Source organism: Odontesthes bonariensis, chromosome 11 (assembly GCF_027942865.1).
Source record: "Odontesthes bonariensis isolate fOdoBon6 chromosome 11, fOdoBon6.hap1, whole genome shotgun sequence".
In the NCBI taxonomy this organism is placed as follows: domain Eukaryota; kingdom Metazoa; phylum Chordata; class Actinopteri; order Atheriniformes; family Atherinopsidae; genus Odontesthes; species Odontesthes bonariensis.
Window position 1 is genome coordinate 37,343,497 of NC_134516.1, and position 285,258 is coordinate 37,628,754.

A 285,258-nucleotide genomic window follows, 5' to 3' on the forward strand; every position below is an offset into this window, starting at 1 on the left:
GGAATGCACCAGTTCAGGTTCTCCTGATGCTGAAATTTACTGGATTCTACCAAGCAGCTCCATAGTTAGCTTCCAAGCTAATTCATCCAAAGCTTTCGTCTATTCCAACGGCACCTTACGCATCCCACACACTGTATTATCGGACACTGGTTATTACAAATGTGTGGCCATCAACCAGCATGGTGTGGACACACTGGCTACGAAGTTAACAGTGTTCAGGCGCAAAGGACTAATAAGGCCTTTGAGGAAGTTTCCAGCTCAACCTCAGTCGGCCTCAGGGGTCAGCACCCAGATCAAGGTCCCCACAGAGGACCCCGAGGAGGCATCGGGGGACATGGGGGTCCCTCAGGATAAGGCTCCGATCAGACGCATGGATGCTGTTAGAAGGAGAATCCCAGGAGGTGCCGGCCCAGGCAGGGGGGGTGCACATCCATCCAGGAAGGTGTGGCGGAGACCGCCGGTGCTTCGAAAACCAACCGGATCTCAGGCTGAAACCAGGAAAAATACCATCGAGAGCAGGAGGAGGATTAACATGTCAAAGAATAAGATCGACCCAGAGAAATGGGCTCATATTCTGGCTAAGATTAGGGACAGAAACCCTCAGACTGCGGCCACTCCTCCCCCAGGCGGACATCCAACACAGAGAGCAGAAACACAGCAGCCGACACAATCACAAGATGCTGCTGAAGGATCGTCAGATAGCGTGACTGCACACGAAGAGCAGGGCCAGCATGACTTCACCTCACACATGAAAACCAGTAGACACAATACACAAGACCAAGACAAGCATGTGACAGCGGACAGTTTCTATGACTCTCACGATATGACTCTGATCAGTCACGCTACAGCAGAGCCACAGATAAGTGCAGACACTGAGCAATACTATGAGATGGAGTTGGACCGACACGCGAGTTCAAAGAGTGTGCTTTCCCACCCACAGACAACATCTGTTCCCCTCTACGCTGTCACCGTCTGGCAGGCCAGCACAAACACTGCAAGCAGCAGCACTTTTTCTCAGCCCGAGAACCACAGCGCAAATACCGACGCTGACGGAGTCGAAACAGCTGACGGGTCCGAGGCCTTCCTCCCACCGAGGAGCGGCGAGAGCGAGGAGAAAGCAGACGTCGTTGCCAGCTCCAGAAATGATAGAGAACCCTCTGGGAAGGAGAGTCAGATTTTCCCCTCAGTCGACCCAAATGAATCCACAATAGGCCAAGAGGAAAATGGAAAATATTCCAGCGAGGCTGCAGCAGCCTCACAGTTTCACACACAGCTTCAAACTGAAGCTATGCTCACCACAGCATCTCCGACGACCACGCTGGTGCCCACCTTCACCAGAAAGACGGAAAGGCAACCCTTGTCACGCCTCAAGCAGCCCAACTCCAGGAGGAGGAACGGGGCCAGGAGAAAAAGGCCAAACAGAGGGAGACAAAAGGTGAACAAAAGCAGCCATTTTATTGAAACCACCCCTCCCCTCCCAATGGTGACGACCGGTGCCTCCACAGAGCTAATAATAGAACGATTAGGAGCTCCAGCAGTCGCTTTCAGCACCAATGTTCCATACGCTGACAGCCAGGCTGCGTCATCAGGCAGGCTGAGTCATAAAGAAACCACAGTTTCTGCACAGGCTTATGAGGCAGGCATGGAAAGCTCCTCAGTAACAGCCACTCTCTATGAAACTAATCAAGAGCATCTACCTGCATCGTCATTTCCAGGAGTGGGTTCTCAAAGGGACTTTGGAAGCTCAGAAAGGGCTTCTCTTCCAGAGGTGCTCACACCCACCACCCAGCGATGGTTTACAGACAGCAGTCCTCCGCCTGGTCGACCCACACAAAAAGCAGCAGGCCTCGGACCCCCGCTACCCTCCCACAGTTCCTTTGAGGTTTTTCACCCTGCAACGCAACCGCCAACAAATGTTAGGAACAATCAAGCAGGTCATCAGAACTCACTGACTGAGGATGCAGCCCGGAAGACCTTTGGATACACCTCCGATGGATTGGCGAAGACGCCAAGGATGCCGTCTGAGGATAATTTCAAGACAGAAGGGGTTAACACAGTGGCACCAACCACATCTGGACATTTCTCTCATAGTTCCATTCATAATTACGTCACAAGAATTCAGTCAAAGACAGATGAAAGGCTGAATGAAACTTCAAACATGAGCATCGATGCTCCAGTGACAACAGCCGCTCCCTCTGCGGCCTCATCGACACCCTATGCTGTGAGATATTCCACAGCCACGCCAAATGCTGAGAAACCCCAGCTATCATCCACAGGAGCCCAAATGAGCCCTTCCCCGGAGGCCACCAGGACCACAGCCAACCACAGCCAACTGACACCCATCACCGCTACATCAGAGCCCAGCACAACATCCAGCCTGTCCCCTGACCATAAAACTATCCCAAATGCACCTTTCCCACACATAAGAGTGCAGAGCTGGCAGGCAGCCAAGCACCCAGCGGCCTCTGTCCCTGCCACTGCTGCCGTCCAGCCCCACGGTTCCACAGAGACGCCGTTAACGGGCTCTCTGGATGCGTCCCGAGCGCCCCGGCTACCTGGACGTGGACCTAATCCAGGAGGGAAGCCAAGGATAACCAAGAGCAGCTTCCAGACTGTCACTGTGAAAGCTGAAACAGATGCTCAGCTTCCCTGTGAGGCGGAGGGCCTGCCAATGCCCTTCCTGTCATGGACCAAAGTTGCTACTGGTATGTATGACTCAACTCGTAAATCAGCTTTTGGTGCGTTCAGACAGCCATAATTCTTCCTCCGGCTCTAAAGTTCCTCAGGAAAAACGATAAGTGAGTTCAATTATTCAATGAAAGTAATCAAATAGGCTTTAATACCCCATAAATGTTTCCACTGTGCAGATACAGAACAGCACACAGCTGAGTGTAACACACCAGTCTAACTAAACTCACCGACATCCTCATAGATGTTTGATCGTCTCCCAGATGTTTAACACATCAGTGGGGGCAGATGTCACATGTTTATACTGTTGCATGTGCAAGACTTTCTCACTCTGCTTCGTGAGGAATCCCTGCTCCCACATCTCATAACTGTGGGGGCTTTTTAAAAACTCTTAACTGAGCAGGATGAACTGGGTGTTCACGTTATCGTGCATAGCCTTTTGGACCCGGATCACCTCTAAGATTTAAATCAAATCAAATTTATTTGTAGCACTTTTCATGTACAAAACAGTTAAAAGTGCTTTACATAAAATAAAAACATTGCAGCAGGGAGTGTAAGAAGCATTAAAGATACATAAAAGAATATAAAGAGAAACATATAAAATCATTTAAATTAATTTAAAAACAAGCAACAGTCCAGATAAGTTCAAAGATCGCGTGCAGATTTCATGCATAGACACATGAGAACAGAAATGTTTTTAACCTGGATTTAAAAATGTCTCCATTTGGTGAAAGTTTAATCTCCACTGGCAGTTTGTTCCACTTGTTTGCAGCATAACAGCTAAATGCTGCTTCTCCATGTTTAGTCTGGACTCTGGACTGGACCAGCTGCCCTGAGTCCTTGGATCTCAGAGCTCTGCTGGGTTTATATTCTCTGAACATATCACAGATGTATTTTGGGCCTAAACCGTTCTGGGATTTGTAAACCATCAGCAGGCTTTTAAAATCTATTCTGTGACTGACTGGAAGCCAGTGTAAAGATTTTAAAACTGGTGTGATGTGTTCAGATCTCTTAGTCTGGGTTAAAACTCCAGCAGCAGCGTTCTGGATGAGCTGCAGATGTTTAATGCTCTTTTTGGGAAGTCCAGTTAAAAGAGCATTACAGTAATGGAGTCTACTGGAGATGAATGCATGGATGAGTTTCTCCTGGTCTATTTGGGAGAGGAAACCTTTAATTCTGTTTGGCCTTAAGATTGCTTAAGGCCAAACAGAATTGCAGCCCCCATCATTAATTGCCCTTTGACCGTATATATATGCACAGTGTAGGCAGGTAGGGTAAGAGCCTCAGGACCCCTATTGAAGGTAGCACCTTTCATGGCCCCTGACCAGGGGGGAGTTCAGGATCCAAACTTGTGTAGTATTTGTGATGGTAAGAGTAGCTGATCCACTCAAATCTGATGCTGAATGACTCTTTGAGATGATATTCAGTTCAGCATTAAACACTTTATTATTATTATTATTATTATTATTATTATTATTATGTTATATTCGTATTGTACTTGTGTCTTTTTCATGATGCTGATATTTCAGCCTATGTCAGTCTTGGCCTCATCATGAAAGAAGACGGGTGAAATGTGTATCCACCTTTAGTTATTCAGCGTTTTATTAAATCGTGTTGGTTTGAACTAAAACAATGAGCAAATGCATCTTTTGTCAAGGGTTTCAAAGAGGTTAGAAATGGGTTTTTCATGTGATCGTAGTAGTTCCACTCTAAAATATCACTTAAAGTCAAAACACACAACTGATAGCAGCAAGTCATTCAAGGAAACAGACAGTGGAGCGAGGCTTCTACATAAAAACTACAGAAAGATGCTGATGTTAAAAGTGTGTTTGCACAACAAATGTTATGGCGCTTTCATTCATATGGCAGCACATTTAAAATAAAACTAAATGCTAAAGGCTATACACTACTTTTGGATTCATTTTTGGATTTTGCATACAAATGCGATTAATCGTGATTGATCAGGGAAATCATGTGATTAATTAGATTAAACATTTTAATGGTTGCCCAGCCCTACGTATAAAGAAAATCATTGATTAGAACTTTACATCAGAACCATCCTGCCAGGATTCACCAAAATGCAAAGAATCTTTCCTTTCGAGCATGGTCTTGATATACTTTTCTACATTTTACGAATATTGCAATCGTTTCCTCTTCAGTCTGACGTTGAGACGTGTTCCAATTTGATTTACTCTTCGCTGCAGGTGCAAGCATTGCTCAGAACACCAGGGTGCAGAGGTTCGAAGTCCACCACAATGGCACGTTAACCATCGGGAACACACAGCTGACGGACAGTGGTCAGTATCTGTGCACGGTTCAGAACCAGTACGGTACAGACAAGAGCACGGTCAACCTGGTGGTCCTGTATCAGCACCCGCGGGTCACCCTGCCGAGGCACAGAGACGTCACCGTGCATCTGGGTGGCAAAGCTGATCTGGAGTGCAGAGCAGAGGGGCATCCTGCACCTCAAGTCCAATGGGTCCTCCCCAACCATGTGCACCTGGCTGCTGCCCCAGGGGGCGGGGCCTCTCAGCAGCGTGTGGCCGTTGACAGCAATGGAACGCTCCGGATCAGCCAGGCCACTTACACAGACAGAGGGGTTTACAAATGCATCGGCAGCAGCTCAGCTGGAGCCGACACCGTCTCGGTGCGTCTGTATGTCATAGCGTCGCCTCCAGTGATTAAGCAAACGCAACAGGAGAACGTGACTCTTCCAGAGGGCGGCGCTGCCTACATCCACTGCACCGCCACAGGGGTTCCTCAGCCTGTCGTTCACTGGATCACACCTGACAGCGTACAGCTCACCGCTTCACAGCTGGTCACCGGGCGAAATCTCGTCGTCTTCCCCAATGGGACCCTCTACATACGGGGCCTGGGCCCGGAAAATTCAGGGAAATACGAGTGCTCGGCCAGTAACACGATGGCTTCCAGCAGGAGAACTGTGATCTTAAGTGTGAGGAAGAATCTGCTCTCTGCCAAGGCCAATATATTGTCCTCATCTCCCCAGAGAACGGATGTGATCTATGGAAGTAAGCTGCTGCTCAACTGTGTAGCAAGAGGAGAGCCAGAGCCCCGAGTCATCTGGAGGACGCCCTCTAAAAAGCTAGTGGATGCTCAGTACAGGTGAGAAAATGCTCTAATCCCGCCACACATGAGCTACTTTCCCTCATATTCTCATCACGAGTGTCCTCTGGATCCTTCTGAATGTTATCGTTTCTTTTATTTACGCAGTTTTGACCCCAGGATCAAGGTGTTCCTCAACGGCACCATAACCATTCATTCGGTGACCAACAAGGACAGCGGCGACTACCTGTGTGTGGCGCGCAACAAGATGGGCGACGACTACGTTCAGCTGCGCGTCGACGTGCTGACCAGACCGGCCAAGATAGAACAGAAGCAGCAGCCATCCAGCCAAGAGGTGGTGTACGGTGCAGACCTGAAGGTGGACTGCGTGGCCTCTGGCCTCCCCAACCCCGAGATTAGCTGGGCCCTGCCGGACGGCACCATGGTCAACCCCATCAAACAGAGAGATGGAGTGGGCGTAGGGCGCAGTCGCAGGTATGGGCTGCTTAAAGAGGGACTTCTAAAAGTTGGTACGCCACTAAAGCCTCGTTTCCACTATCAGTACGGGTCGGGTCGCTTTGGGGTCAGCTTGCGTTCCCACAATGGATGGGCATTGGATGGAAATATTATTTTTATTAATTATCATCTTTAGAATTATAATTATTATTCTAAAGAGGGTACAGAGTCTTTAAAACACATTTTATGATTTGTGAAAATTTTATTTGACCTTTTGAATTTTCAATGACCAAATAAAGGTTTCACAAATCCCAGACAAGGTTTTAATGAATCTACAGCCTCTTTAGAATAATTCCATCCAGATTTGAGCAGTCTAACTAATGTAGTTTCCATACAGGACCTAGTTTATGGTGATACAGGACCTAGTTAAGGGCAATCAAAATGCAAAAAAATGCAGTGAAATGGCCCTTTATGCCCATCCATTTAATTCGCGAATCACATGCCAACTTCAGCGTCATCCCATGGACTGAATATAAAAAGGTCAAGCCTCACTATAGAGGTCCGGTATTATAATTTACACGTTTTTAATCACAAAATGTAACATTTAATCGCGGAGTTATCACCGTGGATTTACTGTAGGCTACGAAGTTCCTGAAAAAATGGCTTGAGCCATTTTCCCTTTGTGTGTGTGTGTGTGTGTGTGTGTGTGTGTGTGTGTGTGTGTGAGGGGGGGGGGGGGGTATTACTGTAAACGTGGGGGTGTCGAAACACTCCCATCCCCCACGGGTGCGACGCCCATGGTTCTAGATACCACCAGGCAGAAGGGTTACAGAAATGGTAAAGGGTTCCATGGGACCGGTACGCTTTGGTGGTAGTGGAAACTAGAGATGCGCGGATGACGTATTTTCCCATCCGCAACCGCTGCAAAAAATATATATCCGCCCGCTATCCATTTGCACAAACATTTTTTCACCGATTTTCAAAACCGAACCCGCCCGCCATCCGCCGATAGGTGTAGGTCTATTGAAGGTGCCTTGGCTATTTGTATCGGCTTTTTCAAACAGCGTAGTTCATTATATCTGGTCAATAAGTCCGCCTACTACTAGGTAGTGGATAATAGTGCTGTCAAAATCACTCCCAAGTGCTAAATTGAACACCTTTAAGACACACAGCCGTCACAAGCGATTGAATTCCTTCCAAGGCATTCACACTATCACTAGTTACAGGTTACGAGACCCTACGTCTCCCCACTTGTATGTGAAACATTAATACAGAATATAACTATATAGTTCTACATTTTGGATTAACCGATCTATTTCCAAGCATCACACGGCCTTCCATCACCTTGAAAATGTGCATTCCACTGTCGTTTTGACATGTCTGCATTGAAATACTATTTGCAGCTATATTTCACACTCCATCAAGAAAAAAGTAAAACATGATGAGCACGGGCACACCGGTTTGAGTGTACAAATTTTTTTAAAGAATCTAGACAACAAAGTCCGTCTACATAGCACGATAAATCCATCCTTTAGCGCAAATGTTCCCAACCTACTTCAGAGAATGTAAAACAACTTCAAAGCACATAGTCTAAGCCCAAATCAACATACCACGGCGGGCAAAATGAATAACCAGATGGCCTACCTTAAAACGCTGTCTTGATCACAGGATTCTTGCAATTATTCCACTTTAATCCACACGGTTTAACGCACCCAACACTGCTAGCAAGCAATGTAGAACTAGGGTCCTATGTGCTAACTGTATGGCCTTAGTAACGGACACAAACAAACGAGAAGACCTACGCAGGAAATCTAAAACGTGGTTTTGTTTTATACTGTTTGTAATGTATGTTTTCGTTCGTTACCTTTGGAAAATTATGTTTGTTTGTTTTTTTTTGTTTTTTTTTTAGTGCTTCAACCGCAACCCGCCCGAATTTAATTAAAATACGATTTTTCGGCGTGTCATCCGCCCGATCCGCGGTTCATCCGCGGGCTCCGCGGATTCAACCGCCAACCGCGCATCTCTAGTGGAAACACTGAAATAAGGGAACCGTTCTGAACCCGACCCATACCGGACTGCATAGTGGAAACGGGGCTTAAGTGGAGGCCTGTCTCCATTGAGCAGCTAATGTGCCCTGTGGGATGGCATATCTCCAGCCTGCAGATCAAAAAGCTCTCACACATGAAACATTTTCAAGAGTCAAGACCTTAACCCCTTGGAGAGTCTAAGCTTATCAAATGATCTCGTAGAGAGTGCGAGCTGCCAGGCAGTGTAACCAAATAAATGGCCCGTTCTTCAAATGAAACATGTAACTGTAGCCTTTGGAAAAATTATCTCTAACTATATCGGTTATTGAGCAAAAGTCAGAAATGTCCCTATGAAAATAAAAATATGCCATTACTTAGTAATTAGTACCGGAGCCTGTGGTACAGTTGCAGCACAGCAACTTCAGATTAAATCCAAACCAGATGTGACACACACTCAGTGGGGTCACATGGCACTGAAAGGGTCGGATTATTGGCTAAATTACAATCAGACTGAGCTGAGCAAGGGTAATTCTCCTTGGATATATGGCGGTGAATGAATGGGATCAGAGGCACAAAGCGTGTCATACCCCGGTATGATAGGTGGCGCTGTACCCATTCCAACTGTTGCTAATAGAGCCACTTCCTGTTGACCTCTTCACCACCAACAACAAACTCAGGCATTGAAGAAAGATGGAGAACGCAGAGCAAGATGAAGCTACGTCCCTCTACATTTGGTCTGTGATGAGCTGCTTGTTGCACAAACTCGATGCCCAACGGAGCATTCTCCATCGCGTTGTTTGTTTCTTTCTGACGGCGACAACAACAGGAATATCGTCTCCTTTGACTTCCGGGTCACGACCCCGGGAAAACATCTGGAGCATGCGCAGAACGCAAAGTTCAATTCACCACGTGCTTCAGCATCTACAAGCAGGTTTAGAGTGACTTTCAACCCAGTTATCTCGGGGCCTTAATCCGATCCGATCCAATTCTTAGTCAGATTAAGGTGTCTACATGAATTTAATAACTCAGTCTGATTGTAATTTAGCCAATAATCCGATCCTTTCAGGATCTGCTTCTCAGTCTATTAAGGTTGGCCAGCCAACTCGCAAAAGAATCCTATAACCCTGCAGACATCTTTTACTCATACAGATGAAGGAATTATTTCATTAGTTTCACCTGTGGCTTCTCTTGATGCTCTGTCTCTTGTAAGGAAACAAGTAGCTGATAATGAGCGATGGTTAAATCTCATCCACATTATTGATTCTGATTTGAAATGCTGTATTCCATTCGGTGAAAGCACCCAACTGTGAACTTCCAGTCGACTTCCCTCTCTTTTCCTGATTTTCACACAGGTACGTGGTGTTTGACAACGGGACGCTTTACTTGAACGATGTGGGCATGCCAGAAGAGGGCGACTACACCTGCTATGCCGAGAACCAACTTGGCAAAGATGAGATGAAGGTCAGAGTCAAGGTGAAAGTTGCAACTTCCCCACCGCAAATCCAGAATAAAGACCAAAAGACCGTCAGAGTTTTCTATGGCGAGACATTTACGCTGCAGTGTAACACCAAGGGCGAACCAGCACCTGCCATCACTTGGATATCTCCAACAAATAAAGTGATTTACCCAGCGTTGGACAAATACCAGGTCCTGGATGACGGGACGTTGGTCGTTCAAAAGGTCCAACGTTCTGATGGAGGCAACTACACCTGCATGGCAAGGAACAGGGCTGGACAAGACCATAAAGTTACCAGGCTGGAGGTCTTGGTAACACCTCCGGCAATCAATGGCCTAAGAGGAGCCGCCAATACCATCAAGGTGGCTGCAGTTCAGGGTCAGCAGAAGCTGGTGGACTGCGCGGCGAAGGGAACCCCCACACCTCGCGTCATGTGGATTCTGCCAGGGAATGTGATCCTTCCTGCACCATACTACAGCAGCAGAATGACGGTTCATCACAACGGGACCTTGGAAATTCGATCCCCTAAGAAGACAGACTCGGGACAACTGGCCTGTGTCGCTCGCAATGAAGGAGGGGAGGTCCGATTGGTGGTTAACTTGAATGTCAAGGAGGCTGTAGAGGTGAGAGATCCCAGAACGGATAGCTTGGCGCTAACAGTGGGGAATGCCATAGCTTTAAACTGCTCCTTTGAGGGCTTGACACTACCTCATCCCACTTGGATCCTACCCAACGGCACCCCTTTGCACAGCGGTGGCCAGTTTTCTAAGTTTTTCCACCGGCGCGATGGCTCTTTGATCATCAGCAACCCAACTGTTGCCGAGGCTGGTACGTACCGCTGTCTGGGGCACAATTCTGGAGGGCTTGTGGAGCGCAGAATCACTCTGTCCCCGGGGAGGAAGCCAGAGATCATCAACAGACACGCCTCTCCTGTCAGCATCATGAATGGGGAAACCCTTTTGCTTCATTGTCAAACCACTGGTGAACCTCTTACCCTATCATGGACTCTTCCCAGTGGAGTTGTACTTAACAGGCCGCAGAGAGCTGGACGATATGCTATATTACCCAACGGGACGCTTGCCATCAGACAAGTATCAATCTATGATCGAGGTCCCTATGCATGCAGAGCTGCTAATGAGTATGGCAGCTCTCTGCTGTCTGTGTCGGTGGCTGTTATCGCACAGCCACCGCGCATCACCAGCGGCCCCCCCTCTGTGACTTATGCCAAACGTGGAGTTGCTGTTCAGTTAAACTGTGCAGCAACCGGGACGCCCAAAGTAGAGGTTGCGTGGGAAACGCCGGATAAAACCCGCTTGGTGGTCAGTGCTCAGCCACGCCTTTTTGGAAATAAGTATCTCCATCCACAAGGTTCCCTCATCATTCAGAACCCAACGCAGAGAGACGCTGGTGTGTACAGATGCACAGCCAGGAATGCCATCGGCATAGACTCCAAAGCTACGTTTCTCAACGTGTTCTGAAAAATTCACATTGCCATACTGTATGCCCGAGCAACTGCCTAGATTAAAAGCAACTTTTGTATTTAATTTCCAAATGGAGTGAAAACTGCTGTCACAGTGATGAAACACCGAGGTGCCTGACACTGTGTTTGTTGGCTGGAGGCCTTCAGTTGATGATTTGGTGCATCTCAACTGATCCATTTCTGCTATTTCTCTATATAATCCATATCTAAGAGTGGATCCTGTCGCCACCTGATGTGAGCATGCTGGTTAGGACATTGTAACTTAGACGTATCAACCCCAGATCTTTGTTATGCATAGATTCTAAATTTGGTTAGTGTTTCTGATCACCTTTGAACCAATAAGATAAACCCTCTCTCATAAAAAAAACTACTACTTTAGATGAAAATTAGGGCTGGGTGAGTTAACTCGTTATTGTCGTATTAACTCGTTAATTATTTATGTAGGCTTTACATAAAAACTACATAAAAAGTGTGTTTGCACAACAAATGTTATGGCACTTTCATTCATATAGAAATAGAAGAATGTTACGACCCCAGGTCTAGGGGATCAGGGTGGTAACATAAAATGTGTCCAGAGGGAAGAAGTTTAAGTGTAAAAATAATTTATTACAACAAAAAAGGTTCCCAAAACAAAAGAGGGGGTACACTGTAACTAAACAAACAACTAATTGAAAACACTAGAGTTTGTTAACTCAAAACACTAGGTGGGAAGCTGCAGAGAAGTGTGTAAGACTACAACTCTGCATCCTGGTCTGAACCCTGGGTTGTCATGTTTTAGGGTGGCAAATAAATTCATCCATATTTCTAGAAATGAGAGCTGCTCCTTCCAAAGTGGGATGGATGCTTATGATCAGTGAATACATCAATCGGCAAACTACTGGACCCAAGATAAACATGGAAATGCTGAAGGGCCAACAACAATGCCAAGGTTTCTTTTTCAATGGTGGAATAGTTTAATTGATTTTTGTTAAACTTTCGGGAGTAGTAGCAAACAGGGTGATCTAAACCTTGTAAGTCTTGCTGTTTTAGCACAGCGGCAGCCCCAACGGCACTGGCATCAACCTCCAATTTGAAAGGTCGGGTCAAATCAGGTGCAGCTAGCACTAGTCTATGGCAAAGAATAGACTTAGCACTTTAAAAAGAATTCTGACATTCCTGTGACCAAATGAAACCAGTCTTTGGGCTGAGTAGATTAGTCAATGGTTCCACTACAGAGGAAAAATTCCTGCAAAAGTTACGGTAATAACCAACCATTCCCAGAAATCTACGCAGCTCTCGTCTTGTTTTGGGTGTGGGATAATCATTAATTGCAGAAACTTTCGCATTGATGGGGCGTACCTGACCCTGTCCCACCTCTCTGCCTAAGTATGTCACTGTGGCTTTGGCAAATTCACACTTTGCCAGGTTTAAAGTTAAAGAAGCTTGGGCCAAACGGTGAAATACTTGGCGTATAGTTTTCAAATGGTCTTGCCAGGTTTCAGTATATACCACCAGATCATCTAAATAGGCACTGCAGTTGGGAATACCACGCAATACTCTATTTATCAGCCGTTGAAAGGTAGCCGGTCATTACACATACCAAATGCCATAACAGTGTACTGTAGAAAATCATCTGGGGTTACAAAGGCTGAAATGTTAGAAGCCCTTTCAGTTAAAGGAACTTGCCAGTAACCTTTAAGAAGATCCAACTTTGTGACATACTTTGCAGCTCCAACGTTGTCCACACAATCCTCAATTCTGGGGAGAGGGTACGAGTCAGGTACTGTGACAGAATTTACTTTACGGAAGTCTGTGATAAATCGTGGTGTACCGTCCGACTTGGTTTCTAGCAAACAAGGTGAACTCCAGGGGCTTTGACTAGGTTTAGCTAAACCATGCTCTAGTAGATATTCAGTTTCCTGTTTCATCAGTGAACGCTTTATAGGATTAGCACGATAAGGATGCTGCTTGATGGGCTTTGCATTTTGGACATTTATGTCATGTTCTAGCACTGTGGTGCATGTTGGGACGTCACCGAATAAGCAAGTGTACTCGTTAACTAGAGCTGTTATATCCTCCTGATGTTCAGGGGATAGATGATCAACCTGGCTCTTCAGAGATTTTAGCATCTCTGAGTTTTTAAGACGAGGGCTAGAACTAATGGGATAATTCATTCTTAGACCATCAGCATTGTTCACCTCATCCACTGCGAGTTGAGTCGTGGCTTCCATTGGAACACACACACAACTAGGTTCTGGTGTAGGTCGGGGATGGTATAACTTAATCATGTTTACATGGCAGACACGGGTTTTGCGTCGCCGATTAGGGGTACCGATCACATAGTTATTTTCTTTATTTTCTTTTCTCTAGGACTTCATAAGGTCCATCAAATTTGGCAGATAGGGCTGAGCCAGGAACAGGTAGGAGCACGACAACTTGATCTCCCGTTTTGAACTCCCTTTTGACAGCTGCCTTATCATAATTATGTTTCATCTTCCTCTGAGAATCAGCCAAGTGCTTTTTAGCCAGAGCGTTAGCATGACACAGGCGTTCACGAAAAGTTTGCACATATTTAGTCACACTTTTCTAAGAACCTTCTGCAGGAACTAAGAAGGTTTCTTTTAAAGCTCTGAGTGCTCCACGAGGTGTGTGACCAAATACTAGTTCAGCTGGACTGAAACCAAGGGATTCTTGAACAGCTTCTCTAGCAGCAAACAATACAAAGGGGACTCCTTCATCCCAACTTTTCCCAGTGTCAAGGCAGTACTTGCGTAGCATTGACTTCAGGGTCTGGTGCCACCGTTCCAATGCACCCTGGGACTCTGGGTGGTAAGCAGATGAAACGACATGCTTAATATTTAGGGTTTTGGCTACTTGTTTAAATAACTTTGACTGGAAGTTTGTTCCTTGATCGGTTTGTATAGTTTTTGGTAGGCCAAACACAGAAAAGAATATTGTTAGTGCTTTAACAGAAGCTTGTATGTCTTGGTAACACCTAAATGAGCAGTCCACTGACTTTCATGTGCCAGAGGCAGAACCTTTCGTCTATATGTAGTTGGGATAACAATCTGTTTAACTTTACTCCAGTCTGAGCTTTCTGCATCTGATGAAAACCATTGACGCATTAGGACACCTTGTTCCACAATGTACGCTTGTTTCTCTTTATTGGCTTCTTCAGCACTTACCACATTTTTTAAACATTTTTGTAATGTTTCATCAGCTTGTTGTGCAGAAGTTAAATGTTGTCTAGTCAGGGGGATGGATGCTCTCTCCCAGAGTGGATCGGGCTCCTCCAGTTCCACCAAATCTGGAAGTAACGAAACACTGTTACTTTCGGTTTTTACGTCATCCTCCCTAGAAAATGGAGACATCAACACAGAATCAGAGATCGAAATATGAGGGTCTTTTCGTGACTGTGCACGGGTAACCACACAGGCTGGATACAGCCTAGGGTCTGAAGAGTCTGAGGTTGTCTGATTTAAAGGATTGTCTAAAACCTCCAGACTTGGAAGTACTAAACCTCCAGCGATGTCATTCCCCATTAACATAGCCACGCCGTCTATGGGTAAATCTGGGCAGATGGCGACAGGGAAAACTCCCGTGACAAGTTTTGACTTGATATAAATTCGGTGAACTGGTCTGGGAGCGTAACCCATCTCTATCCCCCTCAGAATGGAGTTGAAACCACATGCACTCTCATGTGAGAAAGGTAAGACACTTGAGAGAATCACAGACTGGGAGCCTCCAGTGTCTCTCAAGATGCATATGGGTTTTAACTCAGAGTCCGGTGTCAATGACACCAAGCCATCAAAGATGAATGGTTTGAAACAGGGATCAGGCATTTTGTCACCACAACCAGAGCTCTCATTACGGGGTTCTTTTTTCACTAAACCAACACCTTTAGTTTGAGAATTTGACTGAGTTTTGCGTTTTAAAGCTAAACAATCAGCAATGACATGTCCAGGTTTGTGACAGTAGAAACATTCACGATTTTCTTTTGAAATTCCAGTTTTAACATTGTGTGTCTGTGGCACAGAGTTAATACGTGTCTTTTCATTAACAATGAAGGTTGACTTATGAGTAAGCACATACTCGTCTGCGAGAACAGCAGCAGATGCCAGAGTAGTCACCTTTTGTTCGTTTAAATACAACACCACACGATCTGGAATGCACTTTTTAAAGTCTTCCAACAGTATTAACTCACGTAAAGAGTCATAACTGTTGATCTTTGATGCAACACACCACTTATCAAACAGGATGCCTTTCTCTCTGGCAAACTCGACATGCGTTTGTCCAACAGCTTTCTTCTGTTGTCGGAACTTCTGTCTATAAGCTTCTGGGACCAACTCATACGCTTGTAAGACAGCAGCCTTAACCTTTTCATAATTTAAGCTGTCCTGTAAAGGAAGCGCTGCCAACACCTCCTGAGCTTTACCAGAGAATTTGCATTGTAACAAAAGAGGCCAAGTTTCCCTAGGCCACTGCAAAGCACCAGCGATGAGTTCAAATGCTGCAAAGTATGAATCAACCTCAGATTCTCTGAAAGCAGGTACTAGGGAAATACACTTAGTAATATCGAATGGGATAGCAGACATGGAAGTGAAACCTGAGGTCTCAGCAGAGGAAGGAGGCGCTCGAGTTTGGGCCTCCAGCTCAAGCCTACGCAGCTTCACCACTTTATCTGCCTCTATTTCCATCCTCCTGACCTCAAGCTCCAGCTGAGCTCTTCTTTCCTGGGCTTTTTCCTCAGCCTCCATTTGGAGACGTGCCAGCCGTACCTTCACGCGAGCTCCATCTCAGCCTTCTGAGCCCCCAGAAGACAGTGGATCATAGCGAGGGAGTGTACGCGGGATCCTACCCCCGTCACCCAACTCAGCATCCACACTCGGACCATCTTTATGGTCTTCCACAGACAAGATTGTTTGGCTTGGCACTGCAACAGCCTCAGGCCGATCAGGCGCTTTAATCATACCAGCTTCCATCAACTTATCCACTACTAGAGCCTTTAGGTCTCGTTTAAGGACCTGCAGTTTAAAATGGTCCACAATTTGCAGCAGATCACGCTTGCGGCAGCTGTTAATAAGCTCAGTAGATGGGGCGGCTAAAAAGTGCTCCAAGCTGAATGTAACTGACATATCAGTTAAATACAAGTGACCCACAAAAATTTCTCTCTAGACACAGGGATCCTCTTAAATTAACCCGGACGAGCCCCCACTTATGTTACGACCCCAGGTCTAGGGGATCAGGGTGGTAACATAAAATGTGTCCAGAGGGAAGAAGTTTAAGTGTAAAAATAATTTATTACAACAAAAAAGGTTCCCAAAACAAAAGAGGGGGTACACTGTAACTAAACAAACAACTAATTGAAAACACTAGAGTTGGCTAACTCAAAACACTAAACCAAACAAACAAGTAAAAGTACAAATCCAATCAACGTTTCCGTAAGTCTTTAAACAAATGACTGCAACAAGCCAAGTGGGGGGATCAGCTGCACAAAATGATTTCCTAAAGCTGTCCCCGTGGTGAAATGACTTCAGGAGCCTTTTATGATTTGCAGGTGGACCTCATCCCTCACTGATTGGGTCGTCATCTCCCGCTGGTCCAATAGCGTAGCTTTGCAGTTCCCAGGCAGCCAATCACCCAAGAGTGCTCCAACACTCGAATCTGCATACACAAAGAGTCATGCACATCCTCTAGAGGCCAGGGGCCGTAACAAAGAAGAATAGAAAAATACTTTATTCATTATTCATATGGCAGCACATTTAAAATAAAACTGAATGCTAAAGGCTATACACTACTTTTCAAATAAATTTTACAAATGTGATTAATTGCGATTAACCAGCAAAATCGTGCAATTAATTAGATTAAAGATTTTACTCGTTGCCAAGCCCTAATGAAAATACAACATTTGGCATGAGAGACATGCCTCTGATGATATGACAGAGTGTTCTCATTCTTGCCAAAGTTTAATCATTACACCACAAACCACTCACAAGCTGTTTAGGGACTAAATGGGATCTATATTTAGGGTGCCAATTGGTAATTGGGTGCCAGAGGGGTTGTCCCTCATCATATTGGATAATTGTCTTTTTTTTGTAGACATCTAAGCAGTCGCAGCGATGATCGTGTTAGATGGAAGCTTGGAATAAGATGAAATGCCTTTGTCTGAGAATTACTTTGACTAATTCATATAATGAATTGGTAATGTTTGATTATATCGATAATTATAGAAACTAGGGCTGGGCAACAATGTTTAATCTAATTAATTTTTAATGTAATTAATCACATGATTTCCCTGATTAATCGCGATTAATCGCAAAATGAATCCATAAGTAGTGTATAGCTTTTAGCATTTAATTTTATTTTAAATGTGCTGCCATATGAATGAAAGTGCCATAACATTTGTTGTGCAAACACACTTTTAACATCAGCATCTTTCTGTAGTTTTTATGTAGAAGCCTCGCTCCACTGTCTGTTTCCTTGAATGACTTGCTGCTATCAGTTGTGTGTTTTGCCTTTAAGTGATATTTTCGACTGGAACTACTACGCTGAGAAGACAGTTCAACTTGGCAGTGTTTACAGATGACTTTGGTTCTGTCGACTCCGCCGTCTGGAAGAACTTTAACATGAAAACGGCCGAGTAAAAGTTCCGTACCCTTCTCCATGTTTGGTGGATCCACCGATTACTTTCTTTTCCGGTTCCACAGCAGACAGCAGCAGACTTTTACAAAATAAAAGCCTGTGAGCAGCAGACTTTTACAAAATAAAATAAATAATAAAACAGGGGCTACAGAGGCTACAGTCCTCGCTGCAGCTGGCCCCGGTTCCAGTACCGCATTGGACGGCCCTGTGCTGTATGTTGTTCCCCCTCTCTCTGCCCCCTGCTTCCTGTCTCTCTGAACTTTCCTATCCATTAAAGCCCCCAAAAAATGTAATTATTTATTTATTTTTTTTAAATAAATGAATAAAAACTGTGTGAATGTGCGGTAAAATATTTTTTATTAACGAGTTAACTCGCCCAGCTCTAATAGAAACTAATAATCTTACAGATTGAAGGCTTTGCCACCTTAACACTACGATGAAGTCAAATGCACGACTTAGGACTTCATGACTCAGGACAAAAGGACACATGTGAAAGCCAGCGTCTCCACAATCCTACAGTGGTAGCAGCATAAGTGGTCCGTACTGCAGCCACCTCCCCCTCCGACGACTCTTTGTTTGATGAGGCAGAAAACATTTCAGGACCGTGTAAAGCGTGACGTATCCCCCTCCTGAAAAGGTTTAAAGTGATGAGCAGCCGCTGTGGTAGTTGGCCGGTGTGTGAGCGCAGCTCTTTCAACATGCTGCCTGGGGATGAGGCCAGCTTCCTGTCACACAGGCCACGCCCACTTGCCAAACCTCTCACTCTGATTTACAACTCATTTATGGAGCATAATCACACGGCTTTGTGATTCATTTAAGCATCTTCAGTGGAAACTACATTTAGAAGAGAGCCAATATGAGTGAAAATGTAATTATAAGGAGAGAATATCTGTAAGAAAAATGGGAATGAGTCACGATTCGGGCATCAGTGAGCAAGCCTCTGCTCCTCCGGGGTCCTCAGCTGAATGACAAAGTCCACTTTCTTCTGACCACGACAAATTCATGTCAAGATGTAAAAAATGTGCATACCTTTTTATTTTCTAAGCAGAAAATGTTGTTTAACTTAAAAGAAAATTAAAAAATGTTGTCATATCTGTCATGTGTCCCGTGTTGATGATCTGTGTCTGTCGTGGACAGCATTTCATTCATAAAGCACTTCAACATTGTGAAACTAATCCACGACAAAGTGCACCACAGGAAGAAGAAGTGATAAAGAGCACACATAACTGTTGGTAAGCTTTGGAAAAGACAAAAGGCTTTGAGGGTTTCTTCAGACAGCGTTTTAAATGCGTTGTGAGAGAAGGAAGGAGGTCACCGATACGCTGAAGGAGGAGAAACATGCAGCCACAGCCTGGTGGAGAGGAGAAACATCTGGAGCTGTGAGGAAATCAGCCTGGAAGAGTCGCGCTTTGTTGGGTAAACAGTCGGGCTGGGCAACCATTCAAATGTTTAATATAATTAATCGCATGATTTCCCTGATTAATCACGATTAATCTCATTTGTACGCAGAATCCAAAAATGAATCCAAAAGTAGCGTATAGCTTTTAGCATTTAGTTTTATGTTAAATGTGCTGCCATATGAATGAAAGTGCCATAACATTTGTTGTGCAAACACACTTTTAACATCAGCATCTTTCTGTAGTTTTTATGTAGAAGCCTCGCTCCACTGTCTGTTTCCTTGAATGACTTGCTGCTATCAGTTGTGTGTTTTGCCTTTAAGTGATATTTTAGACTGGAACTACTACGCTGAGAAGACAATTCAACTTGGCAGTGTTTACAGATGACTTTGGTTCTGTCGACTCCTCCGTCTGGAAGAACTTTAAAATGAAAATGGCCGAGTAAAAGTTCCGTACCCTTCTCCATGTTTGGTGGATCCGCCGATTACTTTCTTTTCCGGTTCCGCAGCAGACGGCAACAGACTTTTACAAAATAAAAGCCTGTGAGCAACAGACTTTTACAAAATAAAATAAATAATAAAACAGGGGTGGTCCGTGGTTGTAGTGGGCTGAGCAGGCGCTCCATGTACAGAGGCTATAGTCCTCGCTGCAGCTGGCCCCGGTTCCAGTCCCGCATCGGACGGCTCTGTGCTGCATGTTGTTCCCCCTCTCTCTGCTTCCTGTCTCTCTGAACTTTCCTATCCATTAAAGGCACAAAAGTCCCCCCCCCCCCCCCAAAAAAAAAACATATGCATTAATTTGTGATAAAATATTTATCGACGTTATTTAATTAGCAAGTTAACGCTGCTGGTGAGCCAGAACCTGCTACAGTGCAGCGTGGGCGCGCTCGCATCTTGTGCCCACCTGCTTTCCTTCACGTGTGGCTGCAGTTTCCTCTCATTCCTGAAAGTTGTTTTCACATTCATTTCCCTGCACTGCAGGGGTGTGAGTGAGAGACTAAAAAGCAGCTATCAAAACGAACCATTTGGTTTCCTGTTGTGACTTGAGATGGGTTACTGAGGAAACATGAGGAGGTTTTTTAAACGCTTCAGAGCGTATGTCCTACTGCAGCAGCAGCAGAACATCTGGCCACAGAGCCTGGTCCTGTCACAGCTCCTGAGACACTATACTATACTTTACTGTAAATGCTGCCCAGCTGCTTTATATGTTGATATTATGTTGGTTTCTGTTGTTAAAGGTGGAAAATACCTGTGGAGCCATGGTTCATCTGTCCCACGTTTGTTTTCAGCCTGGAGTAGTTAGAGTTCAGGGTTTAGGCTGAATTCACAGGTTCTGGACTGCAGGAGCTGCATCACTGACTGTAAAACTGTAAAAAGACTTGTGGAGTCCCCCAGGGTTCAATTCTTGGACCTCTTCTGTTTAACTTGTATATACTCCCTTTGGGTCAGATATTGCAGAACTTTAACATCAATTATCACAGTTATGCAGACAATACACAACTTTATGTGTCTCTGTCACCATGGCGACTGCAGCCCAGCAGACGTACTGTGTCAGTGTCTGGAGGAAGTAAACACCTGGACTAGAGAGAATTTTCTACAATTAAATGAAGACCAAACTGAGATCATTCTGTTTGGGAGCAAAGAGAAGAGGGTCAGCGTTGGTAAATATCTTGAGACTCGGGGCCCGCCTTACAATCACTGACCAAGTTGGTAACCTCGGAGTGTTGATAGACTCAGATCTGACTTTCAGCAGCCACATCAAAGCTGTCACCAAGGCAGCTTTTTACCGGTATGCAACCGGCATTCCGACATCCCGTCACTCAGACATGACGCCACTGCGACATCCCGCCATACCGACAGTTTGGTACCACCATTCCGACACTTTGATACCACCATTCCGACACTTGTTGGGAGCTGTCAGGGTCGGACTGGGAAAAAAAAATCGGCCCTGGCAATTTTCCCCGGGACCAGCCCCCCTCAGTATTAATTAGTATCTCCAATCTAGTTAAATAAAAATAAAAAACTAGCACAGACCGCTCAGTCAATGGCATGTACCCATAGAAAAAATACACACACATCACACAACCTGACTATCGACTGCTAACAACCATGATCAGTAACCTACACAAACCCAGACACATAATGGCTCGGCGGCCAGCAATCGGATAAACCAATGAAGTGAATCAATCCTGTGAAAGAATGAAAACAAGTGAATGAAACCTGCACTCACCCATTATGAAGTTAACTCTGCCAGCCCTTCCATAACCTGCTCAGCCAACTCCTTGACGTCGGGTATGGTTGGTAACGTTACGGCGACTAGCATTAGTAACGAGGCTGCTAGGCTTGCTAAATCGGTAAGCATTGGGCTACTGAAGAAAGCTAGTCTTTTTAGCTACGTTATATTATCATCTTTCTTCTCGGCTATAACCTTTGTTTACGGCCACTGGCCCTAACCTGACGCCCTAGCTGTCAAATCACCGGATGTTTTCACCGGAAGTACTCGAGCGCACACAAAAGCTCTCTATAGACATATCTTTCTTTCATTCCGCCCAGATGAAATTTAAAGCCACTCTTCGAAAATCGGCGAAATTTAAGACATTTTATCTGCCGGTGAACCCAAGTGTCCATTGTCCTGATAAAGATCTACCCTACCAGCTGTTGCGAGGCTTCACTTTGACAGCATTCTCAGTGGTTTAAGGTAAAATAAATTGAGGCAATTGTCACAAAAACAAATAGCATCCGTTTTACACTGCCAAATGAAATATTGGCTACACAACGAGCCCCTCGTCAGCCCTCATCATCAGTAAATTTCTGAGTGGGTGCGATCAGTCTTGCTTGACTTGCATGTTGGAATGTCTCTCTCTCGGGCATTTGTAGCTGGTGCAGCCCTATTATTGCATGGCGAGCTGTCCACGCGTGTGGTGCTGAAATCGCGTGTCGGAATGGTGGTATGTTGAAAAGAAAAAATCATACCGCCATTCCGACAAAAGAAAAACTGAAATTCGGAATGACGGGACGTTTCATTTCTTAAAAAAAATGTCACCATTCCGACAATTGAACGTCAATGTCGGAATGTCGGTATGTCGGAATGGCAGCATGTAACCCTTTTTACCATCTCAGAAACATCAACAGAATTAAAGGTTTCCTCTCCCAAAAAGACCAGGAGAAACTCATCCATGCATTCATCTCCAGTAGACTCCATTACTGTAATGCTCTTTTAACACATTGACTCCCAAGTCACGTAAAACTACGTTTTTACTGCCCATGCGTTGGCTCCCAAATGGTAAAAAAACGTTTTTACGTTTTTTTTATGGATTCTGAATCTATACATTCTAATGCACATTCTGTGTGATTTTTGTAATTATGTGATGAACAGAACTGACATAGATGGCAGTCAAAAACTGGTGTCATCATCTGGACATTTTGATCATTACGCCAATGGCTTTGCGTCAACTCAAGAACAATTTTGATAACGCTGCATTGATTGTTGTGCATTTCCGCATTGTGTCCAATCGCACGTGTCGGTTTCCAGAGGGTGGCGGTAAAGTAACATAAACAAACAACAAGAAGGAGAAGAAGACACGCAACAAGTCTAAGGAGGCGGTCTTATGAACAGGTTAGATTTGCCACATGCGACACGACGCAAATCCTCTGACTGACCCGGATATGTAAGTATCTAAAGTGCGACAGGCTGAAAGAGCGCACGTTTCACAAAAGCCCCGATATCTCAGTTTGTTGTTGATTTTGGTGGATACCCGCCTTGGTTTAGCTAAGGATAGCTCACTAATGGCGGCACCTAGAGACACGCAGTTTTGACCCACAAAGAGTTTAAAGTCTCAGCTTTCAAACGAGCCATAACATGTTTCAGTGGCCCTATCACATAATATGCTGTGACTGTACAAAAAACGTCAAAAAAATGGTTTAGAACGCTGGGATTCTACAACATAATTCCGTAAATACCGCCGGTATTCAATGTGTTAACTGGACTTCACAAAAAGAGCATTAAACATCTGCAGCTCATCCAGAACGCTTCTTACACTCCCTGCTGCAATATTTTTATTTTATGTAAAGCACTTTGAATTGTTTGTACATAAAATGTGCTATACAAATAAATTTGATTTGATTTAAAATGCTCTTACATATCCTCTGAGTCCTCTGAAGGAGGGACTGCTTTGGTCTGTGACCCAGTTTTCAGTCAGAAGCCTGTCTGCAGCTCCTCCCTCTCCAAAAATCTTGACCCAAGCTCACTGCCTGCTCCCTCCACAGCTGACTGTCATTATCCTGCTTCTCCCAATTAGCCTGATCGCAGTAATGACAGGGCCTGAGAATCTGTGTGCAGCTTGGATTGAGTTAGCCCAAAATCCCAGCCCTCAGACAGCAGGTGCTGCACACGTTGAATGGGGGCGGAGCTTCAGAGCAGCTGAGCCAAACCCTTATCATGTTTCCCTATCATCCTGGAACAGTTTGTTTGGGCTTGTGTCTGCAGGCAATTAGCAGGACTGCAGCTGACCTCACCCCTCAGCTTCCCACACTCAAAAGCACTCCATCAGGCAGAAAATTAGTGCACTCTATGAGACCTTCATACCAGGAAAGTGAGAGAAATTTAGAATAAAGATACAAAAATGTTGTAACATGAGGCCCATTCTTATTTACAGATTTATTTACAACACTTAGAATTAAGATTGAGAGCAGAGTAAACAGGTGTTTAACGCTGTTAGCTAACGGTGTTAGCTTTATTTCTCCTTCAGCATGTGGTGATTATTAGATTCATTTCGAGGTCTGACAGCAGGGAAGCAGAATCAGATCCATCCTCCGAGCTGATGATAGAATACAAGGCTCAAACAGCTTTTAATGTAAATATCTGTTTACTGGTCCTGATTGGTTTAAGTTAGCCTGTAAGACAGGTTCATCATGTCCTCTTTGAATGGACCCCGACGTGTCGTTTGTCTGATTTGATGATCATAAAACTGACTGAACTGAATAATGTCAGAGTTATGAGGAGGAGCGGAGGATCAGGCAGACGGGATGATGTTGGAACTGAATTCATCAGGTTTTTGATGGTTTTATGATCCAAAACCTACAGCTGAAGTGGCCAACAAATGGTTAACAAGTGCTGAAACTCATCCAGAAAACATGGAGGAAAACCCTGAAACTGTTCAAACGGCTCCTTAGAATCCTTAGACAAAGTTCAGTAAATCAAGTCGGCGCCAGACAAATGCTGAGGAAACACGTGGCTGTGTGTGACATGACTTCGCTGCCAGATGTTCTGCATGTGAACATGTTCCCGTTGGGCTGGAAGTGAGGCCACAGTCATGGTGTCCTCATGCTCCTCACAGCTTCATAAACCAGGCTGTCACAGGGAAGCTGCAACTTATCCCAGATCAGCGCTCACGCTTTAATCTTGATGAAACAGAGTTGGGCTCAGAGCGATCACCCAAAGACCCGTTCACCGGCAGCCCCTGCTCTCCTGCTGCCACACCTTACAGGAGGGATAACCGTGAGAATGCTGCGGCGTGTTTCCGCTGGATAAGGATCACACAGCATTCGGTTTGACTGCAGTCACACATCTATTAATCTACGTTTCCAAAAACCTCTCTGATGGGTCGTTATGATTGGAGCTCTGGGTGAAGCGCCACAGTGCCCCCTGGTGGAAAACTGCTGCATACACAGGTTTGTTTGAGGGCTGTTCAGGAATTAGGAAAAGGTGTGCATTTCAAATAAGGTCAGGAAGTTAGCAAGAGTGTTTTCCCCCGTAAGTACCAAAAAAAATGAGTTATTAGAGATGTTGGATAGTAAATAACATTATTTTAACCAGACATTTCCCAGATATGAGCAACATTTACTCTTTATTGCTTTTATACGGTGACCTTGAGCGTGCTGAGAGGCACCTACAAATAAAATGTCTTCTTATTATTAGATGTAATCAGAAAGTATTTATTCATGCAGGTACACACAGTTTAAACATGAGCCACGGTGCTAAAACAGGGAGGAAAAGCTCAGCTTCTGTTTACTATCAACTCAATCATTGCTGAAGATGATCGTTTTAGCCACTGCTGTGGGCTTATGTCAGAGAGCACGGGCTGTTAGCATGGGCTGTTAGCATAGCAGGTAATGCTCAGGTGGGTGTGAGTAGTAATGTTACATCAGAAGTCCTGGATATAAGGGCTTTACAGGTAAGACATTTCAACATAAAGCAGAAATCAGTCAAACTCCCAAAGTCCAGCCTTTAGCGTGGGCTGTTAGCATGGGCTGTTAGCATGGGAAATTAGCACGGGCTGTTAGCATGGGCTGTTAGCATGGGCTGTGAGCATGGACTGTGAGCATGGACTGTTAGCATGGGCTGTTAACACGGCTGTTAGCATGGGCTGTTAGCATGGGCTGTTGGCACGGGCTGTTAGCGTGGGCTGTTAGAATGGGCTGTGAGCATGGACTGTTAGCATGGACTGTTAGCATGGGCTGTTAGCACGGGCTGTTAGCGTGGGCTGTTAACATGGGCTGTTAGCGTGGACTGTTGGCATGGGCTGGTAGCATGGGCTGTTAGCATGGGCTGTTAGCGTGGACTGTTAGCATGGGCTGTTAGCATTGGGTTCAAACTAAACGGAGATGAACTGAACTTGGAGAAAGGTGTCTGTTTAAGCCCTTTAATCCAGAAAGCGGTCCAGCATCCTCTGGATGTTCTGGAAAGCGTCTCTGCCCAGGTAGTCGACCTGTCCGACCTCCCACATCCTGCGACGCTGCAGCAGCTCTGCCTCTGCGTCCGCTGCCGTCTGCCACCATGAAGAACCAGAACAACAAGTCAGTCTTCAAAGATAATTCATCACAGGGAACATCTGACCCTGCACAGGTGGAACTTCAGGTTCTGGCTTCATCTTTACATGCATTATTTTTCACAGATATAAGACTCAGACTTTATTGAGCATCACATTTACATCCAAGAAGAGGAACTCGGAAGTACTCAGATTCCTCTTTCACTTGAATCTTCTGAAACACCAACTTACATTTGTAAAGTGTTTCATCTCTTTAGCAGCAAACATTAGTGGAGGAGAAACGAAGAACACAATCCAAACTGGACTTACATTCACAACTTTTTCTTCTAATGGGATCAAAATATAAAGCACCATATAACGGGAGCTCTCCAATGTTCATTAATAAAAGCGCACCGATGAAGGTCAGAGAGTCTATTAAAGGAGGAAATCTACTGCCATGGACATATATAAGCTGAGTGTAAGTATAAATATGTTGGCAGAACTGAAATATGAATGAAATATGTAGCCACACAGACTGACTTTCATCTCATAAACACTGACTGTTGCTGTTTTCTTTCAAATTCAGCAAGATTTCACTGGAACAAGAGTTTTTAGGTTAACTTATTAAGCTGATAAGCTAATGATGCGTTCCAGTTGTACACAGATGTCGGATTTCCTAGATCCAACTCAGATTTTTAATCTGAACCCCACGTGAAGTGGGATTTGCATACTTGCATACTTGATCCCCATGAACTGTGGGCACATCGCAAATACAATTCTGCAAAAACAATTCTGCAAAAAGAAGCTTCTTCTGGGGGCCTTAAAAAGAATCTTTTAGGCCTAACATATACTTAATTATGGGATAGATTAGAGACGGAGGTGTTTAAGCCAGCACCTGCTGGACATTATTGGTATTACACCTTAACGTGCTTCTGAGTTGTCAGTATTGAGCAACAGGAACTACACGCCTTAACAATTAAGAAAAGTAGAAAAGGTTTCCGTACATGATGAGCGTCAGGGGCGGCGCTGCCTTCCAATCCTTCAGCTCCCACGGCTGCATCCTCGACCTCTGCTGTCTCAGATGGTTCAGGCTCTTTCTCCAGCCGTGCGTTAGCTGTGTGGGAAGACTTCAGACACCACAGGTATGTCACTCATCACTGTGCAACAGGTGCATTATAAGCTGTACTGTTGTAGAAGCCATGGAAAGACAAGGAGCTAAATTGAGTTTAGCTCGATCAGACTGCAGGGAGTGTGTCTGCTCAGACTACAGCTTCAATAAACACAATTCATCTAGGTGAAATGAACCGATGAAATAACAAAAATGGGAAGCGAAGTTTGGAGCCCTGGGCAGATAATAGGCTTTGTGTCACCGTCTTTTGTTTTTTGAGATGGCCCAGAGGCACTTGGCCTGCCTAATAATCACCACAATGTATCCCAAACACAAGCGGCTATGCTAATGAGCTCTTTCATTGGGCTAATTACTCAGCTAATATTTCCAGGGACTACTCAGCCTCACAGAAAAAGCATGAACGGATCTGTTCTACATGTTGTCATTCATGTCGAGTAAAATCCGGTTCTGTCCGTCCCTGAGGTGTTAGGCTAACAGCCTTTAGCCTGAATATCCTGCGTCACATCCTAAACATCAAAGCATGACATCACTGCATTTGCTGCATATCTCAAGCTAAACCTTGTTAAGGGAATTTTACATGAGAGACCAGGTTCTGAGTTCCATTATGTCACTATTTTTTTATTTTCCCTGAGCACACTTTGGTTAGATTTAGCCACCTTTGGTTAGATTTAGCCACCTCGGCACACTTTGGTTAGGTTTAGCCACCTCGGCACACTTTGGTTAGGTTTAGCCACCTCGGCACACTTTGGTTAAGTTTAGCCACCTCGGCACACTTTGGTTAGGTTTAGCCACCTCGGCACACTTTGGTTAGGTTTAGCCACATCGGCACACTTTGGTTAGGTTTAGCCACCTCGGCACACTTTGGTTAGGTTTAGCCACCTCGGCACACTTTGGTTAGGTTTAGCCACCTCGGCACACTTTGGTTAGGTTTAGCCACATCGGCACACATTGGTTAGGTTTACCCACCTCGGCACACTTTGGTTAGGTGTAGCCACCTCAGCACACTTTGGTTAGGTTTAGCCACCTCAGCACACCTGTTGGTTAGGTTTAGCCACCTCAGCACACTTTGGTTAGGTGTAGCCACCTCAGCACACTTTGGTTAGGTGTAGCCACCTCGGCACACTTTGGTTAGGTTTAGCCACCTCGGCACACTTTGGTTAGGTTTAGCCACCTCAGCACACCTGTTGGTTAGGTTTAGCCACCTCAGCACACTTTGGTTAGGTGTAGCCACCTCAGCACACTTTGGTTAGGTTTAGCCACCTCAGCACACCTGTTGGTTAGGTTTAGCCAATTCAGCACACTTTGGTTAGGTTTAGCCACATCAGCACACTTTGGTTAGGTTTAGCCACATCAGCACACTTTGTTTAGGTTTAGCCACATCAGCACACTTTGGTTAGGTTTAGCCACCTCAGCACACTTTGGTTAGGTGTAGCCACCTCAGCACACTTTGGTTAGGTTTAGCCACCTCAGCACACCTGTTGGTTAGGTTTAGCCACCTCAGCACACTTTGGTTAGGTGTAGCCACCTCAGCACACTTTGGTTAGGTTTAGCCACCTCAGCACACCTGTTGGTTAGGTTTAGCCAATTCAGCACACTTTGGTTAGGTTTAGCCACATCAGCACACTTTGGTTAGGTTTAGCCACATCAGCACACTTTGTTTAGGTTTAGCCACATCAGCACACTTTGGTTAGGTTTAGCCACATCAGCACACTTTGGTTAGGTTTAGCCACCTCAGCACACTTTGGTTAGGTTTAGCCACCTCGGCACACTTTGGTTAGGTTTAGCCACCTCAGCACACCTGTTGGTTAGGTTTAGCCAATTCAGCACACTTTGGTTAGGTTTAGCCACATCAGCACACTTTGGTTAGGTTTAGCCACATCAGCACACTTTGTTTAGGTTTAGCCACATCAGCACACTTTGGTTAGGTTTAGCCACCTCAGCACACTTTGGTTAGGTGTAGCCACCTCAGCACACTTTGGTTAGGTTTAGCCACCTCAGCACACCTGTTGGTTAGGTTTAGCCACCTCAGCACACTTTGGTTAGGTGTAGCCACCTCAGCACACTTTGGTTAGGTTTAGCCACCTCAGCACACCTGTTGGTTAGGTTTAGCCAATTCAGCACACTTTGGTTAGGTTTAGCCACATCAGCACACTTTGGTTAGGTTTAGCCACATCAGCACACTTTGTTTAGGTTTAGCCACATCAGCACACTTTGGTTAGGTTTAGCCACATCAGCACACTTTGGTTAGGTTTAGCCACCTCAGCACACTTTGGTTAGGTTTAGCCACCTCGGCACACTTTGGTTAGGTTTAGCCACATCGGCACACATTGGTTAGGTTTACCCACCTCGGCACACTTTGGTTAGATTTAGCACCTCGGCACACTTTGGTTAGGTTTAGCCACCTCGGCACACTTTGGTTAGGTTTAGCCACCTCGGCACACTTTGGTTAGGTTTAGCCACATCAGCACACTTTGGTTAGGTTTGGCCACATCAGCACACTTTGATTAGGTTTAGCCACATCAGCACACTTTGGTTAGGTTTAGCCACATCAGCACACTTTGGTTAGGTTTAGCCACCTCAGCACACTTTGGTTAGGTGTAGCCACCTCAGCACACTTTGGTTAGGTTTAGCCACCTCAGCACACCTGTTGGTTAGGTTTAGCCAATTCAGCACACTTTGGTTAGGTTTAGCCACATCAGCACACTTTGGTTAGGTTTAGCCACATCAGCACACTTTGTTTAGGTTTAGCCACATCAGCACACTTTGGTTAGGTTTAGCCACATCAGCACACTTTGGTTAGGTTTAGCCACCTCAGCACACTTTGGTTAGGTTTAGCCACCTCGGCACACTTTGGTTAGGTTTAGCCACCTCAGCACACTTTGGTTAGGTTTAGCCACCTCGGCACACTTTGGTTAGGTTTAGCCACCTCGGCACACTTTGGTTAGATTTAGCACCTCGGCACACATTGGTTAGGTTTAGCCACCTCGGCACACTTTGGTTAGATTTAGCACCTCGGCACACTTTGGTTAGGTTTAGCCACCTCGGCACACTTTGGTTAGGTTTAGCCACCTCGGCACACTTTGGTTAGGTTTAGCTACATCAGCACACTTTGGTTAGGTTTGGCCACATCAGCACACTTTGATTAGGTTTAGCCACATCAGCACACTTTGGTTAGGTTTAGCCACATCAGCACACTTTGGTTAGGTTTAGCCACATCAGCACACTTTGGTTAGGTTTAGCCACATCAGCACACTTTGGTTAGGTTTAGCCACATCAGCACACTTTGATTAGGTTTAGCCACCTCAGCACACTTTGGTTAGGTGTAGCCACCAAAGCTACTTGGGTGGAGTTCATGCATCAACTTAAACTACAGTCTTTCACAACGCTGCACATTAAACACAACTCCAGTGTAACCGACCATTCAAATGTGACGCCAGTGAGTCCTGAATGAGTGTCTGCAGGTCATAAGTCGGGCAGGCTCGGGTTTAACTCGCTGTCCGATGCAGGTTGGTTGATTTCTGCTTTTTAGCTCGTGCCACACTGATGAAGAAGACTTTTGCTTCGACTCGTGCCACAGATGTTCCTCTGGGATCAGATCTGAAGTGTCTTGAACATGACGGGCGAGATGACACAGGCTGTGGCATTCAGACCATGATGAGCTCATTTTAAGGGGCCTAACCCAAGCAAACATTCTCCACACCATCAAAATGAGCACATAAAGTCACCTGAGCCACAACATTACAATGCTTTGGATGTTCAGCTCACCATCTTTGGTTCTGTGTGACTCTCAAAATGTGCGAGCAGTGAATTAGAGCAGTCCAGGTTCTCTCTGAACGGCATCTTGTCGTCTCGGCCTTGGATCTGCAAAGCAAGGCTGGATGTTAAATGTTGGCACAGGAGCCAAAGCCAGGGTCTCTTGGTGGTCCCTCTGCATGTTTATGGTCAGGGTTACACTCAGCCTGGACCACATGTCACATGGTAGTTGGAGGCTTTGTATGGCTGGAAGTGCCCTGGAAGTCTAGTGATAATGCAGCAGGATAACACTTTCTGTCGATCTGCTTCCAGTTAGAGCGGAAGCTTTTCAGACATTATGGATGTTCATACCCTTTGTTCACCACTGCTTTGGCTGGACTGAGTCTCTGGAGCAGACGCTGTTGTGTGGCTGAGGTATTCCTTCCACCACAAAGACCAGAACTGTCCCATCGAGTGTGAGCGGCCGTCCTCACTCTGGGAGCTCCAGGGCTTCACTGCCCCTATAAAGTGGACTATCTTTGCTTTGTGGCCAAATCTGCAGAACAAAAACAATAGAACTCCTGGATGTTCAACACATAATTTATAGAAGCATGAGGATGGCTGTGTTCCAAACCGCATACTTCTCCTACTACTCCTACTAACTTTCTGAGTTATGGGAGTTTGAGTAAGCGAGAAGTTCCCGGATGCATCCTAGATTCTCCGAAATGTTGGGTATGCATCATGAGGTTACTACTCATACTCAAACTACCCAGGATGCAACGTAACGTGACGTCGCCGATCGTCATTTCCTGTCAAAACGGCAGTTACTAGCTACAACGAGGGTAGGTTCACTTCCTGTTTTCAAAACAAAAGCACCAATTGTATTGTAATGGCTTTCCCTATGATAAAAGGCAACGGGTATTTTATTTTGTGAAAATAACCGGAAGTGCGTTGCTCACTACCGCTAGTTTTAGTAGCGCCAAATTCGTGGGAACATAATTGTAAATAGCCGGTATTTTGTCAGATTTTCAACACGTTGGGGATCTAAACGACTACTTTCTTGCCTGAAAATGTTTCAAACGTTGCTAAAGTTTGGGTTGAGTTGGGCAGGAGCGAAATACATTGTGGGTAAATGCTCTGCATAATGTCTTATCGATGAGTATGCAGTATGCGGTTTGTAAGTATGTAGTATGCAGTATGCAGTATGAAAGTATGCAGTACACAGTATGCAGTATGGAAGTATGCAGTATGCAGTATGCAGTATGCAGTATGGAAGTATGCATTATAAAGTATGGAAGTATGCAGTATGCAGTATGAAAGTACACAGTATGCAGTATGGAAGTATGCAGTACGTAGTATGCAGTATGGAAGTATGCAGTACGTAGTATGCAGTATGGAAGTATCCAGTATGTAGTATGCTGTATAGAAGTATGCAGTACACAGTATGCAATATGCAGTGTGCAGTTTGAAAGTACAAAGTATGTAGTATGTAGTATGTAGTATGCAGTATGCAGTATGTAGTATGCAGTATGCAGTATGAAAGTACACAGTGTGCAGTATGCAGTATGAAAGTACAAAGTATGTAGTATGCAGTATGGAAGTATGCAGTACACAGTATGCAGTATTGAAGTATGCAGTATGCAGTATGAAAGTAGACAGTATGCAGTATGAAAGTACACAGTATGCAGTATGGAAGTATGCAGTATGAAAGTACAAAGTATGCAGTACGGAAGTATGCAGTATGCAGTATGCAGTATGTAGTATGCAGTATGGAAGTATGCAGTATGCAGTATGGAAGTACACAGTGTGCAGTATGGAAGTATGCAGTATGCAGTATGAAAGTATGCAGTATGGAAGTATGCAGTATGCAGTATGCAGTATGCATTATGTAGTATGCAGTATTAAGTACACAGTATGCAGTATGAAAGTACACAGAATGCAATATGGAAGTATGCAGTATGCAGTATGAAAGTACAAAGTATGTAGTATGCAGTATGCAGTATGTAGTACACAGTATGCAGTATGAAAGTACACAGTATGCAGTATGGAAGTATGCAGTATGGAAGTATGGAAGTATGCAGTATTAAGTACACAGTATGCAGTATGCAGTATGAAAGTACACAGTATGCAGTATGGAAGTATGCAGTATGCAGTATGAAAGTATGCAGTATGGAAGTATGCAGTATGCATTATGTAGTATGCAGTATTAAGTACACAGTATGCAGTATGAAAGTACACAGAATGCATTATGGAAGTATGCAGTATGCAGTATGAAAGTACAAAGTATGTACTATGCAGTATGCAGTATGTAGTACACAGTATGCAGTATGAAAGTACACAGTATGCAGTATGGAAGTATGCAGTATGGAAGTATGGAAGTATGGAAGTATGTAGTATGTAGTATGGAAGTATATAGTATGTAGTATGGAAGTATGTAGTATGTAGTATGCATTATGTAGTATGCAGTATTAAGTACACAGTATGCAGTATGAAAGTACACAGTATGCAGTATGGAAGTATGCAGTATGGAAGTATGGAAGTATGGAAGTATGTAGTATGCAGTATGGAAGTATGTAGTATGTAGTATGGAAGTATGTAGTATGTAGTATGGAAGTATATAGTATGTAGTATGGAAGTATGCAGTATGGAAGTATGGAAGTGTGGAAGTATTTAGTATGTAGTTTGGAAGTATGGAAGTATTTAGTATGTAGTATGGAAGTATGCAATATGGAAGTATGGAAGTATGGAAGTACGTAGTATGGTAGTATGCAGTATGGAAGTATGCAGTATGGAAGTATGTAGTATGGAAGTATGGAAGTATGGAAGTGTGGAAGTATGCAGTATGGAAGTATGGAAGTGTGGAAGTATTTAGTATGTAGTATGGAAGTATGGAATATGGAAGTATGTAGTATGGAAGTTTGTCAGTATGTAGTATGTAGTATGGAAGTATGCAGTATGGAAGTATGTAGTATGCAGTATGGAAGTATGCAACATGGAAGTATGCAATATAGAAGTATGCAGTATGGAAGCATGGAAGTATGCAGTATGGAAGTATGCAGTATGGAAGTATGCAGTATGGAAGTATGGAAGTGTGGAAGTATTTAGTATGTAGTATGCAATATGGATGTATGGAAGTATGGAAGTATGTAGTATGGAAGTATGGAAGTATGTAGTATGGAAGTTTGGAAGTATGCAATATGGAAGTATGCAGTATGGAAGTATGTAGTATGTAGTATGGTATGGAAGTATTTAGGATTTAGTATTTAGTATGTAGTATATAGTATGGAAGTATGTAGTATGGAATAATGCAGTATGGAAGTATGTAGTATGGAATAATGCAGTATGGAAGTATGTAGTATGGTATGGAAGTATTCATTATGTAGTATGTAGTATGTAGTATGGAAGTATGTAGAATGGAAGTATGGAATTATGCAGTATGGAAGTATGCAGTATGGAAGTATGCAGTATGGAAGTATGTAGTATGGAAGTATGGAAGTATGTTGTATGGTATGGAAGTATGTAGTATGTAGTATGGAAAAATGGAAGTATGCAGCATGGAAGTATGGAAGTATGTAGTATGGTATGGAAGTATGTAGTATGGTATGTAGTATGGAAGTATGTAGTATGCAGTATGTAGTATGCAGTATGTACTATGTAGTACGCTGTATGGAAGTACGCAGTATGGAAGTATGCAGTATGCAGTATGGAAGTATGTAGTATGCAGTATGTATTATGGAAGTATGTAGTATGCAGTACGCATTATGCAGTATGGAAGTATGCAGTATGCAAAACTGAAGTATTTAGTATGTAGTATGCAGTATGGAAGTATGTAGTATGTAGTATGCGGTTTCGAACACAGCCGATGAAAGCCACACATTTCCTTCTCACAGCTCCCCTAAACCACAACGTCTCCCAGTGACTGTAATCCTCACAGTTTATTACACATTTATAATGGAGATCAGATGTATTCATCTTATGTGACATAATGCACAGATACGGTGTGGTTCAGACACACTCACTGTATGAAAGCAGGGAGGTAGCTGTAGAGGGAGCTGGCACTGAGGTTGTAAATGAATGGCAGGTGTTTACCGATGTCTTCCACTGACCAGCTGCCAAAGAAGGAGTTCAACAGGCCCTGGTCTCCTCCTGACAACAAAACATGAGAATATGTGAAATGCCACTCTATTCCCGTACATGTCGGCACAGCTCATCCTGCCAGAACTTCTTTATGTTCTGTTGTTACAGCCCTGCTTCCAGCTCAGAGAAACCCAACAAACACTGTCCTGACCCGTTTCCTCTGAGGCTTATGTCAGTTCTCGTGTCATTATTACCCTTATTATCAGCCCTGGTCCTTCTGGAGACTGTGGCTCACCTTAACTTCCTGTTATCAGATCTCTGTAAAGAGCTTTGGTCAGGGTTTGAAATGTTCCCCATGATTTAACTTGTTATTAGAGTTGGGCGAGTTAACTCGTTATTATCGCGTTAACTCGTTAATTATTTAACGTCGCTAAATATTTTATCGCGCATTAACGCAATTTTAATTTTTTTTTTTAAATTACAAAAAATGTACAATTTTTTTGGGGGGGTGGGGGGGGGGGTTTGTGGCTTTAATGGATAGGAAAGTTCAGAGAGACAGTAAGCAGGGGGCAGAAAGAGGGGGAACGACGCGCAGCACAGGGCCGTCCGATGCGGGACTGGAACCGGGGCCAGCTGCAGCGAGGACTATAGCCTCTGTACATGGGGTGTCACATTCCAAACTCGCGTTTTAGGTTTCCAAACCAAAAGATTTATTTCTTCAAGAAGGCACAACAAAACTGAACAAAACGATCCAAATGCTTATAAACTGAAAACTATTTTCTTATCTTCATGTTGCTTATTCTTAAGTCCTAAAACTGCGGACAGAAAAGGTGAGGCTCCATCACCGAAAACCGCATATCTTGTCACCTGAACGTGCCTGTTATTAATGACCTTAATAACATTTAAAAATAACCTAAATGCTAAAGGCTATACTCTACTTTTGGATTCATTCTTGGATTTTGTGTACAAATGCGATGAATCTTGATTAATCGCGATTAGTATTAAGCAGTATTCAGAGCGCTCAGTCCTGCATTACCGTCGAAGCTGCCGCGGTGCAGGGCGTGATCCAGGAGCCTGGCGTGGGTGAGCAGAGAGGGTCTGAACACAAACACGCCCGAGTTAAAGCAGTCGGGCCAGCCGGGATCGGGAGCTGCAGACAGCTCGTCCCTCTCGAACAGCTCGTCCACGTTGCACAGCACCTGGGGGGGGACAGGAGAGCAGCACAGCTCACCCACACTGGAGGGTGCATTTTAAAAGACCATACACATATTTCTTCAATAAGAGTCTTCCTCTCATGTTTAATGGTCATTTCAGTCGCTTCACTTCAAAGGTGGGGTGCCTGGACTTCCCCCTCCATTAAATTTATTTTAGACTGTTGTTTTAACAGCTTTAACAGAGTATCTGGAAAGGAACAGCTTAAATCATATTTTCCTCTATGAAATGTCCCATATACATATGGGACATAGAAATGTTCAGGGAACTCACCAGTGTATCTGCATCCAGGAAGACACACTTGCTGTACTGAGTCAGAGTCCAGCAGTGGATCTTAGTGAAGGTGATGTCCAGCTCGGGGCGTCCCAGGAGGGACAGACGGAGCCGGTCCCCGTTGTCCATCGCATCCACTGTGATGACCTCATCAAACTCCTTCTCCAAGGCACGTCTGTTAAATGAGTCAAACAGGTCGGTGGCCTCATGGGACAAACAGTCAAACAGTCCTCACCAGCAGACAGAGAGGGGCTGAAGCTAAACACTTGAAAAAGGGTTCCAACCTCGACTGCTCAGGAACGTTTGCTGTGACCATGACGATGATGCGGCGTGTGGTGCCGTGCCGCCGCAGACTTCTGGCCACCACTGTGGCGCCCCGGCAGTACGAGTCTGTGGTGGCTAGGGTCACAAAGGCCTCTACTGCAGGGAGAGAGCAGAGAAAAGGGTCAAGAGGAAGGATCCCTGCCGTTTGTGATCACTGCAACATCTGTAAAGAACACGTTGATGTGATCACTGCAACATCTGTAAAGAACGTGTTGCAAGTGATCAGAAATCACATCAACACGTTCTTTACAGATGTTGCAGTGACCAGAAATCACATCAACACGTTCTTTACAGATGTTGCAGTGATCAGAAATTACATCAACACATTCTTTACAGATGTTGCAGTGATCAGAAAGCACATCAACATGTTCTTTACAGATGTTGCAGTGATCAGAAATCACATCAACACGTTCTTTACAGATGTTGCAGTGATCAGAAATCACATCAACACGTTCTTTAGAGATGTTGCAGTGATCAGAAATCACATCAACACGTTCTTTACAGATGTTGCAGTGATCAGAAATCACATCAACGCGTTCTTTACAGATGTTGCAGTGATCAGAAATCACATCAACACGTTCTTTAGAGATGTTGCAGTGATCAGAAATCACATCAACGCGTTCTTTACAGATGTTGCAGTGATCAGAAATCACATCAACACGTTCTTTACAGATGTTGCAGTGATCAGAAATCACATCAACGCGTTCTTTACAGATGTTGCAGTGATCAGAAATCACATCAACGCGTTCTTTACAGATGTTGCAGTGATCAGAAATCACATCAACGCGTTCTTTACAGATGTTGCAGTGATCAGAAATCACATTAAATTCCACTCGCTGAACTGTTGGAGTGGAGTATGGAGTGTGTTCTCGTGTCACATGCACCACTGCAGTGAGGTCACATGGGGTCACCTGAGAGAATGACCCTGCTGGCTCTGGCTCTCAGAGCTGAGACACTTGAAGAATCGCATCTTCGACACATTTATATTCAGATAATCTTCTTAAACAATGTCCCCACCTGACATGTCTGATGTCTTCAGTCTGCCTCAGATCCAGTGTCTGTCCCCAGAGGAGACCAGGAACATGCTGCAGTCCTACGAGGTGAGACCGTCGGTCAGGAAGTTCATCTGTGCACCAGCTGAGAAACGAAACCCTTCTTCGATGCTCTGAGGGTCCGTACGCATCCGATGCTGCACCGTGAAGTCACTCCTTCTATGGGGGAGCAAAGAATCCAGCCGGAGTTTCTGTTTCCTTTTCTTGATTTGTTTGCCCAATCGGTCATTCAACTAGCTGAAAAGGGGCGTTTTGGCAAGCGTTGTGCAATAATACAACCTTCACATTCTGCCCTCCTGCTCCTCTGCTGAGAGCATGTTGACTTTCCCATTCCAGTCAGCAAGGAGCAAATAAGCCCCCCAAAACTCTTTTCAAACACAACACAGACAAGGCAAGGCAATTTTATTTATAGAGCACAATTCATACACAAGGCAATTCAAAGTGCTTCACAGCTACATGAAATCACAAGAAGGCAATGAAATCATTAAAAATAAATAAAATAAATAAATAAATAAATAAATAAATAAAAAATTTAAAAAATAAATTTAAAAAATTTAAAAATATATTAATAATAATATTAATAAAAATTTAAAAATTTAAAAATTTAAAAAAAAATTTCAATAATCATTAATTAATTCATTTAAAAGTGAAGAGTGCAGATAAAATACTTTCAGGTGTCATATGCACAGCTAAATAGAACTGTTTTCAGCCTGGATTTAAACATTGTCAGAGTTGAGGCCTGTCTCACATTTTCTTCTGGAAGACTGTTTACATTCTCTGGCTTCTTTTGCTGCCATACGAGCTGGAATGGGTTGGCGACGGCACTCATGTCGCTTCCCAAATGTGGTTTCCTTTGCCGGCCAGAACTTTTTCCAAACACATTTTGAACTTTGGGGTCAAGAGAGACTTTGGTCTCGCCAACGGCTGCAGCTCAGAGCTAATGGGTTGACCGTCCCCTATGTTGGCAATGTGGGGCTAGAAGTTAAGCTCTATGGCAAATTGATGGTCAAGGATCCCCCTGGTGGCGCCTCTGCTGGGGCCCCTGGTGTCCTAGGTATGGACCTCATTCGCAGGTGCTATTGGGAGCTCTTTGGGCAGCACGGTCTTGCCCTGTTTGGTCTGCCTATGGTTTGGGAAGCCCCAGAGTCCATTGTCCAGGCATTGCAGAAGAGCCACCAGGCTAACGCAGCAGGTCCTCACCATGCCTTCTGTAAAGTCAAGGTGCATGGTGGGGTGGCCTGTTGGGCCCCTGGTGGTGTGATGGAAATTCCACTGTGCTGTTTGAGCCCTGGGACTCTGGCCTTCCTGCTGGGCTGCTTTCTTTCCCTTCTTTGGTTCGGGTGGAGAGGGACACCGCCTATGTCCACAGGACTAATTTAGCTCTATCCTCGGTTCTGCACAGGAGCAGATTGATGCCTTGGATCCGTCTCCCTCGCCGGCTGAACCGCAGGGTAAGGTGAGGTTCTCTTCTTGAAAAGTACACCTCCGTCTTTTCAGCGCACGATGGCGACTTGGGCTGCACAGACCCGATTGTCCATGAGATCCCTCTTTTAAACGATGTCCCTGTAGGTGCCCGCTGGTTCTCTATCATGGATTTATCCAGTGAGTACAATCAGGATCCAGTTGCCGTGAGAGACGGCCAAAAACTGCCTTTTGCACGCCATTCGGCCTCTTGGAATGGAATCGCAGGCCCTTTGGCCTTTGCAACGCCCCCAGTACCTTTCAGAGATTGATGCTATGGATTTTCGGTGACCGACTGTTCCAGGCTTTGCTTTCATATTTTGATGACATCGTGTCTTACGAAAACTCAGTAAGTGCTACCATCTTGGAACTTTGACAATCCTTGGCTTCAGCTTGGCTTGGCTTTGCCAAGTTGGCTTTACATAAGCTGGTTGCAGAGCTTGGGGCCACAAAGTAAAAAAAAAAAAAAAAAGAGGTCTTAAGAGAGGGGTCACTGGGCTCTGGACTGAGGAGTGTAATCACAGCTTTGAGTTGCTTAAGTCCAAGCTGACCACTGTGTCTGTGCTCGCTTATGCAGAGAAGTCAGAAACACCCTCTCTGGGGAACCAGCTGCCAGTTTGGGAGGCAGGGCCTTCAGTTATAAGGCCCCTCTCTGTGGAACCAGCTGCCAGTTTGGGAGGCAAAGCCTTCAGTTATCAGGCCCCTCTCTGGGGAACCAGCTGCCAGTTTGGGAGGCAGGGCCTTCAGTTATCAGGCCCCTCTCTGTGGAACCAGCTGCCAGTTTGGGAGGCAGAGCCTTCAGTTATCAGGCCCCTCTCTGGGGAACCAGCTGCCAGTTTGGGAGGCAGGGCCTTCAGTTATCAGGCCCCTCTCTGTGGAACCAGCTGCCAGTTTGGGAGGCAGAGCCTTCAGTTATCAGGCCCCTCTCTGTGGAACCAGCTGCCAGTTTGGGAGGCAGAGCCTTCAGTTGTCAGGCCCCTCTCTGTGGAACCAGCTGCCAGTTTGGGAGGCAGAGCCTTCAGTTATCAGGCCCCTCTCTGTGGAACCAGCTACCAGTTTGGGAGGGAGAGCCTTCAGTTATCAGGCCCCTCTCTGTGGAACCAGCTGCCAGTTTGGGAGGCAGAGCCTTCAGTTATCAGGCCCCTCTCTGTGGAACCAGCTGCCAGTTTGGGAGGCAGAGCCTTCAGTTATCAGGCCCCTCTCTGTGGAACCAGCTGCCAGTTTGGGAGGCAGAGCCTTCAGTTATCAGGCCCCTCCCTTGTGGAACCAGCTGCCAGTTTGGGAGGCAGAGCCTTCAGTTATCAGGCCCCTCTCTGTGGAACCAGCTGCCAGTTTGGGAAACAGCACAGGGAGCACTTAAACTCCCAAAACTGGTGCACAGAGATGGGCAGAACTTTGGGGAAAGAGGGAGAGTTCTGTAAGAATGTGTGGAAGAAGCTACGGGACAGATACCTGAAGGCAAAGACTCTGTTGATGCCGGGGGCTTCAGACCTTCACCTCTATTAACTGAATTAAAAAATTAAAATGATCCGAATACTGCAGCAGTATCATTAATTACAGTATTCTTGCTCTTGACAGCGGCATTGTTTTCTTCTCCACTTTACTTTCGTGGTTGTAGAGTAGTGTAACCTTCACGTAGCAGCGCCACCTCTGTGACGGAGAAAATTGCAACTACTGGCACATCGACTTGCGCCACTATATTTGGCGGGCACGAAATCGTGACGTCATCAACACCGCTCGCGCGAGCAGATGCAGCTACCATGCTAGAGCCTTTACGCTGCTTGTTGTCCCCTCTTTCCTGTCCTCTCAGCCCCCAGCTGGTCCAGGCAGATGGTTCCTGGTTCTGGTTCTGCCAGAGGTTTCTTCCTGTTCAAAGGGAGATTTTTCTCCCCACAGTTTCAGGACGGGAGATTGGACTGAAGACCTGTTGGTTTCCTCAGCTTGGCTACTTTTATTAACTGGCTCTGTAGGAATTGGACTAATTTGGTTCTGAAGTAACTGGATCTTATTGGGTTATGATTACAGTTAATCGGGTTGTATTTGGCTTGAATTGGACTGAATCTTTGTTGTAATTTGGTGCTATGTGAATAAACTGAACTGAAAAAAACACAAATATCTGTACAACACTTTATTGAGGACATGTACAAACCAAATTCAACCAGCAAAGTAACATTAATCAGATGCAACAGACCTGGATATGAGCAAAGCTTGTAAATATTTAAAGTGAGAATAAAAACTCATCAAGGCCAAAGCAAAAGGCAGCAGGACATTCTACTCCATTATTTACAGCTATGGTCGTGTGATCCAAGCTATCCCGACACACAAGCTGATGGTGCATCTGTGAGTCTGAGGAACGTACCACACTCAGGAAGTAGAAAAAGATGGCCAGAACTGATCTGAAGAGGCTGAGAACCTGTAAAAACGTGACCCTAAAAGAAAGACTCGAGTGTCAGTGCAATTAAACTGGAAAACTTTATGTCTTAGTTCCAGCTGACTGGTTAGGATTCCAGCAGCATCACTGGAGGGCCCTGAATGCTACACCAGCTAGCTGCTAACTTTAAAAAGAGGCTAGCAAAGAGCCGGTTCTCTGAGGACTTATTCCTGAAAGCAGAATGCTTCACATTCAACATCTGATTTATCGCTAAAAGAAACTTAAAAACAAAGAAATGAAGCAGAAACAAGAGAAAACCCGTCCTTATACTTAAAGCTGCACTCCTACAAACTAATAGAAAACCATTGTGTGCGTACATGTAGCCCTTTGCTAACTTTCCAAGCAGCGGTTTATATAAAAAGCTCCTTCAGCTGGATATCCAACCAGAGTAACATTTATCTCAGGCCAACTGCTCTGAGACCGTCCCTTAAATTGAAGAATATATTTGCCTAAAAATAAATCATTTCCAATTCTTTACATGCTGCTGTTTTGATGCTTTTGATACTTTTAGCAGTGAACGTGCGCCTCCTCCTGCAGCATGTTGCTGCACCAAGGCCACAAACCCTTCCTCCTCTGAATCTTTGGGTTTAAATGACCTGGGAGGAGATTCTCAGATGCTTCACAGTGATATAGATGGGGTTCGTTATAAGCATGTGAAAGGTGTGTGTGACTGAAGTCAGTCAGAAAGGAAGGAAAGACGGAGCTGATTGTGTTGGAGCTGAGCAGAGAGTTCCAGTTCTTAAAGGGTAAAGTTCACATGAAAATGCTGCTGGGAACTTCTCTTTACGGGACCAGAGACGTCCAAAGGCTCAAAGGTCTGCGTGGGCACCTAGTTGGTCTGGAGCAGGTTGCTGAGAGCTGCAAAGGAAAAGAAACAACACTGAGAGTCTGAAGGGCGGATGAAGCTATCCAGCTGGAGTCCGTCAGAGGCTGCAGATCCAGAACCAGTCCACCTGGAAACCTGCTTCAGTTCCAGCACGGAGCCAGAGGCCACGTTTCTGGATGTTTTACAGCATGAACAAACTCACCTTGTGGCTCAGAGTGAGTGCCCTGGTGTCCCTTCCCGCTCTCTGGATCTGCACCTGAGGGGGCAACACTCTGATCAGGGTGGGCTTGGGGTGGCAGCACACTGAGAACCTCTGAGATGCAGACGCACACACTGACCTCCCTGCAGCTTGAAGCACAGCTTCTTCTTCTGGTAGGCCACGTAGCTGGAGACGGCCCCCATCAGAGCCACCCCGATGGCGCTGACGATGCCGGCGATCTGCCCGGATCCTGCCTCTGCTGCACAGGGAGAAAGACTGAGGCTGGAGCCGCTACTCACCAGCTGCTTACTGACATGAACACACTCCTTCTGTAATCAGGGGAAGCATGGACCTAAATGTGTGCACCCTCACCTTAGATCAAGTCAGGTTCAAAGTGTGATGAATAATAGGGCTGGGAGAGTTAACTCGTCAATTATTTAACGCCGATAAACATTTTATCACGCATTAACGCAGGTTTTATCGTTTATTTTATTAAAAATAATACAAAAAAATTTAACTTTTTTTTGGTGAGGGGGGGCTTTTGTGCCTTTAATGGATGGAAAGTTCAGAGAGAGGGGGAACAACATGCAGCAAAGGGCCGTCAGATGTGGGACTGTAACCGGGGCCAGCTGCAGCGAGGACTATAGCCTCTGTACATGGGGCGCCTGCTCAACCCACTACGCCACGGACCACCCCTGTTTTATTATTTATTTTATTATTGTAAAAGTCTGTTGCTCACAGGCTTTTATTTTGTAAAAGTCTGTTGCTGTCTGCTGAGGAACCGGAAAAGAAAGTAATCGGCGGATCCATCAAACATGGAGAAGGGTACGGAACTTTTACTCGGCCATTTTCATTTTAAAGTTCTTCCAGACGGCGGAGTCGACAGAACCAAAGTCATCTGTAAACACTGCCAAGTTGAATTGTCTTCTCAGCGTAGTAGTTCCAGTCTAAAATATCACTTAAAGGCAAAACACACAACTGATAGCAGCAAGTCATTCAAGGAAACAGACAGTGGAGCGAGGCTTCTACATAAAAACTACAGAAAGATGCTGATGTTAAAAGTGTGTTTGCATAACAAATGTTATGGCATTTTCATTCATATGGCAGCACATTTAAAATAAAACTAAATGCTAAAGGCTATACGCTACTTTTGGATTCATTTTTGGATTCTGCGTACAAATGCGATTAATCGTGATTAATCAGGGAAATTATTAATATTAAATATTTTAATCGTTGCCCAGCCCTAATGAATAACCATGAGCACACGGATCAATAGGACCTAAACTCTTTAGATTGAACATGCAAAAGTCTCATTAAATATGTTGCAATAATAAACTTGATCTGTTTGTCTTTCTTTAATGTGCAGATGAATCCACTGATAGAGCTGAAGTTATTTTAGTTTCAGCTGGTGCCACCATGTGTGAGACCTCTGCTGTCCACCGGGCGGCGCCCAACAGCTTCTAACGGAGCTGGCAACAAGCAGCCGTGAGCACAGAGGCAACAGGGAGGAGAAGCAGGGAGGGCCGACACCCACAGAGACTCAGAGGAGGACAAAGCGCTGGATTAAAGCCGCTCAGCGAACACGCCCAGAGCCCAGAGACATGAGTAAGGCACGCGCACGTGAGGCCCGACCGCCCTGCGCTGCAGTGGAGGAAACAGGGAGCGGTCTGAGCACTAAAGTCACAGGAAGAAAGAAAGAAAGAAAGGAGGCCAGCCTAATGCACAGAGAGAAGGAGCATCAAACCGGTTCATGAGGTAGGAGGAGGAGAACCAAGAGGGAAAAACCAAAGTCTTTCCACTGCTTCATGGCGGCTGATATGTGCACGTGCATGAGCTTACTATGGGTCAGCTGGTGTGTTTGCTTCCTGACCCTAACCCTAACACTGACCCTAACCCCGACCCTAACCCCGACCCCAACACTGACCCTAACCCTGACACTAACCCTAACCTCGACCCTGACCCTGACACTAACCCTGACACTAACCCTAACCCCAACCCTGACACTAACCTTAACCCCGACCCTGACCCTAACCTCGACCCTGACACTAACCCTAACCCCAACCCTGACCCTAACCCTGACCCTATCCCCGACCCTAACCCCAACCCTGACCCTCACCCTGACCCTATCCCCGACCCTATCCCCGACCCTAACCCTGACACTAACCCTGACACTAACCCTAAGCCCGACCCTGACCCTATCCCCGACCCTAACCCCAACCCTGACCCTGACCCTGACACTAACCCTAACCCCAACCCTAACCCTAACCCTGACACTAACCCTAACCCTGACACTAACCCTAACCCCAACCCTGACCCTAACCCCAACCCCAACCCCAACCCTCACCCCGACCCTGCCCCAGACAGATTGAACCATGTGCATCACATCATGTCAGGTGAAATAATGCAAGAATCAACAGTTTGTTGTTCCTCTGCCAGGAATAGAGCTCAGCTCTCCTCTGAGCCCATTCCACAGCTTTCCTTTATTCAGGACACAGTTCATACACGTTCAACTGCAGAGAATCCTGCTGCTCACCAGACAGCAAACAGAGGGAAAAACAGCATCTGACCCTAAGAGTGGAGACCCTGGGACCCAAGGAAAGGTGGCACTCTGTCAGCAGGGTGCAAAGAATGCTGACTGAGCTGATGGGTGGGACGCTCTGCTCCCATCAGACCAACTTTAAGCAACATTATTATCTGATCAGCTCACACCTGAGCTCCGGCTCCCCTTTAAAGGTTTAATAAAAAAGCAAACTGCCCCTTTAAGACTCTATGCAACACACATCTGCATGAACCCGAAACCCAACGACAGCATGACTCAGAAAAACAGAAAAACACGTTCAGCATCCCATCCACACACAAAACAGCATATTTATGAGCCATCACAGGGTGGAGCGCGTCCAACCACACCCGGAAACCGGGCGTGTGCGCTCACTGCCATCCACAGTCACGGCTCATTGGTGAGCCTGCAGTTGGCTGAGATTCTACACTGCAGTGCCTGTGGTGGGAGGGGCTGTGGAGGATAAAGAACAGGAACACAAAGAAAAGGACCACGTAGTCTAAAGAAAACACAGGAACCGAAATAAGCCCTCAGAGCGGTCAGAGTTCAGTCTGAGAGCTGGGGGCAGCAGCTCAGGGCAGCAGCTCAGGAAGGGCCTGCAGGAGCTCCATGGCCCTCTCTAACAGAGGAGCTAACATCTGCTTTAAGTTGGAAATCCACACATGGAATTCCTCTGGAGTGTTAGCATTAAGCATCTTCAGGATCTGGCCCCACAGAAGGTCTGGATCTGCAACGACACACAATCGTAGCAGGGTTTTAGCCAGAGGAACCAGACTTGGACTTCTGTGCTAGCAGGCAGGGTTAGCGAGCGAGCTAACCTCAGGCTCAGGGTTAGCTAGCCAACTAACCTCAGGCTCAGGATTAGCTCGCTAGCGAGAGAGCTAACCTCAGGCTCAGGTTTAGCTAGTGAGCGAGCTGACCTCAGGCTCAGGTTTAGCTAGTGAGCGAGCTGACCTCAGGCTGAGGTTTAGCTAGTGAGCGAGCTGACCTCAGGCTCAGGGTTAGCTAGCTAGCGAGCGAGCTAACCTCAGGCTCAGGTTTAGCTAGCTAGCTAACGAGCGAGCTAACCTCAGGCTCAGGTTTAGCTAGCTAGCTAGCGAGCGAGCTAACCTCAGGCTCAGGTTTAGCTAGCTAGCTAGCGAGCAAGCTGACCTCAGGCTCAGGTTTAGCTAGCTAGCTAGTGAGCAAGCTGACCTCAGGCTCAGATTTAGCTAGCAAGCGAGCTAACCTCAGGCTCAGGTTTAGCTAGCTAGCTAGCGAGCGAGCTAACCTCAGGCTGAGGTTTAGCTAGTGAGCGAGCTGACCTCAGGCTCAGGGTTAGCTAGCTAGCGAGCGAGCTAACCTCAGGCTCAGGTTTAGCTAGCTAGCTAGCGAGCGAGCTAACCTCAGGCTCAGGTTTAGCTAGCGAGCGAGCTAATCTCAGGCTTAGGGTTAGCTAGCGAGCGAGCTGACCTCAGGCTCAGGTTTAGCTAGCGAGCGAGCTAACCTCAGGCTCAGGTTTAGCTAGCTAGCTAGCGAGCAAGCTGACCTCAGGCTCAGGTTTAGCTAGCTAGCTAGCGAGCAAGCTGACCTCAGGCTCAGGTTTAGCTAGCTAGCTAGTGAGCAAGCTGACCTCAGGCTCAGGTTTAGCTAGCAAGCGAGCTAACAGGCTCAGGTTTAGCTAGCGAGCGAGCTAACCTCAGGCTCAGGTTTAGCTAGCGAGCGAGCTAACCTCAGGCTCAGGGTTAGCTAGCTTGCTAGCGAGCGAGCTGACCTCAGGCTCAGGTTTATCTAGCGAGCGAGCTAACCTCAGGCTCAGGTTTAGCTAGCTAGCTAGCGAGCAAGCTGACCTCAGGCTTAGCTAGCTAGCTAGCGAGCAAGCTGACCTCAGGCTCAGGTTTAGCTAGCGAGCGAGCTAACAGGCTCAGGTTTAGCTAGCGAGCGAGCTAACCTCAGGCTCAGGTTTAGCTAGTGAGCGAGCTAACCTCAGGCTCAGGTTTAGCTAGCGAGCGAGCTAACAGGCTCAGGTTTAGCTAGCAAGCGAGCTAACAGGCTCAGGGTTTAGCTAGCTAGCGAGCTAAGGCTCAGACTAACCTTCCCCACCTCCTGAGTCTGACACTTGAACTGGGAGGATCGGTTTGACTTTTAAAGTCAGAGAGCATCAGCTTCCCTGTGGACTCACTGGATGCTCTAACAGAAGGCTAATTAAATCCACTCAATGCCTGAAAGCCTTTTTACGCTGCCATGATCAAAGTGAACCTTTCCAGGGATCCTTTCCACCACAACTCTACAGCCAGCACTGCACCAGACAGAAGAGGGCTGCAGCTCTCTGAAGCTTGGCTACAGTAAACCCGGCCACACCATCAGACCTCCTCCTGCCGTTTCACAGAGCAGAACACAGCTCCACCTCCCCACGATGACACCAGGCTGCAGCAACACCACCATGACACACCGAGCCGGACCAAAACACGCCCACCGCACGGTAGCCCACCACACGGTAGCCCACCACACGGTAGCCCACCACCAGCGTGAGGAAGAAAACCACCAGCTGCTGGGTGTGAGCCCACAGCAGAAGCTGTGAGACTCACCTTGAGGCTGATCAACGGGACCTGGGGGGGGGGGGGGACACAGGGGAGGTCAGTCTTCATGTTAATGATCAGAGCCCATACTGCTAACATCTTCCAACAACTATTCATCACGCAGGCTCATCATCTTAGCTCAGCAAACAATTAGCCTTTAACCTTTTAAAAACAGCTTTTATTCCCCCGTTACTGCCTAAAGGAGAGCAGAGAGCAGAGTCTAACGGGGAAGTTAGAAGTGAGTAACCCCAGAGGACGTACCGTCAGGATCCAGGCCAGGGTCTGATGCACGGCCTGCAGGCAAAAGGAGAAGGAACATGCTCAAGTTAGACACCATGTGACCCTTTTCTACTTTCTACTTCTCCAAAGCTGGAGGGCTGTGGCTTTCCATCTCCCTCTTTGTTTGGTCCAAGACCAAATCCTATTTTTGGATCCTATTTCTAAAGTGCATTGAAAAATTTAAAAAAAAAATTAAAAAAAAAAATAAATTAAAAAAGTTTCAGTGCAATCTGTTGGTTTCCTTAGCTAGGAAATTGTTTTTGAATTGGCTCTATATGAACGAATTGGATTCTTTTATGAATAATTATGATTACAATTAATTGAATTCCAATTGGCTTGAATTGGACTTTATAATCTAAGTGCCTTGAGATGACATTTGTTGTATTTGGCACTATATAAATAAAAATGAATTGAATTGAATTGAATTGAAATGACTGAAATCCATCCATCATCTTCCTCTTATCTGAGGTCGGGTCTCAGAACCAGCAGGTACCCCTCTCCCCCTCTCCAGCTCCTCCTGGGGGTCCTGAGGTGTGCCCAGGTCAGATGGGATATATAATCCCTCCAGTGAGTTCTGGTTCTGACCCGGGGCCTCCTAACCAGGAGGCATCCTAACAGATGAACCCCCTCAGCTGACTCCTTTCTATGTGGAGGAGCAGCGGTTCTACTCCCAGCTCCCTCTGGACGCTGGAGCTCCTCCCCCTATTTCTAAGGCTGAGCCCCGCCCCCCAGACGGTGGAGCTCCTCCCCATATCTTTAAGGCTGAGCCCCGCCCCCCTCTGGAGGAAACTCATTTCAGCCGCTCGTATCATTCTTTGGGTGGCAGACCTGTGGGCACAGGGAGGGTTCTATGGTTTCTGGGTAATGTGATCCAGCAGCAGTTGTGCAGCAACTTGTGATTCCCACACATCAATAGCGGAGCAATGACTCCGACTGGAAGCTTGCTTAGGTTTCACTACTCAGAGGGTGGTAGTATCAGCTGTAGCTAATTTGCTGAGGGAGGGGGGCACTTTGATAACATTTAATAAGCAGCTGACACTTCAGAGGAATCCAAAGCCAAATCTAAATGTCTTAGCTCCTGAACGACCTCCATCAGGTTTGTAATCACCTCCACTCACGTCAAACAGGTCCGAGTCATCAAAGCTTCTCCCGCCTGGAAGAAACCACCAGCATAATGCAGTTTACATTAAGTTTACATGCAGTTTAATTCCATAGCATGTACAGAGACAGATGCTCCCTCAACACTCGAACACAGGGAACATGGATCAGTGCATGAGCTGGAGCCTGAGCCTGAGCCTGAGCTGGAGCCCGAGCTGGAGCCCGAGCTGGAGCCCGAGCTGGAGCCCGAGCTGGAGCCCGAGCTGGAGCCTGTGCTGGAGCCCGAGCTGGAGCCTGAGCTGGAGCCCGAGCTGGAGCCTGTGCTGGAGCCCGAGCTGGAGCCCGAGCTGGAGCCTGTGCTGGAGCCTGAGCTGGAGCCCGAGCTGGAGCCCGAGCTGGAGCCCGAGCTGGAGCCTGTGCTGGAGCCTGAGCTGGAGCCTGAGCTGGAGCCTGTGCTGGAGCATGAGCTGGAGCATGAGCTGGAGCCCGAGCTGGAGCATGAGCTGGAGCCCGAGCTGGAGCCTGTGCTGGAGCCTGAGCTGGAGCCCGAGCTGGAGCATGAGCTGGAGCCCGAGCTGGAGCCTGTGCTGGAGCCCGAGCTGGAGCCCGAGCTGGAGCCCGAGCTGGAGCCCGAGCTGGAGCCTGTGCTGGAGCCTGAGCTGGAGCCTGAGCTGGAGCCTGTGCTGGAGCCTGAGCTGGAGCCTGAGCTGGAGCCTGAGCTGGAGCCCGAGCTGGAGCCCGAGCATGAGCTGGAGCCCGAGCTGGAGCCCGAGCTGGAGCCCGAGCTGGAGCCCGAGCTGGAGCCCGAGCTGGAGCCCGAGCTGGAGCCCGAGCTGGAGCCCGAGCTGGAGCCCGTGCTGGAGCCTGAGCTGGAGCCTGAGCTGGAGCCTGAGCTGGAGCCTGTGCTGGAGCCTGAGCTGGAGCCTGAGCTGGAGCCTGAGCTGGAGCATGAGCTGGAGCCTGTGTTGGAGCATGAGCTGACTCACCTCCTCCACTCTTTGGTGGTTTGACAGGGGGCTTGTCAGTTTGGGGGTCTGCTGACACAAAGACACAGAGTCAGGAACAGAAAGAAAGCTTCAGATGAAAGAACCACTTCAAGTCCAAACCAGTCAAACAGCTTTACCTGGTTTCAGGGCGTCCTCCAGATCAAATCCATCGAAGCCACCTGGAATTAGCAGTTACAAACCGTAAACGGTCACTTCACCTGACAGATGCACTGACCGTGCAACATCTGTGAGGCCAGATGTGAGCCTAACCTACCAGAATCTCCAGAACTTGGTTTCTTGGGTTTTTCAGCGGGTGGATCAACTGCAGAAATAAAGACTGAGTTACACAACAGATCACCAGGTTTGTAAGCAGGTCAGACCATGGGGGGGGTTTACCTGCTCCAAACGCATCCAGGAGGTCCAGCTCACCTGAGGAGGAAGGAAGCAGGATCAGTTCAGACACCATGAGCAAACAGATGTGGCAGAGCAGAGTGAGATGATCTAAAACATGCCAGGCCACCTCGGGCCTTAAGGCCACCTCGGGCCTTATGGCCACCTCGGGCCTTAAGGCCACCTCGGGCCTTAAGGCCACCTCGGGCCTTATGGCCACCTCGGGCCTTAAGGCCACCTCGGGCCTTATGGCCACCTCGGGCCTTAAGGCCACCTCGGGCCTTATGGCCACCTCGGGCCTTAAGGCCACCTCGGGCCTTATGGCCACCTCGGGCCTTAAGGCCACCTCGGGCCTTAAGCCTGATTTATACTCGGAAACCAGGTCGTCTGCGTGTGTGTCGCAGTTAACGCAGACACTACGCAGACACTCTGGTGCACCTCCTCAAAATTGTAACTCACCGCAGACAGTGCCGCAGACATCGCCGCAGGGAGGAGAGAAAGGAGGCCTCTGATTGGTCAACTCTACATCCGCTCTACACTAAGCGTATTTCCGGTTTGCTAACCGGCTGACGCTAACCGTGCTAACCGTGATGATTCTTTCGCCTCTCTGCCAGCTCTAGTAGTAGCAATATTTCTTCTATTTCTAGATCGATCAGCTGCATCTCAATCAAAGTGCGCATTCGTCCAGTCGCCATTGTTGTTGAATGACCTCCGTAACCGAAACACCCACAATCCTAGCTTGTTCGTGATTGTCCCTCTTGCGTTGTGGCGTGGGATTAACATAGCGCAGACAGCGCTTCAAGGCATAAATCAAAAATAACTGCGTCGTGTCTGCGACAAGCTCACTGCGACACACTGCTGCGAAGTATACACGAGCCTTTATGGCCACCTCGGGCCTTAAGGCCACCTCGGGCCTTATGGCCACCTCGGGCCTTATGGCCACCTCGGGCCTTATGGTCACCTCGGGCCTTAAGGCCACCTCGGGCCTTAAGGCCACCTCGGGCCTTATGGCCACCTCGGGCCTTAAGGCCACCTCGGGCCTTATGGCCACCTCGGGCCTTAAGGCCACCTCGGGCCTTAAGGCCACCTCGGGCCTTAAGGCCACCTCGGGCTTTAGATCCCCATGAGAAAACACTGGATAAATAAGTATATAATAAAATAATTAAAAAATAAATATTTAAAATAATGGATGAATAGATAAAAGTAAACTAAACCAAAATAAATAATAAAAATATAATAATAAATCAAATAAAAATAAATTGAATAAAATTCAGCTGTAAGCTAAATTAAAAAGGTAGGCCTTGAGCCTCTTTAAAAACATCAACTCTGCAGCCCTGAGCTTCTCTGGCAGGCTGTTCCACAGATGAGGTCCATAATAGTGGAACGACGTCTCACCATAAGTTTTGGTTCGTACTTTAGGAACAACTAAAAGGCCGGTACCAGGGGACCTCAGGGTCCGCGAGGGCTCATAATTTAAAAGCAGAGCAGATGGATAAGAAGGCCCAAGACCATTAAGACCTATATAAACAACTAAAAGAACCTTAAAATCAATCCTGAAATTTAAAACTGCTGTAATGTGTTCCCACCCTCTGGTCTTTGTCAGCACACGTGCAGCTGAATTCTGTATTAATTGTAGGAAATAAATACAGACCAGAGAGCAGGGCATTACAATAATCTGTTCTACTAGAAATAAAAGCATGCATCAGCACCTCTGTGCTGGCAGGAGAGAGACTCCGGCAATATTTTTAAGATGATAAAATCCTGTCTTTGTTACATTTCTACTATGTGGGATAAAATCCAGCACAGAGTCAAAAAGAGCACCCAGATGTTTCACACGTCGAGAAGATTTAAAGTTTTGTATTTTTGGTAAAATGATCTCTCTCTCTTGTCTTCAGGACCGATAATTAAAACTTCAGTCTTGTCCTGGTGGAGCTGTAAGAAATTCTCTGCCATCCAAAAGAACATTAACTGGTTCCAGGTCATCAGGAGACACGGCGATGTAAAGCTGTGTATCATCAGCATAGCTGTGAACACCAATGCCATGTCTCCTGATGATTAAAGCCACATCACTGCGTGCAGCAGCAGCCAGAGGAGAGGAAACGCCCTCTGCTGCGTGACAATATCTGGGTCAGGGCGTGCAGAAGGACTGTGAGCAGCAGTCGCTGCTGAGCTTCTTTCTTTTCATCTGCACACACCCACGCTTCCAGAGAAAGGAAACAGGAGGCGCAGCTTAACCTGAGTCAGCTGCGCTCCCGAATACATGTTCAGGGGGCCAAATTCCACACTTTTTCTACAGGTACCGAGGCTCCAGCAGCAAGTGGCAGGCGGTTATGTCTTTGGACTCCTTTTAGTGGCTGTAAAATAGAGAGAACTCAGACAGACTGTGGGTGTTTGATGGGCAGAAATCACAGGTGTGGTCAGCCAGGCGATTCGATTGGCTGGTTGAACTTATCTCAGCTTTCCAGGTGCGGTATCAAAGCAAAGCACATCCCAACATGGAATCACATCAGTGTGACATTTGTGTTTCTGGCATGAAAAATGTGGACGTATGGATGACTTAAATGGAATATAGATGTTTGGAGACATTTTGGTTCCATGTTTAACAGATGATTCATACATATTCATTATGTGGGTTGTATTCTGCGCTGTGGGGAAGGTCAGGGCCGCTCGCTCCCTCCAGTTTTGTTGATTCCCATCAGCTGCCTTCTTGGCTCCATTCAGATATTATATTTCCTATCCCATGCTTCCTGTAACTGGTAACGTTTTACTCAGTTACAGTAAAAATATGGAAGGCTAAAACTGCCATAATCCGAAATGAATTTTTTTTTAAAAAGCTTCTAAATCTAAAATAAACACACGGTTTTTACAAAGATGAAAGAATTGAATGTGAAAGAAATTGTTTTTCTGCTTTGATTTGAACCTGCATTCATTGCAGTTTGTGTCAATGTTGCTTTTTATTAACGTCTCGACTTTAATTGGAAGATGTTTAATTTTACATGTTTATTTCTGTATTTTTATTCCCTCCAAACGACTTTTTTTTAATTCAATTTCGATTACAACACACATTTTTAGAATTGGTTAGGATAGATAGATCGAAGGAAAAGATACTTACCACCACTTTTGTCCTTCTCTGGGGCCTTGGGCTGCTCTTTGGGCGCAGGTGTTGGATCTACAGGAACAAGAACACATTCACGGTGTCACCGTGTCTCCTTCCAAGTGAAAGTAAAAAGCCAAACTAAAGAGGGTCACTCACCTAGGTCAAGGAGGGCATCTCCCAGGTCGAACCCTGCATGAGGAGGACAGGAAGAGCCCCGTTACAATTCAACAAGAGACACAACAACCCTGCCCCGTTACAATTCAACCAGAGACACAACAACCCTTCCCCGTTACAATTCAACATGAGACACAACAACCCTGCCCCGTTACAATTCAACCAGAGACACAACAACCCTGCCCCGTTACAATTCAACATGAGACACAACAACCCTGCCCCGTTACAATTCAACAAGAGACACAACAACCCTGCCCCGTTACAATTCAACCAGACACACAACAACCCTGCCCCGTTACAATTCAACCAGAGACACAACAACCCTGCCCCGTTACAATTCAACCAGAGACACAACAACCCTGCCCCGTTACAATTCAACATGAGACACAACAACCCTGCCCCGTTACAATTCAACAAGAGACACAACAACCCTGCCCCGTTACAATTCAACCAGAGACACAACAACCCTGCCCCGTTACAATTCAACAAGAGACACAACAACCCTGCCCCGTTACAATTCAACCAGAGACACAACAACCCTGCCCCGTTACAATTCAACAAGAGACACAACAACCCTGCCCCGTTACAATTCAACAAGAGACACAACAACCCTGTCCCGTTACAATTCAACAAGACACAACAACCCTGTCCCGTTACAATTCAACAAGAGACACAACAACCCTGCCCCGTTACAATTCAACAAGAGACACAACAACCCTGCCCCGTTACAATTCAACAAGAGACACAACAACCCTGCCCCGTTACAATTCAACCAGAGACACACAACCCTGCCCCGTTACAATTCAACAAGAGACACAACAACCCTGCCCCGTTACAATTCAACAAGAGACGCAACAACCCTGCCCCGTTACAATTCAACAAGAGACGCAACAACCCTGCCCCGTTACAATTCAACAAGAGACGCAACAACCCTGCCCCGTTACAATTCAACAAGAGACGCAACAACCCTGTCCCGTTACAATTCAACAAGAGACGCAACAACCCTGTCCCGTTACAATTCAACAAGAGACGCAACAACCCTGTCCCGTTACAATTCAACAAGAGACGCAACAACCCTGTCCCGTTACAATTCAACAAGAGACGCAACAACCCTGTCAGGTTACAATTCAACAAGAGACGCAACAACCCTGTCCCGTTACAATTCAACAAGAGACACAACAACCCTGTCCCGTTACAATTCAACAAGAGACACAACAACCCTGCCCCGTTACAATTCAACCAGAGACACAACAACCCTGCCCCGTTACAATTCAACCAGAGACACAACAACCCTGCCCCGTTACAATTCAACAAGAGACGCAACAACCCTGCCCCGTTACAATTCAACCAGAGACGCAACAACCCTGCCCCGTTACAATTCAACCAGAGACACAACAACCCTGTCCCGTTACAATTCAACCAGAGACACAACAACCCTGCCCCGTTACAATTCAACCAGAGACAACAACCCTGCCCCGTTACAATTCAACCAGAGACAACAACCCTGCCCCGTTACAATTCAACCAGAGACACAACAACCCTGTCCCGTTACAATTCAACCAGAGACACAACAACCCTGCCCCGTTACAATTCAACCAGAGACACAACAACCCTGCCCCGTTACAATTCAACCAGAGACAACAACCCTGCCCCGTTACAATTCAACCAGAGACAACAACCCTGCCCCGTTACAATTCAACCAGAGACACAACAACCCTGTCCCGTTACAATTCAACCAGAGACACAACAACCCTGCCCCGTTACAATTCAACCAGAGACACAACAACCCTGCCCCGTTACAATTCAACCAGAGACAACAACCCTGCCCCGTTACAATTCAACAAGAGACAACAACCCTGTCCCGTTACAATTCAACAAGAGACACAACAACCCTGTCCCGTTACAATTCAACAAGAGACACAACAACCCTGTCCCGTTACAATTCAACAAGAGACACAACAACCCTGTCCCGTTACAATTCAACCAGAGACACAACAACCCTGTCCCGTTACAATTCAACAAGAGACACAACAACCCTGTCCCGTTACAATTCAACCAGAGACACAACAACCCTGTCCCGTTACAATTCAACAAGAGACACAACAACCCTGCCCCGTTACAATTCAACCAGAGACACAACAACCCTGTCCCGTTACAATTCAACCAGAGACACAACAACCCTGTCCCGTTACAATTCAACCAGAGACACAACAACCCTGTCCCGTTACAATTCAACAAGAGACACAACAACCCTGTCCCGTTACAATTCAACAAGAGACACAACAACCCTGTCCCGTTACAATTCAACAAGAGACGCAACAACCCTGTCCCGTTACAATTCAACAAGAGACGCAACAACTCTGTCCCGTTACAATTCAACAAGAGACACAATAACCCTGTCCCGTTACAATTCAACAAGAGACACAACAACCCTGTCCCGTTACAATTCAACAAGAGACACAACAACCCTGTCCCGTTACAATTCAACAAGAGACACAACAACCCTGTCCCGTTACAATTCAACAAGAGACACAACAACCCTGCCCCGTTACAATTCAACAAGAGACACAACAACCCTGTCAGGTTACAATTCAACAAGAGACACAACAACCCTGCCCCGTTACAATTCAACAAGAGACGCAACAACCCTGTCCCGTTACAATTCAACAAGAGACACAATAACCCTGTCCCGTTACAATTCAACAAGAGACACAACAACCCTGTCCCGTTACAATTCAACCAGAGACACAACAACCCTGCCCCGTTACAATTCAACAAGAGACGCAACAACCCTGTCCCGTTACAATTCAACAAGAGACACAATAACCCTGTCCCGTTACAATTCAACAAGAGACACAACAACCCTGTCCCGTTACAATTCAACCAGAGACACAACAACCCTGTCCCGTTACAATTCAACCAGAGACACAACAACCCTGCCACAGGCGACTGCCTCTGTACCTTCAGCTTCTTCCTGGAAACACATGTGTCTGTGTTTGGGAAACAGACGGTTTATTTGCTGGCTGCCATGGCAGCTCTGACTGACACACTGAGCAGCATGAGTCATTCCTGCGAGTAGTTTTTCCTCTAAGGAGGGTGTCTGATACTGTGGAACAACAAACCCCCCCCTTCAAGTACAACTTCCCCCCACCCACTCAGCCCGTGACCTGGCCTCGGTTAGCATAACATGCGTCCTAAATAAAGCTGTGCACGGAGGGAACGGGCACTGCCAGCACTGCTCTGATGAGTGGCTGCACAAAGACAAAAGCAAAGAACATTCGGACACTGAAGCGGCCGCAGGGGAACACAAAACAAATGTTTTTTATAGGGCTGGGCAACCATTAAAAAATTTTAATCGCGATTAATCGCATGATTTCCCTGATTAATCGCATTTGTACGCAAAATCCAAAAATTAATTCAAAAGTAGTGTATAGCTTTTAGCATTTAGCTTTATTTTAAATGTGCTGCCATATGAATGAAAGTGCCATAACATTTGTTGTGCAAACACACTTTTAACATCAGCATCTTTCTGTAGTTTTTATGTAGAAGCCTCGCTCCACTGTCTGTTTCCTTGAATGACTTGCTGCTATCAGTTGTGTGTTTTGCCTTTAAGTGATATTTTAGACTGGAACTACTACGCTGAGAAGACAATTCAACTTGGCAGTGTTTACAGATGACTTTGGTTCTGTCGACTCCGCCGTCTGGAAGAACTTTAAAATGAAAATGGCCGAGTAAAAGTTCCGTACCCTTCTCCATGTTTGGTGGATCCGCCGATTACTTTCTTTTCCGGTTCCTCAGCAGACAGCAACAGACTTTTACAAAATAAAAGCCTGTGAGCAACAGACTTTTACAATAATAAAATAAATAATAAAACAGGGGTGGTCCGTGGCGTAGTGGGTTGAGCAGCCGCCCCATGTACAGAGGCTATAGTCCTCGCTGCAGCTGGCCCCGGTTCGAGCCACGCATCGGACGGCCCTGTGCTGCATGTTGTTCCCCCTCTCTCTGCTTCCTGTCTCTCTGAACTTTCCTATCCATTAAAGGCACACAAGCCCCCCAAAAAAATATTTTGTTAAATTTTTGTTGTATTTTTAAAATAAAAAATAAAAAAATGAAAAACTAATCATTAATGCGTGATAAAATATTTATCGTTGTTAAATAATTAACGAGTGTGATGGGAAAATTCTTAGTTGTCCCATTTTATCCAAAGTCTGTTGTTTTCCATCTGAACTATTCAACTTGTGACCCTTCTGTATGGTCAGTGAGGGAAAACAGATGTTTACTCTATTGGGGAATGTTTATGGTCGACACCTTTTGGGGAGGTTAGCTCAAGGGGGTTGTAAAGAGGCTACCTCACTAACTGTTATTTCAGATGTATAAGAGAGCACAGAGGAGGGGGATTTTTGTTTATTGTTCTTTGTTCCCAACCTGAGGGGGAGAGATGACCCCACTATATAAGGAAGGGCTGTGACTGCATTCTGGGCTCTCTGTCCTACACAGGAGACTGTTCAAACGCTGTGTGCCTTTGAATAAAACTTACAGAAAGACAAAATCTAGATTTTCTCTTGTTATTGAGTAACTTCTTATCCACCTTGATAAAAATTCCACTACAACCTTGGCGTCACGAGCAGGATTTGACGCGCCAGAGGAACGCAGCAGGGGATAAGGACGCTTGGCCAGCCTGGAGAATCAAAATTGTCTTCAGTCCACCAAAGTTGAAAGAGGGGAGTCCTAGAGCCTGCTGGCGGTTTCTGGCCGATCGAATCCGGACCATAGATTTACAAATATATCTGGGTGAGAAGATGGTTCCGGAACCTCAAGGCATCAGGGGTGTCTCCAGACTCTGCATATTATAAAATTATGGAAGAAAAAAGGTGGAGATGATTGTGTTAAATGTGCTTTAATTTGGGAAAATAAGTTTGGTTTTCCACAGGGTGGAAGTTTGAGTGTGAACCAGTTAAATAAAGTAAAAGAGTTTATGGATGGAGATTGGGAGAAAAATAAGAATAAAATTAAAAACAAGATTTAGATCAGAGATAAATATGGGTAAAGTGTTGGAATGAATGGATTACGGAAGCCGTACCTAAGAAAAAAAAAAGAAAGTCGGAACTGAAACAAATGGCAGGGAGGAAAGATTTGTCTGGGGACGTGGGTAACAGATATGACAATGCTGGTCATTCTGTCGATAGTCCCACATTTCCACCTCCATATAGACCTAGTGATGCTTCACCCTCTTTGCTTATGCTCCATTACAGATGGATTTGCAGGCCCTCCAGATGGCTGACCCGGATCTAGACTCCCGTCCCCCTCCACAGCCCGTGCGTCAGCCTGGAAATCGGCCTGAAAGTCAGCCCGCGGATCAATCCGCACATCAGCCTGTGGTGAAGATGGCGATTTAAATCATCAAAATGGCCCATGGTATGCTGCCATGTAACATCTGTATGCTGATTTGATTACAAAGTTTCCACAGAGGAGTGATTGTGCCGTTTTACAACAAGTGAAACAACGTCCTGATGAGACTGTCCCTGATTTTCTTCATCGCATGGAAGAAGCGTTTAATAAACACTCGGGTTTAGAACGCCCCGCTGACTTTACTGTTTTGGGCCCCTGGGAGAAAATGCTGTGTGGGTACATCATGGAAGGACTTCTCCCTGAGATCGCTGCGCAAACCAAGACTCTTTATGATGGATGGAGACATGGAGTATGGTTTGAGGAACTGAGAAGACATGCTTTACACAGCGATGACGTTATCAACGACAGGAAGAAGAAAAAAGTAGATAAAAGAGAGACTGAGTTGCATAATGCTGCCTTGACTTTGTATTTTGCCACCAATCAAAGTGGTTCCCGAGGACGGCGAGGCAGAGGTCGGGGAAGAGGACATGTGGCCCCGCTCCGATGCTTGCCATAATTGTGGACAGTTTGGACATTGGAGAAATGAATTTTCAGAGAAATTGCAGCAACCTGACAACGGCTACTGACGGGTGGAGGACGGGACCCTGGATCCGGCTGCCACTCGTAGTGAGAAGGGACCTCTCAAGGGGGCGTGAGATCACACAGACACACACACGGTTGCATGATGATTCTGATTCACATAGGGTGCTTACAGAGGCAATCATACACTTAGAAGGTGCCACAGCTGTTTTATCAGGCACGTATCTTCATACACAGACCCCTGCCTTTAAAAGAATGCCTATGTTTTTTTATGATGTGATGGGTGAAGAAATTTATTTTGTTGTTGAGTGAGGAGCAACTCACTCTGTTTTATCAGCTAAATGTATCAACGAGAAGCCAAAACTTAGTGGTCGCTATGTTCATTCTGTCTCTGCTTCAGGTGAAACAGTTACAGAAGGCTTCTCGGTTTCCTTAGAATGTTCCACTCGTCAGGGCGTGGAATTGAAACATTCTTTTTTGGTGTCTCCTTTGTGTCCTTTAAATTTGATGGGTAGAGATTTGATGTGTAGATTAAAAATAGCTATTACTTTGACTTCGGATGGACTGACAGTTCACACCCAGGATGACTTTGACTACACCGCAGCATATTGGACTCAAAATCAATTTTTGTATGCATATGAGTGGAAGCTTCCAGCTGGGCCTGCATCCCAGCATTTTGTCACATTAGCAGTAAATGCTGTGACACCTGACAGTGATATAATGGCTGCAGATGATTTGGATTGTATTTCATATGTGTCTGATGGACCTGATTTTGAATATGAGGACAGTTGGTATGAAATCACAGATGAGGGAGTGCATCTCTCTGACATGTACTGGAATGATCACACAGCAGCTTTATCTGTAACTTTGACTTCTGAACAGCTGAATTTATTTCAAGCTTTTGGCTCGGTGCCATACCGAGCTGTATGTGTTTTCTGTCCCTGTGTTGGCTAAGGCTAACAATATGGAATGGAAGGATGTGGGGATATTTGTTAAGAGCTGTCTCCTTGCCACAGATTGGAGGGAGACAGATGTGTTTGTGTCTCTTTCTCAAAATGCTTTTAAAAGGAATTGTCCCACTGTTGCCTGTAATCGTACAGTGCAGCTGATTTCACATTCACATCTATTGTTGGCTACTGCTTCTTCTGCGGATGCAGATCTCGCAAAGCTGCCTATTTCATTATGGGCAGCTCATAAATACAATGTTGGCCTTATTAAGGATTGTGAACCAGTTGTTATTATTGTTGTACCCGTCTTTGTCAGGGATACACTGAAGGTTCAACTATTTTTAACACAGCATTGAAAGAATCTCTGGCTGATTTGACTCTGACTCCTGGAACTGTCCTTATCCAATATGTTGATGATTTATTACTTTCAGCAGGATCTGCGGATCAATGTAGGACAGACATGTTGAAACTGTTTCAACATCTTCAAAGGAAAAAGTCACAAAGTTTCTAAATCTAAAGTGCAATTTGTGCAGGAAGAAGTGACGTTTCTTGGTCATGTTCTCTCATGAGCAGACAACTGTCCTCTCAGCGCATTGACGCAGTTCTGAACATCCCAAAACCTCTCACAAAGAAACACATGATGTCATTCTTGGGTATGACAGGTTATTGCAGAGCTCACATTGCAAATTACTCTGAGCTGGAAGCGCCATTGGCCAGCTTAATATATGGGAGGGGCTTGGCAGCAGCAGACAAAATTCAGTGGACTGCTGAGGCAGAATTGGCTTTCATTGATTTGAAAAACGCCTTGTCCTCTGTACCTGCATTGGCCTTACCAAATTCTGAGAAACCATTTATCCAAATGGTGGATGAAAAGGCTGGTTTCATGTCATCTGTGTTGTTGCAATCCCATGGTGATAAATTGCGACCTGTGGCTTATTATTCCAGTAAGCTTGACGCAGTCGCAGCGGGCCTACCTTGTTGTTTGCGTGCTGTTGCTGCAGCTGAGAAAGCAGTGTTAGCGTCACGTGACATTGTTGGATATAATCCACTGACAGTTTTTGTTCCACATTCTATCATCCTCCTGGAACAAAAGACGTCTCATTTATCTGCAGCAAGGTGGCTTAGATATTCATTATATTATTGGACATGCCTAACATTATAGTTAAACGCTGTATCACTTTAAAACCAGCCACACTTCTAAGGAGGATGGTTAAAAGTCAACTTCTGCTCACTAAGGGGGATGGAGAGCGGCATGACTGCGCAGCTGTTTTGAATGTTGTTTGTTCCCCCGTCCTGATAACGGGTCACCCCTTTGTCTAACCCTGATCTTGTCCTGTATGTTAATGGCTCCTCCTCTCGTTCTGCTGTGGGTTTGAATTAATTGTTTTAACTGAGGCTTGCAAGTTAGCGGAAAGAAAAAACTGTGACTATTTATTTATACAGATTCCAGATATGCTTTTGAGGTGGTCCACGATTGCGGAGCTTTGTGGAAGACATCGCTCCTTTTTAAAATCGGATGGAAAACCTATTTTGAATACGGCAGCAGATTCAGCAGCTAAAGTTGCTGCTCTGAGACCTCTGAATGAAACTTTCTTTTTTCTGACTGATCCACGTGCTGTTATGGTCCCTGAACTGCAATCATTTGCTACCCCACAGGAAAAAGAAAAATGGTGAGAAGCTGGCTGTACTTTTGCCAGCGGTTCTGGTTGGCATTTTTTCTGATGGTAGACCATGTCTGCCTGAACATTTTTTTCCTGGTTTGCTAAGTGGACGCACGGATTAGATCATGCGTCCAAAGGAGGAATGCTGGATATGGTTAAAAATATTGATATTGGTTATGTTAACTTTTGTGGGAGCTCTAATAATATAAATAAAAATACAGTCCATGCCCATGGTTCTATGTGATTAATTAAATTAATTTGGCAAAGTGAACTATTGATTAAAAACTCAAATGAAATTATATTATCAGGGATATAACGAGGAAGAGAAGGAAGGCATAGAGGATGTGAAATTCTGGTTGATTCAAGCAGAAAAGAAAGAAGGAACTAGAGAAAGTAAACGCAGAGAAAGAAAAAAGTCAAACCGCACCAAAACCAAAGTGATGTTTCACAGAAAGGAAGATGATGAAATGATGGTTTGTGTGTGGAGAATGCAAGTGGAGGAAGAAAGTGATGATGAGATTATGGTGGACAGATTTTTGTGAAAAGGAAAAAGGAAATTAAGGCAAGAGACTTATTTGTTCTCAAAGGAGCTGGATCACCCCTTTATTGATACAAATAAAATCTGCTAGAGAAAGATCCAGCTGGTACAGCCACAGCCTTTTTAACTGAAGGAAAGAATGTAGTGTCCCGATTACAAGACTATATGTCAACAGAAGCGTTGCATGTTACTCTTGGGTTTAAAAATAACCCAGGACCCGATGAAGATTATGAAAAACAATTAAAAAAAAGAGTAACCCCAGTAAAAATAACTTTGTTTCTCATGTATATGCGGATGAGGAATAGATCCAGAGCTAATTTGAGTCCTTTTGAAATCCTTTTTGGGAGACCCGCAAACACAGGAGGAGGACCCAATACTAACTTAAGCATGCTAATAACTGCTCATTTTGAATATTCCATGTTGGAATATTGTAAGGTTCTGTCACGTTCTCTTTCTGTCTCTCATCAGACAGTGAAAGCTGCCCTACCCAGTGGCTGATAGACCTCGGCACCAGTTCCAGCCAGGACAGTGGGTGCTGATCAAAGACACCAGGAGACGTCACTGGAGAGACAAACAGTGGAGAGGTCCGTCCAGATTCTGCTGGTGACTCACACTGCCATGAAGGTCCAGGGAAGAGACACCTGGGTTCATGCTACACACTGCAAAGTGTTCACCACACTATCTGAAGAGGATCCTGGTTCTGAACCCCCTACATAGAGGGGCTTCCAACGACCGCCCACCTGTACCAGACTGGTAACAGCCTGAAGCGCAGAAGCCACTCAGGAGAGGCAGCTGGAATTTTTTTTATTATTATATTGTTTTATGGTAGTGTTTCTTCTGTTTTATTACAAGAAGAAAGGACATCCCACTGCGAGATTACAATGCGGTTGTACGGGAGATGGTCTGTTCCAACACTGCATTGGTATTGCGAATATTCTGATCACCCCTGTTTTTATTTGGGGAAAAGGTACAGCAAAGACAGTTTGTGATTAATCTGAGTAATTATCCCAATAATACTCATCAGCTGACTCGAAGAGAGATTCATCACTTCCCTGACTACCATGATCATGCGGATAACATCTGGTGGCAACTGATGCGTCAAACGGCAAGAAAAATAAGGAATGACAGTTGCTATGTTTGTTGTTTGACTCCACATGCTATTAATGATCAACCAGTGTTGATATTAATGATTTGTCAATTGAATTAGAAAATCTTACTGCTGTAACTGAGGAAGGTTTCACTTTGCTGACAAAGGAACAGCAGGCTATAAGAACTATGAGTCTGCAAAATAGAATGTCTTTAGACTACTCATTAGCTGAGAAGGGAGGTGTCTGTCATTTAATAGGGGAACAATGTTGTACTTTTGTTCCTGATGTGTCTAATAACATGACTGACATCCATGGTAGATTACAGGAGTTGCTGACGACTCTACAGAAAGAAAACATGGGTTCCTCTGGGATCCTGTGTCCTGGTTACTGAGGATTGGAGTGATTATTTTCTTTTTCTTTTTGATTTTGATGTTTCTTTCGTGTTGCATTATTCCGATGGTTAAAGCTATGGTAATGAGACTGATTAATGTTTCCATGCTGAAAGTTGATACGGATGTTAACTTGATTTCTGTTTGTGATGATTCTGCATTTGAGATTACAGATTGCATGGATGAGGATTATATTATATGAAGATGCTAATGATGATGTAATAACTCTAAACTGTTTGGGGAGTTGAGACTGATATTTGGAATTATTGTAGTATAAATGAAGTTAGAAATTCTTTAACATTACTGTTCTCCTCATTATTTTAGCTTTATTTTGTTAGTAATCTGAAGGACATTAGTTCCGGGAAAGCAAAACATGAAAATGACACATGTGTTTGATATATTTTTTTTGTTTCCATTTTAATCTTTATGGTTTAGGACGATGGTTTTGTAGAATTTTATTTTGTTTTGTGATTATCTTGTAATCAGAAGAAAGGAGTGTGATGGGAAAATTCTTAGTTGTCCCATTTTATCCAAAGTCTGTTGTTTTCCATCTGAACTATTCAACTTGTGACCCTTCTGTATGGTCAGTGAGGGAAAACAGATGTTTACTCTATTGGGGAATGTTTATGGTCGACACCTTTTGGGGAGGTTAGCTCAAGGGGGTTGTAAAGAGGCTACCTCACTAACTGTTATTTCTAGTGATGCTCCGATCAGCATTTTTTGGACCGATCACCGATCACCGATCACCAAAGTCATGATCTGCCGATTGCCGATCACTGCCGATCACGGAAGGAATCGGACATTTCCATGCCTTTCATCGAGCAGAGAGTGCACCATTTATAGAAATTAAACCGCCAGAGGTAGCTGGGTACATGTAGAACAAGAATCTGGTGGAGTTTGCAGAAAACAATTGTTTTTTTTATTTTCTATTAATATTTTAATCTGCCCATATACATCATCCACTGGGTATGATTTCAGCATCAGATTATTAAACAATGATGCAGTGAAATAACTTGAAAATCTCCAAAGAGGTAGCTGGGGACATGTAGAACAAGATTCTGGTGGAGTCGGCAGAGAACATTTGGATTTGGTTCTAAAGGAAGTTTTCAAATCTGACTATGCAGAAATGAGTTTGATTCTGAATATGCTTCAATAATTTTGTTCTATCATTTTGTTTTAATCATTAAAAAGAATGTAGTAAAAAAAACAACCAAGTAATGACAGGTGTATGTATTCCAACAAATGAAAAATCAACTTCGATATAGATTTCTGAGTTTACGGGGTGCACTTGAATGCACCATAAATCCGCTCACACGCTTTACCGTATGAAGCGATGTAAACGGGCACTCGATTTTCAAGTGTAGCTAGCGCGAAGCGCAGATGGCGTGACCGCAGTAAGTTTCACATCTTTCTGACACACTTTGAAGAAATTCCAGACAGGAGAGGTCATGTTGTCGAGATGCACTGTAGAGGTTTTGCCTGTTCGGTTCTGTACACACGTCACGTACCACATTAGAAAGTGGTCGCTAGTAATTTACGTCAAAAAAAAAAAAAAAAGCTAGTAATTATGTCACATGATCGGCTTTTTGATCGGCATATTTTTCCGATCGCCGATCAGGCTATTTTTGGGCATTATCGGCCGATCATGATCGGCAGCCGATCGATCGGAGCATCACTAGTTATTTCAGATGTATAAGAGAGCACAGAGGAGGGGGATTTTTGTTTATTGTTCTTTGTTCCCAACCTGAGGGGGAGAGATGACCCCACTATATAAGGAAGTGCTGTGACTGCATTCTGGGCTCTCTGTCCTACACAGGAGACTGTTCAAACGCTGTGTGCCTTTGAATAAAACTTACAGAAAGACAAAATCTAGATTTTCTCTTGTTATTGAGTAACTTCTTATCCACCTTGATAAAAATTCCACTACACGAGTTAACGCGATAATAACGCGTTAACTCACCCAGCTCTAGTTTTTTTTCTCATTTTGCAGACGCTTTTATCCAATAAGTGTGTTTTCCATTTAAAAAAAACAAAAACAGGCTTCACACATGCTGCTCTGTGTTTGGCAGACAGACCCTCCTCACTGTCACCGGGACAAGCCGTTGGAAGTCTCAGATATGCTTTCAGGGTTACATTCAGGGTTATTCATCGTTCGTCTTTGCCTTTACTCGGCATCACATTTGCAGGAATCTGTAGAAATGTGGTGTTCTGAGCCACATCGTTCCCCTCAGACTTCAGTGAGCCCTGCTGTGAGCGTGCACAACGTGCACAGAACACGCCTTGGTGCCATGCCTGTGGTTTCAGCGTCATCCTGCCTTAACAGGAAGTCTGTACAAAGCCCACAGATGATCTGTAGCTATCTGCGAACACTTTTAAAATCAGAGCGGAGCTAAAACTCTGAGCCTACTCAATGATCTGAGTGGATCATCTGGAGGTGTTGAGGGACACCAGTCCTGGGTGTGAGGCTCTAACTGGTGTGGGGATGGAAACATCTTAAACACTTTAACAGCTCCATGTGAGCTTTGTTCCCACAGCAGCATTCCCAGGGAGGACAGCCCAGAGCGCATGCGTAATAAAGCCTTTTACATGTCCCATGAGCTGGAAAGTGTCCCCTTCTGTGGGCCTGCAGGAGCGGCTCCTCCTCTCACACCCAGCCGAACACAGTGTTCGCATGGCGGCCTCCCGCTGCCCCTACCCCCGCTGTTAGCAGCACACCCACTCCACCCAAACTCGGCTCATACATAACCTCCGCCCCACTTCCACAGCCTGCGCTGACACAAAAGTTCCAAACTCACCGTCCTGTGTCAGGGTTCCGGAAACAAGCAGAAGCAGAGAAACGATCCTCAGCGCGGGCTTCATGGCGGCTTTTCAGCGGGTTTTACTCCAACTTTCTCCGGCTGTGAACCTCGCAGCAGCGGAGCCGGCCTGTGTCTGCGGTGGGACGGGCTGCTGCTGGTGTCCGGTTACAGCGTGACTCAGCCGGGCCTGGGTGGGGCCGGCCGGCCGGCCGCCCCCGGCAGGGCGGAGTGCCAGCAGGCCGACATCTGAGGCACATTAAAGAGAGGCGCCGCGCGAGGAGGCACACACGAGGAGGCACGGTTACAGAGGCGGTCCTGGGTAGATTTATGCCCTGGGCGAACCATGCCCCCCCCCCCCCCCCCAAAAAAAAAGACTTTCCCGCCACCAACACAACAACATATTATATTATTTGTATTATTTATATAATACAGAGTCAGGACTAAACAAGGTGAGGCTGCGTTTCAGTTTTATGCTCCTAAAATCTGGAACAGTCTTCCAGAAGATGTGAAACAGGCCTCAACTCTGACAATGTTTAAATCCAGGCTGAAAACAGTTCTGTTTAGCTGTGCATATGACACCTGAAAGTATTTTATCTCCACTCTTCACTTTTAAATTAATTAATTAATGATTATTTTTAATGGGTTTTTTAATTTTAATTATTTTTTAATTTAAATGTTTTCTTTCTTTTTAATGATTTTATTGCCTTGTGATTTTATGTAGCTGTGAAACACTTTGAATTGCCTTGTGTACGAATTGTGCTCTATAAATTAAATTGCCTTGCCTTATATATTTATAATCTTAAATACAAAAAGGTACGAAAAGATACCACATGTACCTTACAAAATACCATGTCAATGTCTATTCGAAGTTATTTAAGTTATTTCATTTAGCATATAGCTCATAACAATAAAAATAAAATGAATTTGCTGCTTAGGTGGAGCGCACACCTCACCACTTCAACAGGTGATACACGCCGCTGATTGGTTCGTATGCATTACGGTCTGTGATTATTCCTGCTCATACAGGTGTTACAGGCCTCGGGATGAGTTACCTATCCACCAATACACAACTTCACAAATTAACCTTCTTTATTATTGTATTACCTTAATGTTCTGTGTTTTCACTAATTGGAACGTCTTACTTTTCAATAAAGTTTGCTTTAAAAAAAAAAAAAATCGATACTTTATCGGGAAACGAAATATCGATATATATCGCAGTATCTATTAAATTGCTCAGCCCTAATCATATAGTGATGTAGAGTACAGTAAGTGGGACCTTTACACATCTGTATACATCTGATGTAACTGTATCTAGTCCACAATGAAAACGCATGTCATTTATAAAACTCATTCATTGTCTTCTGGATATAGCGTATCATGGAACTGGAAGCAAGTGCACCACCGAAAAACTTCATCTGCACGGATGAGGCGGGCCTCAACCAAAATATCATCGGCCACAGAGCTACAGATGATGTGCCTTAACCTAACCATGGGGGCTGTTATCTCTGAGAAGGCTCTGCCAACGTATATTCCCTTTATTGGGCCATGCAGTACAGAGCATCTTGCCACCTTTAGACACTCTGCAGGCACCTGAACAAGAGAGGGGTCAGATAGGAGATGACCGGCCAAAGGAGGTGATGGTTTGGTTCGATGTCAGTTTCCATCACTCCAACATCATCAGGCCCACAACAGGATGCTGATTGAGTTCCTCCCACCCTACTCCCCAGTTCTTAACCCCGAAGTTTTCTCTTAGTGCTCTGCAGTGCTGTCTTCTCCTTTCTGCACCGCAGCTACATGGCAACAAATTACAGTGCAAACAGTAAATGGGAACCTTGTCCAGTCTCTAAAATAACTGTCATCCAGACTTTAGCCATAGATGACATCATCCCTCCAGAGTACTGTCATACTGACTGCATGACTAAGCAACCTGACTATCTTATCCGCACAAAATGACATGTTCACTGACACATATTTACTTTGGAGAGATGAACTAAGGATGTCGAGCTTTAATAAACACCATTTTTTAATTAAAAAAAAACGTTTAACTTAAAGGTGGCCAAACTAAAACGAAACAGAACTCAAATAGCCACTTGATGCACTTCAGGGTTTCTGGTTTACGCAGTACAAAAAGGTCCAAAAGCGTAAAAAAATGTAGTTCATCACGGATTTATTCCAAGTTTGCAGGCAAAACTAAACATGGCGAGCTTCCCAGGATCCCTTCCTGCCTCTCCTGCTCTGATACCCGCTCGTTCTGCCCGATTGCCCCACCTGTTTACCCACTGAATGCCTCACCTGTTCACCCACCGATTGCCTCACCTGTTCACCCACCGATTGTTTCACCTGTTCACCCACTGATTGACTGACGATTGGTAAAAAAACGATGTGACCACCCAAGTGCGACCAGAGCTTCCTAAAACCTGTGTTTTTTTATTTATGTATTTATGTATTATTTACAGAAGGCCTCAGGGCCTTCTACGCCTTCAGAGAAGGCCTTAAAAAATTCAGAACAAAAACATATTAGTATTAAATAATAATATATGTACACATAAAAAAACTCAATCAGTCTCATTTAATGTAATACAATACATTTAACACTTCATTCTCGCTAATCTATGTTCCAAAGTTAAGTTTACTGTCAAATTCACATCGGCAATGAAAGGGTTACTGTCGTGAAACATACTATCCAATCAGAATCGTCCATCTCTATCGAAGCAAGATTAACCGGCTCATTAATTGGTTAGGACCTCACGCATCTCGGGGAAGGCCAAGCTATGTGTTTTGGTTTAGAGAGTGATGGGGAAATTGACCAATCACGGTTTGATTTGAAGTGGGTGGGACAAAAAAAAAGCTCGTAGGCCTTCGTGAAAAACGTGCAGCCCCAGTCTAGCAGCAGAGTAGGCTCTCTTGCATCCACACCCCAGTCCAGCAGGTGGCGGTAATGCACCTTTTCCGTTAAGCTGCCAACCGCCATAATAACCCAAGAAGAAGAAGAAAAGCATGCAGACAGAGGCTGTGCTCGAAACCGCCTACTACATACTACATACTTGAAAACGGCATACTCATCGATCAGACACCATGCAGAGTGTTTACACACAGTGCACTTCACTCCTGCCCGAGCCGAAATCAGCCGGCCTGAAAAGCTGATTTCGCTTAAGCTATAAACTCTGTAAATATATAACTTTAGCAACATTTGAAACATTTTCAGGCGAGAAAGTAGTCATTTAGACCCCCAAGGTGTTGAAAATGTGACAAAATACCGGCTATTTACAAGTTTTTTCCCACGAATTCGGTGCTACTAAAGCTAGCCGCAGTGAGCAACGCACTTCCTGTTATGCCGTTTTGACTGCTCTCGTCCCTTTAACGGAATTTGACCGTTCAAATGGCGATGGGCAACGTCACGTTACGCTGCATCTTGGGTAGTTTGAGTGTGACAAGTAACCTCATGATGAATACTCAACATTTCGGCGAATCTAGTATACATCTAGTGTACATCCGGGAACTTAAAAAAGTATGACTAGTAGGAATAGTAGGAGAAGTAGGCGGTTTCGAACACATTCAGAGAGTCTCTATTATGAGGAGAGGGAAAGCTGGCGGCTTTTTCCGGGTGGTACTGCACTCTAGGGGGGCGCCAACGAAGCAGTGCAGAGCAGGCAGAACTCTCTGGTGGTACTATGAGATCCACCTTAGATGCAGCCATTGCTTTGGATAGAATTTTTTATATTTTTTCATTTTAATTTTCCTAAAGGCAGGATAAATTATCCTTTCAAACGGCACTTGGTTTGATTTTTTAGACTCACTAGATTTGTTTAAAATACACATTTATCGCCAGTATTGCATCCCGAGTGACGTCACACATGTGGTATCACTTTACGGCATGGTCAGTCCTAGCGCTGAGCTAGCAGAGAGGTGTTAGCTCAAATAGTTACAGATTTCAGCACAGCCCTTTTACATACTCTCTGACTAGCCTCTGGTTTAGCTTTGGTTGTTGTTAGCAGCACCAGGTTAGCACTCTGGCACAGTGGACGAGTGCCGTAAAGCAGCCGGTCGTAATCAGCCGTGCGTTCTTCAGATTCCGTTTGCTAGATGCTAGCGGAGACTGACTCGCAAATGCCAGACCTGTAAGAAAACAGAAAGCTATAACTCCCAGGTTATTGTACTTTCGATATAAATCCACATCCCTCTGTCAGAAATCACAGTAATATTTTCAGGTTTCAGCCGCTAGCGGGGACATTTTTTGAGTTATTAGCGCCAGCCCTATGGCCAATGGTCATTCTGCACTCGCTCGCCACCGCCCCCGGACAAAATCAACTGAACTGCAACCAAATTTTTTATAATGGGGCGAATAGGAAGCGGAACGGTTGTCTGTAGAAGGGCTGTGATGCAGAGTGGAGCGGTTGAGAGACAGAATGGCGGAAGACGAGACCAATGTTGTGGCTTGCTTGATAGCCTTTTTTCCCGCAATGATTTTTTTTCTTCAGCAATGAGGGCTGAGGTGAAGGCCCAGCCGTACTGCTCACGGTTCGCTACTGATTATTTATGTAATAATACATAAATATATATAAATATTAATATTAATTATACCAAATATTATTTATATTTATGCATTATTTATTTCTGTATTTAAGTATTTTTGTGTGAAACGCCCAAAATGAATTAAATTAATTACTAACCAATTCATCTAAAACAACTAAAATTAAAGAAAAATACCAATTATCAACCAAAAAGTAACCAAATAATATCAAATAAATCTAAATTCTAAGACTAAAAATAGAGAAATAGCTCCGACACCGATGTTACTGTCAAAGTGTGTTTCATTCAGACTCAGTTTCTGACAGATAAACACTCTCCACCAAATAAATGTGCACAAATCATCTTTCTTAAATGTTTATTGGGTGTTTCTGAGCCGATCGGCTCCCCCTGCTGGCAGCCGGCAGCTTTACTGCTCTCTGCAACACAACTTTGGTCGGATTAAAAAGAGGAATTTTGATTCATCTCCTGATGAAACTGTTTGTCTAAATGCTTCTGAACTGATGACAGACGAGGTGAGACGTATTCGGGATGGTGTCGTCGTCATGGCGCCGGGCATCTTCTCGTCTGAAAACACAAACAGAGCTTCGTCAGCAGAACTGAGCAAAAGGTGGACGGAGGGGGGTGAACAGGGACTCCCCGTCTCACCATTCATGCCATGGCAGCTGGGGAGGAGCCGGCCAGCAGCTGCAGCAGCAGGTTCTGAAGGACCGTGCTCAGCTTCTGGACCACGCTGCCCTGGCAGTCTGAGAAGCACATCAGACCATGAACCATGCAGATCCATGCATGCATGTGTGTGTCACTGCTGAACAATGTTGAATCCTGCTGTTCCTCATAAAGAGAAGCTGACTCACCTCCTCCACTGGGCTCATCGGTGGGTTTCCCAGCTGTGGGAACAACACAGAACACAGTGATAAACACATGCTCCAGCACTGAAACACAGCACTCAGGCAGGGTTTGGAGTTTTAATGGACGCCAGCAGAAAGCCTGTGACTCTCATGACAAGTGACCGGTGGTGGTGCAGGCTGACTTACATTTGTTTGGATGCTTTAACAACCACTGGGCCATGTGAGTAGATATACATCCTGATGAAGCATTACTGCAGGTGCAACTCCTGTTATACACACGCAATAACCATGTAGGCGCTCTAAAATATAAGATAACGACCGGAAGTAGGGGAAAGAAAAGGGAAGGCTGTGTTCGAAACCGCATACTTCTCCTATTTCTCCTACTACTCCTACTAACTTTTTGAGTTAGTATGCGAGTTTGAGTAAGCGAGAAGTTCCCGGATGCATACTAGATTCTCCGAAATGTTGGGTATGCATCATGAGGTCACTACTCATACTCAAACTACCCAAGATGCAACGTAACGTGACGTCGCCGATCGTCATTTCCTGTCAAAACGGCAGTTTCAAGCTAGCTACAACAAGGGTAGGTTCACTTCCTGTTTTCAAAACAAAAGCACCAATTGTATGGTAATGGCTTTCCCTATGATAAAAGGCAACGGGTATTTTATTTTGTGAAAATAACCGGAAGTGCGTTGCTCACTGCGTCGAATTCGTGGGAACAAAATTGTAAATAGCTGGTATTTTGTCAGGTTTTCAACACGTTGGGGATCTAAACGACTACTTTCTCGCCTGAAAATGTTTCAAATGTTGCTAAAGTTTACAGAGTTTAGAGCTTGAGAGAAATCTGCTTCAGGCCGGCTGATTTCGGCTCGGGCAGGAGCGAGATGCATTGTGGGTAAACGCTCTGTATACTGTCTGATCAATGAGTAGGCAGTGTGGAAGTATGTAGTATGTAGTATGCAGTATGCAGTATGCTGTATGTAGTATGCAGTATGCAGTATGTAATATGCAGTATGCAGTATGTCATATGCAGTATGTAGTATGCAGTATGCAGTATGTAGTATGTAGTATGCAGTATGCAGTATGCAGTATGTAATATGCAGTATGCAGTATGTAGTATGCAGTATGCAGTATGTAGTATGCAGTATGTAGTATGTAGTATGTAATATGCAGTATGCAGTATGTAGTATGTAGTATACAGTATGCAGTATGCAGTATGTAGTATGCAGTATGTAGTATACAGTATGCAATATGTAGTATGCAGTATGCAGTATGCAGTATGTAGTATGCAGTATGCAGTATGCAATATGTAGTATGCAGTGTGCAGTATGTAGTATGCAGTATGTAGTATGCAGTATGCAGTATGTAGTATGCAGTATGTAGTATGCAGTATGCAGTATGCAATATGTAGTATGCAGTATGCAGTATGCAGTATGTAGTATGTAGTATGCAGTATGTAGTATGCAGTATGCAGTATGTAGTATGCAGTATGCAGTATGTAGTATGCAGTATGCAGTATGCAGTATGTAGTATGCAGTATGCAGTATGCAGCATGTAGTATGTAGTATGCAGTATGCAGTATGTAGTATGCAGTATGTAGTATGCAGTATGCAGTATGTAGTATGCAGTATGTAGTATGCAGTATGTAGTATGCAGTATGTAGCATGTAGTATGTAGTATGCAGTATGCAATATGTAGTATGTAGTATGCAGTATGCAGTATGTAGTATGCAGTATGCAGTATGCAATATGTAGTATGCAGTATGCAGTATGTAGTATGTAGTATGCAGTATGCAGTATGTAGTATGCAGTATGCAGTATGCACTATGTAGTATGCAGTATGTAGTATGCAGTATGCAGTATGCAATATGTAGTATGCAGTATGCAGTATGTAGTATGCAGTATGCAGTATGTAGTATGCAGCATGCAGCATGCAGCATGCAGTATTAAGATTAAGATCCGATTTATTGGTCATGCATACATGCATACACACGAAATTTGTCCTCCGCTTTTAATCCATCCAGGTTGGCACCTGTTGACACACACATGCACATGCACAGGGTAACACTCTCAGAGACAGATGCCAACCTGGAGCGGTGGGCAGGCATGAAGCGCCCGGGGAGCATGGGGGGTACGGTGCCTTGCTCAAGGGCACCTCAGCCGTGACAAGGAGGTGGACTGACACCCCTCCAGCTATCAGTATGCAGTATGCACCATGCAGCATGCAGTATGTAGTATGTAGTATGTAGTATGTAGTATGTAGTCTGGTGTCTGGTGTCATATCAGAGCTGTACCACGGCCAGCTTTACCTGGACGGAGAGCATCCTCCAGCCTGAATCCAGCACCATCTAAGAATGAAAAGGAAGCATGATAAAGTGGAAGTTAGTCTACTTTCTCCTGGTCTGCGTTACCTTTATGCTGAGATGTGTCACATGTCTGCAGGCTAACATGAAGTGTACTCACTTCCTCCAGCTGGCTTGGGGGTCTGAGGGCCTATAGACCAACAGAAAAGGGACGCCACCGTTACATTACGTTCATCCAAACAGCCGCGAGGCTTTCTCTGAAAACACTCCCCGATTCTGAGCACGATCTGAGCAGCAAGACCTAACAGCACATCTGTATTGCTCAGCTTTAAGAGCTCCTTCCAACAGAATCCCAGCGGGTCAGATCATACGATCATACACTGTTTGGACCCAACCAATGTGCTGGCATCATGTCTTCAGAGCTTACCTGGACGAAGAGCATCTGCCAGGTTGAAACCATTTCCATCTAAAGAAAAGTGACAAATAATTGTATATATACCGTATATATATATGCTGAATCTATTACTACTGCTGTGATAAAGTGGTAAACACACACCTCCTCCGGCGGGCCTTGGCGGTTTTGTCCCTGCGGAGCCTCCTACAAGATAATCACGTCTTCAAAGAACATGTCAACATGTCATGTTAGGCCCTAATCTGCTCACATGGCCTCCAACATTGTAAATGATCTTTTTCCTTGTCAGTCTCTTTGGATAAAAGTGTCTGCTAAATGCCTAAATGTGCTATACTGCATAAAACTTCGTCATAGGATGAAAGTAGCAGAGAAATTTGTCTGTCTCTGAATCCTAGGAGCTTGAATAAGGGCAGCAGGACTTCCCTGACCTTGACCCTGAGGATTACCCTCTCAGATAACAGTCAGCGGGGTTACATGGCACTGAAAGGATCGGATTATTTGCTAAATTACAATAAGAACGAGATGTGCGCACGTTGGGGCATGCGCTGGACGTCGTAGTAGCGCAGCTCTGCCCACATGCATTGATACCCTCTGCGTACGTACGAGCACATAATAACCCCAATGCGGAGGGGTTTTTGAAAATTTCTAGGGGGCGCCACTGAGCCATTTTGCTCTGCCCACACACGATACCCTTTACATACGTACGAGGTCGTCAGGGTGGACGTGTGTGCCAAGTTTCATGACCTTGCGATGATGAAAAGGCTTTCAAATCACAAACGCCATCACACGATCCCCCCACAGTCCAGCATTCACCGTATGAAGTTTGGGACAGATTGGATAATGTATGTGGGTGATGGCGAGTCTTCAAACAACACGTGGAACAGTGAGATCAGTCACAACCAATAACAAACCAAATAACTAAATGGATTTAACACTGACCACTTTAAACTGAACAGATTAAACACTTTAGCATAAAGAAAAAGAGTAAGGATTTTTTCCTAAAAAAACAATTTAAAAGACTAAGAGGTAACAAAAAGATCAAAACAAGATTATTTCCTAAATAAAGGATATAAAACCAATCAAAACCCTTATATCCCCCTAATAAGATTTAAACCCACCAACAAAACTAAAAATCCTTTATTTAGCGATTTTTCCCTCACAAAATAAATCACACTACCTACGAACGGCCAACAGAGGGCGCTCGACCACAAACGACAACAGAACCACGCACAAACAAAAAGAAGAACAAAACACCGGCGGCACAGTCAAATCCACTTCAACAAACAACTATAGAGATAAAATTAACCAAAAAACCCCCAAAACTCTTTAGATTAGCCACCTTACTAGAATCTAAACCCGCCAACAGGATCAGAAGGTCCTTTATTCAGCGATCTTTGCTCACAAAATTCAACCACACTACCTACGAACGGCCGACAGAGGGCGCTCGACCGCAAACGATAACAGAACCATCTACACAAAGAAGAAGAACAAAACACCGGCGGGACAGTCAAATCCAATTCAACAAAGTACTTTAGGGACAAAATCAACCAGAACCCCCCAAAACTCTTTAGATTTACCCCCTTAAGATGACCTAAACCCGCCATCAAGATCAGAAAGACCTTTATTAACGATCTTTTGCTCACAAAATTAACCACACTACCTACGGATGGCCGACAGAGGGCGCTCGACCACAGACGACAACAGAACCATCTACACAAAGAAGAAGAACAAAACACCGGCGGGACAATCAAATCCACTTCAACAAATAACTATAGGGACAAAATCAACCAGAACCCCCCAAAACTCTGTAGATTTACCCCCTTAATAGGACCTAAACCCGCCAGCATGATCAGAAAGACCTTTATTAACGATCTTTGCTCAAAAAGTTTACCACACTACCTACGAACGGACGACAGAGGGCGCTCGACCACATTACATAACATACAATTACATAATGAACCACATAACAAAGGATTATTCCACCAACAACAGAAACCCCAATAACGAAATCAAATCCCTTCCTTACAAACTTAACTCTAGGCACAAAATCTACAAAACAACCCCCCCCAATACCCTTAAAAATAAATCCCCCCAATATGATTTAAACCCACCAGCAGGATTAAAAAATCCTACATACAACTAACCTTTCTCACAAAATAAATCACACACGGAAAACACCAGCCTGACTACGAACCAACAGGAGAAGAAAGTAAGATTAAACCAAGGTATAAAAAGGAAACCAAAAGAGTAGACAAGCACTTTTTTAATAAGAAGAACTATAGAAAAATAGGAGACAATATATTCTTAAGGAAAAAAAATTAAATTAAAACACACGGACAAAATAAAGGAAAAAAGACACTACTAAGTTAACACTGACTTATTACAACCCCAATTCAACCAAATCTTCAACTTTTTAACAAAACAAATTCAAACCAACCAATGAGAGCCCCCGACACAACCGCAAAGGATCATGGGTACAGCCCAAAAGAGCACCGTCTCTAAAACAGGTAGAGCAACAAGGTGAATACCCCAGCCTCAAGGGGATAAACTCCACCTCCATTTGAAGGACTAGACAACCAATGTGACCAGACCTTTTGATCCAACCGCAGCCAGCAGACCTTGAAGCAGACAGAAGCCCAGCAGATCCCCAGAAGGACCAGCAGATCTTCAGCCGCTTACTACAGACAAAGGCTCTTTTAAGAGCTACCTGAGAGCTTTCCTTTTAAAACACCGGAGCAGCCAGCAACAGACCTTTCCAAGGAACCTACTAACTCAGCAACCTCCAGAACAGGACTCCACCGCAATAAAATTGTTTCTTTTCTGAGATTCTAAAAACAGCTAGACAAATTACCTTCTGCTAAATCTTGCAGAACACACGAGTTCCAAATGACGCCGAGGGAACAACTAAAAACAGGATAAGTATACTGGGCACACTGGGATAACCTTACGGTGTCAACAAACGGTGTGGTTCATTCCAGTATATTTGGTAAGTATGCAGCCACCCATGTTCCGAATCTAGGACAGCACTGTGGGACCTGCGACTCTGGGTTTAGAGTCTTAATTGCAACCCAGTCTTCTATAAGGCTTAGCCTCAAATACACCACAGAATACTCTGCAAAACACACGCGGTTACTTCAGTAACCTCTGCCCAAAATAAAACACAATTGGAATCCTTCAAATTGCCACTTTTACAGGGATACGTCCGCTGGCTTAGTTAGAAGCCAGTCCGTGGATGCAACAGGACCTAGATTGTACAATTTTCCATTTAAAACAATCTCTGGACGAATTTACCTCACGAATTTCTTTTTTGAAAAAAACACCTCGCCTTGTCGTTTGAAAAAACCCCCCTGGGGGAATAAAAAAACACCACCGATTACACTCTAATAAACAAGGTTATTGGACCTTAACTCCAAACTAAATAACCTACTGCGTTTGACCACTGCATTCTAACCTTCCCGTCGACTTTAGTAATAAAAGGACTCCTCAGCCCTCTAGGAACCGTATCACCATTTGAAAAACGCCTTTTCCCTCCGTTTTCACCGTCGTGTTGAACCAAGGTAACCCTTAGTTCACAAACCGAGGCACACCGGTGCCAACACGCTATAAGAAAAGTAATCACTTCAAACTAAAACCGAACACAGGGCAAGCTACAAGATAAACTTTCTATCACCTAATCACCTCAAAATTGGACACAGGGTTAACCTCCAGACTTGATCACCTGGGGGGCTTCCAATTAGGTAGAACGTACGGTGATAAAACAGCTGAAACGTTCTATAATCCTTTTTGGTTCACCGCTGACGAGTTACCCCTGAAATTCTGTTAGGAAAACTAGTTTAGCTACCTGATAGCCTGGAAATATCCCTGATATCTCCATACTAACAGCGCTACGAATCATAAACACAGGACCAATAAATAGCAACATAAAATAAGACAGGGACAAGCCGCAAACCGCACGAACCGACGTTTTAACAACCAGTTAAAATGAACCCGAACAACGCAACCGCGTGGACACAAGTCCTGTTAGCATACATCCTCCATGTACATTTACAGGAGGTTGACCCAAATGAAAAGGAAAAAGAAAAATTTGAAAAAACACTAGATGAAATAGAAAAAATTCCAAAGAAACAATTTTACTGGCTACTTAACCTAGCCACGGCCAGAGCACAGACTCAATTTAAACCAAAACAGGCGACCATTGCTAAAGCGAGAAAAGCGATCGAACAACGCAGAACAAAACCAAAAACCGACCCAAAGCTCTCCGAAACACATAACACGAGAACACAGAAGCAGGGAAAGGACATGACAACACAAGAGGGACAGATGACAGTAAGAACTGATAATCAAGGAGGCTCCGTGTTCATGTGTTTATGACACACGATACATAACCACCCACAAACATACTCAGGGAGCGTCAAAACTCCGATACATACATCACATGAGCAAACAACACCTTTGGAGACACCGAGAAAATCAACCGAACAATACCAAACAAAAACTTATGATAATCCAAAACCTCACTCAACTACATACCACGAGGACACAGAATCAGGAGAAAGACACAACACCACAACAGGGAAAGACAATAGACAGAACAGACAAACAAGGAGGCTCAGGCCTACCATTGCACACGGCACATAAACAACTACTAACATCCTCAAGGAGCCTCAAAACTCCAATACACACGACACATAAGCGAACAACACCTCCGGAAACACCAAACAAATCAGAACCAACTACCAAAAAAACAAAAACCGACCCGATAACCACCCGTAAACAAATGGAACCACGTCGCACAACCCAAACAACCATTTTCCCAAGAACCAGCCTCAATGTTCACGAACATTTTGGCAATAAAATGCAAAACTGGTCCTTACAACCCGACAAACCGTTTATCATCTTTGGCGACTCAAACTTAAAAAGGCTACCAATAATCAATAACGACCAGGTCCAAATAGATAGCTTCCCAGGAGGGAACCTGACTCACGCCATCAACATCCTCCGTAACAAAACACCGGTTTCGGATACAACCCAACGAGTGATCCTCTCGTTCGGAGTAAATAACAAAGATTACAACGAACACACCACGCTCAAGAAATTAATTTCAAGACTAATATATACGGCACAAAACACCTTCCCATACGCAAACATCTATTTCCAAGCTCTGAATTTTTCAGACCAACTTACAACAAACCAAAAAAACAACCTCAGACAGTTCAATAACTTCTTGAGGGAAATTTTACAAGATAACAACATAATACCGCCACTAACTAACGACAAATTTGCCACCACAGCCGACCAAATACACTGGACCCCAGCCACAGGCCGACACATGTGGAACCTCTGGAGGGAATATTTAAACTAATACCCTCATATGAACTTTCTCCCCCAACCCCCAACCCGCTGGATAAGGCAGTAATCAACCTATCCACACTTAATTTATCCATTCACGGTACTAAATTATTGGCCAAGGGCCTGTCCTTCGTCCCGACGGAAACCAAAATCAAAAACGTACGGGAATCATGCAAAATGCACGTCCAACAATATCACCAAAAACTCAAACTAGCCACCTTCTTTCACAACAAACCACAGGCCCCAAAACCTCTACCATTCAGAACGCCCTCCACCTGGGAACCACCCCCAGCGGACCTACAACCCCCAATTATGGAACTAATTGAACAGGACAGACAAACAATAAACAGAATCCAAAAGCAACCAGAACCAGACAACCTAAACAAAGAGGAGAAAAAAGCTCTTAAAGACCTCCGCAACAACCACTCAATAATAATAAAACCAGCCGACAAGGGATCCAGTGTGGTCATCATGGGACTAGATTACAAACACGAGGCCCTACGCCAGTTAAATAACGCAGAGTACTACCGCCCCTTGGCGGAACCAATCTACCCACAGACAACCAAAAGAATCCAAAACATCTTGGAAAACCTTTTCAAACGGAAATTTATAAACAAATCACAGTTACAATTCCTACAAGGTGAACAACCACATAGACCACGATACTTCTATCTCCTACCAAAAATCCATAAAGAACCCGAAAAATTGACAGTTCCAAACAAAATCCCCGCAGGTCGCCCCATGGTCTCGGACTGCAGCAGCGAATCCTACGGCTCGGCACTATTTCTGGACTATCATCTAAACCCACTGGCCAACCGTCATGACAGTTATATCAAGGACACACAGGATTTTCTACAGAAAATCACGGCCCTTAAACTCGAACCAAATTGTATGCTCTTCACGGCAGACGTGGAGAGCCTCTACACCAACATAGAAACCGAAAAAGGCCTACAGGCCATCTCCGAATGCCTACAAAACAACCCAGACCCAATCCGACCAGACACACAAATCCTAGAACTCCTCAGAATCAACTTAGAATGTAACGACTTCTATTTTGATGAGAAATGGTATCTCCAGGTTAAAGGCACAGCCATGGGTAAAATGTTCTCCCCAGCTTATGCCAACATCTATATGGCTAAATAGGAAAAGGACACCTTCCTCAAATGTAACAAACTCCCATTAGCCTACTATCGATACCTGGATGACATCTGGGGCATCTGGAACCACTCGCCGACCGATTTTGAACACTTTATAAGCACACTCAATCAACACCACCCATCCATCAAAATCAAACCAACCACCAGCCACGAACAAATCGATTTCCTCGATACAACTACCTTCAAAGGACCCGATTTCCACTTAACAGGGAAACTTGACCACAAACTCTTTGTTAAACCCACAGACACACATGCACTACTACACAGAGACAGTTTCCACCCCAAACATACTTTCTCGGGTATCGTAAAATCACAGCTACTACGATACGCACGAGTCTGTTCTCGTGAAGCGGACAAAGAGGAGGCCACAAACACACTCTTCAAAGCTCTCAAACACAGAGGGTACTCACGCCGGGCGCTTAGAAAGATTAAAAGTGACCACAACAAACCAAATAATAAGACCCCTGAACAAACACAACCAGAACAAACACAACAAATAATCCCACTAACCGGATTCTACTCCGGCCACACACTAAAAGTCCACCAAGAACTCAAAAACAACTTTAAAAGGAAACAACAGATCCACCCACCTCTCCAAAAACTGAGAGTTATATCAGCCTTCAAAAGGAACCCAAGCCTACAAGACCTACTTGTCAGATCAAAATTCACTTCCGAACGCAAAAAAACACAACTAAACCACCAAATAGGAGAAACCACCATCCGAAGCACCAAAAACAACAAAAGATGGCCCATCCAACCTATAATCACAAACAACACCAAAAACATCATCTACCTGATTTGGTGTAACAAATGCAAAAAACAATACATAGGGGAAACAGGACATTCCCTAACAACACGGTTACATGCTCACACACACAACATCGAAAAGAACAGAAAATCTGACACACCGTTGTTCCAACACTTCCAACAACACAAAATAGAGAACCTAAAGGCCAAACCAATTCAACACAATCCCCAATGGTCACAGGAAACAAGGAGAAAACAAGAACGCATCTGGATCTACCGACTCCAGTGCAAATTCCCAGATGGACTAAACACTAGATTTGACACTTAAAAACTTAAAAATGCCAAACCAACTTCAAAATAGAAGTATCTATCAACCCCTACCTGAATCCCCACCTACTAGCCCTTAATTCAACATTAAACCCTTATCTTCACCTTATCCCCGACCTTAACCAACCCTAAATCCAACCCCTACCTCAACCCTAACCTTAACCTTTACCCTAACTAGTCCTCCATCCAACCCCAAAACTTAACTCTAACCACAACCTTAATACTTAATCCAACCAACCCTAATTCCAACCCCCACCTTAACCCTGAACCCTAACTCCTGCTAAATCCTACAACCAACCCCAACCTTAGCCCTAACTTCAAACAGTACCTAATCCAAACCTAAAGGGTTAACCCTAACCAACCCTTAACCCAACACCCACCTTAACCCTAACCTTTAACCCTAAAACTTTAAACGAGCCTAAATCCAAACCCTAACGTTAACTAGGCCCAACACCAACCCTTACCTTTACCTTCACCCTAACTAGACCTCATTCCTACCCCTAAAACTCAACCCTAACCTACACCTGAACCCCTACCTTAACCAAACCTAATTCCTACCCTACCATTACCTTAAAACCCTAACTCTAACTAATCACATAACCAACCCTAAACCCCAACCAACCCTAACCAACCCTAAATCCAACCCCTACCTTTACCCTTAACCCTAACCTTAACTAGTCCCAACACCAACCCTAAACTTAACCCTAACCCTAACCAACCCCAACTAACCCTAACCCTTACCCTAACCCTAACCAACCCTAAACCTAACCTTAACCAATCCTAACTAACCCTAACCCTTACCCTAACCCTAACCCTAACCAACCCTAACTAACCCTAACCCTTACCCTAACCCTAACCAACCCTAAACCTAACCTTAACCAATCCTACCTAACCCTAACCCTTACCCTAACCCTAACCCTAACCAACCCTAACTAACCCTAACCCTTACCCTAACCCTAACCAACCCTAACCCTAACACCTAACCAACCCTAAACTTAACCCTAACCAATCCTAACTAACCTTACCCTCACCCTAACCCTAACCCTAACAACCCTAAATTTAACCCTAACCAACCCTAACTAACCCTTACCCTAACCCCAACCCTAACCCTAATTTTACCTTAACCAACCAGCAGGGGGAGCTCTTCCCTTCCAAAAATGGTTTTACCTTTAACCAACCAACAGAGGGAGCTGGAACCCGCCACAGATCCACTATACGGACAGGGTTGCCACGGCAACGATTCCTGTCAAAATAGCATTCACAGCACAAAATCACGCACACTCCACAAACTAGAATAAATTTTAACAAAAAATCAAAAAAAACTCCTCAAATGACTCCAAAGGTTAAATACCCTGAGACAAAACCCTAAGTCAACCACCAGAGAGGATTCTCCTTTCTTTCCACAGATAATTTTCTTTGGACAATAGGCCGTTAGACCTAAAATCCCAGGTAACAAGACACTGAACATACCTTTTGGCCCAGGTACACACAGTGACGGTGCATCACCAGCGGCAATTAGGCACGCCCACCACACATTATACAAATGAGTTATAACATAATTATTAACAAACTAACCCTACAAGAGAAAAACAAACCTAATGTAGGACTGAAACAAACACCTAATAACTATTTAGATACCCCAGAACAACACCTACCAAAGGTTTATTAACTTAATACACTTTACATAGAATTCAATTCAATTCAATTCAATTCATTTTTATTTATATAGCGCCAAATACAACAAATGTCATCTCAAGGCACTTAGATAGTAAGTCCAATTCAAGCCAATTGGAATTCAATTAATTAATAATAATCATAATTCATAAAATAATCCAATTCGTTCATATAGAGCCAATTCAAAAACAATTTCCTAGCTAAGAAAACCAACAGATTGCACTGAAAACTTTTTGTTTTTCGGTCCAATCTCCCGGCCTGAGCGGCGTGCCTGAGGCGACTGTGGAGAGAAACGACTCCCTTTTAACAGGAAGAAACCTCTGGCAGAACCAGACTCAGGAAGGGTGGCCATCCACCTCGACCAGCTGGGGTTTGAGAAGACAGAAAGGGGGGGGGGGGGGGGCCACGGCGGCGGCGGCACTGTAACACCATTCAAAGGATATCTGTTGGAACAGGGAAACACGAGTTAATGACCACAATAATGTCACATATACATAAAGAGAGGAAAGTGAGGAAAGGTGTGACAGATGAGGCCCCCCAGCAGTCTAGGCCTATAGCAGCTTAACTATGGGATGTTTCAGGATCACCTGAGCCATCCCTATTCAAGGTAAACACAAGAAACTTGTGCTAACGAAAAAATAAATAAATAAATAAATAAATAAAGGACCAGACTCAGTGAGTAATTCCCTATACTCCCTATATAGATCTGCTCCTCACACCACAACAACCATCTTTTTACAGCCACAAGCTACCTCAGCCTCTCACCAACTGCACACCAGTCACAGCGGGGTGGGGATGCAAACCCTGGTTCGGGTAGGGGGAGAAATAAAAGAGGTAAGATAAGCGGGAATGGGATTCAAACCCTGGTTCGGGTAGGGGGTAATGAAAGTATAGAAGGTGCCAGAGGTGGAGGCAGAACAAGACACACTAGCAGATTCAACAGACCTAACTATAAGCTTTATAAAAAAGGAAAGTTTTAAGCCTGGTCTTAAAAGTGGAAAGGGTGTCTGCTTCCCGGACATTTACTGGCAGCTTATTCCACAACAGAGGGGCCTGATAACTGAAGGCTCTGCCTCCCATTCTACTTTTAGAAACTCTGGGAACCTCAAGTAAACCTGCAGTTTTGGAACGAAGTGCTCTGTTAGGAAAATATCTTACAATGAGATCTTTAAGATATGACGGAGCTTGGTCATTAAGAGCTTTATATGTAAGGAGAAGAATCTTAAATTCTATTCTGAATTTAACAGGGAGCCAATGAAGAGAAGCTAAAACTGGAGAAATATGATCTCTCCTGTTAGTTCTCATCAGAACTCTGGCTGCAGCATTTTGGATCAGCTGGAGGCTTTTCAGAGAATATGTGGGACAGCCCAATAATAAAGAATTACAGTAGTCACATCTTGAAGTAACAAATGCATGGACTAGTTTTTCTGCATCACTCTGAGACAAGATGTTCCTGATTTTAACAATATTACGAAGATGAAAGAAGGCAGTCCTAGAAACCTGTTTTATATGCGAGTCAAATGATAAGTTCTGGTCAAAAATAACTCCAAGGTTCCTCACTGTAGAACTAGAAGCCAAGGAAATACCATCTAGAGTAACTATATAGCTAGACAATTTCTCCCTGAAGCGCTCAGGTCCAAAGATAACGACTTCAGTTTTGTCTGAATTTAGAAGCAGACAGTTCTGAGTCATCCAGGTCTTTATGTCTTTAAGACATGCTTGTAGTCTGACCAACCTATTGGGTTCATCTGGTTTTATAGATAAGTACAGCTGAGTATCATCAGCATAGCAATGGAAATTTATGCCATGATGTCTAATAATGTTACCTAATGGAAGCATGTATAAAGTGAAAAGAATCGGTCCAAGCACAGAACCCTGGGGAACTCCATGACTTACTCTGGTGTGTGAGGAAGATTCTTCATTTACAAGAACAAACTGAAATCTATCAGATAAATATGACTTAAACCAGCCTAATGCAGTTCCTTTAATCCCAATAACATGTTCAAGTCTGTGTAATAAGATACTGTGATCGACCGTATCAAATGCAGCACTTAGATCCAACAGGACAAGCACAGACACAAGTCCGCTATCAGAGGCTAAGAGGAGATCATTGGTAACTTTCAGCAGTGCAGTTTCTGTGCTATGATGCACTCTGAATCCTGACTGAAACTCTTCAAACAGATTATTTCTGTGTAAGTGATCACAAAGCTGAGCTGCAACTATTTTTTCAAGAACTTTAGACATAAAATGGAGATTGGATATAGGTCTATAATGAGCAAACACTTCTGAATCAAGAGTAGGTTTTTTAAGTAAAGGTTTAATTACAGCAACCTTAAAAGTCTGAGGTACATATCCTGTCAACAAAGACAGATTGATCAAATCCAATATGGAAGTGTCAATTAAGGGGAAAACCTCCTTGAACAGTCTGGTTGGGATTGGGTCTAAAACACAAGTTGATGGTTTAGAAGAGACTATTGCTGTTGTTAGTTCAGAGAGATCAACTGGACAGAAGCCGTCTAAATATAAATCAGGTTCTAAAGATACTTCTAAAGCTGCTGTACTTGATGATACATCAGTGATAATAGTGGGAAGGACTCCATCAATCTTCTGTCTGATAGAAACAATTTTATTAATAAAGAAGCTCATGAAATCATCACTGCTGAGAGTTAAAGGAATAACTGGCTCAGCAGAGCTCGGACTCTTAGTCAGACTGGCTACAGTGCTGAAAAGAAACCTGGGATTATTCTTATTCTCTTCTATCAATGATGAATAATAAGCAGTTCTAGCTTTACGAAGGGCTTTCTTATACGTTATTAAACTATCTTTCCAGACTAACTGAGACTCTTCTAAATTAGAGGAACGCCACTGTCTCTCCAGCTTTCTTGCAGTCTGCTTTAAAGCACGCAGCTGTGAATTATACCAAGGAGCCAGCCTCTTCTGACTGATTACCTTCCTTTTCAGAGGGGCAACATTGTCCAGTGCTGTCCGCATTGAAACTATAGTGCTGTCAACAAGAGAGTCAAGTGCTGCTGGAGTAAAGTTTAGGTAGTCGTCCTCTGTCATATCTGCACATGGCAGTGAAGAAAAGGATGATGGAATTAAGTCTTTAAATCTGGTTACAGCATCCTCTGATAGACACCTTCTATATGTAAATTTCTTCTCAGAAACTGTATAGTCAAGTAATGTAAACTCAAAGGTTATCAGAAAATGGTCAGATAAGACAGAGTTATGAGGGAACACTGTTAACTGTTCACTCTCAATGCCATAAGTCAGCACAAGATCAAGGGTGTGATTAAGGCAGTGAGTCGGTCCGTGAACACTCTGAGTAAATCCAATAGAGTCCAATATAGAATTAAAGTTCATATTCAGGCTATCATTTTCAACATCTACATGAATATTAAAGTCACCCACTACAATGACTTTATCTGTACTCAGCACTAACTGGGATAAAAACTCTGAGAATTCAGACAGAAACTCAGAATAAGGGCCAGGTGGACGATACACAACAACAAACACAAGAGGTTTCTGGGATTTCCACTTTGCGAGGGAAAAACTGAGAATCACAGATTCAAAAGAGCTCAAACTAATCTTGGGTCTGGGACTGATGAGTAACCCTGATCTGAAAATAGCTGCCACTCCTCCTCCTCTGCCTGTGGTTCCAGGAACGTGAACATTTAAACAGTCAGAGGGAGTTGCTTCATTAATGCTAACATGATCCTCCTGCTGCAGCTAGGTTTCTGTAAGACTAAATATATCAATATGATGATCACACATCAACTCATTCACTAACAGAGACTTGGAAAGGAGAGATCTGATATTCAGCAAACCACATTTAATAGTTTGATGTTTTTGTTCAGTTAAAGTTTTTGTTTTAATAATTTCTTTTTGCACAAGAGGATTTGCTCCTTTTGTGTTAATCGATTGGGTGGGTAGCAGCAGGTGGGAAGCTGCAGAGAAGTGTGTAAGACTACAACTCTGCATCCTGGTCTGAGCCCTGGGTTGTCATGTTTTAGGGTGGCAAATAAATTCATCCATATTTCTAGAAATGAGAGCTGCTCCTTCCAAAGTGGGATGGATGCCGTCTCTCCTCATCAGACCAGGTTTCCTCCAGAAAGATTGCCAATTATCTATGTAGCCCACGTTGTTTGCTGGACACCATCTAGACAACCAGCGATTGTAGGACGACATGCGGCTAAACATGTCATCACTGGTCAGATTTGGCAGGGGTCCAGAGAAAACTACGGACTCCGACATTGTTTTGGCAAAATTACACACCGATGCAACATTAATTTTAGTGACCTCCGATTGGCGTAACCGGGTGTCATTAACGCCGACGTGAATAACTATTTTACCATATTTACGTTTATCCTTAGCCAGCAGTTTTAAATAGGATTCTATGTCGCCCGCTCTGGCCCCTGGAATGCATTTGACTATGGCCGCTGGTGTCTCTAATGCCACGTTTCTGACTATGGAGCTGCCAGTTACCAGGGTTTTGTCCTCAGCGGGTGTGTCGCTGAGTGGGGAAAATCTGTTAGAAGCGTGGACAGGTCGATGGTGAACAACGGGCTTGACTTTAGAGCTATGCCTCTTCCTGACAGTCACCCAGCCACCTTGTAATCCCGGCTGCTCGGGTTCTGCTAGGGGGAGGCTAATTGAGCTAGCTACGCTAGGTGGCTCCACACTGGCTAAAGGGACCTGGCTCGCTATCGGTTGATTTTCAACAGTGCAGAGCCGAGCTTCCAATTCAGATAACCTCGCCTCCAAAACTACAAAAAGACTACATTTGTTACATGTACCATTATCGCTAAAGGAGGCAGAGGAGTAACTAAACATCTGACACACGGAGCAGGTGAAAGCAGGAGAAGGAGGAAGAGAACCGGTAGCCATGCTACGCTAGAGAACCAGACACACCGTTAAAAAGTGAAAATAAAGATTGAAGATCTGTAGGAGTGTGTTAGAACAGAACTGTAAGCTATAGAGTTTAACAATGCAAAATTGTGTAAGTTATAGATCGAAATAAAGTGATTATCAGTACTCCAAGCGGAGCAAGAAATTCCACAGTGCACAAGCAAGGTAACAGGAAGTGATGCAATACGTCTTACCGCAAAGCAAAGCGTCCTTCACACAATGTACCAGAAGTTTTTGGAAAAAAAATGCAAGAATGTCTTCAATGTTGTGAGAGAATTCCTACTACACAGACAGAGCTACCATGATTACAGATCCTGTCAAAGTAGGATTCAAAGTACATAACCACGCTCACTCCACAGACTGGATGAACATAAGATAAAAATTTATAATTTAAAAAAAAAAAAAAAAAAACTCCTCAAAATTTCCACATAGGCTAACTCCCTCAATTGATATTTTGAATCAACCACCAGGGAGGGTTCTTTCTTTCTTTCAACAGACAATTTTCTTTATACAATAGGCCGTTAGACCTAAAATCTCAGTAAGCCGGACACTGTACATACCTTTTAACCCAGGTACACACAGTCACGGTGCACTGCCAACTGTACTTAGCCACGCCCACCACACATTATACAAAGGAGTTATAACGGAATTATTAACAAACTAATCCAACAAGAGAGAAACAAACATAATTTAGGACTGAAACAAACACCTAATTACTATCTAGGAACCCCAGAACAACACCTACCAAAGCTTTATTAACTTAATACATCTCACACATAACCCCTACTACACGGACAGAGTTACCATGGTTACAGATCCTGTCAAAACAGGATTCTAAGTACAAAACCACGCTCACTCCACAAACTAATTAGAAATAAAATAGAAACTAAAAAACTCCTCAAAACAACCACAAAGGCTAATTTCCTCAGTTAGTACGTTGAATCAACCACCAGGGAGGGTTCTTTCTTTCTTTCTTTTAACAGATAATTTTCTTGTACAATAGGCCGATAGACCTGAAATCTCAATAAGCCGGACACTGTACATACCTTTTAACCCAGGTACACACAGTCACGGTGCACTGCCAACTGTACTTAGTCACGCCCATCTACACCACATTAGAAATTTATAACAGAATGATTACCAAATTAATCCAACAAGGGATAGACAAACTAAAGATAGTACTCAAACAAACACCTAACAATCATCCAGGAACCCCAGAATAACACCAACCTAAAAGTTATTTACTCAATACACTTAAAGCACAGTCCCTACTACACAGTCAGTGTTACCATGGTAACGCCTCCTGTCAAAATAGAACCTAAAGGACATAACCACACCCACTCCACAAACTAGTATAAATTTTTAAAAAAATAAAAAAACTCCTCAAATGACTCCAAAGTTGAACTCCTTGAATCAACCACCAGGGAGGATTCTTTCTTTCCTTAAACAGATAATTTTCTTTATACAATAGGCCGTTAGACCTAAAATCTCAGCTAACAGGACACTGTACATATCTCTCAACCCAGGTACACACGGTCACGGTGCACTGCCAACTGTACTTGACCACGCCCACTACACATCACTAAGGGAGTTTTAACAAAATTATCACCAAATTTATCCAACAAGGAATAAACAAACACAAGTAAGGGACTCAAACAAACACATAATAACAACTCAGAAATCACATAACAATACCAGCCCAAGGATTATTCACAAAATACAACCCCAGGAACAAGAGAACAAAGGAATCCATCCATCCAATCAACAGACAGGGACAAACTCAGGATTAACAAAATTGAGGACAAAACAACACAAAATAAATAATTCCACCACCAAAAGATAGCAAAGGGCACCTTAATTAGCAACTAACAGGTTATTACAACCCCAATTGTCAGAACCTCAGTACAAACAAATAAAGGAATTCAAACCGACCAATGAGGAACCTCCAACAACCGCAAAGGATTATGGGTACAGCCCAAAAACAGCAACCGTCACCCAAGGGGCAGTTAGGAAAATACACTACCCCGGCCACAAGAGGAACCCCCGACACTCTCCTGAAGGACCAGACCTCCTGAATGACCGGACCTCCTGAACAACGCAACAGTTTGGACCCAGTGGACCCCTGAAGAATGAAGAAGCCCAGAAGAACTCCCAGAAGGACCAGACCTCCCATCAACACAGAAGACAGCGGATCTTCAGGCTTTCTCAAGCGGAAAAGGTTCTTTTAAGAGCTACCCTTGAGCATTGCCTAATCACCGGAGCAGCTGCAAGCAACCCTCTCCAAGGACCCAGCCAACTCAACAAACCTCCGGACCAAGACACCTCTTTTAATAAAATTGTACCTTATTACATTGTTCTGACCTCCTAGCTAGTTAGCTAATTTACTCTCTGCTAATTCTTGCAGAGCAGACCAGCTCCGAACACCGCTCAGGGAGCAACTGCAACGCAGGGAGAGGGTACTGGGCACACTGGGGTAACCTTACGGTGTCAACAATCAGTGTTGTTCATTCCAGTAGTCTTGGTAAGTATGCAGCCACCCATGTTCCGACTATAGGACAGCACTGTGGGACTGGTGACTCAGGGTATAAGAGTCTTAATTGCTACCCGATTTTCTATGAGGCTTAGCCTCAAGCACAACACAGAACACACTGCACCACAAACGCGGTTACTCTAGTAACCTCAGCCCAAAATAAGAAACAATTGGACTCCTTCAAATTGCCACCTTTGCAGGTTTACATCCACTGGCTTATGTAGAAGCCAGTCCGAGGATGCAACGGGACCTTAGACCTTACCTTTGTTTTAAACAAACATCGCAATCACTTTTCCTGGACGAATTTTGCTGAACAATTTCTGACAAATTTCACGTCGACATCCCTTTAATAACACTCTCAAAATAAACAACAAAAACCGCCACTGGAAACGCGTCTATAAACAATTTAAACAACCCTGTAACTCATTATAAAAACAGTCCACCTCGTTTTACCACCGCTTTCGACCGTTCCCGCCGCTCTAGACTGTTCCCGCCGGTTCTACAAACAAAGGAACTCCTCAGCCTTTCATAAACAGAGCCACCATTTTGAACCATTTTTCCCGCCAATTCCGCCGCCATTTTGAACCAAGGCAATCCTTTGTTCTCACACCAAGGCACACCGGTGCCATCGTAAATCAAAATACCCAAAAACTAAAACCGAACCTAGGGCAAGCTTAAAGATAAACCTTCTTATCACCTAAATCACCTCCAAATTGGACACGGGACTAACCTCCAGGCTTGATCACCTGGAGGGCTTCCACAAGTGAGAACGTATGGTGATTAAACAGCTGAAACGTTCAACGACCTTGTGGTTCACCACTGACGATTTAGTCCTGAAATTCTATAAAAACAACTAGTTTAGTTACCTGTTAGTGTGGGAATACCCAAGGCATCTCCAGACTAACAGCGCTACAAAAAACCCAAACACAGGACCAAAAAATAGAGGGATAAAAACAAGCAAGGGACAAACCGCTCGACTCAACGCTTAAGAAATAATTAAAAATGGATCCAAACACTACTACCGCCTAGATACAGATCCTATTAACGTACATCCTACATGTACATTTACAGGATAAAAACCCTCCGACCAACAAATCACGAGAACACAGAATCAGGGAGAAGATAATACACCACAACAGGAACAGAAGACAGAAAGAACTGATAAACAAGGAGGCCTCGGCCTACCACTGCACACAACACACAACCAACCACAACCACACTCAAGGAGCCTTAAAAAACTCAATTTCACACGATACATACACGAACAACACCCCGGGAGGTACTAAACAAAAAAGAACCAATAACTAAAAAAACAAAAAATAGGATCTTGCAAAACAGACTCTCATCCACCGGACAGGAGTGTGGTTTCACTCCATTTTTCTAAAATAACCCTCCTGTAACCTTTTCCAAAAGAAACAAGGCCCCCCCAACCTCGTTCCTACAAAGTTTCCACCACATCCTACATGTACATTTACAGGATAAAAACCCTCCGACCAAAAAATCACGAGAACACAGAATCAGGGAGAAGATAATACACCACAACAGGAACAGAAGACAGAAAGAACTGATGAACAAGTAGGCCTCGGCCTACCACTGCACACAGCACACAACCAACCACAACCACACTCAGGGAGCCTAAAAAACTCCATTTCACACAATACATAAACGAACAACACCCCGGGAGGCACTAAACAAAACAGAACCAATAACTAAAAAAACAAAAAGTAGGATCGCACAAAACCGAAGGGACAAAACAGACTCTCATCCGCCGGACAGGAGTGTGGTTTCACTCCATTTTTCTCAAATAACCCTCCTGTAACCTTTTCCAAAAGAAACAGGGCCCCCCCAACCTCGTTCCTACAAAGTTTCCACCGAGAACCAAGTCCACCCGGACGAGATTATAATATATACACTACAAAAAATTAGGTTGAATTAACTTAAAATTTTATCTTATTCTCAAATAACCGGAACAAATTAGGACCCCCAAAAAACTAATCTACATAATCCCATAAATCCCCCTAACCCCAACCTTAACCCTAAAACCCCCCCCCAATTTTACACTGCTCCAAATCGAATAATGACATGATTTTATCCCCCTTTTTACTCGCAATTCTCATAGACTTTCTAACCACCTAGTGGCTACATTTTCCCTAAATCTTCCAAACTTAAACCCAAATAACGTCAATCTCCATTTGGACGAAATTACATTTTATACACTATAAAAAACTTTACAAATTTAAAACTAACCATTTTTTAGTTTTCAACGAACCCACTTATACAGAACCCTCCAAACCTTAAAACACATAATCCCATAACTACATAATCCTACCAATCCATAACCCTAACCATAACCCTTACACACAACCTTAACTACAAATCAACCCTAACCAGCAACCATATCCTAACCTTAACCAGAACCAACCCTTACCCTCACCCTTACCTTAACCATAACTAACCCTCCCCTAAACCTTAACCCTAACCTTAACCCTACCCTAACCCTAACCCTAACCATCCCCTAACCTTAACCCTAACCATCCCCTAACCTTAACCCTAACCCTCCCCTAACCCTAACCCTAACCATCCCCTAACCTTAACCCTAACCCTCCCCTAACCCTAACCCTAACCACCCCCTTAACTTAACCCTAAGCCTAACCATCCCCTAACCCTAACCTTAACCCTACCCCAACCCTAACCATCCCCCAACCCTAACCATCCCCCAACCCTAACCCTAACCATCCCCTAAACTTAACCCTAACCCTAACCATCCCCTAACCATCCCCTAACCCTAACCATCCCCTAACCGTAACCCTAACCCTCCCCTAACCTTAACCCTAACCATCCCCTAAACTTAACCCTAACCATCCCCTAACCCTAACCCCCCTTCTCTCTCCCCCCGCAACACATAACACACACCGATACGGACCTTGTGTCTAACGCACCCACTTATAACATAAATCCAGAAATGCACGGAGTTTCCCACGGCCTCCTGAGTTACTCCAAGACCATTCCAGTACACGCAACAACCATCAGTCGGGTCCTGAGTGACAGTGCACCTCCCTTGGCACCTATACCAAACTCCATGGTGATTGAACAGGAGTCCGAACTGGGACATCACGTAGGAGGGGGCCATTGAGCCTAACCCCAACCCTAACAACCCTAAATTTAACCCTAACCAACCCTAACTAACCCTTACCCTAACCCCAACCCTAACCCTAACCAATTCTAACTAACCTTACCCTCACCCTAACCCTAACCAACCCTAACCATCCCCTAAACTTAACCCTAACCCTAACCATCCCCTAACCTTAACCCTACCCTAACCCTAACCCTAACCATCCCCCAACCCTAACCCTAACCATCCCCTAAACTTAACCCTAACCCTAACCATCCCCTAACCCTAACCTTAACCCTACCCTAACCTTAACCCTACCCTAACCTTAACCCTAACCATCCCCTAACCATCCCCTAAACTTAACCCTAACCATCCCCTAACCCTAACCCCCCTTCTCTCCCCCCGCAACACATAACACACACCGATACGGACCTTGGGTCTAACGCACCCACTTATAACATAAACCCAGAAATGCACGGAGTTTCCCACGGCCTCCTGAGTTACTCCAAGACCATTCCAGCACACGCAGCAACCATCAGTCGGGTCCTGAGCGACAGTGCACCTCCCTTGGCACCTATACCAAACTCCATGGTGATTGAACAGGAGTCCGAACTGGGACATCACGTAGGAGGGGGCCATTGAGCCTAACCCCAACCCTAACCCTAACCAACCCTAATCTAACCCTAACCAATCCTAACTAACCCTAACCCTTACCCTAACCCTAACCAACCCTAACTAACCCTAACCAACCCTAACTAACCCTTACCCTAATCCTAACCTTAACCAACCCTAACCAACCACAACCCCAACTTTACCTTAACCTTAACCTTAACTAGTCCTCAACCCAAACCTAAAACTTAACCCTAACCTCAACCTTCATCCTTACCTTAACCAACCCTAATTCTAAACCTCAATTTAACCCTAACTCTAACCAACACTAACCCTAACCTTAACTCTTAACCTAACCAATCCTACCTTAACCCTAAACCTTCACCAATCCTAAATCCAACCCTAATTTTGACCAACACTAAAACCAACCCGGTACTTTACCCTAACCCCTACCCTTACCCGAACCAATCTTAATCCCAACCTCTACTTAACCCTAATCTTAACCTTAAACATAACTAATCTTAACCAAATGTCTTACCTCAGCCCCCACTTAACCCGCATAACATCCAGTCCCTGGAACTGAACCTACCCCAACCTATCCTGATCCTCAATAAACAAATCCTAAACAGATAACAATAAACCCCAGAATACACCCCTAATATCCACCTCTCTACTCTCACCTCTACACTACCTTTCCCCCCCACCCTCTTCTTTCTCCCCCCGCAACACACAACACACACTGATACGGATCCTGAGTCCATTGCAACCACATTACAACATAAACTTAAAAATGCACGGAGTTTCCCACGGCCTCCTGAGTCACTCCAAGACCATCTCAGCCCACGCAGCAACCATCAGCCGGGTCATGAGTTGACAGTGCACCTCCCCTAGTCCTATCTCAAACTCCGGTGACCGTACAGGAGACAGAACTGGAAAGTTACGTAGGAGGGGGCTACTGAGCTTAACCCTAACACCTAACCACATTTGGGAAAATCAAAATTCAATTAAAAAATTAATAATTTTAATAAATTCATAATCCCCTCCCATTAACCCTAACCCTAACCCATACTGGATCATAGGACTATATGCCTAAACATAAGTCCGAGTATGAGCCAGTTTTGTAAAATTCAAATTGCAATAAAAAAATTATTTTTTTAATAAATTCATAATCCCAACTCATAATAAAACCATAATCCCATCTCATTAACCCTAACCTTAACCCTAACCCATGCTGGATCACAGGACTATATGCCTAAACATAAATCCGAGTTCGAACCAGATTTGAAAAAATCAAAGTTCAATTAAAAAATTAATAGTTTTTAATAAATTCATAATCCCGATTCATAATAAATTCATAATCCCCTCTCATTAACTCTAACCCTAACCCCAACCCTAACTGAATCACGGGACTATAGGCCTAAACATAAGTCCGAGTATCAACCACATCCTGAAAAATGAAATCTCAATAAATAATCCTGAATAAATTAATACTTCAAAAAATCCATATTTCCTCTTCACTCTACTTTAACCCCCCCCCTTTTTTTTCCCTTCCCCTCCTTCCTCTCTCCCCACAACACATGACACACACTGATACGGACCTTGTGTCTAACACACCCATTTTTTAACATAAACCCAGAAATGCACAGAGTTTCCCACGGCCTCCTGAGTTACTCCAAGACCATTCCAGCACACGCAGCAACCATCAGTCGGGTCCTGAGCGACAGTGCACCTCCCTTGGCACCTATACCAAACTCCATGGTGATTGAACAGGAGTCCGAACTGAGACATCACGTAGGAGGGGGCCATTGAGCCTAACCCCAACCCTAACCCTAAACCCCTAACCCAAACCCTAAACCCAACCCTAACCTTAACCCTAACCCTGACCCTAACCTTAACCCTAACCTGTGTCTGGAGGAAGTAAACACCTGGATGAGAGAGAATTTTCTACAATTAAATGAAGACAAAACTGAGATCATTCTGTTTGGTAGCAAAGAGAAGAGAGTCAGCGTTGGTAAATATCTTGAGACTCGGGACCTTACAATCACTGACCAAGTTGGTAACCTCGGAGTGTTGATAGACTCAGATCTGACTTTCAGCAGCCACATCAAAGCTGTCACCAAGGCAGCTTTTTACCATCTCAGAAATATCAACAGAATTAAAGGTTTCCTCTCCCAAAAAGACCAGGAGAAACTCATCCATGCATTCATCTCCAGTAGACTCGATTACTGTAACGCTCTTTTAACTGGACTTCCCAAAAAGAGCATTAAACATCTGCAGCTCATCCAGAACGCTGCTGCTAGAGTTTTAACCCGGACTAAGAGATCTGAACACATCACAGCAGCTTTAAAATCTTTACTCTGGCTTCCAGTCAGTCACAGAATAGATTTTAAAAGCCTGCTGATGGTTTACAAATCCCAGAACGGTTTAGGCCCAAAATACATCTGTGATATGTTCAGAGAATATAAACCCAGCAGAGCTCTTAGATCCAAGGACTCAGGTCAGCTGGTCCAGTCCAGAGTCCAGACTAAACATGGAGAAGCAGCATTTAGCTGTTATGCTGCAAATAAGTGGAACAAACTGCCAGTGGAGATTAAACTTTCACCAAATGGAGACATTTTTAAATCCAGGTTAAAGACATTTCTGTTCTCATGTGTCTATGCATGAAATATCTTTTAACTTATCTAGACTGTTGCCTGATTTTAAATTCATTTAAATGATTTTATTTGTTTCTCTTTATATTATTTTATGTATTTTTAATGCTTCTTCCACTCCCTGCTGCAATGCTTTTATTTTATGTAAAGCACTTTGAACTGTTTGTACATGAAATGTGCTATACAAATAAATTTGATTTGATTTGATTTGATACCCTAAACTCAACCATAACTAATCCCAACCCTAACCCCAACCCCAACCCTAACCTTTACCCTAAACTCACCAATAACTAATCCCAACCCTAACCCTAACCTTTACCCTAAACTCAACCATAACTAACCCCAACCCTAACCTTAACCCTAACCCTAACCTTTACCCTAAACTCAACCATAACTAACCCCAACCCTAACCTTAACCCTAACCCAAACCACAACCTGAATCTTAACCTTAACCACAACCAGACCTTAACCATAACCTTTACCCTAACTCTATAAAACGAATCACATACGTACAATTTCAAACATGATAACACTGTAACAGAAAAACAAGTTTTTCTCTAAAAAAATAATTAAAAATTTTATTTTATACATTTTTGTAATTTTGAATAAATTAAAATAATAATTTTTTTTTTAAAATAAAGTTTTCCTTAAATTTAATATGTTTTTCTAAAAAAAGAATATTTCCCTTAAAAGAAACTTAAATAAGCTTAAAATACACCAAAAATAAGGAATAAACGAATAAATAGAAAAATAGGGAGTAGAATAAAAAGTAAATGAAAATTAAATCCAAAAAGAATCAAAATCAACATTATTCCTTTAAACCCTCTGCTGGACAAAACCCTTGAGAAGGAACCCTTAACCAACTAATAATAGTAAATTTAACAAACATCTCCAAAACTCTAAATAACGAATCCACTGGAACAATACCTGAACCCGCCAACAGGGGCAGAATTTCCTCTTACAGGGATCCTCCCTTATAAAACAGATTACATACGTACAAGTTCAAACACTATAAACACTGTAACAGACAAATAAGCCTTCTCTAAAAAAATTAAAAATAAAAAATTTTTTTTGAATAAATTAAAATAAATTAAAAAATAAATTTATATTTAAAAAAAAGAACTAATTTCTTTAAAAGAAATTAAAGAACTTAGAAGATTCAAAAAATAAGGAATAAACGGATAAAAAGGAAAATAGCAAGGAGAATAAAAAATAAACAAAAATTAAATCCAAAAAGAATCAAAATCAAAAATATTCCAAACCCTCTGCTGGACAAAACCCTTGAGAAGGAACCCTTAACCAACTAATAATATCAAATTCAACAAACATCTCCAAGACTCTAAAGAACGAATCCACTAGAGTAATACCTGGACCCACCAGCAGGGGCAGAATTTCCTCTTACAGAAGTTTCCCTCATAAAATACAAGACATACTTAGGAGTTCAAAACCTTTTTTCTCTCTTCCTCTCCCCCCCCCCCCCCCCCCCCCCGCAGCACACAACACACACCGATACGGACCCTGGGTCCACTACAACCACATTATAACATAAACCCAAAAATGCACGTGTAGCGTAGTTGATTCTGCGTTGTGTCTTGTGGGAAATAACAGCCAGACAACAGCTGATCTGAAGGCACCTTTAATGCTCCTGCATTCAAATAGCAGAAAATAGCAAGCAGAAACAGGCTTTACTCATCGGTGTTCCACAGCGCCTTCTCCCACAGAATCCGAACAGAAAGAAGAAGTGCGACTTGTGTAAAATAACACATAATAAAATTAAAATAAGTACAATAATTAATTACTAAACCCAAAAATGGGCTATTGAGCTCAAACCCTAACACCTAACCCTTGCCACATCCTCAACCTTGACTTATTCTGCTCCAATACTCTGAGTTAAATCAGGTACTGATAAATGCACACTTTGGACAATACAGCCAACGATACACAGAAACAAATACAAAATCCACCCCTCCCTCCTTTTTCCCCCCATCTACCTTCTCTTCCTCTCCACTTCTCTTCCTTATCTTCCCCTCCCTCTCACCCAACAGACAGTACCAAATCCACTCCACCAACCAAAATATTACAACAAGAATCAACAAAAACCCCCCAACCTTTAAAATAAATAAATCAGCCACCCTAACGAAAAGACCACATTATAACATAAACCCAAAAATGCACGGAGTTTCCCACGGCCTCCTGAGTCACTCCAAGACCACTCCAGTACACGCAGCAGACATCAGTCGGGTCCTGAGTTGACAGTGCACCCCCCTTAGCCCTAACTCAAACTCCTCTGATCGTACAGGAGACAGAACAGGAAAATCACATAGGAGGGGGCTATTGAGCTCAAACCCTAACACCTAACCCTGACACTAACCCTAACCCCAACCCTGACCCTAACCCTGACCCTATCCCCGACCCTAACCCCAACCCTGACCCTAACCCTGACACTAACCCTAACCCTGACACTAACCCTAACCCTGACACTAACCATAACCCTGACACTAACCCTAACCCTAACCCTGACACTAACCCTAACCCCAACCCTGACCCTAACCCTGACACTAACCCTGACACTAACCATAACCCCAACCCTGACACTAACCATAACCCTGACACTAACCCTGACCCTAACCCTGACACTAACCCTAACCCTGACACTAACCCTAACCCCAACCCTGACACTAACCATAACCCTGACACTAACCCTGACCCTAACCCTGACACTAACCCTAACCCTCACCCCGACCCTGCCCCAGACAGATTGAACCATGTGCATCACGTCATGTCAGGTGAAATAATGCAAGAATCAACAGTTTGTTGTTCCTCTGCCAGGAATAGAGCTCAGCTCTCCTCTGAGCCCATTCCACAGCTTTCCTTTATTCAGGACACAGTTCATACACGTTCAACTGCAGAGAATCCTGCTGCTCACCAGACAGCAAACAGAGGGAAAAACAGCATCTGACCCTAAGAGTGGAGACCCTGGGACCCAAGGAAAGGTGGCACTCTGTCAGCAGGGTGCAAAGAATGCTGACTGAGCTGATGGGTGGGACGCTCTGCTCCCATCAGACCAACTTTAAGCAACATTATTATCTGATCAGCTCACACCTGAGCTCCGGCTCCCCTTTAAAGGTTTAATAAAAAAGCAAACTGCCCCTTTAAGACTCTATGCAACACACATCTGCATGAACCCGAAACCCAACGACAGCATGACTCAGAAAAACATGTTCAGCATCCCATCCACACACAAAACAGCATATTTATGAGCCATCACAGGGTGGAGCGCGTCCAACCACACCCGGAAACCGGGCGTGTGCGCTCACTGCCATCCACAGCTCATTGGTGAGCCTGCAGTTTGCTGAGATTCTACACTGCAGTGCCTGTGGTGGGAGGGGCTGTGGAGGATAAAGAACAGGAACACAAAGAAAAGGACCACGTAGTCTAAAGAAAACACAGGAACCGAAATAAGCCCTCAGAGCGGTCAGAGTTCAGTCTGAGAGCTGGGGGCAGCAGCTCAGGGCAGCAGCTCAGGAAGGGCCTGCAGGAGCTCCATGGCCCTCTCTAACAGAGGAGCTAACATCTGCTTTAAGTTGGAAATCCACACATGGAATTCCTCTGGAGTGTTAGCATTAAGCATCTTCAGGATCTGGCCCCACAGAAGGTCTGGATCTGCAACGACACACAATCGTAGCAGGGTTTTAGCCAGAGGAACCAGACTTGGACTTCTGTGCTAGCAGGCAGGGTTAGAGATGCGAGCTAACCTCAGGCTCAGGGTTAGCTAGCTAGCTAGCGAGCGAGCTGACCTCAGGCTCAGGTTTAGCTAGCGAGCGAGCTGACAACAGGCTCAGGGTTTAGCTAGCTAGCGAGCTAAGGCTCAGACTAACCTTCCCCACCTCCTGAGTCTGACACTTGAACTGGGAGGATCGGTTTGACTTTTAAAGTCAGAGAGCATCAGCTTCCCTGTGGACTCACTGGATGCTCTAACAGAAGGCTAATTAAATCCACTCAATGCCTGAAAGCCTTTTTACGCTGCCATGATCAAAGTGAACCTTTCCAGGGATCCTTTCCATCACAACTCTACAGCCAGCACTGCACCAGACAGAAGAGGGCTGCAGCTCTCTGAAGCTTGGCTACAGTAAACCCGGCCACACCATCAGACCTCCTCCTGCCGTTTCACAGAGCAGAACACAGCTCCACCTCCCCACGATGACACCAGGCTGCAGCAACACCACCATGACACACCGAGCCGGACCAAAACACGCCCACCACACGGTAGCCCACCACACGGTAGCCCACCACCAGCGTGAGGAAGAAAACCACCAGCTGCTGGGTGTGAGCCCACAGTAGAAGCTGTGAGACAGGACATCCCAACAGAGAGTCAGGAAGGAAAGGAGGGCCCGACGCACTCCCACTTCACTCCTGTGGGTTCACTTCTGTGGGTTCCTGGTCAGAGGAAGCTCATGTCAGAGTGCAGAAGCTGTGAGACTCACCTTGAGGCTGATCAACGAGACCTGTGGGGGGGGGGGACACAGGAGAGGTCAGTCTGCATGTTAATGATCAGAGCCCATACTGCTAACATCTTCCAACAACTATTCATCACGCAGGCTCATCATCTTAGCTCAGCAAACAATTAGCCTTTAACCTTTTAAAAACAGCTTTTATTCCCCCGTTACTGCCTAAAGGAGAACAGAGAGCAGAGTCTAACGGGGAAGTTAGAAGTGAGTAACCCCAGAGGACGTACCGTCAGGATCCAGGCCAGGGTCTGATGCACGGCCTGCAGGCAAAAGGAGAAGGAACATGCTCAAGTTAGACACCATGTGACCCTTTTCTACTTTCTACTTCTCCAAAGCTGGAGGGCTGTGGCTTTCCATCTCCCTCTTTGTTTGGTCCAAGACCAAATCCTATTTTTGGATCCTATTTCTAAAGTGCATTGAAAAAAATAAAATAAAATAAAATAAAAAAAATAAAAAATAAAGTTTCAGTGCAATCTGTTGGTTTCCTTAGCTAGGAAACTGTTTTTGAATTGGCTCTATATGAACGAATTGGATTCTTTTATGAATAATTATGATTACAATTAATTGAATTCCAATTGGCTTGAATTGGACTTTATAATCTAAGTGTCTTGAGATGACATTTGTTGTATTTGGCACTATATAAATAAAAATGAATTGAATTGAATTGAATTGAAATGACTGAAATCCATCCATCATCTTCCTCTTATCTGAGGTCGGGTCTCAGAACCAGCAGGTACCCCTCTCCCCCTCTCCAGCTCCTCCTGGGGGTCCTGAGGTGTTCCCATGTCAGATGGGATATATAATCCCTCCAGTGAGTTCTGGTTCTGACCCGGGGCCTCCTAACCAGGAGGCATCCTAACAGATGAACCCCCTCAGCTGACTCCTTTCTATGTGGAGGAGCAGCGGCTCTACTCCCAGCTCCCTCTGGACGCTGGAGCTCCTCCCCCTATTTCTAAGGCTGAGCCCCGCCCCCCAGACGGTGGAGCTCCTCCCCATATCTTTAAGGCTGAGCCCCGCCCCCCTCTGGAGGAAACTCATTTCAGCCGCTCGTATCATTCTTTGGGTGGCAGACCTGTGGGCACAGGGAGGGTTCTATGGTTTCTGGGTAATGTGATCCAGCAGCAGTTGTGCAGCAACTTGTGATTCCCATACATCAATAGCGGAGCAATGACTCCGACTGGAAGCTTGCTTAGGTTTCACTACTCAGAGGGTGGTAGTATCAGCTGTAGCTAATTTACTGAGGGAGGGGGGCACTTTGATAACATTTAATAAGCAGCTGACACTTCAGAGGAATCCAAAGCCAAATCTAAATGTCTTACCTCCTGAACGACCTCCATCAGGTTTGTAATCACCTCCACTCACGTCAAACAGGTCCGAGTCATCAAAGCTTCCCCTGCCTGGAAGAAACCACCAGCATAATGCAGTTTACATTCCATAGTTTAATTCCATAGCATGTACAGAGACAGATGCTCCCTCAACACCCGAACACAGGGAACATGGATCAGTGCATGAGCTGGAGCCTGAGCCTGAGCTGGAGCCCGAGCTGGAGCCCGTGCTGGAGCCCGTGCTGGAGCCCGAGAGCTGGAGCCTGAGCTGGAGCCTGTGCTGGAGCATGAGCTGGAGCCTGAGCTGGAGCATGAGCTGGAGCCCGTGCTGGAGCCCGAGAGCTGGAGCCTGAGCTGGAGCCTGAGCTGGAGCATGAGCTGGAGCATGAGCTGGAGCCTGAGCTGGAGCCTGAGCTGGAGCCTGAGCTGGAGCCTGAGCTGGAGCATGAGCTGGAGCCTGTGTTGGAGCATGAGCTGACTCACCTCCTCCACTCTTTGGTGGTTTGACAGGGGGCTTGTCCGTTTGGGGGTCTGTGGACACAAAGACACAGAGTCAGGAACAGAATGAAAGCTTCAGATGAAAGAGCCACTTCAAGTCCAAACCAGTCAAACAGCTTTACCTGGTTTCAGGGTGTCCTCCAGATCAAATCTATCGAAGCCACCTGGAATTAGCAGTTACAAACCGTAAACGGTCACTTCACCTGACAGATGCACTGACCGTGCAACATCTGTGAGGCCAGATGTGAGCCTAACCTACCAGAATCTCCAGAACTTGGTTTCTTGGGTTTTTCAGCGGGTGGATCAACTGCAGAAATAAAGACTGAGTTACACAACAGATCACCAGGTTTGTAAGCAGGTCAGACCATGGGGGGGGTTTACCTGCTCCAAACGAATCCAGGAGGTCCAGCTCACCTGAGGAGGAAGGAAGCAGGATCAGTTCAGACACCATGAGCAAACAGATGTGGCAGAGCAGAGCGAGATGATCTAAAACATGCCAGGCCACCTCGGGCCTTAAGGCCACCTCGGGCCTTAAGGCCACCTCGGGCCTTATGGCCACCTCGGGCCTTATGGCCACCTCGGGCCTTAAGGCCACCTCGGGCCTTAAGGCCACCTCGGGCCTTATGGCCACCTCGGGCCTTATGGCCACCTCGGGCCTTATGGCCACCTCGGGCCTTAAGGCGTTCCAGTATATTCCAGTCTTAATTGCAACCCAGTCTTCTATAAGGCTTAGCCTCAAATACACCACAGAACACTTTGCAAAACACACGCGGTTACTTTAGTAACCTCAGCCCAAAACAAAAAACAATTGGAATCCTTCAAATTGCCACTTTTACAGGGATACGTCCGCTGGCTTAGTTAGAAGCCAGTCCGTGGATGCAACGGGACCTAGATTGTACAATTTTCCATTTAAAGCAATCTCTGGACGAATTTACCTCACGAATTTCTTTTTTGAAAAAAACACCTCGCCTTGTCGTTTGAAAAAACCCCCCTGGGGGAATAAAAAAACACCACCGATTACACTCTAATAAACAAGGTTATTGGACCTTAACTCCAAACTAAATAACCTACTGCGTTTGACCACTGCATTCTAACCTTCCCGTCGACTTTAGTAATAAAAGGACTCCTCAGCCCTCTAGGAACCGTATCACCATTTGAAAAACGCCTTTTCCCTCCATTTTCACCGTCGTGTTGAACCAAGGTAACCCTTAGTTCACAAACCGAGGCACACCGGTGCCAACACGCTATAAGAAAAGTAATCACTTCAAACTAAAACCGAACACAGGGCAAGCTACAAGATAAACTTTCTATCACCTAATCACCTCAAAATTGGACACAGGGTTAACCTCCAGACTTGATCACCTGGGGGGCTTCCAATTAGGTAGAACGTACGGTGATAAAACAGCTGAAACGTTCTATAATCCTTTTTGGTTCACCGCTGACGAGTTACCCCTGAAATTCTGTTAGGAAAACTAGTTTAGCTACCTGATAGCCTGGAAATATCCCTGATATCTCCATACTAACAGCGCTACGAATCATAAACACAGGACCAATAAATAGCAACATAAAATAAGACAGGGACAAGCCGCAAACCGCACGAACCGACCTTTTAACAACCAGTTAAAATGAACACGAACAACGCAACCGCGTGGACACAAGTCCTGTTAGCATACATCCTTCATGTACATTTACAGGAGGTTGACCCAAATGAAAAGGAAAAAGAAAAATTTGAAAAAACACTAGACGAAATAGAAAAAATTCCAAAAAAACAATTTTACTGGCTACTTAACCTAGCCACGGCCAGAGCACAGACTCAATTTAAACCAAAACAGGCGACCATTGCTAAAGCGAGAAAAGCGATCGAACAACGCAGAACAAAACCAAAAACCGACCCAAAGCTCTCCGAAACACATAACACGAGAACACAGAAGCAGGGAAAGGACATGACAACACAAGAGGGACAGAAGACAGATAGAACTGATGACCAAGGAGGCTCCGGCCTACCATCGCACACAATACACAACCACCCACAAACATACTCAGGGAGCGTCAAAACTCCAATACATACATCACATGAACAAACAACACCTTTGGAGACACCGAGAAAAACAGTCGAACAATACCAAACAAAAACCTATGAGAATCCAACACCCACCCAACCACAGACCATGAGGACACAGAATCAGGAGAAAGAGACAACACCACAACAGGGAAAGACAATAGATAGAACAGACAAACAAGGAGGCTCAGGCCTACCATTGCACACGGCACATAAACAACCACTAACATACTCAAGGAGCCTCAAAACTCCAATACACACGGCACATAAGCGAACAACACCTCCAGAAACACCAAACAAAACAGAACCAACTACCAAAAAAACAAAAACCGACCCGATAACCACCCGTAAACAAATGGAACCACGTCGCACAACCCAAACAACCATTTTACCAAGAACCAGCCTCAATGTTCACGAACATTTTGGCAACAAAATGCAAAACTGGTCCTTACAACCCGACAAACCGTTCATCATCTTCGGCGACTCAAACCTAAAAAGGCTACCAATAATCAATAACGACCAGGTCCAAATAGACAGCTTCCCAGGAGGGAACCTGACTCACGCCATCAACATCCTCCGTAACAAAACACCGGTTTCGGATACAACCCAACGGGTGATCCTCTCGTTCGGAGTAAATAACAAAGATTACAACGAACACACCACGCTCAAGAAATTAATTTCAAGACTAATATATACGGCACAAAACACCTTCCCATACGCAAACATCTATTTCCAAGCTCTGAATTTTTCAGACCAACTTACAACAAACCAAAAAAACAACCTCAGACAGTTCAATAACTTCTTGAGGGAAATTTTACAAGATAACAACATCATACCGCCACTAACTAACGACAAATTTGCCACCACAGCCGACCAAATACACTGGACCCCAGCCACAGGCCGACACATGTGGAACCTCTGGAGGGAATCTTTAAACTAATACCCTCATATGAACTTTCTCCCCCAACCCCCAACCCGCTGGATAAGGCAGTAATCAACCTATCCACACTTAATTTATCAATTCACGGTCCTAAATTATTGGCCAAGGGCCTGTCCTTCGTCCCGATGGAAACCAAAATCAAAAACGTACGGGAATCATTCAAAATGCACGTCCAACAATATCACCGAAAACTCAAACTAGCCTCCTTTTTTCACAACAAACCACAGGCCCCAAAACCTCCACCATTCAAAACGCCTTCCACCTGGGAACCACCCCCAGCGGACCTACAACCCCCAGTCATGGAACTAATTGAACAGCACAGAAAAACAATTAACAGAATCCAAAAACAATCAGAACCAGACAACCTAAACAAAGAGGAGAAAAAAGCTCTTAAAGAACTCCGCAATAACCACTCTATAATAATAAAACCAGCCGACAAAGGATCCAGTGTGGTCATCATGGACCGACTAGATTACAAACACGAGGCCCTGCGCCAGTTAAATGACGCAGAATACTACCGCCCCCTGACAGAACCCATCTACCCACAGACAACCAAGAGAATCCAAAACATCTTGGAAAACCTCTTCAAACGGAAATTTATAAACAAATCACAGTTACAATTCCTACAAGGCGAACAACCACATAGACCACGCTACTTCTATCTCCTACCAAAAATCCATAAAGAACCCGAAAAATGGACAATTCCAAACAAAATCCCCGCAGGTCGCCCCATAGTCTCGGACTGCAGCAGCGAGTCCTACGGCTCGGCACTATTTCTGGACTACCATCTAAACCCACTGGCCAACCGTCATGACAGTTATATCAAGGACACACAGGATTTTCTACAGAAAATCACGGCCCTTAAACTCGAACCAAAGCGTATGCTCTTCACGGCAGACGTGGAGAGCCTCTACACCAACATAGAAACCGAAAAAGGCCTACAGGCCATCTCCGAATGCCTACAAAACAACCCAGACCCAACCCGACCAGATACACAAATCCTTGAACTCCTCAGAATCAACTTAGAATGCAACGATTTCTATTTTGATGAGAAATGGTATCTCCAGGTTAAAGGCACAGCCATGGGTAAGAGGTTCTCCCCAGCCTATGCCAACATCTATATGGCTAAATGGGAAAAGGACGCCTTCCTCAAATGTGACAAACTCCCATTAGCCTACTATCGATACCTGGATGACATCTGGGGTATTTGGAACCACTCGCCGTCCGATTTTGAACATTTCATAAACACACTCAATCAACACCACCCATCCATCAAAATCAAACCAACCACCAGCCACGAACAAATCGATTTCCTCGATACAACTACCTTCAAAGGACCCGATTTCCACTTAACAGGGAAACTTGACCACAAACTCTTTGTTAAACCCACAGACACACGTGCACTACTACACAGAGACAGTTTCCACCCCAAACATACCTTCTCGGGTATCGTTAAATCACAGCTACTACGATACGCACGAGTCTGCTCTCGTGAAGCGGACAAAGAGGAGGCCACAAACACACTCTTCAAAGCTCTCAAACACAGAGGGTATTCACGCCGAGCGCTTAGAAAGATCAAAAGTGACCATAACAAACCAAACAATAAGACCCCTGAACAAACAGAACCAGAACAAACACAATAAATAATCCCACTAACCGGATTCTACTCCGGCCACACACTAAAAGTCCACCAAGAACTCAAAAACAACTTTAAAAGGAAGCAACAGATCCACCCACCACTCCAAAAACTGAGAGTTATATCAGCCTTCAAAAGGAACCCAAGCCTACAAGACCTACTGGTCAGATCAAAATTCACTTCCGAAGAAAAAAGACACAACTAAACCACCAAATAGGAGAAACCACCATCCGAAGCACCAAAAACAACAAAAGATGGCCCATCCAACCTATAATCACAAACAACACCAAAAAAATCATCTACCTGATTTGGTGTAACAAATGCAAAAAACAATACATAGGGGAAACAGGACATTCCCTAACAACACGGTTACATGCTCACACACACAACATCGAAAAGAACAGAAAATCTGACACACCGTTGGTCCAACACTTCCAACAACACAAAATAGAGAACCTAAAGGCCAAACCAATTCAACACAATCCCCAATGGTCACAGGAAACAAGGAGAAAACAAGAACGCATCTGGATCTACCGACTCCAGTGCAAATTCCCAGACGGACTAAACACTAGATTTGACACTTAAAAACTTAAAAATGCCAAACCAACAACTTCAAAATAGAAGTATCTATCAACCCCTACCTGAATCCCCACCTACTAGCCCTTAATTCAACATTAAACCCTTATCTTCACCTTATCCCCGACCTTAACCAACCCTAAATCCAACCCCTACCTCAACCCTAACCTTAACCTTTACCCTAACTAGTCCTCCATCCAACCCCAAAACTTAACTCTAACCACAACCTTAATACTTAATCCAACCAACCCTAATTCCAACCCCCACCTTAACCCTGAACCCTAACTCCTACTAAATCCTACAACCAACCCCAACCTTAGCCCTAACTTCAAACAGTACCTAATCCAAACCTAAAGGGTTAACTCTAACCAACCCTTAACCCAACACCCACCTTAACCCTAACCTTTAACCCTAAAACTTTAAACGAGCCTAAATCCAAACCCTAACGTTAACTAGGCCCAACACCAACTCTTACCTTTACCTTCACCCTAACTAGACCTCATTCCTACCCCTAAAACTCAACCCTAACCTACACCTGAACCCCTACCTTAACCAAACCTAATTCCTACCCTACCATTACCTTAAAACCCTAACTCTAACTAATCACATAACCAACCCTAAACCCCAACCAACCCTAACCAACCCTAAATCCAACCCCTACCTTTACCCTTAACCCTAACTTTAACTAGTCCCAACACCAACCCTAAACTTAACCCTAACCCTAACCAACCCTAACTAACCCTAACCCTTAACCTAACCCCAACCAACCCTAGCCAATCCTAACTAACCCTAAACCTTACCCTAACCCTAACCAACCCTAAACCTAACCTTAACCAATCCTAACTAACCCTAACCCTTACCCTAACCCTAACCAACCCTAACAACCCTAACTAACCCTAATCCTTACCCTAACCCTAACCAACCCTAACTAACCCTAACCCCAACCCTAACCAACCCTAACCAACCCTAAACTTAACCCTAACCAATCCTAACTAACCTTACCCTCACCCTAACCCTAACCCTAACCAACCCTAAATTTAACCCTAACCAACCCTAACCCTTACCCTAACCCCAACCCTAACCCTAACCCTAACCAATTCTAACTAACCTTACCCTCACCCTAACCCTAACCAACCCTAAATCTAACCCTAACCAATCCTAACTAACCATAACCCTTACCCTAACCCTAACCAACCCTAACTAACCCTAACCCCAACCCTAACCAACCCTAACCAACCCTAAACTTAACCCTAACCAATCCTAACTAACCTTACCCTCACCCTAACCCTAACCCTAACCAACCCTAAATTTAACCCTAACCAACCCTAACCCTTACCCTAACCCCAACCCTAACCCTAACCCTAACCCTAACCAATTCTAACTAACCTTACCCTCACCCTAACCCTAACCAACCCTAAATCTAACCCTAACCAATCCTAACTAACCATAACCCTTACCCTAACCCTAACCAACCCTAACTAACCCTAACCAACCCTAACCAACCCTAAACTTAACCCTAACCAATCCTAACTAACCTTACCCTCACCCTAACCCTAACCCTAACCAACCCTAAATTTAACCCTAACCAACCCTAACTAACCCTAACCCTTACCCTAACCCCAACCCTAACCCTAACCAATTCTAACTAACCTTACCCTCACCCTAACCCTAACCAACCCTAACCAACCCTAAATCTAACCCTAACCAATCCTAACTAACCATAACCCTTACCCCAACCCTAACCCTAACCAACCCTAACTAACCCTTACCCTAATCCTAACCTTAACCAACCCTAACCAACCACAACCCCAACTTTACCTTTAACCTTAACCTTAACTAGTCCTCAACCCAAACCTAAAACTTAAAGGCCTACAGAAAGCTGACACTACACCCAATACATAATGATAATACATACACAGAGGAACAATAATGATCATTGGACTCTACACCAAAACATTTCATAAACGCATGAAATTTGCGATTTTGAATTTGCCGCTAGGAAACCTTCCTGGAATTCCAGACTGGGGGCGGGGCTTCCGTGTGACGTCACAAGTGCCATGGTTTTTCCTGGCGGCCTCAGTGTTGCCAATTTAGCTAGATTTAGCGACTTTTGGCCATCTCTGGCGACAAAAAAAAATAATCTAGCGACTTTCGGGCTCAATCTGGCTGAATCTAGCAACAATTCAACTTGTTTTGTGAGTGACAAATCAGTTGCCCCGCGTCACCATACAAGCCGAGACAGAAGCACTGCAGGACGGTGGCAACCCGGCATTTCCTGTCAAAACCGCAGTTTCAAGCTAGCTACAACGAGGGTAGGTTCACTTCCTGTTTTCAAAACAACAACACGTAATGGCTTTCCCTATGATAAAAGGCAACGGGTATTTTATTTTGTCAAAATAACCGGAAGTGCGTTGCTCACTGCGGCTAGCTTTAGCAGCGCCGAATTCGTCGGAACAAAATGGTAAACAGCCGGTATTTTGTCAGGTTTTCAACACGTTGGGGATCTAAACGACTACTTTCTCACCTGAAAAGTTTCAAATATTGCGGGGACAGAGGAAGCAGAGAGACCTGCGGTCGGAACTTGTGTCTGTGCCTCCCTGTCCGCCTGCCTCCTCTCTGGCAAAACAAATGATGATGGGCTTTCCTCATCACCCTTCCTCGACCTTAACCCTTACCCTTTCCCCTACCCTAACCAGGGTCTGTATCCCTTTCCTTCCCCTTCCCCTAACCCCAACCCCAACCCTAACCCTATCCCTCCCTCCCTCCCTAACCCTAACCCCTTCTCTAAACCTAACCCTTTCCCTAAGCCTAACCCTAACCCCTTTCCTAACCCCAACCCTCTCCCTTTCCCTAAACCTAACCCTAACCCTCTCCCTAACCCTAACCCCTTTTCTAACCCTAACCCTTTCCCTAACCCTAACCCTAACCTCTTTCCTAACCCTAACCCTCTCCCTTTCCCTAACCCTAACCCTTACCCTAACCCTAACCCTAACCCTGAATCTCTTCCTTTCCCTAACCCTAACTCTTTCCCTAACCCTAACCCTAACCCCTCTCCAAACCTTAACCCTTACCCTTTCCCCAACCCTAACCCTAACCTTTACCCTAACTCTAATCCCCTTCCTAACCCCAATCCCAACCCCCTTCCCAATCCTAACCCAAATCCCAACTCTATCCCTTACCCTAACTCTAACCCTAACCGACTCCCCTACCCGAATCAGGGTCAGTATCCTCTCCCTCCCCTCCAAACCAATCCCTTGGACGGAGACGGCCTGGACCCACCTCATACATATACACATGAACACACATACCCTACACCACACACACCTTCCTCACCACCACATCTCATACCGTTTGTCTCCACCTTCTCACACCAAATTACTGGATTACACAAACTAATAAAACACAACTTCTCCAGATTACAGCTCCAACACCCCATTTTCAAGAACCACCGTATCATATCAGCCTACAGAAAACACAAAAGCCTCCAATCCATTCTCACCAGATCCAAATACTCAGATCACAGACCCACACCCCAACTCAAACATAACCACTATTACAAGAATAGGAAATTCATTTATAACCCACACCTTGACACAGCTTTCCCCATCCTAGGCTCCTTATCCATTACCACCACCAACGCAGTTTACATTATTACATGCACACTCTGTCACAAACACTACATTGGTGAGACAAAACACTCAATTCACACCCGCCTCTCTCAACACCTTTATAATATTGGGGAAGGTCGACTCCACACCCCTCTGGTTCAACACTTTCAAGCCCATTCATCCACTTACCTGGTCATATCCGGTCTACAAAATAACGACCGCTGGACTTGTGGGCAGAGGAAGAGAGCGGAGAAAATTTGGATTCACAGGCTTGGGACGACCGTGCCGGGAGGACTCAACGATATATGATAGCCCACTCCTGTGGCACCTCCTGGCGCGGTCCTCCCAGGCCTGGGCCTGAATTTTAAGTGACCACACGGATCCCAACATTTTAACCGACGATATGGCAGAGGGGTTAGAGCCCCGGGTCTGCCCACGGGCGGACCGGGGTTCGATTCCCCTCCGGAACACGATGTTTTAATTTTTAATTTATAATTATATTTGTGTATTTATTAACTCAATCTTAAATTATTTATTTATCTATTTATCTATTAATTGATTTAATTTACATTTTTGGTTAGGAATAGGGGACCCTTTGTTACTAACTTTTATTATCTCTTTATCGTGTGTTTTTACTGTGTGGTTATTAGCACTTTTTATTATTGGCACTTTGGTCTGCACTTTATTAATCCAAGCACTTATGGGTCCCCTACCCCTCGCCCTTGTTTGCTTTCCATTATTATTTGTTCTAAAATAAAAATAATTTTTTTTAATAATTTTATTTCTTGGGATCCGTGTGGCCCTGGCAGGGGGTGGATCCGGCGCTGCGGCCCCCCCCAGGGGCTGCGGCTGTTGGACCACACCCCGGCTTTTGATAGATTTGACCCCTGCAGGCCCCTCTCTTCCTCTGCCCAGGTGCTCTGCCTGGGGATCGAACCCGTTCCTCTGGTGGGGGAGCACACCTTTTTACTTTTTCACCATCTTTCCTCACAGTACAGTTGGCCAGCGCATATAAGTTTAACCCAAACCCATAACCCTAACCCCAACCCCAACCCTAACCTTAACCCTAACCCTGACCCTAACCTTAACCCTAACCTTTACCCTAAACTCACCAATAACTAATCCCAACCCTAACCCTAACCTTTACCCTAAACTCAACCATAACTAACCCCAACCCTAACCTTAACCCTAACCCTAACCTTTACCCTAAACTCAACCATAACTAACCCCAACCCTAACCTTAACCCTAACCCAAACCACAACCTGAATCTTAACCTTAACCACAACCAGACCTTAACCATAACCTTTACCCTAACTCTATAAAACGGATCACATACGTACAATTTCAAACATGATAACACTGTAACAGAAAAACAAGTTTTTCTCTAAAAAAATAATTAAAAATTTTATTTCGTACATTTTTGTAATTTTGAATAAATTAAAATAATAAATTTATTAATAAATAAAGTTTTCCTTAAATTTAATATGTTTTTCTAAAAAAAGAATATTTCCCTTAAAAGAAACTTAAATAAGCTTAAAATACACCAAAAATAAGGAATAAACGAATAAATAGAAAAATAGGGAGTAGAATAAAAAGTAAATGAAAATTAAATCCAAAAAGAATCAAAATCAACATTATTCCTTTAAACCCTCTGCTGGACAAAACCCTTGAGAAGGAACCCTTAACCAACTAATAATAGTAAATTTAACAAACATCTCCAAAACTCTAAATAACGAATCCACTGGAACAATACCTGAACCCGCCAACAGGGGCAGAATTTCCTCTTACAGGGATCCTCCCTTATAAAACAGATAACATACGTACAAGTTCAAACACTATAAACACTGTAACAGACAAATAAGCCTTCTCTAAAAAAATTAAAAATAAATTTTTTTTTTTGAATAAATTAAAATAAATTAAAAAATAAATTTATATTTAAAAAAAAGAACTAATTTCTTTAAAAGAAATTAAAGAACTTAGAAGATACAAAAAATAAGGAATAAACGGATAAAAAGGAAAATAGCAAGGAGAATAAAAAATAAACAAAAATTAAATCCAAAAAGAATCAAAATCAAACATATTCCAAACCCTCTGCTGGACAAAACCCTTGAGAAGGAACCCTTAACCAACTAATAATATCAAATTCAATAAACATCTCCAAGACTCTAAAGAACGAATCCACTAGAGTAATACCTGGACCCACCAGCAGGGGCAGAATTTCCTCTTACAGAAGTTTCCCTCATAAAATACGAGACATACTTAGGAGTTCAAAACCTTTTTTCTCTCTTCCTCTCCCCCCCCCCCGCAGCACACAACACACACCGATACGGACCCTGGGTCCACTACAACCACATTATAACATAAACCCAAAAATGCACGTGTAGCGTAGTTGATTCTGCGTTGTGTCTTGTGGGAAATAACAGCCAGACAACAGCTGATCTGAAGGCACCTTTAATGCTCCTGCATTCAAATAGCAGAAAATAGCAAGCAGAAACAGGCTTTACTCATCGGTGTTCCACAGCGCCTTCTCCCACAGAATCCGAACAGAAAGAAGAAGTGCGACTTGTGTAAAATAACACATAATAAAATTAAAATAAGTACAATAATTAATTACTAAACCCAAAAATGGGCTATTGAGCTCAAACCCTAACACCTAACCCTTGCCACATCCTCAACCTTGACTTATTCTGCTCCAATACTCTGAGTTAAATCAGGTACTGATAAATGCACACTTTGGACAATACAGCCAACGATACACAGAAACAAATACAAAATCCACCCCTCCCTCCTTTTTCCCCCCATCTACCTTCTCTTCCTCTCCACTTCTCTTCCTTATCTTCCCCTCCCTCTCACCCAACAGACAGTACCAAATCCACTCCACCAACCAAAATATTACAACAAGAATCAACAAAAACCCCCCAACCTTTAAAATAAATAAATCGGCCACCCTAACGAAAAGACCACATTATAACATAAACCCAAAAATGCACGGAGTTTCCCACGGCCTCCTGAGTCACTCCAAGACCACTCCAGTACACGCAGCAGACATCAGTCGGGTCCTGAGTTGACAGTGCACCCCCCTTGGCCCTAACTCAAACTCCTCTGATCGTACAGGAGACAGAACTGGAAAATCACATAGGAGGGGGCTATTGAGCTCAAACCCTAACACCTAACCCTGACACTAACCCTAACCCCAACCCTGACCCTAACCCTGACCCTCACCCTGACCCTATCCCCGACCCTAACCCCAACCCTGACCTTAACCCTGACACTAACCCTGACACTAACCCTAACCCCAACCCTAACCCTAACCCTGACACTAACCCTAACCCCAACCCTGACCCTAACCCTAACCCTGACACTAACCCTAACCCCAACCCTCACCCTGACCCTATCCCCGACCCTAACCCCAACCCTGACCTTAACCCTGACACTAACCCTGACACTAACCCTAACCCCAACCCTAACCCTAACCCTGACACTAACCCTAACCCCAACCCTGACCCTAACCCTAACCCTGACACTAACCCTAACCCCAACCCTGACCCTAACCCTGACACTAACCCTGACACTAACCCTAACCCTGACACTAACCCTAACCCTCACCCCGACCCTGCCCCAGACAGATTGAACCATGTGCATCACGTCATGTCAGGTGAAATAATGCAAGAATCAACAGTTTGTTGTTCCTCTGCCAGGAATAGAGCTCAGCTCTCCTCTGAGCCCATTCCACAGCTTTCCTTTATTCAGGACACAGTTCATACACGTTCAACTGCAGAGAATCCTGCTGCTCACCAGACAGCAAACAGAGGGAAAAACAGCATCTGACCCTAAGAGTGGAGACCCTGGGACCCAAGGAAAGGTGGCACTCTGTCAGCAGGGTGCAAAGAATGCTGACTGAGCTGATGGGTGGGACGCTCTGCTCCCATCAGACCAACTTTAAGCAACATTATTATCTGATCAGCTCACACCTGAGCTCCGGCTCCCCTTTAAAGGTTTAATAAAAAAGCAAACTGCCCCTTTAAGACTCTATGCAACACACATCTGCATGAACCCGAAACCCAACGACAGCATGACTCAGAAAAACAGAAAAACACGTTCAGCATCCCATCCACACACAAAACAGCATATTTATGAGCCATCACAGGGTGGAGCGCGTCCAACCACACCCGGAAACCGGGCGTGTGCGCTCACTGCCATCCACAGCTCATTGGTGAGCCTGCAGTTTGCTGAGATTCTACACTGCAGTGCCTGTGGTGGGAGGGGCTGTGGAGGATAAAGAACAGGAACACAAAGAAAAGGACCACGTAGTCTAAAGAAAACACAGGAACCGAAATAAGCCCTCAGAGCGGTCAGAGTTCAGTCTGAGAGCTGGGGGCAGCAGCTCAGGGCAGCAGCTCAGGAAGGGCCTGCAGGAGCTCCATGGCCCTCTCTAACAGAGGAGCTAACATCTGCTTTAAGTTGGAAATCCACACATGGAATTCCTCTGGAGTGTTAGCATTAAGCATCTTCAGGATCTGGCCCCACAGAAGGTCTGGATCTGCAACGACACACAATCGTAGCAGGGTTTTAGCCAGAGGAACCAGACTTGGACTTCTGTGGTAGCAGGCAGGGTTAGAGATGCGAGCTGACCTCAGGCTCAGGTTTAGCTAGCGAGCGAGCTGACAACAGGCTCAGGGTTTAGCTAGCTAGCGAGCTAAGGCTCAGACTAACCTTCCCCACCTCCTGAGTCTGACACTTGAACTGGGAGGATCGGTTTGACTTTTAAAGTCAGAGAGCATCAGCTTCCCTGTGGACTCACTGGATGCTCTAACAGAAGGCTAATTAAATCCACTCAACGCCTGAAAGCCTTTTTACGCTGCCATGATCAAAGTGAACCTTTCCAGGGATCCTTTCCATCACAACTCTACAGCCAGCACTGCACCAGACAGAAGAGGGCTGCAGCTCTCTGAAGCTTGGCTACAGTAAACCCGGCCACACCATCAGACCTCCTCCTGCCGTTTCACAGAGCAGAACACAGCTCCACCTCCCCACGATGACACCAGGCTGCAGCAACACCACCATGACACACCGAGCCGGACCAAAACACGCCCACCGCACGGTAGCCCACCACACGGTAGCCCACCACCAGCGTGAGGAAGAAAACCACCAGCTGCTGGGTGTGAGCCCACAGCAGAAGCTGTGAGACAGGACATCCCAACAGAGAGTCAGGAAGGAAAGGAGGGCCCGACGCACTCCCACTTCACTCCTGTGGGTTCACTTCTGTGGGTTCCTGGTCAGAGGAAGCTCATGTCAGAGTGCAGAAGCTGTGAGACTCACCTTGAGGCTGATCAACGGGACCTGTGGGGGGGGGGACACAGGAGAGGTCAGTCTGCATGTTAATGATCAGAGCCCATACTGCTAACATCTTCCAACAACTATTCATCACGCAGGCTCATCATCTTAGCTCAGCAAACAATTAGCCTTTAACCTTTTAAAAACAGCTTTTATTCCCCCGTTACTGCCTAAAGGAGAGCAGAGAGCAGAGTCTAACGGGGAAGTTAGAAGTGAGTAACCCCAGAGGACGTACCGTCAGGATCCAGGCCAGGGTCTGATGCACGGCCTGCAGGCAAAAGGAGAAGGAACATGCTCAAGTTAGACACCATGTGACCCTTTTCTACTTTCTACTTCTCCAAAGCTGGAGGGCTGTGGCTTTCCATCTCCCTCTTTGTTTGGTCCAAGACCAAATCCTATTTTTGGATCCTATTTCTAAAGTGCATTGAAAAAAATAAAATAAAATAAAATAAAAAAAAATAAAATAAAAAGTTTCAGTGCAATCTGTTGGTTTCCTTAGCTAGGAAACTGTTTTTGAATTGGCTCTATATGAACGAATTGGATTCTTTTATGAATAATTATGATTACAATTAATTGAATTCCAATTGGCTTGAATTGGACTTTATAATCTAAGTGCCTTGAGATGACATTTGTTGTATTTGGCACTATATAAATAAAAATGAATTGAATTGAATTGAATTGAATTGAAATGACTGAAATCCATCCATCATCTTCCTCTTATCTGAGGTCGGGTCTCAGAACCAGCAGGTACCCCTCTCCCCCTCTCCAGCTCCTCCTGGGGGTCCTGAGGTGTGCCCAGGTCAGATGGGATATATAATCCCTCCAGTGAGTTCTGGTTCTGACCCGGGGCCTCCTAACCAGGAGGCTTCCTAACAGATGAACCCCCTCAGCTGACTCCTTTCTATGTGGAGGAGCAGCGGTTCTACTCCCAGCTCCCTCTGGACGCTGGAGCTCCTCCCCCTATTTCTAAGGCTGAGCCCCGCCCCCCAGACAGTGGAGCTCCTCCCCATTTCTTTAAGGCTGAGCCCCGCCCCCCTCTGGAGGAAACTCATTTCAGCCGCTCGTATCATTCTTTGGGTGGCAGACCTGTGGGCACAGGGAGGGTTCTATGGTTTCTGGGTTAATGTGATCCAGCAGCAGTTGTGCAGCAACTTGTGATTCCCACACATCAATAGCGGAGCAATGACTCCGACTGGAAGCTTGCTTAGGTTTCACTACTCAGAGGGTGGTAGTATCAGCTGTAGCTAATTTACTGAGGGAGGGGGGCACTTTGATAACATTTAATAAGCAGCTGACACTTCAGAGGAATCCAAAGCCAAATCTAAATGTCTTACCTCCTGAACGACCTGCATCAGGTTTGTAATCACCTCCACTCACGTCAAACAGGTCCGAGTCATCAAAGCTTCCCCCGCCTGGAAGAAACCACCAGCATAATGCAGTTTACATTCCATAGTTTAATTCCATAGCATGTACAGAGACAGATGCTCCCTCAACACTCGAACACAGGGAACATGGATCAGTGCATGAGCTGGAGCCTGAGCCTGAGCTGGAGCCCGAGCTGGAGCCCGAGCTGGAGCCCGTGCTGGAGCCCGAGCTGGAGCCCGTGCTGGAGCCTGAGCTGGAGCCCGAGCTGGAGCCCGAGCTGGAGCCCGAGCTGGAGCCCGTGCTGGAGCCCGAGCTGGAGCCCGAGCTGGAGCCTGAGCCTGAGCTGGAGCCCGAGCTGGAGCCCGAGCTGGAGCCCGAGCTGGAGCCCGAGAGCTGGAGCCCGAGCTGGAGCCCGAGCTGGAGCCCGAGCTGGAGCCCGAGCTGGAGCCCGAGCTGGAGCCTGAGCTGGAGCCCGAGCTGGAGCCTGAGCTGGAGCCTGTGCTGGAGCATGAGCTGGAGCCTGAGCTGGAGCCTGAGCTGGAGCCTGAGCTGGAGCATGAGCTGGAGCCTGTGTTGGAGCATGAGCTGACTCACCTCCTCCACTCTTTGGTGGTTTGACAGGGGGCTTGTCAGTTTGGGGGTCTGTGGACACAAAGACACAGAGTCAGGAACAGAAAGAAAGCTTCAGATGAAAGAGCCACTTCAAGTCCAAACCAGTCAAACAGCTTTACCTGGTTTCAGGGTGTCCTCCAGATCAAATCTATCGAAGCCACCTGGAATTAGCAGTTACAAACCGTAAACGGTCACTTCACCTGACAGATGCACTGACCGTGCAACATCTGTGAGGCCAGATGTGAGCCTAACCTACCAGAATCTCCAGAACTTGGTTTCTTGGGTTTTTCAGCGGGTGGATCAACTGCAGAAATAAAGACTGAGTTACACAACAGATCACCGGGTTTGTAAGCAGGTCAGACCATGGGGGGGGGTTACCTGCTCCAAACGAATCCAGGAGGTCCAGCTCACCTGAGGAGGAAGGAAGCAGGATCAGTTCAGACACCATGAGCAAACAGATGTGGCAGAGCAGAGTGAGATGATCTAAAACATGCCAGGCCACCTCGGGCCGTAAGGCCACCTCGGGCCTTATGGCCACCTCGGGCCTTATGGCCACCTCGGGCCTTATGGCCACCTCGGGCCTTAAGGCGTTCCAGTATATTCCAGTCTTAATTGCAACCCAGTCTTCTATAAGGCTTAGCCTCAAATACACCACAGAACACTTTGCAAAACACATGCGGTTACTTTAGTAACCTCAGCCCAAAACAAAAAACAATTGGAATCCTTCAAATTGCCACTTTTACAGGGATACGTCCGCTGGCTTAGTTAGAAGCCAGTCCGTGGATGCAACGGGACCTAGATTGTACAATTTTCCATTTAAAACAATCTCTGGACGAATTTACCTCACGAATTTCTTTTTTGAAAAAAACACCTCGCCTTGTCGTTTGAAAAAACCCCCCTGGGGGAATAAAAAAACACCACCGATTACACTCTAATAAACAAGGTTATTGGACCTTAACTCCAAACTAAATAACCTACTGCGTTTGACCACTGCATTCTAACCTTCCCGTCGACTTTAGTAATAAAAGGACTCCTCAGCCCTCTAGGAACCGTATCACCATTTGAAAAACGCCTTTTCCCTCCATTTTCACCGTCGTGTTGAACCAAGGTAACCCTTAGTTCACAAACCGAGGCACACCGGTGCCAACACGCTATAAGAAAAGTAATCACTTCAAACTAAAACCGAACACAGGGCAAGCTACAAGATAAACTTTCTATCACCTAATCACCTCAAAATTGGACACAGGGTTAACCTCCAGACTTGATCACCTGGGGGGCTTCCAATTAGGTAGAACGTACGGTGATAAAACAGCTGAAACGTTCTATAATCCTTTTTGGTTCACCGCTGACGAGTTACCCCTGAAATTCTGTTAGGAAAACTAGTTTAGCTACCTGATAGCCTGGAAATATCCCTGATATCTCCATACTAACAGCGCTACGAATCATAAACACAGGACCAATAAATAGCAACATAAAATAAGACAGGGACAAGCCGCAAACCGCACGAACCGACGTTTTAACAACCAGTTAAAATGAACCCGAACAACGCAACCGCGTGGACACAAGTCCTGTTAGCATACATCCTTCATGTACATTTACAGGAGGTTGACCCAAATGAAAAGGAAAAAGAAAAATTTGAAAAAACACTAGACGAAATAGAAAAAATTCCAAAAAAACAATTTTACTGGCTACTTAACCTAGCCACGGCCAGAGCACAGACTCAATTTAAACCAAAACAGGCGACCATTGCTAAAGCGAGAAAAGCGATCGAACAACGCAGAACAAAACCAAAAACCGACCCAAAGCTCTCCGAAACACATAACACGAGAACACAGAAGCAGGGAAAGGACATGACAACACAAGAGGGACAGAAGACAGATAGAACTGATGACCAAGGAGGCTCCGGCCTACCATCGCACACAATACACAACCACCCACAAACATACTCAGGGAGCGTCAAAACTCCAATACATACATCACATGAACAAACAACACCTTTGGAGACACCGAGAAAAACAGTCGAACAAGACCAAACAAAAACCTATGAGAATCCAACACCCACCCAACCACAGACCATGAGGACACAGAATCAGGAGAAAGACAACACCACAACAGGGAAAGACAATAGATAGAACAGACAAACAAGGAGGCTCAGGCCTACCATTGCACACGGCACATAAACAACCACTAACATACTCAAGGAGCCTCAAAACTCCAATACACACGGCACATAAGCGAACAACACCTCCAGAAACACCAAACAAAACAGAACCAACTACCAAAAAAACAAAAACCGACCCGATAACCACCCGTAAACAAATGGAACCACGTCGCACAACCCAAACAACCATTTTACCAAGAACCAGCCTCAATGTTCACGAACATTTTGGCAACAAAATGCAAAACTGGTCCTTACAACCCGACAAACCGTTCATCATCTTCGGCGACTCAAACCTAAAAAGGCTACCAATAATCAATAACGACCAGGTCCAAATAGATAGCTTCCCAGGAGGGAACCTGACTCACGCCATCAACATCCTCCGTAACAAAACACCGGTTTCGGATACAACCCAACGGGTGATCCTCTCGTTCGGAGTAAATAACAAAGATTACAACGAACACACCACGCTCAAGAAATTAATTTCAAGACTAATATATACGGCACAAAACACCTTCCCATACGCAAACATCTATTTCCAAGCTCTGAATTTTTCAGACCAACTTACAACAAACCAAAAAAACAACCTCAGACAGTTCAATAACTTCTTGAGGGAAATTTTACAAGATAACAACATAATACCGCCACTAACTAACGACAAATTTGCCAACACAGCCGACCAAATACACTGGACCCCAGCCACAGGCCGACACATGTGGAACCTCTGGAGGGAATCTTTAAACTAATACCCTCATATGAAATTTCTCCCCCAACCCCCAACCCGCTGGATAAGGCAGTAATTAACCTATCCACACTTAATTTATCAATTCACGGCACTAAATTATTGGCCAAGGGCCTGTCCTTCGTCCCGACGGAAACCAAAATCAAAAACGTACGGGAATCATGCAAAATGCACGTCCAACAATATCACCGAAAACTCAAACTAGCCTCCTTTTTCACAACAAACCACAGGCCCCAAAACCTCCACCATTCAAAACGCCTTCCACCTGGGAACCACCCCCAGCGGACCTACAACCCCCAGTCATGGAACTAATTGAACAGGACAGAAAAACAATTAACAGAATCCAAAAACAATCAGAACCAGACAACCTAAACAAAGAGGAGAAAAAAGCTCTTAAAGAACTCCGCAATAACCACTCTATAATAATAAAACCAGCCGACAAAGGATCCAGTGTGGTCATCATGGGACTAGATTACAAACACGAGGCCCTACGCCAGTTAAAGCTGCAGTCTGCAGGATTTGTTGTTGTCATACGTTAAGTCCTCATTTTTGGCATTTTAAGAGTTTACATGATCTATCAGAACGCTTGAAGTTGAAAACGGTGACCTCCATAGTCGCAAAATGCAAGAAATGCTTATTTTTTAACCGAAAAATAAAAAGTTATTCAACTTCCTGTCCCGCCCCATCAAAACACATGAGAACTCGTGCACTTCTACGTGCACGCCAGATGCGCGATACACGACTCCTCATTCATCAACTCACCTGTCATTTGCGATCATGGAAGACACAGTAAGTAGACTAGCCCGTAATGAAGTTCAATAGTCTAGATAAATAAGCGTGGGGACGAGCCTCCCTTGTATCGCGCGTGCACAATCGGTGATTGACAGGCAGCAGAGCCCAGCTCGTAACCTGATAGGTTACCTTTTACCGGTCCGGTCTGCAATTTTGTAAACAAACCTGCTGGCTTTGGAGGGACCTAGAAGGAAATATAGGGGACCTAGAGAACTCTTTTTTTTTTGTATTGGGGTATTTAATGTACTACTTTCAGAATCCCCGGACAGTTCCAGGCATTATGCTTGAAAAAGAGTTGCAGACTGCAGCTTTAAATGACGCAGAATACTATCGCCCTCTGACAGAACCCATCTACCCACAGACAACCAAGAGAATCCAAAACATCTTGGAAAACCTCTTCAAACGGAAATTTATAAACAAATCACAGTTACAATTCCTACAAGGCGAACAACCACATAGACCACGCTACTTCTATCTCCTACCAAAAATCCATAAAGAACCCGAAAAATGGACAATTCCAAACAAAATCCCCGCAGGTCGCCCCATAGTCTCGGACTGCAGCAGCGAGTCCTACGGCTCGGCACTATTTCTGGACTACCATCTAAACCCACTGGCCAACCGTCATGACAGTTATATCAAGGACACACAAGATTTTCTACAGAAAATCACGGCCCTTAAACTCGAACCAAAGCGTATGCTCTTCACGGCAGACGTGGAGAGCCTCTACACCAACATAGAAACCGAAAAAGGCCTACAGGCCATCTCCGAATGCCTACAAAACAACCCAGACCCAACCCGACCAGATACACAAATCCTTGAACTCCTCAGAATCAACTTAGAATGCAACGACTTCTATTTTGATGAGAAATGGTATCTCCAGGTTAAAGGCACAGTCATGGGTAAGAGGTTCTCCCCAGCCTATGCCAACATCTATATGGCTAAATGGGAAAAGGACGCCTTCCTCAAATGTGACATACTCCCATTAGCCTACTATCGATACCTGGATGACATCTGGGGTATTTGGAACCACTCGCCGTCCGATTTTGAACATTTCATAAACACACTCAATCAACACCACCCATCCATCAAAATCAAACCAACCACCAGCCACGAATAAATCGATTTCCTCGATACAACTACCTTCAAAGGACCCGATTTCCACTTAACAGGGAAACTTGACCACAAACTCTTTGTTAAACCCACAGACACACATGCACTACTACACAGAGACAGTTTCCACCCCAAACATACCTTCTCGGGTATCGTTAAATCACAGCTACTACGATACGCACGAGTCTGCTCTCGTGAAGCGGACAAAGAGGAGGCCACAAACACACTCTTCAAAGCTCTCAAACACAGAGGGTACTCACGCCGAGCGCTTAGAAAGATCAAAAGTGACCACAACAAACCAAATAATAAGACCCCTGAACAAACACAACCAGAACAAACACAACAAATAATCCCACTAACCGGATTCTACTCCGGCCACACACTAAAAGTCCACCAAGAACTCAAAAACAACTTTAAAAGGAAGCAACAGATCCACCCACCACTCCAAAAACTGAGAGTTATATCAGCCTTCAAAAGGAACCCAAGCCTACAAGACCTACTTGTCAGATCAAAATTCACTTCCGAACGAAAAAAGACACAACTAAACCACCAGATAGGAGAAACTACCATCCGAAGCACCAAAAACAACAAAAGATGGCCCATCCAACCTATAATCACAAACAACACCAAAAACATCATCTACCTGATTTGGTGTAACAAATGCAAAAAACAATACATAGGGGAAACAGGACATTCCCTAACAACACGGTTACATGCTCACACACACAACATCGAAAAAAACAGAAAATCTGACACACCGTTGGTCCAACACTTCCAACAACACAAAATAGAGAACCTAAAGGCCAAACCAATTCAACACAATCCCCAATGGTCACAGGAAACAAGGAGAAAACAAGAACGCATCTGGATCTACCGACTCCAGTGCAAATTCCCAGATGGACTAAACACTAGATTTGACACTTAAAAACTTAAAAATGCCAAACCAACAACTTCAAAATAGAAGTATCTATCAACCCCTACCTGAATCCCCACATACTAGTCCTTAATTCAACATTAAACCCTTATCTTCACCTTATCCCCGACCTTAACCAACCCTAAATCCAACCCCTACCTCAACCCTAACCTTAACCTTTACCCTAACTAGTCCTCCATCCAACCCCAAAACTTAACTCTAACCACAACCTTAATACTTAATCCAACCAACCCTAATTCCAACCCCCACCTTAACCCTGAACCCTAACTCCTGCTAAATCCTACAACCAACCCCAACCTTAGCCCTAACTTCAAACAGTACCTAATCCAAACCTAAAGGGTTAACCCTAACCAACCCTTAACCCAACACCCACCTTAACCCTAACCTTTAACCCTAAAACTTTAAACGAGCCTAAATCCAAACCCTAACGTTAACTAGGCCCAACACCAACCCTTACCTTTACCTTCACCCTAACTAGACCTCATTCCTACCCCTAAAACTCAACCCTAACCTACACCTGAACCCCTACCTTAACCAAACCTAATTCCTACCCTACCATTACCTTAAAACCCTAACTCTAACTAATCACATAACCAACCCTAAACCCCAACCAACCCTAACCAACCCTAAATCCAACCCCTACCTTTACCCTTAACCCTAACCTTAACTAGTCCCAACACCAACCCTAAACTTAACCCTAACCAACCCCAACTAACCCTAACCCTTACCCTAACCCTAACCAACCCTAAACCTAACCTTAACCAATCCTAACTAACCCTAACCCTTACCCTAACCCTAACCCCAACCCTAACCAACCCTAACCAACCCTAACTAACCCTAACCCTAACCAACCCTAAACTTAACCCTAACCACTCACGAGCAAACCCCTGAAGAAGCAACTTTGATTGCGAAACGTCGGGAAACCACTCTTCTGTGTAAGAAGTTAAACCTTTTTAAATTTGTTTTTAAGCCCTCCCCCCGGAGAGGTTTTAATTCAAATTCTTAAATTCTTTTAATTCATTAAAACGGTTTCTTATTATTGTATTGATTATTCCTTGTTAAATTTTAATTAGAGTAATAAAGTTTGTTTTAACCCATCATGGAGGGCTCTACCACTAATAACATTACCGGCTAAGACTTTGTGCAACTAACAGGAAAACTCCTAACAAAGCACCCAACCAGGCTAACCCAGGACCAACAGCCTCCGGGACATAAGGCTTACTGTTCCACAAGGGAGGGCTTTTCCACCCCCTCCCTTTATCCCTGGCAGAACCATATCTCAAGGGACACCAGGCTTCTTTTGGGAGGTACGTAGCTGATCCAGGATCCATTCCACCGGATTAACTTGGATACCTACCCTTCCTGACCCAGGACAACACCCTCCAGCCACCAGGTAAGAGCCCTCCACATGCATGGCCTCCAATAGGTTGCACCCTACACAGAGGAGTGGAGCTCGTGATGGCTCCACACACACACATACACCAACAATTTCTTCCAACAACATACCACCACCCCTTATGGGTACCTACATACGACCCACCTTCCGTAGCTCACTCAATACTATTCAGGAACACACAATTCACACTCCAGTACTGAATCATCCACCAGATCCAGACACTAGACTTGCTAGCAAACATTATTTCAAACTTATCCAAGCCACGCACCATAAACACATAATGGACATGGCAATTTCCACCGGCAACTTCCCACCCGGGATGCTTCGCCAAGTCTCACGTCTCACGGACTTCATCAAGCCCGCTATACCTACAGTTGAAACCCGTAACAAAATACAGGCAAACACAACACAATGGATGCACAACACAATTAACATTCTAGAGCAACATTACAAGCACACATTGGACACTACTTTAACCATTCCCTTCAACCCTACAGCATTGCAGATAGCCACCGGTTGGGCCAGAAAGCGTTATGGCTCCAGGTTAACAACGGTCACACTACAGGTAATTCAAAACAGGTTACAACCACCCCGGACTGCTACTTGGACCGTTCCGCCACCTACTACAATTACCACCCTGCCCACTGCAGATTACCCCCCTTTGCCCAGACCCTCAGCTCCCTCCAAACTCTCCCTATACCTGGGCAAACGAGTCTCCCTTGTAGAACAGATCCAACAACAATCCCCATCTCACCCATTACAACCTACCCCTACTACAGTTCCCACTACTCATGACACCTCCACCTTGAGAGGTCCCACCCGACTACAGTTAACTAGAGCCACTACTACACCACTGTTGAAGCATGACCCCAGACCCAATTTACTTCACTCCACACAACGAGACCCCCCGGACCCACCAACCTCTACTCCACGACCACAACCAATCAGGACAGTCACTTGGGGTCCCTCTCCCAACAAACTTGGGACCCCTAATTCCATCATTTCCCCTATCCCCTGCCCACCCCATCCAGTACAGACCCCTACCAGAATCTCCGACCCCTCCCCCCGACCTCACGACCCGGAATTACAGACCATCACTCTTAGTACTCACTCTAACGTCTCTACCCATATTCCTGACTTTCTTTCCCCTTTATCCCCACAGGCAGCCTCTGCTGGTGCGGAGGAGGATCGGGCGGAACAGCCGGCCCCCCGGGACCACAAATCAGGGATACTTATGATGAAGGGTTCACATAATGTCGATCATGACAATAAAGAGACCCATCCTGAATTATCCCCTAAGACCAACTGTGGCTCTCGGGGGGCTGGGCTGTCGAGCCGGATCCTCCAAGGCACCACCAGAACCACGGCCACAATACACCACTACCCCTCCTCACCTCCACTTCTGTCTTCCCAGCCCATCTATGCACACACCTCCCCTCGTTCTATAACCTCCCCCCTCCACTCTGGAGGGGAGGAACCCCTGCCCATTCAGTCAACTAAAGGTTATACCCCCCCTTGCCATACATCCTCCCCCCTCCACTCTGGAGGGGAGGAACCCTCTCTCACCACTATCTCTCTCCCCAACGTCAATCCCGCCCTCCCCACAGACCCCCTCCCTCCCCCCCTACTTACCACTACCCCCCCCACCATCCCTCTGACCACCAATTCCACCAATCTATCTTCCACCTACAGACCCACTTATCATCTGGCCCGACCCACCCGTAAAATCCAAGACTGGTTCATCAAGTGCAAAAAACCAATAATGATTATAGGAGACTCTAATATCAATCGTATCCCCCCACACAATAACCCACAAATTCAACTTGACAGTTACCCTGGAGCCAACGCATACCATCTCCTTAAGGTGTGCGAGAAGACTCCCCCCCAACCTAACGCCAAGATAGTGATTATCTCGATCGGGATCAACAATAAGGATCAAGACCCCAGGCAGACCACCATCAAACAATTAAAAACTCTTTTCCGTGTAGCTAAGTCGACTTTCCCCAATGCTGATATTTATTTTCCGGTTCTTAATTATTCCCCTCACCTCACACCCACACAACAAAGTAACCTTAAATTCATTAATAATACCATGGTCACACACTTCCCATTTCTCACAGAAATCCCTCATGATCTATTTCAAACAGGAAAGGACCACATTCATTGGACCACCACCACTGCCGCCGCAATTTTTGAAAACTGGTGCCAACTATTAAATTTACACTAACACAGAAACCTAACCCGGATCATTCCTCACTTGCACCCCCTTCACAATTTAAGGACCTGGGGTGGGACTCCCCCTCCAATATCCTTAACTTGGCCACCCTCTTTACCCCATCCACCATACAGATATCCCTTCTGGAGAGGGGACTCTCCTTCATCCCACGCCCCTCCAAACTAGACCAGGAGGAACTTCATAGGGACCTACACATTTTTCACAGGAGATTAAAATTACTTGACTATTTTCACCCGGACACAAACTACCAACACACCCCATTTATACACCGCTCACACTGGGAACCAGACGATGCCAGACTCCACCATCAAACCCTGAATATTATTCAAACCAACAGACGGGCCCTTCAGCGTTATCGGCTCCCGACGGATGTCCCAGACAACCTGTCGGGAGCCGAACGCAGGGCCCTCACAGTACTTACCAATAACCAAAATATCATCATCAAACCCGCCGACAAAGGTTCCAAGATAGTCATAATGGATAGACAACAATACCTCATAGAAGCCCACAGACAACTTCAAAATGATAAATATTATAGACCCTTAGATACCTCCATTCAACTACAAACCCAGACAGAACTCCGGCACATAATTCAAACACTCAGAAATAAAAAATACATTTCGGCAAAACAAACAGACTTTTTATTTGGACCCGACCACCCACGACCCCGTTATTTTTATTTACTGCCAAAAATTCACAAAGACCCATCCACCTGGACTATTCCCTATGAGGTTCCTCCTGGCAGACCCATAGTCTCGGACTGCAACAGTGCCACCTATAACATTTCACGCTATATTGATCACTTTTTAGGTCCCCTCTCCACCCTACACCCCAGCTACATCCGTGACACTTATCATTTTCTGGAAACTATAAGGCCCATGGTTGTCCCCCATTCTGCACTACTATTCACAATAGACATTGACAGTTTATACACAAATATCCACACCCAACTAGGTCTTCAAACCCTCTCCACCATTTTCCAGAACCACCCAGATCCCAAAAGACCGGACCAGGAACTTCTACAACTCATTTCACTTTGCCTCAACAATAATGATTTTGTCTTCAATAACCAGTTTTATTTACAGATAAATGGGACGGCCATGGGCCAAAGATTTGCCCCATCTTATGCAAACCTTTACCTGAGCGAGTGGGAGCGAGAGGCCCTCCAAAAGTGTCCCCTACAACCCACAATCTACCTCAGATACCTGGATGACATATTTGGAATTTGGCCCCACGATCCCTCCACATTTCCTGAATTTATTCATATCCTTAATAACCATCATCCCTCTATTACAGTTAAACACACAATAAGTTCAACTCCTATAAACTTCTTAGATACTACAGTTTTTCTCAGGCCATTCAACACAACCCAACAATCATTATATACTACAGTCTATTTCAAACCTACGGACACACACGCTTTACTCCATAAATCTAGCTACCACCCCAAACATACATATCGAGGCATTATAAAATCACAAATCATCAGATTTTACCGTATCTGCACAGACATCTCAGACTTTCACCTAGCCACCAGCACCCTTTTCAAAAGTCTCCGTACTAGAGGCTACTCAAAACGATTCCTCCGTACTATAAAATGGGACACTTTGGCTTCTCTCGCCCCCACTCGCTCATCATCTCCTCCCCCTCCCCACCCTAATCCCCCATCCCAGGTCCTTGGATCCAGGCCGTCTCTAAGCCCTTCTCTCCAATTGACCCTCCCACCCTGCCCCAATCATGACCCTTTACCCCAGAATTTCCCTACCAACCTTTACCCCAACCCTACTGATGGGCTTTCCTCATCACCCTTCCTCGACCTTAACCCTTACCCTTTCCCCTACCCTAACCAGGGTCTGTATCCCTTTCCTTCCCCTTCCCCTAACCCCAACCCCAACCCTAACCCTATCCCTCCCTCCCTCCCTAACCCTAACCCCTTCTCTAAACCTAACCCTTTCCCTAAGCCTAACCCTAACCCCTTTCCTAACCCCAACCCTCTCCCTTTCCCTAAACCTAACCCTAACCCTCTCCCTAACCCTAACCCTAACCCCTTTTCTAACCCTAACCCTAACCCTAACCTCTTTCCTAACCCTAACCCTCTCCCTTTCCCTAAACCTAACCCCAACCCCAACCCTAACCCTTACCCTAACCCTAACCCTAACCCTGAATCTCTTCCTTTCCCTAACCCTAACTCTTTCCCTAACCCTAACCCTAACCCCTCTCCAAACCTTAACCCTTACCCTTTCCCCAACCCTAACCCTAACCTTTACCCTAACTCTAATCCCCTTCCTAACCCCAATCCCAACCCCCTTCCCAATCCTAACCCAAATCCCAACTCTATCCCTTACCCTAACTCTAACCCTAACCGACTCCCCTACCCGAACCAGGGTCAGTATCCTCTCCCTCCCCTCCAAACCAATCCCTTGGACGGAGACGGCCTGGACCCACCTCATACATATACACATGAACACACATACCCTACACCACACACACCTTCCTCACCACCACATCTCATACCGTTTGTCTCCACCTTCTCACACCAAATTACTGGATTACACAAACTAATAAAACACAACTTCTCCAGATTACAGCTCCAACACCCCATTTTCAAGAACCACCGTATCATATCAGCCTATAGAAAACACAAGAGCCTCCAATCCATTCTCACCAGATCCAAATACTCAGATCACAGACCCACACCCCAACTCAAACATAACCACTATTACAAGAATAGGAAATTCATTTATAACCCACACCTTGACACAGCTTTCCCCATCCTAGGCTCCTTATCCATTACCACCACCAACGCAGTTTACATTATTACATGCACACTCTGTCACAAACACTACATTGGTGAGACAAAACACTCAATTCACACCCGCCTCTCTCAACACCTTTATAATATTGGGGAAGGTCGACTCCACACCCCTCTGGTTCAACACTTTCAAGCCCATTCATCCACTTACCTGGTCATATCCGGTCTACAAAATAACGACCGCTGGACTTGTGGGCAGAGGAAGAGAGCGGAGAAAATTTGGATTCACAGGCTTGGGACGACCGTGCCGGGAGGACTCAACGATATATGATAGCCCACTCCTGTGGCACCTCCTGGCGCGGTCCTCCCAGGCCTGGGCCTGAATTTTAAGTGACCACACGGATCCCAACATTTTAACCGACGATATGGCAGAGGGGTTAGAGCCCCGGGTCTGCCCACGGGTGGACCGGGGTTCGATTCCCCTCCGGAACACGATGTTTTAATTTTTAATTTATAATTATATTTGTGTATTTATTAACTCAATCTTAAATTATTTATTTATCTATTTATCTATTAATTGATTTAATTTACATTTTTGGTTAGGAATAGGGGACCCTTTGTTACTAACTTTTATTATCTCTTTATCGTGTGTTTTTACTGTGTGGTTATTAGCACTTTTTACTATTGGCACTTTGGTCTGCACTTTATTAATCCAAGCACTTATGGGTCCCCTACCCCTCCCCTTTGTTTGCTTTCCATTATTATTTGTTCTAAAATAAAAATAATTTTTTTAATAATTTTATTTCTTGGGATCCATGTGGCCCTGGCCGGGGGTGGATCCGGCACTGCGGCCCCCCCCAGGGGCTGCGGCTGTTGGACCACACCCCGGCTCTTGATAGATTTGACCCCTGCAGGCCCCTCTCTTCCTCTGCCCAGGTGCTCTGCCTGGGGATCGAACCCGTTCCTCTGGTGGGGGAGCACACCTTTTTACTTTTTCACCATCTTTCCTCACAGTACAGTTGGCCAGCGCATATAAGTTTAACCCAAACCCATAACCCTAACCCCAACCCCAACCCTAACCCCAACCCTAACCAACCCTAACCATCCCTAACTAACCCTAACCCTAACCAACCCTAAACTTAACCCTAACCAATTCTAACTAACCTTACCCTCACCCTAACCCTAACCCTAACCCTAACCAACCCTAAATTTAACCCTAACCAACACTAACTAACCCTTACCCTAACCCCAACCCTAACCCTAACCAATTCTAACTAACCTTACCCTCACCCTAACCCTAACCCTAATCTAACCCTAACCAATCCTAACTAACCCTAACCCTTACCCTAACCCTAACCCTAACCAACCCTAACTAACCCTTACCCTAATCCTAACCTTAACCAACCCTAACCAACCACAACCCCAACTTTACCTTAACCTTAACCTTAACTAGTCCTCAACCCAAACCTAAAACTTAACCCTAACCTCAACCTTCATCCTTACCTTAACCAACCCTAATTCTAAACCTCAATTTAACCCTAACTCTAACCAACACTAACCCTAACCTTAACTCTTAACCTAACCAATCCTACCTTAACCCTAAACCTTCACCAATCCTAAATCCAACCCTAATTTTAACCAACACTAAAACCAACCCGGTACTTTACCCTAACCCCTACCCTTACCCGAACCAATCTTAATCCCAACCTCTACTTAACCCTAATCTTAACCTTAAACATAACTAATCTTAACCAAATCTCTTACCTCAGCCCCCACTTAACCCGCATAACATCCAGTCCCTGGAACTGAACCTACCCCAACCTATCCTGATCCTCAATACACAAATCCTAAACAGATAACAATAAACCCCAGAATACACCCCTAATATCCACCTCTCTACTCTCACCTCTACACTACCTTTCCCCCCCCACCCTCTTCTTTCTCCCCCCGCAACACACAACACACACTGATACGGACCCTGAGTCCATTGCAACCACATTACAACATAAACTCAAAAATGCACGGAGTTTCCCACGGCCTCCTGAGTCACTCCAAGACCATCTCAGCCCACGCAGCAACCATCAGCCGGGTCATGAGTTGACAGTGCACCTCCCCTAGTCCTATCTCAAACTCCGGTGACCGTACAGGAGACAGAACTGGAAAGTTACGTAGGAGGGGGCTACTGAGCTTAACCCTAACACCTAACCCTCACCCCGACCCTGACACTGACCCTGACCCTAACCCCGACCCTGACCCTCACCCTGACCCTATCCCCGACCCCAACCCCAACCCTGACCCTAACCCTGACACTAACCCTAACCCCAACCCTGACCCTAACCCTGACACTAACCCTAACCCTAACCCTGACACTAACCCTAACCCCAACCCTGACCCTAACCCTGACACTAACCCTAACCCTCACCCCGACCCTGCCCCAGACAGATTGAACCATGTGCATCACGTCATGTCAGGTGAAATAATGCAAGAATCAACAGTTTGTTGTTCCTCTGCCAGGAATAGAGCTCAGCTCTCCTCTGAGCCCATTCCACAGCTTTCCTTTATTCAGGACACAGTTCATACACGTTCAACTGCAGAGAATCCTGCTGCTCACCAGACAGCAAACAGAGGGAAAAACAGCATCTGACCCTAAGAGTGGAGACCCTGGGACCCAAGGAAAGGTGGCACTCTGTCAGCAGGGTGCAAAGAATGCTGACTGAGCTGATGGGTGGGACGCTCTGCTCCCATCAGACCAACTTTAAGCAACATTATTATCTGATCAGCTCACACCTGAGCTCCGGCTCCCCTTTAAAGGTTTAATAAAAAAGCAAACTGCCCCTTTAAGACTCTATGCAACACACATCTGCATGAACCCGAAACCCAACGACAGCATGACTCAGAAAAACAGAAAAACACGTTCAGCATCCCATCCACACACAAAACAGCATATTTATGAGCCATCACAGGGTGGAGCGCGTCCAACCACACCCGGAAACCGGGCGTGTGCTCTCACTGCCATCCACAGCTCATTGGTGAGCCTGCAGTTTGCTGAGATTCTACACTGCAGTGCCTGTGGTGGGAGGGGCTGTGGAGGATAAAGAACAGGAACACAAAGAAAAGGACCACGTAGTCTAAAGAAAATACAGGAACCGAAATAAGCCCTCAGAGCGGTCAGAGTTCAGTCTGAGAGCTGGGGGCAGCAGCTCAGGGCAGCAGCTCAGGGCAGCAGCTCAGGAAGGGCCTGCAGGAGCTCCATGGCCCTCTCTAACAGAGGAGCTAACATCTGCTTTAAGTCGGAAATCCACACATGGAATTCCTCTGGAGTGTTAGCATTAAGCATCTTCAGGATCTGGCCCCACAGAAGGTCTGGATCTGCAACGACACACAATCGTAGCAGGGTTTTAGCCAGAGGAACCAGACTTGGACTTCTGTGCTAGCAGGCAGGGTTAGAGATGCGAGCTAACCTCAGGCTCAGGGTTAGCTAGCGAGCGAGCTAACAGGCTCAGGGTTTAGCTAGCTAGCGAGCTAAGGCTCAGACTAACCTTCCCCACCTCCTGAGTCTGACACTTGAACTGGGAGGATCGGTTTGACTTTTAAAGTCAGAGAGCATCAGCTTCCCTGTGGACTCACTGGATGCTCTAACAGAAGGCTAATTAAATCCACTCAACGCCTGAAAGCCTTTTTACGCTGCCATGATCAAAGTGAACCTTTCCAGGGATCCTTTCCATCACAACTCTACAGCCAGCACTGCACCAGACAGAAGAGGGCTGCAGCTCTCTGAAGCTTGGCTACAGTAAACCCGGCCACACCATCAGACCTCCTCCTGCCGTTTCACAGAGCAGAACACAGCTCCACCTCCCCACGATGACACCAGGCTGCAGCAACACCACCATGACACACCGAGCCGGACCAAAACACGCCCACCACACGGTAGCCCACCACACGGTAGCCCACCACCAGCGTGAGGAAGAAAACCACCAGCTGCTGGGTGTGAGCCCACAGCAGAAGCTGTGAGACAGGACATCCCAACAGAGAGTCAGGAAGGAAAGGAGGGCCCGACGCACTCCCACTTCACTCCTGTGGGTTCACTTCTGTGGGTTCCTGGTCAGAGGAAGCTCATGTCAGAGTGCAGAAGCTGTGAGACTCACCTTGAGGCTGATCAACGGGACCTGGGGGGGGGGGCACAGGGGAGGTCAGTCTTCATGTTAATGATCAGAGCCCATACTGCTAACATCTTCCAACAACTATTCATCACGCAGGCTCATCATCTTAGCTCAGCAAACAATTAGCCTTTAACCTTTTAAAAACAGCTTTTATTCCCCCGTTACTGCCTAAAGGAGAGCAGAGAGCAGAGTCTAACGGGGAAGTTAGAAGTGAGTAACCCCAGAGGACGTACCGTCAGGATCCCGGCCAGGGTCTGATGCACGGCCTGCAGGCAAAAGGAGAAGGAACATGCTCAAGTTAGACACCATGTGACACTTTTCTACTTTCTACTTCTCCAAAGCTGGAGGGCTGTGGCTTTCCATCTCCCTCTTTGTTTGGTCCAAGACCAAATCCTATTTTTGGATCCTATTTCTAAAGTGCATTGAAAAATTTAAAAAAAAAATTTAAAAAATAAATAAAAATAAAAAAGTTTCAGTGCAATCTGTTGGTTTCCTTAGGTAGGAAATTGTTTTTGAATTGGCTCTATATGAACGAATTGGATTCTTTTATGAATAATTATGATTACAATTAATTGAATTCCAATTGGCTTGAATTGGACTTTATAATCTAAGTGCCTTGAGATGACATTTGTTGTATTTGGCGCTATATAAATAAAAATGAATTAAATTGAATTGAAATGACTGAAATCCATCCATCATCTTCCTCTTATCTGAGGTCGGGTCTCAGAACCAGCAGGTACCCCTCTCCCCCTCTCCAGCTCCTCCTGGGGGTCCTGAAGTGTTCCCAGGTCAGATGGGATATATGATCCCTCCAGTGAGTTCTGGTTCTGACCCGGGGCCTCCTAACCAGGAGGCATCCTAACAGATGAACCCCCTCAGCTGACTCCTTTCTATGTGGAGGAGCAGCGGTTCTACTCCCAGCTCCCTCTGGACGCTGGAGCTCCTCCCCCTATTTCTAAGGCTGAGCCCCGCCCCCCAGACGGTGGAGCTCCTCCCCATATCTTTAAGGCTGAGCCCCGCCCCCCTCTGGAGGAAACTCATTTCAGCCGCTCGTATCATTCTTTGGGTGGCAGACCTGTGGGCACAGGGAGGGTTCTATGGTTTCTGGGTTAATGTGATCCAGCAGCAGTTGTGCAGCAACTTGTGATTCCCACACATCAATAGCGGAGCAATGACTCCGACTGGAAGCTTGCTTAGGTTTCACTACTCAGAGGGTGGTAGTATCAGCTGTAGCTAATTTACTGAGGGAGGGGGGCACTTTGATAACATTTAATAAGCAGCTGACACTTCAGAGGAATCCAAAGCCAAATCTAAATGTCTTACCTCCTGAACGACCTCCATCAGGTTTGTAATCACCTCCACTCACGTCAAACAGGTCCGAGTCATCAAAGCTTCCCCCGCCTGGAAGAAACCACCAGCATAATGCAGTTTACATTCCATAGTTTAATTCCATAGCATGTACAGAGACAGATGCTCCCTCAACACTCGAACACAGGGAACATGGATCAGTGCATGAGCTGGAGCCTGAGCCCGAGCTGGAGCCCGAGCTGGAGCCCGAGCTGGAGCCCGAGCTGGAGCCTGAGCTGGAGCCCGAGCTGGAGCCTGTGCTGGAGCATGAGCTGGAGCCTGAGCTGGAGCCTGAGCTGGAGCCTGAGCTGGAGCCTGAGCTGGAGCCTGTGCTGGAGTCTGAGCTGGAGCCTGTGCTGGAGCCCGAGCTGGAGCCTGTGCTGGAGCCTGAGCTGGAGCCTGTGCTGGAGCCTGAGCTGGAGCCTGAGCTGGAGCCTGAGCTGGAGCCTGAGCTGGAGCCTGAGCTGGAGCCATGAGCAAACAGATGTGGCAGAGCAGAGCAAGATGATCTAAAACATGCCAGGCTACCTCGGGCCTTAAGGCGTTCCAGTATATTCCAGTCTTAATTGCAACCCAGTCTTCTATAAGGCTTAGCCTCCAATACACCACAGAACACTTTGCAAAACACACGCGGTTACTTTAGTAACCTCAGCCCAAAACAAAAAACAATTGGAATCCTTCAAATTGCTAGCCTGATAAACCAGCCTAAATGGATTGGATGTCTAATTTAGTCTGGCTCCGATCAATGGATACAACGGAACATTGTTGATGAGCACAACCCGTTGTCTTTCAAACCGTGTCTGTGCCTATAGGCCAACGCTCTGACCAATCAGCGCAACTGACTGTGACGTAGTAAGCGCGACAGAAAGCTTTGGTGGGAGGGGACTCTTCCAAAACTGATGCCAAGGCTGAATCAAACGAGCGCTGTTCCATTGCCGCCGCCATCTTTCTTGTTGTGCTTTCGCTGTCTATGTTCGCTTCCACTGCCCAACGTCGCACTGCTCTGTCGTCACTCCCTCAAAACCCCGCACCAGAACCCTCTGCCCCGCCCGCGTTGATTCAAAACACATCTCTGCGTTGTGATTGGTTTAGTTGCCATCTGCCAGATTCAGGGCAGTATTTTCAAAATGAAAAGTGGTTCGAGGCCAGACCCAACCGCAGGCAAAACATTTTGCCGTCCAGCAGTTGGCGCTGGTTTTCCAGGCTATCAAATTGCCACTTTTACAGGGATACGTCCGCTGGCTTAGTTAGAAGCCAGTCCGTGGATGCAACGGGACCTAGATTGTACAATTTTCCATTTAAAACAATCTCTGGACGAATTTACCTCACGAATTTCTTTTTTGAAAAAAACACCTCGCCTTGTCGTTTGAAAAAATCCCCCTGGGGGAATAAAAAAACACCACCGATTACACTCTAATAAACAAGGTTATTGGACCTTAACTCCAAACTAAATAACCTACTGCGTTTGACCACTGCATTCTAACCTTCCCGTCGACTTTAGTAATAAAAGGACTCCTCAGCCCTCTAGGAACCGTATCACCATTTGAAAAACGCCTTTTCCCTCCGTTTTCACCGTCGTGTTGAACAAAGGTAACCCTTAGTTCACAAACCGAGGCACACCGGTGCCAACACGCTATAAGAAAAGTAATCACTTCAAACTAAAACCGAACACAGGGCAAGCTACAAGATAAACTTTCTATCACCTAATCACCTCAAGATTGGACACAGGGTTAACCTCCAGACTTGATCACCTGGGGGGCTTCCAATTAGGTAGAACGTACGGTGATAAAACAGCTGAAACGTTCTATAATCCTTTTTGGTTCACCGCTGACGAGTTACCCCTGAAATTCTGTTAGGAAAACTAGTTTAGCTACCTGATAGCCTGGAAATATCCCTGATATCTCCATACTAACAGCGCTACGAATCATAAACACAGGACCAATAAATAGCAACATAAAATAAGACAGGGACAAGCCGCAAACCGCACGAACCGACGTTTTAACAACCAGTTAAAATGAACCCGAACAACGCAACCGCGTGGACACAAGTCCTGTTAGCATACATCCTCCATGTACATTTACAAGGGGATGACCCAAATGAAAAAGAGGAAGAAGAACTCGAAAAAACACTAAACGAAATAGAAAAAATTCCAAAAAAACAATTCTATTGGCTACTTAACCTAGCCACAGCCAGAGCACAGGCTCAATTCAAACCGAAACAAGCGACCATTGCTAAAGCAAGAAAAAGGATCGAACAACACCGAACAAAACCAAAAACCAAACTCTCCGAACCACATATCACAGAAACACAGAAGCAGGGAAAAGACAATACAACACAGCAGGGAAAGATGACAGAGAGAACTGATGATCAAGGGGGCTCCAGCCTGCCATTACACACAACACATAACCACCCACAAAGATACTCAGGGAGCCTCAAAACTCCATTGCACACGGCACACAAACAAACAACACTCCTGGAGAGACCGGTAAAAACAATAAACCAAAACCGAACAGAACCTAAAAATTATCCAAAATCCACCCAACCACATATCACCAAAAAACAGAATCAGGGAACAGACACTACACCACAACAGGAAAAGACAATAGACAGAACTGTGTAGCGTGCTCTCAGGGAAGAGAGGACGAGAGTGTTTACATAAAGATCCAACCTTTCTTGACATCAAGAAACATCCCCTTTTTACGATCCTTTTAACGGATTAGCTCAAAGGAGATAACGGAGCCAGATGTGAATCCAGCCAAATGGGGTCCTTTGTTTTGAGTCTTCGCTCCCCCAAACCAGCTACGAATAATAAATTATGCAGGACACCTCCTGATAAGGGAAGCAGATGTAAGCTCACCTCCTGCCTGGTACCAGCCAAGGAATGTTCAACTCTCTACTTTTAGAAGAATAAGAATCAACCATAATCCTCACGTTTCCTGGAATAAAACTGTTAAAATCGGAACTGCATAAATCTACAGATCATTTTGAAACATTCGCCATTCTTTTACATGAAGTATTTACCAAGTTATGGAATACTGGATTTAATAGAATTTCTCCCGTGGAGCCACAGCGCCACCCAAAGGACACAGATGACGGACACTTTTCACTATGTCAGCCTAATGACCATGGACAATTTCAACTATGGATGTTTAATGTTCTCATTATGTGCAATGCATAACCTAATAGTGTTTAATTCCACAGGTATTACTCAAAGAGCTGCAGATTATTCTAGTTAACAGTAACCAAAAGTTGTCATACCATTTCTATCATGATAATACGAAGTATTGTATGCTGATAACTGTTCCATGCTCATATTTGTGTTTATGCCTGCTCGCATGCAACATTATTGTCTGTTAGGAACATTATGTTGTCTAAAATCAATGCCAAATGAGTTAAATACGGTATAAGGAAGAAGCAGGAATTATCCCCTTTTGTCTCATGAGTTCAGCTTGGTCAACCCCCCTTTTTCCTTTGGGTCAAAAGCCAGCTGAACGCTGATTGGACGAAAGCTGACATGTGACCTCAAGCTTAAAAGCAGAGGCGCGCAGGACACTCTTGTAATCTTGTGCTCTTACGCTCTTACACTCTTGTAATCTTGCTCTCTTACGCTCTTACTCTCTTACTCTTCAAATCTGCAACTCTGGGACCTCCCGGTGGCCCTCCAAGCCTTGACCACTCCCTTTGTCCCCTCTGCTCTTCCGCTCTTCCGCTCTTCCACTCTTCTCTTAACTCTCTTGTCTTCACCCCGCAACTCCCTTGTCCTCTCTCTGTTTTACTCCGTAACTATTAATTCCCATTTTTTAGACTTCCCTTTTCTTTTATATAAAAGTCTGGTCCGATACACGCGAGTGTGTGCTAACTCATACAGCCCGGCCCAAGCCGCCACTTTCCATCCAAGGAGGAAGAATAAAGAAGAAGTCGATTCGACGTCATCCCGCTGGTTACCACGGAAACACAGCCTTCGACATCGACGCTCATCAGAAGAAAAGAACCACGTGATCTCTTACGCTACTCGACGACAAAGTAAGGTGCCGAATCTGAGATCTTTTGAAGCCGTGGATATGATGAATACTTCCTCTGAAAGCGACGAATGAGCAGGCATCCGCCGGCAGAAGATAGTTGGCACAATATCCGTGTTACGAACCAGATTTAGCCACATTTTGATAGTTAACCCTGTTAGTGAACTGCTTCTTCCTTCCCTTCGTATGCCCTTCTGAATATTACCAATAATTCTAATTTCTGTCTCTTTATCAATTGTTAATACACCTATATACCTGTGCAATGTTGAATAAATGTTTGTAAGTAATCCATTCAAGCGCGTCACGGACAGTTTATTAAGCCGGTTGTCACTTCAAACAGAATTTACGAATCAGTGAGACTACCCATTTTATTGTATTAACAGTTTTCCTCTTTGGACTGTAACTTAAATAAGTTAAAACAAAACAAGAGGTGGTGCCCCTAATTATCGAGATAAACATTAATTAATAACGTGCCCAACGCTACAACTGACACACAAGGAGGCTTAAGCTTACCATTGCACACGGCACACAAACAACCACTTACACACTCAAAGAGCCTCAAAACTCTATCACACACAGCACACAAACGAACAATACCTCCGGAAACAGTAATTGAAACAGAACCAGACAACAAAAAAACAAAAACCGCCCTAAAACAAACGGAACCACGACGCATAATCCAAACAACCATCTTACCAAAAACAAGCCTCAATGTCCACGATCGTTTTGGCAATAAAATGCAAAACTGGTTTCTAGAACCAGAAAAACCATTCATTATCTTCGGCGATTCAAACTTAAAAAGACTACCTGTAATCAAAAACAACCAGGTCCAAATAGACAGCTTCCCAGGAGGGAACCTGACTCACGCCATCCACATCCTCCGGAACAAAACACCAGTTTCAGATACAACTCAACGAGTGATCCTATCATTTGGAGTAAACAATAAAGATTACAATGACCATACCACGCTCAAAAAACTAATCTCACGACTAATATATACGGCACAAAACACATTCCCATATGCAAACATCTATTTATGTGGAACCTCTGGAGGGAACATTTAAACTAATACCCTCAAATGAATTTTCTCCCCCAACCCCCAACCCGCTGGATAAGGCAGTAATTAACCTATCCACACTTAATTTATCCACTAACGACACTAATTTATTGGCAAAAGGCCTATCCTTTGTCCCGACGGTAACCAAAATCAAAAACGTACGGGAATCATGCAAAATGCACGTCCAACAATATCACCGCAAACTCAAATTAGCCACCTTCTTTCACAACAAACCACAGAACTCAAAACCCCCACCATTCAAAATGCCCTCCACCTGGGAACCGCCCCCAGCGGACCTACAACCCCCAGTGATGGAACTAATTGAACAGGATAGACAAACAATAAACAGAATCCAGAAACAACCAGAATCAGATAACTTAAACAAGGAAGAGGAAAAAGCTCTTAAAGACCTCCGCAACAACCACTCAATAATAATAAAACCAGCCGACAAGGGATCCAGTGTGGTCATTATGGACAAACTGGATTACAAACACGAGGCCCTACGCCAGTTAAATGACGCAGAATACTACCGCCCCCTGGCGGAACCAATCTACCCACAGACAGCCAAGAGAATCCAAAACATTTTGGAAAACCTTTACAAACGCAAATTCCTAAACAGAGCACAGGTTCAATTCCTACAAGGCGAACAACCACACAGACCGATACTTCTATCTCCTACCTAAAATTCATAAAGAACCCGAAAAATGGACAGTTCCAAACAAAATCCCCGCAGGCCGCCCCATAGTCTCGGACTACAGCAGCGAATCCTACGGCTCGGCACTATTTCTGGACTACCATCTAAACCCACTGGCCAACCGTCATGACAGTTATATCAAGGACACACAAGATTTTCTACAGAAAATCACGGCCCTTAAACTCGAACCAAATTGCATGCTTTTCACGGCAGACGTAGAAAGCCTCTACACCAATATAGAAACAGAAAAAGGCCTACAAGCCATCTCCGAATGCCTACAAACCAACCCCGACCCACTCCGACCAGACACGCAAATCCTAGAACTCCTCAAAATCAACTTAGAATGTAATGATTTCTATTTTGACGAGAAATGGTACATCCAGGTTAAAGGGACAGCCATGGGAAAAAGATTCTCACCAGCTTATGCTAACATCTATATGGCCAAATGGGAAAAAGACGCCTTCCTCAAACGTGACAAACTCCCATTAGCCTACTATCGGTACCTGGATGACATTTGGGGCATCTGGAATCACTCGCCAACCGATTTCGAAAGCTTTATAAACACACTTAATCAACACCACCCATCCATCAGAATCAAACCAGCCACCAGCCAAAAACAAATCGACTTCCTTGACACTACTACCTTCAAAGGGCCCGAATTCCACTTAACAGGGAAACTGGACCACAAACTCTATGTGAAACCCACAGACACACATGCATTGCTACACCGAAACAGTTTCCACCCTAAACATACCTTCTCGGGTATCATAAAATCACAACTATTACGATACTCACGAGTCTGCTCTCGCGAATCAGACAGAGAGGAGGCCACAAACACACTCTTCAAAGCCCTTAAACACAGAGGGTACTCCCGACAAGCACTCAGAAAAATTAAAAGAAACCACAAAAAATCAAACGACAGGACCCCTGAGCAAACAGAGCCCGAACAACCCCAACAAACAATCCCACTAACCGTTTTTTTCTCCGAACACACACTAAAGGTTCACCAGGAACTCAAAAACAACTTCAAAAGACAACAACAAACCCACCCACCACTCCAAAAGCTAAAAGTCATATCAGCCTTTAAAAGAAACCCAAGCCTACAGGACCTACTGGTCAGATCAAAATTCACTTCCGAACGCAAAAAAACACAAAATAACCACCAAATAGGAGAAACCACCATTCGAAACACCAAAAGTAACAAAAGATGGCCCATGCAACCTAACATCACAAACAACACCAAAAACATCATCTACTTAATCTGGTGTAACAAATGTAAAAAACATTACATAGGGGAAACAGGACATTCCCTAACAACACGGTTGCATGCTCACAAACACAACATCCAAAAGAACAGAAAAGCAGACACACCATTGGTCCAACATTTCCAACAACACAAACTGGAGAACCTGAGGGCCAAACCAATACAACACAACCCCCAATGGTCACAGGAAACCAGAAAAAAACAAGAACGCATCTGGATCTACCGGCTACAATGCAAATTCCCAGACGGATTGAACACCAGATTTGACACTTAAAACTCGAAATTACGTAAAGAGGCGACCTTCAAATTCATAAATCCCAACTCATAATAAATTCATAATACCCTCTCATTAACCCTAACCCGAACCCTAACCCATGCTGGACCACAGAACTATATGCCTAAACATAAGTCCGAATTTGAGCCATATTTGGAAAAATCAATTTTCAAAATTAAAATATTAATTTTAATAAATTCATAAATCCCAACTCATAATAAATTCATAATCCCCTCCCATTAACCCTAACCCATGCTGGACCACAGGGCTATATGCCTAAACATAAGTCCGAGTATGAGCCATATTTAGAAAAAACTAAATCTCAAACTAAAAAAATTATTATTTTTAATAAATTCATAATCCCAACTCATAATAAGTTCATAATCCCCTCCCATTAACCCTAACCCTAACCCTAACCACATTTGGGAAAATCAAAATTCAATTAAAAATTAATAATTTTAATAAATTCATAATCCCAACTCATAATAGATTCATAATCCCCTCTCATTAACCCTAACCCTAACCCTACTGGATCATATGACTATAGGCCTAAACACAAGTCGAGTATGAACCAGACTTGAAAAATCAAATGTCAATTAAAAATTATTTTTAATAAATTCATAATCCCAACTCATAACAAATTCATAACCCCCTCTCATTAACCCTAACCCCAACCCTAACCCTAACCCTAACCACATTTGGGAACATCAAAATTCAATTTAAAAATTAATATTTTTAATAAATTCATAATCCCCTCTCATTAACCCTAACCCTAACCCTAACCCCTACTGGATCATAGGACTATATGCCTAAACATAAGTCCGAGTATGATCCAAACTTGGAAAAATCCAATTTCAATCAAAAATTATTATTTTTAATAAATTCATAATCCCAACTCATAATAAATTCATAAATCCCCTCCCATTAACCCTAACCCTGCTGGATCACAGGACTATATGCCTAAACATAAGTCCGAGTATGAGCCAGATGTGGAAAAATCTAAATTTGATTAATGATAATTATTATCTTTAATAAATTCATAATCCCAACTCTTAATAAATTCATAATCCCCTCCCATTAACCCTAACCCCAACCCTAACCCTAACCCTAACCACACTTGGGTAGATCAAAATTAAATGAAAAAATTAATACGTTTAATAAATTCATAATCCCAACTCATAATAAATTCATAATCCCTTCCCATTAACCCTAACCCTAACCCATACTGGATCATAGGACTATATGCCTAAACATAAGTCCGAGTATGAGCCAGTTTTATAAAAATCAAATTGCAATAAAAAAATTATTTTTTTAATAAATTCATAATCCCAACTCATAATAAAACCATAATCCCATCTCATTAACCCTAACCTTAACCCTAACCCTGCTGGATCACAGGACTATATGCCTAAACATAAGTCCGAGTATGAGCCAGATGTGGAAAAATCTAAGTTCGATTAATGATAATTATTATCTTTAATAAATTCATAATCCCAACTCCTAATAAATTCATAATCCCCTCCCATTAACCCTAACCCCAACCCTAACCCTAACCACACTTGGGTAGATCAAAATTCAATGAAAAAATTAATACGTTTAATAAATTCATAATCCCAACTCATAATAAATTCATAATCCCTTCCCATTAACCCTAACCCTAACCCATACTGGATCATAGGACTATATGCCTAAACATAAGTCCGAGTATGAGCCAGTTTTGTAAAATTCAAATTGCAATAAAAAAATTATTTTTTTAATAAATTCATAATCCCAACTCATAATAAAACCATAATCCCATCTCATTAACCCTAACCTTAACCCTAACCCATGCTGGATCACAGGACTATATGCCTAAACATAAGTCCGAGTTCGAACCAGATTTGAAAAAATCAAAGTTCAATTAAAAAATTAATAGTTTTTAATAAATTCATAATCCCGATTCATAATAAATTCATAATCCCCTCTCATTAACTCTAACCCTAACCCCAACCCTAACTGAATCATGGGACTATAGGCCTAAACATAAGTCCGAGTATCAACCACATCCTGAAAAATGAAATCTCAATAAATAATCCTGAATAAATTAATACTTAAAAAAATCCATTATTTCCTCTTCACTCTACTTTAACACCCCCCCCCCCCTTTTTTTTCCTTCCCCTCCTTCCTCTCTCCCCACAACACATGACACACACTGATACGGACCTTGTGTCTAACACACCCATTTTTTAACATAAACCCAGAAATGCACAGAGTTTCCCACGGCCTCCTGAGTTACTCCAAGACCATTCCAGCACACGCAGCAACCATCAGTCGGGTCCTGAGCGACAGTGCACCTCCCTTGGCACCTATACCAAACTCCATGGTGATTGAACAGGAGTCCGAACTGAGACATCACGTAGGAGGGGGCCATTGAGCCTAACCCCAACCCTAACCCTAAACCCCTAACCCAAACCCTAAACCCAACCCTAACCTTTACCCTAAACTCAATCATAACTAATCCCAACCCTAACCTTAACCCTAACCTTTACCCTAAACTCAACCATAACTAACCCCAACCCTAACCTTAACCCTAACCCTAACCTTTACCCTAAACTCAACCATAACTAACCCCAACCCTAACCTTAACCCTAACCCAAACCACAACCTGAATCTTAACCTTAACCACAACCAGACCTTAACCCTAACCTTTACCCTAACTCTATAAAACGAATCACATACGTACAATTTCAAACATGATGACACTGTAACAGAAAAACAAGTTTTTCTCTAAAAAAATAATTAAAAATTTTATTTCGTACATTTTTGTAATTTTGAATAAATTAAAATAATAAATTTTTTTTAAAAATAAAGTTTTCCTTAAATTTAATATGTTTTTCTAAAAAAAGAATATTTCCCTTAAAAGAAACTTAAATAAGCTTAAAATACACCAAAAATAAGGAATAAACGAATAAATAGAAAAATAGGGAGTAGAATAAAAAGTAAATGAAAATTAAATCCAAAAAGAATCAAAATCAACATTATTCCTTTAAACCCTCTGCTGGACAAAACCCTTGAGAAGGAACCCTTAACCAACTAATAATAGTAAATTTAACAAACATCTCCAAAACTCTAAATAACGAATCCACTGGAACAATACCTGAGCCCGCCAACAGGGGCAGAATTTCCTCTTACAGGGATCCTCCCTTATAAAACAGATTACATACGTACAAGTTCAAACACTATAAACACTGTAACAGACAAATAAGCCTTCTCTAAAAAAAAAAATAAATAAATAAATAAATTTGAATAAATTAAAATAAATTAAAAAATAAATTTATATTTTTAAAGAAAAATAATTTCTTTAAAAGAAATTAAAGAACTTAGAAGATACAAAAAATAAGGAATAAACGGATAAAAAGGAAAATAGCAAGGAGAATAAAAAATAAACAAAAATTAAATCCAAAAAGAATCAAAATCAAAAATATTCCAAACCCTCTGCTGGACAAAACCCTTGAGAAGGAACCCTTAACCAACTAATAATATCAAATTCAACAAACATCTCCAAGACTCTAAAGAACGAATCCACTAGAGTAATACCTGGACCCACCAGCAGGGGCAGAATTTCCTCTTACAGAAGTTTCCCTCATAAAATACGAGACATACTTAGGAGTTCAAAACCTTTTTTCTCTCTTCCTCTCCCCCCCCCCCCCCGCAGCACACAACACACACCGATACGGACCCTGGGTCCACTACAACCACATTATAACATAAACCCAAAAATGCACGTGTAGCGTAGTTGATTCTGCGTTGTGTCTTGTGGGAAATAACAGCCAGACAACAGCTGATCTGAAGGCACCTTTAATGCTCCTGCATTCAAATAGCAGAAAATAGCAAGCAGAAACAGGCTTTACTCATCGGTGTTCCACAGCGCCTTCTCCCACAGAATCCGAACAGAAAGAAGAAGTGCGACTTGTGTAAAATAACACATAATAAAATTAAAATAAGTACAATAATTAATTACTAAACCCAAAAATGGGCTATTGAGCTCAAACCCTAACACCTAACCCTTGCCACATCCTCAACCTTGACTTATTCTGCTCCAATACTCTGAGTTAAATCAGGTACTGATAAATGCACACTTTGGACAATACAGCCAACGATACACAGAAACAAATACAAAATCCACCCCTCCCTCCTTTTTCCCCCCATCTACCTTCTCTTCCTCTCCACTTCTCTTCCTTATCTTCCCCTCCCTCTCACCCAACAGACAGTACCAAATCCACTCCACCAACCAAAATATTACAACAAGAATCAACAAAAACCCCCCAACCTTTAAAATAAATAAATCGGCCACCCTAACGAAAAGACCACATTATAACATAAACCCAAAAATGCACGGAGTTTCCCACGGCCTCCTGAGTCACTCCAAGACCACTCCAGTACACGCAGCAGACATCAGTCGGGTCCTGAGTTGACAGTGCACCCCCCTTAGCCCTAACTCAAACTCCTCTGATCGTACAGGAGACAGAACAGGAAAATCACATAGGAGGGGGCTATTGAGCTCAAACCCTAACACCTAACCCTGACACTAACCCTAACCCCAACCCTGACCCTAACCCTGACCCTATCCCCGACCCTAACCCCAACCCTGACCCTAACCCTGACACTAACCCTAACCCTGACACTAACCATAACCCTGACACTAACCCTAACCCTAACCCTGACACTAACCCTAACCCCAACCCTGACCCTGACCCTCACCCTCACCCTGACCCTATCCCCGACCCTAACCCCAACCCTGACCCTAACCCCAACCCTGACCCTATCCCCGACCCTCACCCCAACCCTGACCCTAACCCTGACACTAACCCTAACCCTCACCCCGACCCTGCCCCAGACAGATTGAACCATGTGCATCACGTCATGTCAGGTGAAATAATGCAAGAATCAACAGTTTGTTGTTCCTCTGCCAGGAATAGAGCTCAGCTCTCCTCTGAGCCCATTCCACAGCTTTCCTTTATTCAGGACACAGTTCATACACGTTCAACTGCAGAGAATCCTGCTGCTCACCAGACAGCAAACAGAGGGAAAAACAGCATCTGACCCTAAGAGTGGAGACCCTGGGACCCAAGGAAAGGTGGCACTCTGTCAGCAGGGTGCAAAGAATGCTGACTGAGCTGATGGGTGGGACGCTCTGCTCCCATCAGACCAACTTTAAGCAACATTATTATCTGATCAGCTCACACCTGAGCTCCGGCTCCCCTTTAAAGGTTTAATAAAAAAGCAAACTGCCCCTTTAAGACTCTATGCAACACACATCTGCATGAACCCGAAACCCAACGACAGCATGACTCAGAAAAACAGAAAAACACGTTCAGCATCCCATCCACACACAAAACAGCATATTTATGAGCCATCACAGGGTGGAGCGCGTCCAACCACACCCGGAAACCGGGCGTGTGCTCTCACTGCCATCCACAGCTCATTGGTGAGCCTGCAGTTTGCTGAGATTCTACACTGCAGTGCCTGTGGTGGGAGGGGCTGTGGAGGATAAAGAACAGGAACACAAAGAAAAGGACCACGTAGTCTAAAGAAAACACAGGAACCGAAATAAGCCCTCAGAGCGGTCAGAGTTCAGTCTGAGAGCTGGGGGCAGCAGCTCAGGGCAGCAGCTCAGGAAGGGCCTGCAGGAGCTCCATGGCCCTCTCTAACAGAGGAGCTAACATCTGCTTTAAGTTGGAAATCCACACATGGAATTCCTCTGGAGTGTTAGCATTAAGCATCTTCAGGATCAGGGTTTTAGCCAGAGGAACCAGACTTGGACTTCTGTGCTAGCAGGCAGGGTTAGCGAGCGAGCTAACCTCAGGCTCAGGGTTAGCTAGCCAACTAACCTCAGGCTCAGGATTAGCTCGCTAGCGAGAGAGCTAACCTCAGGCTCAGGTTTAGCTAGCGAGCGAGCTAACCTCAGGCTCAGGGTTAGCTAGCGAGCGAGCTGACCTCAGGCTCAGGTTTAGCTAGCGAGCGAGCTAACAGGCTCAGGTTTAGCTAGCTAGCTAGCGAGCAAGCTGACCTCAGGCTCAGGTTTAGCTAGCTAGCTAGTGAGCAAGCTGACCTCAGGCTCAGGTTTAGCTAGCGAGCGAGCTAACAGGCTCAGGTTTAGCTAGCGAGCGAGCTAACCTCAGGCTCAGGTTTAGCTAGCTAGCTAGCGAGCAAGCTGACCTCAGGCTCAGGTTTAGCTAGCTAGCTAGTGAGCAAGCTGACCTCAGGCTCAGGTTTAGCTAGCGAGCGAGCTAACAGGCTCAGGTTTAGCTAGCGAGCGAGCTAACCTCAGGCTCAGGTTTAGCTAATGAGCGAGCTAACAGGCTCAGGTTTAGCTAGCGAGCGAGCTAACAGGCTCAGGTTTAGCTAGCGAGCGAGCTAACAGGCTCAGGGTTTAGCTAGCTAGCGAGCTAAGGCTCAGACTAACCTTCCCCACCTCCTGAGTCTGACACTTGAACTGGGAGGATCGGTTTGACTTTTAAAGTCAGAGAGCATCAGCTTCCCTGTGGACTCACTGGATGCTCTAACAGAAGGCTAATTAAATCCACTCAACGCCTGAAAGCCTTTTTACGCTGCCATGATCAAAGTGAACCTTTCCAGGGATCCTTTCCATCACAACTCTACAGCCAGCACTGCACCAGACAGAAGAGGGCTGCAGCCATAGACATCATATAGAACACTAGACTGAGCAACCGACGTTCTGCCAATAGACGCTAACGAGACGCGTGACCGCCATCTTGGAGTGGTGATGCGTTCCACTCCGTGTAGTCGCTTTGGCAGGAGAAATGAATGGTCAGAACATTTTAGAAATAATGCGTCACTAAATACCACTAATTTTCACGTGTTTTTTTTTTTTCATGCGCGAAGCTATGATAAAGGACACACGATTATTTGTTTTTAGAGCAAAATGTTGCAAATTGTGTGATTAGAAGCTGCGTTTTGACCCATTGTACCATACATCACTACTTCACCTTAAAGCAAAGCCTGGGAAACATTTGTCCATAAAAAGGAGAAAAAGGAGAAAGAAGGGGAGGAATTCTATTGAATCCTGGTTGAGACAAATGTAGAGAGCAGATTTTTTTTTTTTGTTCTATAATCAATAAAATGGATATGAATAATATAATAAGTGCTTTAGCTGCAATCCTTTGTTTATTATTTTATTATCATTCACACTACTGTTATAGGCCTATATTTCATTCAGCTTGCCAGAAATCTATTGCAAGGTCATGCATTGCCTGTTTGATTCAAATGAAACTACATAAAAAGGTCATAGTGAATACAGCACAACAGATTTTCATACATTTTTTAATTAAGTTTTTTTTTTTTTTCACCCAAACTTTTACGGGTTACATATCAAACTGCTGTTACAACACTGGGAAGATTATTAAACAACACACACACACACACACACACACACACACACACTAGAGTATGGCAACCCGACCGAAGCCCGACGGGCCCGGTGGAACCCGACGGGCCGGGCCGGGCTCGTACAAAAAATTAGAATGTCTTGTGATAAACATATAATAATATATATATATATAAATAATTGAATATGCATAAATGAAAATGTTGGTAGGCTATTCGTGCCTCATGCCGTGCAGCATGCATCTGTGTGCATCTGTGGTCTGTGCATGCTCGGTGCGCACGCACGCATATCGAACATTCGAACAACTTTACATTAAACACGTGCGATCAGTGCAGCCGAGCTCAGTTGGCTGGAAGCGCTATGGAGGACATTAAAAGAAAAATAGCTTCTGGAGAACTGAAGTCGTGGAAAATGAGAGGGGGAAATCCACTGTGTGGAAACGCTTTAAGCTGGTTGTTCGGGCCGATGATGAACAAGAACAAGCTGGACACGTGCAATGCAAGAGCTGTTCGAACTTTTTTATCTCTCTGTATTGAGTTTAATGGGTGTTTATTCTGGTCGAAGAGTGCTTGTGCATTTGTTATGGTGCACCGCCATTAATGTGTATGTTTTATAATGGATTATGGTGGATAATGGTGCGCTGTCACCAATGTGTATTTACTGATTAGGGTGCGCCGTCTTGCGTTGGTCACTGGTCTCGGGCTTCAGGCGGGCTCGGACACAAATATTTTAATTAATCTCGGGCTCGGGTCGGATTTGAGAACTTTTCTGTCGGTTGAGGGCCGGGCTTGGACAGAAAAATCCGGCCCGAGCCAGGCTCTAACACACACACACACACACTCACACACACAGGGTTAGAGTTGATTTGATTGAATGATTGCTGGGCAGCGGAGGACAGCAGAGGAGCAGGTGGACGCTGGGCAGCAGAGGAGCAGGTGGACGCTGGGCAGCAGAGGAGCAGGTGGACGCTGGGCAGCAGAGGAGCAGGTGGACGCTGGGCAGCAGAGGAGCAGGTGGACGCTGGGCAGCAGATAAATCGTGCAAATAACCAATAATTGCACATTCGAAAAAGGCTTCACAAATGAAAACTCAAGCTGTAGAATCATTTCCAGAAAATTCAATCAGACAACATTATGCCTTCCTACCTTTGCAATGTTTGTGGATGTGGGAGGGGAAAATGTCGAGTCTATCTGAGATATTTGTTTGCTTTTGGACCATGAAGGTGGAGCGTCAGTGCAAACTCTCTGCAGTCCTGTGTATACTCATGGCCCTGCTTTGGTACAAAGTCCATCTTAAGATCTGAAATGTTATGAGCAAAGATGAATTAGTCCCCTTCAGACATTAAGCAAGGAGTTTAATAAAGAGAGTGATAGAGAGTAACAATAACATGTATATGATTTTCAAAGTGCTCATTTTCTCTTACCCGAGTAGAATGAAAGCTTCTCACTGAGCTCTTCATTAATGAGGTTATTTTCCCTCAAAACACTCTTCACTGTCATCTTTGCCCTCTTTTCTCTGGAGATGGCATTCTTCTTCTCTCGCTCAAGAATTTCCACTCTTTCCAAGGCTTCATTGAGTCTGGTTTTCAAAGCGGTTAGAGACGCAGGCAACGCATACTCATGCTCCTAGTAGAAAGAGGGATGAACATGGTTTGAGCAATGTTTTACTTCACAAACATCACTTTGGCACTACTAGTTTATGGCATCATCAGCTATCAAAGCCAGTCATTTTTGAGTGTGTTTAATGAGTGGCAGCGAAACACATGATATTTTTATATGTCCAGGAACATCTATCTATCTATCTATCTATTGATGCCACATCTGTCTGTGTGTCACTCTGTCCACCAGTTTGTCTGTTCCATGCATAAGTCTCGGACTGACCGCAAATTTGGCATGTATCTTGCTACTGGTGTGCGTGAGTACAGTGCAAAGTTTGGTGGGTTTTGGACAAAAATATAATTTCGCAACATCAGCAAAAGGCACGGGTATGCAGTGCGTCTAACAATGTCATCAGCTGCAACCCCAACCTGTTATTTCGCTTAACTAATATTAGTTTGCAACATTCCTTTGAGGAAAAAAGGCTATACTAACTTCACGGCCCTGAATCTACATCATCACCAATTCAACATGACAAGTTTCTTGGAAAACATTGTTTGTATGGGTACTGCACTAATTATGATATGATGTTTAAAACAGAAATATTCACCTCATTAGGCTGAGGTTGTTGGTTTGAGGTTGCCATTTCCGGGGAATCCTCAGAGGCCATGAACAGGCTTTCTTCAGCTCTTCTGGAGGTAGATGTAGTCCTGTCCTTCACCAGCTGAATTGAAGAAACATTATGCATAAAACATAATGCAACAGCAGCAACAATATACATATTTGACGATAAAATATTTACATTTATTCAAATGCCAATAGCCTTATGATGATACACCTACTTTTTGGAGGTGAACTGGAAAGCTGAAAAGGGATGGAATAACTCCATTACGTAGTCGGACAATCTGACCCGTTTGATCAAAGTCAGCCTGTTTGAAATGTTGACTACAGAGTATTGAATTATTCGTTGCAGTGAATCCTTCTCTCCTCAAAGCCACTTCCCACTTTTTCCTCAAGCTGTCATCTTTGGGAAACCTTCAAAAGTGTCAGACGTAGTTTTGGTCAGTGCTGGTTACATACATTTACATACATTCTGGTTCATCATTTTTAATGTGCATCCCCACTCACCATTTCAACATACTCAGTGACTGTGTGTGTGTGTGTGTGTTGGGGGTTTACTACACTGAACTGCTCATATTGCACAGAATTAAGGTCAGTCAGCGCTTATGAGGTAAACACTGAGGGTCTAGGAACAGCAGTCAACAGCTAGTCAATTCAGATGTAATAGTTCAACACTAATCCCAATATTACTCCACTCCAGGTGTCAAGTAAGGTTGGAAAGGGGTTTTCACGCATTTTGTACCACACAACATAGCATTGGAAAGCTATACTGTACTATCCACTGTCCATCTGATTGTCTAACGCTAATGTTAGCTGCTGACTAAGTTGCAGTTGGTATCAGTTGCTACCTAACAACCCAGTGTGGACTCCTATTGGCTTTTACAATTTTTATCTTCAATCACTTGTTTCAACTTTATGTTGTTCAAACATGTCATGTTTTAATCAGTTTCATCACCAAGCAATTCTAGCTACTATATACTCTTTTGTTAACCTAGAACGGTCGATAGCTGTTAATGATTTCAGTATCTTTGCTCCTTCTCAACTCTCTGGTAATATGATAATATAAATACAAACAATAGCACGGTAATGTTAAATCTTACTTGTGAAAAGTTATCCCTTGTTTCCTCATCTCTACCGTTCAGCCCGGCATCCTGTCAGTGTCTCTGGTGTGGTGTCTGTCTCAACGTTCACCACTCCAAGATGGCGGCCGTTTTTCTCGCGTCTCAGCAGCCAATGCTCAGTCTAGTGTTCTATATGATGTCTATGGCTGCAGCTCTCTGAAGCTTGGCTACAGTAAACCCGGCCACACCATCAGACCTCCTCCTGCCGTTTCACAGAGCAGAACACAGCTCCACCTCCCCACAATGACACCAGGCTGCAGCAACACCACCATGACACACCGAGCCGGACCAAAACACGCCCACCACACGGTAGCCCACCACACGGTAGCCCACCACCAGCGTGAGGAAGAAAACCACCAGCTGCTGGGTGTGAGCCCACAGCAGAAGCTGTGAGACAGGACATCCCAACAGAGAGTCAGGAAGGAAAGGAGGGCCCGACGCACTCCCACTTCACTCCTGTGGGTTCACTTCTGTGGGTTCCTGGTCAGAGGAAGCTCATGTCAGAGTGCAGAAGCTGTGAGACTCACCTTGAGGCTGATCAACGGGACCTGGGGGGGGGGGGGGGGGGGGGGCACAGGGGAGGTCAGTCTTCATGTTAATGATCAGAGCCCATACTGCTAACATCTTCCAACAACTATTCATCACGCAGGCTCATCATCTTAGCTCAGCAAACAATTAGCCTTTAACCTTTTAAAAACAGCTTTTATTCCCCCGTTACTGCCTAAAGGAGAGCAGAGAGCAGAGTCTAACGGGGAAGTTAGAAGTGAGTAACCCCAAAGGACGTACCGTCAGGATCCAGGCCAGGGTCTGATGCACGGCCTGCAGGCAAAAGGAGAAGGAACATGCTCAAGTTAGACACCATGTGACACTTTTCTACTTTCTACTTCTCCAAAGCTGGAGGGCTGTGGCTTTCCATCTCCCTCTTTGTTTGGTCCAAGACCAAATCCTATTTTTGGATCCTATTTCTAAAGTGCATTGAAAAATAAAAAAAAAATTTAAAAAAATAAATAAAAATAAAAAGTTTCAGTGCAATCTGTTGGTTTCCTTAGCTAGGAAATTTTTTTTGAATCGGCTCTATATGAACGAATTGGATTCTTTTATGAATAATTATGATTACCATCCATCCATCCATCCATTATCTTCCGCTGGTCCAGGGATCAGGTCGCGGGGGCAGCAGCTTGAGCAAAGAGACCCAGACGTCCCTGTCCCCGGCCACTTCCTCCAGCTCTTCTGGGGGGACCCCGAGGCGTTCCCAGGCCAGCCGAGAGACATAGTCTCTCCAACGTGTCCTGGGTCTTCCCCGGGGCCTCCTCCCAGTGGGACGGGCCCGGAACACCTCACTGGGGAGGCGTCCAGGAGGATTTCTCACCAGATGCCCGAGCCACCTCATCTGACTCCTCTCGATGCGGAGGAGCAGCGGTTCTACTCCGAGCCCCTCCCGGATGACCGAGCTTCTCACCCTATCTCTAAGGGAGAGCCCAGACACCCTGCGGAGGAAACTCATTTCGGCCGCTTGTATTCGCGATCTCGTTCTTTCGGTCACTACCCACAGCTCGTGACCATAGGTGAGGGTAGGAACATAGATTGACCGGTAAATCGAGAGCTTGGCCTTCTGGCTCAGCTCCTTCTTCACCACGACGGGCCGGTGCAGAGCCCGCATCACTGCAGACACCGCACCGATCCGTCTGTCAATCTCCTGCTCCATTCGTCCCTCACTCGTGAACAAGACCCCGAGATACTTGAACTCCTCCACTTGGGGAAGGATCTCATTCCCGACCCGGAGAGAGCATTCCACCCTTTTTTGGCCGAAGACCATGGTCTCAGACTTGGAGGTGCTGATGGTCATCCCAGCCGCTTCACACTCGGCTGCGAACCGCTCCAGTGAGAGCTGAAGGTCACGGCCTGAGGACGCCAACAGAACCAAATCATCCGCAAAAAGCAGAGACCCGATTCTGAGGTCGCCAAACTGGACCCCCTCAACGCCCTGGCTGCACCTAGAAATTCTGTCCATAAAAATTATGAACAGAATCGGTGACAAAGGGCAGCCCTGACGGAGTCCAACCCTCACAGGAAACATGTCCGACTTACTGCCGGCAATGCATGATTACAATTAATTGAATTCCAATTGGCTTAAATTGGACTTTATAATCTAAGTGCCTTGAGATGACATTTGTTGTATTTGGCGCTATATAAATAAAAATGAATTAAATTGAATTGAAATGACTGAAATCCATCCATCATCTTCCTCTTATCTGAGGTCGGGTCTCAGAACCAGCAGGTACCCCTCTCCCCCTCTCCAGCTCCTCCTGGGGGTCCTGAGGTGTTCCCAGGTCAGATGGGATATATAATCCCTCCAGTGAGTTCTGGTTCTGACCCGGGGCCTCCTAACCAGGAGGCATCCTAACAGATGAACCCCCTCAGCTGACTCCTTTCTATGTGGAGGAGCAGCGGTTCTACTCCCAGCTCCCTCTGGACGCTGGAGCTCCTCCCCCTATTTCTAAGGCTGAGCCCCGCCCCCCAGACGGTGGAGCTCCTCCCCATATCTTTAAGGCTGAGCCCCGCCCCCCTCTGGAGGAAACTCATTTCAGCCGCTCGTATCATTCTTTGGGTGGCAGACCTGTGGGCACAGGGAGGGTTCTATGGTTTCTGGGTAATGTGATCCAGCAGCAGTTGTGCAGCAACTTGTGATTCCCACACATCAATAGCGGAGCAATGACTCCGACTGGAAGCTTGCTTAGGTTTCACTACTCAGAGGGTGGTAGTATCAGCTGTAGCTAATTTACTGAGGGAGGGGGGCACTTTGATAACATTTAATAAGCAGCTGACACTTCAGAGGAATCCAAAGCCAAATCTAAATGTCTTAGCTCCTGAACGACCTCCATCAGGTTTGTAATCACCTCCACTCACGTCAAACAGGTCCGAGTCATCAAAGCTTCCCCCGCCTGGAAGAAACCACCAGCATAATGCAGTTTACATTCCATAGTTTAATTCCATAGCATGTACAGAGACAGATGCTCCCTCAACACTCGAACACAGGGAACATGGATCAGTGCATGAGCTGGAGCTGGAGCCTGAGCCTGAGCTGGAGCCCGAGCTGGAGCCCCAGCTGGAGCCCGAGCTGGAGCCCGAGCTGGAGCCCGAGCTGGAGCCCGAGCTGGAGCCCGAGCTGGAGCCCGAGCTGGAGCCTGAGCTGGAGCCTGAGCTGGAGCATGAGCTGGAGCCTGTGTTGGAGCATGAGCTGACTCACCTCCTCCACTCTTTGGTGGTTTGACAGGGGGCTTGTCAGTTTGGGGGTCTGCTGACACAAAGACACAGAGTCAGGAACAGAAAAAAAGCTTCAGATGAAAGAGCCACTTCAAGTCCAAACCAGTCAAACAGCTTTACCTGGTTTCAGGGAGTCCTCCAGATCAAATCTATCGAAGCCACCTGGAATTAGCAGTTACAAACCGTAAACGGTCACTTCACCTGACAGATGCACTGACCGTGCAACATCTGTGAGGCCAGATGTGAGCCTAACCTACCAGAATCTCCAGAACTTGGTTTCTTGGGTTTTTCAGCGGGTGGATCAACTGCAGAAATAAAGACTGAGTTACACAACAGATCACCGGGTTTGTAAGCAGGTCAGACCATGGGGGGGGGTTACCTGCTCCAAACGAATCCAGGAGGTCCAGCTCACCTGAGGAGGAAGGAAGCAGGATCAGTTCAGACACCATGAGCAAACAGATGTGGCAGAGCAGAGTGAGATGATCTAAAACATGCCAGGCCACCTCGGGCCTTATGGCCACCTCGGGCCTTAAGGCCACCTCGGGCCTTAAGGCCACCTCGGGCCTTAAGGCCACCTCGGGCCTTATGGCCACCTCGGGCCTTATGGCCACCTCGGGCCTTATGGCCACCTCGGGCCTTAAGGCCACCTCCACCTCGGGCCTTAAGGCCACCTCGGGCCTTATGGCCACCTCGGGCCTTATGGCCACCTCGGGCCTTATGGCCACCTCGGGCTTTAAGGCCACCTCGGGCTTTAAGGCCACCTCGGGCCTTATGGCCACCTCGGGCCTTAAGGCCACCTCGGGCCTTATTATATACTTATTTATCCAGTGTTTTCTCATGGGGATCTTAAGGCCACCTCGGGCCTTATGGCCACCTCGGGCCTTAAAGCCACCTCGGGCTTTAAGGCCACCTCGGGCTTTAAGGCCACCTAGGGCCTTATTATATACTTATTTATCCAGTGTTTTCTCATGGGGATCTAAAGGCCACCTCGGGCCTTATTATATACTTATTTATCCAGTGTTTTCTCATGGAGATCTTAAGGCCACCTCCCGGATGACCGAGCTTCTCACCCTATCTCTAAGGGAGAGCCCAGACACCCTGCGGAGGAAACTCATTTCGGCCGCTTGTATTCGCGATCTCGTTCTTTCGGTCACTACCCACAGCTCGTGACCATAGGTGAGGGTAGGAACATAGATTGACCGGTAAATCGAGAGCTTGGCCTTCTGGCTCAGCTCCTTCTTCACCACGACGGGCCGGTGCAGAGCCCGCATCACTGCAGACACCGCACCGATCCGTCTGTCAATCTCCCGCTCCATTCGTCCCTCACTCGTGAACAAGACCCCGAGATACTTGAACTCCTCCACTTGGGGAAGGATCTCATTCCCGACCCGGAGAGGGCATTCCACCCTTTTTTGGCCGAAGACCATGGTCTCAGACTTGGAGGTGCTGATGGTCATCCCAGCCGCTTCACACTCGGCTGCGAACCGCTCCAGTGAGAGCTGAAGGTCACGGCCTGAGGACGCCAACAGAACCAAATCATCCGCAAAAAGCAGAGACCCGATTCTGAGGTCGCCAAACTGGACCCCCTCAACGCCCTGGCTGCACCTAGAAATTCTGTCCATAAAAATTATGAACAGAATCGGTGACAAAGGGCAGCCCTGACGGAGTCCAACCCTCACAGGAAACATGTCCGACTTACTGCCGGCAATGCATGATTACAATTAATTGAATTCCAATTGGCTTGAATTGGACTTTATAATCTAAGTGCCTTGAGATGACATTTGTTGTATTTGGCGCTATATAAATAAAAATGAATTAAATTGAATTGAAATGACTGAAATCCATCCATCATCTTCCTCTTATCTGAGGTCGGGTCTCAGAACCAGCAGGTACCCCTCTCCCCCTCTCCAGCTCCTCCTGGGGGTCCTGAGGTGTTCCCAGGTCAGATGGGATATATAATCCCTCCAGTGAGTTCTGGTTCTGACCCGGGGCCTCCTAACCAGGAGGCATCCTAACAGATGAACCCCCTCAGCTGACTCCTTTCTATGTGGAGGAGCAGCGGCTCTACTCCCAGCTCCCTCTGGACACTGGAGCTCCTCCCCCTATTTCTAAGGCTGAGCCCCGCCCCCCAGACGGTGGAGCTCCTCCCCATATCTTTAAGGCTGAGCCCCGCCCCCCTCTGGAGGAAACTCATTTCAGCCGCTCGTATCATTCTTTGGGTGGCAGACCTGTGGGCACAGGGAGGGTTCTATGGTTTCTGGGTAATGTGATCCAGCAGCAGTTGTGCAGCAACTTGTGATTCCCACACATCAATAGCGGAGCAATGACTCCGACTGGAAGCTTGCTTAGGTTTCACTACTCAGAGGGTGGTAGTATCAGCTGTAGCTAATTTACTGAGGGAGGGGGGCACTTTGATAACATTTAATAAGCAGCTGACACTTCAGAGGAATCCAAAGCCAAATCTAAATGTCTTACCTCCTGAACGACCTCCATCAGGTTTGTAATCACCTCCACTCATGTCAAACAGGTCCGAGTCATCAAAGCTTCCCCCGCCTGGAAGAAACCACCAGCATAATGCAGTTTACATTCCATAGTTTAATTCCATAGCATGTACAGAGACAGATGCTCCCTCAACACTCGAACACAGGGAACATGGATCAGTGCATGAGCTGGAGCCTGAGCCTGAGCTGGAGCCCGAGCTGGAGCCCGAGCTGGAGCCTGAGCTGGAGCCTGAGCTGGAGCATGAGCTGGAGCCTGTGTTGGAGCATGAGCTGACTCACCTCCTCCACTCTTTGGTGGTTTGACAGGGGGCTTGTCAGTTTGGGGGTCTGCTGACACAAAGACACAGAGTCAGGAACAGAAAAAAAGCTTCAGATGAAAGAGCCACTTCAAGTCCAAACCAGTCAAACAGCTTTACCTGGTTTCAGGGAGTCCTCCAGATCAAATCTATCGAAGCCACCTGGAATTAGCAGTTACAAACCGTAAACGGTCACTTCACCTGACAGATGCACTGACCGTGCAACATCTGTGAGGCCAGATGTGAGCCTAACCTACCAGAATCTCCAGAACTTGGTTTCTTGGGTTTTTCAGCGGGTGGATCAACTGCAGAAATAAAGACTGAGTTACACAACAGATCACCAGGTTTGTAAGCAGGTCAGACCATGGGGGGGGTTTACCTGCTCCAAACGCATCCAGGAGGTCCAGCTCACCTGAGGAGGAAGGAAGCAGGATCAGTTCAGACACCATGAGCAAACAGATGTGGCAGAGCAGAGTGAGATGATCTAAAACATGCCAGGCCACCTCGGGCCTTAAGGCCACCTCGGGCCTTAAGGCCACCTCGGGCCTTATGGTCACCTCGGGCCTTAAGGCCACCTCCACCTCGGGCCTTAAGGCCACCTCGGGCCTTAAGGCCACCTCGGGCCTTATGGCCACCTCGGGCCTTATGGCCACCTCGGGCCTTAAGGCCACCTCGGGCTTTAAGGCCACCTCGGGCCTTAAGGCCACCTCGGGCCTTATTATATACTTATTTATCCAGTGTTTTCTCATGGGGATCTTAAGGCCACCTCGGGCCTTATGGCCACCTTGGGCCTTAAAGCCACCTCGGGCTTTAAGGCCACCTCGGGCTTTAAGGCCACCTCGGGCTTTAAGGCCACCTCGGGCCTTAAAGCCACCTCGGGCCTTATGGCCACCTCGGGCTTTAAGGCCACCTCGGGCCTTATTATATACTTATTTATCCAGTGTTTTCTCATGGGGATCTAAAGGCCACCTCGGGCCTTATTATATACTTATTTATCCAGTGTTTTCTCATGGAGATCTTAAGGCCACCTCGGGCCTTATGGCCACCTCGGGCCTTATGGCCACCTCGGGCTTTAAGGCAACCTCGGGCCTTATGGCCACCTCAGGGTTAAGGCCACCTCGGGCCTTAAGGCCACCTCGGGCCTTAAAGCTACCTCGGGCCTTAACGCCACCTCAGGGTTAAGGCCACCTCGGGCCTTATGGCCACCTCGGGCCTTAAGGCCACCTCGGGCCTTATGGCCACCTCGGGCCTTAAGGCCACCTCGGGCCTTATGGCCACCTCGGGCCTTAAGGCCACCTCGGGCCTTATTATATACTTATTTATCCAGTGTTTTCTCATGGGGATCTAAAGGCCACCTCGGGCCTTATGGCCACCTCGGGCCTTAAAGCTACCTCGGGCCTTAAAGCCACCTCAGGGTTAAGGCCACCTCGGGCCTTATGGCCACCTCGGGCCTTATGGCCACCTCGGGCTTTAAGGCAACCTCGGGCCTTATGGCCACCTGAGGGTTAAGGCCACCTCGGGCCTTAAGGCCACCTCGGGCCTTATGGCCACCTCGGGCCTTATGGCCACCTCGGGCCTTAAAGCTACCTCGGGCCTTAAGGCCACCTCGGGCCTTATGGCCACCTCGGGCCTTAAGGCCACCTCGGGCTTTAAGGCAACCTCGGGCCTTATGGCCACCTCGGGCCTTAAGGCCACCTCGGGCTTTAAGGCAACCTCGGGCCTTATGGCCACCTCGGGCCTTAAGGCCACCTCGGGCTTTAAGGCAACCTCGGGCCTTATGGCCACCTCGGGCCTTAAGGCCACCTCGGGCCTTAAGGCCACCTCGGGCTTTAAGTCAACCTCGGGCCTTATGGCCACCTCGGGCCTTAAGGCCACCTCGGGCCTTATGGCCACCTCGGGCCTTAAGGCCACCTCGGGCCTTATGGCCACCTCGGGCCTTAAGGCCACCTCGGGCCTTATGGCCACCTCGGGCCTTATGGCCACCTCGGGCCTTAAGGCCACCTCGGGCTTTAAGGCCACCTCGGGCCTTAAGGCCACCTCGGGCCTTATTATATACTTATTTATCCAGTGTTTTCTCATGGGGATCTTAAGGCCACCTCGGGCCTTATGGCCACCTTGGGCCTTAAAGCCACCTCGGGCTTTAAGGCCACCTCGGGCTTTAAGGCCACCTCGGGCTTTAAGGCCACCTCGGGCCTTAAAGCCACCTCGGGCCTTATGGCCACCTCGGGCTTTAAGGCCACCTCGGGCCTTATTATATACTTATTTATCCAGTGTTTTCTCATGGGGATCTAAAGGCCACCTCGGGCCTTATTATATACTTATTTATCCAGTGTTTTCTCATGGAGATCTTAAGGCCACCTCGGGCCTTATGGCCACCTCGGGCCTTATGGCCACCTCGGGCTTTAAGGCAACCTCGGGCCTTATGGCCACCTCAGGGTTAAGGCCACCTCGGGCCTTAAGGCCACCTCGGGCCTTAAAGCTACCTCGGGCCTTAACGCCACCTCAGGGTTAAGGCCACCTCGGGCCTTATGGCCACCTCGGGCCTTAAGGCCACCTCGGGCCTTATGGCCACCTCGGGCCTTAAGGCCACCTCGGGCCTTATGGCCACCTCGGGCCTTAAGGCCACCTCGGGCCTTATTATATACTTATTTATCCAGTGTTTTCTCATGGGGATCTAAAGGCCACCTCGGGCCTTATGGCCACCTCGGGCCTTAAAGCTACCTCGGGCCTTAAAGCCACCTCAGGGTTAAGGCCACCTCGGGCCTTATGGCCACCTCGGGCCTTATGGCCACCTCGGGCTTTAAGGCAACCTCGGGCCTTATGGCCACCTGAGGGTTAAGGCCACCTCGGGCCTTAAGGCCACCTCGGGCCTTATGGCCACCTCGGGCCTTATGGCCACCTCGGGCCTTAAAGCTACCTCGGGCCTTAAGGCCACCTCGGGCCTTATGGCCACCTCGGGCCTTAAGGCCACCTCGGGCTTTAAGGCAACCTCGGGCCTTATGGCCACCTCGGGCCTTAAGGCCACCTCGGGCTTTAAGGCAACCTCGGGCCTTATGGCCACCTCGGGCCTTAAGGCCACCTCGGGCTTTAAGGCAACCTCGGGCCTTATGGCCACCTCGGGCCTTAAGGCCACCTCGGGCCTTAAGGCCACCTCGGGCTTTAAGTCAACCTCGGGCCTTATGGCCACCTCGGGCCTTAAGGCCACCTCGGGCCTTATGGCCACCTCGGGCCTTAAGGCCACCTCGGGCCTTAAGGCCACCTCGGGCCTTATGGCCACCTCGGGCCTTATGGCCACCTCGGGCCTTAAGGCCACCTCGGGCCTTATGGCCACCTCGGGCCTTATGGCCACCTCGGGCCTTAAGGCCACCTCGGGCTTTAAGGCCACCTCGGGCCTTATGGCCACCTCGGGCCTTATGGCCACCTCGGGCCTTATGGCCACCTCGGGCTTTAGATCCCCATGAGAAAACACTGGATAAATAAGTATATAATAAAATAATTAAAAAATAAATATTTAAAATAATGGATGAATAGATAAAAGTAAATTAAACCAAAATAAATAATAAAAATATAATAATAAATCAAATAAAAATAAATTGAATAAAATTCAGCTGTAAGCTAAATTAAAAAGGTAGGCCTTGAGCCTCTTTTTAAAAACATCAACTCTGCAGCCCTGAGCTTCTCTGGCAGGCTGTTCCACAGATGAGGTCCATAATAGTGGAACGACGTCTCACCATAAGTTTTGGTTCGTACTTTAGGAACAACTAAAAGGCCGGTACCAGAGGACCTCAGGGTCCGCGAGGGCTCATAATTTAAAAGCAGAGCAGATGGATAAGAAGGCCCAAGACCATTAAGACCTTTATAAACAACTAAAAGAACCTTAAAATCAATCCTGAAATTTAAAACTGCTGTAATGTGTTCCCACCCTCTGGTCTTTGTCAGCACACGTGCAGCTGAATTCTGTATTAATTGTAGGAAATAAATACAGACCAGAGAGCAGGGCATTACAATAATCTGTTCTACTAGAAATAAAAGCATGCATCAGCACCTCTGTGCTGGCAGGAGAGAGACTCCGGCAATATTTTTAAGATGATAAAATCCTGTCTTTGTTACATTTCTACTATGTGGGATAAAATCCAGCACAGAGTCAAAAAGAGCACCCAGATGTTTCACACGTCGAGAAGATTTAAAGTTTTGTATTTTTGGTAAAATGATCTCTCTCTCTTGTCTTCAGGACCGATAATTAAAACTTCAGTCTTGTCCTGGTGGAGCTGTAAGAAATTCTCTGCCATCCAAAAGAACATTAACTGGTTCCAGGTCATCAGGAGACACGGCGATGTAAAGCTGTGTATCATCAGCATAGCTGTGAACACCAATGCCATGTCTCCTGATGATTAAAGCCACATCACTGCGTGCAGCAGCAGCCAGAGGAGAGGAAACGCCCTCTGCTGCGTGACAATATCTGGGTCAGGGCGTGCAGAAGGACTGTGAGCAGCAGTCGCTGCTGAGCTTCTTTCTTTTCATCTGCACACACCCACGCTTCCAGAGAAAGGAAACAGGAGGCGCAGCTTAACCTGAGTCAGCTGCGCTCCCGAATACATGTTCAGGGGGCCAAATTCCACACTTTTTCTACAGGTACCGAGGCTCCAGCAGCAAGTGGCAGGCGGTTATGTCTTTGGACTCCTTTTAGTGGCTGTAAAATAGAGAGAACTCAGACAGACTGTGGGTGTTTGATGGGCAGAAATCACAGGTGTGGTCAGCCAGGCGATTCGATTGGCTGGTTGAACTTATCTCAGCTTTCCAGGTGCGGTATCAAAGCAAAGCACATCCCAACATGGAATCACATCAGTGTGACATTTGTGTTTCTGGCATGAAAAATGTGGACGTATGGATGACTTAAATGAAATATAGATGTTTGGAGACATTTTGGTTCCATGTTTAACAGATGATTCATACATATTCATTATGTGGGTTGTATTCTGCGCTGTGGGGAAGGTCAGGGCCGCTCGCTCCCTCCAGTTTTGTTGATTCCCATCAGCTGCCTTCTTGGCTCCATTCAGATATTATTTTTCCTATCCCATGCTTCCTGTAACTGGTAACGTTTTACTCAGTTACAGTAAAAATATGGAAGGCTAAAACTGCCATAATCCGAAATATTTTTTTTTTTAAAAAGCTTCTAAATCTGAAATAAACACACAGTTTTTACAAAGATGAAAGAATTGAATGTGAAAGAAATTGTTTTTCTGCTTTGATTTGAACCTGCATTCATTGCAGTTTGTGTCAATGTTGCTTTTTATTAACGTCTCGACTTTAATTGGAAGATGTTTAATTTTACATGTTTATTTCTGTATTTTTATTCCCTGTCCCGTTACAATTCAACAAGAGACACAACAACCCTGTCCCGTTACAATTCAACAAGAGACGCAACAACCCTGCCCCGTTACAATTCAACAAGAGACACAACAACCCTGTCAGGTTACAATTCAACAAGAGACACAACAACCCTGTCCCGTTACAATTCAACAAGAGACACAACAACCCTGTCCCGTTACAATTCAACAAGAGACGCAACAACCCTGCCTCGTTACAATTCAACAAGAGACGCAACAACCCTGCCCCGTTACAATTCAACAAGAGACACAACAACCCTGTCCCGTTACAATTCAACCAGAGACACAACAACCCTGTCAGGTTACAATTCAACAAGAGACACAACAACCCTGTCCCGTTACAATTCAACAAGAGACACAACAACCCTGTCCCGTTACAATTCAACCAGAGACGCAACAACCCTGTCCCGTTACAATTCAACAAGAGACGCAACAACCCTGTCCCGTTACAATTCAACAGGAGACGCAACAACCCTGTCCCGTTACAATTCAATAAGAGACGCAACAACCCTGTCCCGTTACAATTCAACAAGAGACGCAACAACCCTGTCCCGTTACAATTCAACAAGAGACGCAACAACCCTGTCCCGTTACAATTCAACAAGAGACACAACAACCCTGCCCCGTTACAATTCAACAAGAGACGCAACAACCCTGTCCCGTTACAATTCAACATGAGACACAACAACCCTGCCACAGGCGACTGCCTCTGTACCTTCAGCTTCTTCCTGGAAACACATGTGTCTGTGTTTGGGAAACAGGAAGTCAGCTGGTTTATTTGCTGGCTGCCATGGCAGCTCTGACTGACACACTGAGCAGCATGAGTCACTCCTGCGAGTAGTTTTTCCTCTAAGGAGGGTGTCTGATACTGTGGAACAACAAACCCCCCCCTTCAAGGACAACTTCCCCCCACCCACTCAGCCCGTGACCTGGCCTCGGTTAGCATAACGTGCGTCCTAAATAAAGCTGTGCACGGAGGGAACGGGCACTGCCAGCACTGCTCTGATGAGTGGCTGCACAAAGACAAAAGCAAAGAACATTCGGACACTGAAGCGGCCGCAGGGGAACACAAAACAAATGTTTTTCATAGGGCTGGGCAATGATTCAAATTTTTTAATCGCGATTAATCGCATGATTTCCCTGATTAATCGCATTTGTACGCAAAATCCAAAAATTAATTCAAAAGTAGTGTATAGCTTTTAGCATTTAGCTTTATTTTAAATGTGCTGCCATATGAATGAAAGTGCCATAACATTTGTTGTGCAAACACACTTTTAACATCAGCATCTTTCTGTAGTTTTTATGTAGAAGCCTCGCTCCACTGTCTGTTTCCTTGAATGACTTGCTGCTATCAGTTGTGTGTTTTGCCTTTAAGTGATATTTTAGACTGGAACTACTACGCTGAGAAGACAATTCAACTTGGCAGTGTTTACAGATGACTTTGGTTCTGTCGACTCCGCCGTCTGGAAGAACTTTAACATGAAAATGGCCGAGTAAAAGTTCCGTACCCTTCTCCATGTTTGGTGGATCCGCCGATTACTTTCTTTTCCGGTTCCTCAGCAGACAGCAACAGACTTTTACAAAATAAAAGCCTGTGAGCAACAGACTTTTACAATAATAAAATAAATAATAAAACAGGGGTGGTCCGTGGCGTAGTGGGTTGAGCAGCCGCCCCATGTACAGAGGCTATAGTCCTCGCTGCAGCTGGCGCCGGTTCGAGTCCCGCATCGGACGGCCCTGTGCTGCATGTTGTTCCCCCTCTCTCTGCTTCCTGTCTCTCTGAACTTTCCTATCCATTAAAGGCACACAAGCCCCCCAAAAAAATATTTTGTTAAATTTTTGTTGTATTTTTAAAATAAAAAATAAAAAAATGAAAAACTAATCATTAATGCGTGATAAAATATTTATCGTTGTTAAATAATTAACTAGAGCTGGGTGAGTTAACGCGATAATAACGCGTTAACTCACCCAGCTCTAGTTTTTTTTCTCATTTTGCAGACGTTTTTATCCAATAAGTGTGTTTTCCATTTAAAAAAAAAAAAAAAAGGCTTCACACATGCTGCTCTGTGTTTGGCAGACAGACCCTCCTCACTGTCACCGGGACAAGCCGTTGGAAGTCTCAGATATGCTTTCAGGCAAGGGCGTAACTTTGGGACTACCATTGGGGGGGTTAAACTCGCAGCATATTTATTTATTTATTTAGTTAATCATTTTCTTGCTCGCTAATTTGCCATTCCTGTGTTAGAAATACATTGTGATACTTTTACTGATTTAGGCTACTTAACGTAAATGCAGCAGTTCACTTCACTATTTATGCCATAACGACACAGTAGTTAAATTCAGTGTTTAAGCACTAGCCAACATTGGCAGATGACAAGAACTTAAAGATTAATCAATTTCATCACTGTATTGGCACCTACATGCAGCGAATGTATTATGCACAATGCAACTCTCGATACATCACACAATACAGGGTGGCACACTGGAGAGCAGCTTGCACCTTTATTCGGAACTGATTTCACATATTGCCCACTTACTATCACATTAAGATTGCTATAAATTAATAATAATATTATTAAAGGAGTCAGAGCTGTTACTGATGGTGAACTTGTCTTTAATGTCGGATGTGTTTCCAGAGCCACTAAAAAAAGCTGTAATCAAACCTCTGCTGAAAAAGGACAATCTTGACAAGACACAAATGAACAACTACAAGCCTATCTCAAATCTCCCATTTTTAAGTAAGATCATTGAAAAAGCGGTTTTTCAACCACTTAATTACTTTTTAAAACAAAACAACTGCTATGACACCTTCCAGTCAACTTTTAGACAGAACCACAGCACTGAGACTGCTCTGACAAAGAGTTTAACAACATATGTCTGAATACAGACGGTGGAAAAATGTCAGTCTTAGTTCTACTAGATCTCAGTGCTGCATTTGATACAATTGACCACAATATATTACTGAAATGACTGGAAAACTGGGCGGGTTGAACAAATTTCACGGAAAAACATATGTTTTGACTGTTAAGCCCAGTGAAGATTTAACACATTAGCAGTCATTCCAGTTGTCAACGCCGCTTAAAAAGGTGATTTTCTTCTCTTCTAGCATTATCCTGACAGGAGAACCATGCCAACTTTGGATGCAGTTATCTTAGCGATAGCAATAGCCTCAATATACATATCGTTGGAAAGCTTAGTTTATGGCCGTTCATGTGAGCACAATAACTTAGTTTTGTAAATTTTACCAAAGCGACTGGTTTCGCCTTGCAGGATCACATATAAGGAACACATGAGGTGAACGTCTTGGTATGTGCAAGACAACATTCAAGATTTTTGCACTAGCTTTGTGAACTTTCTGAGCAGCCGTCACAGCCCTTTTCCATCAATTTAACTCTCGTTAATCCACCTCTTAGCACAACAAACCCCAAAAAAGTGTGACTGTTTTGGAGCAAACAGCAACTTAAGAGACAGTTCAGTGACATTGGTTCCACACAGTGATCCCTGGCACCCTCTGGCACCACTCACCAGGTCCAGCGGCTGCGCATAAACAAACTTTCGCTAGAGAAATTGGGTTGAGTAATACCAAATAGTCGGTTTGGGGGGGGGGGGGGGGGGGGGGAGGGGGGGTTTACATTACAGATTATTTAAAACATGATACTATCTTGAAATGAAATGAATGAATAAAGAAAACAAACAAAAGTTATTCATTCAGAATTTTATGATGATTTGACTTGATGATATTGGGGGGGTTAACTCAGTCTGTTGTTGAGAGCGTCATTTCCTCTTGCGTCATCTGTTGGGGCAGCAGCATCAGAACCAGGGACCTAAAAAGACTCAACAACCTGATAAAGAAGGCTGGTTCTGTTCTGGGGACGACTGTGGAACCTCTGGAGACAATAATGCAAAGAAGGATTTTGCATAAAATCAAGAGAATTATGGACAACCCTGAACATCCTCTCCATGAGACTGTTATCAGAAAACAGAGTCTCTTCAGTTTGGATGCAAAACGGACCGCTACAGGAAATCTTTCCTGCCCACAGCCATCAGCATCTATAATAACTCTTTGATTTAATTGAGCTACATCAACATTTAATTTCCCTCTGGGATAAATAAAGTATTTTGAATTTGAATTGAATTGAATTGAATTGAATATTAGCTGGATCTGATTTTTGAGGGGGTCATGACCCCCGTAACCCCCGTGCAAATTACGCGCATGCTTTCAGGGTTACATTCAGGGTTATTCATCGTTCGTCTTTGCCTTTCCTCGGCATCACATTTGCAGGAATCTGTAGAAATGTGGTGTTCTGAGCCACATCGTTCCCCTCAGACTTCAGTGAGCTCGGCTCATACATAACCTCCGCCCCACTTCCACAGCCTGCGCTGACACAAAAGTTCCAAACTCACCGTCCTGTGTCAGGGTTCCGGAAACAAGCAGAAGCAGAGAAACGATCCTCAGCGCGGGCTTCATGGCGGCTTTTCAGCGGGTTTTACTCCAACTTTCTCCGGCTGTGAACCTCGCAGCAGCGGAGCCGACCTGTGTCTGCGGTGGGACGGGCTGCTGCTGGTGTCCGGTTACAGCGTGACTCAGCCGGGCCTGGGTGGGGCCGGCCGGCCGGCCGCCCCCGGCAGGGCGGAGTGCCGGCAGGCCGACATCTGAGGCACATTAAAGAGAGGCGCCGCGCGAGGAGGCACACACGAGGAGGCACGGTTACAGAGGCGGTCCTGGCTAGATTTATTCCCTGGGCGAACCATGCCCCCCCAAAAAAAAGACTTTCCCCGCCACCAACACAACAACATATTATATTATTTGTATTATTTATATAATACAGAGTCAGGACTAAACAAGGTGAGGCTGCGTTTCAGTTTTATGCTCCTAAAATCTGGAACAGTCTTCCAGAAGATGTGAAACAGGCCTCAACTCTGACAACGTTTAAATCCAGGCTGAAAACAGTTCTGTTTAGCTGTGCATATGACACCTGAAAGTATTTTATCTCCACTCTTCACTTTTAAATTAATTAATTAATGATTATTTTAAATGGGTTTTTTAATTTTAATTATTTTTTAATTTAAATGTTTTCTTTCTTTTTAATAATTTTATTGCCTTGTTATTTTATGTAGCTGTGAAACACTTTGAATTGCCTTGTGTACGAATTGTGCTCTATAAATTAAATTGCCTTGCCTTATATATTTATAATCTTAAATACAAAAAGGTACGAAAAGATACCACATGTAGCTTATAAAATACCATGTCAATGTCTATTCGAAGTTATTTAAGTTATTTCATTTAGCATATAGCTCATAACAATAAAAATAAAATGAATTTGCTGCTTAGGTGGAGCGCACACCTCACCACTTCAACAGGTGATACACGCCGCTGATTGGTTCGTATGCATTACGGTCTGTGATTATTCCTGCTCATACAGGTGTTACAGGCCTCGGGATGAGTTACCTATCCACCAATACACAACTTCACAAATTAACCTTCTTTATTATTGTATTACCTTAATGTTCTGTGTTTTCACTAATTGGAACGTCTGACTTTTCAATAAAGTTTGCTTTAAAAAAAAAATCGATACTTTATCGGGAAACGAAATATCGATATATATCGCAGCATCTATTAACTTGCTCAGCCCTAATCATATAGTGATGTAGAGTACAGTAAGTGGGACCTTTACACATCTGTATACATCTGATGTAACTGTATCTAGTCCACAATGAAAACCTGCCCCACCTGTTTACCCACTGAATGCCTCACCTGTTCACCCACCGATTGCCTCACCTGTTCAACCACCGATTGTTTCACCTGTTCACCCACTGATTGACTGACGATTGGTAAAAAACCATATGACCACCCAAGTGCGACCAGAGCTTCCTAAAACCTGTGTTTTTTTATTTATGTATTTATGTATTATTTACAGAAGGCCTCAGGGCCTTCTACGCCTTCAGAGAAGGCCTTAAAAAATTCAGAACAAAAACATATTAGTATTAAATAATAATATATGTACACATAAAAAAAACTCAATCAGTCTCATTTAATTTAATACAATACATTTAATACTTCATTCTCGCTAATCTATGTTCCAAAGTTAAGTTTACTGTCAAATTCACATCGGCAATGAAAGGGTTACTGTCGTGAAACATACTATCCAATCAGAATCGTCCATCTCTATCGAAGCAAGATTAACCGGCTCATTAATTGGTTCGGACCTCACGCATCTCGGGGAAGGCCAAGCTATGTGTTTTGGTTTAGAGAGTGATGGGGAAATTGACCAATCACGGTTTGATTTGAAGTGGGTGGGACAAAAAAAAAAGCTCGTAGGCGTTCGTGAAGTCCGAAAAACGTGCAGCCCCAGTCTAGCAGCAGAGTAGGCTCTCTTGCATCCACACCCCAGTCCAGCAGGTGGCGGTAATGCACCTTTTCCGTTAAGCTGCCAACCGCCATAATAACCCAAGAAGAAGAAGAAAAGCATGCAGACAGAGGCTGTGTTCGAAACCGCCTACTACATACTACATACTTGAAAACGGCATACTCATCGATCAGACAGCATGCAGAGTGTTTACACACAGTGCACTTCACTCCTGCCCGAGCCGAAATCAGCCGGCCTGAAAAGCTGATTTCGCTTAAGCTCTAAACTCTGTAAATATATAACTTTAGCAACATTTGAAACATTTTCAGGCGAGAAAGTAGTCATTTAGACCCCCAAGGTGTTGAAAATGTGACAAAATACCGGCTATTTACAAGTTTTTTCCCACGAATTCGGCGCTACTAAAGCTAGCCGCAGTGAGCAACGCACTTCCTGTTATGCCGTTTTGACTGCTCTCGTCCCGTTAACGGAATTTGACCGTTCAAATGGCGATGGGCAACGTCACGTTACGCTGCATCTTGGGTAGTTTGAGTGTGACAAGTAACCTCATGATGAATACTCAACATTTCGGCGAATCTAGTATGCATCTAGTGTACATCCGGGAACTTAAAAAAGTATGACTAGTAGGAATAGTAGGAGAAGTAGGCGGTTTCGAACACAGCCAGAGAGTCTCTATTATGAGGAGAGGGAAAGCTGGCGGCTTTTTCCGGGTGGTACTGCACTCTAGGGGGGCGCCAACGAAGCAGTGCAGAGCAGGCAGAACTCTCTGGTGGTACTATGAGATCCACCTTAGATGCAGCCATTGCTTTGGATAGAATTTTTTATATTTTTTCATTTTAATTTTCCTAAAGGCAGGATAAATTATCCTTTCAAACGGCACTTGGTTTGATTTTTTAGACTCACTAGATTTGTTTAAAATACACATTTATTGTCAGTATTGCATCCCGAGTGACGTCACGCATGTGGCATCACTTTACGGCATGGTCAGTCCTAGCGCTGAGCTAGCAGAGAGGTGTTAGCTCAAATAGTTACAGATTTCAGCACAGCCCTTTTACATACTCTCTGACTAGCCTCTGGTTTAGCTTTGGTTGTTGTTAGCAGCACCAGGTTAGCACTCTGGCACAGTGGACGAGTGCCGTAAAGCAGCCGGTCGTAATCAGCCGTGCATTCTTCAGATTCCGTTAGCTAGATGCTAGCGGAGACTGACTCGCAAATGCCAGACCTGTAAGAAAACAGAAAGATATAACTCCCAGGTTATTGTACTTTCGATATAAATCCACATCCCTCTGTCAGAAATCACAGTAATATTTTCAGGTTTCAGCCGCTAGCGGGGACATTTTTTGAGTTATTAGCGCCAGCCCTATGGCCAATGGTCATTCTGAACTCGCTCGCCACCGCCCCCGGACAAAATCAACTGAACTGCAACCAAATTTTTTATAATGGGGCGAATAGGAAGCGGAACGGTTGTCTGTAAAAGGGCTGTGATGCAGAGTGGAGCGGTTGAGAGACAGAATGGCGGAAGACGAGACCAATGTTGTGGCTTGCTTGATAGCCTTTTTTCCCGCAATGATTTTTTTTCTTCAGCAATGAGGGCTGAGGTGACGGCCCAGCCGTACTGCTCACGGTTCGCTACTGATTATTTATGTAATAATACATAAATATTAATAATACATAAATATATATAAATATTAATATTAATTATACCAAATATTATTTATATTTATGCATTATTTATTTCTGTATTTAAGTATTTCTGTGTGAAACGCCCAAAATTAATTAAATTAATTACTAACCAATTCATCTAAAACAACTAAAATTAAAGAAAAATACCAATTATCAACCAAAAAGTAACCAAATAATATCAAATAAATCTAAATTCTAAGACTAAAAATAGAGAAATAGCTCCGACACCGATGTTACTGTCAAAGTGTGTTTCATTCAGACTCAGTTTCTGACAGATAAACACTCTCCACCAAATAAATGTGCACAAATCATCTTTCTTAAATGTTTATTGGGTGTTTCTGAGCCGATCGGCTCCCCCTGCTGGCAGCCGGCAGCTTTACTGCTCTCTGCAACACAACTTTGGTCGGATTAAAAAGAGGAATTTTGATTCATCTCCTGATGAAACTGTTTGTCTAAATGCTTCTGAACTGATGACAGACGAGGTGAGACGTATTCGGGATGGTGTCGTCGTCATGGCGCCGGGCATCTTCTCGTCTGAAAACACAAACAGAGCTTCGTCAGCAGAACTGAGCAAAAGGTGGACGGAGGGGGGTGAACAGGGACTCCCCGTCTCACCATTCATGCCATGGCAGCTGGGGAGGAGCCGGCCAGCAGCTGCAGCAGCAGGCGCAGCTGCTGGTTCTGGTTCTGAAGGACCGTGCTCAGCTTCTGGACCACGCTGCCTTGGCAGTCTGAGAAGCACATCAGACCATGAACCATGCAGATCCATGCATGCATGTGTGTGTCACTGCTGAACAATATTGAATCCTGCTGTTCCTCATAAAGAGAAGCTGACTCACCTCCTCCACTGGGCTCATCGGTGGGTTTCCCAGCTGTGGGAACAACACAGAACACAGTGATAAACACATGCTCCAGCACTGAAACACAGCACTCAGGCAGGGTTTGGAGCTCCGCACACGGCCACACGGTGGCGCTCTTTACTCAACATTCCATCTGTTGTCTCCGACAGAGGCTCCAGCTGTGAACACTTCTCTGAGTGAGGCACCCGGATGTGGATAAAAGGAAAAGAAAGCCTCTTTTTTTAATGGACGCCAGCAGAAAGCCTGTGACTCTCATGACAAGTGACCGGTGGTGGTGCAGGCTGACTTACATTTGTTTGGATGCTTTAGCAACCACTGGGCCATGTGAGTAGATATACATCCTGATGAAGCATTACTGCAGGTGCAACTCCTGTTATACACACGCAATAACCATGTAGGCGCTCTAAAATATAAGATAACGACCGGAAGTAGGGGAAAGAAAAGGGAAGGCTGTGTTCGAAACCGCATACTTCTCCTATTTCTCCTACTACTCCTACTAACTTTTTGAGTTAGTATGCGAGTTTGAGTAAGCGAGAAGTTACCGGATGCATACTAGATTCTCCGAAATGTTGGGTATGCATCATGAGGTCACTACTCATACTCAAACTACCCAAGATGCAACGTAACGTGACGTCGCCGATCGTCATTTCCTGTCAAAACGGCAGTTTCAAGCTAGCTACAACGAGGGTAGGTTCACTTCCTGTTTTCAAAACAAAAGCACCAATTGTATGGTAATGGCTTTCCCTATGATAAAAGGCAACGGGTATTTTATTTTGTGAAAATAACCGGAAGTGCGTTGCTCACTGCGCCGAATTCGTGGGAACAAAATTGTAAATAGCTGGTATTTTGTCAGGTTTTCAACACGTTGGGGATCTAAACGACTACTTTCTCTCCTGAAAATGTTTCAAATGTTGCTAAAGTTTACAGAGTTTAGAGCTTGAGAGAAATCTGCTTCAGGCCGGCTGATTTCGGCTCGGGCAGGAGCGAGATGCATTGTGGGTAAACGCTCTGTAAATTGTCTGATCAATGAGTAGGCAGTGTGGAAGTATGTAGTATGTAGTATGCAGTATGCAGTATGCTGTATGTAGTATGTAGTATGTAGTATGTAGTATGCAGTATGTAGTATGCAGTATGTAATATGCAGTATGCAGTATGTCATATGCAGTATGTCATATGCAGTATGTAGTATGCAGTATGCAGTATGTAGTATGTAGTATGCAGTATGCAGTATGTAATGTGCAGTATGCAGTATGTAGTATGTAGTATGCAGTATGTAGTATGTAGTATGTAGTATGTAATATGCAGTATGCAGTATGTAGTATGTAGTATACAGTATGCAGTATGCAGTATGCAGTATGCAATATGTAGTATGCAGTATGCAGTATGTAGTATACAGTATGCAATATGTAGTATGCAGTATGCAGTATGTAGTATGCAGTATGCAGTATGTAGTATGCAATTTGTAGTATGCAGTATGCAGTATGTAGTATGCAGTATGCAGTATGTAGTATGTAGTATGTAGTATGCAGTATGTAATATGTAGTATGCAGTATGCAGTATGTAGTATGTAGTATGCAGTATGCAGTATGTAGTATGTAGTATGCAGTATGCAGTATGCAATATGTAGTATGCAGTATGCAGTATGTAGTATGCAGTATGTAGTATGTAGTATATAGTATGCAGTATGTAGTATGTAGTATGCAGTATGCAGTATGCAGTATGCAGTATGCAGTATGCAATATGTAGTATGCAGTATGCAGTATGTAGTATGCAGCATGCAGCATGCAGTATTAAGATTAAGATCCGATTTATTGGTCATGCATACATGCATACACACGAAATTTGTCGTCCGCTTTTAACCCATCCAGGTTGGCACCTGTTGACACACACATGCACATGCACAGGGTGACACTCTCAGAGACAGATGCCAACCTGGAGCGGTGGGCAGGCATGAAGCGCCCGGGGAGCATGGGGGGTACGGTGCCTTGCTCAAGGGCACCTCAGCCGTGACAAGGAGGTGGACTGACACCCCTCCAGCTATCAGTATGCAGTATGCACCATGCAGTATGCAGTATGCAGTATGTAGTATGTAGTATGTAGTATATAGTCTGGTGTCATATCAGAGCTGTACCACGGCCAGCTTTACCTGGACGGAGAGCATCCTCCAGCCTGAATCCAGCACCATCTAAGAATGAAAAGAAAGCATGATAAAGTGGAAGTTAGTCTACTTTCTCCTGGTCTTCATGACCTTTATGCTGAGATGTGTCACATGTCTGCAGGCTAACATGAAGTGTACTCACTTCCTCCAGCTGGCTTGGGGGTCTGAGGGCCTATAGACCAACAGAAAAGGGACGCCACCGTTACGTTACGTTCATCCAAACAGCCGCGAGGCTTTCTCTGAGCAGCAAGACCTAACAGCACATCTGTATTGCTCAGCTTTAAGAGCTCCTTCCAACAGAATCCCAGCGGGTCAGATCATACGATCATACACTGTTTGGACCCAACCAATGTGCTGGCATCATGTCTTCAGTGCTTACCTGGACGAAGAGCATCTGCCAGGTTGAAACCATTTCCATCTAAAGAAAAGTGACAAATAATTGTATATATACCGTATATATATATGCTGAATCTATTACTACTGCTGTGATAAAGTGGCAAACACACACCTCCTCCGGCGGGCCTTGGCGGTTTTGTCCCTGCGGAGACTCCTACAAGATAATCACGTCTTCAAAGAACATGTCAACATGTCATGTTAGGCCCTAATCTGCTCACATGGCCTCCAACATTGTAAATGATCTTTTTCCTTGTCAGTCTCTTTGGATAAAAGTGTCTGCGAAATGCCTAAATGTGCTATACTGCATAAAACTTCGTCATAGGATGAAAGTAGCAGAGAAATTTGTCTGTCTCTGAATCCTAGGAGCTTGAATAAGGGCAGCAGGACTTCCCTGACCTTGACCCTGAGGATTACCCTCTCAGATAACAGTCAGCGGGGTTACATGGCACTGAAAGGATTGGATTATTAGCTAAATTACAATAAGAACGAGATGTGCGCACGTTGGGGCATACGCTGGACGTCGTAGTAGCGCAGCTCTGCCCACACGCATGATACCCTCTGCGTACGTACGAGCACATAATAACCCCAATGCGGAGGGGTTTTTGAAAATTTCTAGGGGGCGCCACTGAGCCATTTTGCTCTGCCCACACACGATACCCTTTACATACATACGAGGTCGTCAGGGTGGATGTGTGTGCCAAGTTTCATGACCTTGCGATGATGAAAAGGCTTTCAAATCACAAACGCCATCACACGATCCCCCCACGGTCCAGCATTCACCGTATGAAGTTTGGGACAGATTGGATAATGTATGTGGGTGATGGCGAGTCATCAAACTTTGAGGCGTCGCCACGGCCACGCCCTTTAAGTTTTGAAAAAGTTTCTCATTGAATCCCCCCCATGTCTTAAGAGTGACCTGGCCAAGTTTGAAGTCTGTAGTATTAAATCTGTAGGACGAGTTCGATCTTATGCAAGGCATGGAATTGGGCAAAAATGGCACCAAAACTCACTTTACATCCAAAATGGCCACCTTCCTGTGGACGTGGGACCATGGCGGTATAGACTTTTTTGTGCGTCTGGGCATGATGAATGAGTGTACCGACTTTTGTCGTCCCACGCGCGCGCTACAGAGTCAATGAGCGACTCCCAAAAATATAAAGTTTAAATTCTTTCATGTCATCGACTGGCAGGTGGTGCTCGCAAAATTTCAAGAGTTTTCGAGCACCTTTTGCAAAGAATCAGATGGAAAGAAAGAATAATTCTTACAGATACAATAGGGTCCTTGCAGTTTCACTGCTCTGTCCCTAATGAGTTGAGTAAGGGTAATTATCCTTGGATATATGGCGGTGAATGAATTGAATCAACGCAGAATCGCGAGTAATCCGATCCGATCCAATTCTTAGTCAGATTAAGGTGTCTACATGCACTTAATAACTCAATTTTATTGCAATTTAGCCAATAATCCGATCCTCTCAGTGCCATGTGACCCCGCTGACTGAGAAAAAAAACACTTGCTTATTGAAAGGAGATCACAATGATGAGATAAAATCATTAAAGGCAATGAGATGATGAGAATCTCCACAGCAACTACTGAACCCAGGGGAACTTCTGGAGCTCAGCACCACACTGCTGGGGTCACTCACCTCTGCCACGGAGAGTATCGAAGACTGTTTGAGACACAGAAAGAAGACAGTTAACAACCACAGACCCACTCTGTTGTGCGACGTCACATCAAGCTTTGGGACGGATCTGCGGCTGCCGTGGCAACGGGCTAAGTCTGCTGACTCACCGCTCCAGCGCTTGGGTCGGCCAACCAGCGTTTCCCGACGGAGATCTGTGGGTGAAGCCACATTCAGTACTTCCACGAGTAGAAAAACACAACAGAACCAGAAGGAGGCAGCTATTTCTGATGACTCTACGCGCTCCATGCAGAGTTTACTGACTGTTGGAGGGAAGTTATCAGGCCTTGAAGAGAAAGGGCATGCTAATCCACAGCTGCTGTGTGTCGAACCCCGATCACATGACCTCAGGGACCTGCTGGGGACGTATGGATGGAAGACTTCTCTGATGTGTCCATGCAGAGCTCTAAAGGTCCAAACCAGGACATGTGAGGACTCAGAGGACTTAGTTAGAAGCCTTGCAGCAGCGTTCTGAACAACCTGCAGACGTTCCGGAGTTTTACAAAGAATCCCAATAATCCAGAGCTTATGGAATAAATGCAGGAAGAACAGTTTCCAGCTCAGAGTGGGACACAATGGGACTGAACTGTGAAACATTTCTGAAGAGATGAAAACAAGAGAAGCAGAGATTCAATACGAGCATCCAAGGTGAAACCTGAGAGGAAAGCTAGCCTGAGGTTCCTGATAGAAGATTCATCAGAAGAAGCAGGAGGACCCAGAGTCTCCATGAGCTGAGACACAGATCTATGGGGCTCAGACTCTGTTTCCTCTGCATTAAGGTGGAGAAAGCTGTCAGACATCCAACTTTTAACAGAGTCTGAGCAGCTGTGAAAGATGTTAAAGAGAAATACAGCTGAGTGTCATCTGCATAGAGGGAGAAGATATAACAGGATCAATAAAGGCCCCAGAACTGAACCCTGTGGGACACCGTAGGAAAGAGAAGTGGAAGAAGACAGGAGGCTGAATGACCAGTTCATGTGACATAAAGCTGTGGGTGTAGGAGGAGATGTGCAGCGGGGAGTGATGGTGCTCCTGGGCTTTTCTGTTCTTTGGTTAGCTCCTCCCATCCTCAGCCTGGCTGACTCCTGGCTGTTCTCAAGCCCTTTCAACATCTCCTCCACATGTCCTGCCTGTGCATGCAAGCAGGCTTCTTAATGACTAGAAATCATTTGCTTGTCTGTTTAGATGGAGCATGTGATCATCATTTTCAATGTCTACCATCCCTGCACCAGCTTTGACTGAACCAGACAATTCAACATTTTCAATCCAGCTAATAGAACACAAAGTGCAGCCACTAACAAACGATTAGGTTAAAGGACCAGACCTCTAACCCCAACCCCTTTACATTCAAATTTTTCTATTTAAACTAGGGCTGGGCAATGATTAAAATGTTTAATCTAATTAATCACATGATTTCCCTGATTAATCACGATTAATCGCATTTGTACGCAAAATCCAAAAATGAATCTAAAAGTAGTGTATAGCTTTTAGCATTTAGCTTTATTTTAAATATGCTGCCATATGAATGAAAGTGCCATAACATTTGTTGTGCAAACACACTTTTAACATCAGCATCTTTCTGTAGTTTTTATGTAGAAGCCTCGCTCCACTGTCTGTTTCCTTGAATGACTTGCTGCTATCAGTTGTGTGTTTTGCCTTTAAGTGATATTTTAGACTGGAACTACTACGCTGAGAAGACAATTCAACTTGGCAGTGTTTACAGATGACTTTGGTTCTGTCGACTCCGCCGTCTGGAAGAACTTTAACATGAAAATGGCCGAATAAAAGTTCCGTACCCTTCTCCATGTTTGGTGGATCCGCCGATTACTTTCTTTTCCGGTTCCACAGCAGACAGCAACAGACTTTTACATAATAAAAGCCTGTGAGCAACAGACTTTTGCAAAATAAAATAAATAATAAAACCTGCGTTAATGCGCAATAAAATATTTATCAACATTGAATAATTGACAAGTTAACGTGATAATAACAAGTTAACGCGCCTAGCCCTAATTTAAACACAAGAAAAATGCATTATTGACCACACAGTCAACATTTACCAACACAAAACAGCAGTTTACAGCAATCTGTTTTGTTCTACATTATCATCACACCAAATGAGTGTCACCTGCCAAAATCCACAATGATGAGCCTTTACAGAGGACTTGTTGTTTCATACAGGACTTAAAGTCTACTAAAGTCTCAGTCTACCGTTGGGTGGCCCACTTATCCTGTAAAACCCTGTTCTTCTGCAACATTCAGGCTCTCTGGTGGCTTCACAATAAAATCCCTCACATGTTACATTTAGGTTTTATTCAGCTCTGTCAAGTTGTCACGCCACCAATATGTTAGTCAGAAAAGATGTTTGCACATCTAATATCTGGCCCCCTGCACTGATTTATATAGGCCACTCACCATGTTCATCATCCAGGTGTTGAGCCAGATCTCCTCCTGTAGGAGGAAGACACATCAGAGGCCAGCGTTGAGAAGCTGCAGTAAAACATCAGCTCACTTCTGATTAGCTGCCGTTCTTTTCCTGGCTGCCACCGAGCAGCAGAGCCCGGCAGCTGAGCCCGGCAGCAGAGCCCGGCAGCAGAGCCCGGCAGCTGAGCCCGGCAGCTGAGCCCGGCAGCAGAGCCCGGCAGCTGAGCCCGGCAGCAGAGCCCGGCAGCAGAGCCCGGCAGCAGAGCCCGGCAGCAGAGCCCGGCAGCAGTGCCCGGCAGCAGAGCCCGGCAGCAGAGCCCGGCAGCTGAGCGAACTTACCTTTGACCGTCACCACTCCAGCAGCCACAAACAGCAGGACAGCCAGCTTCATCGTGATGACCAGAGTTCTCACAGTGCATTCAGGCTCACAGCTGCTTTTAAAGAGCAGACTGGGTGTGTCGCTCTGACAGCTATGTGAACAGAGATCCCACCGACCCAAACAGTGTTTCAAAAGAAAAGAACAATTAGTGGTCAAAGAGGTTCAGGAATCATTAACTAAATGAGGAGCCTCCCTGTGGTTAGCCGACACCAACCATAACATACCCCACCCAAACCCTTTAAGCTTTAAAACTTCCACCAGACCGAATCAGAACCTGGCAACAGATAACTCAGGGTTCTTTTCACTCATTTCAAAAGCCGAATGGCTTCTTTTTAGAGCACACACAGGAGAAAAGCATTCAGCTGATCAATGGCAAACATTCAATGACATGAACTGAATGCTGGTTTCCACTGCGGTCCATCTGTCTGAGCATGCACCTGCTGGCTTATCTTTATGCACCCAGCTCTGTGCATCTTTCTCAACACGTTACACCTACAGATCATAGTATCAGCAACATGTTGTTGCAGACATTCCATTAAGACACCAGCAAACTGTGTCAACTCGTAACAAAGGGAGCAACATGTCTAGAGAAATCTTTATAGGGAAGAAGAAGGTTAGTTTTCCCAGTAAAACTGTGTGATACACTCAGTGGGGTCACATGGCACTGAAAGGATCAGATTATTGGCTAAATTACAATAAGACTGAGTTAATAAGTTCAATTCAATTAATTTTTATTTATATAGCGCCAAATACAACAAATTTCATCTCAAGGTACTTAAATAATAAAATCCAATTCAAGCCAATTGGAATCCGGACGTCTCCGGCTCCTCCCGTTTCGAGCCCCTCCCTCCCACCCACTTGTTGGGTTGTCTGGGATCCATTCCTTGAGGGGGGGGGGGGCTCTGTCACGCCCATGGGATTTTCCCCATGTTTTTAGTCTTATGTTTTATCATGTTTTAGGTTATGTTTTGGTTTTTGAGTTCATGTTTTGCCATTGCTTTTCCCCTCACTTCACATACCAGGTCATTAGTTGTCACTCACGTCACCTGTTTGTCATTGTCCCCAGTTGCACACTGTCACCAATCACTCCCAGTTCCCTATTTAGTTTCCAGGCTCGCTGTCATTGTGTGATATCCTTAATTGATTTTCACCCCTTCATGCCATGCTACGTCTTCTCGTGAAGTTAAGTGTTATTCAGGTTTTTCCGAAGTAATGTTCCTTGTTTTGTTTTTCCTTAGTCATGCTTTATGTTCCACAGTTTAGTTTTTTGTCATCCGGCTCAGCTGGTTTTAACAGCTGGTTTTAAACCAGTGCTCACAATAATAAACCCAGTTTCAATAAACCCAGTGTGAATAAACAAACAAACAAAGTGTGAATAAATACAAATGCACTAGATCACTTCCCCCTGGGGCACTCACACCGACACAAACATTGTCTTACCTCCCTACCATTTGCATCCGCTATCATCCCACTCTTCTTCTTATACATTTTTGTTCCTTCCTTGTTTTGTGTATGTGAACTGTGATCTGTGATGTTAGTATGCTGTGTTGAGTGTGGTTGTGTGTTGTGTTGCACTAGTGTTGTATTTTGAACTCTGATTTGTAATCAGTGATTTGTGTATTCTGTGCCCGTCTGTATAAGCTACTGGATCCTTAAATTTCCCTCGGGATTAATAAAGTATCCATCTATCTATCTATCTATCTATCTATCTATCTATCTCCACACCTGAGTCCACATCCGTGTCCAACCTACCCACCCAATCCTGACACTTAGAAGGCCGAGTTATTTTGTTACATTTGAATCTGAACAAGTGGCCATGACTTGTGGAGTCCCCCAGGGGCCAATTCTTGGACCTCTTCTGTTTAACTTGTATATGCTCCCTTTGGGTCAGATATTACAGAACTTTAAAATCAATTCTCACAGTTATGCAGACGATACACAACTTTATGTGTCTCTGTCACAATGGCGACTGCAGCCCAGCAGACGTACTGTGTCAGTGTCTGGAGGAAGTAAACACCTGGATGAGAGAGAATTTTCTACAATTAAATTAAGACAAAACTGAGATCATTCTGTTTGGTAGCAAAGAAAATAGGGTCAGAGTTGGTAAATAATGCCCACATACACAGCTGGTTTTAAACTGGTGCCCCCACACACAGCTGGTTTTAAGCCAGTGCTCACACACACAGCTGGTTTTAAACCAGTGCTCACACACACAGCTGGTTTTAAACCAGTTCCCCCACACACAGCTGGTTTTAAACCAGTGCTCACACACACAGCTGGTTTTAAGCCAGTGCTCACACACACAGCTGGTTTTAAACCAGTGCTGACACACAGCTGGTTTTAAACCAGTGCTCACACACACAGCTGTTTTTAGACCAGTGCTCACACACACAGCTGGTTTTAAACCAGTGCTCACATACACAGCTGGTTTTAAACCAGTGCTCACACACACAGCTGGTTTTAAACCAGTGCTCACACACACAGCTGGTTTTAAACCAGTGCTCACACACACAGCTGGTTTTAAACCAATGCTCACATACACAGCTGGTTTTAAACCAGTGCTGACATACACAGCTGGTTTTAAACCAGTGCTCACACACACAGCTGGTTTTAAACCAATGCTCACATACACAGCTGGTTTTAAACCAGTGCTGACATACACAGCTGGTTTAAACAGGTTGCTCACACACACAGCTGGTTTTAAACCAGTGCTGACACACACAGCTGGTTTTAAACCAGTGCCCACATACACAGCTGGTTTTAAAACAGTGCTCACACACACAGCGGGTTTTAAACCAGTGCTCACACACAGCTGGTTTTAAACCAGTGCTCACACACACAGCTGGTTTTAAACCAGTTCCCCCACACACAGCTGGTTTTAAAGCAGTGCTCACACACACAGCTGGTTTTAAACCAGTTCCCTGACACACAGCTGGTTTTAAACCAGTGCTCACATAAACCAGTGCTCACTCAGAAACATCAACAGAATTAAAGGTTTCCTCTCCCAACAAGACCAGGAGAAACTCATCCATGCATTCATCTCCAGTAGACTCCATTACTGTAACGCTCTTTTAACTGGACTTCCCAAAAAGAGCATTAAACATCTGCAGCTCATCCAGAACGCTGCTGCTGGAGTTTTAACCCGGACTAAGAGATCTGAACACATCACAGCAGTTTTAAAATCTTTACTCTGGCTTCCAGTCAGTCACAGAATAGATTTTAAAAGCCTGCTGATGATTTACAAATCCCAGAACGGTTTAGGCCCAAAATACATCTGTGATATGTTCAGAGAATATAAACCCAGCAGAGCTCTTAGATCCAAGGACTCAGGTCAGCTGGTCCAGTCCAGAGTCCAGACTAAACATGGAGAAGCAGCATTTAGCTGTTATGCTGCCAACAAGTGGAACAAACTGCCAGTGGAGATTAAACTTTCACCAAATGGAGACATTTTTAAATCCAGGTTAAAAACATTTCTTTTCTCATGTGTCTATGCATGAAATATCTTTTAACTTATCTAGACTGTTGCCTGTTTTTAAATTCATTTAAATGATTTTATTTGTTTCTCTTTACATTCTTTTATGTATTTTTAATGCTTCTTGCACTCCCTGCTGCAATGCTTTTATTTTATGTAAAGCACTTTGAACTGTTTGTACATGAAATGTGCTATATAAATAAATTTGATTTGATTTGATTTGACATACCCAGCTGGTTTTAAACCAGTGCTCCCACACACAGCTGGTTTTAAACCAGTGCTCCCACACACAGCTGGTTTTAAACCAGTGCTCACACACACAGCTGGTTTTAAACCAGTGCCCACACACACAGCTGGTTTTAAACCAGTGCTTACACACACAGCTGGTTTTAAACCAGTGCTCACACACACAGCTGGTTTTAAACCAGTGCTCACACACACAGCTGGTTTTAAACCAGTGCTCACATACACAGCTGGTTTTAAACCAGTGCTCCCATATACAGCTGGTTTTAAACCAGTGCTCACACACATAGCTGGTTTTAAACCAGTGCCCACATTCACTCACATAAACCCAGCTTCCGGATCTGGATCGTACATGAGCAACAGCTGATTGGAGGAAAGAGAAACTCCTGCAGCACGGTGACAGAGTGAAATTGCCCTTTAATAGTCATGAACTTTATCTTTCTTGGTCTGGTTAGGGAGTGCTCCAGTAAAGACAATCTCTGTTTGTCGAATAGCAACAAATGTCCTACTGTTTGTGTCCTGGTAGCTGCAGGGTATGCTTTATTTTTCAGCTGCAGTGGTGTCACACATTACAGTTGATGATTTACAACGTGGACTCTTTATTTATTTGTATTCATTTCAGAAACAAGGTTTATTCTTACCTGCAGTGGCGGCTCCTGACATTTTTTTTAGGTAGTGCAATTTCCAGTCTGTGAAAGCTGCATCAGAGTGTGCTGTGCGACTCTGAACCGATTGCACTGATGCAAACCTGTTATGTTCCCACACAGGAAATAAAATGTCCAATCGTCCAGAAACTCCTTGTCTTCCTTAAATAATAAACACAACGCAGAGTCGAGGGGTTATTTGGTCTTCCAAATAACCAAAGTGACTCTGCAATTTCCCCCGTTATGTCCATAAGTACCATAAAAGTCCATAGGACTGAGGTATATTTGTCTAGGTAGCATAATTTATTGTAATAATTTTAAATAATTTTTTGTTATTTTTTGCATAATTTGCCAATCAGTTAATATTATACCTTAACCATTATTTATTTATTTTCCTCATATTGTTCCAGGATTCTATGAAATAAGTAAACACATAAGCTCTTAATGATAAGATTCATTCAATTTTCATTCTAAAGAATGTAATTAAAATGACAGCATATAAATCCAAGTCAAGTGTTTATTGAAGTTTTGGAAAATATGACTTAGAAAAGTATAACCAGTTGTCAAACATGGTTAAGTGCAGCTTACTTATGTGAGATTTCTCTCTTTTTTAAATATAATACTGCACCATTAACAATGAATGTGTCATTATACATTCTGCTATCATTGTCAACATTATATAAAAGATTTAAATCATTACAAGTCAATAATTGAGCACAAAAGGTTAAGTTATTTAGCTACATCAAATACTACCTGGAAAAATAGCAGGGTTGGTGGAGCCCTCGGTTTCATCTTTGCCTCGCAAGGCGAGCCTGAAAATCCTGCAAAATTCTTCCAAACTTCCTTCTCCGCATTAGTACGACGACTAAAGGGTACTTCTGTCAGAAACACTACCGTATTGTTGCACTCGACACTCGCCATCTTCTTCATAGAATTTTTTTTTGTTTTTTTTTTCTTTATTGAAAACCACAATGTTACAACAACAAGTAGAATGTTCATGGTCCCGCGCAACAGACATATGACGAAAGCACGTTGTGCGTCGTTTGTGCGAGCACATAAACCCTCATAGAAAATGCATTGGGAGCAGGATTTTTGAAAAAAACCGAGGTCCCATTCATGTCAATGGGAGCTTCCTGGTGCAAATTCGACCCTGACAGAAATCGCACAAAATGGGCGTAGCAACACCAGGCGCGACCTTAATCTGATTGGACAATGACATACAACCAGTTTGCCTACAGCAGATCAGTCCCACCTTAGCAACTAGATAAAAAAATAAATAAAAATAAAAACTCCGTGTTTGGTAGTGCGTCGCACAAATCGCCCCTATGGAGGAGCCGCCGCTGCTTACCTAGTTTCTATCACATCCCCTGAGTAATTGTCTTCCCATGTGTCTCGGTACCTGACTTATCGCACTTACTCTAGCACTAGTTATGCTCTTAGCTGTTTGGGTTTGGAAGGAAATGCACTTATGATTTCTTGTGACCTGAAGTTCTTTTGCCTACCGATGTTGAACGCACTTATTGTAAGTTGCTTTGGATAAAAGCGTCTGCAAAATGACCGTAATGTAATGTAATGTAGTTATACTCATGGGTTTCTTGTGTTCTTTGCACCATGTATTCAGTCTTATGTGCATAGCATAGCTTATGTGTTTGATCTCCTCTTGAGTGGGACTCTTCATGGACCACTTTTGTTTGTTGAATGGCTCTTTAGACTGTTAGTTTTAATCTTTTTGCTTTTCTAATGAATATCTGCCACTGTTTTCCATGCCGTGAAACTCATGTGAGGATTCAAATGAAGTTTCACATGTCTGTCTGTGACCATCCACTCCAAGCATACAACAAGCAGTTGTAGCAGAGATCTAAAATCATTGCTCTACAGTACACTGAATCCAAAGCATGTAAGCCTTGGAAATATGCATACTTACAACATGATTATAATCCAGCTCAAACACGCAAGCAGGACGTTACATTGAGCTTTTTCAGCCGCTTGCTCTTTAGGCTACTTTACTCATCATAAGGACCAACAGTCATGGGCCGGGAACTTGCCAAGTTTACAGGACTGTTGCATCGAGTTCACCCAGTTATAAAGTTATAAGATTTCATTATTCTTTCAGGTTTATTGCTAAAAATTAGATCAATCTGTGTACTAGAGGAATTGGTAATTCTGGTTGCTCCGCTAATTACTTGTGTTAAATTAAAACTGTCAGTTACTTGTTTCAGTTGTTTTCTTGCAGACTTATCTTCCCAATTCACATTCATCTGAGATCTGGTGTCCTCATACAATGAGATCGTGGAAAATGCCAGATCTAACTATATTCGTCAACTGGTAACAGTAAATAAGAAAAACCCCAAAGTATTGTTTGACACGATAAATTCTCTTGTATGTCCTGCTGCACCAGTTACCCCTGTTTTTTGTGAAGCTGACAGCAATGCATTGTTGAGATTTTTTGTTGACAAAATTAAGATGATCAAGGAGAAAATCCCTCCCCCTTTGTGTGGAGCCCCTGCTGTCATTGAGCCGGTCTCCAGCTTGTGGTCCTCATTTAAGTTAGTGACTCTTGCTGATATCTCGGCATTGGTGACCAAGATGAAACCCTCCTCTTGCTCATCGGACGTCCTTCCTTGTAGGCTCTTTGTGAAAGTGTTTGATGTAATTGGCCCCTGGGTTACCAAAATGGTTCAATTCAAATCAATTCAATTCATTTTTATTTATATAGCGCCAAATACAACAAATGTCATCTCAAGGCACTTAGATAGTAAGTCCAATTCAAGCCAATTGGAATTCAATTAATTAATAATAATCATAATTCATAAAATAATCCAATTCGTTCATATTGAGCCAATTCAAAAACAATTTCCTAGCTAAGAAAACCAACAGATTACACTGAAAACTTTTTGTTTTTCGGTCCAATCTCCCGGCCTGAGCGTGCCTGAGGCGACTGTGGAGAGAAACGACTCCCTTTGAACAGGAAGAAACCTCTGGCAGAACCAGACTCAGGAAGGGTGGCCATCCGCCTCGACCAGCTGGGGTTTGAGAAGACAGAAGGGGGGGGGGGGGGGTCGGCACTGTAACACCATTCAAAGGATATCTGTTGGAACGTTGGAACAGGGAAACACGAGTTAATAATGACCACAATAATATCACATATACATAAAGAGAGTAAAGTGAGGAAAGGTGTGTCAGATGAGGCCCCCCAGCAGTCTAGGCCCATAGCAGCTTAACTATGGGATGTTTCAGGATTACCTGAGCCATCCCTATTCAAGGTAAACACAAGAAACTTGTGCTAACGAAAAAATAAATAAATAAATAAAGGACCAGACTCAGTGAGTAATTCCCTATACTCCCTATATAGATCTGCTCCTCACACCACAACAACCATCTTTTTACAGCCACAAGCTACCTCAGCCTCTCACCAACTGCACACCAGTCACAGCGGGGTGGGGATGCAAACCCTGGTTCGGGTAGGGGGAGAAATAAAAGAGGTAAGATAAGCGGGAATGGGATTCAAACCCTGGTTCGGGTAGGGGGTAATGAAAGTATAGAAGGTGCCAGAGGTGGAGGCAGAACAAGACACACTAGCAGATACACTATCAGATTCAACAGACCTAACTATAAGCTTTATAAAAAAGGAAAGTTTTAAGCCTGGTCTTAAAAGTGGAAAGGGTGTCTGCTTCCCGGACATTTACTGGCAGCTTATTCCACAAGAGAGGGGCCTGATAACTGAAGGCTCTGCCTCCCATTCTACTTTTAGAAACTCTGGGAACCTCAAGTAAACCTGCAGTTTGGGAACGAAGTGCTCTGTTAGGAAAATATCTTACAATGAGATCTTTAAGATATGATGGAGCTCGGTCATTAAGAGCTTTATATGTGAGGAGAAGAATCTTAAATTCTATTCTGAATTTAACAGGGAGCCAATGAAGAGAAGCTAAAACTGGAGAAATATGATCTCTCCTGTTAGTTCTCATCAAAACTCTGGCTGCAGCATTTTGGATCAGCTGAAGGCTTTTCAGAGAATATGTGGGACAGCCCAATAATAAAGAATTACAGTAGTCCAATCTTAAAGTAACAAATGCATGGACTAGTTTTTCTGCATCACTCTGAGACAAGATGTTCCTGATTTTAACAATATTACGAAGATGAAAGAAGGCAGTCCTAGAAACCTGTTTTATATGCGAGTCAAATGATAAATTCTGGTCAAAAATAACTCCAAGGTTCCTCACTGTAGAACTAGAAGCCAAGGAAATACCATCTAGAGTAACTATATAGCTAGACAATTTCTCCCTGAAACGCTCAGGTCCAAAGATAACGACTTCAGTTTTGTCTGAATTTAGAAGCAGACAGTTCTGAGTCATCCAGGTATTTATGTCTTTAAGACATGCTTGTAGTCTGACCAACCTATTGGGTTCATCTGGTTTTATAGATAAGTACAGCTGAGTATCATCAGCATAGCAATGGAAATTTATGCCATGCTGTCTAATAATGTTACCTAATGGAAGCATGTATAAAGTGAAAAGAATCGGTCCAAGCACAGAACCCTGAGGAACTCCATGACTTACTCTGGTGTGTGAGGAAGATTCTTCATTTACAAGAACAAACTGAAATCTATCAGATAAATATGATTTAAACCAGCCTAATGCAGTTCCTTTAATCCCAATAACATGTTCAAGTCTGTGTAATAAGATACTGTGATCGACCGTATCAAATGCAGCACTGAGATCCAACAGGACAAGCACAGACACAAGTCCGCTATCAGAGGCTAAGAGGAGATCATTGGTAACTTTCAGCAGTGCAGTTTCTGTGCTATGATGCACTCTGAATCCTGACTGAAACTCTTCAAACAGATTATTTCTGTGTAAGTGATCACAAAGCTGAGCTGCAACTATTTTTTCAAGAACTTTAGACATAAAAGGGAGATTGGATATAGGTCTATAATGAGCCAACACTTCTGAATCAAGAGTAGGTTTTTTAAGTAAAGGTTTAATTACAGCAACCTTAAAAGTCTGAGGTACATATCCTGTCAACAAAGACAGATTGATCAAATCCAATATGGAAGTGTCAATTAATGGGAAAACCTCCTTGAACAGTCTGGTTGGGATTGGGTCTAAAACACAAGTTGATGGTTTAGAAGAGACTATTGCTGTTAACCTCTCTCTTTCAACAGGTGTGTTTCCCAATACATTTAAGCATGCCATAGTGGAGCCCTTACTTAAAAAGACAGGCTTAGACCCGACTGTACTCAGTAATTTCAGGCCTATTTCAAAGCTACCACTCTTGTCCAAGATCCTAGAGAAGGTGGTCTCTGAACAACTGTCATTATTCCTGGATCAAAGTAACATCCATGAGACGTTTCAGTCTGGTTTCCGCAAACATCACTCTACGGAGACGGCCTTGCTGAAAGTGTCCAGTGACATTCTGATGTCTGCTGATTCGGGAAAATGCACTGTTCTAGTTCTTTTAGATCTGTCCTCAGCCTTTGACACCATTGACCACCAAATCCTGCTGAGAAGACTGAGGGATGAAGTAAGTCTGTCAGGTTCAGTTCTACACTGGTTCTCGTCGTACCTTTCTGGGCGTAGTTTTAGTGTCACAGCTAACCAAATAAGGTCTGAGTCAGCAGATCTGCTGTGTGGAGTCCCTCAAGGTGCTGTCTTGGGTCCTGTATTATTTTTACTGTATTTGATCCCTTTGGGAAAAATGATCCAGAGATTTTCTGATGTTTCGTACCACATGTTTGCTGATGATATCCAGCTTTACTGCTCTTTCAAGCCAACTGAGCCCCAGAGGCTAAACTCCTTAGTCCATTGTTTGGTGGAGATAAAACAATGGCTAAATGATAACACCTTGCAGCTAAATGTGGACAAAACAGAAACACTGGTTATTGCCCCTGATGACTCCATTCCAGGGATTAACCAGTACTTGGGTGACTTGGGCCAGTCTGTTAAAACGAGCCTCAGAAACCTGGGTGTTGTGTTTGACAAGGACATGTCATTAGTGCAACACTGCAAACAGCTGACCAAAAGCTGCTTTTTTCAACTGAGGAATATCTCCAAACTGAGGAAAATGGTGTCACGGGATGATTTGGAGCTGATTCATGCATTTGTGTCTTCGCGTTTGGACTATTGTAATAGTCTGTTTTCTTGTCTGAACAAGAAGGAGCTGTCTCGCCTGCAGTTGGTGCAAAACTCTGCTGCGAGAATTCTGACCCGCTCTAATAGGAGGACTCACATAACTCCTGTTCTTAAAGCTCTTCATTGGCTACCAGTTTCCTCTAGGATAAATTTAAAAATTTTGGTTTTAACTTTCCGAGCATTGCATGGTCAGGCTCCACCCTACATCAAAGATCTGATCCAGTCTTACACCCCAGCTAGGGTTCTGAGGTCTGTGGATCAGAATCTTCTGATGGTGCCACGCACGCGTTTCCGGACCAGAGGAGACCGATCCTTCCAGGCTGCTGCTCCCAGGCTTTGGAACCATCTTCCGCTCTCTCTGCGCTCGATGGAGTCTGTTGACGCCTTCAAAAGGCAACTTAAGACCTTTTTATTTGTTCAGGTTTTTTCTTAATTTTCTTAACTGTCTTAATTGTCTTAATCTTCTTAATTGTCTTGGGCTGCTATGATTGCCACTGAGTTGCTTTGGCCTTTTTAAACTTATACTTTTATGTACTTCTTAACTGTGTGTTTCTATTGTACCTGTAAAGCGCTTTGTGACCCTGGTCTTTGAAAGGCGCTGTACAAATAAATTACTTACTTCATATCTCCTATAACAATCACCTCTCTATTGAAGTCACACTGTTGCAACATTTCTCTAAATTGTTCATAGAAACTGACATTTGATGAGGGCGGACGGTAGATTGGAGGGTTAATGACATTTCTGGAGAGAGTACAATGTTTAAACCCAGACATTCTAGTTCACATGCCATTTCTTTGATTATATTACATTTAATTCTGTCCTTTACTTAACACATAACCCCCCACCTTTTCCATGTTTACGATCATTCCTAAAAATGTTAAAACCAGGCACATTTATAGCCGCATGTGGCGAGTTTACATTTAACCATGTTTCAGACATTGCTAGGAAATCCAAATTTGATTCTTGTAAAATATGTTGTTGTTATGTGCTTTGGGCACATTAGTAATTATTTTAGTAATTAATTAGTTTATGTTCATTGGAGGCGCTGTTGGTCCGCCTATAAATAGGCTGGGTTTCGACATGTCGGGGAATTCCACTTCCACCTTTTCGACTTCCACCTTTCCACTCGCTTCCGCTCGCTCCATCACCAACGGGAACGCGCCTTGAGGCGGTGCGCGCTCTTCAAGTCGCGGTAGGCCGCAGCTGACGTATCCAGCCTGTCATGCGGTATTTTTGGTTAGTCTTTGTTTGTTCGTTTTCTCGTTATGATTTTGGCCTGGTGGGACCGGTTGTCCTGGTTTCGATCTTTCTTTTGCATTAGGTTCCTTTTTGCTTTAGTCCGGTACTAGTAGGGGCTTTGATGGCCCTGTATAGGGTTGGCCCCCTGCTGTATCGTTTGGTTATGTTTGATCGGCTCACCAGGTCCAACTTTCTGTTAATACTTTTGGGGTTGTGTTTTTCCCTTTTTCTTTTTTTTTGGGACACGGGAAAACTGAGGGAAGTTAACTCTCTTTTTCTTCACAGAAAATCAAAAGCAGCTGAATCAAGAACTAAAGTTCCAGAGAGTTTAATAATAAAATATATATTTTTTGTACCCTCAATCTTGTCTCGTGTCCTCCAAATATGTTGTGCCTTGGTGGCCGTAACATATTTATGGGGGCTCGTCCAAACAAAGTTTACCTTTAGCAACATGTCGTGTCCTGAGGTTGTTTGTTGGTTTTTTTTGTGCATTTTGGCACAGCTGGAGCGCGTTGCGCTGGTTAATGAGGATAATTGAGAGTGGTGTTGTTGTAGCTTTGATTGTGCATGGGCTTTTTGTGATTAAGTGTGGCTTGATTCCATGGTATAGACATGGAGTTTGACCTGGATGAGTTTGTTGAAAAGCCCACATTGGATGCCTTGGGTAAATGCACAAAGGATCAGTTGCTGTTAGTTGCCGAGCATTTCAAGGTTACAGTAAATAAACGTGCTAAAAGAGGAACAGTTGAAACGGAGTTGTTAGCAGCATTGGTTCAGGTTGGAATTTTTCCTGCTACAATTTTACCAAAAAGTCCTGTTGGGTCTCCATCGAGGGCTTCGTTTACAGATGAACCGGTTCGTTTGAAAGAACTTGAAGTTGAATTAGCACGGCTTGCTTTTGAACAACAAAAACTGGAGATACATGCTGAACTACGTTTGAAAGAACTCGAGCTTGGTTCTGGGTCTTTGCAATCTCGATCGACTGATTTTGATGTTAGTAAAAATGTTCGCTTATTTCCTCCATTTAATGAGCGGGATGTTGATAAATATTTTACGTTGTTTGAAAGGGTGGCACTCACACTTAAATGGCCTAAAAACATGTGGACTATGTTGTTGCAGTTTGCGTTGAGTGGCAAAGCCCAAGAGGCATATGCGTCTATCTGTGGCTGATAGCCTTGATTTTGACAAAGTTAAAAGTGCCATTTTAAGGGCGTATGAACTAGTACCTGAAGCTTATCGTCAAAAATTTCGTAAATTGAGAAAAAACTATAATCAAACTTATGTGGATTTTGTCAGAGATAAAGAAATTCTCTTTGATCGTTGGTGCGCTGCTAAAAAGGTTGCCCACTTTGCACAACTTAAGCAGCTCATTTTAATGGAAGACTTTAAAAACAGCTTGCCAGAGAAAGTTACCATCTACTTGAATGAAAATAAAGTGTCAAATGGGTCAAAAGCTGCAGTGCTCGTTGATGAGTATATGTTAACGCACAAAGGTAGTTTTGAGCGCTCACATGTCTTTAATAAATTTGACAAATCTGAAAATAACTGGAAGGGGTGTGCAAAATCTGTTTCACTCGTTGAATCAGATATACCTGCTGTGCTTGATGACGTTGAAAGCGAGTCAGATCATGTGTCGGATTTAAAAACTAATGTAACGTGTTTTTATTGTAAAAAGAGAGGACACATTGTGGCCAATTGCCCGGTTTTAAAGAAAAAAAAACACTAAAGCCTGGTTTATAGTCGGTAACGCAAGCCGCAACGCAAGCCCTTGCGCGGTTGCAAGCCCCCCCTTGCGTGCTTGCGTGTGTCACCTCAATTTTCTAAACTTCACGCAAGACGCAAGCGCAAGCCACTGGCTGTGGTCGAAACCGCCTACTACTTGATCGATCTGACAGTATGCAGAGCGTTTACACACAGTGCACTTCACTCCTGCCCGAGCCGAAATCAGCCGGCCTGAAAAGCTGATTTCCCTTAAGCTATAGGCTAAACTCTGTAAATATATAACTTTAGCAACATTTGAAACATTTTCAGGCGAGAAAGTAGTCGTTTAGACCCCCAAGGTGTTGAAAATCTGACAAAATACCGGCTATTTACAAGAAGAAGAAGAAGCATGAATCTATGGAAGAGAGACTTGCCAAAGAGCTCCTGGCGGTGAATTTCCTTTCATCGTACTAGGCTTGTCTTTGAAAAAACCCGCTACTCCACCTACTATCCTGGCGGTGAATCGCCACGCAGCACACGCAACCGCCGACAAAGCAAAATGAAGTATAAACGTCTCGAGCCATTAACATACGCGCAAGACGCAAGGGCAGTTAAAAGAAGTATAACTCAGCCTTAAGCCGGTCGCTCTAATTAAGACTGTAAAGCACGTTAATCAGTCACTTTCAACAACAAAGCCTTGCGAATATGCTGATTTTAAGCCTTTTGTTATGGATGGGTTTGTTTCTGTGTCTCTTAATAGTGAGAAAATCCCTGTAAAAGTATTGCGGGACACTGCTGCCTCTCAGTCTTTTATTTTGGAGGGGATCTTGCCGTTAAATAGAGACACTGCGATTGGTTCTGAGGTGCCAGTTCGTGGTTTTGGCATGCAAGACATTAGTGTTCCTCTGCACAAAGTCGTGATCCAGTCTGAGCTGTGGTCTGGTGACGCTGTGGTTGGGGCGCGTCCTAGTTTCCCAATAGCGGGCGTCTCCATGATCATGGGCAATGACTTGGCTGGGGGTCGAGTGTTAGTTACTCCAGACGTTACACCCGTCCCGGTGTTGCGCACCGGTCCAAATGAGCTTGCTCGTACATTCCCAGATGTGTTCACATCATGTGCAGTCACGCGTGCAGTACTTAAGCGTCAACAAGAGGAAAATAAAGATGACGTTGACTTGAGTGACAGCTTTCTGTTCAACACTGAATCAGAACATGTCTCATTAAAGAAAAGTGTGGAGGAGGACATGTTGGATGCAAAGGCACTGTCATTGTCTAGACAGCAGTTGATGGAACTTCAAAAAACTGATCAAAGTTTAGCACATTTGTTTAAGGATGCTTTAAATGATAAATCTGAGTCCATTTCTACTTGCTATTTCTTACATGATGGGCTTTTGATGCGTAAATGGACGCCTTTAAATGTCTCTCCTGTTGAAGAGTGGAGTGTGGTGAAACAGATTGTTGTTCTATCTCCATATCGTTCAGAAATTTTGCGGTTAGCACATGATAATCCATTAGTCGGTCATCTTGGAATAAGAAAAACATATGATCGCATTTTGCGTCATTTCTTTTGGCCGGGTTTAAAGAGTAATGTCGTGCGCTACTGTAATTCGTGTCATTTCTATCAAGTATCTGGCAAGCCAAATCAGATGATTCCTTCTGCTACTTTGTATCCCATTCCAGCCATCTCTGAACCATTTAAACGAGTATTAGTTGACTGTGTGGGTCCGTTGCCTCGGACCAAAGCGGGGAATAAGTTCCTGGTAACGGTGATGTGCACCTCTACTCGTTTTCCAGAGGTTTTTCCGGTGCGTAATATAACTACGCCGGTAGTGGTGAAAGCATTGACAAAATTTTTTTCATTGTTTGGTTTACCTCGGGTTGTGCAGACTGACCAAGGGTCTAACTTTATGTCTAGAGTATTTGCGCAGGTTTTACATCAACTTGACAAAGCACTGTCATTCCAGCGCTTATCACCCGGAAAGTCAGGGCGCACTCGAGCGTATCCATCAAACGTTAAAAACAATGCTTCGCACCTACTGTTTGGAGTTCGAAAAAGACTGGGATGAAGGTGTACATTTACAACTGTTTGCTATACGGGAAGTGGTTCAGGAGTCTCTGGGGTTTAGCCCGTCGGACTTGGTTTTTGCTCACACTGTTCGCGGTCCTTTAAAGTTATTGAAAGAGAAGTGGTTGTGTGAAAAATCTGACCAAAATTTGTTGGACTATGTAAGTAACTTTCGACTGAAACTGAGCCGTGCGTGCGAGATAGCTAAAGAAAATCTTAAAACTGCACAGGCTAAAATGAAGTCTTTGTTTGATAGAAATGCGACTATGAGAGTTTTTCAGCCTGGGGAGAAAGTGTTAGCGTTACTTCCAGTTCCTGGTTCCAGCTTACAAGCGCGCTACAGTGGCCCTTATACGATCAAGAAGAAGGTCGGAGATCAAGATTATCTGGTCTCTACTCCTGATAGGAAGCGGACATCACGCCTATGTCATATTAATATGCTGAAGCTTTATATCGAGCGTGCGCCCTCTTTGAATAAATCTGTCAGTTGTGTTTCCAGTGAACGAGCTGACGCATGCGTCGGGGCAGGTGCGGACGCACGGGAGGAGCTTTCCAGTGCTGAACATGAAGGTGACGTTTTTTCCCCGGCTGTCACTGAAGGAAGGTTTCCAAATTCAGAAATGTTGGAAAACTTACCTCTGTTGCTGTCTCACCTTGATTTTTCTAAGCAGGCTGATGTCATTAATTTGATCCAGTCTTATAGGTCGCTGTTTGCAGACATTCCCACTCAGACTCGTGTGCTCAGCCATGATATTGATGTTGGTGATTCCAAGCCTATTAAACAACACCCTTACAGAGTGAACCCGGACAAGCGACGCCGTTTGAAGACGCAGGTGGAGTACATGGTGAAACATGGACTTGCTGTTGCAAGCAGTAGTGCCTGGAGTTCGCCATGCCTCCTGGCTATTAAAGCCAGTGGAGAAGACCGTTTCTGTACGGACTTCAGGAAGGTAAATGGGGTGACTAAGCCGGATTGTTATCCACTGCCTCGGATGGAGGATTGTGTGGACCATGTGGGGGCTGCCCAGTTTGTGACTAAGCTGGATTTGCTGAAGGGATACTGGCAGGTACCCTTAACAGCACGAGCCCAGGAAATTTCCGCTTTTGTCACACCCGATGATTTCCTTCAATATACGGTGAAGGCTTTTGGGATGCGTAACGCCCCAGCGACGTTTCAACGGTTAATGAATGTGGTTTTGTCTGGTTTATCATTCAGTGAGGCTTATTTGGATGATTTGGTGATTTGTTCTGCTACATGGGCTGAGCACGTTGACCATTTAGGAACTGGTTTTGCGCGTCTGAGTGAAGCTAATTTGACAGTTAATCTTTCTAAATGCCAATTCAGCCAAGCGACAGTGACCTATCTTGGAAAAAGGGTGGGGGGAGGTCAAGTGCGCCCTGTTGAGGCTAAAGTAGAGGCTATTTCATCTGTTCCGGTACCTACCACTTGTACTGAGCTACGCCGCTATCTAGCAATGGTTGGTTACTACAGGGGGTTTTGTAAAAACTTTTCCTCTGTAGCTGCTCCTTTAACAGACCTACTTAGCCCTAAAGTAGCTTTTATTTGGTCTGATCGGTGTCAATCTGCTTTTGAGCAAACTAAACATTTGCTAATTAACGCTCCTGTGTTGTCTGCCCCTCGTTTTGATGTACCATTTAAGTTAGCTGTGGACGCATGTGATTCTGGCGTCGGAGCTGTCCTTCTCCAGGATGGTACCGATGGGGTGGAACATCCGGTTTCTTATTTCTCAAAGAAACTTGACAAGTATCAGAGATGGTATTCCACCATCGAAAAGGAGGCACTAGCGTTGGTCCTGGCTTTAGAACATTTTGAAGTGTATGTAGGCGGTTCTATCGGATCTGTGGTTGTTTTTACGGACCATAATCCGTTAGTTTTTCTGGATCGCATGTGCAATAAAAAAACGCCGCTTGATGAACTGGGCTCTGCGACTCCAGTCTTTTAACATCTCTATCTAACATGTTCGTGGTAAAGACAACGTAGTGGCCGACGCACTCTCACGACTCTAGTCTTGTTTTTTTTTTTCTCTGAATGGTTTTTTTTTTTACGGGTTATATCAATCCCCATTCAGAGTCTTTGGGCGGGGGTGTTATGTGCTTTGGGCACATTAGTAATTATTTTGGTAATTAATTAGTTTACGTTCATTGGAGGCGCTGTTGGTCCGCCTATTAATAGGCTGGGTTTCGACATGTCGGGGAATTCCACTTCCACCTTTTCGACTTCCACCTTTCCACTCGCTCCATCACCAACAGGAACGCGCCTTGAGGCGGTGTGCGCTCGTCAAGTCGCGGTAGGCCGCAGCTGACGTATCCAGCCTGTCATGCGGTATTTTTGGTTAGTCTTTGTTTGTTCGTTTTCTCGTTATGATTTTGGCCTGGTGGGACCGGTTGTCCTGGTTTCGATCTTTCTTTTGCATTAGGTTCCTTTTTGCTTTAGTCCGGTACTAGTAGGGGCTTTGATGGCCCTGTATAGGGTTGGCCCCCTGCTGTACCGTTTTGTTATGTTTGATCGGCTCACCAGGTCCAACTTTCTGTTAATACTTTTGGGGTTGTGTTTTTCCCTTTTTCTTTCTTTTTTGGGACACGGGAAAACTGAGGGAAGTTAACTCTCTTTTTCTTCACAGAAAATCAAAAGCAGCTGAATCAAGAACTAAAGTTCCAGAGAGTTTAATAATAAAATATATATTTTTTGCACCCTCAATCTTGTCTCGTGTCCTCCAAATATGTTGTGCCTTGGTGGCCGTAACAGTTGTACTTGTTCACATTTAGAAAGAACACGTCTTATATTTATGTGACCACCTAAGAGTCCTTAGGGTTTGCTACGTGAGTCCCAGATTAATCTAGAGTTGTTCACAGTTTTAAACACTTTCCATTTACGATGCTTAATTATGGCTTTATTTATGCATCGTTTAGACCTAGTTGCCCGTAGGACTTCAGTTACCACATTCCCATGATTAACGATATCCTCCCAGCATTGAGTTGTTTCAGTCGTCATCCGTCCAAGATCACTCTCCGGACCACCAGTCTCATCGTTCGCCGTCTCTTCAACGATATTGACCTCCAAGTCCAGGCTGGCAGCCGCGTCAGCCTTTACTTCCATGTTTCCCCTCCAGGAGCACCCAGGCCCCAGTAGCCAATCTTCAGAAGCACGTTCACTCCCGTCTGCTCTTCCGAGCTTGACCTCGGCCACTCTCTTCGCATCTCCCGTGTGTCATGTTCAGGCACCTAATTGGACCCACAATGCAGACAACAAACTCAAGAGGTGGGTAAAGGAGAAAAGGTTTAGTTTATTATTGTCCAAATGAAAACAGGGGGAAGCAGGAACACCGGGGCTGTCTGCAGGAGATGAAATGGGGGTTCCAAGTTCCAAGGTTGAAGTGATATCCTCCTTCCAAGTTGGATGTGATCCTCCTTCCAGGTTTGATGTGATCCTCCTTCCAGGTTCCAGGATTGAAGAAGCTGAATCCACAAGGAGCTGAGCAGAGCAAAACAGAGTTAGTGATTTTTACAGGCATAGGGGCTAGACGTTACGCTCACAGGGACCTTAACGATCTGGCGACGAGTGAGAAGTGAGCCAGTCCTTTATCCTGAGTCCTGATGGTTAATGGATTACAGGTGAGTGGCTCCAACTCCTCCCAGCTCCCCTAGAGACAGACAAGATAGCTCCACAAGAGGGAGACAAACTGGAATCCTTACAGTACCCCCCCTTAATGGGGAGCCTCCAAGCGACCCCCAGGTTTGGCTACATGGAACTGTCTCACCATCACAGGGTCCAGGATGAGAGACCGAGAGATCCAAGACCGCTCCTCTGGCCCATATCCCTCCCAGTCCACTAAATATTGCAGGCCCCTGCGGCGCACATCCAGGAGCCTGTGCACTGTAAAAGCAGGATGGTCATCAATAATCCGGGGCTGAGGAGGGGGATCGGTAGGAGGGCAGAGGTCGCTGCAGTGGACAGGCTTTAACTGAGACACATGGATCTTGAAAGGACCCAGGTAACGGGGGGAAAGTTGACGAGAGTTGGTTTTGAGAGGAATGTTTTTGGAAGATAACCAAACTGACTGACCTGGGTTATATTGGGGGGCTGGGACCCAGTGTTTGTCAGCTGCCAGTTTGGTCTTGGCAGAGGATTGGAGGAGGATGGTCCGGGTTCTGTTCCAGATGTTATGGCAGCTGCGGAGGTGGTGCTGGACTGAGGGAACAGACAATTCCTCTTCCTGGGAGGGAAACAAAGGTGGTTGGTAACCAAGTGAAGCCTCAAAAGGTGACAAACCTGTGGCAGAGCAGACCAGAGAATTATGGGCATATTCAACCCATGGGAGGAGGGCGCTCCAAGCTGAAGGATTGGAGGCAGTAACACAGCGGAGAGAGGCTTCTAGATCCTAGTTAGCCCGTTCGGTCTGTCCATTAGTCTGAGGGTGATAACCAGAAGTCAAACTACTTGAGGCACCTAGGCCATGACAGAAAGCTTGCCATACCTGCGATGTGAACTGGGGTCCGCGGTCAGAGACGATGTCGGCTGGAATACCATGGAGACGAACAACATGGGTGGTAAGTAATTCGGCGGTCTCCTTGGCAGTGGGTAGTTTGGGGATGGAAATAAAATGTGCTGCTTTAGAGAAGCGGTCAACAATGGTTAGTATAGCCGTATTACCTTGAGACTCTGAGAGGCCGGTGACAAAGTCGACAGCTATGTGGGACCATGGGCGACCAGGAACAGGGAGAGGACGGAGCAGACCGGCAGGGGGTGAATGGAGAGCCTTACCACGGGCGCAGTGGGAACAGGCTTGCACATAGGATCTGGTATCCTTATTCATAGTTGGCCACCAGAAGTGTTGTTTGAGGAGGGATAAGGTACGATTGACTCCCGGATGGCAAGAGAATTTACTTGCATGTACCCACTGAAGAACGGGGCAACGAACAGAATCTGGGACAAACAGCCGATTAGGGGGACCTCCACCAGGATCTGGCTGAGTCTGTTGTGCCTCTTGGATCTGAGATTCGATCTCCCACGTTATAGGAGCCAACACCTGGCCGGCAGGTAGGATGGATACAGGCTCAGCGGAAGCCTCTTCTAATGTGAACTGCCGAGAGAGGGCATCTGGCTTCACGTTGCAGGAACCAGGTCGGTATGTAAGTGTGAAGTTGAACCGACTGAAGAAGAGGGCCCAACGAGCCTGCCGAGAATTGAGGCGCTTAGCTGACTGAATGTATGCTAGAATTTTATGATCTGTCCAGACCACAAATGGCAGCTCAGATCCCTCCAGCCAGTGTCTCCACTCCTCAAGTGCCATCTTAACCGCTAGCAGCTCCCGATTCCCCACATCATAATTTCTCTCGGCAGGGGTCAACCGGCGAGAGAAGACGGCACAGGGGTGGAGTTTATTCTCCTGTCCTCAACTCCTACATCAGAAGCATCCACCTCCACAATTAACTGTTTAGTAGTGTCGGGCTGGATCAGAATGGGTGCTGAGGTGAACAGGTGCTTGAGCTTGGAGAAGGCCTGGTCTGCTTCTGGGGTCCAGTGGAACTGTACAGAGGAGGAGGTGAGACGAGTTAGTGGGGCAACGACACGGCTGAAATCCCGAATGAATCACCGGTAAAAGTTTGCAAACCCCAGGAACCTTTGCAACTGCTTCCTGTTCTCTGGGACTGGCCATTCTGCCACTGCTCTCACCTTTTCTGGATCTGTCCTAAATTGTCCCACCTCAAAGATAAAACTCATTCTCTTGCCATGGAATACACACTTCTCTGCCTTGACGAATAATTTGTTTTCCAACAGCCGTTGCAGAACCAGATGGACATGCTCTTGATGTTCCTCTAGTGACCAGGAGTAAATTAGAATATCGTCTAGATAGACAAACACGAATCTATTAAAAAAAATAAAAAATTAAAAAATTAAAATCTCTGAGGACGTCATTTATTAGAGCCTGAAAAACTGCTGGGGCATTGGTGAGGCCAAAAGGCATCACCAGATACTCAAAATGACCTAATGGAGTGTTGAAAGCAGTCTTCCATTCGTCTCCCTCCTTGATCCTCACCAAATGGTAGGCGTCACGAAGGTCCAGTTTAGAGAATACAGTAGTTCCCTGTAGGGAGGAAAAGGCTGCATTGATCAAGGGTAAGGGGTATTTATTCTTGACAGTGATTTGATTTAGACCGCGGAAGTCAATACATGGTCTCAATGAGGTATCTTTCTTAGAAACAAAGAAGAAACTGGCCCCCACAGGAGAAGAGGATAGTCGGATTATACCTGCAGCAAGGGAGTCTCTGATATAGGTCTCCATGGCCCCATACTCTGGCTTGGACAGGTTGTAGAGGCGGCTGGAAGGCAACGGAGCTCCGGGAAGCAAGTCAACAGCACAATCATAAGGTTGTTGAGGGGGAAGAGAGAGAGCCTTGTCCTTGCTAAATACCTCCTTTAAGTCGTGGTACACCTCTGGGACCAAACTGAGGTCAGGAAGGTCCGGAGGTGGATCTGGAGAGGAGAGATGTGAGCTTGCTGGAGAAAGAACATATTTCAGACAGGTTGCGTGACAGAATGCGCTCCATCCAGTAACCCTCCTTTTAGCCCAATCGATGTGTGGATTGTGTTGTGCTAACCACAGGTAGCCGAGGATTAATGGAGTTGAGGGAGATGAGATAACATTAAACTGGATTGTTTCTCTGTGATTACCAGACAGGATGAGTGAGAGTGGTTCCGTTCGGTGAGTGACATGAGCTAAGAGGCGTCCATCCACAGCCAGAGCAGAACGAGGCCTCTTCAAGGGTTCCAGTATAATGCCGGCCTGTACAGCCATCTGCTGGTCAAAAAAAATTCTCCTCGGCCCCAGAATCCACCAGAGCCAGGAGAGGCACAGACAACACTCGACCACAAAGAGTAGCAGAAAACTGGTAACGAGACTTAGAAATAGAGGGGGATTGAGTTTGGCCCACCAGAACCCCCAAAACTACTGACGGGCCTGGTCTTTTGGGCGAACTGGACAGAAAGCTAGGAAATGTCCCCTCTTTCCACAATAAAGGCACTTGTTATGGTAAATTTGATGTCTGCTAACCTTTTGTCTCTTCGAGGACACCTTGTTGTAAATCCAATGTCTGCAGACTATTCGTCTCTTGATTAACACGTAGAAAATAATCATTTGAATGACCATTGTTACCAGATTCTACACCCTTCTCCAAAGCGTGAGACTTTCCCCCAGGGGGTGTGGCAAGGAGACAGTTGAAGAATACACACCTGAAAGAACAAAGCCCCTTCCTCCTGTATAAATGCTTTTGATTCCCTTTGTGCGGAGTCTTTCTTCACCATGAACGCTGACTGGTGAGGACTGACCTCTTTTGCAGAAGAAAATAAACACTTGGCCGGCCGGCAGAAACATTGACAGTCTCTATTTCACTTCTCAGATGTAATAGGAAGGTAAGCAAAATCTTAATAGGGAGTTCAGACAAAATTTCCACGACAGTTTTGGCATTGTCTCGGCAGGACTCACGTGCAATCGTTCGGGGCAAGACACGGGAAGCGATTGGCCGTCCTGGATTATATAATTCAGCCTCCTAACGTCTGTTTAGTTTTTAAGACGGGAGGGCTAACCGTGTATTTGTCCTGAATCATTGCCGCTGAGATTTCAACGAACATAATTCAGCGAAAAACCATCTGGTGAGTACTGAAATATTGACTTCTAAATTATTATTTCAAATTTGGGTTTTAGCATTTCCATTTCTCATGATCTTAGCAGGTGGCAAAGTTTTTTACTGCTTGTAAACTTAAGAAAACGAAGCAGAGGGACGTTAAATGTTTGTAAAATGTAGTTTTTTACAGCTTGGGGACTTAAGAAAATGAAGCAGAAGAGTGAATGTGTTTGTAATGTAGTTTTTTGCTGCTTGTAAACTTTAAAAAAAACGAAGCAGAGGAACGTTGAATAAATGTAGTTTTTTTTACTACTTAGAAACTTAAGCCGGAGGATAATCAGTCGTACGACGCTTCCTAGTTGGGGTGGGGAGCAAGGTCTCCGTTGAGGTGGCGCAGCCTCCGGGGAGGGCCACTTGTTGACGTTATGAGAAAGAAATGTGGGGAAAAAAGTTTAAAATATCTAAATGTTTGGACGAATGAGTTTGGGTTCCCAATAGGGGGATCCTTTATTTTAAAAGACATATCAAAGTTAGAAGAAAAACTGAAGAAAAGGGAACGGGAAATAATAAGACAGAACAAAATTCAAAGAGATTGTTTACAAATGTGGAGAACAGAGGCAGAGACACGAGGTGAGAGATATACACAGATACCGATTCCATTTACATGCGAAGGAGTTGAAACCAATGGCGAGTGGATTATGTGGACTCCACACACACGGGGAACAACAGGGGAGGGACATGGCCGTTACAGGAAACAAAAGAAAATTCCAAGAGATGTGTGTTTCACCTGTGGCCAAAGCGGACACTGGAGACGTGACTGTCCCAGAAACACCTCAGACACCAGCAGATAAATCGGACTGACAGTGGTTGGGAGGCTGCCAGAAGGAAATGGACTCCTGCTGATGAGCCAAACCAACTTGCAAAGAAGGTACTGTCCTATTCAAATTTGTAGACGGGTCACATTCAAGCTTCAAATACGCATTCTTGCTGTCTGAAGTCTGTTCTATTAACTTGAAAGGTAGAGACTGAATTTGCAAATCAGGCTTTGTCTAATCTCAACGCATCAACTCCTTCATACACCTTGTCTACCACACCCTGAACATGACTTTTGCTAACCAATGGAAATTGCAAACTTTAACATGCTTCTGAGTTTTGTTTCAGCCAAGAAAAGCAAACGACTTTAGGACACCAGAGGACCTGGAATGCATTCCTTATGTGCCACCTGATGAATCATATGAGGAAGGCTGGTTAAAGGAGAGGTTTGACAAATTCGCATTGAAACACATTTATTGGACATAACATAAATGTGCTGCACTAGTCTCATTCAGGCCCACACATCCCACTAGATTCTAGTAGAAAAACACACGTCAGATAGTTGGGAAGATTTAAGCCCCGTTATGAAATCATGTAAGCGTGCAGCCGATTAGCAAGAAAATCTGATCAATCTGGTTTCTTTTTTCTCACCTACACTGCAGTGGTACAAGAAAGAAAAAAAAAAAAAGAAAGTGATATCTATGTGCACACCCAAAGGAAAAATCCAGCTGGTAACTAAAAGCACTTCTAAAAAACGTTTGTTGTTTGTCCAAAGAAAACACTGTACTCAAACAGCCTTACAGGAGGTCTCCAAGTCACTGTGGGCTGTCGGTAAGTATGATGTTTTTCAAAGTTTGTGAAAATGTTGTCATCACTCCAAAATCAGACTTTAAACTTTGTAATTCAGTTAAACAAGAAGCCATTGATTCTTTGAGCCTCTTAAGACAGCAGGAGTCATTGTCCCAGGTGATGATTCTCCAAAACGCACACTTTTATTTCCTGATAAGAAGATCAGCCAACACAGTGGCGTGTTGTTCGGGGTCTGCAAGCAGGTAATGCAGCCAATTAATACAATATTTGTTTCAATGGTCAACTTTTTCAGACATCTACTCTGAGGCTCCAGGTTTACAAAGGAAGCTAATTCTGGTTTGCTTTCAACTTCAGCACACGAGGCCATACATTCACACGTCTGTTTCAAGAATACTGTGAAAGCCAATGAAGCGCTCAGACAGTCTTGAATCCTTTGTTTTCTCTCCAGACACTACTTCATTACAATATGCTGATGACCTAAAGATTTGCATCCCACTTTGCGGTCTATGCTGTGTCCAGAATTTCACTTGAACAAAAGACTTCCCAGCTCTTCACAGCATGATGGCTACAATACAACACAATGCTTTTAGATAATCTGATGACAAAACCATTTTTTCTTTTTTTTTTTTTTTCCATCATGACAGAAATTTCAGGAAATGCAGGCGAGGATGCCCCTGGCTGCAAACAGAACGACATTCCAACACACTGCCACTGATTTTTATCAATTCCTGTTACCATTCCCAACTTTCTTACAGCATCACAGCCCTTCGCTACACCACAGGAAAAGACGCTCCAGTGCCACACAAAAGGAAGCTGTGTGATGTGCACCTGACGATAAATCTTTCCTGCCTAAACATTTTTCCTCACTTTGCATAACTGACACATGGGTTGAACCATGTGTCAAAAGGGGGGAATAGTGATGCCATAACCCAACACTGTTTTCACTAAAGGATTTTCAGATTTTCTTCAAGTCTCGTCAATCATGAATGGTTTGTGCAACGCATAACAGGTAAAACAAAACGATCACACCCACCACAGACAGACCATTTGAACACCTGATGATAGATTTAATAATTGCTAAGTAATAGATCAACATGTGGTCAAACTGAATTGAAGTATTCCCAGCAAAATAAAAAAAAGGCTCTGCTAACAGAGACTATTCCCAGAAGGGGAATACCAACTAGACTGAGCAGCGATAATGGCTCTCACTTTGTCAATTCTGCAATAACCCAAATTAATACATTTCTTGCTATTAACCTCAAACAACATTGTTTATAACACCCTACCAGAAAATGACACTCTAAAATCAAATTAGCGTAGTGTTGTGAGGAAACAGGACTGCCATGGACAAAAGCCTATTGTCCTTATGCATATTAGAATAAAGAAAACATCTAACATACACATGAGACCTTTTGCAATTCTTTTACACACGGAGTCTGTAACCAGGCCACTCCATTCCACTCACACAAGGAAATATGTTACAATATCGCAAAACTTATTCTGTATCTCTGTGTCAGCAGGTAAAATCACCATCAGCTTCCACTTCACGCCATGACTTCCAGCCTGACGACTGAGTGGTGGTGGAGGGCCTGAGAAGGAAGCACCGGCATTCCAAATGGTAACGAGATCCATTCCAGGGCCTTCTGATGACGCATGCCGCTGTGAAGATGGCAGAGAACGACGCGGGTTCACGGCAACCACTGAAGGAAGATCCGAGCCAACGGAGGAGCCAAGCTGCCAACCGGAACGACAAGGAGGAACACACGCCGAGGATGAACAACACGAGGACGAATGGTGCAAGGACGCACAGACGCCGAGGAAGATGGATGACATCAGGAACGAACGGTGCAAGGACGCACAGACGCCAGAGAGGACGACGCAAGGAATCAACTCAATAAACGCCAACTAGACGTGTTTCAACAAACTACACCATGGGACGTATTGGTGTGGAATTAAATATCCAAGCTCGGGTATGCACAAACAACTCAGTTATAGTCAATGGGCCACCCGACCCACATGACTCCCAACTTAAGATGCTGTTAGATTTTAAGACGGTCAAGCGGACCTCTGGAACTGAAGACAACCACTCTGATGAATAGGAGAACATCACCAACATATGCAAGATGCCATTCAACCCCCACCAGTAGTGAATGACTTTCTAGGCTAAAATCTTAGGGCCAAGGATGACCAGCATGGTTTTTAATTATAATTTTCTTTTTGCTCTGCATCTTAATTCCATGCGTGTTAAAATGGCTGTTTGATGTGCTCATAACAAAGATGATTTACTCCTCCACGTATGTTCATGTGTATGCCAATAAGGCCGACCAAAATTCAACCTCTGTTCACATTCCTGACACCAAATCAGACTCTGATGATAACATTTTGTAAAAGTTTTTTTATTTTCTTTGTTTTGTTTTTATATTCCCATTATTACTTTCTCTCTTGTAGACAACCGCCAGGATGATATATTTTTCAATCTGTGTGAATTGTGATAATCAGATACTTAAGTTATGACTATTTTTATTCTTTTTTTTTTTTCTTTAAGGTTGTTTTGTTTTCTGTTAGTGATTAGTTCTACTCAATTGAAAGAAAGTGGTTGATTATTTCTAATTTTTATCTTTTTAAAATTCTATTTCAATATTGTTTTCCTTTATTTCATTTTATTCTTTTTTTTATTTTTTTAAGGTTGTTTCCTATTAGTGATTAATTAATAATCAAAAGAGAGTAGTGTTATGGTAAATGTGATGTCTGCTAACCTTTTGTCTCTTAGAGGACACCTTGTTGTAAATCCAATGTCTGCAGACTATTGGTCTCTTGATTAACACGTAGAAAATAATCATTTGAATGACCATTGTTACCAGATTCTACACCCTTCTCCAAAGCGTGAGACTTTCCCCCAGGGGGTGTGGCAAGGAGACAGTTGAAGAATACACACCTGAAAGAACAAAGCCCCTTCCTCCTGTATAAATGCTTTTGATTCCCTTTGTGCTGGGTCTTTCTTCACCATGAACGCTGACTGGTGAGGACTGACCTCTTTTGCAGAAGAAAATAAACACTTGGCTGGCCGGCAGAAACATTGAAAGTCTATTTCACTTCTCATCAGATGTAATAGGAAGGTAAGCAAAATCTTAATAGGGAGTTAAGACCAAATTTCCATGACACACTCACCCGCCCGGCGATGTCGTAGCCTCTCCTCCGGGGCGAGATGAGCTCGATCAAGCTGCATGGGCTCCTCAGGTGAGTTCAGGGGTGGACACATTTATAGGAGAAGCAACTGGAAATTGTGGTCTGGCAACTGGATTGGGAGTGAATTTCCCCTGACGATCGGCACGCAGGCGGTTGTCAATCTTGTTAGATAGTGCAACTAGAGATTCCAAATTAGGGGGCTCATCTTTAGACATAAGCTCATTTTTAATCCGGTCACTCAACCCTTTAATGAATGCAGCTCTGAGGGCCCCCTCAGTCCAATCCACCTCCACAGCCCAGGTCCAGAATTCTATGGAGTAATCAGATACAGGACATTGCCCCTGGGAGAGATTCATTAATCGCATGGAGGCATCAAACTGGTAATCAGGGTGGTCAAAAACTCCCTTAAATTCTCTCAAAAAGTTGTCAAAAGTGATGTCGCTAAAGGAGCGCCGGGAAAATCTAGCTTCAGCCCATGCCAGCGCCCGACCCCTTAGCCGACCACAGATGTACTGGATCATAGAAGTTTCAGAAGAAAATGAGGAAGCTTTCAATTGAAAAACGGTGGAGCACTGGAACAAAAAACCTTGACAAAGACTGGGCTGACCCGCATATGGCTCTGGGTCCGTGGCTCGGGAATCCGGTAACAATGGTGCAGCTGAGGCTGTGGCTGCAGGGGGAGCCGAAACCAAGGGCGGACCTGAGGATTGATTAGAAAGAAGAGCAGAAACCTGAGCAGTGAGTTCGGAGACTTGATGAGCGAGGGTCTGACTGTTCTCAAACAGAGAGCGAATGTTGTGCTCATGTTGACCAATGGCTATTCCTTGCTGGCGTAGGGCTCTCTCAGCTTGAGGTAAGTCAGAGTCAGAGAGGTGGGTAAAGGAGAAAAGGTTTAGTTTATTATTGTCCAAATGAAAACAGGGGGAAGCAGGAACACCGGGGCTGTCTGCAGGAGATGAAATGGGGGTTCCAAGTTCCAAGGTTGAAGTGATATCCTCCTTCCAAGTTGGATGTAATCCTCCTTCCAGGTTTGATGTGATCCTCCTTCCAGGTTCCAGGATTAAAGCAGCTGAATCCACAAGGAACTGAGCAGAGCAAAACAGAGTTAGTGATTTTTACAGGCATAGGGGCTAGACGTTACGCTCACAGGGACCTTAACGATCTGGCGACGAGTGAGAAGTGAGCCAGTCCTTTATCCTGAGTCCTGATGGTTAATGGATTACAGGTGAGTGGCTCCAACTCCTCCCAGCTCCCCTAGAGACAGACAAGATAGCTCCACAAGAGGGAGACAAACTGGAATCCTTACACCGTGGTTAAAACAGCAGAAATATCCGCGTTAGTTGAAATGCAAGCAAACCCGACTGAAGAGCCCCATTCCAGCGAGCTTACCTGAGGGATCACAGCCGTGCTCCTGATGTTGTTTTCAGGTAGGCATGTATGGCGTCTGCTTTGCAAGTTTACATATTGGTCTCTCATTTCACATGTGGGAGATGGACCGGGGCACTGATGTATATCCCCAGACATCAGAAGGCAGATGGTAATTATAACTGCTTCTAAGCTTTGGCATTTAGATGCGGTTTGATAATTTTCATATCGTGACGTTTAAAGGTTATCGCTACATGCCAACCTGGATATACGAAAGTGGACAGTAGCGTAAAACTGCCATACCCAAAATGTTTGTGATTTGGTTTACCGAGTTTACTCCATTCCTGGGAGAAACATTGATTAGAATACGGTCCTGAATCAACAGATTTTGTTCCAGTATCTACAAACTACAAGCAGACAATAAATTAATAGTGCTAGGAGTATTCCTGAGCCACCTGCACCTGAACTACCTGTTGCGGCCATCTTGTTGGTTTAGTTGTTTAGTTCTCTGTGTGCAGTTCCCTGGATGCAGTTCCCTGGGTGCAGTTCCCTGGCTGCAGTTCCCTGGGTGCAGTTCCCTAGCTGCAGTTCCCTGGGTGCAGTTCCCTAGCTGCAGTTCCCTGGGTGCAGTTCTCTGGGTGCAGTTCTCTGGGTGCAGTTCTCTGGGTGCAGTTCCTTGGCTGCAGTTCCCTCGGTGCAGTTCCCTGGGTGCAGTTCCCTAGCTGCAGTTTCCTGGGTGCAGTTCCTTAGCTGCAGTTCCCTGGGTGCAGTTCTCTGGGTGTAGTTCCCTGGGTGAAGTTCCCTGGGTGCAGTTCCCTGGGTGCAGTTCCCTGGGTGCAGTTCCCTAGCTGCAGTTTCCTGGGTGCAGTTCCCTGGGTGTAGTTCCCTGGGTGAAGTTCCCTGGGTGCAGTTCCCTGGGTGCAGTTCCCTGGGTGCAGTTCCCTTGATGCAGTTCCCTGGGTGCAGTTCCCTGGGTGCAGTACTCTGGGTGCAGTTCCCTGGGTGTAGTTCTCTGGGTGCAGTTCCCTGGGTGCAGTCCCCTAGGTGAAGTTCCCTAGCTGCAGTTACCTGGGTGCAGTTCCCTGGCTGCAGTTCCCTGACTGAACTTCCCTTGGTGCAGATCCCTGGGTGCAGTTCCCTGGGTGAAGTTCCCTAGCTGCAGTTCCCTGGGTGCAGTTCCCTAGGTGCAGTTCCCTGGGTGCAGTTCCCTGGGTGCAGTTCCCTGGATGCAGTTCCCTAGCTGCAGTTCCCTAGCTGCAGTTCCCTGGGTGCAGTTCCCTGGCTGCAGTTCCCTGGGTGCAGTTCTCTGGGTGCAGTTCCCTAGCTGCAGTTCCCTGGGTGCAGTTCCCTGGCTGCAGTTCCCTGGGTGCAGTTCTCTGGGTGCAGTTCTCTGGGTGCAGTTCCTTGGCTGCAGTTCCCTCGGTGCAGTTCCCTGGGTGCAGTTCCCTAGCTGCAGTTCCCTGGGTGCAGTTCTCTGGGTGTAGTTCCCTGGGTGAAGTTCCCTGGCTGCAGTTCCCTGGGTGCATTTCCCTGGGTGCAGTTCTCTGGGTGCAGTTCCCTGGGTGCAGTTCCCTGAGTGCAATTCCCTAGCTGCAGTTCCCTGGCTGCAGTTCCTGGGTGCAGTTCCCTGGATGCAGTTCCCTAGCTGCAGTTCCCTGGCTGCAGTTCCCTGGGTGAAGTTCCCTGGATGCAGTTCCCTAGCTGCAGTTCCCTGGGTGCAGTTCCCTGGGTGCAGTTCCCTGGCTGCAGTTTCCTGGGGGAAGTTCCCTGGGTGCAGTTCCCTGGGTGCAGTTCTCTGGCTGCAGTTCTCTGGATGCAGTTCTCTGGATGCAGTTCCCTGGGTGCAGTTGTATGGGTGCAGTTTTCTGGGTAAAGTTTTCTGGGTGCAGTTCCCTGGGTGCAGTTCCCCGGGTGAAGTTCTCTGGCTGCAGTTCCCTGGGTGCAGTTCCCTTGGTGCAGATCCCTGGCTGCAGTTCCCTGGGTGAAGTTCCCTAGCTGCAGTTCCCTGGGTGCAGTTCCCTGGGTGCAGTTCCCTGGGTGCAGTTCCCTGGATGCGGATCCCTAGCTGCAGTTCCCTGGGTGCAGTTCCCTGGCTGCAGTTCCCTGGGTGCAGTTCTCTGGGTGCAGTTCCCTAGCTGCAGTTCCCTGGGTGCAGTTCCCTGGCTGCAGTTCCCTGGGTGCAGTTCCCTGGGTGCAGTTCCCTGGCTGCAGTTCCCTGGGTGCAGTCCTCTGGGTGCAGTTCCCTAGCTGCAGTTTCCTGGGTGCAGTTCTCTGGGTGTAGTTCCCTGGGTGAAGTTCCCTGGGTGCAGTTCCCTGGGTGCAGTTCCCTGGGTGCAGTTTCCTGGGTGCAGTTCTCTGGGTGTAGTTCCCTGGGTGAAGTTCCCTGGGTGCAGTTCTCTGGGTGCAGTTCCCTGGGTGCAGTTCCCTGGATGCTGTTCCCTAGCTGCAGTTCCCTGGCTGCAGTTCCCTGGCTGCAGTTCCTGGGTGCAGTGCCCTGGATGCAGTTCCCTAGCTGCAGTTCCCTGGGTGAAGTTCCCTGGGTGCAGTTCCCTGGCTGCAGTTCCCTGGGTGCAGTTCTCTGGGTGCAGTTCCCTGGCTGCAGTTCCCTGGCTGCAGTTCCCTGGGTGCAGTTCCCTGGATGCAGTTCCCTAGCTGCAGTTCCCTGGGTGAAGTTCCCTGGGTGCAGTTCCCTGGGTGCAGTTCCCTGGGTGAAGTTCCCTGGGTGCAGTTCCCTGGGTGAAGTTCCCTGGGTGCAGTTCCCTGGGTGCAGTTCCCTGGGTGCAGTTCCCTGGGTGCAGTTCTCTGGGTGCAGTTCCCTGGGTGAAGTTCCCTGGCTGCAGTTCCTGGGTGCAGTTCCCTGGGTGCAGTTCCCTGGGTGCAGTTCTCTGGGTGCAGTTCCCTGGATGCAGTTCCCTAGCTGCAGTTCCCTGGGTGCAGTTCCCTGGCTGCAGTTCCCTGGGTGCAGTTCCCTGGGTGCAGTTCCCTGGCTGCAGTTCCCTGGGTGCAGTTCTCTGGGTGCAGTTCCCTGGCTGCAGTTCCCTGGCTGCAGTTCCCTGGGTGCAGTTCCCTGGATGCAGTTCCCTAGCTGCAGTTCCCTGGGTGAAGTTCCCTGGGTGCAGTTCCCTGGGTGCAGTTCCCTGGGTGAAGTTCCCTGGGTGCAGTTCCCTGGGTGAAGTTCCCTGGGTGCAGTTCCCTGGGTGCAGTTCCCTGGGTGCAGTTCCCTGGGTGCAGTTCTCTGGGTGCAGTTCCCTGGGTGAAGTTCCCTGGCTGCAGTTCCTGGGTGCAGTTCCCTGGGTGCAGTTCCCTGGGTGCAGTTCTCTGGGTGCAGTTCCCTGGATGCAGTTCCCTAGCTGCAGTTCCCTGGGTGCAGTTCCCTGGCTGCAGTTCCCTGGGTGCAGTTCTCTGGGTGCAGTTCCCTGGCTGCAGTTCCCTGGGTGCAGGTCTCTGGGTGCAGTTCCCTGGGTGCAGTTCCCTGGGTGCAGTTCCCTGGGTGCAGTTCCCTGGGTGCAGTTCCCTGGGTGCAGTTCCCTGGATGCAGTTCCCTAGCTGCAGATCCCTGGGTGCAGTTCCCTGGCTGCAGTTCCCTGGGTGCAGTTCCCTTGATGCAGTTCCCTGGGTGGAGTTCCCTGGGTGCAGTTCCCTGGGTGCAGTTCCCTGGCTGCAGTTCCCTGACTGCACTTCCCTTGATGCAGTTCCCTGGCTGCAGTTCCCTGGGTGAAGTTCCCTGGGTGCAGTTACCTGTGTGCAGTTCCCTGGCTGCAGTTCCCTGACTGCACTTCCCTTGGTGCAGATCCCTGGGTGCAGTTCCCTGGATGCAGTTCTCTGGGTGCAGTTCCCTGGGTGCAGTCCCCTAGGTGAAGTTCCCTAGCTGCAGTTACCTGGCTGCAGTTCCCTGACTGCAGTTCCCTGACTGCACTTCCCTTGATGCAGATCCCTGGCTGCATTTCCCTGGGTGAAGTTCCCTAGCTGCAGTTACCTGGTTGCAGTTCCCTGGGTGCAGTTCCCTGGGTGAAGTTCCCTGGGTGCAGTTACCTGGCTGCAGTTCCCTGACTGCAGTTCCCATACTGCACTTCCCTTGATGCAGATCCCTGGCTGCATTTCCCTGGGTGAAGTTCCCTAGCTGCAGTTACCTGGTTGCAGTTCCCTGGGTGCAGTTCCCTGGGTGCAGTTCTCTGGGTGCAGTTCCCTGGATGCAGTTCCCTAGCTGCAGTTCCCTGGGTGCAGTTCCCTGGCTGCAGTTCCCTGGGTGCAGTTCTCTGGGTGCAGTTCCCTGGCTGCAGTTCCCTGGGTGCAGGTCTCTGGGTGCAGTTCCCTGGCTGCAGTTCCCTGGGTGCAGTTCCCTGGGTGCAGTTCCCTGGATGCAGTTCCCTAGCTGCAGATCCCTGGGTGCAGTTCCCTGGCTGCAGTTCCCTGGGTGCAGTTCCCTTGATGCAGTTCCCTGGGTGCAGTTCCCTGGGTGCAGTTCCCTGGGTGCAGTTCCCTGGCTGCAGTTCCCTGACTGCACTTCCCTTGATGCAGTTCCCTGGCTGCAGTTCCCTGGGTGAAGTTCCCTGGGTGCAGTTACCTGTGTGCAGTTCCCTGGCTGCAGTTCCCTGACTGCACTTCCCTTGGTGCAGATCCCTGGGTGCAGTTCCCTGGATGCAGTTCTCTGGGTGCAGTTCCCTGGGTGCAGTCCCCTAGGTGAAGTTCCCTAGCTGCAGTTACCTGGCTGCAGTTCCCTGACTGCAGTTCCCTGACTGCACTTCCCTTGATGCAGATCCCTGGCTGCATTTCCCTGGGTGAAGTTCCCTAGCTGCAGTTACCTGGTTGCAGTTCCCTGGCTGCAGTTCCCTGGGTGCAGTTCCCTGGGTGCAGTTCCCTGGGTGCAGTTCCCTGGGTGCAGTTCCCTGGATGCAGTTCCCTAGCTGCAGTTCCCTGGGTGCAGTTCCCTGACTGCACTTCCCTTGGTGCAGATCCCTGGGTGCAGTTCCCTGGGTGCAGTTCCCTGGGTGCAGTTCCCTGGGTGCAGTTCTCTGGGTGCAGTTCAATGGCTGCAGTTCCCTGGATGCTGTTACCTGGGTGCAGTTCCCTGGGTGCAGTTCCCTGGGTGCAGTTCCCTTGCTACAGTTCCCTGGGTGCAGTTCCCTTGATGCAGTTCCCTGGGTGCAGTTCCCTGGGTGCAGTTATCTGGGTGTAGTTCCCTGGGTGTAGTTCTCTGGGTGCAGTTCCCTGGGTGCAGTTCCCTGGGTGCAGTTACCTGGATGCAGTTCCCTAGCTGCAGTTCCCTGGGTGCAGTTCCCTGGCTGCAGTTCCCTGGGTGCAGTTCTCTGGGTGCAGTTCTCTGGGTGCAGTTCTCTGGGTGCAGTTCTCTGGGTGCAGTTCCTTGGCTGCAGTTCCCTCGGTGCAGTTCCCTGGGTGCAGTTCCCTAGCTGCAGTTCCCTGGGTGCAGTTCCCTAGCTGCAGTTTCCTTGGTGCAGTTTCCTAGCTGCAGTTCCCTGGGTGCAGTTCTCTGGGTGTAGTTCCCTGGGTGAAGTTCCCTGGGTGCAGTTCCCTGGGTGCAGTTCCAAGGGTGTAGTTCCCTGGGTGCAGTTCCCTAGCTGCAGTTTCCTGGGTGCAGTTCCCTGGGAGTAGTTCCCTGGGTGAAGTTCCATGGGTGAAGTTCCCTGGGTGCAGTTCCCTTGATGCAGTTCCCTGGGTGCAGTCCCCTGGGTGCAGTTCTCTGGGTGCAGTTCCCTGGGTGCAGTTCCCTGGGTGCAGTCCCCTAGGTGAAGTTCCCTAGCTGCAGTTACCTGGCTGCAGTTCCCTGGGTGCAGTTGTATGGGTGCAGTTGTCTGGGTGCAGTTCCCTGGGTGCAGTTCCCTGGGTGCAGTTGTCTGGGTGCAGTTCCCTGGGTGCAGTTCCCTGGGTGCAGTTCCCTGGGTGCAGTTCCCTGGGTGCAGTTCCCTGGGTGCAGTTCTCTGGGTGCAGTTCCCTGGCTGCAGTTCACTGGGTGCAGTTCTCTGTGTGCAGTTCCCTGGGTGCAGTTCCCTGGGTGAAGTTCCCTTGGTGCAGTTCCCTGGGTGCAGTTCCCTGGGTGAAGTTTCCTGGGTGTGTGGGAGAAGGATGTCATGACATGTTCATGACTTCTGGCCTAGTTACATCCTGGGCCTTGTTGACTGGTGCAAAATATTGTTGATAGTTAGAATGAGCGTGTTTATGATAAACTGCGAAAGTTAGGCGCCTCCAGAGAGGGCCACGTACACTTGTTATGATAAAACGGTATAAAAGGGTGTCACCAGATGAGCTCGTCGGACATTTTGTACACTCTGTACGCACATTTGCCGTGACGGTTTGTTCAATAAACTCCCCAATGGACGGCTGACCAACGCGGGATTCGACTCTAATTTCTCCACAACAGGTGCAGTTCCCTGGGTGCAGTTTCCTTGGTGCAGTTTCCTAGCTGCAGTTCCCTGGGTGCAGTTCTCTGGGTGTAGTTCCCTGGGTGAAGTTCCCTGGGTGCAGTTCCCTGGGTGCAGTTCCAAGGGTGTAGTTCCCTGGGTGCAGTTCCCTAGCTGCAGTTTCCTGGGTGCAGTTCCCTGGGAGTAGTTCCCTGGGTGAAGTTCCATGGGTGAAGTTCCCTGGGTGCAGTTCCCTTGATGCAGTTCCCTGGGTGCAGTCCCCTGGGTGCAGTTCTCTGGGTGCAGTTCCCTGGGTGCAGTTCCCTGGGTGCAGTCCCCTAGGTGAAGTTCCCTAGCTGCAGTTACCTGGCTGCAGTTCCCTGGGTGCAGTTGTATGGGTGCAGTTGTCTGGGTGCAGTTCCCTGGGTGCAGTTCCCTGGGTGCAGTTGTCTGGGTGCAGTTCCCTGGGTGCAGTTCCCTGGGTGCAGTTCCCTGGGTGCAGTTCCCTGGGTGCAGTTCCCTGGGTGCAGTTCTCTGGGTGCAGTTCCCTGGCTGCAGTTCACTGGGTGCAGTTCTCTGTGTGCAGTTCCCTGGGTGCAGTTCCCTGGGTGAAGTTCCCTTGGTGCAGTTCCCTGGGTGCAGTTCCCTGGGTGAAGTTTCCTGGGTGTGTGGGAGAAGGATGTCATGACATGTTCATGACTTCTGGCCTAGTTACATCCTGGGCCTTGTTGACTGGTGCAAAATATTGTTGATAGTTAGAATGAGCGTGTTTATGATAAACTGCGAAAGTTAGGCGCCTCCAGAGAGGGCCACGTACACTTGTTATGATAAAACGGTATAAAAGGGTGTCACCAGATGAGCTCGTCGGACATTTTGTACACTCTGTACGCACATTTGCCGTGACGGTTTGTTCAATAAACTCCCCAATGGACGGCTGACCAACGCGGGATTCGACTCTAATTTCTCCACAACAGGTGCAGTTCCCTGGGTGCAGTTGCCTGGGTGCAGTTCCCTGGGTGCAGTTCCCTGGGTGCAGTTCTCTGGGTGCAGTTCCCTGCGTGAAGTTCCCTGGCTGCAGTTCCCTGGGTGCAGTTCCCTGGGTGCAGTTCTCAGGGTGCAGTTCCCTTGGATGCAGTTCCCTAGCTGCAGTTCCCTGGGTGCAGTTCCCTGGCTGCAGTTCCCTGGGTGCAGTTCCCTGGGCTCAGTTCCCTGGGTGCAGTTCCTTGGGTGCAGTTCCCTGGGCTCAGTTCCCTGGGTGCAGTTCACTGGGTGCAGTTCCCTGGGTGCAGTTCCCTGGGTGCAGTTCTCTGGGTGCAGTTCCCTGGGTGAAGTTCCCTGGCTGCAGTTCTCTGGGTGCAGTTCCCTGGGTGCAGTTCCCTTGATGCAGTTCCCTGGGTGCAGTTCCCTGGGTGCAGTTATCTGGGTGTAGTTCCCTGGGTGTAGTTCTCTGGGTGCAGTTCCCTGGGTGCAGTTCCCTGGGTGCAGTTCCCTGGGTGCAGTTCCCTGGATGCAGTTCCCTAGCTGCAGTTCCCTGGGTGCAGTTCCCTGGCTGCAGTTCTCTGGGTGCAGTTCTCTGGGTGCAGTTCTCTGGGTGCAGTTCCTTGGCTGCAGTTCCCTCGGTGCAGTTCCCTGGGTGCAGTTCCCTAGCTGCAGTTCCCTGGGTGCAGTTCCCTAGCTGCAGTTTCCTTGGTGCAGTTTCCTAGCTGCAGTTCCCTGGGTGCAGTTCTCTGGGTGTAGTTCCCTGGGTGAAGATCCCTGGGTGCAGTTCCCAAGGTGTAGTTCCCTGGGTGCAGTTCCCTAGCTGCAGTTTCCTGGGTGCAGTTCCCTGGGTGTAGTTCCCTGGGTGAAGTTCCATGGGTGCAGTTCCCTGGGTGCAGTTCCCTGGGTGCAGTTCTCTGGGTGCAGTTCCCTGGGTGCAGTTCCCTGGGTGCAGTCCCCTAGGTGAAGTTCCCTAGCTGCAGTTACCTGGGTGCAATTCTCTGGCTGCAGTTCCCTGACTGCACTTCCCTTGATGCAGATCCCTGGCTGCATTTCCCTGGGTGAAGTTCCCTAGCTGCAGTTACCTGGTTGCAGTTCCCTGGCTGCAGTTCCCTGGGTGCAGTTCCCTGGGTGCAGTTCTCTGGGTGCAGTTCCCTGGGTGCAGTTCCCTGGGCTCAGTTCCCTGGGTGCAGTTCCCTGGGTGCAGTTCACTGGGTGCAGTTCCCTGGGTGCAGTTCCCTGGGTGCAGTTCCCAAGGTGCAGTTCCCTGGGTGAAGTTCCCTGGCTGCAGTTCCCTGGGTGCAGTTCCCTGGGTGCAGTTCTCTGGGTGCAGTTCCCTGGGTGCAGTTCCCTGGATGCTGTTCCCTAGCTGCAGTTCCCTGGGTGCAGTTCCCTGGCTGCAGTTCCCCGGGGTGCAGTTCTCTGGGTGCAGTTCCCTGGCTGCAGTTCCCTGGGTGCAGGTCTCTGGGTGCAGTTCCCTGGTTGCAGTTCACTTGGTGCAGTTCCCTGGGTGCAGTTCCCTGGGTGCAGTTCCCTGGATGCAGTTCCCTAGCTGCAGTTCCCTGGGTGCAGTTCCCTTGCTGCAGTTCCCTTGATGCAGTTCCCTGGGTGCAGTTCCCTGGGTGCAGTTATCTGGGTGTAGTTCCCTGGGTGTAGTTCTCTGGGTGCAGTTCCCTGGGTGCAGTTCCCTGGGTGCAGTTCCCTGGGTGCAGTTCCCTGGATGCAGTTCCCTAGGTGCAGTTCCCTGGATGCAGTTCCCTAGCTGCAGTTCCCTGGGTGCAGTTCCCTGGCTGCAGTTCCCTGGCTGCAGTTCCCTGGGTGCAGTTCTGTGGGTGCAGTTCTCTGGGTGCAGTTCTCTGGGTGCAGTTCCTTGGCTGCAGTTCCCTCGGTGCAGTTCCCTGGGTGCAGTTCCCTAGCTGCAGTTCCCTGGGTGCAGTTCTCTGGGTGTAGTTCCCTGGGTGAAGTTCCCTGGGTGCAGTTCCCGGGGTGCAGTTCCCTGGGTGCAGTTCCCAGGGTGTAGTTCCCTGGGTGCAGTTCCCTAGCTTCAGATTCCTGGGTGCAGTTCCCTGGGTGTAGTTCCCTGGGTGAAGTTCCATGGGTGCAGTTCCCTGGGTGCAGTTCTCTGGGTGCAGTTCTCTGGGTGCAGTTCCCTGGGTGCAGTTCCCTGGGTGCAGTCCCCTAGGTGAAGTTCCCTAGCTGCAGTTATCTGGGTGCATTTCTCTGGCTGCAGTTCCCTGGGTGCAGTTCCCTGGGTGCAGTTCTCTGGGTGCAGTTCCCTGGGTGCAGTTCCCTGGGTGCAGCTCCCTAGGTGCAGTTCCCTGGGTGCAGTTCCCTGGGTGCAGTTCCCTGGGTGCAGTTCCCTGGGTGCAGTTCCCTGGCTGCATGTCCCTGGGTGCAGTTCTCTGGGTGCAGTTCCCTGGGTGCAGTTCCCTGGATGCAGTTCCCTAGCTGCAGTTCCCTGGCTGCAGTTCCCTGGCTGCATGTCCCTGGGTGCAGTTCTCTGGGTGCAGTTCCCTGGGTGCAGTTCCCTGGATGCAGTTCCCTAGCTGCAGTTCCCTGGCTGCAGTTCCCTGGCTGCAGATCCCTGGCTGCAGTTCCTGGGTGCAGTTCCCTGGATGCAGTTCCCTAGCTGCAGTTCCCTAGCTGCAGTTCCCTGGGTGCAGTTCTCTGGGTGCAGTTCCCTGGGTGCAGTTCCCTGGGCTCAGTTCCCTGGGTGCAGTTCCCTGGGTGCAGTTCACTGGGTGCAGTTCCCTGGGTGCAGTTCCCTGGGTGCAGTTCCCTGGGTGCAGTTCCCTGGGTGAAGTTCCCTGGCTGCAGTTCCCTGGGTGCAGTTCCCTGGGTGCAGTTCTCTGGGTGCAGTTCCCTGGGTGCAGTTCCCTGGATCAAGTTCCCTAGCTGCAGTTCCCTGGGTGCAGTTCCCTGGCTGCAGTTCCCTGGGTGCAGTTCTCTGGGTGCAGTTCCCTGGCTGCAGTTCCCTGGGTGCAGGTCTCTGGGTGCAGTTCCCTGGTTGCAGTTCCCTTGGTGCAGTTCCCTGGGTGCAGTTCCCTGGGTGCAGTTCCCTGGATGCAGTTCCCTAGCTGCAGTTCCCTGGGTGCAGTTCCCTTGCTGCAGTTCCCTTGATGCAGTTCCCTGGGTGCAGTTCCCTGGGTGCAGTTATCTGGGTGTAGTTCCCTGGGTGTAGTTCTCTGGGTGCAGTTCCCTGGGTAAAGTTCCCTGGGTGCAGTTCCCTGGATGCAGTTCCCTAGGTGCAGTTCCCTGGCTGCAGTTCCCTAGCTGCAGTTTCCTGGGTGCAGTTCCCTAGCTGCAGTTCCCTGGGTGCAGTTCTCTTGGTGTAGTTCCCTGGGTGAAGTTCCCTGGGTGCAGTTCCCTGGGTGCAGTTCCCTGGGTGTAGTTCTCTGGGTGCAGTTCCCTGGGTGCAGTTCTCTGGGTGCAGTTCCCTGGGTGCAGTCCCCTAGCTGCAGTTACCTGGGTGCAGTTCTCTGGCTGCAGTTCCCTGACTGCACTTCCCTTGATGCAGATCCCTAGCTGCAGTTCCCTGGGTGAAGTTCCCTAGCTGCAGTTACCTGGGTGCAGTTCCCTGGCTACAGTTCCCTGGGTGCAGTTCCCTGGGTGCAGTTCCCTGGGTGCAGTTCCCTGGATGCAGTTCCCTAGCTGCAGTTCCCTGGGTGCAGTTCCCTGGCTGCAGTTCCCTGGGTGCAGTTCTCTGGGTGCAGTTTTCTGGGTGCAGTTCCTTGGGTGCAGTTCCCTCGGTGCAGTTCCCTGGGTGCAGTTCCCTAGCTACAGTTTCCTGGGTGCAGTTCCCTAGCTGCAGTTCCCTGGGTGCAGTTCTCTGGGTGTAGTTCCCTGGGTGCATTTCCCTGGGTGCAGTTCCCTGGGTGTAGTTCCCTGGGTGAAGTTCCCTGGGTGCAGTTCCCTGGGTGCAGTTCCCTGGGTGCAGTTCCCTGGGTGCAGTTCCCTTGATGCAGTTCCCTGGGTGCAGTTCTCTGGGTGCAGTTCCCTGGGTACAGTTCTCTGGGTGCAGTTCTCTGGGTGCAGTTCCCTGGGTAGAGTCCATAAGGTGAAGTTCCCTAGCTGCAGTTACCTTGGTTCAGTTCCCTGGCTGCAGTTCCCTGACTGCACTTCCCTTGGTGCAGATCCCTGGCTGCAGTTCCCTGGGTGAAGTTCCCTGGGTGAAGTTCCCTGGGTGCAGTTACCTGGGTGCAGTTCCCTGGGTGCAGTTCCCTGGGTGCAGTTCCCTAGCTGCAGTTTCGTGGGTGCAGTTCTCTGGGTGCAGTTCCCTGGGTGCAGTTCCCTGGGTGAAGTTCCCTGGGTGCAGTTCCCTAGGTGCAGTTCCCTGGATGCAGTTCCCTGGCTGTATTTCCCTGGGTGCAGTTCTCTGGGTGCAGTTCCCTCGATGCAGTTCCCTGGGTGCAGTTCCCTGGGTGCAGTTCCCTAGGTGCAGTTCCCTCGGTGCAGTTCCCTGGCTGCATTTCCCTGGGTGCAGTTCTCTGGGTGCAGTTCCCTGGGTGCAGTTCCCTGGGTGCAGTTCCCTGGATGCAGTTCCCTAGCTGCAGTTTCCTGGCTGCAGTTCCCTGGCTGCAGTTCCTGGGTGCAGTTCCCTGGATGCAGTTCCCTAGCTGCAGTTCCCTGGGTGCAGTTCCCTGAGTGCAGTTCCCTGGGTGCAGTTCCCTGGCTGCAGTTCCCTGGGTGCAGTTCTCTGGGTGCAGTTCCCTGGGTGCAGTTCCCTGGGTGAAGTTCCCTGGGTGCAGTTCCCTGGGTGCAGTTCCCTGGGTGAAGTTCCCTGGGTGAAGTTCCCTGGGTGCAGTTCCCTGGGTGCAGTTCCCTGGGTGCAGTTCCCTGGGTGCAGTTCTCTGGGTGCAGTTCCCTGGGTGAAGTTCCCTGGCTGCAGTTCCATGGGTGCAGTTCCCTGGGTGCAGTTCTCTGGGTGCAGTTCCCTGGCTGAGGTTCCCTGGGTGCAGTTCTCTGGGTGCAGTTCCCTGGATGCAGTTCCCTAGCTGCAGTTCCCTGGGTGCACTTCCCTTGCTGCAGTTCCCTGGGTGCAGTTCCCTTGATGCAGTTCCCTGGGTGCAGTTCCCTGGGTGCAGTTCCCTTGATGCAGTTCCCTGGGTGCAGTTCTCTGGGTGCAGTTCCCTGGGTACAGTTCTCTGGGTGCAGTTCCCTGGGTGCAGTTCCCTTGATGCAGTTCCCTGGGTGCAGTTCTCTGGGTGCAGTTCCCTGGGTACAGTTCTCTGGGTGCAGTTCTCTGGGTGCAGTTCCCTGGGTAGAGTCCATAAGGTGAAGTTCCCTAGCTGCAGTTACCTTGGTTCAGTTCCCTGGCTGCAGTTCCCTGACTGCACTTCCCTTGGTGCAGATCCCTGGCTGCAGTTCCCTGGGTGAAGTTCCCTGGGTGAAGTTCCCTGGGTGCAGTTACCTGGGTGCAGTTCCCTGGGTGCAGTTCCCTGGGTGCAGTTCCCTAGCTGCAGTTTCGTGGGTGCAGTTCTCTGGGTGCAGTTCCCTGGGTGCAGTTCCCTGGGTGAAGTTCCCTGGGTGCAGTTCCCTAGGTGCAGTTCCCTGGATGCAGTTCCCTGGCTGTATTTCCCTGGGTGCAGTTCTCTGGGTGCAGTTCCCTCGATGCAGTTCCCTGGGTGCAGTTCCCTGGGTGCAGTTCCCTAGGTGCAGTTCCCTCGGTGCAGTTCCCTGGCTGCATTTCCCTGGGTGCAGTTCTCTGGGTGCAGTTCCCTGGGTGCAGTTCCCTGGGTGCAGTTCCCTGGATGCAGTTCCCTAGCTGCAGTTTCCTGGCTGCAGTTCCCTGGCTGCAGTTCCTGGGTGCAGTTCCCTGGATGCAGTTCCCTAGCTGCAGTTCCCTGGGTGCAGTTCCCTGAGTGCAGTTCCCTGGGTGCAGTTCCCTGGCTGCAGTTCCCTGGGTGCAGTTCTCTGGGTGCAGTTCCCTGGGTGCAGTTCCCTGGGTGAAGTTCCCTGGGTGCAGTTCCCTGGGTGCAGTTCCCTGGGTGAAGTTCCCTGGGTGAAGTTCCCTGGGTGCAGTTCCCTGGGTGCAGTTCCCTGGGTGCAGTTCCCTGGGTGCAGTTCTCTGGGTGCAGTTCCCTGGGTGAAGTTCCCTGGCTGCAGTTCCATGGGTGCAGTTCCCTGGGTGCAGTTCTCTGGGTGCAGTTCCCTGGCTGAGGTTCCCTGGGTGCAGTTCTCTGGGTGCAGTTCCCTGGATGCAGTTCCCTAGCTGCAGTTCCCTGGGTGCACTTCCCTTGCTGCAGTTCCCTGGGTGCAGTTCCCTTGATGCAGTTCCCTGGGTGCAGTTCCATGGGTGCAGTTCCCTATGTGCAGTTCCCTGGGTGCAGTTCCCTGGCTGCATTTCCCTGGGTGCAGTTCTCTGGGTTAAGTTCCCTGGGTGCAGTTCCCTGGATGCAGTTCCCTAGCTGCAGTTCCCTGGCTGCAGTTCCCTGGCTGCAGTTCCTGGGTGCAGTTCCCTGGATGCAGTTCCCTAGCTGCAGTTCCCTGGGTGCAGTTCCCTGGGTGCAGTTCCCTGGCTGCAGTTCCCTGGGTGCAGTTCTCTGGGTGCAGTTCCCTGGGTGCAGTTCCCTGGGTGAAGTTCCCTGGGTGCAGTTCCCTGGGTGCAGTTCCCTGGGTGCAGTTCTCTGGGTGCAGTTCCCTGGGTGAAGTTCCCTGGCTGCAGTTCCCTGGGTGCAGTTCCCTGGGTGCAGTTCTCTGGGTGCAGTTCCCTGGCTGAGGTTCCCTGGGTGCAGTTCTCTGGGTGCAGTTCCCTGGATAGAGTTCCCTAGCTGCAGTTCCCTGGGTGCAGTTCCCTTGCTGCAGTTCCCTGGGTGCAGTTCCCTTGATGCAGTTCCCTGGGTGCAGTTCCCTTGGTGCAGTTATCTGGGTGTAGTTCCCTGGGTGTAGTTCTCTGGGTGCAGTTCCCTGGATGCAGTTCCCTGGGTGCAGTTCTCTGGGTGCAGTTCTCTGGGTGCAGTTCTTTGGCTGCAGTTCCCTCGGTGCAGTTCCCTGGGTGCAGTTCCCTAGCTGCAGTTCCCTGGGTGCAGTTCCCTAGCTGCAGTTTCCTTGGTGCAGTTTCCTAGCTTCAGTTCCCTGGGTGCAGTTCTCTGGGTGTAGTTCCCTGGGTGAAGTTCCCTGGGTGCAGTTCCCTGGGTGCAGTTCCCTGGGTGCAGTTCCCAGGGTGTAGTTCCCTGGGTGCAGTTCCCTAGCTTCAGTTTCCTGGGTGCAGTTCCCTGGGTGTAGTTCCCTGGGTGAAGTTCCATGGGTGCAGTTCCCTGGGTGCAGTTCCCTTGATGCAGTTCCCTGGGTGCAGTCCCCTAGGTGAAGTTCCCTAGCTGCAGTTACCTGGGTGCATTTCTCTGGTTGCAGTTCCCTGACTGCACTTCCCTTGATGCAGATCCCTGGCTGCATTTCCCTGGGTGAAGTTCCCTAGCTGCAGTTACCTGGTTGCAGTTCCCTGGCTGCAGTTCCCTGGGTGCAGTTCCCTGGGTGCTGTTCTCTGGGTGCAGTTCCCTGGGTGCAGTTCCCTGGGTGAAGTTCCCTGGGTGCAGTTCCCTAGGTGCAGTTCCCTGGGTGCAGTTCCCTGGGTGCAGTTCCCTGGCTGCATTTCCCTGGGTGCAGTTCTCTGGGTGCAGTTCCCTGGGTGCAGTTCCCTGGATGCAGTTCCCTAGCTGCAGTTCCCTGGCTGCAGTTCCCTTGGTGCAGTTCCCTGGCTGCAGTTCCCTGGCTGCAGTTCCTGGGTGCAGTTCCCTGGATGCAGTTCCCTAGCTGCAGTTTCCTTGGTGCAGTTTCCTAGCTTCAGTTCCCTGGGTGCAGTTCTCTGGGTGTAGTTCCCTGGGTGAAGTTCCCTGGGTGCAGTTCCCTGGGTGCAGTTCCCTGGGTGCAGTTCCCAGGGTGTAGTTCCCTGGGTGCAGTTCCCTAGCTTCAGTTTCCTGGGTGCAGTTCCCTGGGTGTAGTTCCCTGGGTGAAGTTCCATGGGTGCAGTTCCCTGGGTGCAGTTCCCTTGATGCAGTTCCCTGGGTGCAGTCCCCTAGGTGAAGTTCCCTAGCTGCAGTTACCTGGGTGCATTTCTCTGGCTGCAGTTCCCTGACTGCACTTCCCTTGATGCAGATCCCTGGCTGCATTTCCCTGGGTGAAGTTCCCTAGCTGCAGTTACCTGGTTGCAGTTCCCTGGCTGCAGTTCCCTGGGTGCAGTTCCCTGGGTGCTGTTCTCTGGGTGCAGTTCCCTGGGTGCAGTTCCCTGGGTGAAGTTCCCTGGGTGCAGTTCCCTAGGTGCAGTTCCCTGGGTGCAGTTCCCTGGGTGCAGTTCCCTGGCTGCATTTCCCTGGGTGCAGTTCTCTGGGTGCAGTTCCCTGGGTGCAGTTCCCTGGATGCAGTTCCCTAGCTGCAGTTCCCTGGCTGCAGTTCCCTTGGTGCAGTTCCCTGGCTGCAGTTCCCTGGCTGCAGTTCCTGGGTGCAGTTCCCTGGATGCAGTTCCCTAGCTGCAGTTCCCTGGGTGCAGTTCCCTGGGTGCAGTTCCCTGGGTGCAGTTCCCTGGCTGCAGTTCCCTGGGTGCAGTTCTCTGGGTGCAGTTCCCTGGCTGAGGTTCCCTGGGTGCAGTTCTCTGGGTGCAGTTCCCTGGATGCAGTTCCCTAGCTGCACTTCCCTGGGTGCAGTTCCTTGGCGGCAGTTCCCTAGCTGCAGTTTCCTGGGTGCAGTTCCCTGGATGCAGTTCCCTAGCTGCAGTTTCCTGGCTGCAGTTCCCTGGCTGCAGTTCCTGGGTGCAGTTCCCTGGATGCAGTTCCCTAGCTGCAGTTCCCTGGGTGCAGTTCCCTGGGTGCAGTTCCCTGGGTGCAGTTCCCTTGCTGCAGTTCCCTGGGTGCAGTTCTCTGGGTGCAGTTCCCTGGGTGCAGTTCCCTGGGTGAAGTTCCCTGGGTGCAGTTCCCTGGTTGCAGTTCCCTGGGTGAAGTTCCCTGGGTGAAGTTCCCTGGGTGCAGTTCCCTGGGTGCAGTTCCCTGGGTGCAGTTCCCTGGGTGCAGTTCTCTGGGTGCAGTTCCCTGGGTGAAGTTCCCTGGCTGCAGTTCCATGGGTGCAGTTCCCTGGGTGCAGTTCTCTGGGTGCAGTTCCCTGGCTGAGGTTCCCTGGGTGCAGTTCTCTGGGTGCAGTTCCCTGGATGCAGTTCCCTAGCTGCAGTTCCCTGGGTGCACTTCCCTTGCTGCAGTTCCCTGGGTGCAGTTCCCTTGATGCAGTTCCCTGGGTGCAGTTCCATGGGTGCAGTTCCCTATGTGCAGTTCCCTGGGTGCAGTTCCCTGGCTGCATTTCCCTGGGTGCAGTTCCCTGGATGCAGTTCCCTAGCTGCAGTTCCCTGGCTGCAGTTCCCTGGCTGCAGTTCCTGGATGCAGTTCCCTGGGTGCAGTCCCCTAGGTGAAGTTCCCTAGCTGCAGTTACCTGGGTGCATTTCTCTGGCTGCAGTTCCCTGACTGCACTTCCCTTGATGCAGATCCCTGGCTGCATTTCCCTGGGTGAAGTTCCCTAGCTGCAGTTACCTGGTTGCAGTTCCTTGGCTGCAGTTCCCTGGGTGCAGTTCCCTGGATGCAGTTCCCTAGCTGCAGTTCCCTGGGTGCAGTTCCTTGGCGGCAGTTCCCTAGCTGCAGTTTCCTGGGTGCAGTTCCCTAGCTGCAGATCCCTGGGTGCAGTTCCTTGGCGGCAGTTCCCTAGCTGCAGTTTCCTGGGTGCAGTTCCCTAGCTGCAGTTCCCTGGGTGCAGTTCCCTGGGTGAAGTTCCCTGGGTGCAGTTCCCTAGGTGCAGTTCCCTGGGTGCAGTTCCCTGGGTGCAGTTCCCTGGCTGCATTTCCCTGGGTGCAGTTTTCTGGGTGCAGTTCCCTGGGTGCAGTTCCCTGGATGCAGTTCCCTAGCTGCAGTTCCCTGGCTGCAGTTCCCTAGCTGCAGTTTCCTGGGTGCAGTTCCCTAGCTGCAGTTCCCTAGCTGCAGTTCTCTTGGTGTAGTTCCCTGGGTGAAGTTCCCTGGGTGCAGTTCCCTGGGTGCAGTTCCCTGGGTGCAGTTCTCTGGGTGCAGTTCCCTGGGTGCAGTTCTCTGGGTGCAGTTCCCTGGGTGCAGTCCCCTAGGTGAAGTTCCCTAGCTGCAGTTACCTGGGTGCAGTTCTCTGGCTGCAGTTCCCTGACTGCACTTCCCTTGATGCAGATCCCTAGCTGCAGTTCCCTGGGTGAAGTTCCCTAGCTGCAGTTACCTGGGTGCAGTTCCCCGGCTGCAGTTCCCTGGGTGCAGTTCCCTGGGTGCAGTTCCCTGGGTGCAGTTCCCTGGGTGCAGTTCCCTGGATGCAGTTCCCTAGTTGCAGTTCCCTGGGTGCAGTTCCCTGGCTGCAGTTCCCTGGGTGCAGTTCTCTGGGTGCAGTTTTCTGGGTGCAGTTCCTTGGCTGCAGTTCCCTCGGTGCAGTTCCTTGGCTGCAGTTCCCTCGGTGCAGTTCCCTGGGTGCAGTTCCCTAGCTACAGTTTCCTGGGTGCAGTTCCCTATCTGCAGTTCCCTGGGTGCAGTTCTCTGGGTGTAGTTCCCTGGGTGTAGTTCCCTGGGTGAAGTTCCCTGGGTGCAGTTCCCTGGGTGCAGTTCCCTGGGTGCAGTTCCCTGGGTGCAGTTCTCTGGGTGCAGTTCCCTTGATGCAGTTCCCTGGGTGCAGTTCTCTGGGTGCAATTCCCTGGGTGCAGTTCTCTGGGTGCAGCTCTCTGGGTGCAGTTCCCTGGGTAGAGTCCATAAGGTGAAGTTCCCTAGCTGCAGTTACCTTGGTTCAGTTCCCTGGCTGCAGTTCCCTGACTGCACTTCCCTTGGTGCAGATCCCTGGCTGCAATTCCCTGGGTGAAGGTCCCTGGGTGAATTTCCCTGGGTGCAGTTACCTGGGTGCAGTTCCCTGGCTGCAGTTCCCTGGGTGCACTTCCCTTGGTGCAGTTCCCTGGGTGAAGTTCCCAGGGTGAAATTAACTGGGTGCAGTTCACTGGGTGAAGTTCTCTGGGTGCAGTTCCCATGCTGTAGTTCCCAGGTTGCAGTTCTCTGGGTGCAGTTCCCTTGGTGCAGTTCCCTGGGTGCAGTTCTCTGGGTGCAGTTCCCTGGGTGCAGTTCCCTGGGTGCAGTTCCCTGGGTGCAGTTCCCTGGCTGCATTTCCCTGGGTGCAGTTCTCTGGGTGCAGTTCCCTGGGTGCAGTTCCCTGAATGCAGTTCCCTAGCTGCAGTTCCCTGGCTGCAGTTCCCTGGCTGCAGTTCCCTGGCTGCAGTTCCTGGGTGCAGTTCCCTGGATGCAGTTCCCTAGCTGCAGTTCCCTGGGTGCAGTTCCCTGGGTGCAGTTCCCTGGCTGCAGTTCCCTGGGTGCAGTTCTCTGGGTGCAGATCCCTGGCTGAGGTTCCTTGGGTGCAGTTCTCTGGGTGCAGTTCCCTGGATGCAGTTCCCTAGCTGCAGTTCCCTGGGTGCAGTTCCCTGGGTGAAGTTCCCTGGCTGCAGTTCCATGGGTGCAGTTCCCTGGGTGCAGTTCTCTGGGTGCAGTTCCCTGGCTGAGGTTCCCTGGGTGCAGTTCTCTGGGTGCAGTTCCCTGGATGCAGTTCCCTAGCTGCAGTTCCCTGGGTGCACTTCCCTTGCTGCAGTTCCCTGGGTGCAGTTCCCTTGATGCAGTTCCCTGGGTGCAGTTCCATGGGTGCAGTTCCCTATGTGCAGTTCCCTGGGTGCAGTTCCCTGGCTGCATTTCCCTGGGTGCAGTTCTCTGGGTTAAGTTCCCTGGGTGCAGTTCCCTGGATGCAGTTCCCTAGCTGCAGTTCCCTGGCTGCAGTTCCCTGGCTGCAGTTCCTGGATGCAGTTCCCTGGGTGCAGTCCCCTAGGTGAAGTTCCCTAGCTGCAGTTACCTGGGTGCATTTCTCTGGCTGCAGTTCCCTGACTGCACTTCCCTTGATGCAGATCCCTGGCTGCATTTCCCTGGGTGAAGTTCCCTAGCTGCAGTTACCTGGTTGCAGTTCCTTGGCTGCAGTTCCCTGGGTGCAGTTCCCTGGATGCAGTTCCCTAGCTGCAGTTCCCTGGGTGCAGTTCCTTGGCGGCAGTTCCCTAGCTGCAGTTTCCTGGGTGCAGTTCCCTAGCTGCAGATCCCTGGGTGCAGTTCCTTGGCGGCAGTTCCCTAGCTGCAGTTTCCTGGGTGCAGTTCCCTAGCTGCAGTTCCCTGGGTGCAGTTCCCTGGGTGAAGTTCCCTGGGTGCAGTTCCCTAGGTGCAGTTCCCTGGGTGCAGTTCCCTGGGTGCAGTTCCCTGGCTGCATTTCCCTGGGTGCAGTTTTCTGGGTGCAGTTCCCTGGGTGCAGTTCCCTGGATGCAGTTCCCTAGCTGCAGTTCCCTGGCTGCAGTTCCCTAGCTGCAGTTTCCTGGGTGCAGTTCCCTAGCTGCAGTTCCCTAGCTGCAGTTCTCTTGGTGTAGTTCCCTGGGTGAAGTTCCCTGGGTGCAGTTCCCTGGGTGCAGTTCCCTGGGTGCAGTTCTCTGGGTGCAGTTCCCTGGGTGCAGTTCTCTGGGTGCAGTTCCCTGGGTGCAGTCCCCTAGGTGAAGTTCCCTAGCTGCAGTTACCTGGGTGCAGTTCTCTGGCTGCAGTTCCCTGACTGCACTTCCCTTGATGCAGATCCCTAGCTGCAGTTCCCTGGGTGAAGTTCCCTAGCTGCAGTTACCTGGGTGCAGTTCCCCGGCTGCAGTTCCCTGGGTGCAGTTCCCTGGGTGCAGTTCCCTGGGTGCAGTTCCCTGGGTGCAGTTCCCTGGATGCAGTTCCCTAGTTGCAGTTCCCTGGGTGCAGTTCCCTGGCTGCAGTTCCCTGGGTGCAGTTCTCTGGGTGCAGTTTTCTGGGTGCAGTTCCTTGGCTGCAGTTCCCTCGGTGCAGTTCCTTGGCTGCAGTTCCCTCGGTGCAGTTCCCTGGGTGCAGTTCCCTAGCTACAGTTTCCTGGGTGCAGTTCCCTATCTGCAGTTCCCTGGGTGCAGTTCTCTGGGTGTAGTTCCCTGGGTGTAGTTCCCTGGGTGAAGTTCCCTGGGTGCAGTTCCCTGGGTGCAGTTCCCTGGGTGCAGTTCCCTGGGTGCAGTTCTCTGGGTGCAGTTCCCTTGATGCAGTTCCCTGGGTGCAGTTCTCTGGGTGCAATTCCCTGGGTGCAGTTCTCTGGGTGCAGTTCTCTGGGTGCAGTTCCCTGGGTAGAGTCCATAAGGTGAAGTTCCCTAGCTGCAGTTACCTTGGTTCAGTTCCCTGGCTGCAGTTCCCTGACTGCACTTCCCTTGGTGCAGATCCCTGGCTGCAATTCCCTGGGTGAAGGTCCCTGGGTGAATTTCCCTGGGTGCAGTTACCTGGGTGCAGTTCCCTGGCTGCAGTTCCCTGGGTGCACTTCCCTTGGTGCAGTTCCCTGGGTGAAGTTCCCAGGGTGAAATTAACTGGGTGCAGTTCACTGGGTGAAGTTCTCTGGGTGCAGTTCCCATGCTGTAGTTCCCAGGTTGCAGTTCTCTGGGTGCAGTTCCCTTGGTGCAGTTCCCTGGGTGCAGTTCTCTGGGTGCAGTTCCCTGGGTGCAGTTCCCTGGGTGCAGTTCCCTGGGTGCAGTTCCCTGGCTGCATTTCCCTGGGTGCAGTTCTCTGGGTGCAGTTCCCTGGGTGCAGTTCCCTGAATGCAGTTCCCTAGCTGCAGTTCCCTGGCTGCAGTTCCCTGGCTGCAGTTCCCTGGCTGCAGTTCCCTGGCTGCAGTTCCTGGGTGCAGTTCCCTTGATGCAGTTCCCTAGCTGCAGTTCCCTGGGTGCAGTTCCCTGGGTGCAGTTCCCTGGCTGCAGTTCCCTGGGTGCAGTTCTCTGGGTGCAGATCCCTGGCTGAGGTTCCTTGGGTGCAGTTCTCTGGGTGCAGTTCCCTGGATGCAGTTCCCTAGCTGCAGTTCCCTGGGTGCAGTTCCCTGGCTGCAGTTCCCTAGCTGCAGTTTCCTGGGTGCAGTTCCCTAGCTGCAGTTCCCTAGCTGCAGTTCTCTTGGTGTAGTTCCCTGGGTGAAGTTCCCTGGGTGCAGTTCCCTGGGTGCAGTTCCCTGGGTGCATTTCCCTGGGTGCAGTTCTCTGGGTGCAGTTCCCTGGGTGCAGTTCCCTGGATGCAGTTCCCTAGCTGCAGTTCCCTGGCTGCAGTTCCCTGGCTGCAGTTCCCTGGCTGCAGTTCCCTGACTGCACTTCCCTTGATGCAGATCCCTAGCTGCAGTTCCCTGGGTGAAGTTCCCTAGCTGCAGTTACCTGGGTGCAGTTCCCTGGCTGCAGTTCCCTGGGTGCAGTTCCCTGGGTGCAGTTCCCTGGGTGAAGTTCCCTGGATGCAGTTCCCTAGTTGCAGTTCCTTGGGTGCAGTTCCCTGGCTGCAGTTCCCTGGGTGCAGTTCTCTGGGTATACTTTTCTGGGTGCAGTTCCTTGGCTGCAGTTCCCTCGGTGCAGTTCCCTGGGTGCAGTTCCCTAGCTAGTTTCCTGGGTGCAGTTCCCTAGCTGCAGTTCCCTGGGTGCAGTTCTCTGGGTGTAGTTCCCTGGGTGTAGTTCCCTGGGTGAAGTTCCCTGGGTGCAGTTCCCTGGGTGCAGTTCCCTGGGTGCAGTTCCCTGGGTGCAGTTCTCTGGGTGCAGTTCCCTTGATGCAGTTCCCTGGGTGCAGTTCTCTGGGTGCAATTCCCTGGGTGCAGTTCTCTGGGTGCAGTTCTCTGGGTGCAGTTCCCTGGGTAGAGTCCATAAGGTGAAGTTCCCTAGCTGCAGTTACCTTGGTTCAGTTCCCTGGCTGCAGTTCCCTGACTGCACTTCCCTAGGTGCAGATCCCTGGCTGCAATTCCCTGGGTGAAGGTCCCTGGGTGAAGTTCCCTGGGTGCAGTTACCTGGGTGCAGTTCCCTGGCTGCAGTTCCCTGACTGCACTTCCCTTGGTGCAGTTCCCTGGCTGCAGTTCCCTGGGTGAAGTTCCCAGGGTGAAATTAACTGGGTGCAGTTCATTGGGTGAAGTTCTCTGGGTGCAGTTCCCATGCTGTAGTTCCCAGGTTGCAGTTCTCTGGGTGCAGTTCCCTTGGTGCAGTTCCCTGGGTGCAGTTCTCTGGGTGCAGTTCCCTGGGTGCAGTTCCCTGGGTGCAGTTCCCTGGATGCAGTTCCCTGGGTGCAGTTCCCTGGGTGCAGTTCCCTGGGTGCAGTTCCCTGGATGCAGGTCCCTGGGTGCAGTTCCCTGGCTGCAGTTTCCTGGGGGAAGTTCCCTGGGTGCAGTTCATTGGGTGCAGTTCTCTGGGTGCAGTTCTCTGGGTGCAGTTCCTTGGGTGAAGTTCCCTGGGTGCAGTTCCCTGGCTGCAGTTCCCTGGGTGCAGTTCTCTGGGTGCAGTTCCCTGGCTTTAGTTCCCTGGGTGCAGTTCCCTGGCTGCAGTTCCGGGGTGCAGTTCTCTGGGTGCAGTTCCCCGGGTGCAGTTCCCTGGGTGAAGTTCCCTGGGTGCAGATCCCTGGGTGCAGTTCCCTGGGTGCAGTTTCCTGGCTGCAGTTCTCAGGGTGCAGTTCTCTGGGTGAAGTTACCTGGGTGCAGTTCCCTGGGTGCAGTTCCCTGGGTGAAGTTCTCTGGATGCAGTTCTCTGGGTGCAGTTCTCTGGGTGCAGTTCCCATGCTGTAGTTCCCAGGTTGCAGTTCTCTGGGTGCAGTTCCCTGGGTGCAGTTCCCTGGGTGCAGTTCTCTGGGTGCTGTTCCCTTGGTGCAGTTCTCTGGGTGCAGTTCCCTGGAGACAGTTCCCTGGGTGCAGTTCCCTGGATGCAGGTCCCTGGGTGCAGTTCCCTGGCTGCAGTTTCCTGGGGGAAGTTCCCTGGGTGCAGTTCCCTGGGTGCAGTTCTCTGGGTGCAGTTCCTTGGGTGAAGTTCCCTGGGTGCAGTTCCCTGGCTGCAGTTCCCTGGGTGCAGTTCTCTGGGTGCAGTTCCCTGGCTTTAGTTCCCTGGGTGTAGTTCCCTGGCTTTAGTTCCCTGGGTGCACTTCTCTGGGTGCAGTTCCCTGGGTGCAGTTCCCTGGGTGAAGTTCCCTGGGTGCAGTTCCCTGGGTGCAGTTTCCTGGCTGCAGTTCTCTGGGTGCAGTTTTCTGGGTGCAGTTCCCTGGGTGCAGTTCTCTGGGTGCAGTTCCCTGGCTGCAGTTCCTGGGTGCAGTTCCCTGGGTGTAGTTCCCTGGATGCAGTTCCCTGGGTGCAATTATATGGGTGCAGTTCCCTGGGTGAAGTTCCCTGGCTGCAGTTCTCTGGGTGCAGTTCTCTGGGTGCAGTTCCCTGGCTGCAGTTCCCTGGGTGCAGTTCCCTGGCTGCAGTTCCCTGAGTGCAGTTCCCTGGGTGCAGTTCCCTGGGTGTCGTTCCCTGGGTGCAGTTCCCTGGGTGCAGTTCCCTGGGTGAAGTTCCCTGGATGCAGTTCCCTGGGTGCAATTCTATGGGTGCAGTTCCCTGGATGAAGTTCCCTGGGTGCAGTTCCCTGGGTGCAGTTCCCTGGGTGCAGTTCTCTGGGTGCAGTTCCCTGGCTGCAGTTCCCTGGGTGCAGTTCTCTGGGTGAAGTTCCCTGGGTGCAGTTCCCTGGGTGCAGTTCCCTGGGTGCAGTTCCCTGGGTGCAGTTCCCTTGATGCAGTTCCCTGGGTGAAGTTCCCTGGGTGCAGTTCTCTGGGTGCAGTTCCCTGGGTGCAGTACTCTGGGTGCAGTTCCCTGGGTAGAGTCCCCTAGGTGAAGTTCCCTAGCTGCAGTTACCTGGGTGCAGTTCCCTGGCTGCAGTTCCCTGACTGCACTTCCCTTGGTGCAGATCCCTGGCTGCAGTTCCCTGGGTGAAGTTCCCTGGGTGCAGTTCTCTGGGTGCAGTTCTCTGGGTGCAGTTCCCTGGGTGCAGTTCCGTAAGTGAAGTTCCCTAGCAGCAGTTACCTGGGTGCAGTTCCCTGGCTGCAGTTCCCTGACTGCACTTCCCCGTGTGCAGTTCCCTGGCTGCAGTTCCCTGGGTGCAGTTCCCTGGCTGCAGTTCCCTGGGTGAAGTTCCCTGGGTGAAGTTACCTGGGTGATGTTCTCTGGGTGCAGTTCCCTGGGTGCAGTTCCCTGGGTGCAGTTCTCTGGGTGCAGTTCTCTGGGTGCAGTTCTCTGGGTGCAGTTCCCATGCTTTAGTTCCCAGCTTGCAGTTCTCTGGGTGCAGTTCCCTGGGTGCAGTTCCCTGGGTGCAGTTCTCTGGGTGCAGTTCCCTGGGTGCAGTTTTCTGGGTGCAGTTCCGTGGATGCAGTTCCCTGGGTGCAGTTCCCTGGGTGCAGTTCCCTGGATGCAGGTCCCTGGGTGCAGTTCCCTGGCTGCAGTTTCCTGGGTGAAGTTCCCTGGGTGAAGTTCCCTGGATGTAGTTCCCTGGGTGCAGTTCCCTGGGTGCAGTTCCCTGCTGCAGTTCCCTGGGTGAAGTTCCCTGGGTGCAGTTCCCTGGGTGCAGTCCCCTGGGTGCAGTTCCCTGGTTTCAGTTCCCTGGGTGTCGTTGTTGGATTTACTTCTACCATATCTAATCCTACAAAGCAAAATCAGCCAACATCTATCTCCTCGCCACATCTGTACCAACGTACCAAAGTACATTTGTCCAATGAAGTTCCCTGGGTGCAGTTCCCTGGCTGCAGTTCTCTGGGTGCAGTTCTCTGGGTGCAGTTCTCTGGGTGCAGTTCCCTGGCTGCAGTTCCCTGGGTGCAGTTCCCTGGCTGCAGTTCTCTCGGTGCAGTTCTCTGGGTGCAGTTCTGTGGGTGCAGTTCTCTGGGTGCAGTTCCCTGGCTGCAGTTCTCTCGGTGCAGTTCTCTGGGTGCAGTTCTGTGGGTGCAGTTCTCTGGGTGCAGTTCCCTGGGTGCAGTTCCCTGGGTGCAGTTCCCTGGGTGCAGTTCTCTGGGTGCAGTTCCCTTGATGCAGTTCCCTGGGTGCAGTTCTCTGGGTGCAATTCCCTGGGTGCCGTTCTCTGGGTGCAGTTCTCTGGGTGCAGTTCCCTGGGTAGAGTCCATAAGGTGAAGTTCCCTAGCTGCAGTTACCTTGGTTCAGTTCCCTGGCTGCAGTTCCCTGACTGCACTTCCCTAGGTGCAGATCCCTGGCTGCAATTCCCTGGGTGAAGGTCCCTGGGTGAAGTTCCCTGGGTGCAGTTACCTGGGTGCAGTTCCCTGGCTGCAGTTCCCTGACTGCACTTCCCTTGGTGCAGTTCCCTGGCTGCAGTTCCCTGGTTGAAGTTCCCAGGGTGAAATTAACTGGGTGCAGTTCACTGGGTGAAGTTCTCTGGGTGCAGTTCCCATGCTGTAGTTCCCAGGTTGCAGTTCTCTGGGTGCAGTTCCCTTGGTGCAGTTCCCTGGGTGCAGTTCTCTGGGTGCAGTTCCCTGGGTGCAGTTCCCTGGGTGCAGTTCCCTGGATGCAGTTCCCTGGGTGCAGTTCCCTGGGTGCAGTTCCCTGGATGCAGGTCCCTGGGTGCAGTTCCCTGGCTGCAGTTTCCTGGGGGAAGTTCCCTGGGTGCAGTTCATTGGGTGCAGTTCTCTGGGTGCAGTTCTCTGGGTGCAGTTCCTTGGGTGAAGTTCCCTGGGTGCAGTTCCCTGGCTGCAGTTCCCTGGGTGCAGTTCTCTGGGTGCAGTTCCCTGGCTTTAGTTCCCTGGGTGCAGTTCCCTGAATGCAGTTCCCGGGGTGCAGTTCTCTGGGTGCAGTTCCCTGGGTGCAGTTCCCTGGGTGAAGTTCCGTGGGTGCAGATCCCTGGGTGCAGTTCCCTGGGTGCAGTTTCCTGGCTGCAGTTCTCAGGGTGCAGTTCTCTGGGTGAAGTTACCTGGGTGCAGTTCCCTGGGTGCAGTTCCCTGGGTGCAGTTCTCTGGATGCAGTTCTCTGGGTGCAGTTCTCTGGGTGCAGTTCCCATGCTGTAGTTCCCAGGTTGCAGTTCTCTGGGTGCAGTTCCCTGGGTGCAGTTCCCTGGGTGCAGTTCTCTGGGTGCTGTTCCCTTGGTGCAGTTCTCTGGGTGCAGTTCCCTGGATGCAGGTCCCTGGGTGCAGTTCCCTGGCTGCAGTTTCCTGGGGGAAGTTCCCTGGGTGCAGTTCCCTGGGTGCAGTTCTCTGGGTGCAGTTCCTTGGGTGAAGTTCCCTGGGTGCAGTTCCCTGGCTGCAGTTCCCTGGGTGCAGTTCTCTGGGTGCAGTTCCCTGGCTTTAGTTCCCTGGGTGTAGTTCCCTGGCTGCAGTTCCCTGGGTGCACTTCTCTGGGTGCAGTTCCCTGGGTGCAGTTCCCTGGGTGAAGTTCCCTGGGTGCAGTTCCCTGGGTGCAGTTTCCTGGCTGCAGTTCTCTGGGTGCAGTTTTCTGGGTGCAGTTCCCTGGGTGCAGTTCTCTGGGTGCAGTTCCCTGGCTGCAGTTCCTGGGTGCAGTTCCTTGGGTGTAGTTCCCTGGATGCAGTTCCCTGGGTGCAATTATATGGGTGCAGTTCCCTGGGTGAAGTTCCCTGGCTGCAGTTCTCTGGGTGCAGTTCTCTGGGTGCAGTTCCCTGGCTGCAGTTCCCTGGGTGCAGTTCCCTGGCTGCAGTTCCCTGAGTGCAGTTCCCTGGGTGCAGTTCCCTGGGTGCCGTTCCCTGGGTGCAGTTCCCTGGGTGCAGTTCCCTGGGTGAAGTTCCCTGGATGCAGTTCCCTGGGTGCAATTCTATGGGTGCAGTTCCCTGGATGAAGTTCCCTGGGTGCAGTTCCCTGGGTGCAGTTCCCTGGGTGCAGTTCTCTGGGTGCAGTTCCCTGGCTGCAGTTCCCTGGGTGCAGTTCCCTGGGTGCAGTTCCCTGGGTGCAGTTCCCTGGGTGCAGTTCCCTTGATGCAGTTCCCTGGGTGCAGTTCCCTGGGTGCAGTTCTCTGGGTGCAGTTCCCTGGGTGCAGTTCTCTGGGTGCAGTTCCCTGGGTAGAGTCCCCTAGGTGAAGTTCCCTAGCTGCAGTTACCTGGGTGCAGTTCCCTGGCTGCAGTTCCCTGACTGCACTTCCCTTGGTGCAGATCCCTGGCTGAAGTTCCCTGGGTGAAGTTCCCTGGGTGCAGTTCTCTGGGTGCAGTTCTCTGGGTGCAGTTCCCTGGGTGCAGTTCCGTAAGTGAAGTTCCCTAGCAGCAGTTACCTGGGTGCAGTTCCCTGGCTGCAGTTCCCTGACTGCACTTCCCCGTGTGCAGTTCCCTGGCTGCAGTTCCCTGGGTGCAGTTCCCTGGCTGCAGTTCCCTGGGTGAAGTTCCCTGGGTGAAGTTACCTGGGTGATGTTCTCTGGGTGCAGTTCCCTGGGTGCAGTTCTCTGGGTGCAGTTCCCTGGGTGCAGTTCCCTGGGTGCAGTTCTCTGGGTGCAGTTCCCTGGGTGCAGTTTTCTGGGTGCAGTTCCGTGGATGCAGTTCCCTGGGTGCAGTTCCCTGGGTGCAGTTCCCTGGATGCAGGTCCCTGGGTGCAGTTCCCTGGCTGCAGTTTCCTGGGTGAAGTTCCCTGGGTGAAGTTCCCTGGATGTAGTTCCCTGGGTGCAGTTCCCTGGGTGCAGTTCCCTGCTGCAGTTCCCTGGGTGAAGTTCCCTGGGTGCAGTTCCCTGGGTGCAGTCCCCTGGGTGCAGTTCCCTGGTTTCAGTTCCCTGGGTGTCGTTGTTGGACTTACTTCTACCATATCTAATCCTACAAAGCAAAATCAGCCAACATCTATCTCCTCGCCACATCTGTACCAACGTACCAAAGTACATTTGTCCAATGAAGTTCCCTGGGTGCAGTTCCCTGGCTGCAGTTCTCTGGGTGCAGTTCTCTGGGTGCAGTTCCCTGGCTGCAGTTCCCTGGGTGCAGTTCCCTGGCTGCAGTTCTCTCGGTGCAGTTCTCTGGGTGCAGTTCTGTGGGTGCAGTTCTCTGGGTGCAGTTCCCTGGCTGCAGTTCTCTCGGTGCAGTTCTCTGGGTGCAGTTCTGTGGGTGCAGTTCTCTGGGTGCAGTTCCCTGGCTGCAGTTCTCTGGGTGCAGTTCTCTGGGTGCAGTTCCCTGGGTGCAGTTCTCTGGGTGCAGTTCCCTGGCTGCAGTTCTTGGGTGCAGTTCTCTGGGTGCAGTTCCCTGGGTGCAGTTCCCTGGATGCAGTTCCCTGGGTGCAATTCTATGGGTGCAGTTCCCTGGGTGAAGTTTCCTGGCTGCAGTTCTCTGGGTGCAGTTCTCTGGGTGCAGTTCCCTGGGTGCAGTTCTCTGGGTGCAGTTCCCTGGCTGCAGTTCTTGGGTGCAGTTCTCTGGGTGCAGTTCCCTGGGTGCAGTTCCCTGGGTGTAGTTCCCTGGGTGAAGTTCCCTGGGTGCAGTTCCCTGGGTGCAGTTCCCTGGATGCAGTTCCCTGGGTGCAATTCTATGGGTGCAGTTCCCTGGGTGAAGTTTTCTGGGTGCAGTTCCTTGGCTGCAGTTCCCTGGATGCAGTTCCCTTGGTGCAGTTCCCTGGGTGCAGTTCTCTGGGTGCAGATCCCTGGGTGCAGTTCCCTGGGTGCAGTTCCCTGGGTGCAGTTCCCTGGATGCAGTTCCCTGGGTGCAATTATATGGGTGCAGTTCCCTGGGTGAAATTCCCTGGGTGCAGTTCCCTGGGTGCAGTTCCCTGGATGCAGTTCCCTGGGTGCAGTTCTCTGGGTGCAGTTCCTTGGCTGCAGTTCCCTGGATGCAGTTCCCTTGGTGCAGTTCCCTGGGTGCAGTTCTCTGGGTGCAGATCCCTGGGTGCAGTTCCCTGGGTGCAGTTCCCTGGGTGCAGTTCCCTGGATGCAGTTCCCTGGGTGCAGTTCCCTGGGTGAAATTCCCTGGGTGCAGTTCCCTGGGTGCAGTTCCCTGGATGCAGTTCCCTGGGTGCAGTTCTCTGGGTGCAGTTCCCTGGGTGCAGTTCTCTGGGTGCAGTTCGCTAGCTTCAGTTCCCTGGGTGCAGTCCCCTAGGTGAAGTTCCCTAGCTGTAGTTACCTGGGTGCAGTTCCCTGGCTGCAGTTCCCTGACTGCACTTCCCTTGGTGCAGATACCTGGCTTCCGTTCCCTGGGTGAAGTTCCCTGGGTGAAGTTCCCTGGGTGAAGTTCCCTGGGTGAAGTTCCCTGGGTGCAGTTACCTGGGTGCAGTTCCCTGGCTGCAGTTCCCTGAGTTGCAGTTCCCTGGGTGAAGTTCCCTGGATGTAGTTCCCTGGGTACAGTTCCCTGGGTGCAGTTCCCTGGGTGAAGTTCCCTGGGTGCAGATCCCTGGGTGCAGTTCCCTGGGTGCAGTTTCCTGGCTGCAGTTCTCAGGGTGCAGTTCTCTGGGTGAAGTTACCTGGGTGCAGTTCCCTGGCTACAGTTCCCTGGGTGCAGTTCTCTGGGTGCAGTTCCCTGGCTTTAGTTCCCTGGGTGCAGTTCCCTGGCTTTAGTTCCCTGGGTGCACTTCTCTGGGTGCAGTTCCCTGGGTGAAGTTCCCTGGGTGCAGTTCCCTGGGTGCAGTTTCCTGGCTGCAGTTCTCTGGGTGCAGTTCTCTGGGTGCAGTTCCCTGGGTGCAGTTCTCTGGGTGCAGTTTCCTGGCTGCAGTTCCTGGGTGCAGTTCTCTGGGTGCAGTTCCCTGGGTGCAGTTCCCTGGGTGTAGTTCCCTGGATGCAGTTCCCTGGGTGCAGTTCCCTGGATGCAGTTCCCTGGGTGCAGTTCCCTGGGTGCAGTTCCCTGGATGCAGGTCCCTGGGTGCAGTTCCCTGGCTGCAGTTTCCTGGGGGAAGTTCCCTGGGTGCAGTTCATTGGGTGCAGTTCTCTGGGTGCAGTTCTCTGGGTGCAGTTCCTTGGGTGAAGTTCCCTGGGTGCAGTTCCCTGGCTGCAGTTCCCTGGGTGCAGTTCTCTGGGTGCAGTTCCCTGGCTTTAGTTCCCTGGGTGCAGTTCCCTGAATGCAGTTCCCGGGGTGCAGTTCTCTGGGTGCAGTTCCCTGGGTGCAGTTCCCTGGGTGAAGTTCCCTGGGTGCAGATCCCTGGGTGCAGTTCCCTGGGTGCAGTTTCCTGGGTGCAGTTCTCAGGGTGCAGTTCTCTGGGTGAAGTTACCTGGGTGCAGTTCCCTGGGTGCAGTTCCCTGGGTGCAGTTCTCTGGATGCAGTTCTCTGGGTGCAGTTCTCTGGGTGCAGTTCCCATGCTGTAGTTCCCAGGTTGCAGTTCTCTGGGTGCAGTTCCCTGGGTGCAGTTCCCTGGGTGCAGTTCTCTGGGTGCTGTTCCCTTGGTGCAGTTCTCTGGGTGCAGTTCCCTGGATGCAGGTCCCTGGGTGCAGTTCCCTGGCTGCAGTTTCCTGGGGGAAGTTCCCTGGGTGCAGTTCCCTGGGTGCAGTTCTCTGGGTGCAGTTCCTTGGGTGAAGTTCCCTGGGTGCAGTTCCCTGGCTGCAGTTCCCTGGGTGCAGTTCTCTGGGTGCAGTTCCCTGGCTTTAGTTCCCTGGTTGTAGTTCCCTGGCTGCAGTTCCCTGGGTGCACTTCTCTGGGTGCAGTTCCCTGGGTGCAGTTCCCTGGGTGAAGTTCCCTGGGTGCAGTTCCCTGGGTGCAGTTCTCTGGGTGCAGTTCCCTTGATGCAGTTCCCTGGGTGCAGTTCTCTGGGTGCAATTCCCTGGGTGCCGTTCTCTGGGTGCAGTTCTCTGGGTGCAGTTCCCTGGGTAGAGTCCATAAGGTGAAGTTCCCTAGCTGCAGTTACCTTGGTTCAGTTCCCTGGCTGCAGTTCCCTGACTGCACTTCCCTAGGTGCAGATCCCTGGCTGCAATTCCCTGGGTGAAGGTCCCTGGGTGAAGTTCCCTGGGTGCAGTTACCTGGGTGCAGTTCCCTGGCTGCAGTTCCCTGACTGCACTTCCCTTGGTGCAGTTCCCTGGCTGCAGTTCCCTGGTTGAAGTTCCCAGGGTGAAATTAACTGGGTGCAGTTCACTGGGTGAAGTTCTCTGGGTGCAGTTCCCATGCTGTAGTTCCCAGGTTGCAGTTCTCTGGGTGCAGTTCCCTTGGTGCAGTTCCCTGGGTGCAGTTCTCTGGGTGCAGTTCCCTGGGTGCAGTTCCCTGGGTGCAGTTCCCTGGATGCAGTTCCCTGGGTGCAGTTCCCTGGGTGCAGTTCCCTGGATGCAGGTCCCTGGGTGCAGTTCCCTGGCTGCAGTTTCCTGGGGGAAGTTCCCTGGGTGCAGTTCATTGGGTGCAGTTCTCTGGGTGCAGTTCTCTGGGTGCAGTTCCTTGGGTGAAGTTCCCTGGGTGCAGTTCCCTGGCTGCAGTTCCCTGGGTGCAGTTCTCTGGGTGCAGTTCCCTGGCTTTAGTTCCCTGGGTGCAGTTCCCTGAATGCAGTTCCCGGGGTGCAGTTCTCTGGGTGCAGTTCCCTGGGTGCAGTTCCCTGGGTGAAGTTCCGTGGGTGCAGATCCCTGGGTGCAGTTCCCTGGGTGCAGTTTCCTGGCTGCAGTTCTCAGGGTGCAGTTCTCTGGGTGAAGTTACCTGGGTGCAGTTCCCTGGGTGCAGTTCCCTGGGTGCAGTTCTCTGGATGCAGTTCTCTGGGTGCAGTTCTCTGGGTGCAGTTCCCATGCTGTAGTTCCCAGGTTGCAGTTCTCTGGGTGCAGTTCCCTGGGTGCAGTTCCCTGGGTGCAGTTCTCTGGGTGCTGTTCCCTTGGTGCAGTTCTCTGGGTGCAGTTCCCTGGATGCAGGTCCCTGGGTGCAGTTCCCTGGCTGCAGTTTCCTGGGGGAAGTTCCCTGGGTGCAGTTCCCTGGGTGCAGTTCTCTGGGTGCAGTTCCTTGGGTGAAGTTCCCTGGGTGCAGTTCCCTGGCTGCAGTTCCCTGGGTGCAGTTCTCTGGGTGCAGTTCCCTGGCTTTAGTTCCCTGGGTGTAGTTCCCTGGCTGCAGTTCCCTGGGTGCACTTCTCTGGGTGCAGTTCCCTGGGTGCAGTTCCCTGGGTGAAGTTCCCTGGGTGCAGTTCCCTGGGTGCAGTTTCCTGGCTGCAGTTCTCTGGGTGCAGTTTTCTGGGTGCAGTTCCCTGGGTGCAGTTCTCTGGGTGCAGTTCCCTGGCTGCAGTTCCTGGGTGCAGTTCCTTGGGTGTAGTTCCCTGGATGCAGTTCCCTGGGTGCAATTATATGGGTGCAGTTCCCTGGGTGAAGTTCCCTGGCTGCAGTTCTCTGGGTGCAGTTCTCTGGGTGCAGTTCCCTGGCTGCAGTTCCCTGGGTGCAGTTCCCTGGCTGCAGTTCCCTGAGTGCAGTTCCCTGGGTGCAGTTCCCTGGGTGCCGTTCCCTGGGTGCAGTTCCCTGGGTGCAGTTCCCTGGGTGAAGTTCCCTGGATGCAGTTCCCTGGGTGCAATTCTATGGGTGCAGTTCCCTGGATGAAGTTCCCTGGGTGCAGTTCCCTGGGTGCAGTTCCCTGGGTGCAGTTCTCTGGGTGCAGTTCCCTGGCTGCAGTTCCCTGGGTGCAGTTCCCTGGGTGCAGTTCCCTGGGTGCAGTTCCCTGGGTGCAGTTCCCTTGATGCAGTTCCCTGGGTGCAGTTCCCTGGGTGCAGTTCTCTGGGTGCAGTTCCCTGGGTGCAGTTCTCTGGGTGCAGTTCCCTGGGTAGAGTCCCCTAGGTGAAGTTCCCTAGCTGCAGTTACCTGGGTGCAGTTCCCTGGCTGCAGTTCCCTGACTGCACTTCCCTTGGTGCAGATCCCTGGCTGAAGTTCCCTGGGTGAAGTTCCCTGGGTGCAGTTCTCTGGGTGCAGTTCTCTGGGTGCAGTTCCCTGGGTGCAGTTCCGTAAGTGAAGTTCCCTAGCAGCAGTTACCTGGGTGCAGTTCCCTGGCTGCAGTTCCCTGACTGCACTTCCCCGTGTGCAGTTCCCTGGCTGCAGTTCCCTGGGTGCAGTTCCCTGGCTGCAGTTCCCTGGGTGAAGTTCCCTGGGTGAAGTTACCTGGGTGATGTTCTCTGGGTGCAGTTCCCTGGGTGCAGTTCTCTGGGTGCAGTTCCCTGGGTGCAGTTCCCTGGGTGCAGTTCTCTGGGTGCAGTTCCCTGGGTGCAGTTTTCTGGGTGCAGTTCCGTGGATGCAGTTCCCTGGGTGCAGTTCCCTGGGTGCAGTTCCCTGGATGCAGGTCCCTGGGTGCAGTTCCCTGGCTGCAGTTTCCTGGGTGAAGTTCCCTGGGTGAAGTTCCCTGGATGTAGTTCCCTGGGTGCAGTTCCCTGGGTGCAGTTCCCTGCTGCAGTTCCCTGGGTGAAGTTCCCTGGGTGCAGTTCCCTGGGTGCAGTCCCCTGGGTGCAGTTCCCTGGTTTCAGTTCCCTGGGTGTCGTTGTTGGACTTACTTCTACCATATCTAATCCTACAAAGCAAAATCAGCCAACATCTATCTCCTCGCCACATCTGTACCAACGTACCAAAGTACATTTGTCCAATGAAGTTCCCTGGGTGCAGTTCCCTGGCTGCAGTTCTCTGGGTGCAGTTCTCTGGGTGCAGTTCCCTGGCTGCAGTTCCCTGGGTGCAGTTCCCTGGCTGCAGTTCTCTCGGTGCAGTTCTCTGGGTGCAGTTCTGTGGGTGCAGTTCTCTGGGTGCAGTTCCCTGGCTGCAGTTCTCTCGGTGCAGTTCTCTGGGTGCAGTTCTGTGGGTGCAGTTCTCTGGGTGCAGTTCCCTGGCTGCAGTTCTCTGGGTGCAGTTCTCTGGGTGCAGTTCCCTGGGTGCAGTTCTCTGGGTGCAGTTCCCTGGCTGCAGTTCTTGGGTGCAGTTCTCTGGGTGCAGTTCCCTGGGTGCAGTTCCCTGGATGCAGTTCCCTGGGTGCAATTCTATGGGTGCAGTTCCCTGGGTGAAGTTTCCTGGCTGCAGTTCTCTGGGTGCAGTTCTCTGGGTGCAGTTCCCTGGGTGCAGTTCTCTGGGTGCAGTTCCCTGGCTGCAGTTCTTGGGTGCAGTTCTCTGGGTGCAGTTCCCTGGGTGCAGTTCCCTGGGTGTAGTTCCCTGGGTGAAGTTCCCTGGGTGCAGTTCCCTGGGTGCAGTTCCCTGGATGCAGTTCCCTGGGTGCAATTCTATGGGTGCAGTTCCCTGGGTGAAGTTTTCTGGGTGCAGTTCCTTGGCTGCAGTTCCCTGGATGCAGTTCCCTTGGTGCAGTTCCCTGGGTGCAGTTCTCTGGGTGCAGATCCCTGGGTGCAGTTCCCTGGGTGCAGTTCCCTGGGTGCAGTTCCCTGGATGCAGTTCCCTGGGTGCAATTATATGGGTGCAGTTCCCTGGGTGAAATTCCCTGGGTGCAGTTCCCTGGGTGCAGTTCCCTGGATGCAGTTCCCTGGGTGCAGTTCTCTGGGTGCAGTTCCTTGGCTGCAGTTCCCTGGATGCAGTTCCCTTGGTGCAGTTCCCTGGGTGCAGTTCTCTGGGTGCAGATCCCTGGGTGCAGTTCCCTGGGTGCAGTTCCCTGGGTGCAGTTCCCTGGATGCAGTTCCCTGGGTGCAGTTCCCTGGGTGAAATTCCCTGGGTGCAGTTCCCTGGGTGCAGTTCCCTGGATGCAGTTCCCTGGGTGCAGTTCTCTGGGTGCAGTTCCCTGGGTGCAGTTCTCTGGGTGCAGTTCGCTAGCTTCAGTTCCCTGGGTGCAGTCCCCTAGGTGAAGTTCCCTAGCTGTAGTTACCTGGGTGCAGTTCCCTGGCTGCAGTTCCCTGACTGCACTTCCCTTGGTGCAGATACCTGGCTTCCGTTCCCTGGGTGAAGTTCCCTGGGTGAAGTTCCCTGGGTGAAGTTCCCTGGGTGAAGTTCCCTGGGTGCAGTTACCTGGGTGCAGTTCCCTGGCTGCAGTTCCCTGAGTTGCAGTTCCCTGGGTGAAGTTCCCTGGATGTAGTTCCCTGGGTACAGTTCCCTGGGTGCAGTTCCCTGGGTGAAGTTCCCTGGGTGCAGATCCCTGGGTGCAGTTCCCTGGGTGCAGTTTCCTGGCTGCAGTTCTCAGGGTGCAGTTCTCTGGGTGAAGTTACCTGGGTGCAGTTCCCTGGCTACAGTTCCCTGGGTGCAGTTCTCTGGGTGCAGTTCCCTGGCTTTAGTTCCCTGGGTGCAGTTCCCTGGCTTTAGTTCCCTGGGTGCACTTCTCTGGGTGCAGTTCCCTGGGTGAAGTTCCCTGGGTGCAGTTCCCTGGGTGCAGTTTCCTGGCTGCAGTTCTCTGGGTGCAGTTCTCTGGGTGCAGTTCCCTGGGTGCAGTTCTCTGGGTGCAGTTTCCTGGCTGCAGTTCCTGGGTGCAGTTCTCTGGGTGCAGTTCCCTGGGTGCAGTTCCCTGGGTGTAGTTCCCTGGATGCAGTTCCCTGGGTGCAGTTCCCTGGATGCAGTTCCCTGGGTGCAGTTCCCTGGGTGCAGTTCCCTGGATGCAGGTCCCTGGGTGCAGTTCCCTGGCTGCAGTTTCCTGGGGGAAGTTCCCTGGGTGCAGTTCATTGGGTGCAGTTCTCTGGGTGCAGTTCTCTGGGTGCAGTTCCTTGGGTGAAGTTCCCTGGGTGCAGTTCCCTGGCTGCAGTTCCCTGGGTGCAGTTCTCTGGGTGCAGTTCCCTGGCTTTAGTTCCCTGGGTGCAGTTCCCTGAATGCAGTTCCCGGGGTGCAGTTCTCTGGGTGCAGTTCCCTGGGTGCAGTTCCCTGGGTGAAGTTCCCTGGGTGCAGATCCCTGGGTGCAGTTCCCTGGGTGCAGTTTCCTGGGTGCAGTTCTCAGGGTGCAGTTCTCTGGGTGAAGTTACCTGGGTGCAGTTCCCTGGGTGCAGTTCCCTGGGTGCAGTTCTCTGGATGCAGTTCTCTGGGTGCAGTTCTCTGGGTGCAGTTCCCATGCTGTAGTTCCCAGGTTGCAGTTCTCTGGGTGCAGTTCCCTGGGTGCAGTTCCCTGGGTGCAGTTCTCTGGGTGCTGTTCCCTTGGTGCAGTTCTCTGGGTGCAGTTCCCTGGATGCAGGTCCCTGGGTGCAGTTCCCTGGCTGCAGTTTCCTGGGGGAAGTTCCCTGGGTGCAGTTCCCTGGGTGCAGTTCTCTGGGTGCAGTTCCTTGGGTGAAGTTCCCTGGGTGCAGTTCCCTGGCTGCAGTTCCCTGGGTGCAGTTCTCTGGGTGCAGTTCCCTGGCTTTAGTTCCCTGGTTGTAGTTCCCTGGCTGCAGTTCCCTGGGTGCACTTCTCTGGGTGCAGTTCCCTGGGTGCAGTTCCCTGGGTGAAGTTCCCTGGGTGCAGTTCCCTGGGTGCAGTTTCCTGGCTGCAGTTCTCTGGGTGCAGTTTTCTGGGTGCAGTTCCCTGGGTGCAGTTCTCTGGGTGCAGTTCCCTGGCTGCAGTTCCTGGGTGCAGTTCCTTGGGTGTAGTTCCCTGGATGCAGTTCCCTGGGTGCAATTATATGGGTGCAGTTCCCTGGGTGAAGTTCCCTGGCTGCAGTTCTCTGGGTGCAGTTCTCTGGGTGCAGTTCCCTGGCTGCAGTTCCCTGGGTGCAGTTCCCTGGCTGCAGTTCCCTGAGTGCAGTTCCCTGGGTGCAGTTCCCTGGGTGCCGTTCCCTGGGTGCAGTTCCCTGGGTGCAGTTCCCTGGGTGAAGTTCCCTGGATGCAGTTCCCTGGGTGCAATTCTATGGGTGCAGTTCCCTGGATGAAGTTCCCTGGGTGCAGTTCCCTGGGTGCAGTTCCCTGGGTGCAGTTCTCTGGGTGCAGTTCCCTGGCTGCAGTTCCCTGGGTGCAGTTCTCTGGGTGAAGTTCCCTGGGTGCAGTTCCCTGGGTGCAGTTCCCTGGGTGCAGTTCCCTGGGTGCAGTTCCCTGGGTGCAGTTCCCTGGGTGCAGTTCCCTGGGTGCAGTTCCCTGGATGCAGTTCTCTGGGTGCAGTTCCCTGGGTGCAGTCCCCTAGGTGAAGTTCCCTAGCTGCAGTTACCTGGCTGCAGTTCCCTGACTGCAGTTCCCTGACTGCACTTCCCTTGATGCAGATCCCTGGCTGCATTTCCCTGGGTGAAGTTCCCTAGCTGCAGTTACCTGGTTGCAGTTCCCTGGGTGCAGTTCCCTGGGTGAAGTTCCCTGGGTGCAGTTACCTGGCTGCAGTTCCCTGACTGCAGTTCCCATACTGCACTTCCCTTGATGCAGATCCCTGGCTGCATTTCCCTGGGTGAAGTTCCCTAGCTGCAGTTACCTGGTTGCAGTTCCCTGGGTGCAGTTCCCTGGGTGCAGTTCTCTGGGTGCAGTTCCCTGGATGCAGTTCCCTAGCTGCAGTTCCCTGGGTGCAGTTCCCTGGCTGCAGTTCCCTGGGTGCAGTTCTCTGGGTGCAGTTCCCTGGCTGCAGTTCCCTGGGTGCAGGTCTCTGGGTGCAGTTCCCTGGCTGCAGTTCCCTGGGTGCAGTTCCCTGGGTGCAGTTCCCTGGATGCAGTTCCCTAGCTGCAGATCCCTGGGTGCAGTTCCCTGGCTGCAGTTCCCTGGGTGCAGTTCCCTTGATGCAGTTCCCTGGGTGCAGTTCCCTGGGTGCAGTTCCCTGGGTGCAGTTCCCTGGCTGCAGTTCCCTGACTGCACTTCCCTTGATGCAGTTCCCTGGCTGCAGTTCCCTGGGTGAAGTTCCCTGGGTGCAGTTACCTGTGTGCAGTTCCCTGGCTGCAGTTCCCTGACTGCACTTCCCTTGGTGCAGATCCCTGGGTGCAGTTCCCTGGATGCAGTTCTCTGGGTGCAGTTCCCTGGGTGCAGTCCCCTAGGTGAAGTTCCCTAGCTGCAGTTACCTGGCTGCAGTTCCCTGACTGCAGTTCCCTGACTGCACTTCCCTTGATGCAGATCCCTGGCTGCATTTCCCTGGGTGAAGTTCCCTAGCTGCAGTTACCTGGTTGCAGTTCCCTGGCTGCAGTTCCCTGGGTGCAGTTCCCTGGGTGCAGTTCCCTGGGTGCAGTTCCCTGGGTGCAGTTCCCTGGATGCAGTTCCCTAGCTGCAGTTCCCTGGGTGCAGTTCCCTGACTGCACTTCCCTTGGTGCAGATCCCTGGGTGCAGTTCCCTGGGTGCAGTTCCCTGGGTGCAGTTCCCTGGGTGCAGTTCTCTGGGTGCAGTTCAATGGCTGCAGTTCCCTGGATGCTGTTACCTGGGTGCAGTTCCCTGGGTGCAGTTCCCTGGGTGCAGTTCCCTTGCTACAGTTCCCTGGGTGCAGTTCCCTTGATGCAGTTCCCTGGGTGCAGTTCCCTGGGTGCAGTTATCTGGGTGTAGTTCCCTGGGTGTAGTTCTCTGGGTGCAGTTCCCTGGGTGCAGTTCCCTGGGTGCAGTTACCTGGATGCAGTTCCCTAGCTGCAGTTCCCTGGGTGCAGTTCCCTGGCTGCAGTTCCCTGGGTGCAGTTCTCTGGGTGCAGTTCTCTGGGTGCAGTTCTCTGGGTGCAGTTCTCTGGGTGCAGTTCCTTGGCTGCAGTTCCCTCGGTGCAGTTCCCTGGGTGCAGTTCCCTAGCTGCAGTTCCCTGGGTGCAGTTCCCTAGCTGCAGTTTCCTTGGTGCAGTTTCCTAGCTGCAGTTCCCTGGGTGCAGTTCTCTGGGTGTAGTTCCCTGGGTGAAGTTCCCTGGGTGCAGTTCCCTGGGTGCAGTTCCAAGGGTGTAGTTCCCTGGGTGCAGTTCCCTAGCTGCAGTTTCCTGGGTGCAGTTCCCTGGGAGTAGTTCCCTGGGTGAAGTTCCATGGGTGAAGTTCCCTGGGTGCAGTTCCCTTGATGCAGTTCCCTGGGTGCAGTCCCCTGGGTGCAGTTCTCTGGGTGCAGTTCCCTGGGTGCAGTTCCCTGGGTGCAGTCCCCTAGGTGAAGTTCCCTAGCTGCAGTTACCTGGCTGCAGTTCCCTGGGTGCAGTTGTATGGGTGCAGTTGTCTGGGTGCAGTTCCCTGGGTGCAGTTCCCTGGGTGCAGTTGTCTGGGTGCAGTTCCCTGGGTGCAGTTCCCTGGGTGCAGTTCCCTGGGTGCAGTTCCCTGGGTGCAGTTCCCTGGGTGCAGTTCTCTGGGTGCAGTTCCCTGGCTGCAGTTCACTGGGTGCAGTTCTCTGTGTGCAGTTCCCTGGGTGCAGTTCCCTGGGTGAAGTTCCCTTGGTGCAGTTCCCTGGGTGCAGTTCCCTGGGTGAAGTTTCCTGGGTGTGTGGGAGAAGGATGTCATGACATGTTCATGACTTCTGGCCTAGTTACATCCTGGGCCTTGTTGACTGGTGCAAAATATTGTTGATAGTTAGAATGAGCGTGTTTATGATAAACTGCGAAAGTTAGGCGCCTCCAGAGAGGGCCACGTACACTTGTTATGATAAAACGGTATAAAAGGGTGTCACCAGATGAGCTCGTCGGACATTTTGTACACTCTGTACGCACATTTGCCGTGACGGTTTGTTCAATAAACTCCCCAATGGACGGCTGACCAACGCGGGATTCAACTCTAATTTCTCCACAACAGGTGCAGTTCCCTGGGTGCAGTTGCCTGGGTGCAGTTCCCTGGGTGCAGTTCCCTGGGTGCAGTTCTCTGGGTGCAGTTCCCTGCGTGAAGTTCCCTGGCTGCAGTTCCCTGGGTGCAGTTCCCTGGGTGCAGTTCTCAGGGTGCAGTTCCCTTGGATGCAGTTCCCTAGCTGCAGTTCCCTGGGTGCAGTTCCCTGGCTGCAGTTCCCTGGGTGCAGTTCCCTGGGCTCAGTTCCCTGGGTGCAGTTCCTTGGGTGCAGTTCCCTGGGCTCAGTTCCCTGGGTGCAGTTCACTGGGTGCAGTTCCCTGGGTGCAGTTCCCTGGGTGCAGTTCTCTGGGTGCAGTTCCCTGGGTGAAGTTCCCTGGCTGCAGTTCTCTGGGTGCAGTTCCCTGGGTGCAGTTCCCTTGATGCAGTTCCCTGGGTGCAGTTCCCTGGGTGCAGTTATCTGGGTGTAGTTCCCTGGGTGTAGTTCTCTGGGTGCAGTTCCCTGGGTGCAGTTCCCTGGGTGCAGTTCCCTGGGTGCAGTTCCCTGGATGCAGTTCCCTAGCTGCAGTTCCCTGGGTGCAGTTCCCTGGCTGCAGTTCTCTGGGTGCAGTTCTCTGGGTGCAGTTCTCTGGGTGCAGTTCCTTGGCTGCAGTTCCCTCGGTGCAGTTCCCTGGGTGCAGTTCCCTAGCTGCAGTTCCCTGGGTGCAGTTCCCTAGCTGCAGTTTCCTTGGTGCAGTTTCCTAGCTGCAGTTCCCTGGGTGCAGTTCTCTGGGTGTAGTTCCCTGGGTGAAGTTCCCTGGGTGCAGTTCCCAAGGTGTAGTTCCCTGGGTGCAGTTCCCTAGCTGCAGTTTCCTGGGTGCAGTTCCCTGGGTGTAGTTCCCTGGGTGAAGTTCCATGGGTGCAGTTCCCTGGGTGCAGTTCCCTGGGTGCAGTTCTCTGGGTGCAGTTCCCTGGGTGCAGTTCCCTGGGTGCAGTCCCCTAGGTGAAGTTCCCTAGCTGCAGTTACCTGGGTGCAATTCTCTGGCTGCAGTTCCCTGACTGCACTTCCCTTGATGCAGATCCCTGGCTGCATTTCCCTGGGTGAAGTTCCCTAGCTGCAGTTACCTGGTTGCAGTTCCCTGGCTGCAGTTCCCTGGGTGCAGTTCCCTGGGTGCAGTTCTCTGGGTGCAGTTCCCTGGGTGCAGTTCCCTGGGCTCAGTTCCCTGGGTGCAGTTCCCTGGGTGCAGTTCACTGGGTGCAGTTCCCTGGGTGCAGTTCCCTGGGTGCAGTTCCCAAGGTGCAGTTCCCTGGGTGAAGTTCCCTGGCTGCAGTTCCCTGGGTGCAGTTCCCTGGGTGCAGTTCTCTGGGTGCAGTTCCCTGGGTGCAGTTCCCTGGATGCTGTTCCCTAGCTGCAGTTCCCTGGGTGCAGTTCCCTGGCTGCAGTTCCCCGGGGTGCAGTTCTCTGGGTGCAGTTCCCTGGCTGCAGTTCCCTGGGTGCAGGTCTCTGGGTGCAGTTCCCTGGTTGCAGTTCACTTGGTGCAGTTCCCTGGGTGCAGTTCCCTGGGTGCAGTTCCCTGGATGCAGTTCCCTAGCTGCAGTTCCCTGGGTGCAGTTCCCTTGCTGCAGTTCCCTTGATGCAGTTCCCTGGGTGCAGTTCCCTGGGTGCAGTTATCTGGGTGTAGTTCCCTGGGTGTAGTTCTCTGGGTGCAGTTCCCTGGGTGCAGTTCCCTGGGTGCAGTTCCCTGGGTGCAGTTCCCTGGATGCAGTTCCCTAGGTGCAGTTCCCTGGATGCAGTTCCCTAGCTGCAGTTCCCTGGGTGCAGTTCCCTGGCTGCAGTTCCCTGGCTGCAGTTCCCTGGGTGCAGTTCTGTGGGTGCAGTTCTCTGGGTGCAGTTCTCTGGGTGCAGTTCTCTGGGTGCAGTTCCTTGGCTGCAGTTCCCTCGGTGCAGTTCCCTGGGTGCAGTTCCCTAGCTGCAGTTCCCTGGGTGCAGTTCCCTAGCTGCAGTTTCCTTGGTGCAGTTTCCTAGCTGCAGTTCCCTGGGTGCAGTTCTCTGGGTGTAGTTCCCTGGGTGAAGTTCCCTGGGTGCAGTTCCCGGGGTGCAGTTCCCTGGGTGCAGTTCCCAGGGTGTAGTTCCCTGGGTGCAGTTCCCTAGCTTCAGATTCCTGGGTGCAGTTCCCTGGGTGTAGTTCCCTGGGTGAAGTTCCATGGGTGCAGTTCCCTGGGTGCAGTTCTCTGGGTGCAGTTCTCTGGGTGCAGTTCCCTGGGTGCAGTTCCCTGGGTGCAGTCCCCTAGGTGAAGTTCCCTAGCTGCAGTTACCTGGGTGCATTTCTCTGGCTGCAGTTCCCTGGGTGCAGTTCCCTGGGTGCAGTTCTCTGGGTGCAGTTCCCTGGGTGCAGTTCCCTGGGTGCAGCTCCCTAGGTGCAGTTCCCTGGGTGCAGTTCCCTGGGTGCAGTTCCCTGGGTGCAGTTCCCTGGGTGCAGTTCCCTGGCTGCATGTCCCTGGGTGCAGTTCTCTGGGTGCAGTTCCCTGGGTGCAGTTCCCTGGATGCAGTTCCCTAGCTGCAGTTCCCTGGCTGCAGTTCCCTGGCTGCATGTCCCTGGGTGCAGTTCTCTGGGTGCAGTTCCCTGGGTGCAGTTCCCTGGATGCAGTTCCCTAGCTGCAGTTCCCTGGCTGCAGTTCCCTGGCTGCAGATCCCTGGCTGCAGTTCCTGGGTGCAGTTCCCTGGATGCAGTTCCCTAGCTGCAGTTCCCTAGCTGCAGTTCCCTGGGTGCAGTTCTCTGGGTGCAGTTCCCTGGGTGCAGTTCCCTGGGCTCAGTTCCCTGGGTGCAGTTCCCTGGGTGCAGTTCACTGGGTGCAGTTCCCTGGGTGCAGTTCCCTGGGTGCAGTTCCCTGGGTGCAGTTCCCTGGGTGAAGTTCCCTGGCTGCAGTTCCCTGGGTGCAGTTCCCTGGGTGCAGTTCTCTGGGTGCAGTTCCCTGGGTGCAGTTCCCTGGATCAAGTTCCCTAGCTGCAGTTCCCTGGGTGCAGTTCCCTGGCTGCAGTTCCCTGGGTGCAGTTCTCTGGGTGCAGTTCCCTGGCTGCAGTTCCCTGGGTGCAGGTCTCTGGGTGCAGTTCCCTGGTTGCAGTTCCCTTGGTGCAGTTCCCTGGGTGCAGTTCCCTGGGTGCAGTTCCCTGGATGCAGTTCCCTAGCTGCAGTTCCCTGGGTGCAGTTCCCTTGCTGCAGTTCCCTTGATGCAGTTCCCTGGGTGCAGTTCCCTGGGTGCAGTTATCTGGGTGTAGTTCCCTGGGTGTAGTTCTCTGGGTGCAGTTCCCTGGGTAAAGTTCCCTGGGTGCAGTTCCCTGGATGCAGTTCCCTAGGTGCAGTTCCCTGGCTGCAGTTCCCTAGCTGCAGTTTCCTGGGTGCAGTTCCCTGGGTGCAGTTCCCTGGGTGCAGTTCCCTGGGTGCAGTTCCCTGGGTGCAGTTCCCTGGGTGTAGTTCTCTGGGTGCAGTTCCCTGGGTGCAGTTCTCTGGGTGCAGTTCCCTGGGTGCAGTCCCCTAGCTGCAGTTACCTGGGTGCAGTTCTCTGGCTGCAGTTCCCTGACTGCACTTCCCTTGATGCAGATCCCTAGCTGCAGTTCCCTGGGTGAAGTTCCCTAGCTGCAGTTACCTGGGTGCAGTTCCCTGGCTACAGTTCCCTGGGTGCAGTTCCCTGGGTGCAGTTCCCTGGGTGCAGTTCCCTGGATGCAGTTCCCTAGCTGCAGTTCCCTGGGTGCAGTTCCCTGGCTGCAGTTCCCTGGGTGCAGTTCTCTGGGTGCAGTTTTCTGGGTGCAGTTCCTTGGGTGCAGTTCCCTCGGTGCAGTTCCCTGGGTGCAGTTCCCTAGCTACAGTTTCCTGGGTGCAGTTCCCTAGCTGCAGTTCCCTGGGTGCAGTTCTCTGGGTGTAGTTCCCTGGGTGCATTTCCCTGGGTGCAGTTCCCTGGGTGTAGTTCCCTGGGTGAAGTTCCCTGGGTGCAGTTCCCTGGGTGCAGTTCCCTGGGTGCAGTTCCCTGGGTGCAGTTCCCTTGATGCAGTTCCCTGGGTGCAGTTCTCTGGGTGCAGTTCCCTGGGTACAGTTCTCTGGGTGCAGTTCTCTGGGTGCAGTTCCCTGGGTAGAGTCCATAAGGTGAAGTTCCCTAGCTGCAGTTACCTTGGTTCAGTTCCCTGGCTGCAGTTCCCTGACTGCACTTCCCTTGGTGCAGATCCCTGGCTGCAGTTCCCTGGGTGAAGTTCCCTGGGTGAAGTTCCCTGGGTGCAGTTACCTGGGTGCAGTTCCCTGGGTGCAGTTCCCTGGGTGCAGTTCCCTAGCTGCAGTTTCGTGGGTGCAGTTCTCTGGGTGCAGTTCCCTGGGTGCAGTTCCCTGGGTGAAGTTCCCTGGGTGCAGTTCCCTAGGTGCAGTTCCCTGGATGCAGTTCCCTGGCTGCATTTCCCTGGGTGCAGTTCTCTGGGTGCAGTTCCCTCGATGCAGTTCCCTGGGTGCAGTTCCCTGGGTGCAGTTCCCTAGGTGCAGTTCCCTCGGTGCAGTTCCCTGGCTGCATTTCCCTGGGTGCAGTTCTCTGGGTGCAGTTCCCTGGGTGCAGTTCCCTGGGTGCAGTTCCCTGGATGCAGTTCCCTAGCTGCAGTTTCCTGGCTGCAGTTCCCTGGCTGCAGTTCCTGGGTGCAGTTCCCTGGATGCAGTTCCCTAGCTGCAGTTCCCTGGGTGCAGTTCCCTGAGTGCAGTTCCCTGGGTGCAGTTCCCTGGCTGCAGTTCCCTGGGTGCAGTTCTCTGGGTGCAGTTCCCTGGGTGCAGTTCCCTGGGTGAAGTTCCCTGGGTGCAGTTCCCTGGGTGCAGTTCCCTGGGTGAAGTTCCCTGGGTGAAGTTCCCTGGGTGCAGTTCCCTGGGTGCAGTTCCCTGGGTGCAGTTCCCTGGGTGCAGTTCTCTGGGTGCAGTTCCCTGGGTGAAGTTCCCTGGCTGCAGTTCCATGGGTGCAGTTCCCTGGGTGCAGTTCTCTGGGTGCAGTTCCCTGGCTGAGGTTCCCTGGGTGCAGTTCTCTGGGTGCAGTTCCCTGGATGCAGTTCCCTAGCTGCAGTTCCCTGGGTGCACTTCCCTTGCTGCAGTTCCCTGGGTGCAGTTCCCTTGATGCAGTTCCCTGGGTGCAGTTCCATGGGTGCAGTTCCCTATGTGCAGTTCCCTGGGTGCAGTTCCCTGGCTGCATTTCCCTGGGTGCAGTTCTCTGGGTTAAGTTCCCTGGGTGCAGTTCCCTGGATGCAGTTCCCTAGCTGCAGTTCCCTGGCTGCAGTTCCCTGGCTGCAGTTCCTGGGTGCAGTTCCCTGGATGCAGTTCCCTAGCTGCAGTTCCCTGGGTGCAGTTCCCTGGGTGCAGTTCCCTGGCTGCAGTTCCCTGGGTGCAGTTCTCTGGGTGCAGTTCCCTGGGTGCAGTTCCCTGGGTGAAGTTCCCTGGGTGCAGTTCCCTGGGTGCAGTTCCCTGGGTGCAGTTCTCTGGGTGCAGTTCCCTGGGTGAAGTTCCCTGGCTGCAGTTCCCTGGGTGCAGTTCCCTGGGTGCAGTTCTCTGGGTGCAGTTCCCTGGCTGAGGTTCCCTGGGTGCAGTTCTCTGGGTGCAGTTCCCTGGATAGAGTTCCCTAGCTGCAGTTCCCTGGGTGCAGTTCCCTTGCTGCAGTTCCCTGGGTGCAGTTCCCTTGATGCAGTTCCCTGGGTGCAGTTCCCTTGGTGCAGTTATCTGGGTGTAGTTCCCTGGGTGTAGTTCTCTGGGTGCAGTTCCCTGGATGCAGTTCCCTGGGTGCAGTTCTCTGGGTGCAGTTCTCTGGGTGCAGTTCTTTGGCTGCAGTTCCCTCGGTGCAGTTCCCTGGGTGCAGTTCCCTAGCTGCAGTTCCCTGGGTGCAGTTCCCTAGCTGCAGTTTCCTTGGTGCAGTTTCCTAGCTTCAGTTCCCTGGGTGCAGTTCTCTGGGTGTAGTTCCCTGGGTGAAGTTCCCTGGGTGCAGTTCCCTGGGTGCAGTTCCCTGGGTGCAGTTCCCAGGGTGTAGTTCCCTGGGTGCAGTTCCCTAGCTTCAGTTTCCTGGGTGCAGTTCCCTGGGTGTAGTTCCCTGGGTGAAGTTCCATGGGTGCAGTTCCCTGGGTGCAGTTCCCTTGATGCAGTTCCCTGGGTGCAGTCCCCTAGGTGAAGTTCCCTAGCTGCAGTTACCTGGGTGCATTTCTCTGGCTGCAGTTCCCTGACTGCACTTCCCTTGATGCAGATCCCTGGCTGCATTTCCCTGGGTGAAGTTCCCTAGCTGCAGTTACCTGGTTGCAGTTCCCTGGCTGCAGTTCCCTGGGTGCAGTTCCCTGGGTGCTGTTCTCTGGGTGCAGTTCCCTGGGTGCAGTTCCCTGGGTGAAGTTCCCTGGGTGCAGTTCCCTAGGTGCAGTTCCCTGGGTGCAGTTCCCTGGGTGCAGTTCCCTGGCTGCATTTCCCTGGGTGCAGTTCTCTGGGTGCAGTTCCCTGGGTGCAGTTCCCTGGATGCAGTTCCCTAGCTGCAGTTCCCTGGCTGCAGTTCCCTTGGTGCAGTTCCCTGGCTGCAGTTCCCTGGCTGCAGTTCCTGGGTGCAGTTCCCTGGATGCAGTTCCCTAGCTGCAGTTTCCTTGGTGCAGTTTCCTAGCTTCAGTTCCCTGGGTGCAGTTCTCTGGGTGTAGTTCCCTGGGTGAAGTTCCCTGGGTGCAGTTCCCTGGGTGCAGTTCCCTGGGTGCAGTTCCAAGGGTGTAGTTCCCTGGGTGCAGTTCCCTAGCTTCAGTTTCCTGGGTGCAGTTCCCTGGGTGTAGTTCCCTGGGTGAAGTTCCATGGGTGCAGTTCCCTGGGTGCAGTTCCCTTGATGCAGTTCCCTGGGTGCAGTCCCCTAGGTGAAGTTCCCTAGCTGCAGTTACCTGGGTGCATTTCTCTGGCTGCAGTTCCCTGACTGCACTTCCCTTGATGCAGATCCCTGGCTGCATTTCCCTGGGTGAAGTTCCCTAGCTGCAGTTACCTGGTTGCAGTTCCCTGGCTGCAGTTCCCTGGGTGCAGTTCCCTGGGTGCTGTTCTCTGGGTGCAGTTCCCTGGGTGCAGTTCCCTGGGTGAAGTTCCCTGGGTGCAGTTCCCTAGGTGCAGTTCCCTGGGTGCAGTTCCCTGGGTGCAGTTCCCTGGCTGCATTTCCCTGGGTGCAGTTCTCTGGGTGCAGTTCCCTGGGTGCAGTTCCCTGGATGCTGTTCCCTAGCTGCAGTTCCCTGGCTGCAGTTCCCTTGGTGCAGTTCCCTGGCTGCAGTTCCCTGGCTGCAGTTCCTGGGTGCAGTTCCCTGGATGCAGTTCCCTAGCTGCAGTTCCCTGGGTGCAGTTCCCTGGGTGCAGTTCCCTGGGTGCAGTTCCCTGGCTGCAGTTCCCTGGGTGCAGTTCTCTGGGTGCAGTTCCCTGGCTGAGGTTCCCTGGGTGCAGTTCTCTGGGTGCAGTTCCCTGGATGCAGTTCCCTAGCTGCACTTCCCTGGGTGCAGTTCCTTGGCGGCAGTTCCCTAGCTGCAGTTTCCTGGGTGCAGTTCCCTGGATGCAGTTCCCTAGCTGCAGTTTCCTGGCTGCAGTTCCCTGGCTGCAGTTCCTGGGTGCAGTTCCCTGGATGCAGTTCCCTAGCTGCAGTTCCCTGGGTGCAGTTCCCTGGGTGCAGTTCCCTGGGTGCAGTTCCCTTGCTGCAGTTCCCTGGGTGCAGTTCTCTGGGTGCAGTTCCCTGGGTGCAGTTCCCTGGGTGAAGTTCCCTGGGTGCAGTTCCCTGGTTGCAGTTCCCTGGGTGAAGTTCCCTGGGTGAAGTTCCCTGGGTGCAGTTCCCTGGGTGCAGTTCCCTGGGTGCAGTTCCCTGGGTGCAGTTCTCTGGGTGCAGTTCCCTGGGTGAAGTTCCCTGGCTGCAGTTCCATGGGTGCAGTTCCCTGGGTGCAGTTCTCTGGGTGCAGTTCCCTGGCTGAGGTTCCCTGGGTGCAGTTCTCTGGGTGCAGTTCCCTGGATGCAGTTCCCTAGCTGCAGTTCCCTGGGTGCACTTCCCTTGCTGCAGTTCCCTGGGTGCAGTTCCCTGGCTGCAGTTCCCTGGGTGCAGTTGTATGGGTGCAGTTGTCTGGGTGCAGTTCCCTGGGTGCAGTTCCCTGGGTGCAGTTGTCTGGGTGCAGTTCCCTGGGTGCAGTTCCCTGGGTGCAGTTCCCTGGGTGCAGTTCCCTGGGTGCAGTTCCCTGGGTGCAGTTCTCTGGGTGCAGTTCCCTGGCTGCAGTTCACTGGGTGCAGTTCTCTGTGTGCAGTTCCCTGGGTGCAGTTCCCTGGGTGAAGTTCCCTTGGTGCAGTTCCCTGGGTGCAGTTCCCTGGGTGAAGTTTCCTGGGTGTGTGGGAGAAGGATGTCATGACATGTTCATGACTTCTGGCCTAGTTACATCCTGGGCCTTGTTGACTGGTGCAAAATATTGTTGATAGTTAGAATGAGCGTGTTTATGATAAACTGCGAAAGTTAGGCGCCTCCAGAGAGGGCCACGTACACTTGTTATGATAAAACGGTATAAAAGGGTGTCACCAGATGAGCTCGTCGGACATTTTGTACACTCTGTACGCACATTTGCCGTGACGGTTTGTTCAATAAACTCCCCAATGGACGGCTGACCAACGCGGGATTCAACTCTAATTTCTCCACAACAGGTGCAGTTCCCTGGGTGCAGTTGCCTGGGTGCAGTTCCCTGGGTGCAGTTCCCTGGGTGCAGTTCTCTGGGTGCAGTTCCCTGCGTGAAGTTCCCTGGCTGCAGTTCCCTGGGTGCAGTTCCCTGGGTGCAGTTCTCAGGGTGCAGTTCCCTTGGATGCAGTTCCCTAGCTGCAGTTCCCTGGGTGCAGTTCCCTGGCTGCAGTTCCCTGGGTGCAGTTCCCTGGGCTCAGTTCCCTGGGTGCAGTTCCTTGGGTGCAGTTCCCTGGGCTCAGTTCCCTGGGTGCAGTTCACTGGGTGCAGTTCCCTGGGTGCAGTTCCCTGGGTGCAGTTCTCTGGGTGCAGTTCCCTGGGTGAAGTTCCCTGGCTGCAGTTCTCTGGGTGCAGTTCCCTGGGTGCAGTTCCCTTGATGCAGTTCCCTGGGTGCAGTTCCCTGGGTGCAGTTATCTGGGTGTAGTTCCCTGGGTGTAGTTCTCTGGGTGCAGTTCCCTGGGTGCAGTTCCCTGGGTGCAGTTCCCTGGGTGCAGTTCCCTGGATGCAGTTCCCTAGCTGCAGTTCCCTGGGTGCAGTTCCCTGGCTGCAGTTCTCTGGGTGCAGTTCTCTGGGTGCAGTTCTCTGGGTGCAGTTCCTTGGCTGCAGTTCCCTCGGTGCAGTTCCCTGGGTGCAGTTCCCTAGCTGCAGTTCCCTGGGTGCAGTTCCCTAGCTGCAGTTTCCTTGGTGCAGTTTCCTAGCTGCAGTTCCCTGGGTGCAGTTCTCTGGGTGTAGTTCCCTGGGTGAAGTTCCCTGGGTGCAGTTCCCAAGGTGTAGTTCCCTGGGTGCAGTTCCCTAGCTGCAGTTTCCTGGGTGCAGTTCCCTGGGTGTAGTTCCCTGGGTGAAGTTCCATGGGTGCAGTTCCCTGGGTGCAGTTCCCTGGGTGCAGTTCTCTGGGTGCAGTTCCCTGGGTGCAGTTCCCTGGGTGCAGTCCCCTAGGTGAAGTTCCCTAGCTGCAGTTACCTGGGTGCAATTCTCTGGCTGCAGTTCCCTGACTGCACTTCCCTTGATGCAGATCCCTGGCTGCATTTCCCTGGGTGAAGTTCCCTAGCTGCAGTTACCTGGTTGCAGTTCCCTGGCTGCAGTTCCCTGGGTGCAGTTCCCTGGGTGCAGTTCTCTGGGTGCAGTTCCCTGGGTGCAGTTCCCTGGGCTCAGTTCCCTGGGTGCAGTTCCCTGGGTGCAGTTCACTGGGTGCAGTTCCCTGGGTGCAGTTCCCTGGGTGCAGTTCCCAAGGTGCAGTTCCCTGGGTGAAGTTCCCTGGCTGCAGTTCCCTGGGTGCAGTTCCCTGGGTGCAGTTCTCTGGGTGCAGTTCCCTGGGTGCAGTTCCCTGGATGCTGTTCCCTAGCTGCAGTTCCCTGGGTGCAGTTCCCTGGCTGCAGTTCCCCGGGGTGCAGTTCTCTGGGTGCAGTTCCCTGGCTGCAGTTCCCTGGGTGCAGGTCTCTGGGTGCAGTTCCCTGGTTGCAGTTCACTTGGTGCAGTTCCCTGGGTGCAGTTCCCTGGGTGCAGTTCCCTGGATGCAGTTCCCTAGCTGCAGTTCCCTGGGTGCAGTTCCCTTGCTGCAGTTCCCTTGATGCAGTTCCCTGGGTGCAGTTCCCTGGGTGCAGTTATCTGGGTGTAGTTCCCTGGGTGTAGTTCTCTGGGTGCAGTTCCCTGGGTGCAGTTCCCTGGGTGCAGTTCCCTGGGTGCAGTTCCCTGGATGCAGTTCCCTAGGTGCAGTTCCCTGGATGCAGTTCCCTAGCTGCAGTTCCCTGGGTGCAGTTCCCTGGCTGCAGTTCCCTGGCTGCAGTTCCCTGGGTGCAGTTCTGTGGGTGCAGTTCTCTGGGTGCAGTTCTCTGGGTGCAGTTCTCTGGGTGCAGTTCCTTGGCTGCAGTTCCCTCGGTGCAGTTCCCTGGGTGCAGTTCCCTAGCTGCAGTTCCCTGGGTGCAGTTCCCTAGCTGCAGTTTCCTTGGTGCAGTTTCCTAGCTGCAGTTCCCTGGGTGCAGTTCTCTGGGTGTAGTTCCCTGGGTGAAGTTCCCTGGGTGCAGTTCCCGGGGTGCAGTTCCCTGGGTGCAGTTCCCAGGGTGTAGTTCCCTGGGTGCAGTTCCCTAGCTTCAGATTCCTGGGTGCAGTTCCCTGGGTGTAGTTCCCTGGGTGAAGTTCCATGGGTGCAGTTCCCTGGGTGCAGTTCTCTGGGTGCAGTTCTCTGGGTGCAGTTCCCTGGGTGCAGTTCCCTGGGTGCAGTCCCCTAGGTGAAGTTCCCTAGCTGCAGTTACCTGGGTGCATTTCTCTGGCTGCAGTTCCCTGGGTGCAGTTCCCTGGGTGCAGTTCTCTGGGTGCAGTTCCCTGGGTGCAGTTCCCTGGGTGCAGCTCCCTAGGTGCAGTTCCCTGGGTGCAGTTCCCTGGGTGCAGTTCCCTGGGTGCAGTTCCCTGGGTGCAGTTCCCTGGCTGCATGTCCCTGGGTGCAGTTCTCTGGGTGCAGTTCCCTGGGTGCAGTTCCCTGGATGCAGTTCCCTAGCTGCAGTTCCCTGGCTGCAGTTCCCTGGCTGCATGTCCCTGGGTGCAGTTCTCTGGGTGCAGTTCCCTGGGTGCAGTTCCCTGGATGCAGTTCCCTAGCTGCAGTTCCCTGGCTGCAGTTCCCTGGCTGCAGATCCCTGGCTGCAGTTCCTGGGTGCAGTTCCCTGGATGCAGTTCCCTAGCTGCAGTTCCCTAGCTGCAGTTCCCTGGGTGCAGTTCTCTGGGTGCAGTTCCCTGGGTGCAGTTCCCTGGGCTCAGTTCCCTGGGTGCAGTTCCCTGGGTGCAGTTCACTGGGTGCAGTTCCCTGGGTGCAGTTCCCTGGGTGCAGTTCCCTGGGTGCAGTTCCCTGGGTGAAGTTCCCTGGCTGCAGTTCCCTGGGTGCAGTTCCCTGGGTGCAGTTCTCTGGGTGCAGTTCCCTGGGTGCAGTTCCCTGGATCAAGTTCCCTAGCTGCAGTTCCCTGGGTGCAGTTCCCTGGCTGCAGTTCCCTGGGTGCAGTTCTCTGGGTGCAGTTCCCTGGCTGCAGTTCCCTGGGTGCAGGTCTCTGGGTGCAGTTCCCTGGTTGCAGTTCCCTTGGTGCAGTTCCCTGGGTGCAGTTCCCTGGGTGCAGTTCCCTGGATGCAGTTCCCTAGCTGCAGTTCCCTGGGTGCAGTTCCCTTGCTGCAGTTCCCTTGATGCAGTTCCCTGGGTGCAGTTCCCTGGGTGCAGTTATCTGGGTGTAGTTCCCTGGGTGTAGTTCTCTGGGTGCAGTTCCCTGGGTAAAGTTCCCTGGGTGCAGTTCCCTGGATGCAGTTCCCTAGGTGCAGTTCCCTGGCTGCAGTTCCCTAGCTGCAGTTTCCTGGGTGCAGTTCCCTGGGTGCAGTTCCCTGGGTGCAGTTCCCTGGGTGCAGTTCCCTGGGTGCAGTTCCCTGGGTGTAGTTCTCTGGGTGCAGTTCCCTGGGTGCAGTTCTCTGGGTGCAGTTCCCTGGGTGCAGTCCCCTAGCTGCAGTTACCTGGGTGCAGTTCTCTGGCTGCAGTTCCCTGACTGCACTTCCCTTGATGCAGATCCCTAGCTGCAGTTCCCTGGGTGAAGTTCCCTAGCTGCAGTTACCTGGGTGCAGTTCCCTGGCTACAGTTCCCTGGGTGCAGTTCCCTGGGTGCAGTTCCCTGGGTGCAGTTCCCTGGATGCAGTTCCCTAGCTGCAGTTCCCTGGGTGCAGTTCCCTGGCTGCAGTTCCCTGGGTGCAGTTCTCTGGGTGCAGTTTTCTGGGTGCAGTTCCTTGGGTGCAGTTCCCTCGGTGCAGTTCCCTGGGTGCAGTTCCCTAGCTACAGTTTCCTGGGTGCAGTTCCCTAGCTGCAGTTCCCTGGGTGCAGTTCTCTGGGTGTAGTTCCCTGGGTGCATTTCCCTGGGTGCAGTTCCCTGGGTGTAGTTCCCTGGGTGAAGTTCCCTGGGTGCAGTTCCCTGGGTGCAGTTCCCTGGGTGCAGTTCCCTGGGTGCAGTTCCCTTGATGCAGTTCCCTGGGTGCAGTTCTCTGGGTGCAGTTCCCTGGGTACAGTTCTCTGGGTGCAGTTCTCTGGGTGCAGTTCCCTGGGTAGAGTCCATAAGGTGAAGTTCCCTAGCTGCAGTTACCTTGGTTCAGTTCCCTGGCTGCAGTTCCCTGACTGCACTTCCCTTGGTGCAGATCCCTGGCTGCAGTTCCCTGGGTGAAGTTCCCTGGGTGAAGTTCCCTGGGTGCAGTTACCTGGGTGCAGTTCCCTGGGTGCAGTTCCCTGGGTGCAGTTCCCTAGCTGCAGTTTCGTGGGTGCAGTTCTCTGGGTGCAGTTCCCTGGGTGCAGTTCCCTGGGTGAAGTTCCCTGGGTGCAGTTCCCTAGGTGCAGTTCCCTGGATGCAGTTCCCTGGCTGCATTTCCCTGGGTGCAGTTCTCTGGGTGCAGTTCCCTCGATGCAGTTCCCTGGGTGCAGTTCCCTGGGTGCAGTTCCCTAGGTGCAGTTCCCTCGGTGCAGTTCCCTGGCTGCATTTCCCTGGGTGCAGTTCTCTGGGTGCAGTTCCCTGGGTGCAGTTCCCTGGGTGCAGTTCCCTGGATGCAGTTCCCTAGCTGCAGTTTCCTGGCTGCAGTTCCCTGGCTGCAGTTCCTGGGTGCAGTTCCCTGGATGCAGTTCCCTAGCTGCAGTTCCCTGGGTGCAGTTCCCTGAGTGCAGTTCCCTGGGTGCAGTTCCCTGGCTGCAGTTCCCTGGGTGCAGTTCTCTGGGTGCAGTTCCCTGGGTGCAGTTCCCTGGGTGAAGTTCCCTGGGTGCAGTTCCCTGGGTGCAGTTCCCTGGGTGAAGTTCCCTGGGTGAAGTTCCCTGGGTGCAGTTCCCTGGGTGCAGTTCCCTGGGTGCAGTTCCCTGGGTGCAGTTCTCTGGGTGCAGTTCCCTGGGTGAAGTTCCCTGGCTGCAGTTCCATGGGTGCAGTTCCCTGGGTGCAGTTCTCTGGGTGCAGTTCCCTGGCTGAGGTTCCCTGGGTGCAGTTCTCTGGGTGCAGTTCCCTGGATGCAGTTCCCTAGCTGCAGTTCCCTGGGTGCACTTCCCTTGCTGCAGTTCCCTGGGTGCAGTTCCCTTGATGCAGTTCCCTGGGTGCAGTTCCATGGGTGCAGTTCCCTATGTGCAGTTCCCTGGGTGCAGTTCCCTGGCTGCATTTCCCTGGGTGCAGTTCTCTGGGTTAAGTTCCCTGGGTGCAGTTCCCTGGATGCAGTTCCCTAGCTGCAGTTCCCTGGCTGCAGTTCCCTGGCTGCAGTTCCTGGGTGCAGTTCCCTGGATGCAGTTCCCTAGCTGCAGTTCCCTGGGTGCAGTTCCCTGGGTGCAGTTCCCTGGCTGCAGTTCCCTGGGTGCAGTTCTCTGGGTGCAGTTCCCTGGGTGCAGTTCCCTGGGTGAAGTTCCCTGGGTGCAGTTCCCTGGGTGCAGTTCCCTGGGTGCAGTTCTCTGGGTGCAGTTCCCTGGGTGAAGTTCCCTGGCTGCAGTTCCCTGGGTGCAGTTCCCTGGGTGCAGTTCTCTGGGTGCAGTTCCCTGGCTGAGGTTCCCTGGGTGCAGTTCTCTGGGTGCAGTTCCCTGGATAGAGTTCCCTAGCTGCAGTTCCCTGGGTGCAGTTCCCTTGCTGCAGTTCCCTGGGTGCAGTTCCCTTGATGCAGTTCCCTGGGTGCAGTTCCCTTGGTGCAGTTATCTGGGTGTAGTTCCCTGGGTGTAGTTCTCTGGGTGCAGTTCCCTGGATGCAGTTCCCTGGGTGCAGTTCTCTGGGTGCAGTTCTCTGGGTGCAGTTCTTTGGCTGCAGTTCCCTCGGTGCAGTTCCCTGGGTGCAGTTCCCTAGCTGCAGTTCCCTGGGTGCAGTTCCCTAGCTGCAGTTTCCTTGGTGCAGTTTCCTAGCTTCAGTTCCCTGGGTGCAGTTCTCTGGGTGTAGTTCCCTGGGTGAAGTTCCCTGGGTGCAGTTCCCTGGGTGCAGTTCCCTGGGTGCAGTTCCCAGGGTGTAGTTCCCTGGGTGCAGTTCCCTAGCTTCAGTTTCCTGGGTGCAGTTCCCTGGGTGTAGTTCCCTGGGTGAAGTTCCATGGGTGCAGTTCCCTGGGTGCAGTTCCCTTGATGCAGTTCCCTGGGTGCAGTCCCCTAGGTGAAGTTCCCTAGCTGCAGTTACCTGGGTGCATTTCTCTGGCTGCAGTTCCCTGACTGCACTTCCCTTGATGCAGATCCCTGGCTGCATTTCCCTGGGTGAAGTTCCCTAGCTGCAGTTACCTGGTTGCAGTTCCCTGGCTGCAGTTCCCTGGGTGCAGTTCCCTGGGTGCTGTTCTCTGGGTGCAGTTCCCTGGGTGCAGTTCCCTGGGTGAAGTTCCCTGGGTGCAGTTCCCTAGGTGCAGTTCCCTGGGTGCAGTTCCCTGGGTGCAGTTCCCTGGCTGCATTTCCCTGGGTGCAGTTCTCTGGGTGCAGTTCCCTGGGTGCAGTTCCCTGGATGCAGTTCCCTAGCTGCAGTTCCCTGGCTGCAGTTCCCTTGGTGCAGTTCCCTGGCTGCAGTTCCCTGGCTGCAGTTCCTGGGTGCAGTTCCCTGGATGCAGTTCCCTAGCTGCAGTTTCCTTGGTGCAGTTTCCTAGCTTCAGTTCCCTGGGTGCAGTTCTCTGGGTGTAGTTCCCTGGGTGAAGTTCCCTGGGTGCAGTTCCCTGGGTGCAGTTCCCTGGGTGCAGTTCCAAGGGTGTAGTTCCCTGGGTGCAGTTCCCTAGCTTCAGTTTCCTGGGTGCAGTTCCCTGGGTGTAGTTCCCTGGGTGAAGTTCCATGGGTGCAGTTCCCTGGGTGCAGTTCCCTTGATGCAGTTCCCTGGGTGCAGTCCCCTAGGTGAAGTTCCCTAGCTGCAGTTACCTGGGTGCATTTCTCTGGCTGCAGTTCCCTGACTGCACTTCCCTTGATGCAGATCCCTGGCTGCATTTCCCTGGGTGAAGTTCCCTAGCTGCAGTTACCTGGTTGCAGTTCCCTGGCTGCAGTTCCCTGGGTGCAGTTCCCTGGGTGCTGTTCTCTGGGTGCAGTTCCCTGGGTGCAGTTCCCTGGGTGAAGTTCCCTGGGTGCAGTTCCCTAGGTGCAGTTCCCTGGGTGCAGTTCCCTGGGTGCAGTTCCCTGGCTGCATTTCCCTGGGTGCAGTTCTCTGGGTGCAGTTCCCTGGGTGCAGTTCCCTGGATGCTGTTCCCTAGCTGCAGTTCCCTGGCTGCAGTTCCCTTGGTGCAGTTCCCTGGCTGCAGTTCCCTGGCTGCAGTTCCTGGGTGCAGTTCCCTGGATGCAGTTCCCTAGCTGCAGTTCCCTGGGTGCAGTTCCCTGGGTGCAGTTCCCTGGGTGCAGTTCCCTGGCTGCAGTTCCCTGGGTGCAGTTCTCTGGGTGCAGTTCCCTGGCTGAGGTTCCCTGGGTGCAGTTCTCTGGGTGCAGTTCCCTGGATGCAGTTCCCTAGCTGCACTTCCCTGGGTGCAGTTCCTTGGCGGCAGTTCCCTAGCTGCAGTTTCCTGGGTGCAGTTCCCTGGATGCAGTTCCCTAGCTGCAGTTTCCTGGCTGCAGTTCCCTGGCTGCAGTTCCTGGGTGCAGTTCCCTGGATGCAGTTCCCTAGCTGCAGTTCCCTGGGTGCAGTTCCCTGGGTGCAGTTCCCTGGGTGCAGTTCCCTTGCTGCAGTTCCCTGGGTGCAGTTCTCTGGGTGCAGTTCCCTGGGTGCAGTTCCCTGGGTGAAGTTCCCTGGGTGCAGTTCCCTGGTTGCAGTTCCCTGGGTGAAGTTCCCTGGGTGAAGTTCCCTGGGTGCAGTTCCCTGGGTGCAGTTCCCTGGGTGCAGTTCCCTGGGTGCAGTTCTCTGGGTGCAGTTCCCTGGGTGAAGTTCCCTGGCTGCAGTTCCATGGGTGCAGTTCCCTGGGTGCAGTTCTCTGGGTGCAGTTCCCTGGCTGAGGTTCCCTGGGTGCAGTTCTCTGGGTGCAGTTCCCTGGATGCAGTTCCCTAGCTGCAGTTCCCTGGGTGCACTTCCCTTGCTGCAGTTCCCTGGGTGCAGTTCCCTTGATGCAGTTCCCTGGGTGCAGTTCCATGGGTGCAGTTCCCTATGTGCAGTTCCCTGGGTGCAGTTCCCTGGCTGCATTTCCCTGGGTGCAGTTCCCTGGATGCAGTTCCCTAGCTGCAGTTCCCTGGCTGCAGTTCCCTGGCTGCAGTTCCTGGATGCAGTTCCCTGGGTGCAGTCCCCTAGGTGAAGTTCCCTAGCTGCAGTTACCTGGGTGCATTTCTCTGGCTGCAGTTCCCTGACTGCACTTCCCTTGATGCAGATCCCTGGCTGCATTTCCCTGGGTGAAGTTCCCTAGCTGCAGTTACCTGGTTGCAGTTCCTTGGCTGCAGTTCCCTGGGTGCAGTTCCCTGGATGCAGTTCCCTAGCTGCAGTTCCCTGGGTGCAGTTCCTTGGCGGCAGTTCCCTAGCTGCAGTTTCCTGGGTGCAGTTCCCTAGCTGCAGATCCCTGGGTGCAGTTCCTTGGCGGCAGTTCCCTAGCTGCAGTTTCCTGGGTGCAGTTCCCTAGCTGCAGTTCCCTGGGTGCAGTTCCCTGGGTGAAGTTCCCTGGGTGCAGTTCCCTAGGTGCAGTTCCCTGGGTGCAGTTCCCTGGGTGCAGTTCCCTGGCTGCATTTCCCTGGGTGCAGTTTTCTGGGTGCAGTTCCCTGGGTGCAGTTCCCTGGATGCAGTTCCCTAGCTGCAGTTCCCTGGCTGCAGTTCCCTAGCTGCAGTTTCCTGGGTGCAGTTCCCTAGCTGCAGTTCCCTAGCTGCAGTTCTCTTGGTGTAGTTCCCTGGGTGAAGTTCCCTGGGTGCAGTTCCCTGGGTGCAGTTCCCTGGGTGCAGTTCTCTGGGTGCAGTTCCCTGGGTGCAGTTCTCTGGGTGCAGTTCCCTGGGTGCAGTCCCCTAGGTGAAGTTCCCTAGCTGCAGTTACCTGGGTGCAGTTCTCTGGCTGCAGTTCCCTGACTGCACTTCCCTTGATGCAGATCCCTAGCTGCAGTTCCCTGGGTGAAGTTCCCTAGCTGCAGTTACCTGGGTGCAGTTCCCCGGCTGCAGTTCCCTGGGTGCAGTTCCCTGGGTGCAGTTCCCTGGGTGCAGTTCCCTGGGTGCAGTTCCCTGGATGCAGTTCCCTAGTTGCAGTTCCCTGGGTGCAGTTCCCTGGCTGCAGTTCCCTGGGTGCAGTTCTCTGGGTGCAGTTTTCTGGGTGCAGTTCCTTGGCTGCAGTTCCCTCGGTGCAGTTCCTTGGCTGCAGTTCCCTCGGTGCAGTTCCCTGGGTGCAGTTCCCTAGCTACAGTTTCCTGGGTGCAGTTCCCTATCTGCAGTTCCCTGGGTGCAGTTCTCTGGGTGTAGTTCCCTGGGTGTAGTTCCCTGGGTGAAGTTCCCTGGGTGCAGTTCCCTGGGTGCAGTTCCCTGGGTGCAGTTCCCTGGGTGCAGTTCTCTGGGTGCAGTTCCCTTGATGCAGTTCCCTGGGTGCAGTTCTCTGGGTGCAATTCCCTGGGTGCAGTTCTCTGGGTGCAGTTCTCTGGGTGCAGTTCCCTGGGTAGAGTCCATAAGGTGAAGTTCCCTAGCTGCAGTTACCTTGGTTCAGTTCCCTGGCTGCAGTTCCCTGACTGCACTTCCCTTGGTGCAGATCCCTGGCTGCAATTCCCTGGGTGAAGGTCCCTGGGTGAATTTCCCTGGGTGCAGTTACCTGGGTGCAGTTCCCTGGCTGCAGTTCCCTGGGTGCACTTCCCTTGGTGCAGTTCCCTGGGTGAAGTTCCCAGGGTGAAATTAACTGGGTGCAGTTCACTGGGTGAAGTTCTCTGGGTGCAGTTCCCATGCTGTAGTTCCCAGGTTGCAGTTCTCTGGGTGCAGTTCCCTTGGTGCAGTTCCCTGGGTGCAGTTCTCTGGGTGCAGTTCCCTGGGTGCAGTTCCCTGGGTGCAGTTCCCTGGGTGCAGTTCCCTGGCTGCATTTCCCTGGGTGCAGTTCTCTGGGTGCAGTTCCCTGGGTGCAGTTCCCTGAATGCAGTTCCCTAGCTGCAGTTCCCTGGCTGCAGTTCCCTGGCTGCAGTTCCCTGGCTGCAGTTCCTGGGTGCAGTTCCCTGGATGCAGTTCCCTAGCTGCAGTTCCCTGGGTGCAGTTCCCTGGGTGCAGTTCCCTGGCTGCAGTTCCCTGGGTGCAGTTCTCTGGGTGCAGATCCCTGGCTGAGGTTCCTTGGGTGCAGTTCTCTGGGTGCAGTTCCCTGGATGCAGTTCCCTAGCTGCAGTTCCCTGGGTGCAGTTCCCTGGGTGAAGTTCCCTGGCTGCAGTTCCATGGGTGCAGTTCCCTGGGTGCAGTTCTCTGGGTGCAGTTCCCTGGCTGAGGTTCCCTGGGTGCAGTTCTCTGGGTGCAGTTCCCTGGATGCAGTTCCCTAGCTGCAGTTCCCTGGGTGCACTTCCCTTGCTGCAGTTCCCTGGGTGCAGTTCCCTTGATGCAGTTCCCTGGGTGCAGTTCCATGGGTGCAGTTCCCTATGTGCAGTTCCCTGGGTGCAGTTCCCTGGCTGCATTTCCCTGGGTGCAGTTCTCTGGGTTAAGTTCCCTGGGTGCAGTTCCCTGGATGCAGTTCCCTAGCTGCAGTTCCCTGGCTGCAGTTCCCTGGCTGCAGTTCCTGGATGCAGTTCCCTGGGTGCAGTCCCCTAGGTGAAGTTCCCTAGCTGCAGTTACCTGGGTGCATTTCTCTGGCTGCAGTTCCCTGACTGCACTTCCCTTGATGCAGATCCCTGGCTGCATTTCCCTGGGTGAAGTTCCCTAGCTGCAGTTACCTGGTTGCAGTTCCTTGGCTGCAGTTCCCTGGGTGCAGTTCCCTGGATGCAGTTCCCTAGCTGCAGTTCCCTGGGTGCAGTTCCTTGGCGGCAGTTCCCTAGCTGCAGTTTCCTGGGTGCAGTTCCCTAGCTGCAGATCCCTGGGTGCAGTTCCTTGGCGGCAGTTCCCTAGCTGCAGTTTCCTGGGTGCAGTTCCCTAGCTGCAGTTCCCTGGGTGCAGTTCCCTGGGTGAAGTTCCCTGGGTGCAGTTCCCTAGGTGCAGTTCCCTGGGTGCAGTTCCCTGGGTGCAGTTCCCTGGCTGCATTTCCCTGGGTGCAGTTTTCTGGGTGCAGTTCCCTGGGTGCAGTTCCCTGGATGCAGTTCCCTAGCTGCAGTTCCCTGGCTGCAGTTCCCTAGCTGCAGTTTCCTGGGTGCAGTTCCCTAGCTGCAGTTCCCTAGCTGCAGTTCTCTTGGTGTAGTTCCCTGGGTGAAGTTCCCTGGGTGCAGTTCCCTGGGTGCAGTTCCCTGGGTGCAGTTCTCTGGGTGCAGTTCCCTGGGTGCAGTTCTCTGGGTGCAGTTCCCTGGGTGCAGTCCCCTAGGTGAAGTTCCCTAGCTGCAGTTACCTGGGTGCAGTTCTCTGGCTGCAGTTCCCTGACTGCACTTCCCTTGATGCAGATCCCTAGCTGCAGTTCCCTGGGTGAAGTTCCCTAGCTGCAGTTACCTGGGTGCAGTTCCCCGGCTGCAGTTCCCTGGGTGCAGTTCCCTGGGTGCAGTTCCCTGGGTGCAGTTCCCTGGGTGCAGTTCCCTGGATGCAGTTCCCTAGTTGCAGTTCCCTGGGTGCAGTTCCCTGGCTGCAGTTCCCTGGGTGCAGTTCTCTGGGTGCAGTTTTCTGGGTGCAGTTCCTTGGCTGCAGTTCCCTCGGTGCAGTTCCTTGGCTGCAGTTCCCTCGGTGCAGTTCCCTGGGTGCAGTTCCCTAGCTACAGTTTCCTGGGTGCAGTTCCCTATCTGCAGTTCCCTGGGTGCAGTTCTCTGGGTGTAGTTCCCTGGGTGTAGTTCCCTGGGTGAAGTTCCCTGGGTGCAGTTCCCTGGGTGCAGTTCCCTGGGTGCAGTTCCCTGGGTGCAGTTCTCTGGGTGCAGTTCCCTTGATGCAGTTCCCTGGGTGCAGTTCTCTGGGTGCAATTCCCTGGGTGCAGTTCTCTGGGTGCAGTTCTCTGGGTGCAGTTCCCTGGGTAGAGTCCATAAGGTGAAGTTCCCTAGCTGCAGTTACCTTGGTTCAGTTCCCTGGCTGCAGTTCCCTGACTGCACTTCCCTTGGTGCAGATCCCTGGCTGCAATTCCCTGGGTGAAGGTCCCTGGGTGAATTTCCCTGGGTGCAGTTACCTGGGTGCAGTTCCCTGGCTGCAGTTCCCTGGGTGCACTTCCCTTGGTGCAGTTCCCTGGGTGAAGTTCCCAGGGTGAAATTAACTGGGTGCAGTTCACTGGGTGAAGTTCTCTGGGTGCAGTTCCCATGCTGTAGTTCCCAGGTTGCAGTTCTCTGGGTGCAGTTCCCTTGGTGCAGTTCCCTGGGTGCAGTTCTCTGGGTGCAGTTCTCTGGGTGCAGTTCCCTGGGTGCAGTTCCCTGGGTGCAGTTCCCTGGCTGCATTTCCCTGGGTGCAGTTCTCTGGGTGCAGTTCCCTGGGTGCAGTTCCCTGAATGCAGTTCCCTAGCTGCAGTTCCCTGGCTGCAGTTCCCTGGCTGCAGTTCCCTGGCTGCAGTTCCCTGGCTGCAGTTCCTGGGTGCAGTTCCCTTGATGCAGTTCCCTAGCTGCAGTTCCCTGGGTGCAGTTCCCTGGGTGCAGTTCCCTGGCTGCAGTTCCCTGGGTGCAGTTCTCTGGGTGCAGATCCCTGGCTGAGGTTCCTTGGGTGCAGTTCTCTGGGTGCAGTTCCCTGGATGCAGTTCCCTAGCTGCAGTTCCCTGGGTGCAGTTCCCTGGCTGCAGTTCCCTAGCTGCAGTTTCCTGGGTGCAGTTCCCTAGCTGCAGTTCCCTAGCTGCAGTTCTCTTGGTGTAGTTCCCTGGGTGAAGTTCCCTGGGTGCAGTTCCCTGGGTGCAGTTCCCTGGGTGCATTTCCCTGGGTGCAGTTCTCTGGGTGCAGTTCCCTGGGTGCAGTTCCCTGGATGCAGTTCCCTAGCTGCAGTTCCCTGGCTGCAGTTCCCTGGCTGCAGTTCCCTGGCTGCAGTTCCCTGACTGCACTTCCCTTGATGCAGATCCCTAGCTGCAGTTCCCTGGGTGAAGTTCCCTAGCTGCAGTTACCTGGGTGCAGTTCCCTGGCTGCAGTTCCCTGGGTGCAGTTCCCTGGGTGCAGTTCCCTGGGTGAAGTTCCCTGGATGCAGTTCCCTAGTTGCAGTTCCTTGGGTGCAGTTCCCTGGCTGCAGTTCCCTGGGTGCAGTTCTCTGGGTATACTTTTCTGGGTGCAGTTCCTTGGCTGCAGTTCCCTCGGTGCAGTTCCCTGGGTGCAGTTCCCTAGCTAGTTTCCTGGGTGCAGTTCCCTAGCTGCAGTTCCCTGGGTGCAGTTCTCTGGGTGTAGTTCCCTGGGTGTAGTTCCCTGGGTGAAGTTCCCTGGGTGCAGTTCCCTGGGTGCAGTTCCCTGGGTGCAGTTCCCTGGGTGCAGTTCTCTGGGTGCAGTTCCCTTGATGCAGTTCCCTGGGTGCAGTTCTCTGGGTGCAATTCCCTGGGTGCAGTTCTCTGGGTGCAGTTCTCTGGGTGCAGTTCCCTGGGTAGAGTCCATAAGGTGAAGTTCCCTAGCTGCAGTTACCTTGGTTCAGTTCCCTGGCTGCAGTTCCCTGACTGCACTTCCCTAGGTGCAGATCCCTGGCTGCAATTCCCTGGGTGAAGGTCCCTGGGTGAAGTTCCCTGGGTGCAGTTACCTGGGTGCAGTTCCCTGGCTGCAGTTCCCTGACTGCACTTCCCTTGGTGCAGTTCCCTGGCTGCAGTTCCCTGGGTGAAGTTCCCAGGGTGAAATTAACTGGGTGCAGTTCATTGGGTGAAGTTCTCTGGGTGCAGTTCCCATGCTGTAGTTCCCAGGTTGCAGTTCTCTGGGTGCAGTTCCCTTGGTGCAGTTCCCTGGGTGCAGTTCTCTGGGTGCAGTTCCCTGGGTGCAGTTCCCTGGGTGCAGTTCCCTGGATGCAGTTCCCTGGGTGCAGTTCCCTGGGTGCAGTTCCCTGGGTGCAGTTCCCTGGATGCAGGTCCCTGGGTGCAGTTCCCTGGCTGCAGTTTCCTGGGGGAAGTTCCCTGGGTGCAGTTCATTGGGTGCAGTTCTCTGGGTGCAGTTCTCTGGGTGCAGTTCCTTGGGTGAAGTTCCCTGGGTGCAGTTCCCTGGCTGCAGTTCCCTGGGTGCAGTTCTCTGGGTGCAGTTCCCTGGCTTTAGTTCCCTGGGTGCAGTTCCCTGGCTGCAGTTCCGGGGTGCAGTTCTCTGGGTGCAGTTCCCTGGGTGCAGTTCCCTGGGTGAAGTTCCCTGGGTGCAGATCCCTGGGTGCAGTTCCCTGGGTGCAGTTTCCTGGCTGCAGTTCTCAGGGTGCAGTTCTCTGGGTGAAGTTACCTGGGTGCAGTTCCCTGGGTGCAGTTCCCTGGGTGAAGTTCTCTGGATGCAGTTCTCTGGGTGCAGTTCTCTGGGTGCAGTTCCCATGCTGTAGTTCCCAGGTTGCAGTTCTCTGGGTGCAGTTCCCTGGGTGCAGTTCCCTGGGTGCAGTTCTCTGGGTGCTGTTCCCTTGGTGCAGTTCTCTGGGTGCAGTTCCCTGGAGACAGTTCCCTGGGTGCAGTTCCCTGGATGCAGGTCCCTGGGTGCAGTTCCCTGGCTGCAGTTTCCTGGGGGAAGTTCCCTGGGTGCAGTTCCCTGGGTGCAGTTCTCTGGGTGCAGTTCCTTGGGTGAAGTTCCCTGGGTGCAGTTCCCTGGCTGCAGTTCCCTGGGTGCAGTTCTCTGGGTGCAGTTCCCTGGCTTTAGTTCCCTGGGTGTAGTTCCCTGGCTTTAGTTCCCTGGGTGCACTTCTCTGGGTGCAGTTCCCTGGGTGCAGTTCCCTGGGTGAAGTTCCCTGGGTGCAGTTCCCTGGGTGCAGTTTCCTGGCTGCAGTTCTCTGGGTGCAGTTTTCTGGGTGCAGTTCCCTGGGTGCAGTTCTCTGGGTGCAGTTCCCTGGCTGCAGTTCCTGGGTGCAGTTCCTTGGGTGTAGTTCCCTGGATGCAGTTCCCTGGGTGCAATTATATGGGTGCAGTTCCCTGGGTGAAGTTCCCTGGCTGCAGTTCTCTGGGTGCAGTTCTCTGGGTGCAGTTCCCTGGCTGCAGTTCCCTGGGTGCAGTTCCCTGGCTGCAGTTCCCTGAGTGCAGTTCCCTGGGTGCAGTTCCCTGGGTGCAGTTCCCTGGGTGTCGTTCCCTGGGTGCAGTTCCCTGGGTGCAGTTCCCTGGGTGAAGTTCCCTGGATGCAGTTCCCTGGGTGCAATTCTATGGGTGCAGTTCCCTGGATGAAGTTCCCTGGGTGCAGTTCCCTGGGTGCAGTTCCCTGGGTGCAGTTCTCTGGGTGCAGTTCCCTGGCTGCAGTTCCCTGGGTGCAGTTCTCTGGGTGAAGTTCCCTGGGTGCAGTTCCCTGGGTGCAGTTCCCTGGGTGCAGTTCCCTGGGTGCAGTTCCCTTGATGCAGTTCCCTGGGTGAAGTTCCCTGGGTGCAGTTCTCTGGGTGCAGTTCCCTGGGTGCAGTACTCTGGGTGCAGTTCCCTGGGTAGAGTCCCCTAGGTGAAGTTCCCTAGCTGCAGTTACCTGGGTGCAGTTCCCTGGCTGCAGTTCCCTGACTGCACTTCCCTTGGTGCAGATCCCTGGCTGCAGTTCCCTGGGTGAAGTTCCCTGGGTGCAGTTCTCTGGGTGCAGTTCTCTGGGTGCAGTTCCCTGGGTGCAGTTCCGTAAGTGAAGTTCCCTAGCAGCAGTTACCTGGGTGCAGTTCCCTGGCTGCAGTTCCCTGACTGCACTTCCCCGTGTGCAGTTCCCTGGCTGCAGTTCCCTGGGTGCAGTTCCCTGGCTGCAGTTCCCTGGGTGAAGTTCCCTGGGTGAAGTTACCTGGGTGATGTTCTCTGGGTGCAGTTCCCTGGGTGCAGTTCCCTGGGTGCAGTTCTCTGGGTGCAGTTCTCTGGGTGCAGTTCTCTGGGTGCAGTTCCCATGCTTTAGTTCCCAGCTTGCAGTTCTCTGGGTGCAGTTCCCTGGGTGCAGTTCCCTGGGTGCAGTTCTCTGGGTGCAGTTCCCTGGGTGCAGTTTTCTGGGTGCAGTTCCGTGGATGCAGTTCCCTGGGTGCAGTTCCCTGGGTGCAGTTCCCTGGATGCAGGTCCCTGGGTGCAGTTCCCTGGCTGCAGTTTCCTGGGTGAAGTTCCCTGGGTGAAGTTCCCTGGATGTAGTTCCCTGGGTGCAGTTCCCTGGGTGCAGTTCCCTGCTGCAGTTCCCTGGGTGAAGTTCCCTGGGTGCAGTTCCCTGGGTGCAGTCCCCTGGGTGCAGTTCCCTGGTTTCAGTTCCCTGGGTGTCGTTGTTGGATTTACTTCTACCATATCTAATCCTACAAAGCAAAATCAGCCAACATCTATCTCCTCGCCACATCTGTACCAACGTACCAAAGTACATTTGTCCAATGAAGTTCCCTGGGTGCAGTTCCCTGGCTGCAGTTCTCTGGGTGCAGTTCTCTGGGTGCAGTTCTCTGGGTGCAGTTCCCTGGCTGCAGTTCCCTGGGTGCAGTTCCCTGGCTGCAGTTCTCTCGGTGCAGTTCTCTGGGTGCAGTTCTGTGGGTGCAGTTCTCTGGGTGCAGTTCCCTGGCTGCAGTTCTCTCGGTGCAGTTCTCTGGGTGCAGTTCTGTGGGTGCAGTTCTCTGGGTGCAGTTCCCTGGGTGCAGTTCCCTGGGTGCAGTTCCCTGGGTGCAGTTCTCTGGGTGCAGTTCCCTTGATGCAGTTCCCTGGGTGCAGTTCTCTGGGTGCAATTCCCTGGGTGCCGTTCTCTGGGTGCAGTTCTCTGGGTGCAGTTCCCTGGGTAGAGTCCATAAGGTGAAGTTCCCTAGTTGCAGTTACCTTGGTTCAGTTCCCTGGCTGCAGTTCCCTGACTGCACTTCCCTAGGTGCAGATCCCTGGCTGCAATTCCCTGGGTGAAGGTCCCTGGGTGAAGTTCCCTGGGTGCAGTTACCTGGGTGCAGTTCCCTGGCTGCAGTTCCCTGACTGCACTTCCCTTGGTGCAGTTCCCTGGCTGCAGTTCCCTGGTTGAAGTTCCCAGGGTGAAATTAACTGGGTGCAGTTCACTGGGTGAAGTTCTCTGGGTGCAGTTCCCATGCTGTAGTTCCCAGGTTGCAGTTCTCTGGGTGCAGTTCCCTTGGTGCAGTTCCCTGGGTGCAGTTCTCTGGGTGCAGTTCCCTGGGTGCAGTTCCCTGGGTGCAGTTCCCTGGATGCAGTTCCCTGGGTGCAGTTCCCTGGGTGCAGTTCCCTGGATGCAGGTCCCTGGGTGCAGTTCCCTGGCTGCAGTTTCCTGGGGGAAGTTCCCTGGGTGCAGTTCATTGGGTGCAGTTCTCTGGGTGCAGTTCTCTGGGTGCAGTTCCTTGGGTGAAGTTCCCTGGGTGCAGTTCCCTGGCTGCAGTTCCCTGGGTGCAGTTCTCTGGGTGCAGTTCCCTGGCTTTAGTTCCCTGGGTGCAGTTCCCTGAATGCAGTTCCCGGGGTGCAGTTCTCTGGGTGCAGTTCCCTGGGTGCAGTTCCCTGGGTGAAGTTCCCTGGGTGCAGATCCCTGGGTGCAGTTCCCTGGGTGCAGTTTCCTGGCTGCAGTTCTCAGGGTGCAGTTCTCTGGGTGAAGTTACCTGGGTGCAGTTCCCTGGGTGCAGTTCCCTGGGTGCAGTTCTCTGGATGCAGTTCTCTGGGTGCAGTTCTCTGGGTGCAGTTCCCATGCTGTAGTTCCCAGGTTGCAGTTCTCTGGGTGCAGTTCCCTGGGTGCAGTTCCCTGGGTGCAGTTCTCTGGGTGCTGTTCCCTTGGTGCAGTTCTCTGGGTGCAGTTCCCTGGATGCAGGTCCCTGGGTGCAGTTCCCTGGCTGCAGTTTCCTGGGGGAAGTTCCCTGGGTGCAGTTCCCTGGGTGCAGTTCTCTGGGTGCAGTTCCTTGGGTGAAGTTCCCTGGGTGCAGTTCCCTGGCTGCAGTTCCCTGGGTGCAGTTCTCTGGGTGCAGTTCCCTGGCTTTAGTTCCCTGGGTGTAGTTCCCTGGCTGCAGTTCCCTGGGTGCACTTCTCTGGGTGCAGTTCCCTGGGTGCAGTTCCCTGGGTGAAGTTCCCTGGGTGCAGTTCCCTGGGTGCATTTTCCTGGCTGCAGTTCTCTGGGTGCAGTTTTCTGGGTGCAGTTCCCTGGGTGCAGTTCTCTGGGTGCAGTTCCCTGGCTGCAGTTCCTGGGTGCAGTTCCTTGGGTGTAGTTCCCTGGATGCAGTTCCCTGGGTGCAATTATATGGGTGCAGTTCCCTGGGTGAAGTTCCCTGGCTGCAGTTCTCTGGGTGCAGTTCTCTGGGTGCAGTTCCCTGGCTGCAGTTCCCTGGGTGCAGTTCCCTGGCTGCAGTTCCCTGAGTGCAGTTCCCTGGGTGCAGTTCCCTGGGTGCCGTTCCCTGGGTGCAGTTCCCTGGGTGCAGTTCCCTGGGTGAAGTTCCCTGGATGCAGTTCCCTGGGTGCAATTCTATGGGTGCAGTTCCCTGGATGAAGTTCCCTGGGTGCAGTTCCCTGGGTGCAGTTCCCTGGGTGCAGTTCTCTGGGTGCAGTTCCCTGGCTGCAGTTCCCTGGGTGCAGTTCCCTGGGTGCAGTTCCCTGGGTGCAGTTCCCTGGGTGCAGTTCCCTTGATGCAGTTCCCTGGGTGCAGTTCCCTGGGTGCAGTTCTCTGGGTGCAGTTCCCTGGGTGCAGTTCTCTGGGTGCAGTTCCCTGGGTAGAGTCCCCTAGGTGAAGTTCCCTAGCTGCAGTTACCTGGGTGCAGTTCCCTGGCTGCAGTTCCCTGACTGCACTTCCCTTGGTGCAGATCCCTGGCTGAAGTTCCCTGGGTGAAGTTCCCTGGGTGCAGTTCTCTGGGTGCAGTTCTCTGGGTGCAGTTCCCTGGGTGCAGTTCCGTAAGTGAAGTTCCCTAGCAGCAGTTACCTGGGTGCAGTTCCCTGGCTGCAGTTCCCTGACTGCACTTCCCCGTGTGCAGTTCCCTGGCTGCAGTTCCCTGGGTGCAGTTCACTGGCTGCAGTTCCCTGGGTGAAGTTCCCTGGGTGAAGTTACCTGGGTGATGTTCTCTGGGTGCAGTTCCCTGGGTGCAGTTCTCTGGGTGCAGTTCCCTGGGTGCAGTTCCCTGGGTGCAGTTCTCTGGGTGCAGTTCCCTGGGTGCAGTTTTCTGGGTGCAGTTCCGTGGATGCAGTTCCCTGGGTGCAGTTCCCTGGGTGCAGTTCCCTGGATGCAGGTCCCTGGGTGCAGTTCCCTGGCTGCAGTTTCCTGGGTGAAGTTCCCTGGGTGAAGTTCCCTGGATGTAGTTCCCTGGGTGCAGTTCCCTGGGTGCAGTTCCCTGCTGCAGTTCCCTGGGTGAAGTTCCCTGGGTGCAGTTCCCTGGGTGCAGTCCCCTGGGTGCAGTTCCCTGGTTTCAGTTCCCTGGGTGTCGTTGTTGGACTTACTTCTACCATATCTAATCCTACAAAGCAAAATCAGCCAACATCTATCTCCTCGCCACATCTGTACCAACGTACCAAAGTACATTTGTCCAATGAAGTTCCCTGGGTGCAGTTCCCTGGCTGCAGTTCTCTGGGTGCAGTTCTCTGGGTGCAGTTCCCTGGCTGCAGTTCCCTGGGTGCAGTTCCCTGGCTGCAGTTCTCTCGGTGCAGTTCTCTGGGTGCAGTTCTGTGGGTGCAGTTCTCTGGGTGCAGTTCCCTGGCTGCAGTTCTCTCGGTGCAGTTCTCTGGGTGCAGTTCTGTGGGTGCAGTTCTCTGGGTGCAGTTCCCTGGCTGCAGTTCTCTGGGTGCAGTTCTCTGGGTGCAGTTCCCTGGGTGCAGTTCTCTGGGTGCAGTTCCCTGGCTGCAGTTCTTGGGTGCAGTTCTCTGGGTGCAGTTCCCTGGGTGCAGTTCCCTGGATGCAGTTCCCTGGGTGCAATTCTATGGGTGCAGTTCCCTGGGTGAAGTTTCCTGGCTGCAGTTCTCTGGGTGCAGTTCTCTGGGTGCAGTTCCCTGGGTGCAGTTCTCTGGGTGCAGTTCCCTGGCTGCAGTTCTTGGGTGCAGTTCTCTGGGTGCAGTTCCCTGGGTGCAGTTCCCTGGGTGTAGTTCCCTGGGTGAAGTTCCCTGGGTGCAGTTCCCTGGGTGCAGTTCCCTGGATGCAGTTCCCTGGGTGCAATTCTATGGGTGCAGTTCCCTGGGTGAAGTTTTCTGGGTGCAGTTCCTTGGCTGCAGTTCCCTGGATGCAGTTCCCTTGGTGCAGTTCCCTGGGTGCAGTTCTCTGGGTGCAGATCCCTGGGTGCAGTTCCCTGGGTGCAGTTCCCTGGGTGCAGTTCCCTGGATGCAGTTCCCTGGGTGCAATTATATGGGTGCAGTTCCCTGGGTGAAATTCCCTGGGTGCAGTTCCCTGGGTGCAGTTCCCTGGATGCAGTTCCCTGGGTGCAGTTCTCTGGGTGCAGTTCCTTGGCTGCAGTTCCCTGGATGCAGTTCCCTTGGTGCAGTTCCCTGGGTGCAGTTCTCTGGGTGCAGATCCCTGGGTGCAGTTCCCTGGGTGCAGTTCCCTGGGTGCAGTTCCCTGGATGCAGTTCCCTGGGTGCAGTTCCCTGGGTGAAATTCCCTGGGTGCAGTTCCCTGGGTGCAGTTCCCTGGATGCAGTTCCCTGGGTGCAGTTCTCTGGGTGCAGTTCCCTGGGTGCAGTTCTCTGGGTGCAGTTCGCTAGCTTCAGTTCCCTGGGTGCAGTCCCCTAGGTGAAGTTCCCTAGCTGTAGTTACCTGGGTGCAGTTCCCTGGCTGCAGTTCCCTGACTGCACTTCCCTTGGTGCAGATACCTGGCTTCCGTTCCCTGGGTGAAGTTCCCTGGGTGAAGTTCCCTGGGTGAAGTTCCCTGGGTGAAGTTCCCTGGGTGCAGTTACCTGGGTGCAGTTCCCTGGCTGCAGTTCCCTGAGTTGCAGTTCCCTGGGTGAAGTTCCCTGGATGTAGTTCCCTGGGTACAGTTCCCTGGGTGCAGTTCCCTGGGTGAAGTTCCCTGGGTGCAGATCCCTGGGTGCAGTTCCCTGGGTGCAGTTTCCTGGCTGCAGTTCTCAGGGTGCAGTTCTCTGGGTGAAGTTACCTGGGTGCAGTTCCCTGGCTACAGTTCCCTGGGTGCAGTTCTCTGGGTGCAGTTCCCTGGCTTTAGTTCCCTGGGTGCAGTTCCCTGGCTTTAGTTCCCTGGGTGCACTTCTCTGGGTGCAGTTCCCTGGGTGAAGTTCCCTGGGTGCAGTTCCCTGGGTGCAGTTTCCTGGCTGCAGTTCTCTGGGTGCAGTTCTCTGGGTGCAGTTCCCTGGGTGCAGTTCTCTGGGTGCAGTTTCCTGGCTGCAGTTCCTGGGTGCAGTTCTCTGGGTGCAGTTCCCTGGGTGCAGTTCCCTGGGTGTAGTTCCCTGGATGCAGTTCCCTGGGTGCAGTTCCCTGGATGCAGTTCCCTGGGTGCAGTTCCCTGGGTGCAGTTCCCTGGATGCAGGTCCCTGGGTGCAGTTCCCTGGCTGCAGTTTCCTGGGGGAAGTTCCCTGGGTGCAGTTCATTGGGTGCAGTTCTCTGGGTGCAGTTCTCTGGGTGCAGTTCCTTGGGTGAAGTTCCCTGGGTGCAGTTCCCTGGCTGCAGTTCCCTGGGTGCAGTTCTCTGGGTGCAGTTCCCTGGCTTTAGTTCCCTGGGTGCAGTTCCCTGAATGCAGTTCCCGGGGTGCAGTTCTCTGGGTGCAGTTCCCTGGGTGCAGTTCCCTGGGTGAAGTTCCCTGGGTGCAGATCCCTGGGTGCAGTTCCCTGGGTGCAGTTTCCTGGCTGCAGTTCTCAGGGTGCAGTTCTCTGGGTGAAGTTACCTGGGTGCAGTTCCCTGGGTGCAGTTCCCTGGGTGCAGTTCTCTGGATGCAGTTCTCTGGGTGCAGTTCTCTGGGTGCAGTTCCCATGCTGTAGTTCCCAGGTTGCAGTTCTCTGGGTGCAGTTCCCTGGGTGCAGTTCCCTGGGTGCAGTTCTCTGGGTGCTGTTCCCTTGGTGCAGTTCTCTGGGTGCAGTTCCCTGGATGCAGGTCCCTGGGTGCAGTTCCCTGGCTGCAGTTTCCTGGGGGAAGTTCCCTGGGTGCAGTTCCCTGGGTGCAGTTCTCTGGGTGCAGTTCCTTGGGTGAAGTTCCCTGGGTGCAGTTCCCTGGCTGCAGTTCCCTGGGTGCAGTTCTCTGGGTGCAGTTCCCTGGCTTTAGTTCCCTGGGTGTAGTTCCCTGGCTGCAGTTCCCTGGGTGCACTTCTCTGGGTGCAGTTCCCTGGGTGCAGTTCCCTGGGTGAAGTTCCCTGGGTGCAGTTCCCTGGGTGCAGTTTCCTGGCTGCAGTTCTCTGGGTGCAGTTTTCTGGGTGCAGTTCCCTGGGTGCAGTTCTCTGGGTGCAGTTCCCTGGCTGCAGTTCCTGGGTGCAGTTCCTTGGGTGTAGTTCCCTGGATGCAGTTCCCTGGGTGCAATTATATGGGTGCAGTTCCCTGGGTGAAGTTCCCTGGCTGCAGTTCTCTGGGTGCAGTTCTCTGGGTGCAGTTCCCTGGCTGCAGTTCCCTGGGTGCAGTTCCCTGGCTGCAGTTCCCTGAGTGCAGTTCCCTGGGTGCAGTTCCCTGGGTGCCGTTCCCTGGGTGCAGTTCCCTGGGTGCAGTTCCCTGGGTGAAGTTCCCTGGATGCAGTTCCCTGGGTGCAATTCTATGGGTGCAGTTCCCTGGATGAAGTTCCCTGGGTGCAGTTCCCTGGGTGCAGTTCCCTGGGTGCAGTTCTCTGGGTGCAGTTCCCTGGCTGCAGTTCCCTGGGTGCAGTTCTCTGGGTGAAGTTCCCTGGGTGCAGTTCCCTGGGTGCAGTTCCCTGGGTGCAGTTCCCTGGGTGCAGTTCCCTGGGTGCAGTTCCCTGGGTGCAGTTCCCTGGGTGCAGTTCTCTGGGTGCAGTTCCCTGGGTGCAGTTCTCTGGGTGCAGTTCCCTGGGTAGAGTCCCCTAGGTGAAGTTCCCTAGCTGCAGTTACCTGGGTGCAGTTCCCTGGCTGCAGTTCCCTGACTGCACTTCCCTTGGTGCAGATCCCTGGCTGAAGTTCCCTGGGTGAAGTTCCCTGGGTGCAGTTCTCTGGGTGCAGTTCTCTGGGTGCAGTTCCCTGGGTGCAGTTCCGTAAGTGAAGTTCCCTAGCAGCAGTTACCTGGGTGCAGTTCCCTGGCTGCAGTTCCCTGACTGCACTTCCCCGTGTGCAGTTCCCTGGCTGCAGTTCCCTGGGTGCAGTTCCCTGGCTGCAGTTCCCTGGGTGAAGTTCCCTGGGTGATGTTCTCTGGGTGCAGTTCCCTGGGTGCAGTTCTCTGGGTGCAGTTCCCTGGGTGCAGTTCCCTGGGTGCAGTTCTCTGGGTGCAGTTCCCTGGGTGCAGTTTTCTGGGTGCAGTTCCGTGGATGCAGTTCCCTGGGTGCAGTTCCCTGGGTGCAGTTCCCTGGATGCAGGTCCCTGGGTGCAGTTCCCTGGCTGCAGTTTCCTGGGTGAAGTTCCCTGGGTGAAGTTCCCTGGATGTAGTTCCCTGGGTGCAGTTCCCTGGGTGCAGTTCCCTGCTGCAGTTCCCTGGGTGAAGTTCCCTGGGTGCAGTTCCCTGGGTGCAGTCCCCTGGGTGCAGTTCCCTGGTTTCAGTTCCCTGGGTGTCGTTGTTGGACTTACTTCTACCATATCTAATCCTACAAAGCAAAATCAGCCAACATCTGTCTCCTCGCCACATCTGTACCAACGTACCAAAGTACATTTGTCCAATGAAGTTCCCTGGGTGCAGTTCCCTGGCTGCAGTTCTCTGGGTGCAGTTCTCTGGGTGCAGTTCCCTGGCTGCAGTTCCCTGGGTGCAGTTCCCTGGCTGCAGTTCTCTCGGTGCAGTTCTCTGGGTGCAGTTCTGTGGGTGCAGTTCTCTGGGTGCAGTTCCCTGGCTGCAGTTCTCTCGGTGCAGTTCTCTGGGTGCAGTTCTGTGGGTGCAGTTCTCTGGGTGCAGTTCCCTGGCTGCAGTTCCCTGGGTGCAGTTCTCTGGGTGCAGTTCCCTGGCTGCAGTTCCCTGGGTGCAGT

General features: G+C 48.4%; 5 protein-coding genes across 19 annotated transcripts in view; 1 reads left to right on the top strand and 4 right to left on the bottom strand.

Annotated features, from left to right (window-relative positions):
* The window catches only part of mxra5a (matrix-remodelling associated 5a), a 17,172-nt gene extending 5,658 nt beyond the window's left edge, over window positions 1-11,514 (top strand). Inside the window, exons 5-8 of the mRNA XM_075477037.1 lie at window positions 1-2,705; window positions 4,893-5,811; window positions 5,920-6,246; window positions 9,587-11,514. The exon at window positions 1-2,705 is cut by the window's left edge and continues 1,048 nt beyond it. Coding sequence (XP_075333152.1) covers window positions 1-2,705; window positions 4,893-5,811; window positions 5,920-6,246; window positions 9,587-11,168 — 5,533 coding nt within the window. The 3' untranslated portion in view covers window positions 11,169-11,514. The remainder of the gene's footprint in view (window positions 2,706-4,892; window positions 5,812-5,919; window positions 6,247-9,586) is intronic.
* Window positions 11,515-25,268: 13,754 nt separating this feature from the next.
* gyg2 (glycogenin 2) lies at window positions 25,269-37,813 on the bottom strand. The gene is made up of 9 exons (XM_075477202.1): window positions 37,698-37,813; window positions 36,641-36,776; window positions 36,357-36,531; window positions 35,908-36,070; window positions 34,814-34,940; window positions 31,167-31,350; window positions 30,828-30,923; window positions 26,938-27,060; window positions 25,269-25,954 (listed from the first exon to the last, which is right to left on the bottom strand). The coding sequence occupies exons 1-9, from the start codon at window positions 37,702-37,704 to the stop codon at window positions 25,829-25,831; spliced, it is 1,137 nt and encodes a 378-aa protein (XP_075333317.1). The 5' UTR covers window positions 37,705-37,813; the 3' UTR covers window positions 25,269-25,828.
* Window positions 37,814-41,306: 3,493 nt separating this feature from the next.
* On the bottom strand, window positions 41,307-67,351 carry cd99 (CD99 molecule). 3 transcript variants are annotated; one of them, XM_075478123.1, is made up of 13 exons: window positions 67,135-67,351; window positions 53,771-53,803; window positions 53,630-53,686; window positions 50,524-50,556; window positions 50,402-50,449; window positions 50,265-50,306; window positions 50,128-50,175; window positions 49,152-49,196; window positions 48,026-48,058; window positions 47,774-47,794; window positions 42,789-42,905; window positions 42,653-42,706; window positions 41,307-42,482 (listed from the first exon to the last, which is right to left on the bottom strand). In XM_075478123.1, exons 1-13 carry the CDS (start codon window positions 67,196-67,198, stop codon window positions 42,454-42,456), a joined length of 624 nt encoding a protein of 207 aa, XP_075334238.1. In that variant the 5' UTR covers window positions 67,199-67,351; the 3' UTR covers window positions 41,307-42,453. The 3 variants fall into 3 exon arrangements, with proteins under 3 accessions (XP_075334238.1, XP_075334237.1, XP_075334236.1); XM_075478122.1 differs by having other exon boundaries at window positions 42,789-42,908; window positions 67,135-67,350; XM_075478121.1 differs by lacking the exon at window positions 67,135-67,351 and adding an exon at window positions 56,750-56,868 and having other exon boundaries at window positions 42,789-42,908.
* Window positions 67,352-72,008: 4,657 nt separating this feature from the next.
* LOC142391928 (uncharacterized) lies at window positions 72,009-172,458 on the bottom strand. 13 transcript variants are annotated; one of them, XM_075478110.1, is made up of 37 exons: window positions 172,264-172,450; window positions 162,852-162,884; window positions 162,730-162,777; window positions 162,593-162,634; window positions 162,456-162,503; window positions 162,151-162,228; window positions 160,055-160,087; window positions 159,933-159,980; window positions 159,796-159,837; window positions 159,659-159,706; window positions 159,276-159,353; window positions 157,198-157,230; window positions 156,939-156,959; window positions 138,356-138,433; window positions 137,266-137,298; window positions 137,018-137,038; window positions 121,131-121,163; window positions 121,009-121,056; window positions 120,872-120,913; window positions 120,735-120,782; window positions 120,110-120,187; window positions 119,011-119,043; window positions 118,761-118,781; window positions 105,003-105,035; window positions 104,881-104,928; window positions 104,744-104,785; window positions 104,607-104,654; window positions 104,151-104,195; window positions 103,026-103,058; window positions 102,775-102,795; window positions 75,371-75,412; window positions 75,242-75,280; window positions 74,975-75,004; window positions 74,821-74,859; window positions 72,519-72,551; window positions 72,313-72,410; window positions 72,009-72,231 (listed from the first exon to the last, which is right to left on the bottom strand). In XM_075478110.1, the coding sequence occupies exons 1-36, from the start codon at window positions 172,325-172,327 to the stop codon at window positions 72,316-72,318; spliced, it is 1,599 nt and encodes a 532-aa protein (XP_075334225.1). In that variant the 5' UTR covers window positions 172,328-172,450; the 3' UTR covers window positions 72,009-72,231; window positions 72,313-72,315. The 13 variants fall into 13 exon arrangements, with proteins under 13 accessions (XP_075334225.1, XP_075334222.1, XP_075334223.1 ...); XM_075478107.1 differs by having other exon boundaries at window positions 104,118-104,195; XM_075478108.1 differs by lacking the exon at window positions 137,018-137,038 and having other exon boundaries at window positions 104,118-104,195; window positions 172,264-172,451.
* LOC142391931 (THAP domain-containing protein 6-like) lies at window positions 152,094-156,720 on the bottom strand. Its single transcript, XM_075478125.1, has 6 exons — window positions 156,391-156,720; window positions 155,512-155,704; window positions 155,280-155,393; window positions 154,498-154,699; window positions 154,220-154,373; window positions 152,094-154,094 (listed from the first exon to the last, which is right to left on the bottom strand). The coding sequence occupies exons 1-5, from the start codon at window positions 156,417-156,419 to the stop codon at window positions 154,261-154,263; spliced, it is 651 nt and encodes a 216-aa protein (XP_075334240.1). The 5' UTR covers window positions 156,420-156,720; the 3' UTR covers window positions 152,094-154,094; window positions 154,220-154,260.
* Window positions 172,459-285,258: the final 112,800 nt, after the last annotated feature.

Excerpts from the sequence above, each read along its gene's own strand:
- LOC142391928 (XM_075478107.1), bottom strand. The coding sequence starts at position 172,327 with ATGAAGCCCGCGCTGAGGATCGTTTCTCTGCTTCTGCTTGTTTCCGGA. Across the intron at positions 159,707-159,795 it reads GGAGGACTCCCTGAAACCAG|ACCCCCAAACTGACAAGCCC; the intron begins GTAAAGCTGTTT and ends TTGTGTCAGCAG. Across the intron at positions 120,914-121,008 it reads ACCAAGTTCTGGAGATTCTG|GTGGCTTCGATAGATTTGAT; the intron begins GTAGGTTAGGCT and ends TGCTAATTCCAG.
- LOC142391931 (XM_075478125.1), bottom strand. The coding sequence starts at position 156,419 with ATGAGGAAACAAGGGATAACTTTTCACAA. Across the intron at positions 155,394-155,511 it reads TTCCAGTTCACCTCCAAAAA|CTGGTGAAGGACAGGACTAC; the intron begins GTAGGTGTATCA and ends TCTTCAATTCAG. Across the intron at positions 154,700-155,279 it reads AACAACCTCAGCCTAATGAG|GAGCATGAGTATGCGTTGCC; the intron begins GTGAATATTTCT and ends TCTTTCTACTAG.
- gyg2 (XM_075477202.1), bottom strand. Across the intron at positions 31,351-34,813 it reads TACCTCCCTGCTTTCATACA|ATTTGGCCACAAAGCAAAGA; the intron begins GTGAGTGTGTCT and ends TTTGTTCTGCAG. Across the intron at positions 30,924-31,166 it reads AAAGCAGTGGTGAACAAAGG|ATCCAAGGCCGAGACGACAA; the intron begins GTATGAACATCC and ends CTTGCTTTGCAG.
- cd99 (XM_075478121.1), bottom strand. The coding sequence starts at position 56,855 with ATGACTCATGCTGCTCAGTGTGTCAGTCAGAGCTGCCATGGCAGCCAG. Across the intron at positions 50,450-50,523 it reads CCTGGATGCGTTTGGAGCAG|TTGATCCACCCGCTGAAAAA; the intron begins GTAAACCCCCCC and ends TTATTTCTGCAG. Across the intron at positions 50,176-50,264 it reads GGAGGACGCCCTGAAACCAG|ACCCCCAAACTGACAAGCCC; the intron begins GTAAAGCTGTTT and ends TTGTGTCAGCAG.